Source organism: Pleurodeles waltl, chromosome 2_2, assembly GCF_031143425.1.
Source record: "Pleurodeles waltl isolate 20211129_DDA chromosome 2_2, aPleWal1.hap1.20221129, whole genome shotgun sequence".
In the NCBI taxonomy this organism is placed as follows: domain Eukaryota; kingdom Metazoa; phylum Chordata; class Amphibia; order Caudata; family Salamandridae; genus Pleurodeles; species Pleurodeles waltl.
In genome coordinates, this window is record NC_090439.1 from 1,103,624,201 (window position 1) to 1,103,903,456 (window position 279,256).

At 44.6% G+C, this 279,256-nt stretch overlaps 1 protein-coding gene across 3 annotated transcripts; it reads left to right on the top strand.

Annotated features, from left to right (window-relative positions):
• Positions 1-51,520: 51,520 nt before the first annotated feature.
• Positions 51,521-241,260, top strand: NAPRT (nicotinate phosphoribosyltransferase). 3 transcript variants are annotated; one of them, XM_069220889.1, is made up of 13 exons: positions 51,521-51,770; positions 113,175-113,302; positions 116,070-116,152; positions 139,449-139,579; positions 153,784-153,899; positions 161,327-161,523; positions 173,657-173,797; positions 177,115-177,199; positions 181,381-181,461; positions 190,953-191,055; positions 217,365-217,522; positions 224,831-224,938; positions 239,866-241,260. In XM_069220889.1, the coding sequence occupies exons 1-13, from the start codon at positions 51,557-51,559 to the stop codon at positions 239,929-239,931; spliced, it is 1,611 nt and encodes a 536-aa protein (XP_069076990.1). In that variant the 5' UTR covers positions 51,521-51,556; the 3' UTR covers positions 239,932-241,260. The 3 variants fall into 3 exon arrangements, with proteins under 3 accessions (XP_069076990.1, XP_069076991.1, XP_069076992.1); XM_069220890.1 differs by lacking the exon at positions 181,381-181,461; XM_069220891.1 differs by lacking the exons at positions 116,070-116,152; positions 139,449-139,579 and having other exon boundaries at positions 113,175-113,306.
• The last annotated feature ends 37,996 nt before the right edge of the window (positions 241,261-279,256 follow it).

Consider the following 279,256-nt stretch of genomic DNA (forward strand, 5'->3'; position numbering starts at 1 on the left):
AGGCACCGAGAAGAACGCTTGTGACAAATCGATAACTGAGAACCATTCGGCATCGCAAGGGACCTGGAACATTATCACAGCTGGATTCGGTACTACTGGGCAGCATTTGACTATGATGTCATTTATTTTTCTCAAGTCCTGCACAAGTCGGACCTTTCCACTCAGCTTTATTAGTCCCATTATTGGTGAATTACATGGACTGCTTAACACTTCTTTCAGTACCCCCTGTTTTACAAATTCGTCGATAAGTTGAGCAACTTTCATGAGGGTGTCTTGTGGCATGTGGTATTGTAGGGTCTGGGGAAAGATTGCATTGGGCTTTACAGTCACCTTCACTGGTTCCATTCCTTTCATCAATCCCACCTCTTTCCCTGTCATATCCCACACTTCCTTTCCGACTGTTTCCCGTAATTCAGCTGGAATATCTTCTTCAGTTATCATCGGGAAAAGACAAATCAGAGGATACTCTTCATCTACAGTTTCCATCTCATCCCCCTCTACACTGTCCTTTTCTTCCCCATCACTGCTCGTCTGTATTGTTATTCCTTCGTTCGAACACATTATCGAACAACCCAATTTGCACAATAGGTCTCTCCCTAACAGTGCTATCGGGCTTCAGTCACATACCACAAACTGATGTACCCCTTGATAGTTACCGATGCTGACTGGTACCGGATCTGTAATTGGGTTTGTCAGGTGCCTGTTTGCTACTCCCACCACTTGAACTGTCCTCCCTGAGAGTGGCAAATTTGGTACTTCACTGCTCTTAACAGTTGAACGTGTGGCTCCCGTGTCAACCAAGAATGAGACACGATGACCCATTACTCTTCCCTCTACGTACGGACCCTTTTGATCAACTTCCAAGGATGCTGCAAGCACACAATCTCCTTCTTCTTCTGAGCTTTCACTCTCCCATACATTGTTTATTCCACTCTCACTGTGTAATGGGAACTGTTGTACGGTGCCATTTGTACTCATTACCTGACCCGAGACCTGTGGAGGAACCATCACTTGCTGCTGACTCATTGATGCCAAGGGTATTTGCATTTGCTGATTAGGTACCATAGGTAACTGCTGTTGCATTGGCTGCATTTGCGTCATCTGCATACGGGGCATCTGCATCTGCTGCGGCTGCATAGGTTGTAATCCCTGCAACTGATTTACAGTCTGAAAATTTGGGTTTGGACCTCTCACTTTCGGTCCCCTCATTGTCTGAAATGCATTGACATCATTGTTTTGCTGACCAACACCTACACCTGCACCTGCACCTTCCTGCACCACCATCGGGCACTCGCGTTTCCAATGACCTACGATTCCGCACACGTGACACGGCATCACCTTCTTCATTGCCTGCACACCGGTCACAACAGTGTTCAAATCCGGACCATTATTCACAAAACCTCCTCTGCCTCTGCCTCTGGCCTGTGGCTGAAACGCCATGTTTCCCTGCAACTGCGGCTGCTGTTGCGGTACCTGCTGTTGGAACCCTTGCATCCCTTGCAAACCCTGCAAACCTGTCTGAGCTGCCTTAAGCTGCATCATCATCACCTTCTCTTTCAACCTTTTCTGTTTCACTTCAATCTCGTCGCTACAGTATTTCGCATAATTCAACACCTCGTCAATCGGTTTCGACTGCCAGCAAATCAGATGTGACTTTATCATCTGACTTATCTCTGGTCTCAGCTCTTCCACAAATCTGAAGACAAAATGGAGCATGTCCTTCGCCTCTATTGTTTCCGTCCCACTGTAGTTCTTAAACGCCTTCAACAACCTCTCATAGTAACTATGAATCGATTCTTTAGTCTCTTGGGCAGTTCGATCAATCTTCTGCCAATCCACATTTTTCGCGGGTACCTTAGTCTTCAAATGCTCAATCACCTTATAGTACAAGCTCATCACCATAGGTGATGGTGCACCCGTCTCCCTGTCTCTCTCTGGTTCACTTGTCGGCCAACCTACCGCTCTTTTGCAATCCTCCCACAAGTCTGCTGGAACCACAATCTCAAAGAGAGTGTTCAGGTCTTCCCAGAGACATTTTGCAAGCTTCACAAACCTGTCAGTCTGCTGATACCATTCAATCGGCTTCTCTCTCAGTTTGGGAAAATCGTCTGTAAAAGACTGAATGTCACTTCTGTGCCATGGTACATGTACTAATTTTCCCCCTGCTGTCTCCCTCATTGGTAACATTGTTACTGTCTCGCTGCTTTGTGGTCTTTTCTCATTATGCTCTGTAGCACTGTCCCTCCTCTTTTCCTTCCTCTTTACCCACCTGCTTTCCCACTTGTCTAGACACCTCCACACTTGGGCACTCTGTAGCAGTTCTCTAAGATGTGTCTTCATGCCTGCTGACCTCATGTGTTCAAAATCTGCGGTCCCAAAATCCAACCTGTAGCTTCTGCTCAAGTGTTTCATCTTGCCTATGTCAACCCCGTTTCTGTCAGCTGCCTCCTGCAAGCTCTTCCTTCGTAATCCTTGGACATAGATACCTCAGCTCTTCTTCCGTGTAGGACTCTAACATATTCACACCCATAGTCCCTTCCACCAATTCTTGTGCTTCCATGTTCAACCTGACCCTATTCATATAGTCTTCACCCTTCCCACTGGCTGAACTTTGTGTAGAATTCAGACTGTTGAACCACTGTGTCAGCTGTTGCGCATTCAACCCCATCAGTGTAGCGTTCACATCGACTGCCATTGATGGTTGCGGCAACTTTTCAGTGTTCGATGACAGAGGTATTATCAGTGGGGGACTCGACCTCACCAGTGTTGACTGAGCACATATGGGACTAAACTCCATCAAGGACCCAGATCCATTTGGCTGAGCCGCTATCGGAGTTATCCCTGGAGTGTTTTCTATGCACCTTCTTTCTGTCCCATTCTGCAGCATTGGTCCCTGACTGCTCATACCTAAGTTAGGCTGACTATACAAAGGTACCGGTGGACCTACAGTAATGGGTAGTGATATCGCATCTGGGTTTTGTCCATTTCCCATGTTCTGGGGCATATTCATTCCCACACCATGGGTCATCATTGCCGGCATGCCCATCTGACTCCCCGTCATCTGAGCATGTGCTGTTCCCCCCTGCATCTGCTGTTGGGGCATCAAAAACTGGGTTGATTCGGCTTGTGACCATGTCTGGTTGTGACCATTCTGTACTCCCCTTACGGTTGGATCTATAATCATTCCTGCACTGTTATCACTGCTGTAGTACCCTGGCATCTGCGGCTGATAATTTTCTGCTGGTTTCAACACGGGCACATCTGGATATATTCTCCTAACCTGCGGTATCTGCGGGGTGAACAATAAACTCGGGTCCTTAGATCCCGATGACGCTCCTGAACTCTGAGTTTCACTGTTCTGTACCGACGCCGGAGGGGCAGAACTGGTACTTGGACCTTGTCCATTCTCCGCATAAGGTGGTGGACGGTCGTTCAGCAATTGCATTATTAACTCCTCATCCTCTAACTCCTCTTCTCTTCTCAACTTTTCCTCGTCCTCTCTATCCTTGGAACACTTTCTGTCTGTCTTACAGGTAGCTTTCTTACCTGTCTCCTCTTCTTCCTTAGTAATTGCTGGAAACAATTTTATTCCCTGCAGTACATCTGACCTCCACACCTTCTGTGCATTATCCCATCTAGCATCCGCTAGTGTCTTTTCTACCTTTCTCATCCTGGTCTCAAACTTCTTCTGCTGTTGCTGTCTGGCCATTAGTTCCCAAATTGCTAGAGCCTCAAACTGTGCTGGCCTTGGAGGCACCTTCATGTCGTACATCGTGAATCTCAAATTCTCTAGGATCTTTATATTGAATGTCCCATATATCGGGAACGCTACGCTCCCATGTTTCTCTGTCAACTTGTGCCATTGCTTTAGCCAAAGGCACGGAGCTACCCCCTTCTCTTCCATTACAATGTAAGCTGGTGTGCCTTCGGGCGGCGTCTCCTCTCCTACGCTCGCTTTAATGTAAGACTCCCCCTTCATCGCGCTCCTGAATGCTTTAAAGAATTTCATTTTCTCGTCTTTTATTTCACAAAGTTTGTAATCAATAGGTGACTTTAATTCCCGGAATACTCTTCACCTGCCTTTCCCCTTCCAATCGAGTCCCACGGACTGCGTCCAATCCGTGCGCGACCCTTCTCACCAACCAACCTATCCCAGCGCGGCTCCTAGTGACGTCACACTCACACACACTGCGGCTGACAAAGCCTCGCGGCTAGTCTTCCTTCACTCACCTCCTCTCGTAACAACTTCTTGCATGTATCGCGAGCTACCAAAAAATAAAACAGATCTGTCGGTTTACTACAGGAAGGGTAACACAATCGCTTCAGGACCTTAGGGACCTTTCACTAGCCTCGGCCGCTATTCCGTCTTTCTCGGTCCCCACGTTCGCAAGCAAATCTGACCCGCAGACCTACTCTCAACTTGTCAATGATCTGTTCTAGTGCACTTAGAATCTTGTCAAAGCCCGAAGTCGAAGTTTCTTTCACTCCCTAACATACGTACCGACTTGTTGACCACGCCCGATCAACCTACTAAACCGCCCAGACCACAACATGGATCAACATACTCCGGAGTCTCTTGACCTCGCAGGGCCCGTCTCAACAACAACAACCACGTGGACCTTTTTATGCACAAAGCGCCACACGCACATGAAGTTCGACGACTTCCCTACTCTCACACTCGGAGTCGCACCTCCGCTATTTCTATGAAGTTCGACGACTTCACTACTTCTACACTCGGAGTCGCACCTCCGCTATCCTCTAAAAAGAAAAATCCTCGCAACCTTTTCACACACCCTGCGGCAATAAGCTGTGCAAGCGCAAAACCCTAACTTCACTCATACCATCACTAGTACCGCCAACGCTGATTCCACACCTCCGTTCCCTCCATTCGCAAGCTCCGAGATCCCGGGAAAGTCGCGGTGGACCTAGCCCATCATCATTCTGTCAATCTGTTTTACCCAAGAAAAATCTAACTCAACTTGTCAAATGGGGTCTCAAAATGCGTAACCGTTAATTCAACACCATGTACTTTAAGAGTACAAGGTCCCAAAAGACGAAACCGTCCTCTGCTACCATCTACTGATAGAGCGGTCCGTAGTAATAAATTTACCTGTGTTCGGACGCTCTTTAGGCCGATGAATCTTTTGACTAAGTGGGAACTCTTTGTACTCTTAATCGATCAATTTCATCAAAATCAATAATCAATAACGAACATAAGCAATACCTTGATCAACATAACACTTAACAATTAGTCCAGAATACATCTCGGCGACCCTGACCTTTCAGCCAGGAATAACCACACCAGTTTATTCAAAGTTAGTGAATTTTATTTCCCTATATTAACAAAGCTAGCACAATATAAATGTGTCTCAACACCAAATGATAAACATATATGAACATTAATAGCTGTCCATAACGGCGGAACAAGTGCAATCTATGTAGCATCTGAATCACAAGGCATTCGATAATAGCAATGCAAATCACTAAAACTATAATCTGTAATGAACTAATTGCATACATTTAGTCAGCATAACAAGATCTCAAATTGCATCGTGCGACATATGGAATCCTCATCTAACCTCAAATTAGCATCGGCATGTGGGACTTCATGCAAAAACAATTTAGCAACATTAATTTAGAAAACTCCTAACTAGGGCTCTTATCAAAATCAGCAGTTGGTTACCTAAAAGAAACACAATGCAATTTTACAATTTCCTTTCATATTTACCAATTACGATCAGCAATCAAGGAAGTCTTCGTCTCACAGGTACCGTTCTTCGGTCAGCATGGGTACCGTTTCGATCAGCATAGGACGGGGCAAAGGGGCAGGGGTGGACGGGGCAATTGCCTCACGGCGGCAAGGTAAAACTACTACTTCATGCAAAGGGATCAAAGTTAAAGTCTCTAGGGCAAGAATCATTAAAGTCTCTTTCAAAATGGCGTCGCAGCAAAGTGGGCCATAATAGCTGCAATGTCCGAATGTTCGTAATCGCGGGCAAATGGCTACCTTCTTCTCGTGCACCTGATTTTTATAGACAACAGTTCAAATCCAGTAGGGTCTCCATTGGAGGGTTCATAGGTTAGCTTCAAATTGTCCATTCAAAAACGACAGTTCTCAAGCTTTTACTTAAGCATACATTATCCTTGGAGATGGGTACGCAAATTGCAACATAGTATACCAATTAGCTTACTTTCAGAGCTTCCATTGTCCGCACCTGCAAATCGACCTTGGAGTAAAGAGAAAATATGCCAGGCTGGCACGAAACCTTAAGATAAGCATGTGAACGGTTTCTGTGGAAAAGTACAGCTTCAAGCAAAAATACACGTTTAATAGCACAGTGGAAAAATACGAGCATCTAAACCGTGAGACCGGGCGACTAGGCCAAAGCCTCCGCTAAAGTCATGCTAAGCTAAAACATTTCAAACAAGCAAATCATAGCACACGTTTATGATTATGTCGGATTAGTGCAATTCTAGTACACCACGTTATATAAAGCACGCGTATAAATGTTGGCAAACTACTCTGAGGGCACATTTTGTCCCCGTACAATCTTTATTAGTTCGGTTAAAGTCACACATGATTATTGCAGCACTACGTTTAAGCGTTAATAAATGTAAAACCTTCATTTTCTGCTTCATCAGCCCCAAGCACAGGCCATGGCAGTGACTTGAAGATCACACCTAGATGTCAACTTCACTGATATGTGCTTATCCAAAGTGTTCAAAAGACCCCCAGCCCTACTCTTCGTGATTCCCTTGTCAGCCCATCTCCATCCTGAGACGTGTACTGGTCCCTTTGACCAGTGACATCTGTCAGAATCAAACACCCTCTATCGAACTGATTTGAACAGCCTGAGTCTTCCTTCCTACAGTGTGTGCTGTAACCAGCTCTCAGGAAAGCAGCATTCCACAAATCTATTTCGGGGCTCCTTCATCTCGACATGCTCCTACTGCAGATCCTGGGTCTCCTAAAAGGAAACTCAGAGACTGCAATCTACTATGCCCTTCACAAGCACACATACATCCCTGCATGTACGAACAATATGCATGCAAGTTCACATGTATGGCACCCCTTCACAGGCACATATACATCCAATGGGCTCCCACAGACCCGCTCTGTCTTCCGTGTATTGTACTACTTACAGGCACACATGCATCCCAGTGTGCACATGTCTACTCTCACATTGAGTGGCACTACATTAAACCCAAATGCAGGACAAGGTGAGCAAAGCACACAGCATCAGAATGTTACACCAGTTATACTCTACTGCCACAGGTACAAAGGCCTGGTCACTACACTGAGTGAGCTGCCACCACCACACTTGTGCTAACTTAGTCAAACTTAATTCCATTTCAGCTTAATGAACTCAGAAAGGACTTTGACCAAACTGCTGTATATAAAACTGATAGAGTACAAAACATTGTAATGCTCTCTGCAAGTTGTGGAATTACCTTTGCTCATGTGGAATCACCTTTGCTGTAGTATTTGTATAGTTGCCAGAAACGTACACGAACAGTTGAAATAGCTCCAAAGTTACGATTTATTTCCAATGAGGGAGAAGCTCCAGTCACAGCTTCCAACAGGCTCTCCCCCTGCAACTGTCCTATCACAGGTTCTACATTCAAGAGATAACAGGTAATAGATAATAGGTAACATTCAATATGGAACTTAACGCTATATCGGTCCTAATATTGAAAGAAAAGAGAGTGAGGATATTCTTTGACTCAGAAAGAGTGAAGGGAAGGACCAGTGGTTACATCACTAGGACTAAATCTCAATGTTTGGGGCTAAAGGAGAAAAAGAGTAAAAAAGAGAATAAGCCCACAGAGGAACGGGAGAGACAAGACAATGCTTCGAGGTATAACAAAGATTCCCAGGAGTGTAGACCACCACAAGTGAGGATAGACAAGCTAGAGCAAGTCCATAAATACATTTAAATGTGATACAAAGAAAGTGACAGCAGCAATGGAAGCCACTGAAGAGTTAGAGATAGAAGTGATATGAGCAGCAAGAGGCCATTGTTGAGTCTGTCTGCACCAGAATGGGTCTGAGCTCCCAGGGCTGCCTCTGAAACCCAGAGAGGACCTGGTTCAGGGGAAGACTGAAAAGTCTTGCACAGCTCAGCACGATGCCTTGAGCCACCTAGTATCAGGTCCCTCTCGATGCTCTGCACACTTTGAACATGAGCTGTGCAGAGGTGCCTGTGAGAGACCAATGTCTGTGTACAAGGTGCTGGAGAGGGAGGGGCTGCAGCACTGAAGGTGTCCTGCTAATAAAGGCAGCTGTACAAACATGTTGTACATTGCAAGATCCTTAATATGAAGGAATCTGAACACCTAAAGTGAATGATATTTGAAACAAGTCTGGAACCAATCCCAAACACTTTAATGTTCTGCAGCCTATTTAACAGTAGCTCAGTCAAGTCAGTCTCACCCTAGACCAAACGAACCAGCATATATACCTGTCATCACACACTTTGAAGTCATTATTCTTCAGATCCCACCCACGGCATCCATGTTTTGAGAGGCACCACATTGTGATGCTACGAGAAGCTTGCTTGTGTCATAATCTTATCACATGTGTTATGACATTAGAACATATTTGTAATAGTAAAATATAGCATAGGCCAGTGGTTTTTAACCTTTCAACTTCTGTGAACCCCCATTTAATTATTACTGGAACCTGGGGACCCCTCACTATGTAATTAGTTGAGCTCTGCTTAAGCAATTTCAATACTTTGAACCTCAAAACATTACATAAACAAATACTGAAACAAGCATTCATCAAACAAATACACAAATGATGAAAAAAATATTTTTTTTCACACACAAATGTAAATAATCTAAGTTTGAATGGGAAGGTTGGAGGGTGTCTAAATTCAGTTGATGGCATTTGCACTGTTTCCATGAATCAGTCTCAAAATGCTCATTTAATTTTTACATTCCAATTTCAACTTCTTTCATTTACAGATTGTTTTAAGTTTTGCTATTGTACATTTTGCTTTTCTACCTATATGCACTTTATTAATCTGTTAATATTATTTAATTTTCGAAGCAGTCGTGGGCCTTCTAAGTGGTCTTCGTGGACCCCCGGGGACCCAGGTATACAGGTTAAGAACAAATGGCATAGGCATTTACAGGGAGATTGTCTAGATTTGCAACTGCTAACCGACTATATACCCTTTTCCTCAGAATGTGATTCTGCCTGTATGGGTGAGAAAGCACAAAGCAGAACAACATTTTGAAAGTAAGGGGGAATGTGAGAGAGAGTGAGAGAGAGAGAAAATACCAAAACGCTGCAGTGTTCTTGGGCACCACTCTCAGCTTTGAAGTCTCATACGACAGCATGGATATGCACACTTGTTCCCCAATAGATAAATAATTCATGGCTTTGGGATACAACCACTGTGAACCTAAGCCATGCTGGAAGGAAGACAATAAATCAGCGATAAAACAGGAAGCCTTGGGACCTTCTGGAAAGTGAGGACAGGAAAAATGACACAGAAATATGACAAAGCCAAAATGAGGTGCAGAAATGCAAAGTCAAAAAATGCAGTGGTCACAGAACTGGACAACCCACAGAGGTAAAAAGAAAGCAGTGGTGAAGGACGTGGAAAGGTGATCGAAATAAACAGCAAGCAAAACACCAATGCAAGACTGCAAGTTGCCAAGGAGCTAACATTCACGATTTAATTGTTTAAATATTATCACTGCTTATCGTGAGCTGGAAGTCCCACCCTTGACCTTAGTTGGCTTGCAAGTCACGCAGCACCAGCCTGCAGAAGGCCGGTCCCCCATAAAAGGAAAGCACAGCTCAATCTGCACCCTCAAAATTTGCTCCTGAAACATAGTGGGATGGGAACAACTTCACCTGCAAGATGATGCACTATCTCATTTAACACATTTTGTCTCCAGGAGACATGGCAAATAAAAGGACCTGGACTACTAGGATACAACACAATGGATGCTCCTGCAGTGAGATCATCTCAAAAGGGGCAGCTGTCAGGGGGTCTTGTGGTTTTAGTGAGGAAAAGCATAAGCGTCAAAATTTAAAATCTGAATACTGGCCACATATGGCTTTAGGGAATCATAAGGCCAGCGGGCAGAAACAGCGTATCCACCCGCTGGCTCAGCGGGAAAATACCCACAACAATGAATCTGGCATGTAATTGGCCCCTGCTGGTTTCTGACAGAAATTGTGCTTTCCCAGCCTTACAAAAATAATGATAGCAATTTAGAACATCAGATATAGAGGTCTACCAAGAGGTAATTGTTTTGTTTTTTCCCTTTTTCTTAGCATTAGGGCACTTACTCCAGTCAGTCTTCAGTTGGTGTGAATCTGTGGCAGAGAGACATTTTCTACTTATAATTTGCAATTAAAATCAAAGCACATTTCTAGTATTATAGATGGGAAACTGTGAATGATGGGGGTGCTATTCACCAAGGGGTTCGGAGAGACACCAAATAAACAAGAGTGAAGATCGAGTTGTCTATGATATCACTCAGAAACTGAGGTGCAAAACATCTTTCACTCACTTTTACACGTTTAATTTTATGTTATACATGGTCCACCCAAATCATCTTCCCATGCATCCAGTTGTAACACAGCGGCAGAGAGGTAATGGGGGAGCCATACAGAGCATGGCCTCTCCTGCCCTCCTGAATGTTAACCCTGAACTCCTGCCACCAACACGACAACGTTCTGTGCCCTCTGACCTCCTCCCCTCCCAAAGCGGTGCTGCCTCTCAGAGCTGTGACATAGCAGCGAGGGACTCTTTATGACGTGGCATCATTGGGAAGCAAACCTCTGTGACTGCATCACAGCATCGACTACCCAGACTTAGGGTCTGATTTACATGTTGGCAGATGGAATACTCCGTCACAAATGTGGCTGATGTCCCGTCCCCTGTATTACGATCTCCATGGGATAACATGGTATCATAATACGGCGCCCTCTTTCTGCACCTGTGTTACTCCCGTATTACATAAGGGGCAGGTGTCTGCACCGCCTTTCTGCACCTGTGTTACTCCCGTATTACATAAGGGTCCAGTGTCTCTACTGTAGTGCCTATTGCATGAGTGCAATATAAAGGGGACATTCCCCTGTTCGCATGTAAGGATGGTTCCAGGCAAATAAGGGGCGCCATCACATACGCTATTAGAAAGTTTACTTCTTATTAATAGTTACATAGATATTAAAATGGTCAACTATAACACGGTTGCCGTGTGCCTGGGACGAGACCAGCTCGTCCTGCACCGGCCCCACGGGGGAAGCGCTAGCACTCCCCTTGTGGGCCCCCACCCACACCCCTCCGTCAGGGATGAAAGGGGTATCGCTTCCCCTTTCACGCCCGACCCCTCCCCACCCCCGTGACGTCTGATGACGTCAGCGCGCAAATCGCATGCTGACCTCCTCAGTGGTCACCTCGGATCGCGCTGGAAGCTCCCGGAAGAGAAATGCTTTTTGCATTTCTCTTCCGACCAGGAGGTGGGGCGGGAGAGACAAGAAAGGATGCGATCGGGCAGCAGAAATGCCCACTAGACACCAGGGATTTTTTTTTCAATTTCAGTAAGGGGAGCGGCCTCTTGGGGAAGGTTGTTTATTTTTATTTTTTTATGTTTGGTGAGCGACCCCTTAGGCAAGGGTCGCTCCCGGGAGGCCAAATTCTTATTAGGCCATTTCTGCCCCTCCTGGGGAGGCAGAAACCACTAGACACCAGGGATTATTTATTTTATTCATACTCGCGCATAAGGGGAGCGGCCCCTTGGGCAAGGGCCGCTCCCGGGCAGGGCAAATAATCTTTAGGCCATTTCTGCCCCCCTGGGGGCAGAAAACCCCTAGACACCAGGGATCATATTTGTTTTGTTTATTTTTATTTTTTTATGTGTGGGGAGTGACCCCTTAGGCAAGGGTCGCTCCCGGGAGGCCAAATTATTTTTAGCCCATTTCTGCCCCCCATCTCCCCCACAAGACACCAGGGAAGTTTTTTTTTTTTTTATACTAAGGCATAAGGGGAGCGGCCCCTTTGGCAAGTGCCACTCCCCAGGGGGGGTAAAATATTTTTAGGGCTTTTCTGCCCTCCCTGGAGGCAGATCGGCCTAATATAATTAGGCGGATCTGCCCCCGGGGGGCAGAAACCTCTAGACACCAGGGATATATATATTTTTTTATTTACTTTATGTTTTTATGTATGGGGAGCGACCACTTAGACAAGGGTCGCTCCCCTGGGGGGCAAACTGTATTTAGGCCATTTCTGCCCCCCTTGGGGGCAGATCGGCCTCTTTTTGTTAGGCCAATCTGCCACCAATGGGGGCAGAAACCTCTAGACAACATGGATTGGTGTGTGTATGTGTTTGTTTTGTTTGGGGGGGCAGCCCCTAGGGCAAGGGTCGCTCCCCATGGGGGCACATTACTGTTGGCCATAACTGCCCCTCTTGGGGGCAGATTGGCCTATTTTTGGAAGGCCCATCTGCCCCTAAGGAGGGCAGAAAGGCCACCAGAAACCAGGGAAGATTTATTTTTCAAATTAAGAGGTTGCGGGTATGGCCATACCCCCACCCCAAATAAATGGGGCCAAAGTTGTTCTGCCCACCAGTGTGCAGATTGGGCAATTACCCCCGATCCACACCCCGGGGGGACAGAAAGTCTGCTAGATGCCAGGGAATAAAAAAAATAAAAGAAAATAGTGGGGTGGTGGCTACCAACCAGTATGGGCCTGGTTATGCCCCCACCTGAACTGAAGGGGCTAACAGTCTTTCAGCTCTCCCCCGCACACTAAAACATCTTATCCCATGGCAAGCAAGAGGACATTTGATTATTTTTGGTTTTTGTTTTACATTTGGGCCATGTGCTTAGTAACTCTCAAAATCGTCCCACTTGGAATGGTGAGGGCTGCACTTTTTTTTACTTTGGGACGTTGCCATGTAGAAAAATCCACAAGACCTAGACACATCTGATAATTAAACATCTGGTTGATTCCAGGGTGGTGTGCTTCACATGCACCCCGCACCATTTCCTTACCCACAATGCCCTGCAAACCTCCAACTTTGCTGTAGAGCACACATTTTCCCCACATTTTTGTGATGGAACCTTACGGAATCTGCAGGAATCCACAAAATTCCTACCACCCAGCATTGTCTCATCTATACCGATAAAAATTCTGCTGCACTTGTCAGCCTAAAAATTTTTTTTTTCAAACTGCTCTTTTGGAGCCACTTTGGTTCCCCCTCAATTTCGACATGTTTTTGGCTCTTCCCTGACACAAACGCTTGGCCCACCTACACAAGTGAGGTATCATTTTTACCGGGAGACTGAGGGGATCGTTGTGTGGTAGGAAATTTGTCCCTGTGTGGTGATCCCACACAGAAATGTGGGAAAAATGTGATTTTGTAGCTAAATTTGAGGTTTGCTGAGGATTCTGGGTAAGAAAACATTGGGGGATCTACGCAAGTCACACCTCCCTGGACTCCCTCGGGTGTCTAGTTTTCAGAAATGTCTGGGTTTGGTAGGTTTCCCTAGATGGCTGCTGAGCCGGGGACAAAAAACGCAGTTGCTCCCGTGCAAAAACAGGTTGTTTTGTATTTGATAATTTTGATATGTCCAGATAGTGTTTTGGGGCATTTCCTGTTGTGAGCACAAGGCCTACCCACACAAGTGAGGTACCATTTTTATTGGGAGACTTGGGGGAACGCTGGCTGGAAGGAAATTTGTGGCTCCTCTCAGATTCCAGAACTTTCTATCACGGAAATGTGAGGAAAAAGTGTTTTTTTAGCCAAATTTTGAGGTTTGCAAAGCATTCTGGGTAACAGAACCTGGTGAGAGCCCCACAAATCACCCCATCTTGGATTCCCCTGGGTGTCTAGTTTTAAAACATGCATAGGTTTGGTAGGTTTCCCTAGGTGCCGGCTGAGCTACAGGCCAAAATCCACAGGTAGGCACTTTACAAAAAACACCTCTGTTTTCTTCGGGAAAATGTGATGTGTTTTGGGGCATTTCCTATCGCGGGCACTAGGCCTACCCACACAAGTGAGGTATAATTTTTATAGGGAGACTTGGGGGAACGCTGAGTGGATGGAAATTTGTTGTTCCTCTTAGATTCCAGAACTTTCTGTCACCGAAATGTGAGGAAAAAGTGTTTTTTAGCCACATTTTGAGGTTTCAAAGGATTCTGAGTAACAGGACCTGGTGAGAGCCCCACAAGTCACCCCATCTTGGATTCCCCTAGGTGTCTAGTTTTAAAACATGCATAGGTTTGGTAGGTTTCCCCAGGTGCCGGCTGAGCTAGAGGCCAAAATCCACAGGTAGGCACTTTGCAAAAAACACCTCTGTTTTCTTTGGGAAAATGTGATGTGTCCACGTTGCGTTTTGGGGCATTTCCTATCGCGGGCACTAGGCCTACCCACACAAGTGAGGTATCATTTTTATCGGGATACTTGGGGAACGCTGGGTGGAAGGACATTTGTGGCTCCTCTCAGATTCCAGAACTTTCTATCACAGAAATGTGAGGAAAAGGTGTTTTTTTAGCCACATTTTGAGGTTTGCAAAGGATTCTGGGTAACAGAACCCGGTGAGAGCCCCACAAGTCACCCCATCTTGGATTCCCCTAGGTGTCTAGTTTTCAAAAATGCATAGGTTTGGTAGGTTTCCTTAGGTGCCGGCTGAGCTAGAGGCCAAAATCCACAGGTAGGCACTTTACAAAAAACACCTCTGTTTTCTTTGGGAAAATGTGATGTGTCCACGTTGCGTTTTGGGGCATTTCCTACTGCGGGCAATAGGCCTACCCACACAAGTGAGGTATCATTGTTATCGGGATACTTGGGGGAACGCTGGGTGGAAGGACATTTGTGGCTCCTCTCAGATTCCAGAACTTTCTATCACAGAAATGTGAGGAAAATGTGTTTTTTTAGCCACATTTTGAGGTTTGCAAAGGATTCTGGGTAACAGAACCCGGTGAGAGCCCCACAAGTCACCCCATCTTGGATTCCCTTAGGTGTCTAGTTTTCAAAAATGCATAGGTTTGGTAGGTTTCCTTAGGTGCCGGCTGAACTAGAGGCCAAAATCCACAGGTAGGCACTTTGCAAAAAACACCTCTGTTTTCTTTGGGAAAAAGTGATGTGTCCACGTTGGCATTTTGGGGCTTTTCCTGTTGCAGGCGCTAGGCCTACCCACACAAGTGAGGTACCATTTTTATCGGGAGACTTGGGGGAACATAGAATAGCAAAACAAGTGTTATTGCCTGTAGGAAAGTACCATCTTGCCTGGCATGTTACCCCCATTTTTCACTGTATATATGTTGTTTTAGTTATATGTGTCACTGGGACCCTGCTAGTCAGGGCCCCAGTGCTCATAAGTGTGCCTGAATGTGTTACCTGTGTTATGACTAACTGTCTCACTGAGGCTCTGCTAATCAGAACCTCAGTGGTTATGCTCTCTCATTTCTTTCAAATTGTCACTAACAGGCTAGTGACCAATTTTACCAATTTACATTGGCTTACTGGAACACCCTTATAATTCCCTAGTATATGGTACTGAGGTACCCAGGGTATTGGGGTTCCAGGAGATCCCTATGGGCTGCAGCATTTATTTTGCCACCCATAGGGAGCTCTGACAATTCTTACACAGGCCTGCCACTGCAGCCTGAGTGAAATAACGTCCACGTTATTTCACAGCCATTTTACACTGCACTTAAGTAACTTATAAGTCACCTATATGTCTAACCTTTACCTGGTAAAGGCTGGGTGCTAAGTTACTTAGTGTGTGGGCACCCTGGCACTAGCCAAGGTGCCCCCACATTATTCAGGGCCAATTCCCCGGACTTTGTGAGTGCGGGGACACCATTACACGCGTGCACTACATATAGGTCACTACCTATATGTAGCTTCACAATGGTAACTCCGAATATGGCCATGTAATATGTCTATGATCATGGAATTTCCCCCTCTATACCATCCTGGCATAGTTGTCACAATCCCATGATCCCAGTGGTCTGCAGCACAGACCCTGGTACTGCCAAACTGCCTTTCCCGGGGTTTCACTGCAGCTGCTGCTGCTGCCAACCCCTCAGACAGGCATCTGCCCTCCTGGGGTCCAGCCAGGCCTGGCCCAGGATGGCAGAACAAAGGACTTCCTCTGAGAGAGGGTGTTACACCCTCTCCCTTTGGAAAATGGTGTGAAGGCAGGGGAGGAGTAGCCTCCCCCAGCCTCTGGAAATGCTTTCATGGGCACACATGGTGCCCATTTCTGCATAAGCCAGTCAACACCGGTTCATGGACCCCTTAGCCCTGCTCTGGCGCGAAACTGGACAAAGGAAAGGGGAGTGACCACTCCCCTGACCTGTACCTCCCCTGGGAGGTGCCCAGAGCTCCTCCAGTGTGCTCCAGACCTCTGCCATCTTGGAAACAGAGGTGCTGCTGGCACACTGGACTGCTCTGAGTGGCCAGTGCCATCAGGTGACGTCAGAGACTCCTGCTGATAGGCTCCTTCAGGTGTTGCTAGCCTATCCTCTCTCCTAGGTAGCCAAACCCTCTTTTCTGGCTATTTAGGGTCTCTGTCTCTTGGGATTCCTTAGATAACGAATGCAAGAGCTCATCCGAGTTCCTCTGCATCTCTCTCTTCACCTTCTGCCAAGGAATCGACTGCTGACTGCGCTGGAAGCCTGCAAAACTACAACATAGTAGCAAAGACGACTACTGCAACTCTGTAACGCTGATCATGCCGCCTTCTCTACTCTTTTCCTGGTGGTGCATGCTGTGGGGGTAGTCTGCCTCCTCTCTGCACTAGAAGCTCCGAAGAAATCTCCCGTGGGTCGACGGAATCGTCCCCCTGCAACCGCAGGCACCAAAGAACTGCATCACCGGTACCTTGGGTCTCCTCTCAGCACGACGAGCGAGGTCCCTTGAATCCAGCAACTCTGTCCAAGTGACTCCCACAGTCCAGTGACTCTTCAGTCCAAGTTTGGTGGAGGTAAGTCCTTGCCTCCCCACGCCAGACTGCATTGCTGGAAACCGCGACTTTTGCAGCTACTCCGGCCTCCGTGCACTTCCGGCGGAAATCCTTTGTGCACAGTCCAGCCTGGGTCCACGGCACTCTAACCTGCATTGCACGACCTCCTAAGTTGTTCTCCGGCGACGTGGGACTCCTTTGTGCGACTTCGGGTGAGCACCGTTTCATGCATCCTCGTAGTGCCTGTTTCTGGCACTTCTGCGGGTGCTGCCTGCTGCTGAGAGGGCTCTTTGTCTTGCTCGACGCCCCCTCTGTCCCCAGACGCAATTGGCGACATCCTGGTTCCTCCTGGGCCACAGCAGCATCCAAAAACACCAACCATACGATTTGCAGCTAGCAAGGCTTGTTGGCGGTCTTTCTTCAGGAAAACACTTCTGCACGACTCTCCACGGCGTGAGGGATCCGTCCTCCAAAGGGGAAGTCTCTAGCCTTTGTCGTTCTTGCAGAAACCTACGCTTCTACTGTCCAGTAGCAGCATCTTTGCACCCACAGCTGGCATTTCCTGGGCATCTGCCCATCTCCGACTTGCTTGTGACTTTTGGACTTGGTCCCCTTGTTCCACAGGTACCCTCGACTGGAAATCCATCGTTGTTGCATTGTTGGTTTGTGTCTTTCCTGCAGAATTCCCCTATCATGACTTCTATGTCCTTTGGGGAACTTTAGTGCACTTTGCACTCACTTTTCAGGGTCTTGGGGTGGGCTATTTTTCTAACCCTTACTATTTTCTAATAGTCCCAGCGACCCTCTACAAGGTCACATAGGTTTTGGGGTCCATTCGTGGTTCGCATTCCACTTTTGGAGTATATGGTTTGTGTTGCCCCTATCCCTATGTGTCTCCATTGCATCCTATTGTAACTATATATTGTTTGCACTGTTTTCTAATACTATTACTGCATATTTTGGTATTGTGTACATATATCTTGTGTATATTTGCTATCCTCATACTGAGGGTACTCACTGAGATACTTTTGGCATATTGTCATAAAAATAAAGTACCTTTATTTTTAGTATATCTGTGAATTGTGTTTTCTTATGATATTGTGCATATGACACTAAGTGGTACTGTAGGAGCTTCACTCGTCTCCTAGTTCAGCCTAAGCTGCTCTGCTAAGCTACCATTATCTATCAGCCTATGCTGCTAGACACCCTATACACTAATAAGGGATAACTGGGCCTGGTGCAAGGTGCAAGTACCCCTAGGTACTCACTACAAGCCAGTCCAGCCTCCTACATTGCCCCTTGTCTTTCTCTACATTTTGTCCTTCCAAATATAAGACAGTGTGTAAAAAATACGTCTATTTGAGAAATGCCCTGTAATTCACATGCTGGTATGGGCACCCCGGAATTCAGAGATGTGCAAATAACCACTGCTCCTCAATACCTTATCTTGTGCCCATTTTGGAAATACAAAGGTTTTCTTGATACCTATTTTTCACTCTTTATATTTCAGCAAATTAATTGCTGTATACCCGGTAAAGAATGAAGACCCACCGCAAGATGCAGCTCATTTATTGGCTCTGGGTGCCTAAGGTTCTTGATGAACCTACAAGCCCTATATATCCCCGCAACCAGAAGAGTCCAGCAGACATAACTGTATATTGCTTTAAAAAATCTGACATCGCAGGAAAAAGTTACAGAGTAAAACGTAGAGAAAAATGGCAGTTTTTCTCACCTCAATTTCAATATTTTTTTATTTCAGTTGTTATTTTCTGTAGGAAACCTTTGTAGGATCTACACAAATTACCCATTGCTGAATTCAAAAAAATGTTCTACTTTTCAGAAATGTTTAGGTTTCTGGGATCCAGAATTGGTTTCACACCCTTTTCTGTCACTGACTGGAAGGAGGCTGAAAGCACAAAAAATCATAAAAATGGGGTATGTTTCAGTAAAATTCCAAAATTGTGCTGAAAAACTGGGTTTTCTGATTCAAGTCTGCCTGTTCCTGAAAGCTGGGAAACTGGTGATTTTAGCACAGCAAACCCTTTGTTGATGCCATTTTTAGGGGAAAAACCACAAGCCTTCTTCTGCAGCCTTTTTCCCATTTTGTTTTTTTTAAAACAAAATGTTCACTGTATTTTGGCTAATTTATTGGTCTCCTTCAGGGGAACCCACAATGTCTGGGTACCTCTAGAATCCCTAGGATGTTGGAAAAAAAGGACGCAAATTTGGCGTGGGTAGCTTATGTGGACAAAAAGTTATGAGGGCCTAAGCGCACCCTGCCCCAAATAGCCCAAAAAAGTCCTGGCACCTGAGGGGGAAAAGGCCTGGCAGCGAAGGGGTTAAGAAGATGATCTCTCTGTTAGTAAACGTTTTATCTAGCATGATCCCACTTTGATTGTCAACTGATTTTTTCAAAAAGATTAATAAAACGGTCTCCATCTTTCTTTGGGATAATACAAAGACTAGACTCAGCCTTAAAAAATTAAGGACATCCATGTTGGCAGGGGGATGTAACTTTTCCAACTGGATTGCGTACCAAACAGCCTTCCTTGCGACTCGGGGAGCACGATGGTTCGTCTCTCATCAGTTAAAAAAAATATGGCTACCTGTGGTGTCTGCAATTTGTTCGTCCTTTTCACTAATAGACACTCTGACAATGTCACAACATAATTTCACACATTCACGGTGGATTTTGAAGGACACTATCCAGGTCTTACTCTCAAAAGACAGATTATTAGGCTCCAATGTCCGCTCTTCCTTCTTCACAGCCCTTTGGAACAATAAAAAGCTGCGATTCCCTAACTCTCTGGGCACTGGACCAACCTGGGCAAAGAAGGGCATATAAAGTATTGCCGACTTATGAGAGCACTCTGACCCACTTTTTTTTCGTCACCCTACAAAATAAACATGGCCTCCCAAACATACATTTTTACAACATTTTACAACTCAAGATCAAGATATCAAAATTGGGCATAATCCATCATTCGCTCCACATACAAAAACAATGCACTTTACTCGTTCACGCTCACACTGCTTCGAAGCTTTACAAAATAGTTACCTCTTTTAAATTACCCACCACCCTCCCTTGAAGGAGAAATGGGCTGCATACTTTTCTGCAAATGATCTTCCTCCTCCTAACGAGGACTCTTGGATTCAAATAGGCTCAAACCTTCTGAGGCATAAACTGATCCCATCTTTAACACAAACCAAATACTTTGCAGTACACCTCATATATTGGACTCCTACTAAACTGTTTCGCCTCAAATTAACGAATTCAGGGCCAGATGTAGCAAGGGTTTTGCGAGTCGCAAACGGCGAAAATCGCCGTTTGCGAGTCGCAAAAGCCTCTGTGCTATGTAGAAATGCATTTTGCGAGTCGGATCCGACTCGCAAAATGCATTTCCGACTCGCAAATAGGAAGGGGTGTTCCCTTCCTATTTGCGACTCGCAATGCTATGCATTTTCATTTGCGACCGCGATTGCGGTCGCAAATGAAAGCGCAGTTACCATCCATTTGAAGTGGATGGTAACCCAGGCGCAAACGGGAAGGGGTCCCCATGGGTACCCTTCCCCTTTGTGTCTGGAAAAAAAATAAAAATTCAGAGGAGGCAGTGGTCCAAGGGACCACTACCTGCCCTGAAAAATACCGAAACTAAAGGTTTTAAAGCAGGCCACCATCCCCGTGAGTGCCCTGACTCACTATGGGGTCGCAAATTGCGACCCACCTCATTAATATTAATGAGGTGGGTCTTTTTGACCCCATAGCGACTCGCAGAAGGTGTCAGAGACCTTTCTGCATTCCAAATTGCGAGTTGCAATTTACAAGTTGCTGGGACTCGCAAATGGCAACTCGCAATTTGGAGTTTTGCTACATCTGGCCCTCAGATTCGTGTTGGTCATGCAGGTCATCACCTAGCAATAAAGAACATATGTTCTTCTCGTGTCCCCATCTACAGTCTTAATGGAGGGATATCCTCTCCCAACCACAATTTTTTTTTACAGTAACTATCCCACTGACCTTTCCTCTGATCATTCTAGGATCTCATTATGCTAGCCCCTTGCTTGACTTTTCTGACTTAATTGGAAATCCACCAACCATGTAACACACCATACCTGGGGGGTTGGGTCACCCATATAAGAAGTACACATATAACCCAAGCTGCTACAAGGGGTACCCTCCCCCTCCCCAACGCATTTAGGATACACTTGACTGCTTCTGTTATGACTTCAGTAACTGATGGGAAATCCACTTTTTCCTCGATTGCCTGACTCACTTTGCCACCGGAACACCTCTACAATTAAGTTGCTTCTATAATGACACATGACTCATCTCCTCCTCTCCCTCCCTTTTCCCTCCTACCCCGTGGCATCTTAAACTTAAACTATTCTAGACGCCGACACTGCTTACTCTGGCCCCTTTAGTCTCTCTTACTCCATCTCTAAATTTGGTGTTATATTTATTAGAGTAACACATGCTGCCTTAATCTTTATCGATGTTGAACATAGCACTTTTCTATTCTTCGCAGCTCTATTAGTGCAGTAGTATCTTCTATAACTTGGCAGACATGAATCTGAATATGCTATATGTACCAGGAGTATACATTTGATGATATTTTCTTTGACTGTCTTAATACATCACGATACCCTCTTTCCCCCCATTCCTGTTGTCGGTCTCATACCCTTGTGTATTACCCCTGTAACACCAAAAATGTTCAATAAAAAAAGTACTGAACTAAAAAAAAACTGGCGATTTTATGTAAGGTTTTACTTAAAAATGATAACCAGGCTTTTTCAGAATCTTAAAACGTGGACAGATGGCTGATATTTTCCTTTGGGAACTCCGGGCCTGGCTCGGTGGTGTGATCAAGTGAGTGAGGGCGCTGCGTGTGACCCACTCGGCCCTGCGCCATGTTCTCCCTCGGCTGCTGAAGCCACGGCGGGAGCCAATCCCTGTACCCCACGGTTGCGTTTCATGAAGTTACATCACTTCCGCTACACCGGGTGGTTGCCATGGGTGATACTGTTGATCCCTGTTTTAGGCCTTGGGGCTCAAGGTTCAGTGGGAGCTCGCTTGCTGTGTACCCGTACAAGTCGGTGACACAACCATGCCGTAACCACACAATAATTTATTTTTATATAGCACTCTATACTACAATCATTTATTTTTCTATAGCTTCAATAATGTATTTTTATATAGAATTGTATACTGCGCTCCTGCCGTTTCGTCTGCGCGCTGTAAAGAACAGATGTTGCTGTAAGACACAATTTAGGGTACACAGTACTGACCTTAGCAGGATGGAATTCCAAGTCTGCTTTGGCGAGTTTCGAGCTCGTGACCTTCAGATGGCTGCGTTTTGTCAGTGGAGGACATTCAACTCGCTCAGCGATCCTAAGGACAGAGTGGTGTGAAGCGCTACATAACAAACACATTATAATTCGCAGAGGTTGCACATCAAAATAAAATTAGTAACTACTAAAAAATGTTCCTGAAAGTTTTCATTTGATTCTTAGTAGGCGTGGCAATGACTATTTGTTGCGACACGAACTCTGAGACCCTGACTTTAAATACAAGCTCGCCTACAAGAAATACCAGAGAAGAACAAAGTGTAACAAAGGTCAATGTAGGGCCATTACTCAGCCGGAAAAAAAACACTTTTTTGGCAGATGTACCCCTTCCATCACGTCCCACAGCTGATCTACATCTGCGAGAAGAGGCCAGGTTTAATTGCCTTGTCCCCGCCAGAAACGTTCCCCCTATTCTAGAGACATGGTACAATCTTCGGAATCTTCTGTCCTTTGAAATCTTGACCTCCCTCGCCTCTGCATCGTGACCTTTGCACTTCACTGGCTGTGTGTGAGCTGAAATTAGCGGCCATGTGGCCCAGGCGCCTGCTAAACCTGTCACCATACCTCGGGCACGCATAATGTATGCATGCACAGTGGGACCCCGGCTGTTAAATCAGCAAACTCAGTCATTCCTTCACTTTTAGGGTCGAGCGCACAAACGCCCTGTTGTTATCTCTCTTTGGGCTTTAACCACGCCCATATCACGCCTGTCACTTTTATTGATTCCTGGGCTGGTCTTTTAAAATCATCTTGATTTCATTTGTGAAAGGCATGCATACTGTTGGAAATGGCACTTTTTGCAGGGTTATCCCCAAACATTTTGCCTTCTTCCTATTTTTTTCAGGACTGTTTTTGCTGGTTTGTTGTCTCTGCACACTTTACCACTGCTAATCAGTGCTAAAGTACAAGTGCTCCCTAGTTAATTGTACTGTTGATTGGTTTATCCATGATTGGCATATTTGATTTACTGGTAAGTCCCTAGTAAAGTGCACTAGATGTGCCTAGGGCCTGTGAATCAAATGCTGCTAGTGTACTCATTTGCCCGGCTAACATGGGGGCTGCCTTTAAATTACTTTAAAGTGTAGATTTCCTTTGGGAGCAGATAGAAATCTGGAGTTTAGGGTCTCTGAACTCACAATCTAAAAATACATCTTTTAGTGAAGTTGGTTTTTAGATTGTTTGTTTGAAAATGCCACTTTTAGAAAATAGGCATTTCTTGCTTAATCCATTCTGTGACTGACTGTTTGTGGATTGCCCATCTGGGTCAGTTTGACAGTTGGGCTGTTCATACCTTGCCTCAAGACAGTGACACAAAGGGGGTTGGGGTGTAGCCTGTATATCCTGATGAGCCATCTGTGTTGGAAGGGGGGGAGGAGTTGTCACCTAGACCTGAAAGGACTGTGCCTGCCCTCACACAATGCAGTCTCCAACCCCCTGTGTGTGTCTGGGGACTGGCCTGGACAAGGAAGGATCTTGCAAACACTTGAGACTTTGCTTTGAAGTTTGCCAACTTCAAAGGCAGAAAGGGGTATAAGAAGAAGACCCAAAACCACAGACTTTTAGAATCTTTCTGGAATCAAGACGAACTTCTGCCAAGGAGAAGAGCTGAAGAGCTGGAGGAGGAGTACTGTCCCTTTGCTTTGCTGGACTGGCCTACAGTTGCTGCTTCTGCCTTAAAAGAGTGCAAAGGGTGAACTTTGCTGTGTGTCCTGCATGAGAAAGTTCTCCAAGGGCTTGGAGTAGAGCTTGCCTCCTGTTGGAAGTCTCAGGGACATCAAAGACTTCAGTTTCCTCGACCTGCAGCACTGGGAACTATGTGTTCTGTGCTGTACAAGAAGAAAAAACACCCCGACGCTGCCAACAAAGCTGCTGGCCTGCACCGTGACCTGCCGACGCCGCACGGAGTGGCATTGTCCCGCTTCGCACCGTAACCCCAGTCTCACCAATGCCTTCTTTGGATGACTTCACTGAGTCGCTGCTCACACTGCAACCTGTGGGCCCGCACTCCGGCATCGCCTGCTCACACCGCAGCCTGGGCCTCCCTGACAATGCCGCTCCTGCTGACACCGGCACCGCTGCCTGAACCATGGCCTGTGGACACCACTTGTGAGGAGCACGAAGCACCATCCCGCACTGCAGCCCCGGTCCACTGACACCAGCACAATCGACTCAAGTGTCGTCACCAGGCATCCCTGCCTGCACCGTGGCCTATGGACCCCGCTTGTGAGGGTCACAAAGCACCGTCCCATCCCACGCCGCTGGCTTGGGCCTACCAACGTCAGCACTTCCGCAACGACGACGCTGCTACCTGCACTTTGAGCTGTGGACACCCCACATTGCATTGCCCCGCTTCGGACTGCAGCCTGAGGCCATCAACGCTGGCGCACCTGACTTCATCAGCCCGGAGTTCGATCCGCAAGGCGTGTGACTTCAAGGGCCCAACGACTCCTGCACCGACTCTGGAACCGACACCGCAACGTCAGCGACGCCGCTCTCCGGAGCTCACAGCGAGGATCACGACGCCCTACAAATCCAAGGTACAGTTTGCGGGTCTTCCCGACACCGTAGCTGGCCCGTGACGCCGATGCCGGCCTGAACTGTTGGATTTGTTGCTCACGACGCTGTGATAGCCCCAGGTGGAGCTATTGACTTCAAGGAACTGTATTTTTGAGTAAATCTTGCAGAATTCATATTTTTATTCCTGTTTGTTGGATTTTTATAGTTTTTGGTCTTGTCTTAAATAGATAAATATTGGCTATTCTTCTAAAACTGGTGTGGTGTCTTTTTGTAGTGTTTTCACTGTGTTACTGCGTTTTATGTGCAAATGCTTTACACATTGCTTCGGAGATAAGCCTGACTGCTCGTGCCAACCTACCAAGGGGGTGAGCAGGGGTTATCTGAGTGGGTATCTCCCTTATCCTGACTAGACTGAGGGTCCCTACTTGGACAGGGTTCAAACCGACTGCCAACTAGAGACCCCATTTCTAACACATACGTCATGCCTTTTCCGGTGTTTAGCCCTCCTCGAGCGCACCAACTACTGAAAACATACTAGGTTCCATGTTTTCAGCCTGGTTTCTGCACTGCTATACTTTTTATTTTCCATGCAGCGCAATCGCGCTGGGTTTTACATAGCGCGATCGCGCTCATTTTATTTTTTTACATTTTAGCACGATCGCGCTGGGTTTTACACAGCGCGATCGCGCTCGTTTTTTTTCTTTCAATTTATGTGGCAAGAAAAGTCCAGTTAGGAGTTTACAAAGCTAATAGCTCTAACTCGAGCAAATGCAAGACCTGTTTTTTTACATTTAGTTTTATTGGTACTTTTATAGAAATGAATTTTAAACATGCTACAAAAGTTGTAGCATTTTAGATATAGGCAAAAAAGATTTTTTTTTTATTTGTGTTCAGCCCCATTTTTGACCATATAGGGGGTCATTCTGACCCCCGCGGGCGGCAGTCGCCGCCCGCGTGGTGGGAGCCGCCATATGGCCGCTCTGCGGTCGAAAGACCGCGGAGGCCATTCTGGCTTTCCCGCTGGGCTGGCGGGCGACCGCCAGAAGGCCGCCCGCCAGCCCAGCGGGAAACCCCTCCCCAAGAGGAAGCCGGCTCCGAATGGAGCCGGCGGAGTGGGTATGTGCGACGGGTGCAGTGGCACCCGTCGCGTATTTCAGTGTCTGCATAGCAGACACTGAAATACAAAGTGGGGCCCTCTTACGGGGGCCCCTGCAGTGCCCATGCCATTGGCATGGGCACTGCAGGGGCCCCCAGGGGCCCCGCAGCACCCCATACCGCCATCCTGTTCCTGGCAGGAGACCCGCCAAGAACAGGATGGCGGTATGGGGTGTCAGAATCCCCATGGCGGCGGAGCACGCTCCGCCGCCATGGAGGATGCACATGGGCAGCGGAAAACCGGCGGGAGACTGCCGGTTTTCCGCATCTGACCGCGGCCGAACCGCCGCGGTCAGAATGCCCTGCGGGGCACCGCCGGCCTGTCGGCGGTGCTCCCGCCGACCCTGGCCCCGGCGGTCTCTGACCGCCGGGGTCAGAATGACCCCCATAGTCTGTTGACATGCCATGTCCTATAGGACTGCGTGGCCTGGGCCATCACTGGTGTGTCTCCCTAAGGGGTGGAAGGAGCTGTTAGTGCTAGATCTGCTTCTCAGGGGGCAAGGGGGACTTTTCCAAATCTTATGTCTGTGTTTGACTCTCTTCCTTGCACTAAGAGAACCAGTGGCGTAGTCAGTGTGTCGTGGGCCCGTGTGTAAGGAAGGAAATGGGCCCCCTGTGAAATACAGCAATAATCGGGGTTCAGTGGGCCCATCAGGCCTCTGGGCCCCGGTGCCACTGCACCTACAGCATCAAAGGAATCTTCGGCCCTAAAGAGAATGACAAAGAGGTGGAAGAAAGATGGAGGATTGGGTGTGGGAGGTCAAGTCTGGGAGATAAAAGTTTGATGCTGATGGATACTTACTGTCTTCAGGACACAAAATCTTGGATCAAACTGCCTTGAATTTATCCATTTGGTCTGGGCTTTACCTTTCCAACGAGGCTATTCTAAATAGTTATTTGAGAAAATCAGTGGGATTAGCCATTGCCGGTGACCACCAACCCTGGAGAAACACATACTTGGGCTCATGACAAAGTAGTCACAGCAATCGTTTCCACTGCAGATTCACATCTGGGACATCATCTACATTGTGAGGCAATGTGAGTTAGGCTATCAGTCTTAGCTGAGGTTTGTTAGATTCATTCACTACACCCCATGTGCCAGACCAGCAGAAGCCCGGATGGGGAGAGAACCAAATGATACTTCCTATATTGGAGTGTGCATCCTTGCAACTCCAGCACCTGGAAGTCTGTGCGGCATCCAATGCCAATTATGTCAAATTTTAAAATATATAAATTTGAGTCTAGCTTCTCTCATGCTGAAGACATTTATACTAAATAAGGTACAGAGGTCGCCTCATTGCAATTGTGATATAGCACATGACCAAAAGGCTCATTTGCATTCTGCGGTAAGTGTAGAATGTAATTCAGCAATAATAGCCTTATAGACCCCGGACCACATGCTGTGTAGGAGCCCCAAGTTTGTGTATAATGTAATATTTGTGATTTTTTGGGCGATCGGGGAGAGGACCATGTCTTTGATTTTTAGGAGTATTGCTACGCTAGCTTCTAAGGTTGGTCAAAATCTATGTTTAATTGTGCAGCTGTTTTCAGTTGGACCATTGTTCTCATTCCAGTCTTTACTTGTGAGGTTGATCCCCCCCAGGACAAGAAATAAATCAGGAAGTTGGAGTAAATAGGCTGTAATCCTCTGGGTGCTATAGAGCCTCGTTTACCCATAATCTTTCCTGTTTTTTCCTGTCTTGTGACTGAGACAAGGAGTAGGACGTATGGGACCCATGCTAGTCTTGGGCCACCAGCAAGGTGTCCCTAATCCTTCCTGTGTTGGCTAGTAGAAGACCAGGGTAGCAATATGAGCATGCATCATGCTCCTCCAACGAGGGATAAGCAGAGATCACTGGAGAAGAACTTAGTCATTTGTACCTGGAAATGGGATTGTACAAGATGACTTCCGTGCAGCAATTCTAATATTGAATCAGGATTTATATTGCAGTCTGATTCAGGTTTTAGTTTACACCTCTGGGGGGGGGAACAGAATTAGCTGATCACGTACTTCATTATGGAGAGGAAAATTTTGTGTTCTTGTTTTTGTTTCCAGCATTTAAAAAGTGTACCGAAGAAGTACATTTGTGTTTGGCTGTTGGCACAAAGTAGAGCTGTCAATTACTTTGTAGAAATCACCTACTCGAAAATAGACAAACCACATCTGAACCTGGGCTGAGCCAGTTCCAGAGACACATGCACCTAGGTTGGCATTACCACAACATGTTCTAGGTGTAATTTCAAAGCAATGAAAAGACCCCCACTACAGTTATTGTACACTGTTCCATGTCTGATCTATCCAATTGAAGACATAGGACGACAGATTCCTGAATCTGTGATGGTGGATGAAATGGTGCATTGTCTGCTGGGAAGAACTTCAACAGCTGAGGAGAACATGTTTAAGAACTTCACAGATAAAAAGATTAACTCTGCTTTGAAGAAGGTATCTGCAGTAGTAGGAGATCAGGCACATCACTCCCCCTCAGCGCCTTGAGACCCTCACGAGTGAGTAGTGTGCTCTACAAATTCCTTGACTGATTGATTGATTGAACAAATGGATTCCCAAAATACCATTCAAAATCCACACACTATGAAGGTTAATCTCTTTGATACCAAAAGGGACATACATAGCGATTTCTAACCTAATGGATGCTTACGTTCATGTAAAAATTACTGTTCAAAATCAGAAATACCTGTGTTTTGGAACCATGGTCAGTTCCAGGTTCTGACATCTGGGAGCACGTCTGCCTTTAGAGTGTTCACAAAAATAATGTCCTGGCTTCATCAGCAGTGATGACCGATAAACCCATACCTAGATGATTTGAGTGCAGTTAGAAAAATCGGAAGAAAAAATATTGAGAAGTGTGGAATCCGTACAGGAATGTCTGACGCGACATGGTTTGAAATTATCCAACGTGTTATCTGTCACCATCACAAAGCAGTATCTTTATTGAAGCTGACTTCAGGACATGTGTGGGAATAGTGATCCTACCAAAGGAAAACACAGAAAGATTCAGTAAGACTCTGACATGTTGGTTGTGCCAAAATCATGCCACCGTGAGACTGTGGTTGAGAGCCCATGGGCATAAGGCCACTTGTGTTTTTCTAGTACTATGGGCCAGACTACATCTGTGGCCTCTGATGACCCATTAATGAAAGATATAGGAAACTAATGTCAGTGAATTACAAGAAGATGATTCCAATCATTCCCCAGTTCTAATTTTAGCTACAGTGGTGGTTGAGACCAGATTCACTGACCAAAGAATTTCCTCTCAATGAATATCGTCCGTATATTATATTATAGCAAAAATGCTATCAGACCATGTTGTCCAGGAAAAATGAACAATGAAGGTGAAAAAAAACATTTCAGATTGGAAAAAACTTACAATAATCTGGAGAGTGTTAAATCATTTTCAGGGAATTCTCAAACAACATCATATATATGGGAGGACGGACAATAAGTAGCAATGTCTTATGTGAGCAGACAAAGAGGTTCCAAAGCTGCTTTCCTGAATCTAATAGCAATGACAATGTGATTATTGGTGGAACAGTTCCTTCTTTAACTTTCAGCCAGTTACAACACATGGATAAACAATGCGCAAGCAGATAGTATAAGTCAGAAGTTTGTGGCTTCTCAAGATCCGTGGCTGTCTCCCGGAATCTTCTGAGAAATGTATTGAAGAGTCAGAAACCCTTGCATAGATTTGTTAGCATTCCAGGAAAACACACAGGTTCTAAAAGGCTGTGCGTGGGAATGGATGCCTATCTATTCATCGGCCTCCTCTATTTCAGTAAACTTTCCCTCCTTTTGCTTTAATTTCTTGTGTACTGCTAAAAATACCAAAGGAGGTAGCCATTATAAAAGCAATAGATTCACATTAGCCTCATAGGTCGTGGTTCTCATTGTGATTTAATTGCCTTATCTCCAGCTTGGAGAATTGCTCTACTGCTTTCTCTCTTCTAACACAAGGGTGTCTTCCTGTATAGCACTTTGTGCTATCAGTGTAGTGGATGAAATGGCTGGGTTATGCAACAGAAGTATCCTTGAGCACCTAGTACAAGTTAATTAGTAGTTTATATGTTCTTCTGTGTTTACAGCATATTCCAGACGCTGGAAGAGTATTGAAGTGTGGTGACATATAGAACAATCTCTGCTATGGAGTGTGATGTTTCTGCTGTTTTACATTTCTTGTATGATGGCTTTAAAAAAGGTTTGATGACTTTGAAAAAGGATTGACTGTGTATACCTTAAAAGTTCTGTGGACACAATCTATGAGTCATGGGGCGGTTTAGCAGATGAGGAACAACCCATCTTTAGATTACTTAAGAATTTTAAATAATCTAGGCTTGTGGTACGACCTGTACTTCCGCCTTGGGATTTACCATTGGTTTTGAAAACCCAGCAAGCATTTACTGTTGAGCAACATAAATCCATAGAACTGAAATTGTTGTGCAGGAAAATGTTCTTTTCAGAACTCATATCTGCAAGAAGAATCGGGGGACATGAACTAAATTTTTGAGAGTGTTAGAAGATGGTAATGTGTTAAAACCAGATCCATGTTTGTACCTAATATTCCTTCTATGGCTCACAGGGATCAGAAATAATCCTTACAACTTTCGTTCCATCTCTCTCTTCACAAGAGGAACATTTTCTGCAGTATCCGGATGTGCAAATTGCAGTATTTATCTAGAACATACAAGGCCTTTAAAAAAAAAAATCAGCTCACTTGTTGATTTATTTTAGTGGTACAGGACAAGGCAACAAAGATTATTTTAAACAGATGAATACGAGAAAACATGTAACCGTCATACGCTAGAGCTCCAATTTCCATACCAGACAAGATTGTTGGAAGATCAATAAGAAGCCAGGAGGTGTGGCTTCCTGGACTTCCGGAGATGAGGTTCAGGGTGCTACATTGACAGAGGTTTGCAGGGCAGCCATGTGGACTATTCCACACATTTATGTTGACCACTACAGAATCCAGGGAATATGATTTGATAGTGATCATTTTGGACACAGTGTCCCGAAATCAGTTATGTTTTAGATATATGATCATTTGATAAGTGTTTATTACTTTTCTGTTTCATTACTGAGATGGTCATTACGAACATGGCGGTGTGGCCCCATCCCAGTAAGCATGCAGCTGGTATCCAAGATACAACTGTATCCTAGATACCACATCTCCTCTCTTCAACAATAGAAGATTAATCACAACATATGAAGACATACAATAATGTTAAACATTATTTACATTCTCATGACCTTAGTACTTAAAGTAAACTTACAAATATCACTATTTATAAGTTTGTTACATAATCACCGAACTTACTGGGTAATATAACTGATCTGCCAATCCGAGTAGATTTGCAACCGCTATCACCTCTCGGAACATTAACTTCCGAACCGGCATCCTAAGCACCCACAACTACATGGCTACTATTGTTTATCACATCACCCCCCCTTGTAATTCGTAAATTGTTCATGTTGGAGGTACTTGATACTTCTTAACCTTCATCCCATATTCACTTGTGCGTTAGGACAAGGGTTGTCTTCTTCTTATCATGTTCCCAATTCAAACTTTTGTTGCATCTTGACATTCTGCTGAAATGCCATACGTTCTCATCACTCAACAACGCTGATCTCGCATATACTTCCTTTACTTGCAGTGGTTTAAAAAATGTACAGTCACGTTTTCTCACCTTACAACCTAGTTTCACTCTGACCCAATCACCTGGTTCTAAATGCACATCTTTCACACCATACTTTTTATCATAGTATTCCTTGAACATTGCTTGCATGTCCTGTAAATTCCTCCTTACTACTGAAGGAGACCATCTGCTACACAACTTCAAATTTATCCATGCCTTATTATCTTTTGTGAAGGTTCTCTTCCTCTCAGAATACGGAATGGACTATACCCAGTCACTGTGGGTGTTATTCTATAAGCCCATATGGGTTTAGCCAATTCCTTTCCCCAGTCCTTGCCTGCATTGACAGCAGCTTGCACACTTCCCATCATCACTCTAGTGAACCTCTCCACAACTCCATTCCCCGCTGGATGGTAGTTAGGTGTCCGCTTACCTTCAACCCCATTCCTAGCAAGAAAATCAAAACATTTCCTCACTACGAATTGTGGCTCATTATCACTTAAAATTGATTTACGTATACTTTCCCCAAAAATGAAATCAAGACATTCGCTTCAATGCGCTCAGAAATTTCAAATTCTGGCCATTTAGAGTAATTATCAATAACAACAAGCACATGTTTGGGCACACCCCATGAATTAAGAATGGGTCCTAATATGTCTACACTAAGGTCCTCCCTGGGATTATCCAGACATCTCCTATCTCCTAATGGGGGACAAAACATGGATTATGCTTTATCGGAATTTAAACAGATTCCACAATCTCTTGCAAACTTCTCTGCATCCTTGTCAATACCAGGCCACCAATATGATGAGTTCACTTTTTTTTTGTGTTTCACAATACATAAGTGTCCTTCATGACAGATATGCATAATTTTCTCTTTCAGCCCCTTGGGTGGTAATACTCTCTCACATCTAAGAATGTGACCCGTATCACTAAGAGACAATTCCTCTCTGATCTCCCAAAACTTCTTACATTCCTCTCATAATTTATTCTTCTCTGCCCATCCTTTAACAATATATGACCTGATGGCGACCAAATCCTCATCTTTCATGTAGCTGGTCACCCAATCTTCCTTTGAAATGGTTCCATCCCTTTCACTAACCATTGCCACACTATACTCATCCCAAGTGTTTTTAATTTGCTCATTTAATGGTAAAGGAGAGTGACTCAAATAATCCGCCACCTTGCTCCTATTTCCTGGTAAGTACTCTACATCATAAACAAAATCTAGTAACCTAAGTGTCATCCTAGATATGCGTGGCGTAGCTTTCACCATCCCACCTTAATTAGAGGCTTGTGATCTGTGTGCGTCACAAATCTGGTTCCCCACAAATATTGCCTGACGTCTTCTAGAGCCCACACTGCTGCCAGCATCTCTCTCAAATACTGAAAATTTCTCTTCTGTAGAAGATAAGGAGCTATAAGCATATGCAATAGTATGTTCCTTCCCATTTTCTGAAATTTGTGTTAAGACTGCCCCTAATCCTGTACCAGTAGCATTGGTGGTTACTATGCTATGTGCTCCCAATTTAAACCCCTGCAAATGATTTGCTGTACAGATGCCACTTTTGATATTCTCAAAATCTGTTTGCAGTTCAGCATCCCACTTGAACACCTGTTTGGCTTTCAACAGTTGCCTTAACCCGTGAGTTTGCATTGCAAAATTCTTTACAAACTTAAAATAAAATTCCGCTAGGCCAAGAAATGATCTAATGTCTTCCTTGGAAATTGGAGACGGAGAATTGATGGTGGCTTCTATTAGGTTCTTCTTAGGTGCTATACTGTCTTCTCCTACCTCATGTCCCAGGTAGGATACTGAGCTTAACGCAAATGGGTATTTGTCCATTTCTGCCGTAAGCCCTTTATCAGCCAATCTCTTTGGTACATTTTTCAACCTTAAATCATGCTCCATTTTGTCCTGACCCATCACCAAAAGGTCATCCTGAAAATATGTTACCTGCTTGACATTTTTGAATAACCTATGCATAAGTCTCTGGAAGACCGCAGCGGCCGATGCTAAGACAAATGGCATTCACACAAACCTGTAGTGCCCGAAGGGAGTGATGAATGACATCAAATCTCTACTAGAGGGATGTAACATAGTTTGGTGATACACTGAAGTTAGGTCGATGGTAGAGAACCATTTACAACCTTTAGCCTAAGACAGAAGTTCATTCATTTTAGGAAGAGGAAAACTATCCACCACAATGTTTCTATTCAAATATCTATGGTCAACACATAACCTTATATTTCCATTAGACTTGTAAACTACTACCACTGGGGCCAAACACTCTGCACTCTCTACTGGTTCAATTATGCCTTTGCTTTCCAAGGCATCCAGATGTTCCATGACACTGTCTCTGATACTTAATGGTATGTTCCTTGCCTTATGATTAATGGGCTTCGCACCTTGTTTAAGTACTATTTTATGACAAGATCCTTCCAACTTTCCCACTTTACCTGAAAACACAGAAGGAAAAAACTTCTTTAACTCTTCTTCCATAGTGATTTATGGTTCACCCAACATCATTACTGTTAGGATCAAGTGTAATTCCCAGATTACCTTGATCAACCCACCCTGATACTGAGGGACCTCTCTCAGTTACATATAACTTCCCTTGCCTCTCCCTGCCTTTGAACCCAATAGTGACTGTTCTGTATCCTACCATAGGGATTTCTCCACCAGGGAATGTAACAGGGTGCACATCTGTGGGTTTCAATTTTCCCCTTAATATTTTAGTGAATTTGTTTTTGCACACTGAACATTGAATAATAGTTTAGGGTGAGCCCAAATCTGCCACAATTTGTAGTTCAAACCCCTCAATGATCACATTACATACTAGTTTCTTCCTCTGTGTACAACCCACACCTAGTACTGCACCATAAATACTTAAGATACTATCATCGCTTTGTGATTCACACTCCTTCTCAAGTTCATCTTCATCCCACATTACACATTTGAAAGAAACCCCTTTACCTTTTTTCTTCCTACATACTTTAGCAAAGTGACCTATAATGCCACAGAAGGAACATTTAGTTCTGATGGCGGGACAATTTTCGTCTTTTGCTTTATGACCTTTGTTTCCACATCTGAAGCACACAGAGGGTTTGTCATCATATTCATGCCCCCCCCTCCATCCGGATTCTTTCCACCCTCCTTTCCATTTTTCCTATTACTCCTCTTGCTATTTGTTAATTTGCAAACCGATTCAATTTCACCTGCACCCTTAAGTGCTACTGTGGCACATCTTTTTGATAATTCCCCTTTCTTTACTATTGTGACTATTTCATTCATTGGTGCTTCTCCACATACCCAGAACTTCTCTTGAATACTACTTTTATTACAATGCATAACTATTTGATCTCAAATTAAATCATCATGTAGATTATCAAATGGGGAGGAGCCAAGATGGCGGCCGGGAGGGACGCTTGATTAAGCGCTCCTCTCGGGCTCGCCACGAAAAATAATTGCGGGGCGCTCCTGGGGCGCCGCTGCCATATCCCTGCGGCGGGATCCGCTTCTGTGGCCGCTCTCCGCCTACTGACGACTCCAGGTGCGATCGGGCGGCCGGGCTGAGGTGTTGTTGCGGTGCGGACCGGAGCTGAAAGCTGCGGCCGCCATCTTGTCGGCCGCGCCGGGCTGGTCGCGGCTCCGGATTCTGGAGGAGAGGTGGGTGCGCGGAGCCGGGAGCGACCCACCTCGCGAGGGCGTTAAGCCCATATTCTTCTCGGCTCCGCCCCGGGCGGCCCCCCCCCCCTCCTCGCCAGGATATCGGACATAGGGGCTCTCCCCCCCTTCCACCAGGCGAGGGGAGCTCCGAGGAACTGTGGCGTGCCGCGGCTGGGGGCGAGTGATGAGAGGCGCCTCCCCCCCCGTGGCAGGTCTTGTGGGAGTATTACAACTGGACTGGGGCAATTTGCTCCGTGAGTGGGTCGGGATCCGCGCCCTGGACCCCTCTGGATGCTCCACAGGGCTGTGAGTCCTGCCGGGCGGCTGTGAGCTCGGCCACAGCAGTTGTGCCCTCTCCAGGAGGCCGCTGGCGTTGTCTTCCCCTGAGGTGGGGTTTGCCTGATTGGAGGTACTGACGGTGAGACGGGTGCACGGCGAGGGAAACTGGGAGTCGTTGCCTTTGCCTTGCGCCGGCTACCCCCTGCCGCCCACAGGGGGGGATGAAGGTCGGGTGACGAATCCCCGTGTGGGCCACTGGGTGTGCCTCCTCTATCTCGTGCCTGTTTACGCGCTGCGCCCGCCCCGGGAGTCGACTTCGAGCCTGCAGCTGGATACCGAGACCACCACAGACGTGATCCGTGCAGGGTCAGTCAGGATCAAGCTGAGCCATATCCTTTGTTCAATGGTGCCGACCTACGCCGCAGGGTGGAACAGCGCTCAACGAACTGTGCGGGACCGCAACACACTAAGCTTTGGACTGCCACTCACCTACTTCACACCGAAGAGGGCCTAGAGACTGGAGCTGGATACCGACTGGGGGCTTGTGGCGCGCGTGTGGAACTAGCGACGGGAGGCACTGGATCGACCGAATAGGTTTTCGTTAAGAGGACCACCAGCAGGGCTGAAGCCCAAACACTGAAGTTTGCATTGGCGTTGCCCCGCGGGGAATCGTACGCCCTCCTCGCTTGCTGGGCCCAGATGACGCAGGTTAGCGCGTGATTTTTGGAGGAATCAGGCCGCAATAGATAAGTCAAAATGGCCGGTAGGCCCAAATCAGCTAAAAACCAGGACCGGAGCACGCAAGGCCTGGCGCCCGGAGATCAGCAGCATACGCCCTCTCTGCAGTCGCTGGAGTCCACGCTCATGTCCCATTCCTCACAATTCGAGAAAGTTCTGCAAGCAATCATGGACACTAAAACTTCACTGGAAACCAGGATAGACACGGTATCGCAAGATCTGAACATCCTCAGAGTAGACCATGGCAAACTATCTGATAAAATAAAGACAACGGAGGCGGCGCTAAGTGAACTGGCCCCCACGGTAGCGGATACTCAAAAGCAAATTCTCCGCCTAGACGCAGAAGTTAAGTCACTGTTGAGAAGAGCGGAGGAGGCGGAGGGCAGATCCCACCGCAACAACATACGGTTTCTCGGTTTTCCAGAAAAATCTCTGGATCAAAGCTCAGAGCTCCTGCTGGAACACTGGTTAATTAAAGAGGTCTTGAATGGAACTCCATCCAAATTCTTTTCAGTGGAAAGAGCATACAGAATCCCCGGACGCCCCCCGGCCCCGGGCCAACCTCCGAGGCCACTGATAGCTAGGTTCCTAAACTTCAGAGACCGGGATACTATACTTCAACAGTTCCGCAGCAAAGGTCCATACAGGTATGAGGATTCGACTGTTCATGCTTATCCAGACTTCACTCAGGAAGTGCAAAGGCAACGCAATTCCTTCACCCAGGTCAAACAACGCCTCCGGGAGTATGACATAAAATACGCATTAATGTTCCCCGCTAAACTTTGTGTAATAACAGATGATCGCACCCATGTGTTCACCTCTCCGGAAGATGCCTGGACGTGGATGCATGCCAAAGGCTTCGCCCAACCACGCGAGGCATCTGGTGCTGACGAGAACTGGTCAACGACGAAACCCAGGAAGCGATCTAAGAGGCACGCCAGGGGTCAACCCACGGAGGAACAGGCTGCAGAGGAGAGAGCCAGGGCCCTAAAAGAAACTCCCCTACTAACTCAAAACTCCTTTGGGGCGCTAAGGTCCCATCCAGCGGATGAAATAGGGGATCGCGGCACCTGAACTTCTGTATCCTTATGCGTTTGCTCCTGGAGATAACTCCTTTATTCATATTGTGCGCGGCTGGTGGCGCGGAGCGGAGGGGGGATGGGTGGAGGGCCGTGCCCTGGGAGCGCCCCAAGCTAATTGCGGACCGTGTCTGCAGAAGGATGCGAGCCCCTAAAATGAGCCGCATCTGGATAGTATTATTGCTCCCCCGCAGTTATCCATACGGATACGCCTTAGCCTGCACCCACCATGGGTGTGTAGCCTGTTTCAAGTTCATAGTTGGGGTTGGGATCCAGTTGGGGAGGGAAAGAGGGTAATTATTAGTGCGTGCACTACCGGTCTGCTCACAACTCTGGACAAATGCCCAGCGGTGTGGGGCCCGTCCGCGGGGGCGGTGGGGACCCAATGGGGCTTCCCGGGTTCCGGGGAGCAAGACATACATTCACAACCAGAATATGGCCCAATCCATAACCCATAGCACATACAAATATGACATAATCACCTGGAACGTCAGGGGACTGGGGACACCGGCCAAGAGGGGCAGGGTGCACACACGACTCAAACGCCATGGTACACATATTGCAATCCTACAGGAGACTCACTTGCGGGACCCAGACCTGCAGGATCTACGTAGTAAGTGGGGAGGTCAGATAGTGGGCACATCCTACTCATCCTTCGCGAGGGGGGTACTCATATGGATAGCAGGAAGTGTCCCCTTCACTCAAACATCGCACAAGATAGACCACGAGGGCAGGTATGTGGTGGTGGAGGGTAAACTGGACGGCAAACAATTGTCAATTATAGGGGTATACGCTCCCAACAGCGCACTGCCTGAGTTCCTGAGTACACTCACTCCAGCGTTATTAACGAACCCCGAAGCACCCGCCATATGGGGAGGAGACTTTAATTGCACGCCAGATCCAGCATTAGACAGGTCAAACCCCCCCACACATTCAATAGTCAATAGACACCTTAGCCGCCCACTATCGACATGGGCTAGTAACATGAGCCTTTATGATATATGGCGCATGAAACACCCACAACACAGGGAGTATTCATTTTACTCAGCACCACATAAGGTACACACTAGGATAGATTTGATGTGGGGCACTCAGGAGATTTGCACAGGGATTAGCGGAACAGAATATCTAGCCAAGACACTATCAGATCACTCACCGCTTAATATAGCCTTGGACTGGGGCAGGAAGCGCCATGCTATTCCAACATGGAGGCTACAAGCGGAAGCATTATATGACCCTGCATTCACAGACTCACTGAGAACAGCGCTAAAACAGTACTGGGAACTAAACACCGGCACCACAAAATCAAGAGCAATGGAGTGGGACGCACACAAAGTAGTGATCCGTGGATATTGTATTTCCGCTACATGGGGGGTGAGGCGCACACTCCACGCAGAGGTTAGCAAGCTGGAGAAGAAATTAAGAGTACTAGAAAACGCGGTCGCTCGCAATGAAACGCCATATACGGCTCTGAAGGAAACGCGCGCGGAACATATAAAGGCTGATGCCACATTGCGTCTCCACGACTACAGACACCACGTGGCTAGGCTACAGTCGGAAGGCGACAGATCTGGTAGGCTGCTCGCGTGGCTGCTGCGGGAGGACCGGCGGTGCCCTCCAATAGGGGCAATAGGAACAGGCGCAGGCGTAATAGCTAACACGCAGGCCAATATAAATGAGGCGTTCAGGGAATATTACACACAATTATACACCAAAAGCACATCAAGCACCATCCAACAGCTTGTGTCCTTTCTAGCAGACTCCCCTCTGCCCCAATTAATGCACGTCGACAGAGAGACACTAGAAGCCCCCATCACATTAGGGGAACTCAATAAGGCCCTCGAACAACTACCTAGGAATAAAGCCCCAGGCACAGACGGCCTGCCATCAGAATACTACTCTACCTTTGCGACACACCTTAACACACATCTCCTAAAAACGTTCGAAGAAGCAGAGAACAACGGCATCCTGCCCCCCTCAATGAGAGAGGCAATGATAGTGGTCCTTCCAAAGCAGGGGCGTGACCCCACGGACGTCAGGTCTTACAGACCTCTCTCACTATTGAACCTAGACTGTAAGATACTTGGCAAAATCCTGGCTAATAGACTAGCGCCCTACATGCATATCCTGGTACATGATGACCAGAATGGTTTCATCCCGAAACGTAACACCTTCCTAAATATCCGGAGGCTGCTCAGTGTGATGGGAGATACCTCCCCGACCGCACTCGAGGAAGTGGTGATATCGCTTGACATAGAAAAAGCGTTTGATACATTAGAATGGGACTTCCTGTTTGCCACCATGCAGTTATTGGGTATTGGTCCGAAATTCATAAACTGGGTACGTATTCTGTACACTGCCCCACAGGCTAGGGTAAAGACGGGAGGAGTAATATCAGAAACCTTTCCGATTAGCAGGGGAACAAGACAGGGCTGCCCCCTCTCCCCCCTCCTGTTTGCTTTAGCGATGGAACCACTAGCTGTACGCGTCCGGGCCAAAAAAGAAGAATGGGGGGTGTCAAGGAACGGCATTCTCCACTCCATATCACTATACGCAGATGATGCCTTGATATACATACGCAGAGTGGAGGATTCGCTGGCCCCAGTGATGTCGCTACTTTCCGAGTTCGGAAGGGTATCTGGTCTAATAGTTAACTGGGGGAAATCCTGTATATTCCCACTAGCCAGCTGGCCCCCTGCGAGGCAGGAGAGCGCCCCATCAGGCCACTTAAAATGGTGCTTTGACACATTTAAATACCTAGGGATCAACGTCTATCACAAGGCGGAAGATCTAAGGGATGGAAATTTGGGGAAGGCGGTGTCTTCGGTTAAGAGCTCAATACGCTTCTGGAACAGATTACCACTCTCACCACTGGGTAAAGTAGCTATAGCAAACATGTTGATATTACCTAGACTGTTGTATTATTTTGCGGCCCTGCCAATCAATATCCCCAAAAGCTTTTTTGTCGGCTTGAACTCCATCTTGTTGCAGTTGGTGTGGGGTGAGGGCAGAAGGCGGGTTGCACTTACCACGCTGCACTATCCGGTAGCAATGGGTGGACTGGGCGCCCCAAATTTTGAGCTCTATTCTGCGGCCGCACAGCTGCAGTGGATCTTAAATTGGCTCCATAGACCCAGCTCGGCAGAAACCATATGGCTGCAATCCCAACTCCAGGGCTCTCCCGTACTAGTGTGGCTGCTGGACAAGCAGTCTAAAAGCACATGCACAAATCCATTGATGATAGTGGCACACACATATTGGAGGAAGTATATCCAAAAGGGAACTAAAAAACTACCCTACTCACCACTCCTCCCACTGGATCGGCTCCCCGGGTGGGTGGAAGCTGGCTCATATTCATCTACCACTTGGTCAGACGCGGGTATAAGCACAGTAGGAGACTGTTTCGAGGAAGGGAAATTAATGACTTTCGAAGCTATACAGGCCCTCACAGACATCAATCCGGGGCAATTCCTGGCATACCACGCGATATGCCATGCAATCAGGAAAACGTGGGCATCTGGCGACGCAGAGCCTGACATCTCAGTCACCCTGCGCCACATGCTGAACTGGGATCCCCAAGGAAAAGCAGTCTCAAACCTTTATAAACTTTTGAACAGACCCCCGGAAGTTAACCTGCAGAAAGCTAAGGAGAGGTGGAATACCGTATTGCCCACTCCAATATCAGAGACAGAATGGTCAAGAGCTCTGTTCCATACACGCGAGGTCTCAAGAAACCCCAGATTCAGGTACACATTTTTGAAAAATCAATAAAAAATATATTTAAAAAAAATAAAAATAAAAAAATAAATGTATATTATCAAATTTACATGTGAGTGCAATTTTTGTCAATTCAGCCACATAATCCTCTATAGATTCCATCTTATATTGTTTCCGTTGGAAAAAAATTTAATCTATCTATAGCTGTGCAAACTGTGGGCCTATAATAAGCATCTAAGTCTTCAATTGCTTCTTTAAATTCATCAGTTTCACCCTTTGGTCGTTTTCTTCTCTATAAATTGTAAACTCTTTGACCTTCTGGGCCTAGGTTATGCAGTAATATTCTTTTCTTCCTTTTTGCTGAAAATTCTTCTTCATTTTTCTCTTCAATTGCCAAGATGTAATTAAGGAAGTAGTCCTTCCAATCTGACCACTTCATCATAGGTTCTCCAGCCCTTGGAAGAAACGGTACCAGAGGTGTCAACCCACTGTTCGGCTTGGCCATTTTGAGATGCAAATATCCTCTTCAATTACAGCAAATACTGAGTTGTGCAATGCTATAATTAACAAGATGTATAAGTAGTTCTAATGTGAAAATATATTTCTAGTTGTAGAGAACAGACTGGTAATAATTTGCCTTAATAAGTTAAAAATGTTTGCATATTTATGAAGATGAGTACTTCAAGCAGTGCACGCATCACTTATGCCCATTACAGACATACAAAATGTAAAGTACAGTATCACCTAGGTGGAAGTCACCGAAACACTTACTTTCATTTTAATTGTCTTGTAATGTCCGTGAGTTTCTTGGAATCCCCACCATGTCTGCCCATCACGGACACGCATTAAAATAGTGCAATCACTGATGAGCCTCGTAGGATGTCAGCAATGTATGTGGATCACAGACGCACAGTGCTCGACACACCAAAAAATGGCGGCATGTTGATGCGTATGTCCAGGTTACGCTGCAATGGCATGTACGTAGATGTCAGGTGATAGAGCACGGATGTGCAGTGCGCGTTAACTCTGCAAACAAGGGTGTCCTCCTGAGCTCGTGCTCCCAGTCTTGTGCGTGATGACTCTGCGCTCGAGGGTATCCTCGCGCTCACCGCCTCAGAAAATCCACCTTGCTCCTGGCTCAGTCGTCCGCACCACTCCACCGAAGCGCGGCAATGCCTCTGAACCACACCAACTCACACAGAAGATTTGCCAGAGAAACCCAAAGGTATTTAGTATTCTTCAAAGTTACTTGTGTGTTACAGTAAATCAGCGCCCCTTATTCCCGTAAATCAACACTCAGATTCTCCTTTTCCTCCAAGCGCAGAAAGGTTCAGCAAATTCGTCGCCAAATTGCAGAAATGTATTCTGACACAGGATCCGTCAGTTAAAGGTTTATTTGGGGTACAGGAATGTTCATCTGCAGCTCACTGAGATATCGCAAACTGCCATCTCCCCACCATTCTCGAATCCACATCCCTGTGAGCGTGCAGCTGGTATCCATGATACAACTGTATCCTAGATACCACATTGCCTGCAACCAATTTTACTTTGCTACTGTCCTGCAGCCAACCTTTATTAGAAAGCGCACAAACAACATCAGCATTTAACATCAGTGCCACTTATTGCTTTGGTAGATATGGATGAATGATCTATGCTAAGAGTAGGATTTCTGCAGGCAAGGAGTCGTTCTTGCACCTTTTTACTAAAACAGTTGAAGACAAACTGGTCTCTTAAATATGTATCCAAATTTTCCCCAAATACACACTTAGAAGCCAGTATACACAGATTCGATATATACTCTTCAAAGGTCTCATCTACAAATTGTTTCCTTTTAAAAAAAAACTATGTTGTTCAATCATTATGTTGAGTTGCTCACAAACTCTTTTCTCCTGCCTCTGTGCATACATCCCAAGGTTAATCTTGGCTAGGAGGCTGTTCACTCCTCGGTAAATTATCAAAGATTTCTTGCCCAGCGTCTCCAAGCAACTCAAATAGTAGCACTTATTTTCTTTCATTAGAGTAGTTTTTACCATCTGTAGCCACAAGAAAAATTTCAAAGGCCCTAAACCATTGAGACCATTTAATTAAAGGCTTCCTAGGATTTTGCAGAAATGGGTTAATCTGTACTGGCTGTAGCAGATTAGCTATTTCAAAATGTATACAGTTTTTATTTAAAAAAAATTACAAGAAAACAACCAAAGGACAGAATGACATAGAAGAACTCAAAATATATAGTTTGAATCAATAAAATTGCTCACTTGCTTAAATGTGTCTTTCGGAGGCTTAAATATATGTAATCCGTCTTCTCAAAACAGAGAATGTAGATTTTCCTAGTAATTTATGACGGAAAGTCTTAATTTTATTAAAGACACGGAGGCGAATATTATGCATTCTTTTTTTACTTTATTTTATACAGCAGCAGTCTAGAACTACAGCTCCCAGGAGGACTAGCAACAGGCTAGCCAATGGGAGTTAAAAAGAGTCAAACGTAGGACCAATAAGGGGACACCAAGAACCATAGAGTCTACCCTTGACTGCAAGCAGCCCTCTTTTCTTGAGCAAGCAGATTAAACAGAGTCATAAAACTAAGGGTAAATAAGTCCTAAAATTGCCAAGGCGAGAGATACAGAGAAGAAGCCCTGAACACGGGCAACCAGCCAAGAAAATGATGGAGTAAGATGGGGGTCCTGAAGATCCCGGATAGATGACTCCTGAAGTCCTGTTCTGACAAGAGAAGAATTGGAGTAACTGGAATTATCCCGATGACGGAGGTAATGCAGGAGTCGCTGGGAGGGATAGAAAAATACATGTTAGTAGAAAACAGCGGTGGGATAATATTCGCCTCCGTGTCTTTACTAAAATTAACACTTTCCGTCATAAATTACTAGGAAAATCTACATTTTATGTCAAGACCGAAGGCTCTATTATGCAAGTTTAAAGCATGTCAATAACCAAAGAAGTTGCAGTTCTAACAGGTTTACAGTAAAGAGTCCTAAAAACAGAATCGTTAGACCAGTTGGCCGACCTGAGAATGTCCTCCAAACTGGAACCCAGTGAGAAAGCCTTAGTTGCCATGGCTCCCCTAGCAGAATGGGCCCCGAAAATGGAAACATCAATACCCGCTAGGGACATAACCCATTTAACCCAATGGGCCAAGGTGGCTGAAGAAACTGGTTTGTGGGGCTTACGAAAGGAGATTAACAGTTGATTGGACGAGGACATTCTCAAGTTAAAGGTCCTTTTTTCATACTCCTTTAAACAAAGACCCACACAGAGTTTTGGTTTGTCAGGGAAAAAGGGATAGAAAACAGAATAAAGATTGGTTTTGGTACGCTTGGAAATATGAAATAGAACACCTGTAGGCATGAACTGACGGGAAGACACGTCTAGAGACTTAACATCGGAAACTCAGTTTATGGAAATCAAGCACAACAACATTGTGAGTTTGGCAGAAAGCATTTTCAGAGAAAGGACTGAATTGTCCGACCAATTAAGGAACAAATTCAACACTAGAGAAACATCCCAAATAGGGGAATACTTGGAGGACGGAGGTTTGGACAATTTGACTCCCTTTAAGAGTCGACAGATTAAAGGATGTTCCCCAATTGGTCTACCGTCGAAATAACAGTGGTGCATAGAAATGGCAGATCTATAGAGGTTTATGGTTCGATAAGACTTACCTGCACTAGCCTAATAATTAGATTTAGATCCGCTGAAAAGAGATTGGCACATTTTCCCACACACCAGCCTGACCAAAGAGCCCATGCTGATCTGTAGGCTCGCCTTGTGCCAGGAGCCCAGGCATTGCAAATGAGTTCCGAAGCCTCTGCCGAAATAGGGAAGACATGTTGGGGCAACCGGAGATCTTCCAAGCTGAAAGGGTTAATGAATCACTGAGGATTAGATTGTGGGGAGATCCAAATGGGTCTAGGAGGAGAGAGGGGAACACTGGAAGGAGAATGGGAAAGTCCATAGTTAGTTCGAGGAGGGGAGGAAACCAGACCTGAGATTGCCAGAAGGGGACTACAAGGACCAGAAATGCCTTTTGACGTCTGACCTGGGCGAGCATCCTGTTGATTAAGATGAAAGGACGAAAGGCGTAATTGAGCGATTGAGACCAATCTTGGAGGAAAGCGTCCGTAGTGATGGCCAGAGGATCGGGGCGCCAGCTGAAGAACAGTGGAAGTTGCAAATTGAGCTGTGACGCAAAGAGATCGATGTGAAAGGGGGCCCATTTTTCCATGAGCAGTTGGAAAACTGATGGATGCAGCTTCCAATCGCTTGTATCCTTGAGATGATGGGAGTACCAATCTGCTGTGGAATTCAAAGCGCCTGAGAGGTATTCGGCCAGAAGGGAGAATTTGTTGGACAGACAAAATTCCCAAAGGCTCTTGGCTAGAAGATCAAGGGGTCTGGATCTGGTGCCCCCAAGATAGTTGATGTACCATACTGCGGATATGTTGTCCATGCGGAGAAGGATGGAGCACCGGGCCCTGTTTTTTGTAAAACTTTTGATCGCAAAGGAGCCTGCAAGAAGCTCTAAACAGTTTATATGCAATTTTGACTCCTCTATGGACCATATACCGCCAGTCGAGATCGAACCATAGCGGGCGCCCCAGCCCGTGAGACTTGCATCTGATTCTAATACAAGATCGGGCACAGAGGGGAAGATGGATCTGCTGTTCCAGGCGTCTAAATGGGATATCCACCACTGAATTTCCATCCGAGATTCATCGTCTAGCGACACGAGGTCGGAAAAGGCCAAACCTCTGCGAAGATGAGGAATTTTCAGTCGTTGTAGAGCGCGGTAATGGAGAGGGCCTGGTAAAATGGCCTGAATTGAAGAGGAGAGAAGATCTACGACCCTTGCTAGGGACCTGAGAGAGATTTGGTTTCTTTGAAGCGTGAGAGAAAGTTCTCTTCTGATTGTGGAGACCTTGGCAGGAGGAAGGAGAAGAGTGGCCGAAACCGAGTCTATTTGGAACCCAAGCAATTCTATTTGTTGGGAAGGTACGACCATAGATTTTTCTTGGTTTATAAGGAAACCTAGGTCGGTGAAGACAGAAATCGTTGTTTGGAGGGGAGACAGAAGGGTAGACGCATTCTGATGCATAATAAGAATGTCGTCGAGATAAATTATAAGTCTGATACCTAGGGACCTGAGATACGCTACAATGGGTTTCAACAGTTTCGTGAAACACCAGGGTGCCGAAGAAAGGCCAAAAGGAAGGGAGGAAAACTGATAAGTTTTTGACCTCCATTGGAACTGCAAGAATTTCCTGTGAGCAGGATGGATAGGGATGGTGAGGTAAGCGTCCTGGAGATCTAATCTGACCAGCCAGTCGTATTGAAGAAGAATATCCCTGAGATGGAGAATAGTTTCCATCTTGAAGTGCCGGTACACCACATATTGATTGAAAGATTTGAGATTGATTACCGGTCTGAGTTTTTTGTTCTTCTTGTGAACGAGAAAAAGGGAACTGATGAAACCGGAGGAATCGGGAAGGCAAGGTTGGATTTCTGAAGAAATGAGAGAGGACATTGCAAGAGAAAATCTTGGAGGAGGGGGAAGATGGGACTGAAAAGGAGGGGAGAAGAGCTTGATGTAATAACCTTGCACTGTTCTTAGAACCCACAGGTCTGATGAAATTGACCTCCATTTTGGAAGGAAATAACATAACAGGAAGGCCAGAAATTAGGCTTACCTTGTGAATTGGCTGATATGACGTAACGTGGTCCCCGGTTACGGAAGCCTCTTGATGGTTGCGGATAAAACTGCGGCTTAAGCTCCTGTGCGTAGGAATTGTAGGAGCCTCTTGTGCCCTGGTTTCAGTATGCACGGCCGGTAAAGCGGCTCCTGCCTCTACCGGCCCGTGCAAAAATATGCTGATTAAAAACCTTTTTTAGGGATTGTTGGGCCTTATCTAATGATGAAAAGGTGGATACATAGCGGCTGAGGTCTTTGATAAAAGTGTCGCCAAATAGCTTGCCATCTGCCTGGATGCCGGGATCCATAGTGGCCAGATTAGCCAGTTTAGGATCCATTTTCAACAGAAGACCCTTTTGCCTCTCGTGGATAATTGCTGAATTGGCGTTACCTAATAGGCAGAAAGCTCTTTGAGTCCACAGTGAGAGATCCAACAGATCAATTGGAGCATCCTCCAGTCTAGCTGCTTCCGCTAAATCAAAAATACGAGCCAAGGGCCCCACCACATCCAGAAGTTTGTCCTGGCAAGTCGTCCAGGCTTTATCGACCCCCTTGCGTGGGTCCTTGCCAAATTTTGTAAAAAAGGTAATGAGGGACTGATCGATAGTAGGAGTGGCGGTTATGTTGGATTCCAAGGAGGGCCTAGGGCATTCTGATTTCAATTTTGCCCGTGTCTGTTTATCCAGAGGGAGACGCAGCTGGGATGAAATGTAATCTCCTACGTGGTCAGAAGGAAGCCACTCGGTAGAGTTAGGATGTTGTATCAGAGCGGGGTCAAACATAGGAACGCCCTCTGAATCAACTATGTTGGGCAAAGAATCACTCAGAGAGAGTTTAGGGCGTTTAGCGGGATGCGAGGATGGAGCAAAGATGTCATCAGGATTGTCAGATTGAGACAAATCATCCATATCCTCATCATCGGTGTCCAAAACTTTTTAAACAATAATCTTTTTGGGCGCATCAATATGTTTTGATTTAAATTTGCGTTTTAACTGAGAAGAAGAAAACTTCTTTGTAATGTTCCCCTCCTTCACAGGAGGCCTGGGAGGAATCAAGTCCTCAGTCTGTTGTGAGGCAACCTCACTGTCCAATTGAGCGCCTTTAGCAGATTTGACCAAAGCCTGCTTACGTTTTCTGCCTTCCCCCGCAGAATGGGCCAGAGAATTGGACACCATGGACTTTACTGTGTTTTCAATGTTTTTAGACATTTTCTCCATGGATGCCTGTAAGGCATGTTTCACTGAGGATTGGATGAATATATTTAAATCCTGTTTGAAAACTTCCTCATCCTCGTTGATATCCGGCATGACTGGTGAATTATCAGAATCCATTGAAAAAATAAGCAACTATTAAAGTCAATAAGTGTGTAACAGAAAACTAAAAAACTGCTGAGAAAAAAGGTGTAAACTAGTAAGAAAATCCTGGAGTGGAAAGGGTTAATCAAGAAACACAGTCTCTCTGGGGAAGAAACCCTCCCCGAGGGCGGAGCAGAAACAGGAAGAGGAATTGTAATAAGACGCGCCCTCAACTTTGTGCTCGGACCATAGTGAAAGCTACGCGGTAGACCGAGCAGCTGAGAGGAGCCGGCAATAAGGAATCGTCGCCTGCAGAGAAGAACGGACCTCCCGCGAAGACAGATGCGCTAATAAAGGGCTGCGCGCTGACAGGAAAGAACGTGGAGGGAGACGGATTCAAAACGCGCGGTGGTTACAGGAGGTGAAGCGCACGCGAGGCGACCTGAATGGGAAGGGGGCGTGGGGGGTTTTAAGAAAAACACAGATGTGGCGAAAACAGAACAGTATTAATTCACCACATTAAAACAATAATGGTTAAAAAACACCAAAGCAATGTACGAATAATCATTAACACACTAGAGGAGAGACCATGAAAGAGTACTTACCTTGACTGCGAGCAGCAAGAAAAGAGGGCTGCTTGCAGCCAAGGGTAGACTCTATGGTTTGTGGTGTCCCCTTATTGGTCCTACGTTTGACTCTTTTTAACTCCCATTGGCTAGCCTGTTGCTAGTCCTCCTGGGAGCTGCAGTTCTTGACTGCTGCTGTATAAAATAAAATAAGAAAAGAATGCATAATAGAGCCTCCGGTCTTGACATAAAATTGAGAATTGAGCCAATTGAGTCTGAGGTACACAGCACCACCTAATGATTAGTGGGCATATAGAAACACATTTACGCATTTAGCACGCCCGATAATGCATTGCGATGTACATGAGGCAGCATACCAATGCATCCCAGAATTCCTGGTGTGTACAGCATGAAGTGTCTGGAACGCTGTGAGCAGGATGGCTGCCGTAGATACTGTTCCACATCTGCTGTTGACACACATGCACAAAAGAAAAGCCTTGCGGGGAGAAAGAGCCGTTAGATAACAGCAGCTGGTAAGTGCAAGTTTTTAATCTGTTTGCCAGTTAGGAAGACAGTGTTTATAAAATAAGCTCTAATCTTACCTAAACAGTTTATAAAGTTGAAACTTGTCACAAGACTGTGATAAAATGCTGAAATTCATAAGAGATTCTCCTGTTGCATGCATAATAAGTTGAAGAGTTTGGCGGGCAATATTTTAAAAGCAGTTTTCGATGGTCGACAATTTGTGACGGTTCCTATGAGAAGAAAAAGCAACATGCTCAACCAAAATAAATAAAAAATAATAAACCCCAATACAACACCCATGTAGCTCATCAATTTATGGAACTCATCACCACTAAAAGTAGGACCTTTGTCAGTCTTCAGTGTAGCCAGAATGCCACATGGAGTGAAGAGTTCAAAGTGACATTTCTTGTGGCATCACTAGATGCAGTGCAATAACCCTCGCCAACGAACAGAATGAGTTTAAAATGGTACTTTGTCCCGATATCAAGTTGAACAAATTAGAATTCTTACTTTGTTTCCATATCAAAACACTTGTTACCTCTGCCCAAAAGTAATTATTCGCAACTCGTAATTATAGTGCTACAATTAATAGGTCATAATGTGCAGCACTTCCAGCACAGTTAGTCTGCACGTATTTGAAAGTTACTCACTTTACACGCACAGCCAGAATCCAAGATGGCTGCCATGCAAGTTACTTTGTATGACGTCTATAGTCACATACAGTTGGAATGCAGAACACTGTGTGCTCCAATACACACAGCTGCATAGTGGCATAATGGTCTGTAACATCAAAATGTGTTCCACTCACCATGGTAATACGTTTCAGTGTTGATGACGTATACTGTAATGGCCACCAACATCAATCAGACACTGAAATGAGTACTTCCCTCACTAGACATCATACCAGAAAGTTTTCCTTCCTGCTCCAGCCATATTCTTGAATTGTGTTTCACCTAGATAGTCAGTCAACCTACTATACTTATAGATCCATCCAGGGTTCATCTTGTCACCATTATCATGTCAAAGTAGGTAAGCTCTCATGAGTATTCTGAGTAAAACAGAAATGTTTATTCCTCACCCCTGCATACGTCTTGCTCATCTTGCAGCCAGATGCTACTGACTATGATGATACTAGGTCAGCCTTTAGATTCTAAGTCAGCATTGTGACCTCACGAGTGATGTACATAACATTCTTACCTTCAACACTACAGTGGCTATATGGCCCCATTTGTTTAAAATGCATGGCAGGCAGTGCTGTAATCCTGCATCTCCTTACAAATATCTTGTTGTGTACACCATTGCATTAATTTATTGTAGCTGCCTGATAAGTTATTTTTATCTTGCCATCAAACAAGTGGCTGGTCAACATCAACGTACTACACTCCATGTTGAATGAGGAAGCGGTAGGCCCAAATCCAGTCACTTATTTGATGGCAAGATAGAAAGAATGACATATCAGGCAGCTTCCATAATGTAACACGCATATAAACCATGACAGCCACTTGTTCGCTTGTAATTGTAGTTATATAACTCTTACTGCCACTGATGAGGCGTTAAAGCAGTTTGCAGCAAGTAGCACACTACTCAGCAATCCAAGATGAGAGGTCAATAGTTAGTATATTAATTATTGTTTTCCTTTTCTTTGTGCATTAGTTATGTTAGGTTTGTGCTCTTAATTGCTTGTGTGTTTAGTAGAGTTTAGAGTAGGGATAGATTGATGGGAATGGATTTGAAAGGGAGGGATTGAGACAAAAGTTGAAAGGAAGATTTTGTTTTCTTCTTTTGTATAAAAAACTGAAATTAATTTATACATACACATATGTACATGGCAAGGTTGTATTGGCTGGAGAAAACCCCCTAAATATATACCCACATGTGCACAGAAGCAGTAATACATACTTAGTCTAATGTGCACATTTATCGTGGTGCAGTATGCAAATTCTTCGGGACATTTCTCAAAGTTTTAGTACCAGACATAAACTCTTCTTGTCATCTTTTTAGTCCTCGTTAACCTAAGCGCACGGGTCACTCTTGATTTCGTGGGAAAAGAAAACACTGGGAAACCACAACTCCTGGAAATCTTTGCGAAAAAGCCCTGACTCAGACAAGTTGATGCTCCTGGACAAATACACGCCTTTCCAACTGACAGGAGCTCATCTGCATAGAAATACTATCCTAGGTTATTGGGCGTGTTTACGTCCCCTCAGCCGCCACCTTGACGTCAGGCATAAAATTCAAAGCGAACCCTCACTAAAGTCTCGTGAGCGAAAGATCGATTACCTGACCTTAACATGTCCGCCAACGTGGGGGCCACGCCCCTGCGCATGGCGGGATGCGCAGTGGTCGCATCTCCTTCGGGTACAGTGCAAGGATGGCGCTGGGCTGCGGTGACATCTCTCTGGCGCTGCTCACTGACCTTTACCAGTTCACCATGGCTTACGGGTACTGGCGGAGCGGCCGACACCGCGAAATTGCCGAGTTCGAGCTCTTCTTCCGCGACCCACCGTTCGAGGGTGGCTTCAGCCTGTACTGCGGGTTGCAGGAGGTGCTGCTTTATTTGCGGGACTTTCGGCTGAGCGACGAGGGTAAGGGCAGTTTGTATTATCCCTGCGAGGCTGCAGCCGTAGCGGAGACTATGCCCAGAGCTCTCGCGTTTGCAGCCTTCACTTGCGAGTACCTTATCAGGTACAGGATCGTTGCATTCTGGGATTTGTAGTTTTGCTCATTCCATTATTAAGAACGGCCTACACGCTCTAGGATGTGAAGAAAAGCACGCATTAGCAAAGCCAGTAGGGCTGGCTTTATTTTACTGAAGATAATGTTAATTGATGGCTAAGATTGCCTCTGTATTTGTGTGGTATTGTATTGTTGGGTTGGTTAGTAAGTGAATGTTGATGAATAGGTGGGCAAATGTAAGGTATAATGTTTAAAACAGGTGGGCGAATGAGAAATCTAATAGGTATAAGTAGGCAGGGTGTGAAGGTGAGTGGATGGCTTAAGAAAACTGTGTTGTGCTTGGACTTGTTAGGGCTGAATATCTATCTATCTCTGTATCTATCTATCCATCTCCGGGTTATTTCAAAGTTTAGGCGGAGAGCAGCTCCTTTATATGGGGCACCACGCCATACCAGCAACACTCTCAAGCTGTTCACTAGATGAAGGAACCGCTCTCTGTCTAAACTTGGGAACTGCCTAGAGTTCATGCTTCCTTCAGCACTCTAATTCTTTAAGACATGGGTACCCACAAACATTTTCCCAGGGGCAAAACAAGTATGGTGTGTGGTGTGGCCAAGGGTTGCATTGATGCCAGCAGGGAGGGAGTTGGGCTGTGGGGGAGTAAGGTGAGTGAGATGTGAAGTTACAGCCATTTTTATGGTTTCTTTCTATACTGACCTCTAGACGATTCCTTACTCTCTAGAAGAGTCATAGATTTGACAGTACTGTCAATAATGCTGTTTCTGAATCGGTATTCCTCTACCACACCTTGGCATAAACTTTCTCTGCTTGCTATCCTTTGGGAGATTCAGGTGTAAAAAAATAAAGTGACTTGATTTTTGAATTGGAATGAAATGAATCGCAACAATGTGAAACCAGAAAACCTGGGATCAATTCATGCTTACCCACTTGACCAAATTGTGTGATCCTGGGCAATTGCTTTATTTCACTTTGCCTTCTCTTTTTTTTTTTAATCACATATAGGAGCACCTTAAAATACATTATTTCAGGATGTGCGCTCTAAAAAAACTTCTTTCTGAAAGTTAGTGCTCTTAATCCGGGGCTAAATTATGAAGTAAAGCAGTTCCTGGATGATGAGATGGCAGAGCCACATGGATGATCTAAGGAGTCCAGTGAAGACTCATTTTGGAGATAACAGCATAAATCCAATGACACAAAAAAGATGTGTAGGAAGCTGGGTCCCTGCACTAAAAAAAAGCACATTGTGCTAAGAGTCCAGTGGATTCCCAATTGGTTTGCAGAGGCAAACATAGATAGGACTAATGCTCTATTTTGTGGTAGTGTGGGCGAGCAGTTAGGCTTATCAGAGGGTAGTGCTAAACATTTGTTGTACCCACAGAGGTAATAAATGAGACACACACTCAGACTAAATCGGAGACCAATTTAGGAAAATACTTTTGTTTATGTATACTTTTAACCCAAGAACTATGTTGCAAAGTTAGTAAATTTTCAAGCATAAATATATATATATTTTTTTTTTTACTTTTAATTTAAAAAATCGACACAATGCAATTTCAGAGTTCTTCAATGTTAACCTTTGGAGGAAAACATTGTTCAGCAAACACACGATTGACAAAGTCATTGTCAATATAAGTCATATAAGGCCAATCTCAGAGAGTTAAGGTAGGTACTGGGTGCTGATCAGAGCCACTCCAGCAGATCGTTCCGAGCAGCACTGGGGCGGCCAGATGCAGGGGTGCAGCAAGGCATCAGGTGCCCCATGGTTTTAAATGGGAATTGGTCTTTGTTAGACCTGACAGCTTTTTGGTGTCCCCCACTGTCTTTTTGCCTTCTGACCTCCTGTTTTTATGGTAGACTGGACTCTATCTTTGCTGGTTTATTGTCTCTGGGCACTTTAGCACTGCCAATCAGTGCTAAAGTGCAAGTGCTCCATATATAATTTGTACTGTTGATTGGTTTATTCATGATTGGCACATTGGATTTACGGGTAAGTCCCTAGTAAAGTGCACTAGAGGTGCCTAGGGCCTGTAAATCAAACACTACTAGTGGGCCTGCAGCACTGATTGTGCCACCCACGTAAGTAGCCCTGTAAACATGTCTCATACCTCCCACTGCAGTGTCTGTGTGTGCAGTCTTGCACTATCAATTCAACATGGCAAGTGTACCCACTTGCCAGGCCCAAACCTTCCCTTTTACTACATGTAAGGCACCCTTAAGGTAGCCCCTAGGTAGCCCCAAGGGCAGGGTGCAGTGTTTCTTAAAGGTGGGACATGTACTGATGTGATTTACATATTTTAATAATGAAATATTGCCAAATTCGGTTTTCACTGTTGCAAGGCATAGCTCTCTTATAGGTTAACATGGGGGCTGCCTTTAATTATCCTTAAAGTGCAGTTTCCCTTTGAGAGCAGAAAGAAATGTGGAGTTGTGAGTCTCTGAACTCACAATTTAAAAGTACATCTTTTAGTGAAGTTGATTTTTAGATTGTTAGTTTGAAAATGCCACTTTTAGAAAGTGGGCATTTTGTTGCTTAAACCATTCTGTGACTCTGCCTGTTTGTGGATTCTCTGCCTGTGTCAGTTTGACATTTGGACTCTTTGCACCTCTCCTCTAGACTGTGACACAAAAGGAGCGAGGGTGTAGCCTGCATATCCTGATGCTCCACCTGAGCTAGAGTGGAGGGAGGAGTGGTCACTTACACCTGAAAGGACTGTTTCTCCCCCCCCCCCCCCTCCCATATACAGTCTCCAACCCCCCTGGTGTGTGTCTGGGGCCTGGCCTGGGCACAGCAGGATCTTGTCAACAACAGAGACTTTCCTTTGAAGTAGGCCTACTTTAAAGGCAGAAAGGGGTATAAGTAGTGGACCAAACCCCCCAGACTTTTAGAATATTTCTGGATCAAGATGAACCTCTGCCAAGGAGAAGAGCTCATGAGCTGGAGGAGGAGTACTGTCCCTTTGATGTGTGTGCTCTGCTGAGTTGGCCTGCAGTTGCTGCTTCTGCCTTCAAAGATAGCAAAGGGTGAACTTTGCTGTGTATCCTGCTTGAGATAGTTCTCCAAGGGCTTGGAGTAGATTTTGTCTCCTATTGGAAGTCTCAGTGACACCAAAGGCTTCAGTTTTATCTGCCTACAGCACTGGGAAGTGTGTGTTTTTGTGCTGTTCAAGAAGAAAAACCACAGTGACGCTGCCACCAACGCCGCTGACCTGCACCATGACCTGCCGACGCTGCACTGCCCCGCTTCACACCCCAACCCTTGTCTCACAGACGCTGCCATCTGACGCTGCCACCGACGCCGTTGCTTGCACTGTGTCCCGTAGCACAACGTCGACTTGGGCCTACCGATGACAGCGCTTCAGCAATGACGCCGCCGCTGCTGCCTGCACCGTTGCCTGGTGACTTCGCACTGCCCCACTACACATCGCAGCCCTGGTCTCACCGATGACGCTGGACGCTGTCACCGAGCCGCTGCCTGGACTGTGACCTGTGGGCACTGCATGTCACATCGTCCCACTTCGCACTGCAGCCCGACGTCATCCACGCCAGTGCTCCTGACTTCATCAGCCCGGAGTTCGATCCGCAACGCATATGACTTCGACGGCCTGAGGACCCCTGCACCGAAATCCAGAACCAACGCCAGCGACGCCGCTCTCCGGATGTCATTGCGAGGATGATGACGCCCGGCATTTCCAATGTACAGTTTACGTGTCTTCCCGACACCGTAGCTGGCCCGCAGTGCCGCAGCTGGCCCGCACTGTTGGTTTGGTTGATCACAACGCAGTGATATAGCCCCAGGTGGCGCTATTGACTTCAAGGAACTGTATTGTTTGAGTAATTCTTGCAGAATTCACATTTTTATTACTGTATGTTGAATTTTTATCGTATTTGGTCTTGTTTCGTATAGATAAATATTGGCTGTTTGTCTAAAACCTGTGTGGTGTCCTTTTGTAGTGTTTTCACTTGTTACCATGTGTTATGTGCAAATGTTTTACACATTGCTTCTGAGAGAAGCCTGACTACTCGTGCCAAGCTACCAAGGGGGTGAGCAGGGGTTATCTGAGCGGTTATCTCCCTTATCCTGACTAGAGTGAGGGTCCCTACTTAGACAGGGTGCAAACTGACTTCCAACTAGAGACCCCATTTCTAACAGTCCTCATGAAGACAGACTGCAGACTCTGGCTAGGAAGCCAGTCTGGGACAAAAAAATAGGTTGTAGATTTGGGGTGTTCGTGGACGTTGGTGCACCTGTGGTCCTTTTCTCCAGGGCCTGAGTGCGATGAATGCAGAGGTGTCCTTAGGCGTTGGGCTTCTCTGTCTGGGAGCACCTGCGATCAGGGGGTCCTGGATGTGGATACTGCAGAGTCCAGCAGGGATGAAACCAGGTTGGACTCTGCATCAGTGCCTGCAGTGGCAGTCGGTCATGTGCTTGGTGAGGGGGTCCCTTAGGGTGCCACAATTCGTGCTACAGCCATAGGGACACTCCTGAGTACCCCCGGCCCTGGGTACTAGGGGTACCATTAACTAGGTACTTACAGTGGGTCCTAAAGCTTTTGCCAGTTGGGGAGAAACGACTGTGCGGTTTTGGGGGAAAGACATCTGGCAATGGGATAGCAGGAACCAAGTGCACTTTCAGTCGAACTTAAACCAGAAACCAGGCAAAGAGTGTGGGGGAGGGGTGACCATGTCAAAAGAGGCTCTTTCCTACATGATGGGTGCAGGAAAATAAAACACTTTTATGTCTGAGGGGGGCAAGTGATGTGCATTAAACTAATGACATGGTGAAAGGAGATGCAAGCTCCTGCGTACACCTTCTTTCTTTGGTTTTATCAGTCTAACTTCCAATAAAAGAAATCGGTGCAGTGAACTTAAAGTATTGTGGCACAGGTTATCCTGGGGGAAGCGTATTTAAGAAAGGGCACCGGAAGTCTACTCGACTTTTGAAATATCTGTAAAGTCGGCAAACATTTTAGGCAGTTTTTCCACCCTTCATAAGTAAATTCTTCACAAAATTGTTTGACTAAAGCAGTGCTTTGTGGGTGTTGTGCACTGTGACACTCTCTAGAAGGCTACTGCTTGATAATACCAGCAGCAGGCCTTGGCCTTTCAGCGGACGGGGTATACACATTTTCTTAAAGTAGTCAAGTTTAGGGTCATCCGCAGTTATTTTCCTTGATCGCCCTGTCTGAGGCCCAGACGCACGTGTAAGCAGTCAGCGGCAAAGCCAGAATGTTCCCCCAAAATGGTAGGAGGGGAGGAGGCTGGGTCTAGTGCACACACAAACTATTGTGCGCTCTGGCAGAAACGTAACTCGAAATTCTCGCAGCAAAGAGCCACGATGTAACACGGTATTTTATGATTGCTGTTGGGGATTGTAGGATGGAAGCATCACGTTTGGGCGCGGATGCAGTTCTCTTTAATAGAGAGGGGGCGGGGCAGGGGACCTGCTCGAGGACCAGTCTTAACGTGAAGAACGCGCGCTTTTTCTGCAATAAGGAAACACTACGGAGCTAGTTACTACTGCCTGTTGAATGCGTTCACTGTTCTCGGGTATCGCCACTACAAGGGGTGGGACGTTTATTGCTCCTGGTATTCACCACCTGCGTCAAAGATCACGACCTTTGTTATATTTTGGCAGGTCAAACCTGTTTAACAATGTGAAATGGCTCTGTATTTACTGGGAGCAGTGCTTTAAATGGAAATATAAAACTGCATGTACATGTTTACTCCTGAGAGGGGCCGGTACTCTCCCATTCAATGTATTGCAGCAATTCTGAGAAGTGCGCGTACTCTTCCTTTCAAATGAAATAGATGCAGGTACTCCGTACCGAAGAGTACTGTCCACTTAACGCACTGAGGAGGAGGAGGTGTAGATTTTGATGCCGTAAGAGTAAACTCGAAACATTATTCCCCCAAAAGTCACAGTATAATATCACATCCGATACATTCCAAATACCTTGGTGTCCAGTTGTAACAGATGTGATACTTAACATGCTACTACTCGAGGTCGGGCCTTGTGACTCGTCTTTGCCTCTCCTCTGTGCCTATTCTCAGAACTTCTGCATCTTTCGCGTTATTATGCAGCCATTATGGAATGTGTGCTCTTTTCTCGCCTTCTAAAGCAGCTTTCCCCTATAGACACTCCTGTTTGTCCCCTGGCAGGTCACTCACGTTGACTTGCCTGGGAGGCAGTGTTGTTGTTGTTGATGAGGTTGTCAGCTGGCTGATAATGAAGATTACCAGGCATTATCCCTGTGTCCGTATCCTAGTCATTACCGTTGAGGAACACGAGGGCTGTGCTGGCTGATAATAAATGCCATAAAAAGTGTTACCACTAAACGCAGAACAACCTTTTTAATAGTGTGAAAAAGCAGGAACCAAGAAAAGGTAACAAACTTTAGTCCGTTTCCAGACATGAGAGACTTCAGAACATTTTGTCCAAAATTATCATCAACTAAACCCAAACTCTGAATTCTGTGATGATTCAGAAACGTGCGAGGAGCAGCCCAGGTGCCGGCTGTGCAAATCTCTGTTAAAGATAGACCGTTCAGTACAGCCTGGCAAGCAGCAGCAGGTCTTTCTGTGATCTTACCTGGCAAGCAGGAGCAATTGTGTCCTGATCCATCTACTCTGATTCTGAGAGCTGCTACCCTGACTAGAACTCTCAAATGTAACAAACAAATGGTCTGACTTTCTACAATAACTCGTAGGTTCTAAGTCTAACATTGTAGCTCTTCAGACTTCTAAAACATTTAACAATGCCTGATCCTTGGAGGAAGGATTGGATAAACAAGCATTAGTAAAAGTAATAGGCCTCGCCAACGCTAAAGATATTAGTTATGTCATTGTTTTGTTTAGTCATGCTGTACGGTAAAGAACTGCTGTGCACCATAGTGCTTTTTATCTTTATTTTCAGCCATGCTGCACAGCAGACACTCAGCTGCACAACATGGTTAAAACACATTGACTCATCCAATAGCTCTTGCATAAGCAAGAGCTATTGGCTTTGCCAATGCTTGTTAAGAACGGTCTTGAGCATTCTGATTCCTCGCATATTTAATACCAGCTCACTGAGCAACTCTGTGTCCTGATGCCCTGCCTACGTTGTAGGAAGCTGACTCTGTATATACTACACCAAAGTAATGTATAGTGTGCACAGAGTCCAGTGAATTCCCAGAGGCTTTACAGAGGCTAAAGTAGATAATACTAGTGCTCTCTTCTGTGGTAGTGTGGTTGAGCAGTGAGGCTTATCAGAGGGTAGTGCTAAGCATTTTTTGTACACACATTTTCAAGAACTGAGGCACACAGTCAGTGACTAACTCCAGGCCAATGTTTTATGTATCAAAAATATACTTTGTTACTTTATGTCTAGAACTAAAAGAATCTTTGTTGCAGTTAAGTACAGTTTCAAGTATCAAAAGCACCTTGTTTAGAATTCACAGGTAAAACAGTTTACAGGTAAGTAATACTTTTCACTTTCAAAAGTGGACAAGGTGCAATTTCTCATAGAAAGCAATGCTTCTATTGGAGGAAAAATAACAACACAATTTGAGGGTAAGTACTCCACTTACAATCCCAGTCTTTGTGGGTTAGGGTGTCCACAGGGCAAAGTTTAGGAAGACACCAAGGGTGCACCACCAGCAACACGGGGCCGGCTGGGTGCAGAGGTCATATTTGGTGTCGGGCACCCACTGGAATCCCATTGAGACAGGGGGCACTTAGAAGAAAACAGCTTGCAGGTAAGTACCCATGACTTCAGGGCACAGACCTGGGGGTATAGATCAGCACCAAACAAACGCCCTCAGCGGCACAGGGGCGGCCAGGTGCAGGGTGCAAACACAGCATCAGGAGGCCAATGCTTTTTAATGAGGGAACCCTGGGGGGTTCACAAAGATGCTGAAGGCGTGGTCCAGGGAGTCGACTGAAGAAAATCAACTGCTGGACAGGTAAGTAGAAAGCCCACTGGATGTTGTTGGACCGTTGGTTGGGTTCCCTAACGCCAGGGGGCTGCAGGTGCAGGGTTACCTTTAGGTATCGGGGAAATCTTTAATGGATTCGGTTGCGGTCAGGGGGTCCTCTGGATTTAGGCTGCAGGCATCGTGTTGATCAGGAGCGGTCAAACCAACTTGGACCGGAGGTTGTAAACACCTAGGCACCTTATCTGGGCTGGTGGGCCACCTGGACACGGGTTGTGGGCAGGACTTGTGGATCCGGGCGGTTCTGGAGTCCTTCTTGGAGGTTTCTTTGTGGACAGGGCCACTGTCCTTGGGAGATCTTGTTCCTTGGGTAGACAGGCCGTCCTCTGGAGGTTTGTAGAGGTTGCTGTTCCTGCAGGTCAAGTCGTCTTGTGGCAGGAGTCCTGACGCTGCAGACAGGCCAAGTAATTTGTCGTCTGTAGTCTTCTCTGCAGGTGCAGCTTTTCAGGTCACCAGAAGTCTGAAGAGCAAGGTTCAGGGGTGCCCCTAAATACTAGAATAAGAGGTGTTACAGGGGTCAGATGGCAGTAGTCAATGGCTACTCTCCCTGAGTTAGGCTACACACTACCTGTGCCCTCTCCCTTTGGGAAGTGGGGCACATCCCTAACCCTATTAACTATTCTCTGTAGGAGGCTGGACTGGCTTGTAGTGAGTACCAAGGGGTACTTACACCTTGCACCAGGCCCAGTTATCCCTTATTAGTGTATAGGGTGTCTAGCAGCTTAGGCTGATAGATAATGGTAGCTTAGCAGAGCAGCTTAGGCTGAACTAGGAGACGTGTGAAGCTACTACAGTACCACTTAGTGTCATATGCACAATATCATAAGAAAACACAATACACAGTTATACTAAAAATAAAGGTACTTTATTTTTATGACAATATGCCAAAGTATCTTAGAGTGTACCCTCAGTGAGAGGATAGGAAATATACACAAGATATATATACACAATAGCAAAAATATGCAGTATAGTCTTAGAAAACAGTGCAAACAATGTATAGTTACAATAGGATGCAATGGGGAAACGTAGGGATAGGGGCAACACAAACCATATACTCCAAAAGTGGAATGCGAACCACGAATGGACCCCAAACCTATGTGACCTTGTAGAGGGTCGCTGGGACTATTAGAAAATAGTGAGAGTTAGAACAATAACCCTCCCCAAGACCCTGAAAAGTGAGTGCAGAGTGCACTAAAGTTCCCCTAAGGACAAAATAGTCGTGTTAGAGGAATAATGCAGGAAAGACACAAACCAGCAATGCAACAACTGTGGATTTCCAATCTAGGGTACCTGTGGAACAAGGGGACCAAGTCCAAAAGTCACAAGCAAGTCGGAGATGGGCAGATGCCCAGGAAATGCCAGCTGCGGGTGCAAAGAAGCTTCGACTGGACAGAAGAAGCTGAGGTTTCTGCAGGAACGAAAAGGGCTAGAGACTTCCCCTTTGGTGGACGGATCCCTCTCGCCGTGGAGAGTCGTGCAGAAGTGTTTTCCCGCCGAAAGAACGCCAACAAGCCTTGCTAGCTGCAAATCATGCGTTTGGCGTTTTTGGACGCTGCTGGGGCCCAGGAGGGACCAGGAGGTCGCAAATTGGACCTGAAGAGAGAGGGGACGTCGAGCAAGACAAAGAGCCCTCACTGAAGCAGGTAGCACCCGGAGAAGTGCCAGAAACAGGCACTACGAGGATGCGTGAAACGGTGCTCGCCGAAGTTGCACAAAGGAGTCCCACGTCGCCGGAGACCAACTTAGAAAGTCGTGCAATGCAGGTTAGAGTGCCGTGGACCCAGGCTTGGCTGTGCACAAAGGATTTCCGCCGGAAGTGCACAGGGGCCGGAGTAGCTGCAAAGTCGCGGTTCCCAGCAATGCAGCCCAGCGAGGTGAGGCAAGGACTTACCTCCACCAAACTTGGGCCGAAGAGTCACTGGACTGTGGGGGTCACTTGGACAGAGTCGCTGGATTCGAGGGACCTCGCTCGTCGTGCTGAGAGGAGACCCAAGGGACCGGTAATGCAGCTTTTTGGTGCCTGCGGTTGCAGGGGGAAGATTCCGTCGACCCACGGGAGATTTCTTCGGAGCTTCTTGTGCAGAGAGGAGGCAGGCTACCCCCACAGCATGCACAAGCAGGAAAACAGTCGAGAAGGCGGCAGGATCAGCGTTACAGAGTTGCAGTAGTCGTCTTTGCTACTATGTTGCAGGTTTGCAGGCTTCCAGCGCGCTCAGCGGTCGTTTCCTTATCAGAAGGTGAAGAGAGAGATGCAGAGGAACTCGGCTGAGCTCATGCATTCGTTATCTGAAGTTTCCCCAGAGACAGAGACCCTAAATAGCCAGAAAAGAGGGTTTGGCTACCTAGGAGAGAGGATAGGCTACTAACCCCTGAAGGAGCCTATCAGCAGGAGTCTCTGACGTCACCTGGTGGCACTGGCCACTCAGAGCAGTCCAGTGTGCCAGCAGCACCTCTGTTTCCAAGATGGCAGAGGTCTGGAGCACACTGGAGGAGCTCTGGACACCTCCCAGGGGAGGTGCAGGTCAGGGGAGTGGTCACTCCCCTTTCCTTTGTCCAGTTTCGCGCCAGAGCAGGGGCTAAGGGGTCCCTGAACCGGTGTAGACTGGCTTATGCAGAATTGGGCACCTCTGTGCCCAACAAAGCATTTCCAGAGGCTGGGGGAGGCTACTCCTCCCCTGCCTTCACACCATTTTCCAAAGGGAGAGGGTGTCACACCCTCTCTCAGAGGAAGTTCTTTGTTCTGCCATCCTGGGCCAGGCCTGGCTGGACCCCAGGAGGGCAGCTGCCTGTCTGAGGGGTTGGCAGCAGCAGCAGCTGCAGTGAAACCTCAGGAAGGGCAGTTTGGCAGTACCAGGGTCTGTGCTACAGACCACTGGGATCATGGGATTGTGCCAACTATGCCAGGATGGCATAGAGGGGGCAATTCCATGATCATAGACATGTTACATGGCCATATTCGGAGTTACCATTGTGAAGCTACATATAGGTAGTGACCTATATGTAGTGCACGCGTGTAATGGTGTCCCCGCACTCACAAAGTTCAGGGAATTGGCTCTGAACAATGTGGGGGCACCTTGGCTAGTGCCAGGGTGCCCTCACACTAAGTAACTTTGCACCCAACCTTTACCAGGTAAAGGTTAGACATATAGGTGACTTATAAGTTACTTAAGTGCAGTGTAAAATGGCTGTGAAATAACGTGGACGTTATTTCACTCAGGCTGCAGTGGCAGGCCTGTGTAAGAATTGTCAGAGCTCCCTATGGGTGGCAAAAGAAATGCTGCAGCCCATAGGGATCTCCTGGAACCCCAATACCCTGGGTACCTTAGTACCATATACTAGGGAATTATAAGGGTGTTCCAGTAAGCCAATGTGAATTGGTAAAATTGGTCACTAGCCTGTTAGTGACAATTTAAAAGTAATGAGAGAGCATAACCACTGAGGTTCTGGTTAGCAGAGCCTCAGTGAGACAGTTAGGCACCACACAGGGAACACATACATGCACACCTATGAGCACTGGGGCCCTGTGTGACAGGGTCCCAGTGACACATACATATAGGCCACAACCTTATGAGCACTGGGGTCCTGACTAGCAGGGTCCCAGTGACACATAACAAACATACTGAAAACATAGTGTTTTTCACTATGAGCACTGGGGCCCAGCCATCAGGATCCCAGTGAGACAGTGAAAACAGTGACAAACATCCTGACATACACTCACAAACAGGCCAAAAGTGGGGGTAACAAGGCTAGAAAGAGGCTACTTTCTCACATTCTCCTCCTAAACAAAATGGAGGATTCTGCAAAGATGGGGTTACCTCAGCCCTGGGCGCCCTAGGGGTGGTCCTAGGTGTGGTGGTCACTCCTCCTTGTGTTAACTCATTTTCCCGCCGGACTTGCCTCCAAAAGTGGGGCTTGGTGTGGGGTGGCGGTCATCTCCACTAGCTGGAGTGCCCTGGGGCAGTGTAACAAGAGGCAGTAGCCTTTGAGGCTGACCACCAAGTGTTGCAGTTCCTGCAGGGGGGAGGTGGGTCAGAAACTTGTCTGTTACTGGCAGTCCGGTTAGCCTTACACTAGAGGCTTGGGTGAAATACAGGGGGCATCTCTAAGATACCCTTTGTGTGCATTTTTCAATAAATACAACACTGGCATCAGTGTGGGTTTATTGTGCTGAGACGTTTGATACCAAACTTCACAGTTCTCAGTGAAGCCACCATGGAGCTGTGGAGTTCATAATGACAAACTTCCAGACCATGTACTCAATATGGCCACACTGCACTTAAAATTTCTAAGAATGGACTTGGACACTGTAAGGGCATATTGCTCATGCAGCTATGCCCACACCCGTGGTATATTGCACCCTGCCTAAGGGCTGTCAAGGCCTGCTAAAGGGGTGACTTACCTATACTACAGGTATGCAGCCATTGTGGGCATGGCACCCAGAGAGAGAGATGCCATGTCAACTTTACCTTTTTCTCTCACCAGCACACACAATCTGCAACATCAGTGTGCATGTGCTTGGTGAGGGGTCCCTTAGGGTAGCATAATACATTGTGCAGCCCTTAGAGACCCTTCCTGGCCACAGGGCCCTTGGTACTTTTTACAAGGGACTTAGCTGTGTTCCAGGGGTATGCCAGTTGTGGAAGCAATGTTACAGTTTAGGGAAAGAACATAGATGCTGTGGCCTGGTTAAACTAATATGTTGGAAGTTGTTTGAAGGGTGATTTAAATGTACCTTGATTCCCTGTAGAATGAGAGTGAGATTGTCTGTAAGAGAAGGCATCTTTTTTGTTTAAATATTCTGTGAAGTCTTTCTTCAAGTTCTGAACCTGAGACTGCGATTGTAAGTTCTGAAGCTTTTCTTAGCAGAATCAGTATGACAAGTGTAAGAAACTGGCTTGTTGGATGACTGGGGTGTGGGCCCTGATCATGCAGCAACCACAGTCCTCGTCAGGGCGAGACACAAGCCAAACCTAAATTAACCTGTACTCAACCCTTTGGTAGACTGGCACAGAGAATCGGGCTTAAATTAGAGGCAATGTGTAAAGTATTTGTGCAATTCTTCAAACAGTAATAAAGTGAAAACACCACATAAAAATGATCCCACACTAGGTTAGGAAAATAGTCATTTTTTAATAAATAAAATGAGGCCAAAACAAGAAAAGTCCAATTAAAAAAAAAAAAAAAAAAACTGGAGATATGCACATTTAAAAGATTTCAGTAAAAAATAGCGCCAGAAGCCCAAAGCGCCAACTGTCAATAGCTGGTCATGCTGGACTGGGACAGTCACAAGTTCAGACTGAACGTGATGGAGCGCTGGCCGGCTACAGCGATCCAGTTAGGCTCGTTGAACAAAGTACCTTAAATCCTGGTTTACTGAGTCTATGTGGAAGAAGCGTCACATAGCTGAAGTGATGCCTTGGTTCCGAGATGCGGCGAGGCTGCGATGGAAGATTCTGCATCACCCTCGATTATCCTGTTGACGAGAGCTTGTGATGTGAGCTCTGGCGTCGAAGATGCGTCACATAGCCGAAGTGATGTATCATTCCGAGATATGCCAAGGCTGCAATGCTAGTTTCTGCAATGTCGACGAGGACCCCATTGACGAGGGCTTGCTAATCAAAGTCCGGCATCGAGGATGCGTTTGCCAATTGAGGCGATGCGTCAGTGCAAAGGAGCCGAAATGTTGCAATGTGGAGTCCCTCACTGAGGCTGCCTGTGCCAAGGATGTGTCACACAGTTGCAATTCTGATGAGGTGTTGGGCTGCGATAGGGGTCTTTGCGACAGGGAAGACCAGCACAGCGATGATGGTGTGTTGCTTCTGCTCAGGGCTATGTCACGCAGCAGAGATGATGTGAGTTCTGCTGGCTCCACAGAGGCTGGCAGAACAACTTAGGCACAGTTCCAAGACTGTGGTGGCGCCACTTGATAGGGTAGACTCCTGGATGGGAGAGTCCAGGTGCTGGGGTAGAGGTTGTTGGAGCCATCGGTCCCTGAGGCTGAAGTCAGAAGGCCAGCCAACTAACCCTTGGAGTCACTCTGGGGTTCTGGGTTCAACAGATGGCAGCAGTCCTTCAGAACAGCAGTACAGCACAGTAGCAGTCCTTCCAGTAGCACAACAGTCCTTCTTCTTGGCAGAGTATCCATAGGTCCAGAAGTGTACTGAAGAGTTGATCCAAAAGTCTAATATTTATACCCAATTCTGCCTTTGAGGTGAGAGAAGCTTCTAGAGGCATACCTTTGAAATGTGCAAGTGCCCTGCCTTTCTTGTCCTTGCTCCTGACTAACTGGGTATACCCCATACATCCCTTTGTGTGGAGGCAGCACACAGCCTATTCAAGTATAAGTGGGGCCATGCTCAGCTCCTGTCTTCCATCCTGCAAGTGATGGCCCATTCAGGCACACCAAAGCAATCTCTTGTGTGTGGCTGTCTAGGCTGAATACACAAAGCCCAACTGTTAACTACACCCAGCCATGTGACCCAGAGACAGTCTGCAGACACCAAATGGCTAAGCCATGAAAAAGCCAACTTTGTAAAAGTGGCATTTTTAAAATTGTAATTTAAAATCAGACTTCACCATAAGTCAGAATTTGTTATTACAATTTCAAAGACACCAAACATGAATGAGTTAACTGTTCCAATTTGGAAGTTGCAACTTATGAAATGTAATATGTTATCCTATGGGAGAGGTAGGCATTGCATTAGTGAAAAGCAAATGTATGAGTTTTTCACATCAAGGACATGTAAAGCTTAAAAGTACATGTCCTACCTTTAAAAAACATTGCACCATGCCCTCTGGGCTGTTCAGGGCCTACCCTGAGGGACATGGATGGATACATACAGACACAAAAAGGTTTATTTTCCCAGGTGGAAATGACAGTTCAAAACTGCACACATAGACTGCAGTGGCATGCCTGAGACATGTTTAAAGTGCCACATAAGTGTTTGGTACAATCAGTGTTGCAGGCCCACTAGTAGCATTTCATTTACAGGCCCCTGGGCACTTCACTAGAGACTTACAAGTAAATTAAATTTGTCAGTTGAATGTAAGCCAGTTCTACCATGCTTTAAGGAGAGAGCACAAGCACGTTAGCGCTGGGAAAGTGCATAGAGTCCTGAAGTCAGCAAAAATGAAGTCAGCAAACAGGAGGGTTGAAGGCAAAAACTTAAGGGGAAAACCGAGCTAAGGATGCCAGGTCTAACACCAAGCTCTAAGAAACATGTTCCTTTTGACTGCAACAGTTGTGCCTTCTGACAACGCAAATTCTACTTGCTTCTTAAGATTCTCCAACAAAGAAGTACACTCATTGCCATCTTCAGTGGATTTAAAGAGTTCTGTAGAACCATCAGATTACAGCTTGTATAGGATCCTTATACAGCAGGTCTGCGAGCCACATTGACTTCTATGTATGCCTTTTTAAAAGCAGAATCAGTTCTTCTGTCCATTGTGTCCTTTAACATATATTCTACTCAGAACTAGACGTTCTGCCAACCGGGGTTATCACTTGTGAATCAGCTGGAACTGATAGAATGTTCAAATCAGTTTCCTCTAATGGATAAAGTTTTGACAAAAAACTGGAGACCACAATCTTGTTTGGATCTTTCCATTTTTGAAGAGCCACATCAAGGAAAAGGAAGACCAGAATCATGAGTTCTCATTAACTACCATAGAATAGACTTTGAAGAAGAATATGAACTTTCTTCAGAAGAAAACCCCATATTAGTGTGAAGTCTTGCAAGATGATTGTTCAAAATCTCCTTATCAATGTATTTGCCTTTATGTTCCACTGGAGGAACAAACTCCTCTTCAGATCAATCCTACAACTCCACTTCATCTCTGTTAATGTCCTTCAACTTCGTGCCACCCAAGGTTCCCCACAGCATCTGTGCCTGACCTTGTCCTCAAAAGTCTTATCATGATGTCCAGGATCTTTTACTGGGAGGAGTGGGAGATCTAGATTGATATTTAGAGCAATTCATATCAGAAACTTCAGCATTCTTAACTTTCCTAACGTGCTTGTCCATAATCATGAAGAAAAATGCAGCTACCTGTCTCAGCTTGCTCTATTAAATAAGCAGAGGAGCTCAGCGAACCAGGAACTAAAACACAACGCATGCATAGAAGAATAGACACATTTATGTAGTGCATGCGTTTATATTTACAGAGATTATGATTCCCTCCCAATGCGTCTGCTAAACACACTGACAAACTAAATGAGTGAAACCTGTTCAAAAGAGTGTAGCCTCAGAATTTGCCACATTCCTCTACAGATGAAAGGGTAAGTGACACGATGCCTCACTTACCGCAAATGATTTGACATAGTGCAGCACTTTTTAAAATAGTATTACATCACTATTTTGTCATTTTTTTACACTTAGTAATCCTGTCTGGGAAGATATTTCACCTCATTAGTACCAGTTTAACAACCAAATACAGAAATAAGCAACTGAAAGATGACTTGTTCACTTTTGCAAAGGGCCTTCCACTGTGCGCAAACCCACATCGACACATTCTTAGTAGCTTTTGATACATTTTAGCTAGAAAAAATTGTTTGTTAAAATCTGCATATTATGCAGCAGATGATGGATTATGTATCCAATACCGCAAATCTATCTAACAAGCTTAGTTCCTGCATTGGGAGCGCAGTGGTGCCCTTTCTTATAGTTTTGCCCCTACTGGTGTGCCTTACGTATAGGGTGGACAGTGTATGGCCAGGGGTTGACTCTGCACCTCCAGGATTCCACACAGTGCTGCAGTCGCCATTTCACCTCTTCAACCTGCTCTGTATCTGACCTGGTGAAAAATGATTCACTGCCCATGACGGCAGAGAGGCTGCCTAGTGCCTCACTAATTTTGTAGGAAAAGAGGTGTGTGCACTGAGAGCAGGATATATCTAATTTATCCTGGTTCAGGTAAAAAATATATTAACGGATAAATTCCCTCCAAATAGGAAACCACCCTCATCAGCCTAAACCTAAACAGTGATAAACGCCTGCAGAACCATAAATTAAAGTGCCATTCAAAGAAAGGAAATTGAGAGAGAATTAGTAATTTAAACTTCTTTCCAAAGAAGCAACACAATGTATACGAGGTAGCAGCAAGAAAGACTGGTCTAAGATTAGTCTGCTTGAGTTTAGTTTATTAGGGATGTCACTAAATATTGTTTCTTATTCCTTTTTGTTTCTTCCAATTTTGTGTGCTTGGCATAAAGGGGGTTTGTATAGGAGCCGGTTTGGGTCTGAACGTAGTATATTACACACTGTAGAGAATCTGGGAATATTAAAATCATATTTGATCTGTAAGCAGTGTTTAATTTTTCACTGATTGGTGAGATGGCAGTCTCATAAGATTCTTGGCCAATATGTACTATCACATTTACCCACTGAATCAGTAAACCCCTTTGGTGCAGCAGCCCCCTTTTCCAAGAAGTCACTATTGATAGCAGGTCACCTTCCTAATACCCAAGTCTTGAAACATTCATTTCCAAGTGTAGTGAGGGTATCTGTGAAGAGGGTACTGCTTTCACCATGCACATGGTATAGTGGTGAAAATGCGACACAAGGCTTTCCAGACAGCAACAAAATGCATAGCTGCACTTGCACCATTGTTATGTGTGGTACCGTCAGCTAATCCCGGTGTTTTACCCAACAGCCCTTTACTGCTGAGGTTTATGAGCCCATAGATGCAATGTTACTCGCACAAATTCAAGTCTTAGTGTGCAATATGTCTGTAAAAAGAGCAGGACTGATTTAACATTTGCCATGGAGACACTCGGCAGCAATGAAAATCCACACAACGGTAGCACTACTTTAATGTAGAATGCAGGAAAGCAGTGGCAAGGATGCTTGAAGCACCAAGGTTCAGTTTCCTTAGAATGCAGGGCTGCAAATTAATCCGGTGTATATCAAATTTTTAATAGTTTCAAACGGTATTATGCTGTTAGCATGGTTGACCCACCCACTACAATGTCATAGTATTCAGTAATGAGTGGGTGAAAGACCCCCCAGTGTGTCCAGGAATTTGCTTATTGAAATATCTAAATATAACACCCTTATTTTTTAAATCCATTTATAGCCCTCTAAAACAGTCAGAGGTCCTGACAGAGTGAGGATGAGAGGGAATGAAAAGTTAGAAACTGTAATGAGATGTGAGTGAGAGTGCAACACACTGACTTTCTGTGCTTAAAACAATCTAAAGTAAGTTATTTGGATACACTGCCAATGGGAAGACCGTACATGCCCTTGCACTATCTTTTCTTTATATTAAATATGTGATTTATAACAATCACTGCAAAAGAACAGTTTTTGTTTTGATTGGGGGTTAGGCAGTTGAAAAAACACTGATTTTAAAAGGTTTGGAAAACACCCTTAAAATCCGCAAAAAATAAATACAGAACAGTCTAGATATACCCAACATCAATACCAATCGATACATAAGGTGGTAGCTTATTAGGTTAAAACTCTGCCTGTGGGACCGCCTCTGGATCTATCCTCAGGCTTTCATCTTTCGAAGACAAATAAAAGTAATGTCATTCTGTTGGATAATTAAAACCTATTATTCAAGTGCCCAAAGGCAAATAATAAGCTGGTGTGCATTGTGTAAGCAGGCGTCAGCTCATTCAGTCTTATTTGTTCATGTTTTCTTGCAGTTAGTCTTATGTGAATGACTGGTACCAGAAAGTACGCATTGTGAAATTTGCATTTTTTTTTTTTTTTTTTTTTTTAACTACTTGAAATATTCACTCAATTTCAATAATAACTTTATTTCGGCTATACGCCATAAAAGTATGCGATAGAACACTATATCATAATTATACAGTGGATCAATTGTAAAATAAGATAAACGAGAGGCACTACATTATGCATTAAGAAAACCCTGAATAAATTATAAAATCACATACTTATTAAAACAGCTCGGGCAAAACATTGATCTTAAAATTACAGAATATTAAATATTGAGATATAAAATATAATGGGCGGTTAATCCTAACTCCAATCGATTATCAACTACTACATTAAATAGTTCAAGCCTAAAATCTAATTGTTAAAATTATAGAGTTATAACAATTCTCTAGTTCTTATAGCCCATGCACTTTGCAGGTAATATTCACTCAATTATGCTTTCTAATATTATTTTCTTGTATCTCTATTACCTAAATTCCCTTTATTGGCTTGACAAAAGCCACACAATGATAAATCATTAAAGTCAACAGCAGTATTAAAACATGCATACTATATGATGACAGACCATACCATGACAGGTCACACCATACTATACAATGACTGGCCTTGCCAGACCATACCATATCATACTATATAGTGGGAGTCTACACCATCATATTATACAATGAAAGGTCATAGCATACTATACTATACCATACTATACTATGCCTTACTATACTATGCCTTACTATAAGAGACCATAGCATACATATTATACAACATACTATACCATACAATGATTGGCTATACAATAGTATACTAATACTATGACTAGCAGTACCTTAACATACATGGCTAAAAACACTAACAAAACCATTCAATGATGCGTAAATGGGACCTGTTGGTTTTGACAATGCTTGTTTGTAACCTGAAACGCTGCTTTGTGTTTTCTCTCCAGCTATGATGGTAGACTCAGCACTGGCCTTCATTTTGAAAGCCGGGTGTCTTGTCTTGTAGCCCCAGCGCACAATCTGGTACTCAGAGGCCCAGTACACTGGGTCTGAGCTGAGGAAATACTTCTGCTAACGGTAACAAGTATTGGCTAAGCCAGCAGGTCTCTCCTATGAGAGCTTTTGGCTTTGTCAATGTATTTTAGCCATGTTGTGCAGCAGCACAGCTGATCTGTAGCATGGCTAAAAGTTTTTTTTTTTTTTTTTTTTTTTTAAATATGGTGGGAGGGGGTAGATTGGTAAGGGTCACACATCCTAGGGAGGGTTTGGGGTTGGGGCAAGCAACAATTGCTGGAAAGGGAGGAGGCAAATTAATGAAATGTGGGAGGGGTGGGAAGGACATGAGCAAGCATCACTAAGGCATGTGGGAGGGATGGAGTAAGCAACAATAGAATGCGGGAGGGGTGGGAGGCATGGGGCAGGTGCAAGCAACAACACTGGATGGAGGAGAGACAGCGTGCAAACACATGCACTCTTATGGAGTGCTGTAAATAAAAAATAAAAGTATCTCCAAAAGCGCATGAGCAACGGAAGGACGCTGAAAGGGAGCAGTGCTTGGTTCATGGGCAAGGGAAGTGACAAACAAAAAGGAAGTAAATCTGGATGATAATGAAGTCAACCAGTGGTAAGTAGTGGGTGGGCTTTAAGCCCCCTTTAAGTTAACATAATGTCTTGCAAGCCACAGAGCATGAGCTGTCTCAGGAGAGACCTAAAAAGTAGACCCTGTCCAATTAAAGCTGAGGGGAGTGATAAGGGGCTCGGCTGCTATGTCTTAAGACCTCTCTTTTGATGAGGACACTGTACATGCTAAATAGGACTTGTATCCTGTTCATCAGTCTGTACTGGTTTCATTCTTGAAATGAATCTACAACAAAGCATTACTATTTTTATATGAAACTAGAAACAGAATATACATTCTTGCAGCGTTGCAGATGGAGTGAAAAACCTAGGTTAAAAATGTACAGCGCTGCTTCCTTACTTGACTAGATGTGTGACCCTATGCAATCCCTTTTACCTTACCATGCACCATTTTCAATCTCTTTGTGTGAATGTTGAATTATTTTGGAAATTGTGGCAATCATGCCAGTGTAGGCCAAAGCTTTAACCACTCTTTTTCCATCAGTCCAGTGGCTTCCGGAGTGCCACCTATGTGATCCCTTCAACAAAGTCTCTTCTTATGATGTCCCTTCCTGTGAAGTCATAGTACGCCAGAGGGCACACCTTACGGCTCAGCAAGCTAACCACTACACGGCCTGCCCCTGCCCGACTGGGGAATTTGGCATCTCTCGTTTTACCAGATTAACTGGAAACAAACCAGTTGTGCCAGCCTGCTGCTTTTATACTCTTTTAGACCCAGTGGCTATACGCATGGCAGATGCATGCTGTTCAGACATCAGTAACCCAATAAATGCTCCAAAATCTCAATGAAAAGTATATGTCCACAATCTCCTAGAAATAAAACTTTGTAAATTATGACTCCAATCCCAGGGCCACAAATGGTTAATAATTTAATTTTTTACAGTTTAAAATATTTATTTAAAGAAATGGCAGTATAAGCTATTTTATTTTATTTTTTTAATTTATTTTATTTTTATTTTTTATCAAATAGCAGAAAATTACTTTCATGTCCCCAAATGACTAAAATACATTTAAAGACTGCCTATTTCTTCCTGGTTGATTTGTAGGTATTTTTGTACCCCTATAGGTATTTAAACAGAGCCAGTCGGCCAGTAATGTAGAATCTTGGCACCTTGAGCTGTCCAAAGCGGGAAATGCCACGTAGCTGACTGAGTACATTTCAAGAAGGTCTGGGACTGCTCAATTTCTGGGATATTCAAGAGCCAAAAACGCATGTTGAATTACAGTAGACCACTTCAGGAGGCTTCATTGAGTTCCACGAGACCTGTGCAACGTCCCAGAAAAAGGTTGCCAGGCATCTTATAGAAAGCACAAACTTCTTTGTTTTTATTGCATGCTCATGTTTAATAGATGGCAAGGAAAGGACTTTTTTTTTCATTATAAAGCATTGTTGTAAGCAAGAGGACGGGCATACAGCTCTGAGATCCATCAATTAGGAGATGTACAGGTTCTCGGAGAGGACGGAGGGGGCGATAAGTTATTTTTATGTCTCACCTTCATGAGCATGCTAGGCTCTTGTGTACTGTAATGGATGTGAGACCTGCCCATTGCTTATCATTCATTTGCAGTAATGTCACTCTTCTTTGCTGCCTTCTAATTGGGAGGTATTTGCCATGGGTCACCTCCTTTTTTTTAGGTGTGGTGCATGGACGAAGATGATGTTTAATTAGTGATCCTCCACTGGCCATCTGCAGCTTGCGCTGTAATTCAGGTCCAATTTTTTTTTTTTTTTTTTTTTTTTTTTTAAAGCTATGATGTGGTCAGCGCTGCACCCACCCCATCTGGTTTCTTGCACATCTGGTCTCTTTTCCCACCCCACCTGCGCCATCTGTTCCCCCCACCACCTACTCAATCCAGTTTCTCTCCCCCAGAACCTGCTACATTTGGTCTCTCCCTTCACCTGCTCCATCTGGTCTCTCCCTTCACCTGCTCATCTGGTTTCTCCCCCCCACCATCCGGTTTCTACCCTATGCCCAACCCCCCATCTGGATTCTCTTCACCCGCCCCATTCTATTCCTTTCCCACCCGCCCCATTCTCTTCCTTTCCCACGTCCCATCCTCTTTCTTCGCCACCCTCCCGCTCCAACCTGTTTCTCCTATTGCCATTCCTTGTTGGTTCATTAACTCAACAGAGATTGTGAAACTAGCTGCTGATCTCTAGATTATTTTGTTTTCCTCCTCAAAGAAAAACAAGCTTGCGAGAGTCTGGTGGGAAAACAGCAAGGGAACCTGTCCCTATTTTTGCACATACCACGCTTTAACAAACAAGCATTGGCAAAGCCAGTAGCTCTCCCCTACGAGAGCTGGTTGTTTTTGTAAATGTTTTTGGACATGCTGTGCAGCAGGGCTAAATTGGGGAATAAAGAGCTTTAACACGGCCAGGTCTGGACAAAAAAAATTACAAAAATTATAGATCTCCCATGTGCAATACATATTAACTTTGCCAGTGCTTTTTTTCCTGGGTGTTGAATCTAAAGAACTGAAACCAAAACCTTCCCAAAGCAGTCTGAAGCAAGCTAGACCGGCAAAATATAAAAAAAGAAATAGCTGCTCAATAAAAACAAGAATTCTGAGCAAGCCTACCAATGGTAATTAAGAGCACAGAGAATAATGAGCAAGCTTACTAATGTTAACTAATGGGTGGGCTCTAAGTCCCCTTATTAGATTTATTTTATTTTTTAAGAAGAATAGACCTGCAGGAAACAGCACATGCAGTGTCTCAGACGAGACCTAAAAATCACGACTGCCTTTAGACCTTTATAAAATAAACTTGGAAAGTGTGTGGATGTTGATAAAAGGGTTGATCACTTCCAAAGGACAAATGGGGAAATAACTGTCTACGGCCTACAAGGAAAGAGTCATGAGTTTTCACCCCACAATCCCGTAGATCTTTACTAACTTGTCTCTTATTGCTGGTCACCTCTTAGTGTTTCTTGTATGTGTCTCTGTATTGTGCGTGCTTGAGATTTTTCTCTGTGATGCCTGCGTTTGTGGCACATACGTGGCCCTGTATTTGCAGGGGTGTGGAATTTAATAAAATATCTGCTTGTCCGTGGGACAGGTTGCTTCCTAAATCTACTCCTCCTGTAAAAAAAAAAAATATATATATATACTAGTCCCTTTTGGTACCATGTAATGTGGCGATAAATCGTGGCAACAGTCTCATTATTTACTAGCTCTGATAATAGCCTCTCTGGGCTAATACTATAGTAGGGCTTGAGTACTAGCAATTTCCTTATTTTGCCACCTTTATGAAGAGCTACATACTTGGGCTGGAGGAAGCAGTAAGCAATAGTTCCAGGGTTGGAATGCCTTTGAGGTTGTGTATACCTGCTAACTTGCATGATTTGAGGATTTTCACCAGCTCTTCTCCAATCTTTTCCCATACTGAGAAAGGTTTACTTCTGACGAGGGCAGAAGTGGAAGTACATGCAGGATTGGGGGGAAAAAAGTGGTTGATGGGAAAGTTAACTTGTAAACGCTCAATAGATTTTCACACAAGCAAATCTACACATTCATATTTGCTTGTGCTAAAATACAATTTACAGATATTTCCTAGGAGTACGATTTCCTGGTCTACTTCTGAAAATGTTTGTGAATTCATGAAAGCCATAATTCTGCACTAACGCAAATACAAGTACCAGGGATGTATTTGTGCAATTTTCTTTAAGAATTGGGCCCCTAATTAGGTCTGGCATTAACCAAGGCCTTCTGTTTTTAAAGAAAATCTATTTCTCTCTTAATCCAATTATCCGCTGGTTTTACTGTGAGTGATAGCCTTCTGCTCTTCCACAATGAGCATACTGGCACAAAAAATAGTTTTAGTCCGTGCCAGGAACTAATATGGCAATATGTGCTTTTTGAGACCAAATTTTTGTTTTGGCTTTTGCCGATGTTTGTTACAGTGGTGAGGGCCTGGCAACTCCCACAGTAATAAAGTTTTACAAAAGCCAAAACAAGACATGCATTGACAACACCAAGAGAATGACCACCAGTGTCGGATTGGTTGGATTTACTAATGTTTGTTTCTTTTGATATTTCCCATAATCTTGTTGAAACTGGTTACAATGATTTTCTATTATGAATATTTTTCAGAACTACTAGCATGCATCAATACATTTTTTTTAAACAATGCTGTAAAAAAAAAAGTACCTAAAATTTCACAGTAATTTAGCAAACCGTTTTTTTTCCTGCTTGAAATTATTTCTGAACATCTTATTTTGAAAGGAAAGAATCATCAATCTTGCTTAAAAGCTTCTGCAAACATTTGCATCTAATCAAGGAGCATTCTGTTAGCATTATACATAGCCTTCTATTGTTAAACCTTTCAAATGTGTATGCACACATTATTTTTTACTGGTACCATGGTCAGTAGTGCAGTGTGAGCTTACATTTATTTAGGGCGCTCATCCAAATAATAAAGGGTTTGCATTAATGAACCATAAATATGCGTTCGAACAGCATGAACATATTGACACAAGTTTTAGCTCAACTGCAGAGAGTTCCTTTCCTTATAAACTGGCAGCCAAAGGGTTTGTCCTGCAGGACCTGGCTTGGCAGTTCGGTCTGGACTGTTCCCATGAGGAACAGGGTCAAGACTGATTTGCATATGGCTGGGTCCAAACTGGGGTGGCATGGTGAGCAAAAGAACGATGGATAAAACCCAGATCTATGACTGGGGGTGAGTGTTTGACAATGTTCAGCATTCCGTCCATCACTTGTTGTTTTTGCTTTGTCACCCTAAGTGGGAAGGGTATGCCCAGACGTGGGTCCCGTGCTTCCCATGCCACTGGATTCAAGCTAGCCTGGCTGATGAGGGGTGAAACCCCGAAACCAGTCCCAGGATGCTTGTTTCCGGTCCAGTGAGGACCTGGCTTGGCAGTTCGGTCTGGACTGTTCCCATGAGGAACAGGGTCAAGACTGATTTGCATATGGCTGGGTCCAAACTGGGGTGGCATGGTGAGCAAAAGAAGATGGATAAAACCCAGATCTATGACTGGGGGTGAGTGTTTGACAATGTTCAGCATTCCGTCCATCACTTGTTGTTTTTGCTTTGTCACCCTAAGTGGGAAGGGTATGCCCAGACGTGGGTCCCGTGCTTCCCATGCCACTGGATTCAAGCTAGCCTGGCTGATGAGGGGTAAAACCCCGAAACCAGTCCCAGGATGGGTCCAGTGAGGACCTGGCTTGGCAGTTCGGTCTGGACTGTTCCCATGAGGAACAGGGTCAAGACTGATTTGCATATGGCTGGGTCCAAACTGGGGTGGCATGGTGAGCAAAAGAACGATGGATAAAACCCAGATCTATGACTGGGGGTGAGTGTTTGACAATGTTCAGCATTCCGTCCATCACTTGTTGTTTTTGCCCTGCAGGGGAACTGGCCTACTTGTCCCATGGACAAGATAAACATGAAAACCTGTTTCCCTGGACTCCAAACTACAAGCCCGGAGCTTCTGGCTGTAGGAATTCCACATCCCTGATTTGTGTGTTTTGCATTTTATCTTTGCTTCAGCGAAAGCTATTTTGTCTGGGAATAGCCCTATCCACAACCTCAAATGGATGCCAAAGGGAATAATAAGCTTAAGAATTTGGACAGAGAGGAAACTTAATAAAACTTTGAGTGGGATAAAGTAATGACTGTAGCACAGTGATTCAGCAAAAAGTAGTGTAATGCAATGATTTGCATAGTACACAGTGTGGCCCAGTTGTCCCTATATACCTAGAACTGTCACCTGGTAGACATTTGACAGGTCAGTAACATCTGAGAAAGTCAATATCATTTCTCTTTCATAAGTAAACACTCAAAACAAACGTGAAGAAAATCTTCAAAATAATTTTATAGCTTGTCAGAATCTTAATATGTGATTATTAAAGCAAACAAATTAAGACTGTCAAAAAACCTGATGATGCGGTGCAAATAATGAAGGGCAATGCAAAATGGCCACTGAGAGCTAACTGTAGGTCCCAACAGACTGCAGGACCGCTGCAGTAATCCCAGCACCACCAGGGTTGATGCAACATGGACCTGCCCCAGCCACAGTAGGGCTACCAGAAATGTTGCAGTCACACCTCGTCCAAATAAGTCTGCATATAAAAAATGTAAAAAGATGAAAAAATGTGACCGGAAGCATGACAGCTTTGTTTTTGTGCCCCAAAGCCTTATATCCTTGAGACATACTTGTTGCCTAAGGAATATGTCACCAGCATGTCCACGAGAATACAAGTGGATCCAGGTGACGTGGCACCCAACATATGAGATCTCCTATGGTTACCCTCAATGAAGTATTTACGAATCTGCCATTGGACGCATCCTGACATAAGACTTGTCATTTTGAAAGAGAAAATCTCGTATTTTCTACATCTTTGAACATATATACAGGGAGTGCAGAATTATTAGGCAAGTTGTATTTTTGAGGATTAATTTTATTATTGAACAACAACCATGTTCTCAATGAACCCAAAAAACTCATTAATATCAAAGCTGAATATTTTTGGAAGTAGTTTTTAGTTTGTTTTTAGTTTTAGCTATGTTAGGGGGATATCTGTGTGTGCAGGTGACTATTACTGTGCATAATTATTAGGCAACTTAACAAAAAAAATATATACCCATTTCAATGATTTATTATTACCAGTGAAACCAATATAACATCTCAACATTCACAAATATACATTTCTGACATTCAAAAACAAAACAAAAACAAATCAGTGACCAATATAGCCACCTTTCTTTGCAAGGACACTCAAAAGCCTGCCATCCATGGATTCTGTCAGTGTTTTGATCTGTTCACCATCAACATTGCGTGCAGCAGCAACCACAGCCTCCCAGACACTGTTCAGAGAGGTGTACTGTTTTCCCTCCTTGTAAATCTCACATTTGATGATGGACCACAGGTTCTCAATGGGGTTCAGATCAGGTGAACAAGGAGGCCATGTCATTAGATTTCCTTCTTTTATACCCTTTCTTGCCAGCCACGCTGTGGAGTACTTGGACGCGTGTGATGGAGCATTGTCCTGCATGAAAACCATGTTTTTCTTGAAGGATGCAGACTTCTTCCTGTACCACTGCTTGAAGAAGGTGTCTTCCAGGAACTGGCAGTAGGACTGGGAGTTGAGCTTGACTCCATCCTCAACCCGAAAAGGCCCCACAAGCTCATCTTTGATGATACCAGCCCAAACCAGTACTCCACCTCCACCTTGCTGGCGTCTGAGTCGGACTGGAGCTCTCTGCCCTTTACCAATCCAGCCACGGGCCCATCCATCTGGCCCATCAAGACTCACTCTCATTTCATCAGTCCATAAAACCTTAGAAAATCAGTCTTGAGATATTTCTTGGCCCAGTCTTGACGTTTCAGCTTGTGTGTCTTGTTCAGTGGTGGTCGTCTTTCAGCCTTTCTTACCTTGGCCATGTCTCTGAGTATTGCACACCTTGTGCTTTTGGGCACTCCAGTGATGTTGCAGCTCTGAAATATGGCCAAACTGGTGGCAAGTGGCATCGTGGCAGCTGCACGCTTGACTTTTCTCAGTTCATGGGCAGTTAGTTTGCGCCTTGGTTTTTCCTCACGCTTCTTGCGACCCTGTTGACTATTTTGAATGAAACGCTTGATTGTTCGATGATCACGCTTCAGAAGCTTTGCAATTTTAAGAGTGCTGCATCCCTCTGCAAGATATCTCACTATTTTTGACTTTTCTGAGCCTGTCAAGTCCTTCTTTTGACCCATTTTGCCAAAGGAAAGGAAGTTGCCTAATAGTTCTGCACACCTGATATAGGGTGTTGATGTCATTAGACCACACCCCTTCTCATCACAGAGATGCACATCACCTAATATGCTTAATTGGTAGTAGGCTTTCGAGCCTATACAGCTTGGAGTAAGACAACATGCATAAAGAGAATGATGTGGTCAAAATACTCATTTGCCTAATAATTCTGCACTCCCTGTAGTAACTCCTGGCCTTTTCAGAATCTCCATGTTAGCAAATATGGAATGTGTGGAATTTTTGTTTGAGATTAGATTCAAACTAATAATGTCAATGTGATATTGCGGTTAATGTGACCTCATGGTACATACGATCATAGAAGTTTGAGTGTCTAGGAGATTCTTTTCGGTCAATATAAACTAATGACTTTTTTTTTATTTTTATTTTTTATATAGCCCAGATTTAAAAATAAATCCCATCTCGTGAATTTCAAAATGTTGACAGTAAGGAGTACATGAAGTAATTGACAGGGTTGCACAATTTGAAGAAGTAAAGATTGAATTGAAGGTCTGCGGATTCTAAAGCTTGTGAAATGCTGCCATCAAACTGCAGCTCTCAAGTCCAATCAAGTACACCTCCTGAAAAATAATAGAAGCATTACAGTTAACCCAGGACATTTACCATTCAGTGTACCAGTTGTGGACCTTTTGGGAATTTCATAGAATTATAAATTGAGATGTTTAATATTCCCATTTTCATTTCTAAACAGTCAACTCTGATATTCAAATAGTATAATCATTTTCTAGTACTTTTTTATTTTTAAGTTTGAATTGGTTAAAAATAAACCAGTTGATCATAAATGCATGAGTACAAAACATAATATATAAAATAGCACATTTGAAAACAAACTCAATCACCATCTTACCAATTTGGCTAATTACATTTTAAGAATGATAAAAGTTGGGTTTTCTTTAACTTTGAATAATTCTAAACTCCCATAATAATTTCCATGCATTATGTGCCATCTATGGTTTCGATTAAAGATGGACTTATAATTTCTCTTTCAAATTTAGACATGTTATGTAGATTTGTAGAGCGTATTAATCACCCAAAAGTATCCAGGCACTTGGGCAATGTGTGTGGTCCCAAGGTGTTTATATGAAGATCCGAGTCTTCAGATTCTTGCTGAACTCAAGAAATGAGGGGAAGGCTCTGATGTGTCGAGGACGGTTATTACATGTCTGGGATGCGATGCAGGAGCATGAGCAACCTCCAGTTTTGTTTTTGCAGATGTGGGGGATGTGTGCAAGTGAGGGAGGGCATAGGTGTTTGGTGGGTTGATTAAAGTGTATGCGGCTGTTCAGGTATTCTGGGCCTGTGTTGTATAAGGCTTTGTATGTATGTGTAAGATGTGGAATTGGCTGCACTTGTGAATGGGGACCCAGTGAAGCTTCCTGATGTGTGGGGTGGGGGGGGTGGTCAAGTAGGAGTTTTGTGGCAGCATTCTAGATGGTCGAGAGTCTGTCTAGGAGTTGTTTGGAGATTCCGACGTAGAGAGTGTTGCCGTAGTTCAGCCTGCTAGTGCTGAGTGTTTGCGTCATGATCCATCTGGTGTTCTGAGGGAACCATTTGCAGATCCTTCACAGCATGTGTAGAATGTGGAAGCAGGTGGTGCACACTGCTTTGGCTTGAGCTGTTATGTTGATCCGGTCATTATGATAATCCGTAGATTTTTTCATAGTCTGTGGGTGTTTGCCATACCTCCGACTGCCACCAGGTGGAATCCCGTGCCGCGGTCCTGTTGCTGCATTTCAGTACTTTCGTCTTGTTACAGTTGAGCTTCAGGCAGCTGGTTCACATCCAGTCTGCTGCAGTGGCCATGCAGTTGGTGAAGTTGGTTCTGGTGGTGTTTGTCTTGTCCGCCAAGGAGAGGATGAGTTGGGTGTCATCAGCATAAGAGATGACAGTGATGTCTTGTGATCGGATGATGTTGGCGAGAGGTGTCATGTATATGTTGAAAAGAGTGAGGCTAAAGATCAATCCCTGTAGGGCATCGCATATCAATTTCTTGGTCTCTGCGGTGAAGGGTGGCAGCTGGACCCTTTGGGTTCTTACCGTGAAGAAGGAACAGATCCATTTGAGAGCGGATCCTTGTATGCCTTTCTCGTGGAGTCTCCTAATGAGGGTGCGGTGGGAGACCGTGTCGAAAGGCCACGGAGAGGTCAAGCAGGATAAGGGCTGATATTTCTCCTTGGTCCAGGATGTTTTAAATGTCTGTGGCCTTAATGAGTGCCATTTTCGGTGCAGTAGTTCTGTCTGAATCCTGATTGTGTGTTGTCTAGAAGATGGTGAAGTCGAGATAGGTGGTGAGTTTCTTGATAATGGCCTTCTCAATCACTTTGGTTGAATAGGGGAGCAGGAAGATGGGTCAGAGCTCAGTTTATTTGGGTCAGTTGTGGGCTTCTTGAGGAGGAAGTTGATTTCTGCAAGTTTACATTCATCCGAAAAGGTGGCGGATGTGATGGAGGTGTTGATGAAGTGGGTCGGGGGTGCTAATTGGTGATGTTCCCAGATTGCAGCAGTGGTGGGAACATGGGTCGTTGGGACCCCTGAATGGATGGTTTGTATGATTGCTGCTGCGTCGTTTCTGATGAGGGTTGTCCATTTGGTCAGGTGGCAGTCTTGTGAGTACAAACGTAATGTGGCATATGTCCTAGAAGGAGCCTACATAAGTGAAGATTAGATGGGGAAATTCCACTGTAGCTTTAACACAAGATTACTTGGCCTGTCTAAAATATGCAATACTTTTCCCAAACAGATCAATAAAGAATGCTTTTCTTAGGCTGAGCAGGGGTTAATTAAGATGTCCACTTTTGAGGCGAATGAAGGAAAATGTACTGTTTTCTAAACAACTAATTTGGGTAGACTTACCTTGTGAGTCTTTGGTCTGTTTTTTTAAATATAGACGTCATATGCTATGTCTTTAAAAAAAAAAAAAAAATATATATATATATATAACTGCTTAACACTCACCTGAGCTATGGAACTTGTTTGTGAGATGAAGCTTAGAGGTAGTTTATACTCCTGGAAGTTTTATTGGTACAGTGAATGGCTGTTTGGAGAGGGGGGGGGGGTTAGTGGGGCACCCCAAAACAATAACCCCTCCCACCATTCAGTCTCTTTTTTTTTTTAAGCTCTCTTATGGCTGGAACCTTTGTTTTACAGCTGGGAGTAGTTTGTGTTCTGAGAAGCTTAGTATTGCAGTAAGCCTGCTAGCCCTGAAAATATGAAATGCACTATGCCCTCTAGGGGCGAAATACATGCTTGCACTGAATTACTTTCTGCCATTCTGTTTTCATGTGGTTATTCTTTCTTGGGGCTAACTATATGGTTACATGACCATGTTTCTTACAAATGATATTTTTATTGTGTTGTTCTCTAGCGGCTGTTCTGAGCATTACAATCAACATACTACAATATTAACTGTGTGTGGTCATCCGATAATGTTTTGCAGGGCATTATTGCTCATATCTCAGCCTGTGGTGGTCCTAGAACAATGGGGCCACATTCAAATTGTTCACCACAACCTGCTCTTACTGCCTTGACCATCTCTAGGTCCCCTCACTACATTATTGGGGACCCCACAATAATAACTCCGCCCACCATTCAGGTTCTTTTTAACCCCTGTCATGGCTGGAACTTTTGTTTTACAGCTGAGAGAAGTTTGTGTTTTATGGGTCCTGTTTGTAATATTTTTTTCAGTAGGCCAGCCCTGAAAATGTGTAATGCACCCTGCCCTCTAGGGGCTAACTATATGGTTACACTGCATTCATTTTGGTCATTTTCTTTTCATGTGGTTATTGTCATGTAACCATATAGTTAGCCCCTAGAGGACGTTTCTTACAAATGCTATTTTCATTGTGTTGCCTTCTAGGGGCTGTTTTGAGCATTACAGTCTAATGCCAACAGTGTATTTCTGATAAAGGTGTTTATTGGGTTTATATGATAATTGAATCTCTCCTTATTGCAATTATGACTATGATTCAGGCCAGCTTAACATCGTTATTGCACTATGCCTGTTTGAACACTCTTGAGATATTTGGGTGAACTTTCTAGTTTATTTCTCTCATTACTCCTCTGTGACTGCCTTGTGTCTTTTTTTGGGAATTGTGTTAGCCAGCCAGTAACTCTGATGGTGGGGTGATGAAAGTGATATTCTATTGGAATTAGCATGGCAGATTTAAATTAGGATGCTAAATGGCAACATTTACATTTCTGGCTGCAGATAGAGGAAGAAGGTAAATGGAAGTGCTTTAGTTATATGCAGGCCCCCTGGAATTATGTGGCAGGAAAAGACCAAATTATGAGTCTTGGTCGATCATGGAACAGTTTTGCATATTCAGCCCCACCCTATGAGAAGCCAAGATTAAGCAGGTGTAAGACCTGCATGACAAATAGCAACAGACTCCATTCTCATCCTGGTTTCTTATAATGCAGTCAGGAGGTTCCGCAGCAGGGGAGTGACAGTTTCATAAAGTCTGTCATCCGAGTGGTGAGGGGCCCTGTAGAAGCTGTCAGGTGATGTATGCCAACCAGTTAGAAGGAATAGTAGTCGTGTGGTGTTGCTGCAGAGGGGCGGGGGTTTGCAATGGGTTACATTATGTTGCGAATACGTGACATACTGCACGGGCTTTTGTGGTAATATTCTGGCTGTCACTGTGAGTAGAATATTCTTGGCCCAAACTTTACTTTAATGGGCATTCTTGGTGATACTCCACCCATCCCAGTCATACCTTATCTATTGAAAAGCAAATGAAAAAATGCAAAGCCAATATCTACCAGTGCAAAATTCCACCTGTCTACTCGTTATCCTACAGATAAGTAATTAATTCTGAACAGTAAAAATACTTTTATTTTCGATAAGAACTCTATCATATAAGGTAGTTAATGTTTAGCCCCTTTTTAGAATGCTGTAGGTCCGTGTGATATTAAGACAGACTAGTTAGATATTCAAGATCGATTATCCTGCCTCTTAAGCCAGAGGACTGCTTTATTCAAGACTTGATGTAAGTTTGGTACCTTTCACAGAGATGCACGAGGCAAAATGCATACTGAGCAGAGGACTGGCAATCTCCTAGAAGAATTTTAAAATCTTCTGGTATACAATTGATAAAGTTCCTAACATAGACATTATTTAAACCGTATTGGCTTATCATGAGGGATTGGGTGGCCTCCATATTGGTCAACGTATGTTCACATTTAAGTAGAATTGACTGGACCAGAACTGGACAAATTCAAATTGTTTTCCAAGTCAATCCTTCACGAAGTTCTAAATCATATTTTTATTTAGATTAGCAGTTCATGACTCCATAAGACATTAAAGGAAATAGCTTAGACCTATGTAGCATTTTCGGTGTTATTACAGGGGGCTGACACGTATATCTATTGAGTCAAGATGTGCCTTTGCAAACCATTTGAACCCTGTGTGTGACATTACTATAGTTTTGTTTCCAGTGCAAAACAATATCTGTCTGTATCTCTTTATCCATCTATCCCTTTCACACTTCATTCCTCTAAATACCACCCGAACCCTGTCCGTGACCTCAGTATCTACATTCGGTTAAACATTCACTCAGAGCGGACCTTGCTCAAGTTCAGGAAAAGACTGAAAACTTGGTTATTTTCCATATCGTCTACAATGCAGCCTGCAGATAGTTTAATTTGTCTTTGATTTGGCTGTAAGTTAGATTTAGTAGCAAGTCTTAGGTTTTGTCTCGCCCAAGGAGTGCCTGGGGCACCAGTGGAAGCTGTCCTTTATTTATAAACCTAATAATGCACTTTTGTTTCCTGTGCAGTACCCCATTTACATATATCCCAAGCTACATGTAGCAGATCACCACTTCCAGTCATGTCCAAGGCAGCTTCAACACACCTTTGGCTCTTAAGTCCTCCAAACACCATCTACTTGTATTGAGCGGAAATATCTGTCTGTTCTAGAGTTAAGTAATGCAGACTACTCTGCTACCCTCTTTGGGTGTTGGAAAACAGCAGAAAATGATCTGGACTCACATTGCAGCAGCACGGGTGCCTTTTGTCCCAGGAGTTTGGTAATTATTGTAATGAAGACACATATAATTCATGAGATAAACGTTGAAAAGCAGTCCGGCAGGCCCTAACCAGTCAGATTTAGAAGTAGCATTTCTTCTCACACCCTCTAAATGGGTCATTTGACCATAGTTAGGTTATTATAATCTTTTCAGTGTTCATAGGAGGCAACACCAAGCATCCTAGAGGCACTTTTTGTGCCTTGGAAACAAAAACTAGAGCTTTCTCCCTTTTATTAACTTTACCACTTTAGAAAATGCTGTCCCAATTGGCAATAAGAAGCTCGTTTGTTTTATAAGTACATTTGATTGAATTTTGAATATTGAATACGAGTATCATCCAAATCAACATACACAGCACGACAAGTGACCCAGGAACATGACGGTACATAAAGTGATAATTGCGCACCATAAGTTCATTTTTATAAAATAATTTTTCAATGTCATATTCTCTCTTTTACCACAAGTGGTAGTCTGACTATGGGTAGGTTCTTTGGTATTTAAAAGTTAATCTAAAAGCCATTCCAAGAGCAGATGGCAATTTTTCCACACTCAGTGAGCGTCTATTTCTGGGTCTGTTATTTTAACCAGTAAATGTGAGCGGTCTGAGGATTCATTAATGCGTGAGGCCTTCTCCAGGTCTAATTTTCAACTCTCCTTCAAGAACGTCATTTTATTTCAGCATCCGGGGTTAATCCGAGCTGTGGTGTCTGACGCATGTTCTGCGTCCTGGGAAGCTGAAGTGCTGCCCATACTAAGGACCTGAATACGAACTTGGCGGAGGAGATTATTCCGTCCCAAACATGACAGATATCCCGTCCACCGTATTACAAGTTCCATTATAGTCTATTTAACTTGTAAAAAGGCGGGCGGGCGGGCGGGCTATCCATCACGTTTGGGTCGGAGTAATCCCCTCCGTCAAGGTCGTAATCAGGCCCTAAGTCTGTTTGTCTGGATAGGCCTAAAGCGCTGCCGTCCAGCGTTGCGCTGCCTCCAGTACTTCCCACGATGGTCCCAGTGTCGAGGGGAAAGGTCGCATCACGAGCACGTGTCAGCAGAAGACTTCCGAGTTTTTACTTGTGCCCAAAGTGTTCACCGAAGCACTGGAATGGAAACGTTGACGGGCACATAAAAAATAAACAGAGTTTGGCACACTTCTCAGTCAGTTGCAGTTTATGATCCCATTGTACTCAGTGGGATCTCCTCTTAACTTGCCAGTCTAAGGTTTTTGTCACAGTATTTCTTTATTAATTACAGTATGCATGCCTGTGACATCACACTGGAGCACAACTTCCAAAGGCGAGGGTAATGTATCATACTGGAGATTCACAGCTTATACAAAAGATATAAACAACATATCCGCAGATGACAACACGGATAGGCAACAGAGTGCGTAGAGTACACATCTCACCGTAGTGGTTAGGACTGATATAGCGGTGAACTCAAGGAGCATCTTGTAGCCCACTCTGGCAACAACACCACGTCTATAAATGTAGTGCGGTTGTGGGCGCCGCCAGCTCACCCACTTGTCACCACAGTATCGGGCACAACTCAAGGTGGTCTTTCATCATTCCTCATTTCTATCTCCCTCAGATACACACCCCAATTTAAAGGTTGTGGGGACCTTGCAATAACAAGGCCATTTTTGGGTTGAACATAGCGGCGCCCAAGTGCTCCTTTTCCGACGACTCAGTATGTATCTGGGCTTTTAACCACCTCCACCGCACACCCATCACTATCACTCGTTCCTGGGCTTGCCTTTCAAAAATTCTTTCTTTTCGTTAACTGCTTTATGTTTGTCTCTCCTAGGGGCGATTTTGTTACCGCCTTGGACCTCCCTCCTGTTACATGGATAATTGCACTTTTGTTAATAACTTTGACTGGGAGCAAACTTCTTTTTAGGGTTCAGCGCTCAAGCAGTCCGTCGCTGTTGTAATCTCTCTTTGGGCTTTTAACCACACCCATGTCACGCCTGTCAATTTTATTGGTTTGTGGGCTTGCCTTTTAAAATCCGCATCATTTCATTAGTGAAAGGCCTGCATACGTCATGCCTTTTCCGGTGTTTAGCCCTCCTCCAGCGCATCAGCCAACTACTGAAAACATACAGGGCTCCATGTTTTCAGCATGGTTTCCAGACTACTTTATCTTTTTGTTTTCCACACAGCACGAATGCGCTGGGTTTTTGCATAGCACGATGGCGCTCAGTTTTTGGTTTTCAGTTTCAGCGCGATTGCGCTGTTTTTTACATAGCGCAATCGCACTAATTTTTTTTCTTTCAATTTGTGTGGCAAGAAAAGTCTGGTTAGCAGTTTACAATGCTAATACCTCTAACTCCAGCAAATGCGAGACCTGTTGTATTGCAAATGCTAGTTCCATTTGTCTCTCTCTCTCTGCGCTCACGGTGGCGCTTTGGATCTGCTCGCTTATGTCTGCTGTTTTATTTTCAGTTTGTGTGGCAAGAAAAGTCCAGTTAGGAATTTACAATGTTAATAGCTCTAATGCGAGACCCATTCCATTGCAAATGCTTGTTAAATAATGCGCCTATCTCAGCATACACCCCCTTCTTAAGGTCTCAAACCCAAAGCCCACAACTGTGGCCCCAAGGACTTCCAGGCCATGGCAATGCACTGTTTGATGAATATCAAGGCGAGATCTGTACATCTATTCATGTTTTTGTGTTTGTTGTTAACCCCAGCAAACGATGTGTAGCTTCTTTAGGTATGTGTCTGCCCACTATGTCTGATATACTTCGGCCTAACAATCCCTAATAGTCGGGCATAGCCCCATCATATAGTAAAAATATGCGTCGCCATGGTGCATTTAGCACAGGTATGACAGACACCAGGGAACAGGCAGCCTACCAGCTTGGGAGTCATGTAGGTATGGTGCAGGTCGTTAAATTGCACATTTTAGTAATTACAGATATACTCTTAGATGCTAAATGGGCACAGTGTTTATTTTCTTTTGTTAGTTCTTCTCCAACATCAAGCTCCCACTTTTCCCTCAATGTGGGGAGCCACAGCCCCCTGTTGCAGTGCGCTATAAAGGCATGTCACTGCCCTTCTGGCCTACCGGTAAATAAGAAGGACCTGCAGCAAAAGGGATGCCTCCGGTGCATCATGACTTCTATTCCAATTGAGGCAAAACTTGACAAGTCAATGCAGAGTATAGGAGAACATATCAGGGAGCACCCCATTGGCTTCCATGAAATCTTCAAGCACCCTATAAACAAATAAGTCCCTGGGCATATAATTTGGAGATTGCTGTTCTGCACCTTCCAGTTTGCCAACTTAACATGATCAAATGAGATTGGAGCTCCCTGAAAACCCCCCTGCTGAGTACTACTTGGATCACTGAGAAGAAATTGAGCAATCAGGAGATTAACATCTTCGTAATTGTGATTTGTCCTATGGGTGATATTGGAAGCCCGCACCAAAAGGGAGGTCGATGGTCTCTTGGCGGTCAATGCACGCTCCAAATTACTTTCTACTAGATTACCCTGAGCATGATATATACAAACACCCAAATGTTTAATAGTATTTAATTGCTAAAGGAGGAGGAATAATAGGTAGTGTCACATGTCTTTCTTTGGATAACTGTGTTAAAAGGAACAGGCAAGATTTAGCCCAGTTGACCTTCAGGACAGACACTCTGCCAAACTCATCTAATAGGGCAATCAAATGACGTATATTGCCTCTGCCCTTGCTGAGATAAATTTAGTTATTGTCCGCATATAGGGACAATGTGCCACCTTCTATCAATCTGTACTTCCCAGTCTGGGCCCCTGGCACATAATGCGCATTCCAATGGCTCCATAGCGAGCACAATAATAATAGGGGATGAAGAACATCCCTGCTGTATTTTATATTCTATCTGTATGGTACCCAATCCTGCTTTATCTTTTTATGTTGCAGCCTACTAGACAGCTGAGCTGTCTGGTTTGCTAAGCACATCTTGGGGACTTTCAGAAAGTTGAACTAGAAGTGCATTCTGCTAGTTGATTACCATTGGGTTTGTGGTTTATAACTCACACTTTCTGGCTTTCTATTTGCTGGCTTTATTTGCTTTAGGCTCTCCAGGTTCAGCTCGTCCCTCCCGTTGCCTAAACCGTGTTTTCTGTATACTTCCACAATATCACTTTCTGTTAACAAGCTTTTGAAATCTTCTTAACTCGTCATATTTGCTGTGCATTCAAGGTCAAATGTCAGGCACCTGGTTTAAAGTGTGCTTGTTTACTTTTCTTTCTCTGACTTCAAACTGAGAGGATTTATGTGACAATCTTGCTGGATACTGTGGATGGGAAAGATTTTTTTCCTAGCACACAGCAACATTTCAATGAACTGTATAAGTATAAATCAGAATTATAAAGGCACACATGAAGCACATTTTATTGTTATTTCTGAAGTGTGTTGGAAACAAGTACTTTCATATGATCAAAACGAGACATTGAACTAGGTGATGCAGTACAGAATAATAAGAGTATTCCCTCGTCTGTGGGTACATGAGCCAACATATTTTGGAGACTTGAGTGTGAGGTGCCCACTGTGCAAATGTATTTGTAGGAAGTTGCACCACAGAGAGGAACCCTGTGCAACCCTTATCAAGGTGCTTCTAGAATATCTCGAGTAGGTAGCCCCCATCAATGTGCCCCTCCACCTCTTCCAGAGTTTCACTAGTTCTGCCAACGTGAGATGTGTCTCCTGAAAGCATGCAAAGTGTACATGAGGATGTGTTGGGTAAAGGTGAACCCTATACCACCTAGCGTAACTGGCCATGGCCCTCACATTGGATGTTACATTAGTGTGTGCCGTAGTGAGCATGGTCACCCATTGTAGTGTGGTCAGTTTTACGTATATTTTGCGCATTAGCTTCAGGCCTTAGGCCTCTGTGCACTTTGCCCTAAATGCTTTCTATTAGGCTTCGTACTGTTATTTTACAGAATAGCCAGTTCTACGGTGTTGTTTTTTATTCATATCACACTGTTTTGCCTACTTCAGCACTGGAGTTCTTCATAACATATTCACTCTGTGCTTTAGTCAAGGATACAGTCTGCTACATTGCCGATAGACGTGGTAGGAGTCTAGACTTGCCATTCCTGCGTAGGAACATTTTGTGATCACGATGACATGTTAGTTATAAAATCACTTCCTTGTCCCAATACATGCGAGAGGGAGATTCCGACCAGGGAACCACAACTAGACGCTGACTGCCTCGTTGCAGATGCTGAACCAGATCACAGGCCTTTGCTCAGGTATGAGTGTGTCCGTCTCCCTAGTGATACAGAAAGGCAAGCTGAAAGCTTAACATGCTGTGCTCTAAATAGAACAAGCAGAGGGAGAGTAGAAACGGTTAGGAATTATGATAGCTTTATTTCTATGTTTTACTCTCCTGGTTACTATATCAATCCTACTATGTTGTATTGTTCTGGTTATTGCGGCTCATGCCTTAATATCTAAAATACAGTCGTTTTATTAAAACATTATATAAAACTTATACTGTCTTTGTCATTTGTATATGAGACCATATTGTGAATGAGAGAGTTGGTTTGGATCTGAGTGACCACGACTTCCCTGAGAAGTTCCAAAGATGTCATGCGCTCGGCTGCCCAATCATTTCTTCCCCGTGGGAGAAATGAGGCACTGCTAGTTAGCCGGAGCAACAACCGGGTTTAGGGTGACAGAGTTCCTTACACGTGGGTCAGACTCAGTCCCCCACACCGTGAACGATCCTGCTGCCTTGAAATCCAGTAGTCTCATTTAGGATAATGAGAGCCCACGCGACACCATGACAAGTATAGTAAGACTTTGCCCCCAAATACTACGGCTCTTCAAGAGCACTCCATTCTACATTCCCACCCTGAGACCATTGAAAGTAGTTCTCAGTAGTTGCACAGAAAATAAAGTCAAGTAACCAACACATAAACAACCCAGGTCAATGTGCCAGTTAACGCTCGGTCAACTGCAATTGGATTGCACAGCTTGTGCCTCCATTCCAGGGGCATGAGATTGGCGCATGCATAGTAACAGTTCACTAGTTAAACAATATGTCACTCAAATCGTCCTTCGCCCTGTGGCAAGCCACTCTTCCAACCTACTGTGAACAGTGACTACAGGTATTTATTGTGATTAAAGATCTTGTAAACAAAGAGGTACTGTGCAGTATGTCTTCCCCACAAAGGAAGAGAAAGAGGAAATAACATCATCAACGTGAGAGAGAACACAGCAGGCGTTGTTGGCGGCTCAGGGCCACCACAGAGAATCACGCTGGCCACTTCAAGTTCAGTGTTGTCAAGACTTACTACAGTAGTCCCTCCAATACAGATACAGAGCCCGGTGAATTGGGGGCCAAACTGATGCACTGCTTCACCTCTACCACCAGTTGTGCCATTTCCATGGCTGTCTGTTCCTTGGATGGCCCATTCCTCAACCTTCTCTTTGATCGTCTTCTGTTATGGGCTGTAGACTAGATGTCATTATTGCCTCTGTGGTCTACTTATGTTGTATTGCCTCTACTCTCCAGTCCAGTCGTACCTTGGAGACACAAAAAGCATGGTTTTATCATTGGGCATAACCTTGAGCTTGGCAGGGAACATTAGTGAACAATGCATAGCCAGCTGTCTAAGGTACTTTTTGATCTCGTAAAAAGACTTCCATAATCCAGAAAATATTGACCTTATTGTTCTCCATTAACCAAGGGCCTTTTGCCTGCGTCACATGGAAGATATGGTCTCTGCTGTGACAATTGAATGGTCATGCTACAATAGATGGGGTTGGTCCGGAGTCGGAGGAGTTTGGGGGGGGGATTAGGAAAGGTAGTCCCTGGTGGAGGCTGCCTATTCAGGACTTTGTGAGCATGTTCCAGGAAAAACAAAAGTTAATAGTCTGCTTCCCAACACTGTATGGGCCATCAAGCCTTCCAGGAAAGGTGCCATACCCAGGCCCTCTGTGCTTTCTGGTTGACACATAATCCTAATGTTGTTGTGATGTGAATGTCTCTCTGCATAATCAGCCTTCAGCATCAGGGTAAGAACCTCATCCTGGAGTATCCTAATTTGTGAATGTGCTTCCTTGTTGGACGGACATAGGGCCGCACAGGTTAGATTCATTTTCAACTACTGTTTCCTACAGCTGTTTGTGCTTTATGCGCAGGAGACACGTGTCCATAGTTAAGTAAACTAGTTTGGATTTCAGTGAGGACTTAGCATAGCCTTAAAGATCTCATCAAATTTCCCAGAGTGTTCCATATGCCTCTTCTCAACAGCAGTGGTGGAGAGATGTGATGCCTCACCAGTCTACAGACCATCCAGAACACCACTGCAAAACTCGTACTCAACCGCCCACGCCGTACCCACGTCACACCACATATAATGAAGCTTCTCTGGCTCGCCATTCACAAGCGCAACCTATTCAAACTTATCTTGCACACATACAAAGCCCTACACAGCACATGTTCTAGAATACCTGAATAGCTGTGTGTGCTTTGACCATCCCACCAAACACCTATGATCTGCCTTACTTGCACACATTCCCTGCATCTGCAAAAGAAAAACTGGAGGTCACTTCTTTTATATCGCATGGAACAATGGAGCAAACTTCCTCAACACATCAGAGCCTCCTCCTCACTTCTCGAGTTCCCAAGTATAGTCCTGGCTCTTCGTTTAAGCACCTTGGGAACCACACAGCTACACACCTGCCCAAAAGTCTGGATACCCTCTTGGGTGATTAGCGCGCAATACAACTCAATATAACATAACCAGCCATGGCCCGGTTCCCCTGCCTCTCCCATCTCTGGTACTGCCTTGATACCCTTCAGCTTCACCATGACTCTTGTCTGAGTAATCTGGCACCCGAAAGCCAGTCACATCCAATGGGGTGGGTGGGTGGGCAGGTAATCTCCTCACAAAGTATGCGGACTCTTCAGTTCTACGGTTTGGATGGGTGATAGCTCGGCTACTTTCCACCCTGGACAGCAACCATCCGCACAGAAGAGTATTCCAACAGATGGGTGTACCCCTGGGGAAGCCCCAGTACAGCATCTAGAAGCTGACAGCACGTATTGCAGAGGGGATGGGGCAATACCCCAGTCTCTGCGCAGGCCCGGAGGGGAGCCCCCACAATAAGCAGAGGGATCCGGCCAGGTTGTCCTATGCCACCCAGTAGATCAACAGTATTCAAGAGGGAAGGTGGTGTCCACGGGCCCTGGTTAAGGGCCACACACTCGGGTAGGACCCTCCCACAAGTATCTGTCAGGATCATCCGCGCAGTCCTGCATGCAGCTTCTGTGTTGCTATACACTGCACACCGACCCAAGGAGGAATAAGGCTGGATGCCCCAGTGTACACACAGCAGAAGCCCCTGCAACTTCATGCTGCGGTCTCAGAGAAGACGGGAGGCTGCAACTCTGCTGCAGGTGAGAACAGGATTTCGTAGCATACCACACATTTGCAGGCTCCAGTGGAGCAACAGGCAGCCCTATGGCAGCGTTGATTCTGGATCACAGACACTGTTGCCTCAAAAGGTGGGGTAAGAATCTAAGAAAGGGAGTAGCCAGAAAATGTAAATCCCCCCCCCCTCCCCATTTTGAAGCAAAGCAGTGGTAGCACCATTCAAATGAGCTTGACCCTCCCTAAAAGAGCTTCCTTGTCTCTTTTATGCAGATATATGTCCCGTCATCCCTTCACTCTTTTAACCACCCACTGATATCAGCTATTTCACCTTTTTGTTATGATATCCATTCCTTCTTACATCCATCACTCAATTGCTTACTATTTCATCAGCCGGGGCCATTCCATCCAACCATCTGTTCACACATCCATCCGCTGTGTATGGATCTATCCAAACATCCTTCCACACTTCCGTCTTTTCATTTAGTCATCCATCAGTAAATCCATGTAACCATTGGTTGAACCTTTCGCCCATCACCTATTTACACTCTCACCTGCATGTTTACTCTGCATCATTCCTCCATCCAGCCACCTATCCATTCTTTCACATTCCATCCATCAGTTCACCCTTCCTTTTTATCACAATTCCTACCTTAATCCCTAATTCTTCCTTGCTTCTTTGATTTTCCTAGCTACCCCTTTCCATTTTCGCTTCCTCTTACTCTCTCATTTTATCATCTGTATCTCTTCTCCTTGTATTAAATATATCTTTAGCCCCCCCTTCACTGTAGCTGGTATTGCCTCAAAGTGTTAATTATGAGTTTTTGTCTGCACTTTAGCAAACCGAGAAGGCCCATGAAGGCCCCCACTGTAGCTTGTAAAGCTGGGGGTTCACAACGCACCTGAATCTCATTGTAAGGCCCTAAAGGTCGACAGAGCTACAGGTAAAATTTATTGTGGGAAAGTTGTAGTTTTGCTCAGTTCTTCAATGAATGTTTTTATCAACTCTCTGTACTTTTTTGTTTTATACCTCCGCTCCAGGCCTCCCTGCTTACGATCATAGTTCTTGCTCTATTCCCCTGGATAATATTTATTTAGGTATTTGTAGAGATAGGCTAATGCACATAAAGGACGTCCTTGCAGTGAGGAGAGATGAGCAAAGGCAGACTGTGGGACAGAGGAGCAGAAAGAGAAATGATGCTTCTTGGCATGAACAGGTTTTGATGTCTTTCCTGGAGTTGTGCCAGTGGGCTGTGAGCGAATGTACAAAGGCAGAGCTTTCCAACTCTTTGGTCCCAGGCATGAGAAGTGGCAACGGCTTATGTTAAGTGTACTTAATGCGACGTACCACTGATAGATGGAGGTCTGGAGAACACAAAGTGGTCAACAAAACAGTAGTATGCGCCTTAAAATCTAAGAAGGGACAGAATTCTGCAGAGCTCGAGGAGTGCGGGTAGATACTTGATAAGAATGAATTGACTGGCAAGGAGCCAGTGCAGATCTTTAAGGCGACCTGAGATATGTGCTTGTGTGGTCGGTTAAGAGCTAGGTGCCGCCAAATCATGAACCACCTGAAGCTTATGAAAAGCTTATGAAGAAGTTAGTCTGGAATGCTTACATAAAACTTTACAGTAATCCAGATGTGATGTGATCATGCTATGGATAATGTTTTTTTTTTTTTCTGGCCTGAGATGGAAACCATGCAAACCATTTATGAAGTATTTTCAAACTGCGAAAGCAAGCGGCAGCTCCTTTGGTCACTTGGGGAAGTCATTGCTATATTATGGTCAAAGGTTATTCCAATATTCTTTACTAAGATAGCTGGAGGAGGAGTCCACAGGGCCAGACCAGGGAAAATTTACCAAACCTGATTACCTCCGTCTTGTCTCTGCTCAGTCTAAGGCAGTTAAGACGTGTCCAAGAGACAAACGCCAACATGCAAGCCTAGAGCTTTTCCTGGGTCTGATAGAAGTTAGAAAGGGAGGCAATAATTTGAGTATCATCTACATAGGAATGGATCTCAAATTGTTTTAACTAGATGGGCTAAAGGAGTAACATACAAATGTAAATATCATAAGACTGAGAGTGGAACAGGACTGAGAGTGGGGGTCCTTTAGGACCACACAGGTGAAAATGGAAGTGGGGAAGAGATACTGTTTGAGTTTGAGAGGAGAGCAATGAAGAGAACCATCTCAGAGCATTAAGGCAAATGCCAGATTGGTGAAGAATTTCTAGAAGAAATGGTTAAGAGGTCAATTAGGAACAGAACGGCAGATCTGCTCTGATCCAGGATGGTGCAGCTACCCTGACACACAGGAGCATGGATCCTGTGCTATTTGTAACTTGGAAACCAGATTGGGAAGACTCTAGGAGTTGGTTTAATTCAAGATAGTTGGTGAGTTGCCTATTTACAAATTTATCTGTAAGTTTAGTAGGCAGTTGTAACAGAGGTGTGGTTCTGTAAAGCACTGCATAAGTGTCGGGGGTCACCATTACTCTTCTTCAGTAGAGGATCCATAGATGCATGTTCCAGGAACAGAAGCAGACTCTAAACATAAATTGACAAGATGAATGAGAAATGAGCCAGTAAATGAGCTGGACAAGGATCATCCTGGTTATCCCATTCTGATGGTGGGCAGGGCTTTGAGGGTGTCTTCCGTAGTGACAGAAGTGATGATGTTCAGAGTATTCGTTTTCTACTTATTTTTTTATTTTTATTTTTTAAACCAGTGTTTCCCTTGCTATTAATATTTACCTAAGGTCAGGGCCACTGGAATTATGCTGCAGCAGAGGACCAAAATTATGGGGGAGAGTTGACTAAGTTATGCAGCAAGAAAAGGCAAATTATATAGCAGCAGATTTTGTGACAGTATTAATTCATTATTTTGTAATTTTCACAAATGTTTTAGCAAAGGTTTTGCCTCATCAGAACCACGTTAAAACTCACATAGAGCAATAAGCTACTGAAAGGTGACCAATCAACCTTCAGGAATGGCCTTCCAATCTGCAGCCACATAAATTGTGGAATTTTATTTGACTTCCCATCCGTTTTGAGCTAAAAACTATTTTTTGATCTTAAAGTCTGCAAATTATGCCTCAGGTATTGGATTATGTGTTAAGTGCGCCAAATGCATATTAATGCATTAAAAAAACCCGCAGCACCACATACTACCGTTGGCCATAATTAAAGGCTGATTGCAGAACTTGCCAACCAAACAGAAGATGATACCGCTACAGTTGGACAATTAATGCAGCGCATACAAGAGGTGTGGAGACATGGACGGCTTTTCACTTGGGAACAGTTGATTATTATTTTCAAAGAGCACAAGAGAAGCCAATAAATTCTGAACATAATTATTCCAAAGAGATGAATGTAAATAGCCTTTCATCCTGAAGAATCACATGTTGAGAGGAGATCTGTCTTGAAGGGCTGTAATGTTCAGCTTTTCTCCACTCTTTGGACTTCAGCATTGTTTATTTGTATTCAGAACAGATATTGTATGTTGGTTCTTCTTTTCAAAGTGTCTGTGTGTGTGTACCCTGTCTATGGGTTCTGTTTCTCTCTTCATATTTCTCAATACTTGGCACGCTGGTGTTCTTTCCTTCTCTTATCTAGCCTAACTTTGTTTTTGAGGTTGGCGGTATGCCAGGCCTTTTGATTGTACTAAAATTACATGTATGATATATTTACTTAAAGTGGCTTTTAGAAAGCCCTCTTCATTAGTTTGTACTTTTTAAACATTGTATATATTTATCAAATGATACATCCAATCATTCTGTCCTCGTCATTCACAGTCCTCTTCCGTCTACTACTGCCTACAGCACGGGGAGGTGGGTCTGCCTACCTCAGCCATTGGCTAATTTCACTATGAATGACCGCATTCTGTCCTTTCACAAGGGGCGCACCCAAAGTAGTTCCTACTCTTCAGTGACAGGGACTATTGTGGCAATGAGTGCTTTTTGGGACCAAAAATATTTATGCCTTTGGCTAGTGCTTTTTTTATTATTTGTTCATTAACAAGGGCCTGGCAGCTTTTTCCATCAATCATTTTGCAAAGGCCACAACAATACAAAACAGGCTTTGACAAAGCCAAAAGGCTGGCAGCCAACACTGGTCCTTTTATCGTTCCAAATGCTTGTTTTGTGTATATGTTCTCAAGTGGTCCATTTATTTACGTGGCTCGCATTTGATTTCCTGTAGCCTTTCTACTTTAGCTGCTGACTGACAGCTTTGTTAACTTGGTTTATTCTGTATCCTGCTGCTTTATTTTATCGTAGTGTTTATTGCAGCAATGGCATGATACCTTTTGGTTAATTCAGCACACTTCTAAATCCAAGGCGCAATGGAGCAAAGAAGGGGGTAAATGGAGTTAAAAAGGGAGATGTTGGAAAGAAGTAGGGGGACTGCATAATAGTGAGTTGACATGGAGAGTAGCTGTAATATTTGTATTATGAAGTCCTTCATTTTTCTTATTTTGTTCGTCATGTGAAAGATATTGAACTATGTCAATGGGAGTCCTTATTCAACCCCCTCCTCAGCCCACAAACTCTTAACACTTGCGATCTGATGGCTACCCCATGTTCTGTTCACAGGAGCCATGAGTTTGGGGAATAGGTGGGGGCTGCCTCTGCTGCCCTAGGGCAAAGTGGAGGGGGTGAGCCTTAAGGGTATACTGATATCACAGGATGGGAGGACTTGAGATGGCAGATGGTTGCTCCATCCTGGTCTTTTGAAAGGCTGTTGGGATGCTATGTTGAAAGGATTACTGGTGGTTTGAAACTCTCTAGGCCTTAAGTAAGACTGTGAGGGGGGTTGAAGTGGGTGAGGATGGGGTGCAGGAGACATTGGCATAATCCAACCCAATCCTTGACAAAGCGTTCTTTGTATGTAAGGAACTCGGGACCAGAGACCAGGTGGAGACTGCAATGGACAAAATCCCTGCGCCTTGAATAACTGGGTGAGCTGTGGGGAGATTATTCGGGATGAGGCCACCATACCCTCCTCCAATGACTTTACAGGGTCAGGAGGATGATTTCTGTTATTAAATCACGTTTATTAGGAATCTTAAACAATGCCTAAGATCATACAGGTCTGGCATTAAAGTATTCCGTCATAGAAAAATTAAGTATCTCAATTACAGAACCCCATCTGTATCCCGGCACCTGCCCATTGGCCCAAAAAAACAACAACAACAACAAAAAAGGCTAAACTGGTGAAGTGTAAGTGAGGGAACAAAGACTACAATAGGCATTATAATTCTGTGCTTTTTGGTGACCCATAGTCCACAACAGTTCCCCCTATTAAAAAATCGAGCCAGGGTAGTAGTCAGTCATCAGCTTGCAACCACATGGCAGTCAAGAAGTCCACTCGTCTCCCAATCAGTGCTGCAAAACAGCCACACCATTTCAGTGAAGGCACACATCAGCTGAGGCTTTAGGACTACATGGGTCTTCTTACATTCCATGTTGTGTTTAGCCAGAAGCTAGAGCTCATTCTCTTGATGTTGTGGGCTGCCTGGGTCAGCCAACGCAATACCCATATTTGCTGTTCCTGCTATGGCTGCATAGGGTAATCTTATAGGTTTATGGCCCTTAACTGTTGTGAAATTATCAAGCCCAGCACCTGTGTTTCCATGGAACAAATTTGGATGCACAAGAGTCTTGTCAATTTATGGCCCAGCACCTATTTCTGCAGGGAACAGACTAGCCATCTATTCAAATCCTTTGCTGTTGGAATTCCCTTGATCTTGAGTCTCACATCCCAGCCTCTTTGTACAACATGTGTCCTATCACTACACCAAAACTACCTGGCACTGCACCATGTCTCCTGCTATGCCTTATTCATCCTGTCACTATAGAACTTCTGCTGTTTATGGGAGTACCTGCAGAGGTGAGGAAACTCTGGGGTCCAGAGAAGCCGAAGTCGTGGATCATATCAAAGGCATATTTAGAATCACTGTGACATTTATCTCTTTAGGTAGGATAATACAAGCGTGACTGATGAAAATTAGTCCAGCAACTTAAGAGGAATGTGCTTGAATTAAATGCAGCTGTGCACTATTTCATGTTGTATATCCCGCTGCTAGTTTTCCTTAATTGTTCTTTAAGTAAGATTCATAACACTCAATAGTACATGTAAGCAGGGGAGCATCAAGGAGGTCAGTGCAAGATTTGTTAAGGCGGGCAGTAGTGACAATACAGTTGTGGGGCTCAAAGTCATTAGAAGTGTAGAACAATGAGCCATGTTCCAATTTCTGTCTATTTTTCAAAAATATATACAGTAGCTTTCCTTGTTCATCCATAGAATTATCACTTGTTTTCACCACCAACTGAAAGCAGGTAGAAACCATAGAAAATAAGGCAAATGGTGAGCTCCCGACATGCTCTGTGTCTAGTTTGGGTCCAGTGCTGAGGGCAGGATGATAGACCGGTGTGCAGAGCGAAGCAGAGCGGAGAGCCGAGGCACCAGGAGGAGTGATCGAAACAAGGAGGCAGAGGCAACAGCGACCCGACTTGAGCGTCGGAGCCCTGGAGTCCTGGCTCAGAGCAGCTTGGTGGCACGGTGAACAAGGAGCGGCTTTGGAGCTCTGTGGGAAGCCGAAGCCGAGTGGAAAGCAGAACAACTTGCACACAATCTTGCTGCTGTAGCAGTAGCAGCAGCACTGACGTCAATACGGGACAGGCACTCAAGTCTTCAGGAGGCACCACATTGAACTTACCTTCTTGTCGGAGTGGCCTCTTTCCTTCTGGCAGCGTGTAAGCCTAAACAGCATGGAGGCAGTATAGCAGCATAGCGGCAGCAAGCAGGTAATGGGCAGCGGGTGCACCAAAGGGCTGGAGGGCAAAGAAGGAAACAACGATTGCTACACTACAGTATATGTGGATAAAAGAAGGTTTAAAATATATAAATAGAAAAGCAAAAAGCAAATACTTAAAAAGACATTCATTCGTATGATTCAAAGAATTTGGTTCTACGTTTTATAGCAGGGGCCTCTTGCCTGTTTTGATAATTACCAGGGTAAAATCGATACAGTACTGAACTACATTGGAAATGGAGAACCCTCAGGCATAGTTGAATCACCTCCTACTTTTAAAGGATTAAGAGAAGAAAGCAAGTATCAAGCAGGGACAAGTCCACACCAGCATTTTTTTGTAATCCTTGTCGAGGACAATGACAAGAGAATATTAAGGGTGAAAACATCATAAGGCAATTCTGTATTATTGTGCTTGCAGATGACATTCGAGCTTGTGACCTCCCCTGCTTCTTAACGTACTGCACTATTGCCTCCTTCTAGGGGTCAAGGAATATATAAGGGTCATATAAGACATGGGGCAACTCTGGTCATGCCTTAGGCAGTTTCTGAGGCGGAGCGGGAACTCAGGGTAGCAGCGGAAGCGATCCGTGTAGCACAGATGCGGCCTGTTGCATCTTGGCTTCCCTTCGGCTCCGCCCTCTATTGTGTTTATTGGAAAGTTTGAAATGCATTACTGTCTGTGCTTCTTCCAAGACCCTTGCAGTGGGTAGATCTTTGAGAATAAGCAAAACTAAAGGCTTTACCTCACTATTTGCAGGGAAACAAAAAATGGGATCAAAGAAAGATCATGCTGACGGTGTGGAAGGTCTCCAGGATGGGCCAAACCTCGCTACGACATCTATGATACACCTGCTACCTTCTCCGGCAAATCTTCGTACTAGCCATCAAGAAGCAGGAATGACCGGATCGTGATCAAGTCCGGGCTCGCTATCACCATCATTGATGCCTACTATGAACCTAATGGGAGAGGGGTTTTCTTGCCTCCGTCAGTAACGGGACGAGACCCACCTCAGTAAATATAGATACTGCTTCACCCCCTGCTCCTTCGTGCTTGGAGGCCTAGTCTGTGGGAAACATTCATCCCTTATTCTCAAGGCTTAATAGTAAAGGGGCCGAGAGAGAGAGAAGAGCCCCCACCTGATCGAGAATGCATTAGATGATCAGCCTTTTAATTGTTTGGAGGCTCCAACAGCCTTGGCCATTCCAGGCTTCATCGATCCTTTTCCTCTGGCATCATATCCGCTGGTCATTAGGGATTTGGGGGATGACAACCCCGCTCTGCTTCCAAGTCTCCTACATCAACCAACATGAACTACTCTGTCTAATTCCTCGGTTGACACCATGTTGAACCTTATTTTAAGGGAATTACGCGACCTAAGACTAGCTCATGAACAGGCTCATAAAAAAAACTAATGATCAACTAGTCCAACTCAATTCTAACATATCGCATTTGACGTAATGGATCTCTCAAGTGGAGCAGAGAGTCTCAGATCTTGAAGGTACTCACCATAGATCCACAACCATAGTGAGACAGTCTCAGGCTGAACTCGAGGCGCTGCAGTGTAAATTGGATGATACTGAAAATAGGTCTAGACGTTCTAATCTGAGATTTGTCAGAATTCCAGCAGAGATAGAAACCGCATCCTCAATCACAAAAGTTATAACAGATTTGATTCACAACCATATTCTTCTTGACAAGACTTTTGCTTACTCAGATCTGACCATCAGGCGGTTCCATGGAGTTCCAGCAGCACGGCCTCAGAACTCCAAATATCCATGTACTATCCTGCTCAATTTTGGTGATTACAGGATAAAGGAACAGATCTTATCTCAAGCCATTCTATTGAAAATGTTTACAGTAGAAAGTGATTTCTCTTTTCGGGTCTTTTCTGATATGTCCATAACTGCAGCACGTCGATGTGGTGAATTTGTTAGCTTGATTGATGACTTCAAAAGACTGGGGGCCCCTGCTGGCACAGTGCAACTGGCAAAATTAAAGGTTTTTCATAAGGGTAAGGCCCATGTTTTTCAAAGCGTTCAACAAGCAAAAGACTTCCTTTCCGCTCTCAAGGAGTAATTTATGTGTTAGCCGTATGTTAGATGCTCGTCACGATTGTCATGAGCAGGAAGGAGAAGAAAAAGAAATAAAAAATAAGATGTTATTTTCTCGCACCTTCTGATGATATATGATGATATATGTACTATTCTATAAATGTTCTCCCTTTTTTTCTCATCATAAACTGGTCCTCACTAGCCATTTTTCCCAGACACAGAGTTAATGGGTGCCATACCAATGCACTCTCATTTGGGGGTTCGGGGCTTCGCTGTTGGGAGGGGTTGGGGTCACTGGGAGGATGAGGCCATGACGGGTAGGCCTAGTATTTATGGGTGGGGGTGGGAGCACTGGCTGATGTGGTTTTTTGCACAGGGGGAGAGGGGAAGAGCAGATTTCAAATTGCTAATCTATGGTATACTATGATGCTGCTGAGAAACAATGGAGAACATTTTGCATTGGTCGGCTTTATATTGTCAGGAATAAGCTGCAAGGGCAGGTTTAACGCCAACAGGCTCTCAGAAAAATCTTATCAATTATCAATAGTCAAATTGCATTCATTCAGCTATTTTTTTTTAAAAAGTGTCATGTAACGCGAACAGTTTGAATAATACACAAGTTTAGAGCAATAATTCATTGGTTAAGATCTTTCCAAACCCAGGTGATCCTTTTCCAGGAAACCCATCTCAAACAGGCAAACTGTCCTAAAATTCTTAACTTAATTTCTCATTCCCCTTTACCTTTGCCAGCGCAGCTGTCCGTCGGGTGGCAATCCTGTTCACTCAGGAATTCCAAGGGGAAATTCTTAAAGTACATCATGATCCCCAAGCAAGATGGATAGTAGTCAGTATCAAGGAGGGTTAGCAGTTAACCCATATTACATGTTTTTATGGCCCCATTGAGGATGAAATTACTTCTTTGCAAAGCCTCTACGACCTTCTGAGCACTTTCTCTGGCCATTTAATAATTGGAGGCAATTTTAATATAATCTAAGACATGACTTCATACCTCTTGCAAAAATTATATACAAAACAAACCGCAATCCTATTGCTTTCTGCTAAAATGTATCTGTGATTTGGCTTTACAAGACCCCTGGCGGCTGGCTCATCCACAAGACCAAACTTATACCTGTTTTTCTAATAGGTTTAATTCAGCATCAACAACTGATTTCTTTTTAGTATCCTATTCCTGGTAAAGAACCAGCTGAGACATCATTTCCAACCTTTTTCGGATCATTCTGTTCCATCCATTCAATTATCTTTCCCTGATCAGCATCAGGAAAGACCCAGGTGGTCCTTAGACAAATCATTATTAACGAATCAAGATTGGATCTCTGTTCTTAAAATTTCAGTTGCTGATTTATTTATTTATTTATTTATTTATTATTTTTTTTTCTTATTTTTTTTTCTAACAACTAGAAATGAAGCAACCGCTTCTATCTTCTCAGTCTGGGAGTCATTTAAGGCGCATATAAGAGGAGGAACAAGTGAGTAAGCTCCAGCAAGAACTTAATCATGCTACATACCAACATCAGGTAGCAAGCGATCGCAAGTTGCGGATTCGTCTTCAAGAGGCCAAAAACCAATTGAAATATTTTTTCTTAGAACAAGAAATCGTTAATCACAATACATGCTTCCAACAGCATTACGAAGAGAGTGAGCATGTAGGTAAATTTAAAGCGCATTATATTAAACGCCAGAATGTTCCCCTGATCAAATCTATTTTTGATGAGTTCCTAGGATGTAAGGTCGATCAGGCCAAAGAGATAGGATGGGTCTTTTTAGCGCACTATACAAAACTTTACACCCCCAGCACAGCCATATGCAATGAGGTCATCAACGCATAGCTTGATGCAGTCTCTCTACCGGGCTTAAACCAAGAGCTGCAGTTTGCGTTATTACAGCCAGTTACCAAGTTGGGGGTAGCCATTCGGAAATGCCCAAATAATAAAGCTTCAGGGGAAGATGACCTTCCAGCAGAATTATATAAAATTCTGGCACCCCAGATAACAGCGATCCTAGCTGCACTTTTTAATGCAATACTTGATGGAGAAATAGTACCAAGCTCATTTACTCAGGCAGTAATAGTCAGTTTTCTTTTTTTTTAAAAGATAAGCCTAGTGAAAAAACAAATTCTTATCGTCCTATTAGTCTTCTTAATAGTGACTATAAAATACTTAAGAAAATCTGGGCAGCCTGTATAATGCCTTTAGCTCATGGTTTAATACACCACAATCAGTGGATTTCTCTCAGAAAGATTTATCTCCACCAATACATATTTCCTGCTCCAAGCTGTTGATTATTATTCTGCGAATAACATCAAAGCAGCCATAATCATGCTTAATGCAGAAAAAGCCTTCGATCAAGTACAATGGGAACTTCTGTTCGCAATTCTCCGAAGATTCAAATTTCCCCACAAGCTAGTCCGATTTCTTTCGAACCTGTATCAAAGGGCGGAGGCCAAGATCTCAATTAATTCAGGAATGGTCGGTAAGGTCTCGATACATTGTGGGACTCGTCCGGGATGCCCTTTGTCCCTGGTCCTTTTCGCTCTTTTTATTGAACCTTTAGCTTCTGCGCTTAGGCAGGATATTTCAATAAAAGCTCCGCTGTCTGGTGTCCCCAAATGAAAACTTTTTGCAGACGATGTAATTTTGTATCTTGCGGCCGAATCACAGAATATCAAAAAGGCCTTTAGCAAAATTCAAGCTTTTTCCAATTTGGGAGGCTATCGGATTAACAAATCAAAATCTGAGGCATTTGTTTTTAATGCCCAAGATATCGTCTTGCCAGTTGAGATGCAAGTTAATTATCGGACTCCCCATCCTATTAGATATCTTGGCATATATGTTTCTTCAAATATAAAGGATCTCTGTTCAATGAATTATCTCTCCACTCTTAGGAAAGTGAAGGCTCTTATGCTCAAATGGCAGAACACACCTTTAATGATTATAGGTCGCATTGCCTTAATAAAAATGATGATATTGCCCTTTTTTTCTTTTTTTTTATATTTTCTAATGTCCTAATCAATTTTAAGGATCTTAATGTAATGCTGCATGAATTTATTTGTCCAAATAGAAAACCTCGTACCAAGCTCGAGACAGTTCAGCAGACTTCAGAAGACGGCTGTCTAGCCTTATCCCATTTTAAAAAACATTACGAAGCAACATACATAGACTGGATTGTAAGAGCTGCCGCTGTATCCCATGTTGATTCAAACTTCTATTTAAAACAGATGCTTCTTGAATATAATATCACATTTTCTCATTTTCTCAAAATGCCATGGTTGTGAAAGCATACTATATATATACGATCCCAAATTTCCTCTGGTCTAGAGGTGCAGAACTTAAGCAAAATTATCATTTTACTCGTTATCATTCAACTATCTCCCTAAGAGAAGCCACTGCATTCGGGATACCTCTAGCCACAAAAGCTCTAAATGACTGGGAAAATCTGGGACTAGGAAAATTGCATGACTTTTTAAGAGGGGATAGTGTTATATCATGGACATAACTTCAAATTACGAATTCAGATAATCCAGCACCTATAAGTTTTTCCTATTTTCAGATAGCCCATTTCATCCAATCTATGGGTTCCGCAGACCCGTATTCAGCCGAATCATTACCATTTAAAATCACACAAGCTATGTGGGCTCAGAAACAGACAGGGATCGGTACCTGTTATAGTATTCTTCTTGAAGAATTGTCAGCTATAGTTCTCCTTACTGCGCTAAATCAGATAGCAGCTGCTACAACCGGTGCTATTGATCTCCTGACATGGAAGCATCACAACCTTTCTTCGTTCAAAGTTTAAGAGGAGCACATTTTAAAAGAATGGTATTCTTTACAAAGTGGTTGCTCTAGTATACTCCCGCGAAACTGAATAAGATGGTGTCGCGTGTGCTCTCATTATCCTAAATGAGACTACTGGATTTCTAGGCAGCAGGATCGATAACGGTGTGGGGGACTGAGTCTGACCCACGTGTAAAGAACTCTGTCACCCTAAATCCGTTTTTGCTCCGGCTAACTAGCAGTGCCTCATTTCTCCCAAAGGGAAGAGATGATTGGGCAGCCGAGCGCATTACATCTTTGGAACTTCTCAGGGAAGTCGTGGTCACTCAGATCCAAACCAACTCTCTCTTTTACAGTATGATCTTATATACAAATGACAAAGACAGTATAGGTTTTACATAATGTTTTAATAAAACAACTGTATTTTAGATAATAAGGCGTGAGCCGCAATCACCAGAACCATACAACACAGTAGGATTGAAATAGTCACCAGGAGAGTAAAACATAAGAACAAAGCTATCATTGCGTCTGTTAGTTTCTACTCTCCCTCTGCTTGATCTATTTTGAGCACAGCATGTTAAGCCTCTAACTTGCCTTTCTGAATCACTGGGGAGACATCAGCCCTCATACCTGAGCAAAGACCTGTGATCTTGGTTCAGCATCTGCAATGAGGCAGTCAGCGTCTAGTTGTGGTTCCCTGGTCGGAATCTCCCTCTTGCGTGTATTGGGACAAGGAAGTGTTTTTATAACTAACATGTCAGCGTGATCACAAAATGTCCCTACGCAGAAATCCGAAAGACTAAACTCCTTCCACGTCTATCGGCAATGTACCAGACTGTATCCTTGACTGAAGCACAGAGTGAGCAAGAATGTGTTATGGAGAACTCCAGTGCTAAAGTAGGCTAAACAGTGTGATATGAAATATAAAACAAGACCGTAGAACTGGCTATTTGAAAAATAACAGTACGAAGCCGAATAAAAAGCATTTAGAGCAAAGTGCACGGAGGCTCTAAGCTGCGAGCAAAGGAATAAAATACATCCAGGGCAAAATGCACAAAGGCCTAAAGCCTGAAGCTAATGCGCAAAGGATACGTAAAACTGACCACACTACAATGGCTTCATCAATATCAAGCAATTGTTTTCGATGTTATTGCGTAGTAGGGGATTGGCTTCATGTCTGTTTTATTTGCCCGGCCATCACTAAGTTTTGGAGCCAAGTTTTCCATTTGATTAGCAGAAAGCTCTGGGTATCATTAACCCCTGATCCAATGGGAGCACTTTTTGGTATAGCTAATCATCCTAGGCTGTCTAAGTACTCTAAGCAATACTTTTTTATTGCAACATTAATAGCGAGATATTTTATTTTACAATGGAAGACCCCCTAATCTCCTGTGTATGATCTTTGGGGGAAAAAAATGAAAACAGTCCATTCAAGAGAGCCTTTGTATGCACTGTTAATCAGGGCCACTCAGAAGCATCATTCCGTATGGGACAAGGCTGCTCCATCCTAAAAACTTGATTAAAAGATTGGAACCAACCTGAAGGGCATGAATCATCGTGGCTCCCCAAATTTAGTTTATTAATATTAAGTAAAGAGGTGTAAAAGGCAATGTACTTTTTTTTTTGTATTGTGATCTGCATGAACAATGTGTAATCATGGTTTGATTACTATTTTTGATGTCTCATCATCGATTATGGTCATAAAATCTTGAAGAAAAAGAAGAAAAAAAAGAAAAATGGACTACTACTTTGCAGCAAACATTACAAACCTTGGCAAAGCGATTAGGTCTTGTCTATGCAAGAGCTATTAGATTTGTCAGTGTCTTTTAGCAATGTTGTGCAACTGTGCAGCAAGGCTGAAAGTAAAAACAAAACAAAAAAATACCATGATGTATCTAGCATTGACTGTCGGTGTTTTTTTTTCCCCCTTCCGCCATGCTGCACAGCAGCTGCTGCCCTACCACACGGCTAAAACACATTAACAAAGCCAATAGCTTGCACCTATACAAGAGCTATGATTGTTTTAAATATGGAATCCCTGCAGTCTTTTGAGTAAAACGCAAATCACGCCTGACACTCCACACAAATGAAGACATAGAGAGCAGGTAGAGACCCGCATCAGACCCCTATGCCCAGTGCCTATTGGTATAACACCACAGGCCCTCCTAGTCTTCAGCTTTATCTTTGCTTTCACTTTGTTTAGTGCACCAAATAGAACCCTCTTCAAGTTGCTAGCTGAGCTCTGTGCCAAGATTTTTAGGAATACGATTAATTTGTTAAGGTGAAATAAATTCCATTAAAAAATTAAGGTGACCTGTATATGGCATTTGCTGTCATCACTCACTGGTGCAAATCAGTGAACAGATGCTGTAATTACCAAATTCACAGACCTAGAGTGGCGAAAATACTTACACTGCCTGCCATACTCAAAGCTGTGATACAGCAACAGATGCATTCACCCACTGAGAAAACAGAAAAATATGTGTCTTATCAGATCAGTCAGGCTTTGCTCTGTGTACTCAGTTAAGTGTCAGAAGGGAAATAAAAAAAGCATATGACAAATCTCTGCTGCCAGCAGTTATTTATTGCCCATAATTAAACACAATGCTCTGTATAAACACACATTGCTAAGTGGAGGCTGGAGAAGGTAAGCTCTGAAGCCCTTAGCCACACTCCAGCCACAAAGCAGGCGAAGTCAAGCCATGGCCACCAGGCACTGCCTTCATACATTTTTATCAGTTACTGAGGTTGAGCAGAGTAGCCATTACTTAATATCCTGGTGCATAACAGAATTAGTGAAAAGAACACTTACAAAATGTTTAGTATGCATATGCCTCTGGAATGGCTGAAATAGAACATATTGTGGAACATGAGACGTCTGTGATAGGCAAGAGTACGCTGCAGTGTCAGCTTTACGATATATATTGAAGTTGAGGCAGTGCCTTTAATAAACCAGCACCAGTGCAGGAGGGGGGAAGTGGTGGTACAATAGGAGTGAACGGATAATTATAATAAAAAAAAGACAAGGAGCTTGTAAAAACACGAGCACTTGTGTGGAGTGCTCAAACACAGACAAAAAAGTAGCTCTTAAAACGGGAGCAGTTGATGGATACAAGTACTTGGTCCATGCTCTGGTGGTGCTAAACACAAGAGTAATGACGCGTCCATGGGATGGACAAATGGTGACAAAGGATATGAGAGTGACAAATGAGCAAGCAAATGGTAAACCTTAGGATGAGCAGAAGCCCACAGATTGAACACAACATGTCTCTAAGAGACCATGCATGCGCTGTCTAGCCGAGACCTAAAAATGCAAAACCTTTTGTTGATGCCATTTTAAGGAAACAAGCCTACATTTTCTAGCACAAAATTTAAAAAAAACTGAAATGTTGCTACATTTTGACTGTTTTGTTAGTTACCTCTCAGGAATTCGGCAAAGTATGGGTACATTTTAGAATCCCTAACTGGAGGGAAAAAGAATCCAAATATCTCTTGTGGAAAACTGTTATGAAAGCTTAGGCATCTAGTGCATGAGGGTGGGATAGTCAACTGTGACAATAGCACCTGAGAGATCCAGCAGTATCGGGAGGCATGGATCATGTCTACGATGTGTAAGGTAGTGGTCTCCATGCTGCAGCGTGATCTGAAGCCAGACTGATAATCTTCCAGGACAAGATTCAGATTGATATGATCTTGGAATTGAACATAGACTGCTTTTTCAGTGATCTTGCGGGTGAGTGATATGTGAACGATGGGCCTGTAGTTTGCAACATCTAGTGTAGGTTTCTTTAGTAGTGGGAGGATCTGACCTCCCTTGAGCTTCTGAAAAGTTGTCTTGAGGCATTGACATTGACAGTGCTGACTAGTGGCGGGTGTGTCTCCCCGGAGAGAGCTTTGATGAAGGAGAAGGGCAAAACATAATTTTCATAGGAAGTGGCTTTAAATGAACGGAGTATGACGGCAAGATCTCTGAGAGATGGGGCTTTGAAGGCTGACCCGGTGTAGGGTTCTTCAGGAAGGTATGGGTGCAAGAGCAGAAGCAGGCTACATGTTATCAATTTGCTGACAGTTCTGTATTTTTTCACTGAAGAAGAGGTTGATGACATTGCTCTTCACTGCGGAGTAAGGAATTGCTGCTTCTAGCATGGTGTTAATGCAGCGCTTCATTGCCTTGAAAAGCGTTCTGCTTCTGTTGGTGGCTTCTTTCATCATGTTGCATCCTAATTTGAAACAGAAAATGTTCTTCATACTGGTATTTTCTGTAGGAATGCTTCCCTTGATTAGGAGGGATTTGCTAATGTGGTAAAGTATTGTGCTGGCTTGTCCATATTGGTGTCTTTTGATGCTGTGTATGACTCTGTTCTCTAGTGACACAGTACAGTGTGGAGTAGAATCAGACATTCCCTGCTAACTACTTGGACATCATATTTCACTCTAACAAGGACTCACCTTGGACATGTTAGAGATTCACAATGAAGGTCGTGTTTATGTTTTAACTACTATATTGTCAGGACTATGTCATTTAGGCCTGTGTCTCAACTGTTGGTGTCTTTCAGGGTAGCTTCTGCAGTCCAACGGATGGCCAAGGCGATCATAGCCAGATATCTAGTGTACCTCATCTATTTCTCTTTACCTTCTGGTAAGAGAAACTGTCCACTAGCGGAGAGGGAGGACCGCCACAGCCACTTTCGTAACTTGTGCGGTGATGTTGTTTAGTAAGTTGCTACGGGGAAAATCTCACAGGTCATGCGAGCATTACTTTTTGGATACTGACGAAAAGACTGGTGCTACTGTGAGATCAGGAGTGTTGAAAAACTTATTTTAGTGCTTTCACTGTTTGTGGCACTCTCCTGTTATTTAACTCTGAGTGGTCCTCCTGCATTGGCATGTTTCGTGGATGTGTGCGTTACTCCTGCATTCCTGAGAGTTGTTTTATTTGTTTTGTTTTAAGTTTTGTATGGTAAAATTACATTTGAGACTGCTTGTTTACATTGCATTACTTTTTTATGGGTTCAAATCTGGAAAAAAAGGGTTCATAACAGGAAAATATTGACATAAGTTAGATCAACTGATAGTTGAAATGAATCTTTCAGAAGCCCTCCATTTTGTAATTTTTTTTTTTGTCTTTGACCAGCTACACTACAGCATTTCTCTGTCTTTCAGCTAGGTTCACGCTACTGAACTGCCACATACATGTCTCACTCCTCATGGAAAACACTTGAAGGACCACGTTTGGAAGGATAAAGTCCAAGACTGTTGTCTTACATCATATACTCGCATAAAGGGATCTCACTCAGTCTGCCTCTACTGGTACATATAGATAGGGAATTGGTGACATCAGAAAGACAATCTCAGGTCTTCACTTAATTCTTACCATAGGGTTTCGCTGGATACTCATTTCTTTGTACTTGTGACTTCCCTAAAATGGAGCTCACTTTGGTTGATGAGAAAGTGAAGGGCTTTCTCATGGAGGGACCATGCAGGGCCAGTGGGCTTAGAGCAAGGGGTGACCCATCCATTCTTTCCCTCTTGAAATATTTGATTGGAGTAGGCCTTGAAGACCCTTACACCAGGATCCTGTCTCCACTAGCTGCTGGTCAGACCGCCATAACAAGTATTGTATTCTGATGGGCCGTTCCATTTTTAATGACATTGACATCAACGATACCATCCTGGCACAACCACGTCTAAAATGTTCAAATATAAACAAAAACAGGCACATTTGTGACCACGATAATGACTCTTTCATAACTGCAAAGGTTATGCCTTACACCCTGCAACTTGCACTTGTGGCATTATTCGTGTGAGGTCCCGTAGTAGGGAATATGGAGTACATTCAGATTTTCATGATTCTTGATGAGTTCCTAGGTACCTGCTATAAAAGGTGATTCCACTACCATTCCTTCTGTCAGTGTAATAGGTGTGATAGTTGTGGCTTCCAGGGTTCTTCAGGGCTCTCACTCTTGTGATTTACAATTTGTTGTTGGTTTCCACTGTTGTAAGGGAGACATTTGATTTCTGTAATTGTATTGCTCTTGCACGTGTCCGGTTGATCATTGAGGGATGTGGCTCCCTCTGTTTGAATGTATCATACTAACTTATGTATGTGTTTTTTGTGTATGTGGCACTTCCGGCTGAGTCCTCTGTTGCTTTTTTTTTTTTCTTTAAGAAATTGCATACTTGGAGTCTGCCCTCCCAAGCACTGTGGACAAAGCCTTCTACAGGTACCTGAAGACCGTGGATGCCTCTGAAGTGACTGTGAAGTCCATCGCGGAGGGGTCTGTCGTATTTGCGAGAGTAGGTATGTTTTATAAATCAAAAATGAGTACCGCGTATTTGTGAAAATCAAAAAGCCCCTATCTGAGAGCTTGTGCCTCTGTTCGTTCAAGTGCTATGCCTCAAACAACACATTTCCTCCATAGTGGATCCTTTTTTGTAATGCAAGAAACATTACTTTTTCAGATGCTTGTCTCTACCATGTGCAATTTGCTGGGGAGTGCTTTGATTCTAGTGGTAACAAATTTGTTCAAACAGCTGAATATCAGTGGCTGCAGTGAGAAGTCTGAAATTTACCAGTAGAATATGTTTATAAAAAAAATCTTTGGGGGGAGAGGACCTCTTTAAATGTGATATATGCCAGATGAGGCAGAATTTCGGTAAAAGGTAAAATAAGTAAATATTTTACTGAAAGTTCTCTAGGGCGGGGGATGTTACTCTGCATGAGATGACCTTTACTTAGGAAATAGACAGAAGAGGTGAATGTGGATTTCTCGTGTTGTATGTATGAAATGTTCATAAGGGCAAGTATGATCTAGAGCATGGATACTCCAAGTACGGCCCGCGGGCCTCATGCAGCCCCTCTGACCTTTACATGCGGCCCCTCGGGCAACTTGAGCACTGGGCAGCTGTTTGCTCAACTCCACACTAATAATAAAAATATTAAATAGACACACAATCATCTGTTTCAAACTTATTTGGTGTTAAAGAAAAGAAGTAACTAGGGACTCCTGCACTTAACTTTAAAAACGCCTTCATTTTTAAAGACATCTTGCAGCACAAGTGTAAAACCAAGAAAGTCTCTTCAAGATTAAAAAAGTGTATTTAGTTAACATTCAGAACATTTTTGCCTTAGTACAATTTATTTTATCAGTGCATTGAGATGTATTCATTTAAAAGTGATAGTTTTCATACATAAATTTGGAAACATAAATTCTTTCCTCTACCCTGAGACATCATCAATAGTAAATTAAAGAGGCAAGCCACTTGGTATGTGCACTTTATGGGTGGCCTGGGTTCCTATCACACATTAACAACATTATAGTTTAATAAATCAAACATAGAAGCAGGTTCTGTGCAGCGCACACCATGAATCATGTATTTCGAGGTCATCTTAAATGTGATAATGTAGAAAAAGGAGGGAAAGTGAGACTAAACAATTGCCTAGGATCACACAATTTGGAAAAGTGGGTAAGCTGCGATTAATTCCAGGTTTTCTGGTTTCCCATTGTTTTTTTCAGCCACTAGATGTATATAATTTGCTTCTCTTTCACCTATCTTGCCACCAATCCCTCCAGTTACCCCACCCGACCGCCACTGCCCTGACATCAATGCGGCCCCCAGGCACGTCACAGACCAAACTTTTTGGCCCCTGGGAAAATGTTTGCGAGTACCCATGATCTAGAGGCATGATGTAAAGGGCCACATTGGGTGCAGGCTTGCTTACCTGGTAGCATGCTGAGCTTCCATTGTTGGTGGAGTAAAATTGACCAGAACTCTCTCCTGCCTTAGGGTAGGCATGATCCAAGCCTGCAGCTAGTTACTCAAGGCTCAATCAATTTTTCGTATTGAATGTACTTTTATTTTGGTGCAGAGTAACATCAGACAGTACAAGAGGCAAATATTGTTAAGTATTAAAATTGGCCACAAGTGTACGTGACTTAAGGGACAAAGCTTGTTTGTGACAAAGATGGCATTAATATAGTTGGTTTAATTCTTTGCTGGTAGTTGTGGAGTGACCATAGCTGCAACTGGGCTGTGTGGACGTGAGCATTTTTGGGATGAGGACCAGGTGGGCTTTACAGCATCCTGCAAGTCGAGGGAGGGAATTGGAGTTGCTTTTGAAGGATTTCAAGTTGCATTCTTGGATATGAGAACGGTGACATGAAAGTAGCAAGGCAAATTATCTGCATCATAAGGCTGATGTAGAGACATTTATTCTCTGCAAGTTGGTGAAAGGCTCATGGTCTGGGTGGGGCTGTTGGTACTGTAGCAGGAGCCTTTTGATGCTAGACGGTGGACCAATAGGTGAAGCCCAGGGTTGAGGGTAATGAAGTGATCTATATCAGTGGTTGCCAAACTGTGGTCTGGGGACCCCTGGGGGTCCGCAAAGCCTTCTCAGGGGGTCCGTGACTGCATAGAAAATTAAATAATATTAACAGATTAGGTGCCCAGATTTCAGTAATGACTTAGTGGGGGGTCCCCAGATTCCCATAATGATCCAGTGGGGGTCCCTGGGTCCAGTAATGATAAAATGGGGGTCAACAGAAGTCAAAAGGTTGGGAACCACTGATCTGTATTATACATAATATCTTGAGTAACTCTACGACAAGGCGTCAACAGGGTTTGCAGATAATTCTCAGGTTGTTGTAAGAAAAGGTTGCTGTACAGGCACACAAGTTTGATAGCAGCATTTTGATGTCGGTATAGACTCCAAGGGGCGAAGCATGCTATTAGTGCAGTGTTGTGTGAGAAAATCTAACAATTCAGTCCTTGTGTTTCTAGTCATAGTTGCAAAATTTAATCTACTTTTCTCCTCTGTTACAAACTGTTGCATCTGAAGATGATCTCAAGCTAATGTTTTATAGAATCTTTGTACTTATTCAATTTGTCAAATTATTGAAAATAGCTTTATATTGCATAAATGCTCACATACTATCCACGCTCCTTGCCTATTACTTTATTTTAGAATTAAGATGCACAGCTGGAGAGTTCAGTGTTTTGCTTTTTATGTAACGGCTGTATATTTTATAGGATCTTAACTTCACAGTGTAAGCATCTTTTTCAGGAGCCGTTAATGCAAGTGCGGGGACCTCTGCTGGTGGTGCAGCTGCTGGAGACTACTCTGCTGTGTCTGGTGAACTTTGCCAGGTGAGCACCAAGAATAGCTCACATAGTGGACCACTTGGGCAAACCATGTCCTAAGTGTGCACTCTCCTTAGCCGTCGGGGCCTAGGGTATATGAGACTAGAGCAGTGTTAGCAAATCTTAATCGGCAGAGGAAGTGAAGCTGACAAACAAATAGAAATGGTAGACACAAAATCATAAATTACATTTATAGAGCCCTGTGGCACTTGCAAGGAGTGTCTGTGTACAGGAACCTAAAGGATATGTGGAATCGTATATTGAAAGAGAATGGGCAGATTTGGTTAAGATGTTAAGATACCAAAGAGGAGTGTCCCCCCCCCCCCCATGAATTCTGCATGTATTTGTAATTTAGTGTTTTATATTTTTTTCTTTTGGTCCCCCTTGCTAATATTTCACAACAGCAGTTTGTAGTGTAACTCTTTATTGGTATTTTAAACACATACTCCCACCCTATGCCCAGTGGGGGTATGATGAGGAAAGGTGAAAGAGGAACGAAACTGGTAAATAGCAAAGTAACCTGCTTAAAACAACACGTAACCTCCTCCCCCACCCCCCACTTCTCCTCCCACCCCCCCCCCCCCACTTCTCCTCCCACCCCCCCCCCCCTCCCCGAGTATCTCACATTGTTGCTGTAATATATGGCCAGTATTAGCTTTAGCGTGCTCCAGCCCCTGTACTTTGACTATTCTAGGTGCACTGTACTCGTACTGACGGCCAAGCGTAGCTTCTTTGGTATTTTTTTTGGAGATCGCCTGTGTGTGAGCCTGAATGCCCTTAAATATCTGGGGCATGCGTAATCAAGGGCTCCAGAGATTTGTTCCAGGCCCTCAGATCCCATAGTTTGCACAAGCAGGCTCCATACTCCGAGATCACATCAGACCCCCGCAGGCACTTGTGACCTGATGACAGTGTATAAAGCCAGTTTTCCCTACAGAGTGCAAAGCGGAGTGGTGACGGGGAGGAAACCCTGCCTCGTGCCCCTGCACACATCTCCCACGTCATGCCGTACACTTTCATCTTGCCTTAGAAGTGTGACCGACTTCCTAGAACTCATGATTTGAACTTTGGCCCCAGCTTTCCAAGGATTCTCTTCAGGAAGCGCCATTTTACATGATCGAACGCTTTCTGAGCGCCAATCAGTAACTGTAGAGCTATTTTCCTGGTAAGCGTCCTGAGTCGAGTATATGAAGGATTTATTTAGTTGTATTGTTGAACCCTCTCTCTGGGCAGGGCCTCTTAACCCCTGCACGAATGGATTAAATTGTTGTGCCAGAATGCCAGTGAAACATTTCCCGTTGATCTTTAAGAGGGATATGGGTCTGTATGAAGTGCAAACGAAGGGGTCGTTTACAGCTTTAGGGATAACTGCCTCTTTCCTTGTGTCTGTAAGGGTGCCTGATATTTGCAAAAGGGTTGTAGAGGCGTGTTAGTACCAGGGCTGGTAAAGGATGCTGGTGTTCAGCTGTCTGTGCCAGGTCCCTTACTAACTTGTAGTTTACAAATTCCTGAGATCACTACTTCTAGTGAGATATTGGTTTCTAATGAGTCTGCATAATGTTGAGACTGCACCATCTCTGGAATGTATTCCACTGTGTAGAGGTCCTCATAAGTGCCTCTAGGTCCGGGCAATAAATTTGCTTGTTCTTAATGCCTCATCTCTTGGGTTGGCAACTTCTGTAACTCTATGCTTGTGGTTTTTCCACTTAATCTGCAAGCAAGTTACCTGCCTTGTTTCCCCACTTATAGAAATGCTGACATGTACAAAGAAGAATGTGTTCTACTTTATCTGTGTCTAGTGCTTTGACTTGCTGCCAGATCTCACGTGCCCCTGTTCTTTTGGGGTTGACTTTCAAGTCCCTTACCATTCCTTAAATTGCTACTCTCTCAGTTAAGCTTTAAAATGTGTGTCACGTACATAGTCTACAGGTACTGGAAGGATTCCTTTTGTGTTTAAACTTGTCAGGGGGATGCATCCCTGCACGATCGTCGGTACTGGGAGGAGAATATTGATCAGGCCCTCACAGACACGTAGTGGTCTTTCTACTGCAGGCAACTGGAATTCCTCTCTCCCAACTACAGATTTCATCTCATTCACTTTAAATTCCTACACCGCATTTACTATACCCCTCTCCAGCTTTTAAAAATGGGCCTGGTTCCCGATCCCCGCTGTTGGCGTTGTAACTCATCCCCAGCTTCCTCTATTCACCTTGCCTGGCTCTTCCCAAGAGTGGCTTCTTTTTGGACAGAAGTCTTCCTAACCATCCACATCATAACTTGCTATCCTCCCTCCTTTACCCCTTTGGTGGGCCTCCAGAGTTATGTCAAGGATGTGCCTGACACACATCGACACCGTACCGCCATGCTCCTCCTTCTGGCTGAGCGCAGAGTGCCTATACGCTGGGGAAGGAAACCTGCCCCATCAACTAAAACATGTTTATGTGACGTGACATGCTGCCAGGAACAACTGACGTCTCATCGCTCTCGCCCTAATGACATCTGGGGTTCCTTTGTTAACCTTTCTTCGCGACAGAAATTCCGACTCCTCGGGGGGCTGCGGTGCAGTGCACCCCGGCCCAGAGTGAGGAAACCCCTCGCTCCCCAATATCCTCGCCGTCCAGCGACTTAAGTTCCGCTTATGATTGACCACCCTAGAATGCGCCATTACGATCACTCGGCTACCCATACAATTACTTTACTGGTGGGTTCTGGCTAAAGTTTCACCCCATTTTCAGTATCACACAATATTTGATGGTCTTCTGGTTATAGAACTCTTCCACGATGCTTGGATTACTCAGGATGGTCTACAGAAATTACTAGCAACTGTGTTCAAATCGTGTTGTCTGGTTATTGTTGCACTGTTGTGTTACAAGTGCCAATAAAGAAAATAGAAAAAAACTTGTCTGGAGGATCCTGCCTCCTCCCTGACCCAAAGATGCTGACGTGGCCTGACCCTGCCTGCCTCACATGTTGTTTACCATCTCCCCCCAGCATACCATAGATTGTAGCCACCTTTAGTCTACTAAGTATAGCGTACCTAAGGAAGGTCTCAGTCCACTCCAGTTAAAGCACTCATTCTGTAGCTACAGTTTAATCTTCCTATTGTTGCTGTTAATTACAGCTCTCTTTTTATGGAGGATTTCTTCTGAGGAGGGTCTGGGTATCTTGGACCATAACTCTTGCTTTTGGCTTATGGGTTCTCTTTCATCTCAAGTGGGTGTGGGTGATTTGTTGCTCACTGGAGAATCAGCTATGCCAAGAATAGGATGTGACATAGGCACAGTACACACAGTGTTTAAAAGAAAAGTCTAGACAGATCTGTTGGCCCAACCTACATTTTATTATTTTCCTATCAGATAATTGGTTGCAAGTCTCAAAAGCTGTTACTCTTAAAGCACAGTGGTGGATAGGTTTTGGTACAGATAAAACCTCATTCCCTACAAGGCGATGGTGCCAATGGTGTGTGCCACTGCCATATTGTCCTTCTTTTTTTTTTTTTTTAAAAGCACAATTTTATTAATTTTGTCAATTAAAAAAATAACAGGTACAACTTAACGGCGACCTTAAAATCGGAGAAATCCCCTTTTACAAAATTGTGTATCATTATTGTAAATTTCTGGTCTATCAGGGTAGTAATGCCATGCCACTGGAAAGGTAAACCTACAAAATTATAGAAAGTAAACGCATGGAATACTACTGTATCTGATTGTCTCTCTGTCTTCTCGCTATTCTTGCCGCATATGGTGTCAGGCCTCCTGTCCTAACATTTTCAGTCATATTCCTGAAACTCCCGCCATGAACACCCTCTCAACCTGTACAGCTTTTCTTTTGCTTGCATGCACCAGTCCTGATTCCTGGCCTATTGCGATGGGTATCTCAGCAGTTCCCCATAGTCGAACCACATCCCTCTTGGCCACAGTGAGAAGATTAGAAGGGTAAATCGTGGTATTGTACGATTTCAATTCCCCCTCCCTCCAACTCCCCAGGCACACCACGATTGGTCAATTCACAGTCTGGGCAAAAGACATTATTTAGCTTTTGCTTTACCCTTTAATAGAACCGTTGCAAGTTTGGGCATTCCCACAGTGAATGTAGTACGGTGCCTTGTTGATTACATCCTCTAAGAATTCTGTCTAATGCAAATTCTTCCATCTCACAGACGTGTGCAGGTGTAATAGGCTCAGTACAGTATTTTGAGTGGAATAAATTGAAAACCTGATCTCACTGCCGCCTCCCTTGGATATTCACTGGCCTCCTCCCAGTTTGAGTCCTGTAGGAGTCCCAAGTCCTGCTCTCATTTGGATTTTAGTCTGTCTGTTGACGGCTGGTAGTTATTAATTCATATTGTTGCCCCAGTTCAGCAAATGGTATCATTTTGTGGGTTTCCCTAGACTTACCTGACTTTAGAAAAACCATTGCATCTGTGAAAACACTTGAGCCTCGTCAGATCGCTCAAAATATCTGAGTCTCAAAGCGGTTTCTGTTGAGTAAGTTTGTCCTCCAAGCCTCAATGACTGTTGCGGTCGGGGCGTGGACAACTCGTACACTTCCCGGTCGGACAGCTTTTGCCTGTCCTTTGTCTGCCAGCAGGTACAGCTCCGCCTGCTTCACAAACTCCCACTCGTTCACCACCAATAACTGCATTGTCCAATAGTACAATGTGAAGACTGGCAGGGCCATCCTGCTGTCGTAAGGACCCCTCATAGGGATAGACAGTGCAATCTGTGAGGGTCTAATATCCCATTGTAACAATCTTGTTACGGCATTAACTTATCTAAAAAAGCTGTCTGAAATTGCAAATGATGTGTTATGCAACATGTATTAAAATAGCTCGGGCAACATAATCATTTTGTATAATACGGCCCTACTCATCCACATTGGGAGCCTCTGCCAGCAGGCCACATCGGCCTTGTGTTCCCTAAGGAGCCCTAGATATTTGAATCTTTCATGGGTTCATTGCAATAGGAAGGGTCAGTCCCCGGGGACGTTCCAGTCAGATAAAGGATACAGTCACCCTATGCCAGTTGATATTTACACCTAAATATTTTGCGAAGATCTGCAATGTTCCTAATGCCCCAGATATGGAGTGCAGGGGATCTGCTTAATACAGATGGATATCATCTGCATATAGGGAGATAACATCCTCCCAGTCTGGATCCCATCAAATATCTCTTATGACCATGTCTGTTCTCATCCTTCCATGAGGGGCTCCAATGTGGGTGCAAAGAGCATGGTGGACAGCGGGCATTCCGGTCATGGCCCCGTGCACAGCCTAAATTCTCAGGACACCGGAAATTTACCCACACTCTAGCCAGTGTTTTAATGTAGAGCACGTGAATCTTTCCTCTAAATTCAGGGCCAAAGCTAATTTTCCGTAAGACCGCCATGAGGTAGGGCCACTCAAGCGAATTGAATGCCTTCTTGGCATTTAGCGATACTAGAACTGTAGGTTCTTGCATCAGCCCCTCCTCTGCAGCACCCTATATACAGGTCATAGTTTATACCACTTAGACATGGGTGGGAAGAATCCCAACTGGTCTTCAGCCACCAGTTTTTTAATGACCTGGAGTAACCAATTAGTTAGTACCTTTGTTAGTGTTTTGGCCTCAATGTTGAATAAGGAAACCGGTCTGTTTGAGGGGCAGTCATCTGCCATTTCCCCCATTTTATGTATGAGGACATTGATGGCTGTCCTAATATCTCGTGGTAGAAATCTCTCCTTCCAGGCGTCCATAAACAGTTGCATAAGAGTTTTACTAAGTTTCCCCTCAACTCAAGCATTTGAAAACTTCAGAGAGAAATCTGTTGGACCCTGGTGCCCTCCCTACTTTCAATTGTCTTATGGCCTCTTCCACTTGTCTGACCTCTAACTTTTGCTCCAACTCATTGCTATTCTCCAACATCAGCCCGGTGTTGGGTATATCACCTACAAACTCCTGACTGTCCACCCTCTCGCTTCCCCATCCTAGGTTGGTAGAATTGCTCTAGATGTGTCGCAAAGGCCTGTGTGATATCAGATGCCTACTCCGTCATCTCCCCAGTAGAGTTTCTAACCCTTCGAACCCATCTTTGTCCTTCCTATGTGTGGGTCAGCCAGGCCAATAGCCTCCTGGCTTTATTCCCTACTTTGTACAGCCCAGTGAAGCCTCCTTGCTTCATCTTGTAGTATCTCTTAATATCGTTCTCTAACTCTCGATATCTGGTAAGCCAGCTGTGCATCTGGATTGTCTACGTACTCCCCTCTCATTGACACAGGCAAATATCCAGCTTCCTATCTGTTTCTATCCTTTCCTGCTGTTTTCGCGGTATTCTAGAAATTAATTGGTCCTGCAGGACTGCTTTATACATTTCCCTGATAGTTATACCCGATGATACTGGCCCTACATTTTCAGTCAGAAAAGTCAATTACCTCTCACAGGTACATCTTAGTGTCTCAGTCTCTGATGTCCCAGGGGTCCATCCTCCAGTCCTTTTTGCAAAGTAGTCTCAGTGCCAAATCTCATACACAACGGGGAGTAATCTGACATTCCCCTCTGTAGAAAATGTGTATCTAAGTAACAGCTCCCTTGTGTGATAGGAACCAGGAAGTAATTGAGTCTTGCCATTGCCTTGCATATTGTTTGACACAAAGGAATACTGTTTAGCTGTGGGGTATTTGTCTCTCCACAAATCCCTTAATTCTATGGTTGCCACAAAATCCTTCAATCTACTGTCGTTCTACTGTGGTGCTTGGATGTTATGACCCTATCTAGTTCGGGCCTCATAGTCAAGTTTAGGTCACCACAGATTGCCAGCTGCCTCTCCGGAGCCTGCATAATCCATATCCAGGGTATGTTCTGCAGCCTCCATCCTCTCAGACGTCTATTGAAAGTCAGGCATTGAGGGCTACAGTCTTTATTTTCTGCTACAGGGCAGCTCTTGAATCTCGCCTGTTTGCATTATTTTTTTTATCAGGGATGAGTCTTGGCCCTCAACTTCTCAATGTGCAAGACCTGCCCAATCGCCCTGCTGTTTATTACAAAATGCTTCAGCAGTGCAAGTGGGTGCGCCTTTATAGAAGTATGCAGAATGCTGTCTTACTTGGGCACCTAGGTCACTTAGTTCCTGCATGTGTTGCCTTACATGTAAACTAAGTAGTATAGACAACACAGATGGATCCTCCAGGCACTTCCATCTCGGGCAGGCAAGCCTACCTCTGTTGGTGGCTTACAGTGGTCTGCATTGAGTTCTAGCAGGCGATGTTCTCAGGGGCACTATTGAGTTGTGTTGCATCTCCTCCACACCGGCCGAACAGGTTGCTGCCTCCGGTGGTCTGTTGGTGAGCGCGACTGAGCCGCGGCGGCTTTAATGTGCTGGTGTTGCAGTAGCAGCACATAAATGAGATACATACACATTAGCTAGCTGCGTGATCTTCTAACTGGCCTCACCTGTTTTTCATGGGCGCTTTATTCAACTTCTGACATGTACGTCAGATTGCACAGCTGTTACGCCCATGGGGATTACTCCCGTTTCCCCCTCCCTCGGGCATCCCACTTGGTGTTGTCATGGGTGACATAACACTACATTCCTCCTTTTCCATGGAGATGAGAAAACAGGTAATTTGTCAGAACATTTCAGCAAAGTCAAACCAAGAGCCGGACTTAAATTAGAGTCTTCATTATTACTCACTGAACTGCAGCTGGGGTTGGTATGGACTCAGTCAACCTGAAAGTTGGTATATCACTGGGTTAGTGCTGCGTTGGGCCTTAGGTGATATTGCCCTCGACCGCTCCTGGAAGAGAACTCAGGAGTGGTTCTCCCAGTAACAGACAGACAAGATGCAGCTTTGCTCAATTCACTGGTCGAGGCACCCCCGAGGGCTGGTGACGCCTCCGGAGTTTTGGTCACTTTCATCTTCGCTGTCAGTTCTGCCGTCCGCTGATGGGAGGGGAGGGGTCTCTTGAATTGGTATATGTTCCTGGTGACGCTTTCTGTCCCTCTTTGGGCATTCACCATTGTGCCTTTGATTTCGGTGACAGTCCATGGAGTGATCTCAAATGGTGGGCAGAACTTGTCACTGGGGTGTCGATCTCTCACTAGAACCTTATCTTCTACTTTGAGAGTACTTGCTTTGGCTCGCCGTCTTCATTAGGCATAGTTGTCATTGTGGGCTCTTCTGGAGTCGGAGCGGTTTGGTGGATGTGGTTGGTCAACCCATACTGGATGATGGGGGATTGTCAGTCAATGTCCTTCCAAAGCACAGTTTGCTCGGGGCAATGCCTGTTGTGGAGTGGAGCATGAGTATGAATTCTCGCAGGAAACTGTATAAGCTTTAATCAGTGTTATTGTTCTCTGTCCCTGCAATTCGGATTACCTTTGTCAAGGTCATCATCAGGTGCTCTACATCCCCGATGGACAGGGGCCATCGTGCCTGATGCAATGCTGTTTGGTGTTCCTGAAGTGCAGATACTCTGCCGATTTGTGGCTGCTAAATGGAGGTGCCGTTGTCAGTACGAATTTCTGCAAACAGACTATGGGTGGCCATTAGCTTTTCGACTTTCGGGATGACCTCCGACACTGAGGTATTTGAGAACATTTCAACCTCAGGGTATCGGGAGAAGTTGTCTACAACCACTGGCATGTGAGAGCCATTGGGAAGGCTACCAAAGTCTGCACTGACCCATTGCCACGGAGCAATGGGCCTTCTTCGGTGATGACTGGTGCTGGAAGATCAGGCTGACTGGTGGCTTGGCATGCTGGGTAATTCTGTATGACTTCTTCAACCTTCCGGTCTACATGCCTGAACACTGGAAATAACTGTCTCTGACGATGCACCTATTCTCCTCCACCTAAACACAATTATAAATCCTGAGGAACATATACAAGGTGCACTAAGCAGGGCTGTCCACTCACACCCTCTATTTAACGCTTACCTTTTAGCCATTAGTTAATGCCATTAGGAACCATGCTGAGATGCTGGGGGCCATAATTTGTAAAGACAAGTTTAAGATTACCATGTTGGCAGATATTATGGTGACGATCCAAAACCCAGTACAATCAATAGGCCGAGGGTTGGACGGTTTGGCTAATTTTAAACAAATAAGGGGTTTCAAATCACGAGAGTCCAAACGCACCCTGGATATAAAGTTTGAGTCTAAGTATTACAATCCATATAGTAAGGATGCATACAAGACAGATGAAGTCCGAATCTTTTATTGGTATATAGCGAAATCAGTTCTTCCAGGTATACAGATTCTATCCGCAGCAGCTGACATAGGTTTCGTCACATCTGTGACTTTTTCAAGGCTATAGACATGTAAGACAACCGGTCCAGCCCGAGTCATAGATTGGTCCTAGGAATAATTCATGTGAACCGAGGGACCCTTGGCTAATGCCAGAAGCTGAATAAATAAGAGGTTCCTTCAATGACGCTGTCGTTGTCTGTGTCCAGTAGTCTCTGTATGAGGTCTGAATAAGGGCCCAATCTGCCGGCCGTAACACTTGTGAGTTAATCGAAGTAAATTGTACAAATTGCATCTGGACCATGATAAGCCCCTATAATGCTTCAGCGCTCGAACTCCACATTGCGTCCCTAAGTTTGCATGAATTATTCCTAGGACCAATCCGCGACTCGGACTGGATCGGTAGTCTTACGTTTATAGCCTTGAAAAAGTCACTAGTCTGGTTTCTAGACATCCTTACTATTTGAAATGTAATACTTAGATTCGGACTTTCTATCCAGAGTGCATTTGGTCTCTTTTGTGACTTTACAGGTTCAGTGGATCCAATTGGCGCCACTGATTATTATGTCTTTGGTAGTAGGGCAATAATACCAATATGCACCTTACTGACCGATTGTCTTCAGTTGTGTTTTACGTTACCCACTACTGTTTTTGTCTACAGAACAGGAGGTGCGATCTTTACACCACTACCACCATCCTATATTTATTATTAAGGGGTTTAAATGGTGATAGAGGAATCATGGGTGCTTTTACGTCACCCTCCATGGATCCATCTGCAAGAACTCCTGTGTATGTTGCCTGTCAAACTGAGTACGATTGCTCGACTTGGAGCTAACTTGTGCCACTCCATCGCCCAGGTGATAACTCTTAACTACTCGGCTCTCCTAAAATACATTAGAACAGACTCCTCGAAGATGTGTTAAGGAGGAGTAACCTTTATTAAATTAAACATTCTGCCAAAGGTTTTGTACCTATTTCCAATGCTTCCCATAACAGTACTGAGAGACCAGCAACCAACTACACTCTCTAATAAATAGTTACATATAGTTACGTAGAAAACCAAGAAGTGAAGCAAAACATACATCTAGATCTACAGAACAGGGAGACCTGGCGGTACCACATATACAAACATACCACCAAGCTGTTTCATAAGATATTTAGTAGAATGGGGTGGTACTCAAACTGTTGTGTGGCGCAGAACATCTAATAGCAACGACGCCAATGTGCAAATTCCATCAACGCCCAAAGGCTTAGTAGTTGGGGAGTATATTCTTTCCATGTTACGTGTGCCATGTTGGGGATGTGGGATAGGGCGGCAACCCAACTGGGCTTTGCATTGTTTCCCTAGTTCCTTTAGACCCACTTGTTTTAACCCAGAATACCAAGCAGCTGTTGATAGTCAGTGTGTGATGGTGGGTTCCTTTTTTGAAAATGGGCAAATCTTAAATTACAGTGAATTCAGATGTCAATATTAGCTGCCCAAAAATGAACGGTTTCCATACCTGAAGGTCCGGCGTTTGGTTCTTCAACCTGGAATGAAAAAAGGGCATCTGGTCAACCACTTCTCTTTGAGAAGTGGCTTAAAAGCACACATCATAAAAACACACAACCTCAGTTATATGCAAACAGCTAATGTATAGTCAGATTGCACCTAAGATGCCAACACAAAAAAGGTGGGAAAGGTTTATTGGACAAAGAATGGGGCAAAGTCTATGCTAAAGCACCAGTATTGGCTAAGAGCAGCCAGATGAGCTAGTTCTTGCTGCAGGACTGTCTCAACCTGGAGATATATTGAAAAACAATATTGAAGGACATGGGAGGGGCCCTTAAACTGATTATGGAAAGAGACCCAGGAGTTATTTTGTTAACGTCTTAACTGCCAGTGGGGAGGTCATCCTAAATTCTACCTCTACTTTAATCCCTTTCCTCTATTTTTCCCCTTTTTTGGTCCTTTCTTACTTTTTTCTTTCTCCTCCTCATTCTATTAATTTTTGCTTGTTTTTTCTCAGCTTCTTTCTTTTTTCCCTCTCAATTTCTTTCTTTGTCATTCTTTCCATCTGTGATTTTCTTTTGTTCCTTCAGCCTTACATTTTGACTTAACGTTTTCCTTTCTCTGTTTCTCTTCCTCCTGTTTTGTGATTTCTCTTCTTCATTCCCTCCTTTCTAGCAGTCTTATCATCTTTCTGTCTTCATCTTTCTTCCTGTTATTCTTTGGGTTTTTTTCTTTCTTGTTGTATTTAGTTATTGTACTTTTTCTTTTTCCGCTTTCCTCCTCCACTGTTGTCCTTTTCTCCATGACTCTCCTTTTCTTTTGCCTTCTACTCTTTCCCATCCGTTCTTTCTTGTTTTCCTTTCCTTATTTTGCATCCTTTTCTCATTGCCGTTTTCTGTCTCCTCCCTTCTTTCCTGGTTTTCCTTTTTTTACATCTTCCTTTGTCATTCTTTCTTTCTCTCTTTTCATTCCTTATATTATTTGGTAGGTCCCCATGGTTCACAGTGATTAGGAGTAGCCCTCATTATAGGAGAGGTTGGACACCCCTGGGATAAAATGTCTCCCCTAACAGGAGGGGACTAGATTACTATGACGTAGGACATCTTAGTAGTGGAGAAAATATCACAAAACGCAGAGCAATGACACTAGGTCAGTGCCATGGATTTGGCCACTATATATAACTGTTCTCTCCAGAGATTACTGTGAACTGTGCCAACCCCAATATCCGAGTACTTCACATTATACCAGATCATCATTCTATGATTCTTCTGAGAGGATTGGAAAGGGGTGATGGAAATTAGTGAGACCCACACGGTCTACCGCTCACCAACTACCAAATAGAAAGCACATAAAATAAAATAAAAAAAACATATGCAACATTGTAGTGAAATGGGTTCTGCCCATTAATCAACGCACTAATTCACTTTTGGATCACTTGGGTGAGCCTCATAGCTGGTGTCTCCCCCACGATAACGCATCCAGGGTAAAGGTTACACGTGTGCACACATGTGAGCTCTGTGTTTGGAAGACTACCATTGTGTGCAGCCCGGTGACCGCTCACAGATAGCCTTAGTCAGAGGGGGACACTGCAGGGTTAGATATTGACATGGGGTATACCTAATAGTCAGTATGATTTGTTTGTCTGCAGTGACACTTTAATATATACATAGGGGGAGTGCTGCCTTAAAGTGCAACTTCACTTCTCCTTGGCCTATAAAGTCCAGTAAGATATCAAACCAGGATGAAAAGTGGCTAGTTCATATATACAAGTCCTGAGCAGATATAAGTATGGGTGATCCAGAATGTTCATACTTCTCTGGTTCCACGCAGGATCAGAGCCCAGACTTTTTGTCACTCTGCTAAGCCAAATTAATTACATTGCTCCCCAGCTGAAGGAACAAAGGCCTCCCCATACAAAGGGAGCAAGTAACAGTGAGTGCTTCGCTCAGGTCCTGAGGAGGAGGAAGGGGTATGGAAGAAAATCTGCATCCGTTAATTAGCTGTTGCGCTCTAACAGAGGAGATGTGACCAGTGAACTTTAGATAGTGCCATCTTGAATTGTTCCAGCATGCTGTGCAGGAGGTTTGGGATAAGGGTGGAGGGGTGGTGTGGACAGGGGTGCCTGGCTTCTAGAAATTTCCACCCCATTTAAAAACTCTTGCACAAAGGCGAGAGAGTGCTTTTTGATAGTTGGGCACTGGAACTAGTTGGCGGCAGCAATATTTTATTTAAATGTGTTATTGCTGACAATAGTTTTTCATGAAAGGTTGCAATACTTTAATAATCTAATAATTGCAAATGCCTGCAATGCTTCATTAATTGACTGCAGTTGGATTATGGTTACTGAAGTCTGTGATGAAAAGAGGCATTATAACATCTGATCCTGGTCTTTAAGTGTGATAACACTGATAAAACTGTTAGGCCTGTTTGATTTAAAGTGACCCCTCACCCCCACACATGATTATATGCTATATTGTATGGGAGGGGGAAATACTGTGATTTTATTTGTTTGGGGGGGATCATGACCCTTCCGGGGTCAAATGTAATTTCATCCAGGGAATTTTCACCAGTGCAATATGTATTTGTAAATTACTGCATAGTATTAAGTAGAGAATGCACAGACTGCACAATCATTTCTTGAGTGTTATTGTGTGCTAGTGAATGGTGATGACTAGCCCCCACACTGCCTTTCTTGGTAGGCCTTGGACTGCTCAACTTTGCTAGCCTGAGAGAGTCAAGCACTACAATGGGGTATTTGGTTTATTAATGACAGGTAATTGTGGAGCTGTTGCTTGCCCAGGCCTCGCATCCTGCACAACTACTATCCCAGTTTCCTTACAAACATGTTCACCTATGTGAGATGTTTTATCAAGGAATGATTAGAAGGTGCTGAGGTTAGAGGGCACAGTGGGGGGTGGGGGGGTGGCATTTTCATTTGTCTTCAGCAGTCATGGCATCTCACCCGCCAAAGTTGAAGGCGAAGGTATGTGTTGCAAATTAGCCACAAACATATTTGACAGTAAGGTTGGATCTCCTTGATCTGTGTTTGGGGTAAGCTGGTGGTTTGCTCTCTCGATTCTACCACTTCTTGTCTCAAAGTGTCTAGTTCCTCCTCTTTGCCATTTTTTAAAGTGTATAAAAGTCTTTCATGATTTCCTTGTGTAAAACTACAGAAAAGTGCCCCTAATTTTGCTAAACAGATCTATGAAGGAGCAGGTGAGTGATGCCTCAGTAGCTCCATGTAGTGCTCTCCATAGGAAAAGACTGCGGCTCTTGTCTGTGTTCAGCTCTAGTCCCCTAAGGGGAATCCCGCCTCATGGATTTGGAGAGCATGCCTTTTAAGGCTGTCTCTCTTTTGTGTGGCTCTGCTTGCTGCAGGCTTTTGCAGGACTGCACCTGTGATAACTGTATGCCAACAAGAGATGTATTCTCTTCTTTTCACAAGTACAGACCACCCTGCCAGTATTGGGGCAATAACTAGTAGGGCCATGTTTGTGATCTATCCCACAAGGATTTTGTGGCTGGAGTATCAACGTTTGAGTTAATTGAGGCCTCCATGGATCAGAGTTGTGGTCACACCGTTCCTGCAGCTCAGTCCGTCTCACTGGTGGAATCTTATGTGGGAGATCTGCCTAGCCATCTACTGGTGGATAACCTCTTCCCTTCTCAACAGAAGGTTTGTCTTTTCTCACAGATTTTTTCAACAGGCTTTGGCTTTAAGCCTCATCAGATGTGCTCAGACTTTCCATTGTTCAACATGTAGCAATGCTTGCACCCCAAAATGTACTGGTTTGTAAATGGTGCTCGATATAACTTTCAACATGTACAACCACAGTTGCCTCCAGTGCTTACGCTGTTACTGTTCTGTGCACCCACAAGTGTACATAGAGTAACTCTATACTGTATATGATTACAGTTCCTTTGCTAACTATTTTTTTTATAAAATGATGTTAGGGTGTATAGAGTAATGTGAATAGCAGTACTATGGATGATGTCATCAGAGATGTCACCAGGCATGGTAGTTAACATATCATGAGTGATGTATTATATGAGGTTGTAAGAAGTGCATGATGAGAGACAAGATATAGTTACTTCACTTTAACTGTTGAAGTTCAGTGATTTTTCAGTTTTTAAGCGTTAATTCTTATCTCATTTCAACACCTAACTAATACATCACTTTAACCCTTGGTGGTTTTTCAGTGAATTTGTTATTTTAATATATGCTAAGATCGTATAATCGTAGTTAAGTATAATGTCACCTTTGCCTTTCTGTTTTTTCTGTGAATTTGATTATATTTAGAGTGGAGCATGTGTGCAGTGGGTAGTTGGCAACAGGCTCTGGCCTCTGGCAAGGCTTATTTCACAACCCTCTGCTGGTACCCAACTTCCGGCGAGCCCCTGCATCTAAGCCCCCCGCTTGCAGGCATCCAGGCCCTTGCTGGTTCCCAAACCCCAGCTAATCCCCGTGCCCATTTCTCGGCAGTGCCTAACCCCCATTAATGTAAGAAAGTGAGTTATTAGTTGGTAACCAAGTACGCCATTATAGCACTCTGTTCTGTCAGGGTAGCAAGGCTGAGCGGTCCAAGGCCTACTCAGGGGAGGTGGTGTGAACTATTACCCAGTCTACAGGTATGCAATGAACAATACCAAATAAAGCATTGCTAAGCCAGTACCTTTACTTAACAAAGAGATACAGTATTTTGCTATGCACACCCTACTTAATACTGCACATTCATTTACAAATATTTCCAAGTCAGGTTGAAATCCTATGCTAACACTCTCCTAATGGTCCATACCCTTTGGGAGCCCTGAAATTTAAGACAATAATACCACTCACCCTCCACAAATACTAGACATTATAAAGTGGGTGTAGATATTTAAAGACAGGCATACTGGCTTAGTCATGGTGTGCCACATTCATAAATGCAGGAATAATAAGATAGCAGACCAATACATTACCATTAAAACTCTTATAGAAGGTACCACCTTACAATCACATTGATTAGAACTCTGTGTTAACCTGGTAATAATGACTAAACTATTCCCATGCTCTTCATTAAGACGTATCAAGCATAACAATTTCAATAAAATATGAGCATGGGTCTTTTTTTTCCAGGAGGCTGCAAGCACAGCTAAAGGACCTGTCAGCAGAGGGTTCCACACTATAAATCCTCTGAATGAAGCTAGGTGTTCTTGAAATTGTGTGAAAACTCTCTTGGGGTCACTAATTGATCCCCCCCAGGAGAATTAGGGTGAATTAAAAAAAACTTTGGTGGGTGTTTCTGTGGGGACTGGCATACTCCTAGCAGACCCCACAAACATTAAGGGACATGGTTGTGGTGCCCCTTCCTTCTCCTAGGCACCACAAGTGGAATCTGCAGATTTTAAAACACCCTCCCAAAAGCTTATGGGAAATACTACTTAATGATATGTATTAGTTTACATATATGTCCAAGTAGGCAGTTGAAAATACGTGTGATGACACCATCCTAACAGTCCTCACCTCTAGCACACCGTGAATCCTAAGACCCACTACATATGCTAGACACAATATAAGGGGATGTAGTTATCAAAAGGCAAGCCTACTGGCTTTGTAAGGATGGCACCATATTCATAAAAGTGAACACGTACCATACTAGACTAATGTAACACCATCCAAAGTGCTAGGGGATGATACTATCTTATGTTGGCTGTGTCTTAACCTGATGCCATTTGATTAACATTCCTGTGGCCTTTTATTAAGGCATTCAAGGCATGATTATCTATTGTTATCATAGTCAGAAAAGCATTAAAATTTCAATAAAATATGAACATAAATCTTTCTTTACTTTAAACAGGCTCTAAGAGCAGCCTTAGGACCCACCAACAGGGAATGTGCTTGTGCCCTCTCTGGGGCACCACAAGAGGCATATGTTAATTAGAAATCACCCTTGCTAGGCCTTATGTGGTGCTCCAGGTCCCGGCTGAGCCGCGCCCCGCAGCAACCCTTTGATGAGGTGGCCACCACTTTTTATTTGTAATGAGTGACCTGTTTCCACCTGGATCACCCACAGCATTTAAGTCTTTTTAGTTGGGGGACCTGGTGGCACCCCAAAGCTCCTACAGCCCCTGCCAGCTCTCTGTATGCTGCACAGGAACTGGCACCCTTCTTGCTCCTGTCTGTGCTGACTGTGAGTTGGAGCAGCAGCAAACTAGTCTTCCTGCCCACAAGCAGGAGGCTAGACGCCTGATGCTCTGGTCCCCGACAAAGGCACGGGGACAAGAGGAGTGCCAGGGTGATGTCGTCTTTGGTTCTCAAGGAGATGCAGGTCCTCTGGGGGACAAAAATTGAAAGAGCATGGCAACATTATTTTTGTTCATGTTGGCTTCTAGGTAGAATAGGAGCACCAGGGAGCAAAGTTCACATTGTAAAGAGGTCCATGCACGCGCCTGCCACCATCTATATTTTTTTCAACTTCCTCGTGCCAACTCCTGAGGGCTTTGCCCTCCCTGGGAGATCAAGAAGCTTCAGGAGCATAGTGCGACTTGTTCCATTCCTGGACGGGTCTCCCCATGGACCGCTTTGGGCAGTTTTGGTGTCTTTTGCTTCTGGTGGCCTGCTCAAGCGACCAGTGGTCTCTTCGGGCTCCTTGGCCCCTCCACCACATGGATTTTTGGGGTCAAGGTGTGCCCCCTGGCCCCCTTATGTGGCCTTTAATTTTTTTCCAATGAGTCCTGTAATGGCTGCCACAACATAGTCTCCATGTTGTTGTCAGATAATCTGAATCTGCCCATCCACTTTGAAAGGGCCAATCAGAGCATACCTCGACACTAGTGACACAAATATACCTAACGTTTTCTGAGGGTTGACTTCTTCATGTACAACCTGAGCTAATTTCTCAAAAATATCTGAACAAACATATACACCCCATCACAAAAAGCATGTTAATTGTCTAACTATTTTTGCCAAATTTGGTGTAGTTCCGTTCAACCAGGAAATTGCACTTTTGAGACACCCACCTAGGTCTTGCTTGACAGATCAACACAACTTTTCATGAAGTAGCCGAGGTGGAAGATTTTTTTTTTTTGGGGGTGAAAAGTTTCATGCACATTAATCAAACAGAGTCAAAGTGGTTAGCGAAACAAAAATTGCTCTTCCCATGGAACCTGAAAGCTAGCTCTCGGTCCAGAAAGTATGCTTTTTGTGATTTGGTGTAAATCCATTCAGTAGTATTTGAGTAATTAAAGGAAAACCAAATTTGTAAATCTAGGGACTCGAGGCTCCGCGGATCCCAGAGATCTCATGCTGAAATCTGATTGGCTCCCAACACTTTAACCAGGAAGTGTTGGCAGCCATTTTGGAACTCTGACTTAACTGAGTCCCAAAAAAAAATCTTTAAAAAAAAGAGAAAGGGGGCTGGGTCGGAATGCCTTGACCCCTAGCTCAGGTGATAAGCTAAAAAGCATTTTTTTTTTTTTAAACATTTTTGCCGAAATGCGTAGAGGATCCCTGAATCTGTCGGAAACTTAAAAAAAAAAAAAAAAAATGTGGTCTTCCGCACTTGTTCACTCTTTAGCCCCAGGTGGTCCAGGTACTGGGGGCATGCGGCATTAAAAAAAGAAAAGGATGGGGTGCATGGGAACCTCCTATTAAGGCTTTTTAGAGCCCAGGTGGCACCACCTCCCAGGGGATTTTTTCACATATTGGAAGGGGGGGGGTCGTACAGACTTCTCCATGGTCTCTTTTGACCCTCAGGGACCACCACCTTCCCGGGGCTACATCGCTAATATGGAGGTGGGCCACACAAACCCCCCTCCTGTGGCTATTAGGATCCCTGGGACCAACACCTCCCCAGGGCTTTATTGAATAATGTGCAGTAGGGCTGCGCAGACCTCCCCAGGTCCCACAACATCCTTGGAACCTGTTACAAAATTATAAGTGGGAGGGCGGCATGGCCTCCTACCTGGGCACCACCTCCCCAGGGCTGGCCCGGTGCATACAAAAGGAGGTGGGGCCCCCTCCTGGAGTCACTAATGTCCCTGGGAACTGCCACACCCCAAGCAAGAGCAAACTGTAAGTGCTGCTTGCTGGGAGCGGACCTTTCAGCTGTTAGGCTGGCAGTAAAACAGATTAAAGGATTGCTCCTGCACACAGGGAGTTGCATTTTTTTTTTTTTTTACAGCTCCTTGCGTGCAGGAGCAGTGTCGGCTCCCGCGGGAAGCTGGCAGGGACTGTGGGGTTATTTAGGCTCCACTTGTGGTCCCAGAAGCAGAGAAATATAAGCCCATCTGCACCAAACTAAGAAGCACTATATATATATATATATATATATATATGTGCATGTATGTATAGAATTAAGAGGAATTGCCCTCGGTTGGTGAAGATTAAACTCTTTGTAGTCTTGTCGTCTTCTCCACACCAGGATTCTTGTTATCTCTGCATTCTATAGATAGACGTTCAAGGAACTATCACATTGCCAAAATTATCGATACACAAGATCACTGGAGACATTACCTTGTGGTCCAAAACGCAGCTGTAGTGTATGAGAAGCACTATACATTTTCCCAGTGAATTACCACTTACTAATAAGGCGGTAGAAAGTACTTCAGTTGCGTAGAGATTTTGCGCAAAACTCTGGACTAAATAAGCAGCTCAGGGTGCATTCTGGCACCAATGCTCATGTCACAGAAAATAAATCACAGCGGTAAGCAATTATAAAAATAAAGCAGGTGCCTCAGTTGAAGCTCTGCTTCCAAAAAGTACAAATTATCCTAAGTTCTTGCGCTTGGCAAAGGGCAACCCCTCCACTGAATGCATGCCACCCTGTGCTGCCCCAACATATACTGGTATGTACTGTATGAAGCAGCATCTAAGTTAGCTGTGTCTCTTTGTGTGCTTGTCCGAATTAGAGTACCAGGAGGTGGGCGAAGTAAAGGCTATGATAGGCCTGTGATACCTGCACCGCCGCAGGATCCGTGTATGTGTGTCAAAGTATTCTTTGTAGCTGTATTATAGTTAACACACTTTACTGTCAAAGAATCCAAAGCAATGCCTCTGCGAGACGGGTAAGCGGTCTTCTGGTGCCATGACACGCCACAGACGTTTCTTCTCTTGCAACATGCTCTTTAATTACACACTGCATAAGACAGGCTAATTAAAGAAAAACAACAAAGGAGAACCACAGGAGCCATCGTATTCAGCAAGAAACAAGAAGGCTGGCCATAACACGAAGGCGGGTTGCGGAAATTGGTTTATTTATTCAGCCATCACAGAAAGCTGCTTTTCCTGGATAAAAGCAGAACATGTCTGGGGAACTCTGGCACCACAAACAAGGTAGGTTGGGGTGGAGTAGGGGTGCTCCTTCCTTGTAAGGGAACAATTTCCCAGTAGAAAGGACATCTGTCATGTTGTGTGGTTTTGTGCACCACTGTGATGGAAATTCCAAGAATCTACATGGCTCATATTTCTAGTTAGGCAGTTTACTCATTTCACCTTTAGTTGTAATTGGCTGTAAAACTATCCATCTAGGTAGACAACCTTACATTTTGTGTTCATGTATTCAGTCAGATAGGGACCAATTCACAAAAGCAGTTATGAGAACGGAGGTAGTACTGCAGGAGTACTCTTATAAACACGCTTATATATTTTTGTGAATCGGCCTGAAATGTCCAAATCCTGATTAGTAAAAGTGCACCATCCTTTCTATCTGTATCAGTTGGGCAAGAGTTTTTCCTATGTATTCCCATTTTATTCTCATTTTAGGTGCTTTGGGCCCAATTCAGAAACTGATCTGAGTATGTAGAAACCAAAAGTATAACAGGAGCACTGCTTTACTTACTTCAAAACACCTTTATGAAATGGCTCCAAAATATGTGGAGTGAGGTTTCTTCACACTCCGTGCTCCTCATTTCAGAAGACCTCAGGTTGGAGAGACGGGCCTACGTCCGCGAGAGTTAAGACCCACCTCTTGCGTTCAGACCTCACTATGGAATGGCTACTCCATGTTGTGGCTCTTCCGTCCGGCAGCCGGCCAACCTTATGTTCTCTAATGAATGCCCATGCGCCTCCACGCACACGCGGTGGATGTCAGTTGGCGGTGGTGGAACTTGGCTGTTGGATTTACTGGTCTGCACCATTTTTAAACTTTTACAGTTTTTGACCCTCACCAGTACCCTGAGGCCTTTTGTTAGTGATGCCTAACAATTGCAAAACCTTTGATAAATAAAAGGATGAGTCCTTCTTAAGTGATGCCCAGTGGGTTATGAATCATAGCAAGCACACCAAAAATCTAAACTTGAGCATAAACGTAATCACTTGGCTGTGTGCGCTGCCTTGGAAATGCATTACTGTTCACCTTTGGCAAACGGAAACCATGCTTTACACAGAACACAACTGCTGTGGCCAAGCTGAAAAGCAAAAGCAAAATGTAGAGAACGACTAGGGCGAATGTGCGCAGATATGATTTAAGGGGATCTTGCTTGAGATGGGGGCTGTGTCCAGGGTTCAGTCAGAACTTTGGTATTAGGAATGGATTCTACTAACACTCACAACTCGTATCAAATTTAAGCTCTTATGAAGCCTCTTAAAATACATGACAAGAAATTAAGGACCTGGAGAAACACGGACTCACTATACGGTACTCAATTATGTATCAGGAAATAAACAAAAAAATGTAATGGTTGCTGGATGTAAGGAGGGAGGGAGGGGACAGTTGGGGAGTATTTAATAATATGCAAATAGGGAATGTTAACCCATATTTGGACAATTAATATAAGATATTGTAAAAAAAAAAAAAAAAAAAAAGGAATGGATTCTACTAGTCTCCTCATCTCACAATGCTCAAAGAAAGCAGCCTCTTCTGTCGAGTGTGTGGTAAGCTTTGGATTTTGCATTAAATCCCAGCCATTGCGGTTAATCATTATCTTCTGGAAAAGGAAACTAATCCAGAGGTCAGCTGGACTTACGCCATATGGACGATGGCCAAGCTGCTATACAAGTAAGAGTTAGAGTAGTCCAATTTGACTAAATATTTAGTTGATTCTCAGATATCAAGCAGTTGAATAAACTTTCGGGCGCAGTAGAACTTTGTTCCAAAACAACTCTATGCATTTTGTGTTAACAAATAAACAAACGCCAGATTTTACAGTTAATCATCAGTTGTGCGCTTAACCCGTACGTCGACTGCCAGTTCTGAATAAACTGTTTGATTCCTCTTTCTGTTGTAGCTATGAGTCTGATTTAGAGTTTGGTGGATGGGATATTCTACCAGAAATGTGACGGGTATCCTGTCTGCCGTATTACAAGTGCATTTTATTCAGTGGCACCGGTAATAAGGCGGACAGGATATCCGTCATGTTTGATACGGAGTATCCCCAACAGTCAAACTCTAAATTAGGCCCTATGTATGTTGTGGAAAATGTTGAAATCTGCTACTTATTTTGTCCCTGTGGCTGTTTTGGGTGACAATGCCATGCTTTTAGTAACCTCTGAGAAAGAAGTGACTTAATTTACAAGCCTTAATCCGTCAACCCTTGTTCCAGGACCACAGGTGTGTTTGTGGTGGCTGTGATACTAACAGACTGCAAACATGGCAGAGAGGGATTGTGGGGCAGGTTGTAGGGTGAAGATAATGCCTTGTGTTGAACTGGGAAAAATCAGATGGTCCACAAGGCAACATTCAGATCATGATCTCACCTAAAAGACGGTTTTGCCATTTGCATTAGTGTGTTGTGTTAGTTGTTTGTTTCGTGCTTTGCTATCCCTTGCTTGGCCGAAAGCACTTTCTAGGGTATCGAGTAAGTAGCCACTCTGCGTATCATTTACAGATGGCTTCATATCCTTTTGTACTAATGCATTCCTTTTGCACCTTTACATAGTTTCAGGTTTGTAAGGCAACTTGGTTATTGAATTAGTTTGTTTTCCATGTATTTTCATGGAGTTTTAGTTAGAACACAACAGAATAGTAAATCGGAGAAAAGAGGGAACAAATGAAAAGGCCATTGCACAATAAAAACACTTATCATCAAATTAGTCCAAAAATATACTGGTTTTGAAATATAAATTGCGTTCCTACCCCTTTAAAGAGAAATCATTTTATTATGACTTAGATTTGGTGCAATCATTTCACAAAGAGTAGAATTACAAAATTGTTTGCAGCTTAGGCAAATGGAGTATAGATAATGAACTATGTAGGAACTGCTGCAGATAGAAGATTTTAACCTACTTGTTTCATTTTCTGTTGCCCCACTGTAGGTAGTTTCCGTCGGGTGTAAAATATTCTTCCTGTCTTGGGTACATTGTATAACTTGCAGGTCTGCATTTCTGATGGTAACACTAGCCATATGATTCTCCACTCTGTTAGCTCAAAATATAAATCAAAATATATCCTATCTGGGTATTTTCCATAAAAGTAGTAATCCGGGTTTGTTCGTGCATATACGTTAACATCTGAAATAAAACCTAGCACTACCAGATTAGTGGAACTGCTCCCAGGCATGCAGTAAATGTGATATTGTTATAAGTATGCACATGTTATTGATTCATTCTTTCGTCCAGGTAAGGCTGACTCTGCAATTTAGGGACACTATTTTCTGCTTTTTCTCTGTCCAGTCTTGTTGCTACGAATGCTGCTAGGATGCGCTCCGCGGCTGGCCCTGATAAAATGCTACTGGAAATGGGGCTCAGACGTGCACAAGGGCCCAACGGTGGCATCTCTGCATCAAAATATTCCTACATTGGAGGTAAGTCTTCACTCTTCTGCTTCACCCTGTTCCAATCCGTATCCTACTGCTTCCACAACTCCAGACAGGAGCATCATAAGATTGGTCATTAGAGAACCCCAGTGGACTTGGAAACTTAGCGCAGGGTGATTGTAGGTGAAAGAGGGTTGGATGCTGTGTTACTGAATCTCACACAGAGTCCAGCATCCAGCAGGCCTGTGCATTCACACACATGTAAATTCAGTGAAAATCATTCACGAAGTGCTTCTAGGAGATTGCATTAAATAGTAAGAGCCAGGGCATTACTTTTCACAACCAGCAGGCACTCCTTCATGGGGTTTTCTACGATAGCGCTCTTTTGTTGTGGTGGTAATCTCATCTGATGTTAAGTTGCGGTTACCATTCCTGGGTAATTGACCTGTGAGAACTTCACATTTGTCTTTTTTCCTCAGTAGCTGTCATAAACGTTTGCCCTTTGTCTAAACGGGGTTGAAATATGCAGTTCATCGATTGCAACATCCCATACTGTATTTTTCTAAATGTTCATATCTTTTTCCAACTCCATAAATATGCCTTAAGTAGGACAATATGTTGTCAAATCTATTGTGATTACTTTCAGGTACCACAGACATGGTCCAGGCTATATTTGAATATATAGACTTGATCAAGTACTGTCTATCACACGCAAAGTTCTTCTGGGTAAACTAAGGTTCTTCAATCATTTTTCAAGCTATTTCCCATCAGTCAAGGCCAGATAACTGAAAGATCACAGAAAAACGAAGTCCAAGATAACTTCTTACATGTGGTAAACAGTTGCCAATTGGCCAGTTCTACTGGGTATTCCCATCATCGGGCTACTTGTAGTCCGTCAGGAGATTCCGGGACCTAAAGCGATACAGAGCTAAGTTTGATTTTTTTTCATAAAGTTATTCAACTCAGAGATGACTTGCGCTGTCTTATGTGTAGTGGTCAGTGTTCGTTAGTCTGTATATGATAATAGTCTTACCCCCTCCCCGCAGCCCCCAAGTGTAAAATTTAATGTCACAGATCCTGAATATTGACATTAAAAAAAAAAAAAATCCATGCCTCCAAAACGGAGGCTAGTGTAAAATAGTTATAAATAAAAAAATGATCAGGTCATATAGACCCCTCCTCTGACACGTGCAATAAGAATAACTCCCTTATCTCCCTTCAACCCCCACTCTTCCTAGGAGAAGTGTGTTCTCTCGGCTGTATCAAATTTCACATTTCAGTTCCACCCTTCTGCTTTGTGGCAAATGGATTGTTCAGGAGCGGTCCATGCCTCGCCCCCCCCCCCCCCCCCCCCCCTTTCTGCCTGATCAAGTTGTGCTGGGACAATTCTCAGCACTCTAAAGTATCCAGGGCAGGGTAACTTCCTTACCTAGCTGTCCCAAAAGGGGTTCTCAGCACGTCAGACCTCTGAGCGTCCTACAACATTAGCGTCTGCCTTTCCATTGCAGCATGTCCCATAACCTGTGCATTCCTTCAATAATAGTGGCTTGCTCTTGCCATAGAGCTTAAGACAGAATATTAAACAATTCAGTGGTTGCTAGGGTTGAGTTCATTTCTAGGCACTTTTGATTTGTGCCTGAAGTTCTTGTCTTTTCTTTTTTCTGAATTTTAAATGAGTCTATTAACATTGCTTACAATGCAGCCAAATTCATTCCAAGGTTGAAAATAAATCTTAATAAGAAAATTGAACAAACCAGTATGCGACCTCCAGCTGAGGTAGATAGGCGTGAAACGTTCTGCTTCCCAGGGCTACAAAAGTGCAACATCTATTTATTTAAAACAGAAACATGGAGCATAACAAAAGGGAGTGGCTATAAAAGAAAGGAAGAAATTGGAGACTGAAATGAATTGGGAGAACTCTGCCTCGCGTGGACTGAGGCCTTTATGGCATTGGTGGGAAAGGAAAAAGGGTGACTTAATGTTAATGGAAATAGGGAGAGAGGGCCTGGGAGTCATTCTAGATGGGGGAACCCTCTGATACTCAACAAGACTAACCTGGACTCAAGGGGGGGGGTGACGGCCAGTGGTTTTGCTATGTTGAGTTTGTTTTTGATCACTTTGTGATGCACTAGTTCACAGGCTCTTTGTGAGAGTAGCCATTAATGTGACGGTATCCTTTCCTTTCTGAAATAATGTTGCAGGATACGGAAAATTGAAGGGCTGTATAAAAAGAGCAGGGGGGTGGGAGTCACTCAGTTTCGGTTCATATATAAATATACAAAGTAAATAACATGCTGTTCAACCTTAAGCTGTGAGACCATTGTATTCCAGTCATACTCTCTATCAATGTCATCTATGCCACCAGGACTGTTTGGCTGTCTCTCTAAAATATCCTTTTCATTCCAAATAAGTTGCATATGGAGAGATTGAAGAGGTTGATATGTGATACATACTTGGGACACCAAGGTAAATGGTTATTGCTTTTAAATTATTTTCAGGGCTTGATGAAACTTTTAATAAAAAATATTATTAAATCTAGTTTTTTTGTGAAGTTTGAGTATACTGATTTTTTTTTTCTACTTTGGTTTTAAATTCAGAATAAAATGCCTCGGTTTTAAAAGTGGAGAAAGCATATTGAGCCTGATCGCCATTTCAGTGGACGGGCTACTTCGTCACAAATGCGGGGATATCCCGCCTGCCTTTTTGCAAGTGCATTATAGCCTCTGGAACTCGTAGTAAGGCAGACGGGATATCCATCAGGTTTGTGAAGGAGTGAGACTCTGCCAAGCTCTAAATCGGGCCCAATGTCCCCATTTCTTGTTACATAAAACTGCAAATATTTGTTGATCTGAGTTTTGTCTGTGTTGTCTGTAATGCAAAGGCAATTTACACTCCCCCTGTTTCAAAAGCAGCAACAAAGATTCAGATGGATTTGATCTAGGATTTTATTTTTTTTATTTTTTGTTTTTTTGTTTTTTGCTGTAATATTAAGTTTTTGGTGCTCGGACCATTTGCCAATACATTGTGGTTGGAGTAAGGAACCACTATCAGAGTTGTGTTGAAAATGTGTTAAACAAACCAGTGTCAAGGGTTATTTTATGATGCTGCATCGGATTGATGTAGCGTTGAAATTCCATGGAAAAAGCTGAGTGGTCTCCTTTCTACTGAAAATAATGAAGTGCTTAAGATTATAAAACATTGTAGCATAATGTTTTGTGTGGTGGCATGACTGCTTTTTAAGTATTTTTTTCCATGTAAGAGTAATTTGAAAGATGCAACAGCTTGGGAATATCTTGAATTGTTGTTCGATTCTAATCAAACTATCTGGTGTTGAACATGGATTGCAAACTAAGGGGGTTATTCTAACTTTGGAGGAGGTGTTAATCCGTCCCAAAAGTGACGGAAAAGTGACGGATTTACCACCAGCCGTATTACGAGTCCATTATATCCTATGGAACTCGTAATACGGCTGGTGGTATATCCGTCACTTTACCGTCACTTTTGGGACGGATTATCACTCCTCCAAAGTTAGAATAACCCCCTAAGTGTCCAATATGTGCTGACCTCTTTCCTTTGCCAGTAATGCATTTGATAATAGAGTGCCCCTCATTTAATTCAGGTTTCAGTTTCCTCGAACTGGAAGTGGATCAGGATGGAAAGCATCCTCAACTGTGTATGCATTCTGTGGACACTCTCCTTACAGTAGCAGCTTCACTCCTCAAATGTACTATTGCAAATGGAAAATATAGCTGGTTTTAGCTTCACTTATCTCTGCAGTTAGTCTTCCTTTGGTACACAACCAAATGAGCCTAGGACTGCCTCCATACCACTTAAAATCTAGTGTTCTGTTGTTTGGACTATTGTGGTGCATAGTTCACCAGCCCCCGAGCCTACCACAATCTCCAGTTATCAGTGTAATCGTCAACCCTAAGCGTGTCAGTTTCCTAGTGCTGCAACCTGTACTGCTAAGTGCTTAGCAAGTGGCTATGAAATAATGACCATTCACAAAATAAAGACCTGGGTCTTCAAGCGAGTCGGAAACAAATAGGAACACTAACTTAGCTAACGGGGTAGAACCCTTATTAAGGACACATTCCCTCACCCACCAGAGGCGGCATGCTTCATCATAGGGAATCGCCTCGCGCCATCACAGCTGATCATTGTGCGGGCTACAACTCCCTCTTGCGGATGTTGAGAGAGAGATATGGTATGTCCCTATGGTGAGCTAGAGGAGGTGAGGTGAAAGTGAAGGTGATTAAAACTGGCTACAGTGTGAGCAAATAGCTTTATTGGTGTCACCCTGGGTCAGAGTTAAAAACAATTGGACACTGCCAGAGACAGTCCTGCTTCAGTGTGTCCCTTCAAAAGGGCAACATGTTTCTGCCTATTTACCCTCAACAAAGGTGTTTTGGAATTCTTCAGGACCTATGCAAAAAGGAAATCTACTGCTCTAAAGAAAGTGTCCTTATAAAGCAATACAAAAGCCAAACAGTGGTCTGCTGTTGCATCCAAAGTGGATCCACTGCCAACCAACCTGTTGGGAAATCCAAAAATAGCTAGGTTATAGTTCAGAAGGGTGTGGTATTCAATATATTGTGCCACCAAACACCCAAAAGAATGTGACGAGACAAGATAGTACTTGCACTCATACACAGTCCACACAAAATCAGGTGTATTACAGACACCCTGATGTAATGCATGTCCAATGATAAGTCGCCACCAGGCGTTCATGTATAGACATCAATGAGATTGGGTTTAGCCGCAAGCGTCGGGCGAGGTACGTCAACTCGGGGACCCTGGTGTGGAGCTAAGGGTTCACCCTTTCCTATGATAGTGATATAGGAAAGGGTAGGAAGTAAATCTCTTCATATTCTGGCACATTGAGATGCTATCAAGTACAGAGCAGCAAAATGTCCTGTTTGGTTGTGAAAAGCATGGGATAACCGTAACACAATGTGGAGACCACCCTAGAATAATGGTGGTGAAAACAGGGATAGTAATCGGAGGGGTGGGGGAGAAAGGTAGAACCCAATGAAGTAATGACAAAGGACATGATCTCTGAGTTCAGCCAGTGTGGACCCCCCCCCCCACAGGACATATTAGGTGAGTGCAAAGTCAGTAAACAAAATCAAGCAATGCAACAGCCCCTCTCGTGGGCGGACCATAAAGTCTGCTACAATCAGACTGAGTTTCAAGTACTCCTGATGTGGAGTGCCAATGGCCATAATGTGATACAGAATAAGGGGCAGTGACCCGATGTGTTGGGTATTCAGGACGCTTTTGGTGTTTCAAAAACAAAGGAGTAGGAAGAGGACTATCCACCAATATTGGGGTCAATGGAGCTTGGAAATACGCGGAAGCTCTTCTGTGCTGGATGACTTTGGACTGTAATTATGTGAGTATGGATGACCTGCTTATCAGAAATGTACATAGATGTACAAAGTTGTGTGAGGATGTAGGGGGTCGGTAGATGATATATACATATATCTATATACAGAGATAGATAGACAGAGATAGATAGACAGAGATAGATAGACAGAGATAGATAGACAGAGAGAGATAGACAGAGAGAGATAGACAGAGAGAGATAGACAGAGAGAGATAGACAGAGAGATAGACAGAGAGATAGACAGAGAGATAGACAGAGAGATAGACAGAGAGAGAGACAGAGATAGACAGAGAGAGAGACAGAGAGAGAGACAGAGAGAGAGACAGAGAGAGAGACAGAGAGAGAGACAGAGAGAGAGACAGAGAGAGAGACAGAGAGAGAGACAGAGAGAGAGAGAGAGAGAAAGAGAGAGAGAGAGAAAGAGAGAGAGAGAGAGAAAGAGAGAGAGAGAGAGAAAGAGAGAGAGAGAGAGAAAGAGAGAGAGAGAGAGAAAGAGAGAGAGAGAAAGAGAGAGAGAGAAAGAGATAGATAGAAAGAGATAGATAGAAAGAGATAGATAGAAAGAGATAGATAGATAGAAAGAGATAGAAAGAGATAGAGATAGATAGAAAGAGATAGAGATAGATAGAAAGAGATAGAAAGAGATAGATAGAAAGAGATAGATAGAAAGAGATAGAAAGAGATAGAAAGAGATAGAAAGAGATAGAAAGAGATAGAAAGAGATAGATAGAAAGAGATAGAAAGAGATAGAAAGAGATAGATAGAGATAGATAGAAAGAGATAGATAGAAAGAGATAGATAGAAAGAGATAGAGATAGATAGAAAGAAAGAGATAGAAAGAGATAGAGATAGATAGAAAGAGATAGAAAGAGATAGATAGAAAGAGATAGATAGAAAGAGATAGATAGAAAGAGATAGAAAGAGATAGATAGAAAGAGATAGATAGAAAGAGATAGATAGAAAGAGATAGAAAGAGATAGATAGAAAGAGATAGAAAGAAAGAGATAGATAGAGATAGATAGAGATAGATAGAGATAGATAGAGATAGATAGAGATAGATAGAGATAGAAAGAGATAGATAGAAAGAGATAGAAAGAGATAGATAGAAAGAGATAGAAAGAGATAGATAGAAAGAGATAGAAAGAGATAGATAGAAAGAGATAGAAAGAGATAGATAGAAAGAGATAGATAGAAAGAGATAGATAGAAAGAGATAGATAGAAAGAGATAGATAGAAAGAGATAGATAGAAAGAGATAGATAGAAAGAGATAGAGATAGATAGAGATAGATAGAAAGAGATAGAAAGAAAGAGATAGAAAGAGATAGAAAGAGATAGAGATAGATAGAGATAGATAGAGATAGATAGAGAGAGATAGAGAGAGATAGAGAGAGATAGAAAGAGATAGAAAGAGATAGAGATAGATAGAGATAGAAAGAGATAGAGATAGATAGAGATAGATAGAAAGAGATAGAAAGAAAGAGATAGAAAGAGATAGATAGAAAGAGATAGAGATAGATAGAGATAGATAGAAAGAGATAGAAAGAAAGAGATAGAAAGAGATAGAAAGAGATAGAGATAGATAGAGATAGATAGAGATAGATAGAGAGAGATAGAGAGAGATAGAGAGAGATAGAGAGAGATAGAAAGAGATAGAAAGAGATAGAGATAGATAGAGATAGAAAGAGATAGAGATAGATATACACATACAGAGAGAGAGAGAGAATAAGTACATTTTTTATGTTTGAATAATTTAAATCTTACATAACAACACATATATTATGGCCACACAATTTCATTTTGATTAAAACAATAATAGAATTAAAATCTCATAGGTTCATTAAAAAATGTAATTGAAAATCTCAAACGGTCTTTAAAGTGACATTCAATACCAAGTTCATGATTACTCAGCAGCAGCCACTCCCAAGTTGAAAGTAACTGTTCCTCAAACCATCTCAGGTCATAAGCACAGAGGTGTCAAAAAATGGCCTCGAACACGGTCATGGACACAACGACTTATATTTCCTGGCAACTTTAATTTAAAAAAATTGGCAGCTCAGCATTATTTGGAAATGTTCTGGGAGTTAAGGCCGTGCATCAGTGCACCCTTGCAGGGCATGATGTTCATTACAAAGATCTGCTTAAGAAAGACCCGCCGCTCCCTGCGCGGGCCACAACAAGTAATATGTGCAAGTGATTCTTTCTCACGGTCACATAGCCTGCACCTGTAATTCAGGAATTGTTGGTTGTAACAAGATATCCTTAGCTCTTTCATTTGGAATAATAAGACCCGCATGTGAATAATGGATTGTTCAGGTGATTTGCGCAACAGCTCTAATGCATACCGCTGAGCAGACTTGGTTACGAGTTCATGGTATAATGTGAGAACCTATTGTTGGCCAGCTCTGAAATGTCAACGGACCTGCTGAGCAAGAACACTTGTGTTTTTAAAGTCTACTGTAGAGCAACATATGTGAAATGATTTTCCCACATTGACTGAATCTCTGTCAAGGACCTGGAGACAAAGTATGAGGCCCATGAATCTGGGGCACCTGGATAAAACACCATGACTTGGAAATGGCGCTGGGCATAGAAGGATCCTCTGTCACCCAGACTCAAAGCCCCCTCGCCCCCTCTCCCCGAACTCACAAACGTTTGCTGGGAGTACAGTTTCCAGGCTTTTGTAAAAACTCTTGTAAAACCTCATAGTTGTAGATATACACCGTTGCAATGGTTTACAATTGTGTGTGCACTTTTTTTACTTCTTTAAGAATTGGGCACCTAATTCATTTTCATGTTGCCCCTAACGTTCTCCATAATGGTTTTACACAGATTCTCCATTACTAATCTTTTGTTTTAAGTATTGGCATTTATCAAAAGCAGTCATTTTAGTAAATGACGCATCCCAACAATGGTATTTATAGTTGCACAACACATTAGGAAAATTTTATTTTTCAAGTTGCATTTTTTGAGTACATTTTATTTTGAAAGTAAATAACCAGCAATATTTCTTTCAGACTTGTGGCTTGTATATGCATATAATCAGAGAGCTTTCTTGGAGAATAATATCCTCATACTATTCATTTTTGTAAAAGTTTAATGTTTTTACACTGGTGCTACTGTCAGTAATACAATCTGAGCTCACAGCTCACTGCATTTCCTTAGAGTTCTCATCCTAATAGTGAAAGCTTTTCATTTATGTATCATATAATCAAGTTTGAACAACCTAAATGATTTTGTGTCTTGCCGACTGTTTCTTCCTGCCTTGCCACTCCTGTCCGTCCTCCTCCTACCTGCTGGCCCCTTCCACCTCCCAGGACTATTTTATGTAGGCCGTTGCGTGGCCTCTATGAGCAGGCCTTGACCTTGTTGTCTAGGTCACTGATGTCCTGCCGCATCACTCTCCCACTTGCCTTCACTCTGCCTATATACAGGGAACCTCAGCGCTTTAGTACTTGATTGCCTTAGCAACCTCTTGCTTCCCCTTGTTCACGCTTCTGTTTGCTTTTGGTTGCCATAACAACCACTCGCTTCCCTGATTTTGCATCTCACTGACACGTTTCCTCCAGCCTTGCTACTCCTGCCCCACCATTCCTCCTCACTTCCTCCTCCCTGCCGGCCCCTCACACCTCCCAAGGCTATTTTATGGAGGCCGCGGCACCAAAAGCAAGCCTGTCTGTACCTGGACCGCGCCAGGACTCCTAGTCCTCCCACCATCTGATGCTACACCTCTGAGGAGCTCATGCCTGGACCCAGGACACTGCAACAACAGCTGCTTCCCGTCCTCTCTGTGATCAACTAAAGGACCCTTCACATGCCACCACTGCCACATCTCCTGCTACACAGGACCACCAGCCCACAATGGACTCCATGCCGCTTCCGTCCAGAAGACCATGAACAACCTGAAACTGCTCCTGTGCATCCTGCTTAACTCCTACTCCAAACATGCCACAGAAATCAGGGACACCATCTCCACCTTCACCTGACGTGGCCTTCATCACCAAAACATGGCTCAACCGCTCCTCGAACCCCCGACATCGCTACTGCCACTCCTGACAGTTACAAGATGATACACTGATACTGCACCAACAAACATGGGGGAGGGGGAGCATCACCGTCATCGTCAAAGAAACCATCAATGCACCATCACCAAGATGACCCACGCCCCACATGGAACACCTCAACTTCCAACTTCAGGCTGACTCCAATACCACAATGAGAGGTACCCTCGCCTACAGACCTCTGACAACCCTTCTGTGATGCAATCTATAACCACATCGCCCCCTAGCCATCGGCTCCCACCACTGTGTCCTACTCTGCTATCTCAATTTCCACGTTGATGATCCCAGCGAACTGGTCACTGAACGCACGCAAAAAGCCAAAGACCTGCAGTGACGGAAACAAATTCTCCCATGTCACAGAACTCACCTGGACCGACCACACCATTGTTCACTTTTACCATCTCCAACATCCAGCATACCATCACCAAGCATCTCAGAGCGACCCACCACAGCTGGGGCAAGGTAACCGAAACACAATGGACACAGACCTTCAGCACCACATAACCCGACAATTGAGCAGACCCTGACCAGACTGCCCAGAACTTCTCTGCCAGGATCACCAATTGCACCAACATAGTGGCCCTGCTGAAACCAACAAAAGCCAACTGAACTTCCAAACAAGCCAGCTGGTACACCCCAGAACTCAAAACCATCAAGTGCAACGGCTATTGACTCAAGAAGCGATTATGCGTTACCATAGACTCCTCTGACTCCGCCGCTCACAAAGCAGCCCTCAGCAACTACCACCTCCTTATCAAGGAAGCCAAGAGATCAGCCATCACAGCCTGCATTGATATAGCGGCCAACCACATGAAAGAACCCTTCTAGATAGTCAAGAAAGCCTCCATCCCGATAGCCACAGAGAACACCATCCACTCCTCCCAAGAACCCTGCAACACCCTCTCGGACTACTTCCACAGCAAGATCGACACCATCTCTAACAACTTTGACCCCCCCAATCCAAGACTCCCAACCTCAACCCACCTGCAAACACTAACCGGACGTTCACCACCTGGTCTCCGCTCACCACTCAGACCACCACAGCCATCCACCCCGGGGCACCCACCGACCTCTGCCCCACCATCTCTTCAACCTCGGAACCAACCCAATCAGCACAGAACTCACCGGCATCCTCAACACCTCCATCACCACAGCAACCTTCCCGGTCAGTTAGAAATATGCAGATGTCAGACCCTTACTAAAGAAGCCCCCTACCGACCCCAGCGACCTCAAAGACTGCTGCCTGATCTCCATGCTCCTCTGCCCAGCCAAAGTTTTCGAGAAAGTCATCAACCAACAGCTCGCCGAATGCCGGGGACAGAACCACCTATTCGACATCTCACAATCAGGGTTTTGAGCCAACCACAGCACGAAGACTGCACAGATTGCTGCTACAGACGACATCAGAACTCTCCTTGACCAGGGAGACACTGTGGCTCAGATCTTCCTCGACCTCTCTGCATCATTCAAAACTGTCTCTGAGCCATCACCTCATCGACAGACTCCACAACATCAGCATACAGCAAAAAAAACTCAAATGGATTGCCTCTTTCCTGACAGGATGCACTCAAAGCATCCGACTGCCGCCCTTCACCTCCTCACCCAAGGAAATCATCTGCTGCGTACCCCTAGGATCATCCTTCAGCCCCACCCTATTCAACATCTACATGACTCCCCTCGCAGACATCTTCAGATCACACAGACTCAACATAATCTCCTAAGCAGACGACATGCAACTAATCCTTTCGCTTACTGAAGACCCTGCCAAAGCCATCTTCTGCAATGCCATGACTAACGTAGCCGAATGGATGAGAGATAATTGCCTTAAAGTCAACTCTGACAAAACATGAGTTCTGATCTTTGAGAAGAATGCCTCCATACGGGACGACAGCTGGTAGCCAGGAGAACTCAGACCAACACCAAACCAGCAGACCGTGCATGCAACCTAGGCATCATCCTCGCAGCCAGCTGACCATGAAATAACAAGTCCATGCAGAAACCACCTTCTGCTTCCACACTCTTCACGTGCTCTGCAGAATCCTTAGATGAATCCAGATCATCTCCAGGAAGACCCTCACCCACACCCTTTTCACTGCCGCCTCGACTACGGCAGCGCCCTCTTTGCCGGAATCTCCACCCAGTTCCTCAGAAGACTGCAGACCATACAGAACACTGCAGCCAGACTCATCCTGGACCTCCCCAAACTGACCCACGTCATCCCCGTCCCAGAAACCTCCACTGGCTCCCCATCCAGAAGAGATGCCAGTTCAAGATCCTTAGGCATGCATACAAAGCCCTACACAACCAAGGACTGCCCTACATCAACCATCGTCTGAACTTACTCCTACCCTCAAGACGCCTAACTCACATCGCCGCCAAGCCCTGGCACAACCTGCCTCTCCACCTCCGAACAGCACCCTCCCTGACACACTTCCGAAAGAAACTCAAGGCCTGGCTTTTCGATGGAGACCTAGCACCCTCAGTGCCCAGATACCCTTAAGGTGACAGTGCTGCGCTATACAGATGCTGATTGGCTGAAATGTGTGGCTACAAATATTGTCTTTGTAGCACAGTCTTCTTTCACACATCTCTACAGTGATACCGTAAATGAGAGAAAAAGGTTTGACTGCAACACCAAGGATGTCTTTTAACCCAGATGCAGATTTTCATTTGGTGCATCACGAGGTCTGCGCTGGTGGATGGGCCCCTCCAACCTTCTAAGAGTTTTCTCAGTCATTCTCCAGCTGGCTTATAGCTACCTTAGTCATGGGTGCCTCCTTTCTGTGTGAGTGCTCACCGAGGAAACATGACAGTTTGAGGTTTTTGGTCCGCATCTGCCCAGTGCCTACATTTAGATATGCCAAGCTATGGTTGGTCCATCTTGCTCTTAAAGCCTTTCTTCCTTTCATTGGGGGGGGGTGTGGGGGGGAGGGAGTGGCGGAAGTGGCGGAGGGAGTGGGGGGGGGCGGAGGGGGCGGAGGGAGTGGGGGGGGCGGAGGGGGTGGGTGGAGGGGGCGGAGGCGGCAAAGTCCAAATCCCACTGCCCATTATATCACAAGAAAGGTTGGTTTCAGATTGTGAAACCGATGTTTGGGGAGCATTTCGCCTGTGGGAATGAGTGCAGTGATGGGGACTCTTCCCATTAGCGGCTTACCTGAATGACTCCCTCAAAAGTGAGGGCGGATGCTCTCAGCACCTCTTATTACAGGACCCACAAGTGACACGTTTCAAGAAAAGTTTGCTTTATTCCCTCCTGCTCCATTTATTATTTCTCAGTGGGATTTGAGCCTTTTTTTGACTTTCTTGGCGATTTGTCCATTCCAACAGATGCACAGTTGCCCAGTGTGTTTATTACACAATTACTTCAGCTTGCAGGCTCGGCGAAATTCAGACCTCTTCCTTTCATCTGTCTTTCACAGGTTCTACCATGTATAAGTTAGTTCTTTGCACATGCCCATCATTTTTTTTTTTAACCCAAGGTAATATCTGTATTCCATATGGCCCAGACTATCAAACCTCCATCTTTCTTGACAAGCACTACCGCCTCACGCCTCAGGCATGCGGTGACTGGTACTTGCCTGCCCCATCTTTGTTACACGGTTTATTAGGTTAACCAGCCCAATCAGTTCCTCCTCCTAGATGCGTATTCATTTGGGGCCCATTCATAAGGTGAGGAGTCTGTGGGAAGATGCATCAATCTGAAAAGGATTACTTAGCTTCATTATCTATATTTTTGGAGGATACATTATCTTCCTGCAGAGCCTTAACTTCCCTTTCTCCTTCCCAGGAAGATAGTGCCATGGTTACAAACTTTCCAAGGTGTCAAAACATTCTAGGATCAGGACATTTGGCGCCCTGAACTTTTTTTTATTTACCGAGACTGATTAATGCTGTGTGATCTGGAATTGGGATCCTGTGTTGGAGTGGAGGGGTTCATCGTCTGCTGATGATCTGTGGATAAATCTAATGGTCTCCTTAATGTGCTCTATTCTTATATGTGCCGTTGACGCTTTCCTTTTCTTGGTTGTTCGTCTCTGATTTTGCATTTTCAATAAAGTCGGAAAAAAAGTGATGTTATAGTTAGGTTTTGGAATTAGACACAAGCTAATTAAAAACAAAAACTCCAAAACCACTGATATACTGCAGTTACTTATCCGGTGCTGCGAGTCCTGCAGGAGACCTGCAGGTGCAGTGTTTTCAACTGTGGTTTATTGACCGAAACATATCACCTATTTGAAGCTGCATCTGCTTTTGATGTGAAATGAACCATAAGCTCTACAAATAAAGGTGTCTAAACATATGTGGTGTATTTATCGCTAGCTTGGTTCCTCTCCAAGTGCCTCAGCCGGGCGCAGATTGAATATCAGGGACTGATGCCAGTTGGTACCTAATATACTCTAGTGACGTCAGAGCTGGAGACTGGGTCTCGGCTCAAGTTGCATGCTCACACCTGGTGATGTTAGAGCGTGATTGCTGGGATAAACATTGTTCTGGCCTGCCTGAAGCCTGAAAGCAGTACTCCTGAAGTGAAGAATCTCCAGCAGGCTTATGCGCCCACCAGAAATAGTTACTGAAGGGAAGTAACTGTTCTTTAGACCTACTCTTGTTCTGCACTTGCACGTTCCAATCTGAGAAGCATATTGCTGAATATGCTGCTATATTTATATTTTGCTGATTATTCGAACAGTCAGAACTCCAGTTTTACTTTGAAAAGGTATAACAAATAAGAAAAGCATGACTAAGAATGAGGGAATTTTGTGGCAATCAGTTTTGTCCTTCTGATTCTTGCTCCACTTTCTTTTAGGTTTTGATTGCACAAGCAATGTCCTTGCTGGAAAGCTTTATGACATTCCAGTGGCTGGGACCGTGGGCCATTCTTACGTCACTTCCTTTTCCTCCCTAGAAGAGGTGCATCCAAAGGTGAGTTTATTTCTCTGTTTCTAGTGACGTGGTAGCAATGGTAGATATTACATTGTATGATGCATAGAATGGAGAGTATGAACTACATTGTACTTTATGAACCATATTTCCTCATACACTCGCATGTGGTCAAATGGCAGAACTACTGCTTTCTAATAATGGCATCCACCAGTGTAGAGCTCTCCCCCACCGCTGAGATACCCTTACTGTGCTGTAACTTGCCTGCATTGCTTTAGTGCCACCTTGTATTAATCTCTGGTATCCAGCCATTTCCAGTGGATCTCTAGGCATCTTGCTAAGTGGCTGCTAAGTAGAAACGTCGAACCATCTGTGCCCTCCTCACAAACACAAAGAATCTCTTGGGTTAAGTAGCAGAGGTGCATCCCACAGGCTTGTCAGTCCAATAGCTCCAGTAGCAGCCAAACAATAAAGGGGTGGGGGGCACACTGCTTGGCATAACAGCACCCCGGATGCATTATAGTAGATCCAGGTCACATAATTGGGATGACATGCCTATGGGATGCACTTCTGCATTGGACTGAGACTTGCTTCAGAAACATTGAGCAGCATTTCAAGGACCCTTAAGCTGACTGGTTTCTCTGACAGACAAGAATCCTGAACACGTCCAGAGGTACAATGTCATGACTGGGTCAACACATGGCGAACACTCTACTACTTGTTTTTTCAAATATATCGTTATTTAGTAGTATTATTTTTTTACAACCCATGTATTGGAAAACTACTTACCTCTCCGCTATTCTCGCAAACTTTAAATAGGTAAGGAGAAAACAAAACATGGGTTAATATCATAAGTGGCTAGAGCAGCTTTAAAGTATTGATGTGCGTTCAAGGCAACAGCCAGAGTAGCAGAAAAACACTTCTGGATTTACCAGCTGAAACTCTTTAATCAATGATCAGTATGGCAGATAACCTCCACACTGTCTCTTGTATTCTACATGCTGCACGTATGCTGGTTAGCAGGCAGGTACAGACTAGGTGTCATTTGTTTCTGGTTTAGTGTGATGTAGCTGTGGTTTGTTAATTACGTTGGCTGTATAGAAGCAGTTGATGCTTCCCTTCATTCTCCCATCAACATAGCCCAGAAAGGGTGGATGTATAGTCTTGAACTTTGCCATGCAGTATAGCTGTACATTTTCCACAGTGTGGATGGTCCATAATTTAGACCTCCAAAGGCTTTTAGGAGGTAAGTCCTGGAATTCCCAAAATGGTGATATTGATCATTTGATTGCTAGGAATGTATGTCAATAATTTCTGGGGCTGTTGTAGGATAGTGTCGTTGATCTCTTCTGCCCCACAACATTGCCATCAGATCTAATTCTAGGTGTTTCTCTGTAGCCAACATTTGTCCAAAATTCCTGAGTCTTAGGACCTGATCACCACATGAACATTGTACCCTTCTCCCCACATCTCTTACAACATCTGTCAGAGAAAACAAGCATAGCCATTAACCTCACGGGAGTCCAATACTATTTAATGACCACTTTATATGCGTTGTCTTTGAAAGACATCACATAGAAGATTTGGAAGCTGTTTCTCATTTAATGTCCCATTCCTCCAAGGAGATTTCCATGCCTATCTCTCCCCCCTTTTGCCATGTACCCTTCCCTGGACAGTGATGAGGAGTTACTTAATTTAGGATGGAGGTTGGTGCTAAATGTATGTACTCACTTTTGATCTCTCTGGGTATTAACTCTACTCCTCCATCTCTCTGCGATTTTCAGACTGGGCCCATTTCAGCAGCTATATCAATCTAAAATTGTTCAACGGAGCCAAGTTGAATGCCTGAACACAAGCCTCATCCTCGGGATTATGCCATTATCAAAGAGAGCTGTCAGTCTAGGCGGCAAATCTCCATTTTGTGACCTGAATAAAGGATCTGTCGGGCCGGGAGAAAAATCTCGGTTGAAAACCATAGTTGCAAAGAGGAAGGGAACGAGGTAGTCGAACCCTTGCTTGACATTTTTTTCCAGTGACCTAGCAGGATGGAGATGTGGTAAAGGGTTCTGTCATTTAGTGGACGGTGGTGTGGTACTAACCCTAAGAGATAGTGCAGTAGCGTGGGTATATTTTCTTGTTCAATTAGGATCCATGGTTTCATGTAGGGAGCTTTTGTCTATTCTAAAGCTGGTTTTATTTGTGTCTCTCTTCAATATTGTTTGATGTTTGGGACCCCCAAAAGCCCTTTTGATCTTGGCTTCATTAATGTTGAAATGGCTGTTCCAGGGGATTTGTATGCCCATAAAAACAGCAGTTACTTTGGATAATGCTTATGACTGTCGTTGGAGTTGTTAGGGGGAGGGCCTCATCCAGGACTTTTCATAATGCCCCCTTCTGTAAAGATCCTTGAGCAATGCAACGAGGACTTGAGGGATTATGCATTGAGAGTTGTTTCACAGATGCTGTAAGAAAATCCCAAGTTATTTTATTGGTTTCTTAGAATATTTGAAACCTGTCTCTACAAGAGTTTAATCATCCTGTCTGGGCAAGTCTGCCACAACTATCCCTATGGATTTATTATAGTTAATCTTCAAACCGGAAATGGATGATAACAGTTCAATTTGTTAATCAAGGGAATTGTTGCAAATGAGTTATGAAGCAGAGCACTTCACCTGCAAAAAGGGATGTTTTGTGATTGTCAGGTGAGGCTTGTCTGCCAAACACAAAATTATTATTCTTGATTTTTTTTTGGGGGGGGGGGTATTAGTGGGTCTAATGGCAATGCAAATATGAATGGGGGCAATGTGCAACCCTTCTTAGTAACCCCTGACAGTATTATAACAGTGGAGAACCTGCCTTTGATTTTGAGTTTTGCCTTGGGATACCAGCAAGAGGCCAAGATCCATTCTCTAATGTTGTGCCCTCATCCTATCATTTTTGGCATCAAGAGTGAATAGAGTGGTTTTCGTGTGTGATTGTTCTGCTAAGTGTTTTACATTTACTGTCCATTTTATATTGTCCCAAGTGTGCCTGTGTTTCACAAAGCCAGTTGATAGCAGGAGATTAATTATTGTGATATGGTATTTAGCCTTGCAACCAAGATAATCCCTGCCCCCTGATATACCTCTGGAAAAAAAAATGTTGTCCAGAGATTTTCATTTTTGGTTTGTGTTTTTGGATCATTAGGGAAGCAATTTAGCTTGGGTAGACATTGCTGATCCGGGCCAAATTTTTCTGGACTACATTTAAAAAAATGGCGGATGTGTTGCAGTGATGATGTAACCATGGGAACTATATAATTCATTTTGGTGTCAAAACATAGGTTTTGAATGTCAAGTAGTCTTATAGAGACAGAAAATAACTCCTCAGAGCACCCCTTCTGCCATTTCCCAAAATGACAACTATAATAGAGGAAGAAGAGACATATATAGAAATGAAACAAATAATAATGGTTTTTAATCCTTTTATGTATACACCAAACAATGTTTATGATCTGAATATGAAAAAAAAAAAAAGTTTATTACTCCTGTTTTAAACACATTTTCATAGTTCACTTTGTTTCAGCACTCACTTGTGGTACATTTGCGGAATGTTGAACATTTGAGAAGAGCATATCGATAGGGACATCTTTTTGTAGGACAGGTTTTGCAAGTACATCTACGGGTAAGTTCTGTGGGTAGCGGCTTTAGAAATTTCATAGGTTTTAGCACCCCATCAGTATCTTCACCTCCAAATTCACATAGATCTTTCTTTACGTATGCAGGATCCAAAACATTTACACATCTTCTCATCAAGTAGAACACTCTTTCCTTTTCCACGCACAGAATGACTTAGATGGAAGATGACTTTGCGGGTTTGATCTCTTGAACTCACTGTACCGAAGATCGTCAAATGTGTGACAGAACTCGTTTTCCACACAAGTGCATGGTATTTTTCTACATCGTTAAAGTCACATTCTTCTTCTGTCTCAGCAAATCCTTTTAGAAACTTCATACGTTGAGCAGTTAAAGCTCCAAGCTTTGTTCCAGTTTTGCTCATAGTGCCATCACCTTTAAGAATATGGGCCTTGATAAGAACACTGGGCATCTCTGGGTCAGGTTTCTTGTACCGAATATGAAGCAGGATTAAGTATCTTTTCTTGCCTGTTCCACTACGTATCCATAACTCTGACAGTCCTTGACTTATGAACATTGCAACAAATCTAAGTAGCACAATAATATGTGCCATTTGACAGTACAATGACTCGATTGGAACCATTTCGAACAGCCTACTCAACATATGGCACAACACGAAGATCAGCTTCCTCCAATTTGATAAGTTCTTGAACAATATGGCCCGTACCTTTTGAATATATTTCTGCAGGCACCAACTCCTCATTCACAATCATTCCACTTGCAGTAATTGGAAATTCAGTGTTCACTGAAGCATCAGCAAGGTTTTGGCGAGTTAACATCTCCAAATTCATCTTGTTTGATGTTGATGACCAGAATTTATCAAGTTGCACAGGTATAGGTGTCTAATTTTTGATGCCGGCAAAGTCAATTGTTCCACATGCAGACATTTGTTTGATTCTATCACATTCTTTGACAGATAGTTCAAGATAACTGTCAAAGACTTTATGCAGTTCTTGGAAGGTGCACAGTGACTTGGAGATCTGTAGAACAGTCTCAATGACTGCTCTGAAGTTTTGCATGAATGAAATGTTGACCATTCGGAATTGTGATTTATAGTCCACAGCAATTTTCATAGAGGACTCATTTTTTTATGTTAATTGTTTAGGTGAAAGGTTTTTCTAAAGCTTTTTTATAAGTTTTGGCTTCACTGGTTTGGTTGCAGCATCTCCATCAAATAATGCGTTTGTTGGAAAAAGATTGTGCGACAGAATGTCCTAGATAAATTCCCCCTTTTCTTTTACTTTATCCATTCCTCCATCTTTTAGCAAAAGGTCTATTTTTGTAACCTGTTTTGTAGTGGCTGGTTGGATGAAACTCTTACTATGGCAATTATAGCATGGAAGTTTAGCTTTAGTTATGTCAAACCGCTTTTTCTCTTTCAGTATGTTTCAGGACATCTAATAAATGTCTTTATATAGTTATCCACATATTGTTTGGTCACAAAGTTGTGCAGTTGCTTAGGCTCAGTAGTTTCAAAGGGGTTCCCTTGCCGCTACATGAAATGAAGAAGGCTGTCAACATATTTATTAAAAAGTTCCCCTCTGTTTCCCACAAGTTTGTGGTGAGGAACAGTTTCACACTGGTCCATTAATTTTGAATTTGTCATCTTTCTGAAAACATTGCAAGTAGAAAGGAATTCATGGCAAAGTAGCTGCCATTAAGCAACATATTCACTTTCACGTGTCTGATCTACAATTCCCTTGGAGCTTTTCTGTGACAGTTTCATATCAGGAGCCACAGCGTTGAACCTTCTCTCTGTCTTTCACCAGAAAATGTCTTCAGATGAATTTTCTGTAGAGATGTTTTTTCAACCTCTAGCTTCTTCACTCTTTCCAAATACCAGGACCCATATCTCAGCTAGTTTATGCAATTAAATTCACGAAATGCAGTAATCGGTGTCTCCACAGTCTTCACGTGTAGCTACCAATCACTTTCCCTATCAGCATGTAACAAGTTTTTCACTAGAGCTATCATGTGTAAAACATTTCCTCAGTACTTGCAAACTTTCTGATTTTTCGTCATATTCTTTGACAAACTCTACAAACTTGATTTTCAGGTTTTCTCATTTTGAACTGAGTGTATTGAACATTGCCTGGCTTTGCATTATGTCTTTTGAATGAAGTGCTCCCTGTGTCTTGTTCACTTCTGAAATAAGATATGGAAAATCTATTTTATCATTCTTGTTCCAGAAAGCATCCCAACGCAATGTTTCTATAGCCTTAGAAATGATGAGCATACCTTGCAATGAACAAACATAATGAGTGCCACTCAATACTGACTGGTCAGTTTTGCTGCCAAAGATTTCACCCTCAATAAGTGTATGGTCTATGCCACATCCAATGAGAACTTCCTGAACAACAGCAGTGCAACTTTTGTCATGTGGAAAATGCCCATCATTGGATAAAAATCATCAAATTCTATTGGATTGCTCATAAAATTGTTAGCTAGAATACGGAGAACACCTTCATCGTAATACCCATCCCCTACCTTCGATCCTCAGGATCCAGGTTCCAACGGGATCAGGCGAGCTAACTTTTGCTGAGCTTTTTTTTTTTTTTTCTTTCATATTGTCTATGTTTGCGTTTGTGGAAAACGCTCTGACAGTGACATGGTACGAGGTGTGCACCATATCTCACGCCAGCTACATTAATATACGATTGGTAAATGGAGTGGGCTTAGTGACTTCCGATTCAAATATTCATCTTGTAACAGGCTGTTAATTTTAACATCAAATGAATCAAATGGGCTTGCTTTTTGTTGTCAGAATGTGAAATGCTTCCTCAAGAGTTTGCTGACTATGGCACTGAGTAGATTCATTTCTTCTATGTGCGTTGTCCACTTTCTCTGATTGTTGACTTCTTGTATGTGCATCGGGACACATGTGGGCTGTTTATTTATTGCTTAGGGGAAGAGTTTTAAATCAACTATGGCCCCTTCAAAGAAAAAAGAAAAATAACCAAATTACAGCTTCCTTGCCTGTGTTTAAGGAACTGGGAAAGAAGTAACAAGATTTAGTAGGTGTACGTGCCTGGGAAAACAATGCATTATTGTCTACTTTCAATTGGGTGTGATGTTTCATTAACCCACAGTACTGTGGCATCCGTGAATAATGTAAAGACGGGATCTCTGCTCCTTTTCAGAACCTAACAGGGGTTCACCAAGAGGTCATCATGGGACTGCGCCTTGTCCGTATATATTTACCACACAGTGATAATTGTTATGTCTGTGCTTTTTTTGTGCTAATTGCATATTGAACGTCAAACACGATAAGTACACAACTCCTCGTTCTGTGTGTGTGTGTGTGTATATATATATGTGTGTGTGTGTGTGTACATGTATATATGTATGTGAATATTTCTGTTTTCAAGACTAATTACCTGGGTTTATTTTCCTATTTTAGTGGGGACCGAAGGTTATCTTGTTCTCTTCATTCTAAGGCCCTTGTGAGGACACAGTCCATATGGAGCTTACACTGGAAAATGTGCTGCATGGCTTCACACTTACGGAGCCAAGAACTAGACCTATTAGCTATGCCAATGCTTGTTTTTGTTTGAAATGACTGACTCATATTCCTACTTGCACTTGGTTTCCAAGTCCTTGATTTTGAGGTTATTATAAAATTAATTATGAGAATACATTTAAGTTGTGATTTCGCCGGGTATTGATATTAATTGGCTTTTTGTCTGGGTGTCCGAATTACAGGTATTTATCTCATACTTGCAGAAGCACACACAGAGCAAGGGAAGAGATTGCATCTGGAATTCATAGGCACCTTCCCCGCTTTCTGTCTTCTAGGTGCTGGAGCCTGCCGGTGGTAAGGATCCTGCCGTGGACTTCCTGGTCCTGGTTGAGGCCTGGTTGCAACAAGTCTGCCAGCTGCTGGGAGTGTCCCCGGAGCACGTGAACCGCGGGGAGCTGGCTGCCTTCGTGTCCTACGGGATCGCGTTCCCCCTCAACTTCCTGGTGCTGGTGGACACCTACTGCGTGAAGAGGTGAGGCGGGACCGCGACCGCGCCTACTTGTGTGGGATTGGCAAGGGATTGGCAAGTGACTGGCTGCAAGGTTGAGGTTTCTTTTAGTTTTCGATGGCGCAGACTGGATTTGTAACACTAACCAAAATTAAGATTTCAAAATGGTCACTTAAAATCTCATTCGTCGGATTTAAGTATCTTTTTAACAGGTGATTGGGGGCTGCCTCAGTAACTCGCCTTGTTCCTCGTTGTGTGGTTGTGCATTCTTGGAAATGCAGTTTAACATTGTAAGACTGAGCTCCAAACTTCCAGTTTGCAAAGCTTTGTCGCTGAAAGAGCAGGACTGTCTGAAGGAGTCCTACCTGAACTGGGACTTCTCGGCAGCCAGGAGTTGCCGATACCGACTTTCGCAAGGCCAGTAGCCACTTTTACCAGTTTCCATTACCTTCAATACCAGGGCTTGTTGGTTTCCACTTTCCTAGCCAGACTTATTGCTCGCTTCCTCGACTCTGAGACAGTGATTGTTTTTGAGTTTTGAAAATAGCTAAACCCTTACGACAACACAGGATAGCCTCCGAGAGCCAAGCTGCGTCCAGGATGGAGTCTCCTAGGCTGTTTGTGTATTTATAAGTAATTTTCAATCACAAGAACATTTTCCATAAGGTCCTGTCTCTTTTTATTGAATACTTAGCATTAATACCCATGTACTTGAAATCCTCCAATTTTTATTCTACACTCTCTCCACTTTGACTTCAGTATCTATGTAGATCCCCCTTATTTCAACAGAAACTCTCGTCTAATCACCCCTTGAGGATGGACCCGAGTCAGGTCCGAAATACATAGGAAATAAGGCTTAATTCTTTTTAAGATATGTTAATTTTCTGCTAGACAAGCTGAAATTATTATCACGTTTTTTTCTATTTGTTGATAAGAGGCAAGTAAAGTTCATATTTTATCGGGTGTCTTAGACGGTCTGAAAGACTTTAAACTTTTTACTCACTGTAGACATTTGTAGTTCATTTCATGTTACATTTCGTACCTTTTTCAACTCCTCTTCATGTAGATTTCAGGATCGGAGCAGGTTGCCATCTTCTGTAGGATACAACTTTTCATTTGCGAGGCTTAATTTTCTGTTTGTTCTTAATGTTGGTTTTACTGTTAGTGAATGGACATTCCTTCACAGTACGCTCTATGTGCTCATGGAAAACATACTAATAGTTGAGTGTATGTCACTTCTTCCCCGAATCTCATAATGGAATTAATGATCATGTTTATGACTGATAATAGCATTAACAATATGATAGGCGCTACACTTCCTTGTTTTCCATCACAGTAAGTATGGAGGCATTTCATCCTCCAACGTGGCTACTTCGTATTGACATGCATGCCTTTTCTTTGAGTGCCTGCACATACTAAACAAACCACCATAGTCCGTCATCAGTTTCACCTTCTGTTCAACGCGTCCTTACTCCAGCATGCGCAACATTGTGCCTAAGGGATGGCCTATTCATAAGAGGATGAAAAAATACATATCGCCCGAAAGGTGTTTTTATCGCATGCATTTTCCTTAGAAACTGTTGTAAAGAAATCATTTGAAAAATCCACTGCTTCAAGATCTGCAGCAGAGCTGGTAAGCCATATTTCTCTGCAGCTGCAAACTCGCATGTGCCCGTCATACCATGGTGCATGAGAAATTATACTCAAGGGCTAAAATATGTCATCTTAAATACTGATCCAGGAGAAGTTAGTCCAACTTTAAATAATCTAATCTGTGCAGCAGATTAACAAAAAGCCATCTGAATTCCACTCCTTGAGATTCTGATATAATTGTTGCCAGAAGAGGCAGTACCATCAGAACTGCATCCATCGCCCCTCGGGGTGTTGTGTGTTTGTCTTACAGGGTGATGCTCACTTATGCGAATAGGCTGCTTTTGTATTCTCGTCTTTCTTCTAGGGTTTCCTGCTGGTGCTACTGTATAACCTTGGCATTGCTGCTTAGCAGCGCCCCATGGTGGTGCTGGTGTGGAATTGCATCCCAGGATGGTGTTCATGGTATTTATACTGCTGTGGTGTGTTTAAGTCTTTTTTTTGTTTCACAATTCTTTATTGGAAGATTAAAAAAAAAAAATGTATAGGGGAATGAGGGACGGGGAACATAATTACCATGTGTGAAACAGTAAATCTGTACATAAAAAAACACAATGCAAGATGAAACATAGCGCTAGGTGTATAGCTTGTGGTGTTCCCACTAGGCAAGGGTCCTTGAAGGACAGGAAAGGGCAGTATCGAGGAGGGCACGTGGGTCACATCTAGACACCTAATAGACAGCAGGATAAGGGGGACCAGAAAAAATGTAATATGACAAAACAAAAAGAAACTAATAGAGGAAAAACAAACAGGTAAACCATACTCACATCCACATATCTGGGGTGGTGGGAGGCGGAGAGAAGGGGAAAGTGAGGAAAAAGACTGGGGTGAGAGAGGATAGTGGGGGGAGTGGGCACACACCCTCAAGGATCATGATCAAATGGGATCTCAAGGGCAGTGTCGTCATCTGGTCACCCTTTTAGTAACAGGCATTCTCAATTAGGGTTAGTGCGCATCATCCCGGAGGAAACGCGCCCAGGTGAGGAGGAAGGGCTCTATTGTATCCTGTAGGTTATATATGGCCTGCTCATAGGAGGCTGTCTGGTACATCATCAACAGACATGTTGGGGGAGGGGGGCAACCAATGGCAGAAAACGCAAATCTTAGCTGTGGCGAGAGCCTATGCAGTAGACGGCCTTGAAGGCGGGAAAGGTCTGGGGAGGTAACTTAGAAGGATCCGGGGATGAGGCAGGGGTGGTATGATTGGTAGGGTCTCGCTCAGCATAGTACCGACTGCCTCCCAAAAAGTTTGTCCCGAAGGGCAATCTCAGAGGACGTTGATCAGAACGCATTGGTCGTGGTACTATCACCAGCAATTTGCTGAGATAACGGGCCTGCTGCCCGTAGTCTTATGGCAGTCCAGTCGTGCAATGACACTGACAGAACTTCAGATGTGTCTCCCAAGCCCCATGATCCAATGCCTCCAGAAGGTCTGCCCCTTCCTCTGGTTCATATTCTGTTTGAAGTCTGGTTTACCATGTGTTCTGGAGGCTACGTAGAAGGGGCAGGGAGAAAAGATGATGGCTCAAGATGCTATAGAAGCCAGACATCACCCCACGGAAGCGACCCACGTTCTAAGGTAGGAGAGGGCTGGAGGTTGCGCACCCAGATGACTATTGAGGCAGTGTTGGAACTGCATGTATCACCAGGACAGATGGGAGGCCGAATTCTTTGGTGAGCAGTGCGAAGGATTTACGGACACCTTGCTCGAGCACTTGATGAAGGCTGTAGATGCCGCAGAACGCCATGCCTCCCAGTTTAACATCTCGCCACTTATACGGATGCCAGAGTTGCCCCATAGCGATGCATGGCCATGAAGAAGTGGATGTTTGAAGTGTGTTTCGGGCTTACCAGATGTGGTTCCCAGAACACAAACCAATAGTACAGATACGTCCATCATAACCAGAGACCATAATGAGGGTCAAGACTTGAAGCATTACAAGCGTAGCCTTAGATGAGGCCTCCACATCTGGGCACAGTACTGAAGGTGTGATCTCTAGAACTGGCCTGGGACTTCAGAGGAGGCCGTCAGTACCGGACACGATACTCTAGATGGAATTTTTAGAACAGGACTCGGTGCTAAAGATTGGGCCTCTAAATCTGCCCTATACCTGCCCTCTAGATCTCGGCGCAGTACTTAAGGAGATGCTGATCAGTAATCCCTCCTTTCTCCTTACCTGTCCCGAAGGGGCAGGAATCGTCCTAGATCAGAGACTGAGAGGTGAAGCTTGTGCCATCCCCACCCCTCCTTCCACACCACAGAGTGCGCTCTGGCGCGCATGCGCGTGCGAGCGATGCCCTTCGTTCTGGTGAGAATGCGTTTGTCTCTCCTTCGTCCAAGGTTATATTTTCTAAAGTGCCTACATACTACAAGCCCTAATTCTTCATTAAGGCGTCTCATTGGGATTGTACTGCTCCAATATTTTCGGAGAACCGCACACATTTACTCCCATGCAGCCGCTCTAACCCGCAGTGGTTTCATTTTATGTTTTTATTATAATTTGATGTGTGCTTCTGAACAGCACCATCGATGTATTGCGCTTCATGTTACATTGCATTCAACGTATCTGCGCGTTTAAAAAAATCGAGCAAGAAATGTCGAACCAGACCGGATTCTCAGGTTTTAACTAGTACTTTTGTTTCCTTGTATCCCTTCCGTATCTTAAAATTAATAATAACACCATTGGATCCGCCTCCTCAGTGTGGTCATATAGCCAGGCGGGATTAAGCTCATTATTCGGCAGAATGATGCGCATTTGCATTGCCCTCGTCCGGGCCTTTTATTCTAGGCTTTATTCCATTATATAGAACTGGGCCCGGGTAAGCGCGCGACTTCGTGCCCGTGACTGTCCCGAGGTGCAGTGGCACCGGGACCCAGGCCTTAGGGGCCCACTCAGCCTGAATTCTGGTAGTATTTCATCACCCCGAGAGGTGCGCGGGTTCACATCCTCGCTAGGCCTCTGAAGTAGACGGGGGGCGCTGGGAGCCCGCGAGGCCCCACAGGGAGACCCGTGAACCCCGATGGTACATGGACGCTAGGGAGTACAGAAACCGGCCGTCCGGAGGCTCGTCAGAATGCACGTTTTACACTGCCATAATAACTCCGAGACGCTGCCTCTGTCTACACACCTCCCAGCATTCATTCATTTATCCATCCAGCCATCGGCGCCTCGCACACATTGCTTACTGCCCACTCATCTGCTCTCACAAGTGCCTGTTCAGGCTTAAAAGTCCCTCGCAGTCGCTCAGCATGCGAGGGTTGGCTGCAGGGGCGCCCCGAACCCCCGCGTTAGCAGCTGCAGCGTGGGTGGGGTTCCCGAAGGGCCTCTTCTGCCTGCAGCTGGAGTACAGCGCCAATAGGAGAGCAGCAGGAGCGGGGAAAGACTACTCTGGGTGAACAGAACAGCGAAAGAGGGAACACTGGAAGGATGAGTGAAGGGAAGGGAGTGTGGATGAATGAGAAGGTGGAGGGATAAGTGGTCACGAATGAGTTGGTGAAAGGATGAGTAAATGGTAGGTGGATGCACTGGTGAGAAAATGGTAAAGGGATGATGGGTGAGTGAATGGATAGGTGGACAGATAGCTGAAAGGATGGCAGAGCAAAGTGATGGATGGATGGATGAGTGAATGGCTAGCTGGATTGAAAAGCAAAAGGATGGCAAAGTAAAGGGATAGATGGATAGGTGGATGGAGAGGTGATAAGATGGCAGAGTAAAGTGAAGTGTGGATGGATGGATGAATGAGTGAAATGATGGGTGGATTGTGGGATGGATGGCAGGGGATGAATGGATAGTTGGATAGCAGAATTGATTGATGGATGAACGCCAGAGTGCCTAGATGGATGGATCGCTGAGAGGATGGATGGCCAATTGGATGGACGGATAGATGGGGAAAAGATTGAGTAATGGGTGAAAGAATGGATGGGAGAACTTAAAGGTGAAATGGTGCATATCAGTAGGTGAATGGAAGGGTGAAAGAATGAATAGATGGATAGATACATAAATGGAAGAGACAATGAAGCTGCTGTAGGGGGGGTCCGGCACACTTGCATGGTGGCAACAGCGCGTTAGTTCAAAGTGGGGGCTATTTTAATTTTAATGGCTACCCCCTTGTTTGATTGCACACAGTACAAACACAAGTGACGAAAGTAATTTGTCCCGCCGCTACTGCTCTACAAGGAGTTTCTCTTAAGATAACTAAATGCAGAGACGCTGGTCTAGGGTGCACAAGTCCGACGTCACTGTTCTCGCCTTCCTCTGCCTGTTCTTGAGGTGACAGACAGTTCCCCAGCTGGCCACAAGAGGGCAGTGCTCTGCACTCAAAATGCGAATTGTTGGAAAGTTCCTGGATTAGAAATGTGCAGCAGAATCCTGAATGCCCCTGTGAGAGTTTGTATCCTGCACTAGCTGACAGAAGGAATCGTTATTTTCCTAGTGTTTGAGTTGCATTTCAGTAGGTAAGGATTGGTATGATCCAGATGAAAGCCGTCCCCCGGTTAATCAGGGGAAGACATGAATACAGTCTGGGCAATAGTCTCGCCACATTAGTTACACTTTCAGATTTGAGTAAAGAAACCATCAAGTGAAAGGTGACCAGTAAACGTTGCCAAGCGCCGGACGCATCGTTGATCCGCAGGTATTCCCTTTGGGTAACGTTTTGATCCGTTTGAGCTGCATCTTTTTTTGTTCAAATCTGCAAACCATGCAGGAGGGTAGAAGTTAGAAGCTTATGTTTTTTCCCACTCTCTGATTATCCTAATTTTGCTAAAAAGTGTTTGTTTGGGTAGAAATATATTATGAGTAAAGATACACCTAACCACTGTATTACTTTCTGAACCCTGAGTTTATGCTTCCCCAGACCAAGCACTCTTAAAAACATGCGTACCAATATGGATGACATGTGAATCCTACACCTTAACATTTTATATATTCTGACTTACACACGTATGATTCATTGGCTCTGTATGTGTGAGATGTAAAGTGCTCCGACACCCTAGGCGGGTAAGAGAGGCACTATAAAACAAATGAAATACATGTGAGAGGGACTATGGAGAGATGAGAGGCACGGTTAGCGCTTGATGGTGAGGGAAAAATTGAAGAGCCCCAATAAAGATTGCAGTATCCTGGTGGTCTGTAAGGTCATCATTTACTATGTTTTAAAAACAAATGCAAGTAACTATTTAATAATGAAAAATGTGTTGTTGAATATACAGTTTTCCCCTAGATTTTCTTGAAGGGGCAGAACCACCCCGAGCTCCATTGTAGTGGTCATGCTCACTCGCTATGTACCCTATTGGGGCTGGTCTGACAAAATTTGCCAGGGTGGCTTTGGGTTCCCAGTTCGGCCCTGCCATGATCCCCACACTCTGGTCACTGCCTGAAATTTTTATTCCTGCTTCTTCTGCCATGTGTCATTTTTTGGGGCTAAAAACAAGTTAATTTTACTTATACTTTTAACATGGTTTTTTCTTTCCTGTTCTTTTTATTTGCAACTGTTCATTCAGTATTCACTCCATACCAGTGTGATTCTTGTTGGTCTGTCCAATTGAAGCCTGTTTGCTGTTAGACATCCAATTACACAAAATAGGGAGCTAGGGGATATTCTCACCCCCCTAAGTTACACACTCAACTTAATCCACCTAAGGAGGGGCAGGTATTGTGATTCACACTTACAAGGTCTGGTCTACCATTAACCCCCTAGCTACCTACATGCACTCTTTCTGTGGCCGGATAGGCCTCACCCAGATAGTTGTGTCATGCTTCTTCATCGGCCTCTTGGTCCTGCCGGGCTGAGATAGTACTAAACCGACGGCCTTGACCTTAGCGCAGGAAAAGAGCACCTTTTCCTGGGGAAGGGAGTTCATAATAAATTGTCTCCTGGTAGTGTAGGGATCCAGTCTCAATTAAAACTGCTTCTGTGCATATCCAGGATGTCTCCTTTAGTATATATTACACAGGTGAGTGTTAAAACCTAGCTGCCTCCAAAGAATGGAGCAACGTCTGGTGGGTGTTGTGGGTCTCACAGCTCACTGTGCAATTGAAACTCAAACTGTAAACTATTAATCAAATGTGAACTCAGCCAGAATCATTAATTCTAACTCGACTAATGTTGAACAATCAGTTGTGAGTGAATATCTAGAGGTAAAATTACACCCAGATTTAGATAAAATTTCCATCAGCTTGGAGCCTCTACTTGACAAAGTTACCAGTTACTTATAAAATGGAAGAGTCTCCATCACTCGCTTCTCGATCAGCTTAATCTTGTCAAAATATATATTTTGGCCACTTTTCTTTTACCTCTACTTTATTCCAAACTTTTTCTTTACAAGGCTTCAAGCAATCCTCGCATGTTTCCTCTGAAAATCAAAGCAGCTCTGGCAAGTGTATCTGCTACTTAGCTTGAAAACGGAGGCTTTGCTACAATATTTCTTGACAAGGACAACTGCATGGGTTGCATTTGACCTGTCGACTGACTGTCAAACCGCTGGTCATTTTAAGGCATTTGTGTTTTAGTTGTATGGCGTTTTAGTTGTATGGCGTTTGTTTTGGTTGTGTGGCGTGTGTGTTTTGGTTGTGTGGCGTTTGTGTTTTAGTTGTGTGGCGTTTGGCTGTCTTCTACTTGTCCAGTGTTGGCCTTATAAACCCATATCATCAAGCGGGGGGGTTTTAACCCCTTCGCTGCCAGGCCTTTTCCCCCTCCTGTGCCAGGCCTTTTTTTGCCTATTTGGAATAGTTCTCGCTTAGGCCCTCATAACTTTTTGTCCACATAAGCTAACCAAGCCAAATTTGCGTCCTTTTTTTCCAACATCCTAGGGATTCTAGAGGTACCCAGACTTTGTGGGTTCCCCTGAAGGAGGCCAAGAAATTGGCCAAAATACAGGGAAAATTTCATTTTTTTTAAAAAAAATTGGAAAAAGTGGCTGCAGAAGAAGGCTTGTGGTTTTCCCCCTGAAAATGGCATCAACAAAGGGTTTGCGGTGCTAAACTCAGCAGCTTCCCAGCTTTCAGGAACAGGCAGACTTGAATCAGAAAACCCAATTTTTCAACACAATTTTGGCATTTTACTGGGACATACCCCATTTTTGCAATTTTTTGTGCTTTCAGCCTCCTTCCAGTCAGTGACAGAAATGGGCATGAAACCAATGCTGGATCCCAGAAACCTAAACATTTCTGAAAAGTAGACAAAATTCTGAATTCAGCAAGGGGTCATTTGTGTAGATCCTACAAGGGTTTCCTACAGAAAATAACAAGTGAAAAAGAATAATATTGAAATTGAGGTGAAAAAACATAAATGTTTCTCTACGTTTTACTCTGTAACTTTTCCCTGCAATGTCAGATTATCGAAAGCAATATACCGTTACGTCTGCTGGACTCCTCTGGTTGCGGGGCTATATAGGGCTTGTAGGTTCATCAAGAACCCAAGGAACCCAGAGCCAATAAATGAGCTGCACCCTGCAGTGCGTTTTCATTCTATTCCGGGTATACAGCAATTCATTTGCTGAAATATAAAGAGTAAAAAATTGCTATCAAGAAAACCTTTGTATTTCCAAAAAGGGCACAAGATAAGGTGTTGAGGAGCAGTGGTTATTTGCACATCTCTGAATTCCGGGGTGACCATACTAGCATGTGAATTACAGGGCATTTCTCAAATAGATGTCTTTTTTACACACTCTCCTATATTTGGAAGGAAAAAATGTAGAGAAAGACAAGGGGCAATAACACTTGTTTTGCTAATCTATGTTCCCCCCAAGTCTCCCGATAAAAATGATACCTCACTTGTGTGGGTAGGCCTAGCACCCGCGACAGGAAACGCCCCAAAGCGCAACGTGGACACATCCAAATTTTTGGAAGAAAACAGAGGTGTTTTTTGCGAAGTGCCTACCTGTAGATTTTGGCCTCTAGCTCAGCCGGCACCTAGGGAAACCTACCAAACCTGTGCATTTCTGAAAACTAGAGACCTAGGGGAATCCAAGGCGGGGTGACTTGCGGGGCTCGGACCAGGTTCTGTTACCCAGAATCCTTTGCAAACCTCAAAATTTGGCTAAAAAAACACGTGTTCCTCACATTTCTGTGGCAGAAAGTTCTGGAATCTGAGAGGAGCCACAAATTTCCTTCCACCCAGCGTTCCCCCAAGTGTCCCGATAAAAATGATACCTCACTTGTGTGGGTAGGCCTAGCGCCCGCGACAGGAAACGCCCCAAAGCGCAACGTGGACACATCCAAATTTTGGGAAGAAAACAGGTGTTTTTTGCGACGTGCCTACCTGTAGATTTTGGCCGCTAGCTCAGCCGGCACCCAGGGAAACCTACCAAACCTGTGCATTTCTGAAAACTAGAGACCTAGGGGAATCCAAGGAGGGGTGACTTGCGGGGCTCGGACCAGGTTCTGTTACCCAGAATCCTTATCAAACCTCAAAATTTGGCTAAAAAAACACATGTTCCTCACATTTCTGTGGCAGAAAGTTCTGGAATCTGAGAGGAGCCACAAATTTCCTTCCATCCAGCGTTCCCCCAAGTCTCCCGATAAAAAGGATACCTCACTTGTGTGGGTAGGCCTAGCGCCCGCGACAGGAAACGCCCCAAAGCGCAACGTGGACACATACAAATTTTTGGAAGAAAACCGAGGTCTTTTTTGCGAAGTGCCTACCTGTAGATTTTGGCCTCTAGCTCAGCCGGCACCTAGGGAAACCTACCAACCCTGTGCATTTTTGAAAACTAGAGACCTAGGGGAATCCAAGATGGGGTGACTTGTTGGGCTCAGACCAGGTTCTGTTACCCAGAATCCTTTGCAAACCTCAAAATTTGGCTAAAAAAACACATGTTCCTCACATTTCTGTGGCAGAAAGTTCTGGAATCTGAGAGGAGCCACAAATTTCCTTCCACCCAGCGTTCCCCTAAGTCTCTCGATAAAAATGGTACCTCACTTCTTTGGGTAGGCCTAGCGCCCACGAAAGGAAATGGCCCAAAACACAACGTGGACACAACATATTTTTTCACAGAAAGTGCCTACCGGGGGGGTGGGGGGGCAGAAATGCCCTAAAATTAATTTGACCCCCCCCTAACGCCCTCCCCAACCCCCCCCTGCCCGGGAACGACCCTTGCCTACGGGGTCGCTCCCCCTGCGTGACATTGGCGCCAAAAAACAAATCCCCGGTGCCTAGTGGTTTCTGCCCCCTTGGGGGCAGATTGGCCTAAAATCAGCCAATCTGCCCCCAGGGGGGCATAAATAGCCTAAATACAATTTGCCCCCCAGGGGAGCGACCCTTGCCTGATGGGTCGCTCCCCATCTCTAAAAAAAAACAAACAAACAAACAAAAACAAAAAAAAATTCCCCTGGCGCCTAGAGGTTTCTGCCCCCCCCCCCCCCCCGGGGAGCGACCCTTGCCTAAGGGGTTGCTCCCCACCTAAAAAAAAAAAAATACATTATCCCTGGTGCCTAGAGGTTTCTGCATCCCCTGGGGGCAGATCAGCCTAATAATAGGCCGATCTGCCCCCAGGGGGGGCAGAAAAGGCCTTTCCGAAAACATGCCCCCCCTGGGAGTGACCCTTGCCCAAGGGGTCGCTCCCTTTTGTCAGTATCAGTAAACAAAAAAAAATCCCTGGTGTCTAGTGGGGTTTCAAAGGCCGGATTGCAAGCAAGATGATCTCGTCCAAGGCACAGGGGAACTGTAGCCTTGGACGAGATCATCTCGTCCAAGGCACAGAACAGGTTAAGGAGGTTATTACCTATTGTTCGTTTGAGAAAGCCATTAACCCAACCAAGAAAAAAAAAGTATTGCAGCTGCAATGATGTTCTGACTGTTTTTTCGCTGGTAGAGATGAGCTCAAATACGTGACTGGCTTATTTTGTTTTATATTTACGACTAATTTATTACTAAAATGTTATTTTTTTCATGATTACCTTTATCCAGTTTTTTACTTTGTTTTGCTGGCTATTGCTCAAGTATGATTTGCATTAATTGTGGTAACATATTTGATTTTCTTGTCATTTACTCACCTGTGCCAAATCCTAATTAAAAAAGGATACAAATTGCTCTTCACTAATTTAGTCTCTTAAGGCCGAAACATGTCTGGAGATGCATCTAATCCAGCCCACAGGGCCTAGTAGTTCTTCTTTGACTCTCCCTATTGGGGCTGGCTGAGGCTGTTTTATTTGTGGTCCTTGCCTGTAGTGATAGACTGAGCAACAAAAACAACAGCATGGAATGCAGTCCAGAGTAAGTGCTAATGTTTGAGATTAATTCATCCATTAATTAATTCCAGCTGTCACTTTCAGGTTTTCTTTGTTTTTTAGCATTAGTTACTCATACCAAGTAAACTACTATTCTCCTTGTCCTAATACTTGCGGTATAACTCCCCGCCTGCATCTCACATGCCAGCAAACTGTAGTGTTTTGTGGAAACGTGTGTACACATGCGTGTCTAGACACACTGGGCCAAGCGGACTCAGAGTCCTCGGATGAGCTCATTCTGGATACAGTTTTCTCACAGCCTCTTCTTTGCTTTGCAGAAGTGGAGTCCCAAACTTCTGTGCAGTGGCCCTGGCTCTGCACCAGCTTGGATACCGGGCAGTGGGGGTGCGCTTGGACAGTGGAAACCTTGCCAGACAGTCTGTGGAGATCCGCAGCACCTTCCGCGCGTGTGCCAAACAGTAAGTTATCCTGGAACTTGGGATGCCGTTATAAGATTATCTAACTTTATAAGATATAGACTGAAATAACAATATAAGCAAGCACTGGCAAAGCCAGTAGTATTTCAATTTGTTCGGAGGATTGTTTGTTCAGGCAACACCAACACACGCAGAAAAATTGCAATGTGTGTAACAGTTGAGAAAGATTCCCTCACACCCAGAGTAGGTAACACTCATGCTGCAGTTTGCCACCAGGTGTAGAAATGGTGTATATAGAAGCAACAGTGTAGATTTTCCCCATACACAGAAGAGACATTTGGAGTGTGGACCTCCATAATCCACGTACGACATGTACGTGGACCTCCCTAACCCACGTACGACATGTACGTGGACCTCCCTAACCCACGTACGACATGTACGTGGACCTCCCTAACCCACGTACGACCTGTACATGGACCTCCCTAACCCATGTACGACATGTACGTGGACCTCCCTAACCCACGTACGACATGTACGTGGTCCTCCCTAACCCACGTACGACAGGTACGTGGACCTCCCTAACCCACATGAGACAGGTACGTGGACCTCCCTGACCCACATAAGATAGGTACATGGACCTCCCTAGCCCACATAAGATAGGTACATGGACCTCCCTAGCCCACATAAGGCGGGTACGTGGACCTCCCTAGCCCACATAAGGCGGGTACGTGGACCTCCCTAGCCCACATAAGGCGGGTACGTGGACCTCCCTAGCCCACATAAGGCGGGTACGTGGACCTCCCTAGCCCACATAAGGCGGGTACGTGGACCTCCCTAGCCCACATAAGGCAGGTACGTGGACCTCCCTAGCCCACATAAGGCAGGTACGTGGACCTCCCTAGCCCACATAAGGCAGGTACGTGGACCTCCCTAGCCCACATAAGGCAGGTACGTGGACCTCCCTAGCCCACATAAGACAGGTACGTGGACCTCCCTAGCCCACATAAGACAGGTACTTGGACCTCCCTAGCCCACATAAGACAGGTACGTGGACCTCCCTGACCCACATAAGCCAGGTACGTGGACCTCCCTGACCCACATAAGCCAGGTACACACAACGGGCGCAATCTTTGTTCGCACAGTCACATGGCTAAGCAGTTCCTGTGTCAGCAGAGAAGTGTGGACCAAGTCCCTGATGTGCGGAGTCACGGGAGAGACTTGCAGGTCTTGGCAGGTGGCTGCTGACTGCTGTGTGTGTTCTGCTGTTCATCGTCTGCAGAGTTCACCAACTATGATCAGCTCCTCTGGGTACTGTCACACGCATGGAATCTAGGGTGTAGACTGAACCCGATTCAGAAGATGACATCCTACTGTGTTGCAATTTGCACAGTATTCCACTGTCTTTTAATTAGTTTTATGCTAGCGAAAAGGCATGATATACATACATATCAGGCTAGGTGATGCCATTGTGAGCATTATCAAAACAAGCAGTGCGAAAGATAATATATCTCATGTTGCCCAATGTATCTCAAGTTGCCAGTGTTTTTTGTCAGTGCTGTTCCTCATCAGCAAAGTGTGTTTGATTCAGAAAAGCATCAGCAAAAAAACAAAGCACAATGATAAATATGCATGATCACGCAACCACATGTCTGCCAGAATATTACAGAAGCTCCAGCTCATTATCGTTTACATAGTCACCTCCATCATGGCGTTGTGGTTCTTTTGTTTTTAGTTCACCATTCCAAGATGGCAGACGCTCCCCCTTAAATTCGTTAACTGAAAATATACACACACATTTAAAAAAACAAAAAACACCGAAGCGGCCCAGCAGCAAATTACAGCTGCTGGGCCCCCATAACTTATCATTTTTTTTTAGGTCAAGCATTAGTGTTCGGCCTACTGTATACTTTTAGGTATACTATAGAGTGAGTTCCAGCTTTTTGATTTGTTAGTTGCAGTGTCCTTCAAAAATCCTTGCTTGCTAGTAGTCAGTTCTGCCTCTTTGTCCTGCCTTTTTTCACTTTGGGAGCATCACAAAGTACTGTGTAATTACGCTACGTCCTGTTTATCTCTTCTGCAAGGGACTTTTTTTTTGGGCATTTCCCTGTTTCACCTTAACAGTGTGGGTGCTTGTTCAGTTACTCCTCCCCACCTGCTCCCTCTGTAAACATAAACCAACAGCAGAGGGGGGCTTTTCCAGGGCCAGCTCACCCTCGCTCTCTTCCTTTTGTTATTTTCAGTCCGTGTGGCAATAAAAGTCCAGTCAGTAATTTACAACGCTCTGAGCTCTAACTCGAGCAAACACGAGACTATTGCATTCCAAATGCTTATTTTCTTTAGCAGTTGTCTGATTGGAGATAAATGTGCAGTCTAACTTGAAGTTTGCAGACAATTTTTGTTTAATATATGGAGGAGGCATTCACCTTGGTAATGTTCTTTGTAAGAAACATCGAATCTTGCTTTGTTTTTTTGTGTATATTTTGTGACATGCTAATTTCAATAAAAGCATGCTTTAACCAATAAAGTCAAAGCACAGCAGAGTGTCTCTCTTTTCGAGCATGCATCTAGAGCATCCATCCAGCATTTACTCAACATTATTTTGAATGGCAATGTCCAATCCGATTAAGCAGATTTTAGAATCTGTTAGCTTAAGGATCAATACAAGTTAAAACTGCCACCACAAACGCATTCTCCTCTGTGTAATTTGTTCCAAATAATTGTGAATGTGTACTCACTAGAGGCAGTTCATCCAGTACTTGGAACTTTCTTTGAGTCTGTCCCTGGTGCAGCTCTTCCTCATGGGACCCACACGAACTGTTGGGCATTGAGGATGAGGTGCGCGGGGAGCTCATGGAGGTAGAACAGTCCCTTTGTGGTCTGGTTCTTATACCTCATTCTAGGTTCAAGCATGTAGCCCGGCTGAAGGATTGTCAGTAATCGTGCTTGGAGCATCTCATAAGTACCACTTCTCATCTGTTACACTGAAGCCTTGTTACAACTTTGCCTCTTTGTAAAACCTGTGCAGTCTTCTTCAGCGAGTGGTGAAGGTGCCCCCAGCATTACCGTTCCACGTAAAGTATGCACCGTCCACCAGGTCGTGCAAGATGTACACATTGCTTCCTAGCTGAGCCATGTGTGGTAAAGAGCATTGTGTGTTCGTACCTCTGCCTATTCATTCTGGTGCATTAGGTGAGGGTTCTTGGAGGCCTCAAAATGTGTTTGTCACACTTGAGTCAGCTAACACAGTTTTAATATTCTGTGCTCTGTTCATGACACGTGTTTCACTTGAAGGTGTCTTGGAGCTAGACTGTCCCATATCCACGTTCAGCTTGTGTAACCCCAGGTGTATTTTCTTTCAGCTTTAATGTTCCTGCTTTTGAAAAACTGTCTATCGCCATCAGCAACAATGTCAGTGAGAGGAGCCTGTTGCAGCTGAATCAAGAGGTAAGCAGTGCAGACCTTTGGTAGTGATGACACATTAAACATCACCTGCCACCTGAGCCCCTCTGCTTGGGGTCCCAGAGTCGCCTCTGCTTTAGTGATGAGATTTAGAGCTGCGCACAGGCTCTCTCGTGCATGTAAATGCACATGCAACTTTAATTCCTTCTGCGTTTTAAGAAGCCTCTGTGAAAAGCATTTGGTTTCAGTATTCCCTAAGCATCCATTCATTCTAAGTTACTGTAAATTAATGAGCAGTAAAATCACCTGGGAAAATTCCTCTTACCTCACCTTGTGTTTCCTCGCCCAGGTGGCTTTACCTCCTGATTCTTTGTTGTGGTGACTGGAATGAAGGATAAAATTAGAACTTTAATTTTACATTATGGTAAAGTCACATTCCCTTGTTTCGGCCTGTGTCCCCTGCGTAAATTACTCCCGGTAATACATGGAGAAATTTTAAAGGGGAAACAAATATGGCATGTAAGGGTGAATATACTGTCCCACTGAATCCAGACTGGCACAGTCGAACCGCAGAAGATTGCGGGAAGGAAGTGTACATTTGCAGGTTCCATCTCTTTTTTTCTTCTTTTCCCACACAAAATACTTTTACATGTAGAGAAAACTGTTCTCCTAGACTGGCTGAAAATACAGGTGCAGTAAAAGGAACGTTTCTACACCATTTACACACTTGTTCCAACATTTGATTTTTCAGAAATAAATATTCTTGTGCAATTATGAGGAAACAAAACTGGGAATAGTTTTGCATACCCACAGTGTTAACATTTTGCTGCTCTCCTTCTTCTGGCTGCTTGAATTCCTTTACAGGGAGGACCTAACCTGACAGTTCAGGCTGGACTGCTCCCATGAGGAGAAGGGTCAAGACTGATAGGCATGTGGCTGGGTCCAGACAGAGGGGGCCATGGTGGGCAAAAAAACAATGGACTGGGATGTGACCCAAGCTATTGCCAGTGGCTGAGATGAATTCAAGCATTGCATCCATCACCTTGTTCTTTTTGGACATTCTAAGTGTAGCTTCCCTGGATATACCATGTGTGTTTATTCTGAGTCAACACATAAAGGATATTTCTTGTGCTTCATAAATTACCCTAAGGTCTGTGTTGGAAAGGACCTCTTTTTGTGTGATCACAACACCAAGATTTTACTGATTCTGATAGTGTTTCGAGTATTGTAGTGCACTGGGCCCTGCTGTGCATCTGGTTTGACTCCCAAAGTATTTGTACAGTTGGCTAATGCCAGATTGACTAATTTAACTAACTCATTAATTCCTAGTATATGGTTTAAGAGGTTCCCAAGGCTAGTAAGGTAATTTGTCTCTAGTGGACTGTAGCATTTAATTGTTCCACCACTGTAGTTTCAAGGTGAAACGTGGCTCTAGGCCTGCCACGGCTGCCTAGTCGGGCAGCTTTAAACCTGCCAAACTCAACATGGCAAAATAAGCCCTTTTGCCAGGTCCAATCCTTCCTTTTTAATATAAATAGGCCTCCCCTAGGGAAGGCCTTGGCAGCCCACCAGTCAGGATGCTTAATGTTAAAAAGAATAGCATGTTCCTTATGTGCTTAACATGTCCTGACAGTGAAAACACGAAACTGCAGTGTCCACTTTGCAAGGCGGGTGATGCAATTGGCTACTATTGGGTTTCACTAACCACCACACTAAGTACCAACTTCCATTTGGGACCACCGAAAATATTACTCCAGGTATCAAATGAATCATTACTTGAGAGCAAACTCTTAGCTGAAATTGAATTTAAGATAAACTTTAATAGAAATGTGACTTTAAATAGTCACTATTCTTTTGCCCAAACCTTTGGTGGCCTTTCCTGTCTAGCTATAGTAGTTGTCACCCCAGACAACATGCTGCTTTCCTGCTAGGAAGTGTGAAGCGCTCCCAGAACCAGGGAGCAGAGAGAATTGCAGAAAGGACAGGGTGTGATGTCCTCCAGCAGGACTACTACCTGGCAGTGGCCAAAGATGGCCCCAGCTTCAAACAGGCTAGCACCTCAGTGAAGCAAATGGTGATCACACCTTTGCCTACCTGCTTCTTTGTGTAGGTATGCAGGTTGGCATCTCCTCCAGAGGGGGAAAACCAGTTGCAAAACCGGTTTCTCTGGAAGAGTAGCTCATTAGACTGGGTACACCCCAGAGGTGTGCCTAGAACTCCTCACGGGGAAGAAGGCTTGCATCTTCTTGGATTAGAGTAGAGAGCGGTATCCTCGGATTGTCTGGTGACCAAATCCCCAGGAAGTCATGTAAAGTGGGAGGGGGTAGCCTCTTGGGAACTATTGCCCAATTGGCTAGTTAGTCCTGCCTTCCCATGAGCGAGAAGATGACATAAAACTTTCTGACGTTCTGGTCTAGGTTGTTGGAGGACTTTAGGTGGGTGGTGACTTCCGCCACTAATCTGTCACAGCTGAAGCAAAATCTCAGAGGACACATGGGTCAACGTCATCCTAACCATCCACCTCATGTCCTCGAACAAACTAGACCAGAACAGTAAACTTCAACAATTGGATCACCAACTGATCCAATAGCGTCACTCCTTCCGGCGACAACACCCACAGAAGGTCCACCAAGCAGGCTAGCTGATAGACTGAAGATGTCAGAACTGCTAAACAGCACTATACACAACTGGAAAGGAGATGGTGCACCACCAAGTACACAACCAACAAGCCCACCTTCAAGACAGCCCTCAACTTCTACCACAGACAGTTGAGAGAATCGAAGAAAAATGCCTTAGCCTTACACAAGCTCCAATAACAGCAAAGAACTCTTCAACATTGTCAGTTCCCCAACCCCTCAGCTGCAACAAACATTAACCCTTCACAGGAGCTCTGCGAAAACCTTGCAAACTTCTGCCACAACAAGATCACCAGTGCATCTACAGAAGCTTCAAAGCCCAGCCCAAGGCCACCGACTTCTTCATGAAACACAACAACTCCGCTACCACCACAGACATCCGACTAACCAAATGGAGCCAACTCGCCCCACAGGACACTGCCTCCATCATGAACCCGGGTTCACTCACGGGCCCATCTGACCCATGCACTCATCACATCTTCAACCTGGGCCAGAATTAGCCACATACTCACCATCTTGTTGAACACCTCAATTTTCCACGGCTGCCTTCCCTGGTGCCTGGATACATGCAGAAGTCAACGCCCTTCTAAAGAAACCATCAGGAGAGCCCAGCAAACGCAACAATTACTGACCAATCTTACTGCTCCCATTCCCTGTTAAAGTATTAGAAAAAGCCATCAACCAACAACTCTCCTCACATCTGGAATGGAACCTCCTACTCGATTCCTCCCAATCCAGGTTCTGCAGCAACAACAGCACCAAGACAGCTGTCCTTGCAGCTAGTGACGTCATTCAAGCCCTACTGGACCGAGGAGAGACTTCAGCTCTGATTCTCCTAGACCTCTCGGCAGCCTTTGATACTGTCTCCCATCACATATTTATCACAAAGACTGCACAACATAGGCATCCAAGGAGCCGCCCTCAAATGGATTGCTTCTTTCCTCACTGGAAGTATGCAAGATGACTGTTATATATTTTTGGCGTTTTGGTGTCTAATTTAAGGCAAAAATACATTCTGTTTTTATATTGTGGTTTTGGATTTTTATTGTCGTGTTTGTTACCTGTTTTATTGGTACTTCTAAATGCTTTACACTTTTCCCTCTGATGAAGCCTGACTGCTCCGTGCCACAGCTACCCGGGACTCAGCTAAGGATTTTCTCAAAGAAACCGAACAGGACCTGATAAAGATTATGTCAATATTACATGGTGAAGTCTTGCAACCACACCACACCTAATAATAATCCACTTAGCTACAGTCTGTATAGTCTACAATTTTGCTCTGATTTGCTGATCTAGCCCCTGCAGCATCTTTACCTGAGGGGGAGTGGACAGGCGGCCCTGTTGTAACTGTGCGTCCCCGTAACGTGTTTGATGTGACACTCATGTGACATCATTATCATATCCATCTTTCCTTGTTGTTATCTGTCTCTGTACTCATTTAGAGGGATTAATGATAATATTTTTAATTCAGTTACCCCAATAATCCTGTGTTGAAGGGGAGGTTTGACTTTCCGCATATTGGTAGTTTTTTTTTTGTTGCTCAGAATTAGAAGTACTGTTTCCAAACATTTTTCTTTCCTTTTTTGGCAGGATAATGAAATTGACGTGATTGGTGTGGGAACCAACTTGGTTACGTGTCCCCTCCAGCCTTCACTGGGATGTGTGTACAAGGTAATCTTCTGTTAAACAGCTGGTTACTGAGAAACTGCACATGGCACAAGGGTACTCTCCTATCCTCCATGTTCACACCCATGTCTACTCACTCAGATATGCAGGAATGCACATACAGCAGTCTTGAAAATGCACACTACACCATTATCGTGAGACTTGTAAAAGTGGCAATCCAGAAAGTTGTTAGCTGTTTACTCTCCCCAGTTTGTGTTCAGCCCGCTCCACCCAGCATGCAAAACTATTGCCGCCTTTTTTGTACAGAGTATGCTCGTTTTATTGATTACATTTCTGGAGAATATTTGTATAAAACCAGCCCGGTGGGCAGGGGAGTATTTTACTCGGATCCTGGCAGCGATGTATGGATACACACAGTACATAGGATTTTTTTGCATTTCAACAGAGCCAAATTAGGGCTGTACAAAGTTTTTATTACACAGGCAAATCTTGCGTATGCCTCTTGCCTGCCAGTAATTTGTAGTCTCAATCTTTTTCAAGTTTGCTTCTACGTGTAGTTTTTTCAGCACAAACCGGTTTTTTTTTTAAATCCACAAGTCCTAGTTGGCACTGAAAAAAGATATGCCATTATCTTGTTTAACTTCAAAATTATTTCCCTTACGACTTTGAAACTGAATGGATGTTGACAATCTTTTTGTTTCTTTGTTCAATATCAACATGAAAGTGCTGCAACAGGCAAGATTTTTTTAAAACTTTATTTTCATTTTATTCAACTCTTGGTACGTTCTAAACATTGCACCATTAACACGTATGCACATAGATAGGCCAGTCCCCCCATACTCCTTCATGACAATCCATCTCAGAAGCTGTCCCCACACCAGATTCATGAGTTAAAGTGAGTTTGCATCGTACAGTCATTGCGTTCCCCGCGGTGGTGTCAGTACTGTTCCTAATAACATCGCTCGCATAACCTCTATTCCTGAGTACCCATACATACATCATGCCCGGGTTCTTCAACCACATCAATTCGTGTATGTATCTCCTGCCATGTTTGTATATTTTCCTCAAGGTGTTCGTCCCTTCTAACCTGTCTTAACCGTATTTCTTCTGCCCCTGCCCATTCCCTGACATCTTTAAGCCATCCCTGTACACTCGGTCCCCGCGTATTCATCCAGGCAAATACCACCCTACGTCTGGCCAACACCAGGGCCAGCTGTATAAATTTCCTTTCCATTTTTTTTACCTGTCTTTTTATTTACATCCCCCAGAAGGCATTGAACGGGGGTCCGTTTGAGTTTCATCCCCCTACCCCCACTCCTCTTACAGTTCGGACCACAACATCCCAAAAAATTTGTACTGTGGGACAGTTGCATGCCAAGTGTATAAAAGTTGCGGGCCGCGCACTACATCTTTGGCAACCATCATTCCTGCTATGATGAATTCTATGGAGGAAGGCTGGGGTGACATATGTGCAATGTATGTAATTAAAATGTATTAGTTTGAATCTAGCATTGCAAGTCCCCTGTCCGAGCAAAGCGCATATTGCCTTCCACTGTGCCTCCTCCAGTAGGGTGTTCAGTTCGGGGTGTCCCAAGCCTCTCGAGCCTGCGTGGTAGGCCTAGGCGTATCTGCTACCATGGCCTTATAAATGTGGGATATAAGATGTTTGCCCACCCATATTCCAGGAGTACCCTAAACAATATTGATGAGGCTGGGCCTCTGGGTAAGTGGCCCATATCTCTCGGGCTATATTAAGTATACTGGCATAAGTTAAGAACTGTCCCTGATTCAACCCGAATGTTTCCCATGCATCCTCGAATGTTACAAAGGTCTCACTGGGGTAGAGGTCCGCAAGTGTTAGGCACTCATATTTTTGCCAAGGTCGAACGTCTGCTGTAGAGGTCAAGTGTTGAAACGCTGGAAGATCCCAAAAATCAAAGTCCAGAGCAAATGGTGCTCGGTGTAAAACCACTTTCACCGCCTGCACCCATAATGTAGTTGTATGTTTTATTATGTTTGGGAGTGATTGTTCCCCTCTACCCCCAGAATGTAGCAGCTGAGATACGGTTTTGTGCCGGGCGTCATCTCGAAGAAGGGTTTTCTCCCAATTGTCCCCCTCCGCTAGCCAGAGCGCCGCATGTTGTAACTCGGTAGCTAAGTAGTAATATTCTAAATTGGGTAATGCCAATCCCTCCTCAGTCAGTGGGAGTTGAAGAGTTTCCCATTTCACTCTGCTGCGGCCCCCTGCCCATACCAGGGACACCAGCCGGGAGTTCAGACGCTTAAAGACCAAGCGAGGAAGTGTGTCAAGCGAATTCTGTAACGTGTACAAGCATCTAGGCAAAAACTCAATTTTTGCAACTGCTACTTGCCCCATTATTGATCATAGAAGGGTGTTCCAAAAAGCGCACCCAACCCTCCAAACCTGAGAGAACCCTCTCAATGTTAAGTTGATTACAGCGCTTGACTGTGTGGGCTACCATGATTCCGAGATATCGGAAATGGTCAGTCTCCCAGGGCAGGGGGATGGCCGGCAGAGCCCCCGGTGGGAGCTGCGCCAAGCCCCCCAGGGGGAATATCCAAGATTTATTCACATTAATGCGTAGGCCAGACAATTGCCCAAAGGTCTCCAGCTCTTTCATCTATATAGGGAGTGAAAATCTTGGGTCAGCCAGGTAAAAGAGCGTATGATCTGCATACAGTGACAGTAGGTGACGTGTCCCACCGAGCAGAATGCTCCACCCCTCCATTTCGTGCCTAAGTCTACGCGCCAATGGTTCCAGGGCCATTGCAAAAAACAAGGGCGATAAAGGACACTGGAGCAATGTCCCTCCATTCTGACCCTCGCTGAAGGTTCAGTTTAGAGAATTTTGATCCACCTCTGAAATTGTGGCCCAAACCCGAACGTTTTAGCTATATTCTCTGTCGCCCTCCTTCGTGTGGACACCCAATTATGTTACATGTACTCTGCCAGTGATTGTGCAATTGTGTCTTTGCCCACCGGATCCTGATGAATCTCTTATGTGAATCTCCTTCTATGCAGGGTTCAGGAGGCACAGCCCCATCAGAACACACACGTCACCGGGGCGTGGTCTGACAAGTATCTTGTAAGGTGGGATACGCTCTGTACCCTGGGGGTGGTATGTTGGGTGAGCAATTTACGATCAAACCTACTAAATGTTCTATGGGTATTTGAGTAACACGTATATTCCCTGAGATCCGGGTGTGTGCCCCTCCAGATGTCCTTGAACCCAAGGTGTGACGTTGTTTTTAAACTTGTAGTTATCTGTGGCTTGGTGCCCTGTTTGGGGGGATGTCCGTCTATGTCCCCGTCCATAATACAGTTAAAGTCCTCCACCCAAAAAGTATCAGACCCCATGTGCATGGACAGTTCACTAGCTAAGGCAGGGTAGAATGTGTGGGGTCTTCTGTGTTTGGGGCATGTGACTCAAGTATCTCCAATTGCTGACCATCCAAGGCCCCCCTCAGCAGGATGTATCTGCCTCCATAGATTGCAAGACAAAAGGGACCCCGGGGCTATCCAGATGTGCACCCCCCATTGTCTTCCCCTGTCTGCCGCGTGAGCCGCTGCGTTGGCTGTCGTGGGGTAGTATATTGTGTTATCGAGTGTGAGCCAGCTGACCTGTCTTTCCTCGTCAGTCCGCTCTGTCCGTACCCCAGTCGTCTTGGTGTGTCCCCGCCAACAGGCAGGGGGATGTCATCCACGAGCATGCAAGCCCTCCACTCAACAGGATATGCCTTCCGTTGGAACCCAGCGGCCACCAAAAAGTCCAGATTTTAAGGTTAAAAACCCACAACAGTAAAATTCACGAGATAGATCTTCTGGCTGTAGTATTCACAAGAATCATCAGAAACTTTGCACACCCCTGGGGCGTATTTTGAGAATTCAGTGCACTAGTCGGGTTGAGGCTTTCTAGAGGTGAGGAATAGACGAGCGAAGTGTGAAGTTGGACTTGACATGCTGGCCTGTACTCATTTTAATGACTGGGTTGTGGTTTTAACAATATTTTAATAATAGGCAAGACTGAGAAGTTAATGAGACTTTGATAAAGACCAAGAATGCTGGCTGTACCGCATAGTTTTATGAATCTTTAAGTTTTTCAGCGCAGTGTGTTGTGAAAAGATCACCACAAACCTGCTTAGTGAGTGATCAGTTTTGTTATGCCATTCATAGCTTCATAAATCACAAAGTAGGATCTGACTTTTGTCTCCGAGTTATGGCGTCCGTACAGTAGGAGCCATTTCACGCAGGCGAGTTCCTATTGCAGCAGAAGGCTGCTGGCATGTAGAAGAGTCACCGGGGACACAGAGGGCTATTCTGAAACAGAAGATGGCAGATGTCTGAATGAAGCGATACCGGAAGCTGTAGCCCGGAAGTGTAGCATGTTGCCTATATCTGCATCGCGTCACCTGAGAAGAAGCCTGGAATGCATTGGAAAAAGAAGGCGAGGAGAGGGAGAAATCCCAAAGAGCCTTACAAGGCTATTGTTTTGGGTAAGGCTCGGGGTGGGGGCTCTCATTTATATACAAGATATACAACATGATGGATAGGAAACTCACTGGCACTGTTGATTTCTTATGGTATTAGCCTTTTATATGAGGATTGGATATATTAGCTTCCACATGAAACCGTCTATGAAGGACATTTGGTGCCTTGCAAGGTTGCTCGAGTTCATCCTGCGGTTCTACGATCCACTGCTGCTTACTATGTACCTGTCTGTACCTTGGAAATGCCAATAAAGAGATTTAAAAAAAAAAATAGGGAATTCGCTGGCTGGGTTTTTTTCCACAGTGAATTATCCATAGTAAATTAATCTATAACTGATGCGAGCCTAAAGAGTCCTAAGAAGGGAGTGATAATCTTATATTTCTCTAGAATGGTGATGAGTTAAAGCTAGAATTGTACCTGGAAGACGCATCAACGATGCTGAAGTGAACACTCTTGGAAGGCAGTACTCACTTGCTCGGCTGCCCTATTGTCTATTAGACTATCTGCATTCCTTTTCCACATTGTCTAAACTACGAAATTGGCTACTTAATAAATAGAACTGATAAAACACATCTAAAGGGAATCATTGCTTTTTAGTAGAAACTGGATTGTCTCCCTTTTACTGTTTTCACACCCTCTGGAGCCTAGCAGTATATGAGCAGCACATAGCATTGAGTATTTTTCTATGATGAATGTTCATGCTAATACCCCCTCGGACTATGGTAAGCCACCTAATATGCCATTGTGATCATCCACAAAGTCTCAAGACCACCAAAGACATATTTTCACTGCTATTTGGGAGCATGCCTCACCTGATAAGGATTCGGTACACTGTTCACTGCATGTTACTGTGTAATGGGCAGCAGGTTTGCAGCTGATCTCTGGGCAGTGTCTCACTTCAGGGCAAGCGACACCTGCTTCATGTCGTCCAGTTTTATTGACAGAGAGGGCTTTGCTTTCTGAAAGCTCAGGTATCAGGATTGTGGCAACAAGGTTCACTGTGCATATAGATGCCGCCAGAATATATGTCCTCTTGTGGGAGCCACATTTCCCCCTAAACAAAAGAATTGGGGGCCATATCATGAACACCTTCAGTGCCCTTGCGCAGGCCCAGAAGAGGCCCTTCTTTGGTTTTAGTGAAACTGTCTTATTTTTAAAACATACATTAACTCAGAAAATCTGTATGTTAGTGTATGGGCTGTGTACAGTGAAGCCCAGAAGCATGACTAAGCAAACACTGCTCTGTTTCTTACGATATTCAGCAAAAACAGGTTCTTGGATCCATTCTGAGCATGCACACCGACATAGGGTCTGTCAATGATAGAGCCCCAGGAACACCTAGTTCAGCCTTCACTCCACTGTCTTCATGGCAAAATAACATGTGGAACTTATGATGCCGAAACAAGGCTTGACACATTGTCAACATCACCACTACAAACCACTGGTGCAACATTTAATAGAAACTGATTAAAATGTTGTCCTTTTTTAACCCAAAGATGGAACATTCACTAAAACAATGCACAGAGATAATGGAGGTCATTCCGACCCTGGCGGCGCGGAAGCACCGCCAACAGGCTGGCGGTGCTACCAGGGCCATTCTGACCGCGGCGGTAAAGCCGGTTTACCCCTGGCCCAAGGAATCCGCCATGGCCGCGCTGCTTGCAGCACCGCCATGGGGATTCCGACCCCCTTCCCGCCATCCTGGTCCTGGCGGTAAATACTGCCAGGAACAGGATGGCGGGAACGGGTGTCGTGGGGCCCCTGCACTGCCCATGCCACTGGCATGGGCAGTGCAGGGGGCCCCTCACAGGGCCCCATAATGATTTTCAGTGTCTGCAAAGCAGACACTGAAAATCTAGACGGGTGCCACTGCACCCGTCGCACACCAGCAACTCCGCCAGCTCCATTCGGAGCCGGCTTCATCGTTGCTGGGGCTTTCCCACTGGGCCGGCGGGCGGCCTTTTGGCGGTCGCCCGCCGGCCCAGCGGGAAAGCCAGAATGGCCGCCGCGGTCTTTTGACCGCGGTGCGGTCATTCGGCGGTAACCGCATGGCGGGCGGCGGTTGGAATGACCGCCAAAGTGTCTTCTGAAATGTCACACCTTTCCCACAGTCCACACATGCTAGGTAAAATTTGATGCCTAGAGGTCCTTGTGCTGGCATTCAAATAAACGCAAAATCTAATGGTCATTGCCCAACAATGTAAAAGAAACTTTATTCACAGTGTGAACTGCACAGGCAAATCACTTAAGGCATCCTGCAGGTCATTACGGTTCGTTACTATCTGAGCTGCCCCTTCATGCAGCAGCACAATTTGCTATCACCAGAGACCCTGTATTTAACACTATGCATATTAGTTCCTTAGCAGACTTCTCCCCAGTGACTGTGTAGAACGGGGATAGGCACACCACAGTATATATAATGTCCTAATTATACAAGCTTCATTCAGCAGTTAGCCTGAAGAACAGAGAAGCAAGAAGATGTGTTAACTGCTCACCATTAACACTTTATCTACTACAATCAAATCTCAATGAGTTGCAAACATGTCTCCACCCATGCGCATGCTTATCATGAGATGTGTGACTGAACTGCTGCACAGGGAGATTTGAATGCTGGGAAATTAGACGGGCAAAGAGAAGAGAGAAATAATGAATAGTACTTGAAAGAGCAATCTCCAGGAATGGGGGCAAAGAATGGAGTCAGCAGATGGAAAAATGGAGAAATATTTGCTAAATGGAATGGATGAAGGAAGGAAATGAGAGCAACTTTCTCAATAAGCACTGGAAAAACACTATCCTTCCATTTTGTAGGAACAGAAAATATTAAGAACTGATAATCACTCATTAGGTTGAGCATGCTAAACTGTGCATGTGCTCTTTGTTGCAAGGATTTTGGAGCCCACCCATTGCTTACCATTGGTTGGGTTTTCATGTCACTCTAATTTGCCTGCTTCTTATTTGTATCCCAGCTTGTCAATTATGTATTTGTCGCTCTCATGGAGCCTTGCTCTTTTACAGTCTCTTTGATTGACTGGCATCGCTGCTTCCAGTGCTTGCTTTGCATGCACTACTTTTTTCTTTTGTGTGACGCACTCCATTAGAGTGTTTTGTGTTTTCGGGCCATCTGCCTCTTCTAAGTCTCTTCCCCTGCACTCTGTTTTCTGTGTTGCTTTCTGTTGCCCGACTGCTTCTCCGCACCCCTCCCTCTTGCGCCCACCCATGTTCTTCTCCCTATTGCTTCCCCCAAACCACGTCCTCTGTGTTGCTTTCCCCCAACCCCTGTGTTCTTTTGCTCCTGCCCATTCTCATTTCTTTCACGTCCCTTCCAACCTTCCCTGTGCCTTTTGCGTTGCTGTAAACTTCCCTTCATGACTCCACCTGTGTTGCATAGGTGCCCTCCCATGTTTCCCTGCGTTGCTTTGCCATTTGTCCCACCCTCTCTCCAGCCCCCCCCACACACTTTAAAAAGAACCCTTGAGTTTATTTTCTTATTAGTGACCTATTCAGCGCAGATAAGTTAAAAAAAAAAAAACACCTTCGTTCTTTTGTCTTCCAAATAATGCAGGCAGCAGCCTCAGAGGTTTTTGGGGTGTTTTTTTTTTTTTTTTTTTTTTTTTTTTTTTTTTACTTTTAGCGTGCTGCACCACATCGTGAATGCCGTGCAGCGTGGTCAAAAACCATATGCAAAACCAACAGGTCACAAAGGTGAGACCTAATGAGTTTGCCAGTGCTTGTTTTTACAGTTTTTGATAACTTTGGAAAAAAACCCTACCAGCATTTAGAACAAACAGAAACTGAAATAAGGAAAGCCTAATTATATTTGTTTAATAATACCCAATGCAGCATCATCTGTACATAGACTGACTCATCCGGTCATTCTCTGTGAACTTTACTGGACCACAACATTCATATTAAACCAGACCTATTTTGATTCCATTTTTCCTAACCTCTCAGATCCCCTCAGTTCGACTTCAAGGGTTTCTAGAGTAAAGCTAAGGGCCTGATTTAGACTTTGGTGGAAGGGTACCCCATCACAAATTGATGGCCATCCTGTCCATCTTATTACCAGTGCCTTGTTATATAATGCACTTAAAAAGGTGGGCAGGAAATGGGTCATGTTTGTGATGGAGTAACCCATGCAATCTGTACATAAAGGCCGAAGTTATGATCTAATGGTTTGCATGCAGAGGGTTCCATTAAAGTCCCAGCATCCTTCATGGTGTCTGATTGTCTGTCATTTGCTTTATGTCCATGTAACCAAGCTGTTCAGCCGTGCTATTGGTGGAGTCAATGGGAGGCATCAGCCGTTGCGCGAAATGCTAATGTGCTTATTCTAAACAGGGTTCAGCAGTCGCCAAAGCAAGGAGGCATTGTTAAGGATGTCTTATAGGCTTCCTTTCAAGCAGTCTTTGAAGCAAGAGTCTGCAAAGCCATACACCAAACTGTTGCTTGTACTTTGCATGTCAGCAGGGACGTTGTAGCCCCTTCAAACATGGGGCTGCGTACCAACAGGTTATCCTGCTGTGGTGCTAAAAATGTTACTAATATGTCACCTATGTAAAAATGTTCTTGGAGGGTGGGGAGTGAGAGGAGAGTGGTAGTTTTAGCAACACCAGACAGTATGTTCAATTGAGTATTGCAGTGGTTAGTATTCATGAATTTTAGGATAAGAGTTAGGGCTGGACATAACTTGCAGAATTTGCTTTAGCGTAATTAAGGAAAAATTAAATGAGGAGCGTAACAGCATTTTGCGCTACGTAAATAGCGTTTAATTAAACTGAACACGAACTGCAGCAGCCATTTACGCTCGCTACCTTTGTTGTTTCTGTGGTGCTGCAGTAGGATTTCTCTGACAAATTATTCAGTTACGTGAACAGACGCAATTGACATTTTCGATAATTTCATGTCATAAATATAACCCGAAACTATTCAGATTACTCTGGTGTAATTATAATTCCGTTCCGGCTTAATAAAGGGTTTGCCTGTGGGATATCTCGTTGAAGATTTATTTTGTTTTTCATTTCTGCAGCTTGTGCAGGTGAACGGATGCCCTAGGATGAAACTGAGTGAAGATCAAGACAAAATGACAATCCCCGGAAGTAAGACTGTCTACAGATTGTATGACTGTCATGGTGAGTTTATAGGGGCACTGAGCCACCACCTTTTCTGGCTAGATGATGTCTCGCCGCGCGCCTCTTCATGCAGTATGTAGCTCCTGCAAATGTGCATTCTCTCGCAAGTTAACTTAGTTCCACTGAAAACTGCTTATAACGTCTGGATTTACAAGAAGCATTTAGTCTGGGCATGCATATCTATTGCAGACACATACACAAATGTAGGCTTTGTACTTCCCCTGCTTTGTTCTCCTGTTTTGTTTCCCAGGAGGAACCTGTGGTATAGTTTTAACCGTGGCAGAATTTAAGGCAAATTATTTGGAGTATCTCGCCCCCAGCGACCCTGCGACGCCACCAAGACAGCGTAGGGGGCTCATAAGCCTTCCATTGGGTCGCTATCTCTCACTTGGCCACCTTGGTGGCTGTGCCCAGCAGTGGTCGGTTTGCCCTTGTGCCTCCCACGCTCTCAAAAACTTCCAGTAGCAACATGAGTGGGGAGAGTTCAACTTCCCATCCCATTGCCGCAGAGAGTTTCGTAACCACAGCATTCCAGTATCATGTTATGACAGGCCTGTAATGATCCCAACCAGCTCTGGTGACTCAGTGTGTTGAGGGTGTTAATGATCAGTGTGCGGTGTATCTGTGAGACACCACCTTTCCCCAGCGCACCCATTAAGCGTTTAGCCTCCACAGGGTTCCATTCTGGGAGTGACTTGCCTTGCGAGATGTGTGCACGCAGTACATGTTGCAGTTGCAAATATTTATGACATTGTGTTGTGAAAAATGTGAATACAGCTTGTAGCTCCTGAAAGGAGTGCATTTGTGTACCGGACCAAACGTCCCCCAGTTGTGTGATGCTAATGGAGTCCCATCGATTGAATCCTTCAGAGCAGCCACTTTCCTTAGCCATGTGCCTTGCCACAAGGGAGTCTGGTGCATGAGTTTAGAGTGCCATCCAGTATGAGAAAGTGCAGCCCACCAGCCAAGAAAGATCATCCGAGTCACCTCCAGTAGATCAGCAGGGATGGTGGTACCATAAAGCATCACCATGATTCATTGGAACTCCAATGAGGTGAGTTCCACCCTATACGCTGGGTCAGACCATCCCCCATTGAACCAGTCATTTATTAACAGGGGCTGCGATGCCAGGTAGTACAGGTATAGATTGGCCATACCAGGCCTCCATCGTATGGAGCGCCTTGACAGTTATCATAGGCCAAGTGTGGTCTAGAGTTGTGCCATAGAAAGGAGATCGGCATCAAGTCCATCTCACGAAACCAGTGACGGGACAGCAGTTCCTCCCTGGACCAGAAACAAGCTTCCTGGGACCTGGCTTGGCAGTGTGGCTGGACCATGGGGAGCAGGGTCAAGACTGATTTGCATATGGCTGGGTCCAAACTGGGGTAACGTGGCGAGCAAAAAAAAAAAAAAAAGATGGATTAAACCTAGATCTATGACTGGGGTGAGTGTTTGAAAAGTTTCAACACTGTCCGTCATTTTATTTTGTGATGTTACCACAGGAGTGCACCCATGGGTGCTCTAACTACAATGGGGTCCCTAAACCTACATGCCCTACCATAGACTAGGGACATGTAAGGTTGTGGTAGCCAATTATAATGATGCCTATTTTGCATATACCATTTTAAACAGAGTACTGGCCCTGGGACTCGTTAGCAGTGCCCAGGGCACAATTAGAGTCAGAAAACACCAGTATCAGTTAAAAATGGGGACAAAAAGTGAGGGGGCTGCTGCAATCAGCCCAGTTTTCTCACAAGTACAACAAAGTTCTTGTGACCCGTGTCCCACTCCCAGCCTCATACCTGTGCATCACATTGAATCAGGTGAGCAAGGGGCTCGATCACTAGCGCAATAAGAAGGGGGGAGGGGGCAAGGGACATTCTTGCCGAGTCCCCTGACATATGGGGAATTCTTCTGAGACCACCCTGTTACTCTGCACGGGTGTAAGGAGGTGGCGACAAGCAAGGGCCACGTAAAGGGCCTAAAATGAAATATTGTGCTCCTGGCTGGCAAAAATCCGCAATTGTCTGGAAGTATAAAAGTCTGGAGGACTTGTTTAAGGTGTGAGGCCAGTATGGTTGGAAAGATTTTGAATTCTCCATTGATGAGGGAGATCGGGCGATAATCTGCACAGGCGGTGGGTCGGGGGGGGGGTTTTGCTTTTGGAATGACCACAATGGTAGCCTGGTCATTATCTCATTATCTCAGGGGAAGGAACCTTGACGTAGAACTCTGTGGGATAGCCATCGGGGCCCAGCATCTTTCCGGATGTCCAGCTGAAATAGCGGTTCCGATCTCTTCACTCCTTAAGGCTTAGTCTAGGTCTTGTATCTCAGCGAGAGAAAGTTGGGGAAGAGGTACCTCATTTAGGAGGAGGGAGACTGTTTTGACTGAAGGCCGTGGAACTGCAGCGTATAGCTGGTTGCAGTATGCGACAAATGTCTGGGCAATGGCATGAGAAGTACGTTGGAGGCAACCCTTCTGATCCATTACTTCCACTATGACTCTGCCGATCAAGGGGTGGGATGCCAGCCAATATAGCAATTTGCCATTTTGTCCTCCCATCCATACACCCGTGCAGTAGACACACGCCACCTCTGCCTTGCCGCCTTGAGAGATAGAAGGCAAATCTCCTCACTGATCGATGTCAGCTGTCGAAATATGTCTCCCTCGGGATCCGTAGGGAGTTGTTTCCAGGCGGAGGGTGCAAGCCTACATTTGGCTCAGTTATGCGGAGTTTACACAAATTCCCTTGTAAGGAGTGTCTGTGTCGTCATGGCCTGATTTTAGGACAGTTCTAACCCATCCGTGGATAAAGAAAGGGGGGTGGGGAGTCTCTTGCTGTCTGTCCCCTTCTGGGATTGATGTGCCAGTAGTTACTCTGTTGTTCAGCTGCAGATCAGAGCCCTGGGCTGGTGGCACTGATGTGCCAGAGTTCAGAGAGGGTGAGCCCGCTTGTGTATTGCATCACTCAACTGGAGTGAGCATGGGCCCCTTCTCCGCTGCCAGACCGCTTCCGAGTAGGCCTCTGCAGATTACAAAGCCGAGGGGGAAGGCGAGCGTCCTGGCCTGTGGAGTTGTTTTCCTTCAGTGAGCTAGTCACAGGCTCACTCTGGTTTCTCAAAGAAATGCATTTTGTTGGTGTGGATCACTTTGAGCCGGGCTGGGAACAGAATCATTTAAGAGACATTAAGGGCCCAGGGCTTTTGTTTAACCTCCTCATAGGACCTCTGCTTCACCTACACTTCCTTGGTATAATCCGGGAAGATGAGGATTTTGGATTCCTGATATCACAGTTTGGGAGGGACCTAGCCTCTCTCAGGATACAGTCTCTGTCTTTGAAATCGAGGATTCAGGCAGTCATGGGCCGATGTAGCACCCCAGGGGAGGTTTAGGTGTAAGTGCCCTATGGCCAAGCAAACCAGGGGATAGAGTATCTGCAGGCATCCAGGATTTGATCCACTGCTCCAGGAATTCGGCAGGCTGTGTGGATTCCACACTGTCCGGAAATCCCACAAATCTGAGGATCTTATACGTGGAGCTATTTTCTGCATCCTCTGAGCGGTGATGGAGTTTAGCCATCCGAGAGAGGATGGGAGCAACTTTCACCTTTAGATCTGGCAGCTCATCTTCAACTGTAGATAGGTGCCCTTCCACCTTCGTAATTCTACTAGTGGTATTTCGTAGATCCTGACGAAGGAGCACCACATCAACATGGACTTCACTGATTTTAGATTTTACATCAGTCTTGGATGTGTTTATGGCCTTCAAAATTATGGCCAGGTCTTTTTCAGTGGGAACCACTTTATCTGTTGTACCTCCTCCAGCTACTCCAGGGCATGTGGTATACTGGGCTGGGAAGAGTGAGACTTTGATATTTTGTCTGACCTCATGATTGCAATAGGAGTAACACGAGTGGCTCTCACCAGTGCCCGGCCCTCTTGCCGTGAACGCACAGCAGAACCAGCAGACAGGCGGTTGGAGAGGGTGCCCAAGTCACCAAGAAGCATCAGGCCGTAGGAGGATGAGGCCCAACAGGCTGGAGGTAGAAAGATCCCCCAAGCCTTCAATGTGCATTTATCAGGATGTCAACTGGGTCCCCTCCCCCTACGCTGTGCGGATCAGTCCTGCAGGTCTTGCATCAGGGGGGAGCCCCAACACCAGTTTGTTGCTCCCACTTCTCAGTCACAGACAACACCTGCCTACCAAGCAGTGTGGGCCTGTTTTTATCCAATTCAATGGGCTAAAGGATCTGGATCTTCAGCGGCAGTCAGGAAGGAGTATCGGTTATTGGGGCGTTGTTGATTGTGGCTATGTTGGGCCCTCCGTGGGGGTGGTCAGCGACCCTCCTCCCCCTGCCATATTGCAATCTGCAGGCAACAGTCGTGGGGGGAGCGCCTCGTCCCTGTTCTACCAGTTGTGGGTAGTTTTAGGGACGCTTTGTGAGGCGGGGGCCCTTTTGAATCACTAAACTGCTGCCCCTCAAAGAGAGAGGCCTATGGGCCAAATCCGAGCAGGGGTGGCAGAGAAGAGGACTAAGCCTATCAGCACGCTTGAGTGGTCAAACTCACATCTGGTGCCAACCCCGAATGTCTTCAGGGAGCCGCCCGGCTCCTCACAGGTCTCCGCGCCGGGCACGAACACTCCACCCACCCCCCTCACCCCAACAAAACACACCTCTTCCTGCCCAGGTCCTTATGGTGCAACATGCACTGCCCCAAACCAGCCTGCTTGCTGGGCCAGGATGCAGGGTCGGGTCTCACACGGATTATTGCCACATAGTTGCTCCGTCCAGACAGCTTGTCGGCAGCCACTGTGTGGCCACCATCTTACTTTAGGACCTGGTGCCTGTGGCTGCTCCTCACTCATGGGCCGATTTCAATGTTTTCGGCAGGGCAGCAACAGTGTTACAGCAAGCCAGCATTTCAGGAACTGTGGATGGCAGCAGATAATGAAAGGGGTTCAGAGCACTGAGTGCCACCGCCATCTTGACATCCCAAGCCACCCTCCTCCATCCTTCCTAAATTTATAGAGGCTAGTGAGTTGAAGCTCTTCCTTTCCAGAGTTTCTCTTGCTATGTATGTGTGGTTTTTATTCAGCAACTCCGCGACAGTGTGAAGATGATTGACATCCTGTGAATAATTCTACCACCTAGTGGCTGGGTCTGGAAGTGTTAGGATACAAAACATTTCCCTACTTTGGTAAGTGTTAATGTAAGGGGTGCACTGATTGCAAGCCCACAATGCCCCATTACATCACCACCATTTTAGATTTTTTTTTCTTTCAGTCATTAGTTCCAGAGGTGCCCTGAGAGAGCTAATGAGGAAATTACTGAAGGTTCATCCAGAGGAGTTAAAGGAGCACCAAAAATGTTCATGGAACATTGATTTTGACGGTGGATCAAGGTTTCGTGTTTTTGCGGAGGGAATTTCGAGGCGGTTAGAGAGTGACTATTGCTATAGGTGAGGTGTGAACGCTCTCTCCAAATTCTGCATAACTATTCTAGCAAGTTCCGGTATGTATGTCCTGTCTGCCGAGGGGCCATTAGTCCTGCTCTCTTTTCAAACCCAAGACTATAATAAACAGAGACATGGTTTTACTTGCTCACTTGGGTGGTGAGTGGGGAAATATGTGTCGATCTAAATGGGTTTCTCCGAAGATGGCAACATTGAGGCAGAGAAGGTTCAGGGATAGCACCAGGAGGACATCTAAGGAGGATTTCTTCAAGAAATTCTTTCAGAAGTTGGAGAGTTTTGTATAAAAATAGACAATACATGTGCAGGGCTCCTATGGAAAAAAATATCAGGAGCCACCTACAACGTTGCCCCTGAAAATGCGAAACCAAAGTCTTCAAGCAACAAAATAGAACAGCATAAAATGAAGCCCTTGACACCAAAGAAGTTGAAGAATTTTCAGATTCCCACTCCAAAGAAAGAGTCACCAGCAAGGCTCTGCCACTTTGCTTCAGAGGACAATCAAGCTTGAAAGGAGCCAAGACATTATGGCACCCTGAAAGAAAAGAGGGCACTAGAGGCAGAAATTGAATTACTAATCAGAAAGAAAAGGGTCTTTAAGTAATCTAACAATACTCAAGTGTCCAAAACCACTGGGTATTGAAGAACCCTTAGACCCACAGACATCACAGCATGTTGAGGCAGATCTTGATTTGGATTAAAGGACTTATACGCACCAGAACAGAAGAGAAGTGTGATATAAGACGCATAAAGATAACACCTAGAAATAGACTCGTTCGGTGGCATGTGTTGCTGCAGATACACATGCTGTGCATAGTCCGCCGTCTGGTGTTGGGTCGGAGTGTTACAAGTTGTTTTTCTTCGAAGAAGTCTTTTCGAGTCACGAGACCGAGGGACTCCTCCCACTTTGGTTCCATTGCGCATGGGCGTCGACTCCATCTTAGATTGTTTTTTTTCTGCCATCGGGTTCGGACGTGTTCCTTTTCGCTCCGTGTTTCGGGTCGGAAAGTTAGTCAGAATCAACGGAAAATTCGTCCTTATTGTTTCGTTCGGTATCGGGATAGTTAGGGCAAATCGACACCGAGCCTTAAAGAGCTCCGGTAACCCTTCGGGGTATTTTCGATCCCCCGTCGGGGCCTGGTCGGCCCGACCGCATGCAACATCGAGACTGATGGAACGGACCCCGTTCCGATTCTGTCCTAAATGCCACAGTAAATATCCTTATACAGACCAACATTTGGTCTGTAACTTGTGCCTGTCCCCCGAGCACAAGGAAGAGTCGTGTGAGGCCTGTCGCGCGTTTCGGTCGAGAAAAACGCTCAGGGACCGAAGAGACAGGAGGTTGCAGATGGCTTCCACGCCGACAGGACAACAAGGGTTCGAGGAGGAGGAAGAAGAAGAAACTTTCTCCATCCGCGATTCGGATTCCGAAGAATTCGACGTCGACGAGCAACCAACCGTGAGTAAGACGTCGAAAGAAAGATCACACGAGAAAACAGACAAAGCCCAGGGGATGCCACTGCCAACAGGCCATGGCATAACCCATAAAGTAGGTGACCGTCCATCGGCACCGAAAAAGGGCGAGCCGGTGCCGAAGTCGTCCGACTCAGGTCGAGACACAGGCACACAACACTCTCGGGAGCGAGAGAGTGGTGCAGAAAAGGCTCGACACCGAGATAGCGGCACCGAAGCTACTCGACACAGAGACAGCGGCACCGAAGCTGCTCGGCACAGAGATAGCGGCACCGAAGATGGTCGGCACCGAGAGGCCAAGACACCGAAAAAGAGAAAGATCTCGTCGGAGCCGAAAAAAACTAAAGACACGGTTTCGGTGCCAAAACACCCGGCAACCGAACCAAAAACCAGTTCCTACTCAGAGGAACAATCACTTTCCTCCCAACTAAAAAGACACAGATTTGAGGAGGAATTACAAACTACAGAGGTAGATCACACGCAACAGCGGATCTTTATCCAAAGGGGTACAGGGAAAATCAGCACTCTTCCCCCAATCAGAAGGAAAAGGAAGCTTGACTTCCAGCAACAAGACAAGCCACCACAAGCAAAGGTGGTAAAGAGGGCAACTCCACCACCCTCTCCACCCCAGTCAACTCATGTATCACCGGCACAGACTCCACCACCATCACCAGCTCATACCACCATGAGCCAGGATGATCAGGCAGCATGGGACCTCTATGATGCTCCAGTATCGGACAATAGCCCAGAGTCGTACCCAACTAAACCCTCACCACCTGAGGACAGTACAGCATATGCACAGGTGGTAGCTAGGGCAGCCGAATTTCATAATGTATCTCTACATTCGGAGCCTATTGAGGATGACTTCCTCTTTAACACCCTGTCCTACACCCACAGCCATTATCAAAGCCTTCCCATGCTCCCGGGAATGCTAAGGCACGCTAAGCAGATTTTCAAGGAGCCTGTTAAAAGCAGAGCAATAACTCCAAGGGTGGAGAAAAAATACAAGGCACCGCCCACAGACCCTGCTTTTATTACATCACAACTGACACCAGATTCAGTAGTCGTAGGAGCAGCTCGTAAAAGAGCCAACTCGCAGACATCAGGCGACGCACCACCTCCGGACAAGGAGAGCCGCAAGTTTGATGCAGCTGGGAAAAGGGTTGCGGCACAAGCTGCAAATCAGTGGCGCATCGCCAACTCGCAAGCACTCCTAGCGCGATACGACAGGGCCCATTGGGACGAGATGCAACATCTCATCGAGCACCTCCCCAAAGAATTCCAGAAACGAGCGAAACAAGTGGTTGAAGAGGGGCAAAATATCTCCAACAACCAAATACGTTCTTCTATGGATGCAGCAGATACAGCTGCAAGAACAATAAATACTGCTATGACAATTAGGAGGCACGCATGGCTGCGCACATCTGGTTTCAAACCTGAGATACAACAGGCAGTGCTCAATATGCCGTTCAATGAACAGTAATAGTTTGGCCCAGAAGTGGACACTGCAATTGAAAAGTTGAAGAAGAACACTGACACAGCCAAAGCCATGGGCGCACTCTATTCCCCGCAGGGCAGAGGCACATTTGGCACTTTTCGCAAAACAACTTTCAGAGGAGGGTTTCGAGGTCAAGCCACAGAAGCCAGCACCTCACAAACAAGACCACCTACCTACCAGGGACAATATCAAAGGGGTGGCTTTCGAGGCCAATACAGAGGGGGCCAATTCCCAAGAAACCGGGGAAAGTTTCAGGGTCCCAAAACCCCTCAAAATAAACAGTGACTCACAAGTCACACAACCCCTTCACACAACACCAGTGGGGGGGAGACTAAGCCAGTTCCACAAATCATGGGAGGAAATAACAACAGACACTTGGGTCTTAGCAATTATCCAACATGGTTATTGCATAGAATTTCTCCAACTCCCTCCAAACGTCCCACCGAAAACACACAATATGTCAAAACAGCATATAGACCTTCTAGGACTAGAAGTTCAAGCATTACTGCAAAAAGACGCAATAGAATTAGTACCAAAAACACAAAAGAACACAGGAGTTTACTCACTGTACTTTCTAATACCGAAAAAGGACAAAAGTCTGAGACCAATATTGGATCTCAGAATACTAAACACCTACATCAAATCAGACCACTTTCACATGGTCACGTTACAAGACGTAATACCACTACTGAAATAGCAAGACTACATGACAACGTTAGATCTAAAAGACGCGTATTTCCATATACTGATACATCCCTCGCACAGGAAATACCTAAGGTTCGTATTCAAAGGAATACATTACCAATTCAAAGTGTTGCCATTCGGAATAACAACAGCGCCAAGAGTCTTTACAAAATGTCTAGCAGTAGTAGCTGCACATATCAGGAGGCAGCAAATACACGTGTTCCCGTACCTAGACGATTGGTTAATCAAAACCAACTCGCTAACAAAGTGTTTACACCACACAGATTATGTTATACAAACCCTTTACAAACTGGGTTTCTCCATCAACTATGCAAAGTCACACCTTCTGCCGTGTCAAACACAGCAATACTTAGGAGCGACAGTCAACACAACAAAAGGGATAGCCACTCCAAGCCCACAAAGGGTTCAAAATTTTCACAAGGTGATACAAGCTATGTATCCAACACAAAAGATACACGCAAAGATGGTATTAAAACTCCTAGGCATGATGTCCTCATGCATAGCCATTGTCCCAAACGCAAGTTTGCACATGCGGCCCTTACAACAGTGCCTAGCATCACAATGGTCACATGCACAGGGTCATCTTCTAGATCTGGTGTTGATAGACCGCCAAACATACATCTCGCTTCTATGGTGGAACAGTACAAATTTAAACAAAGGGCGGCCTTTCCAAGACCCAGTGCCACAATACGGGATAACAACAGATGCTTCCATGACAGGGTGGGGAGCACACCTCAATCAACACAGCATCCAAGGACAATGGGAAGTACATCAAAGAAAGTTTCATATAAATCACCTAGAATTGTTAGCAGTATTTCTAGCGTTGAAAGCATTCCAACCAATGATAACCCACAAATACATTCTTGTCAAAACAGACAACATGACCACAATGTATTATTTGAACAAACAGGGGGGAACACATTCGACACAGTTGTGTCTCCTAACACAAAAAATATGGCATTGGGCAATTCACAACCACATTCGCCTAATAGCACAGTTTATTCCAGGGATCCAGAACCAGCTAGCAGACAATCTCTCTCGGGATCACCAACAGGTCCACGAATGGGAAATTCACCCCCAAATCCTGAACACTTACTTCCAAATTTGGGGAACACCTCAAATAGATCTATTTGCAACAAAAGAAAACGCAAAATGCCAAAACTTCGCACCCAGGTACCCACACCGGCTATCTCAAGGCAATGCTCTATGGATGAATTGGTCAGGGATATTTGCGTACGCTTTTCCCCCTCTCCCTCTCCTTCCATATCTAGTAAACAGATTGAGTCAAAACAAACTCAAACTCATACTAATAGCACCAACATGGGCAAGACAACCTTGGTATACCACACTACTAGACCTGTCAGTAGTACCTCATATCAAACTACCCAACAGGCCAGATCTGTTAACACAACACAAACAACAGATCAGGCATCCAAACCCAGCATCGCTGAATCTAGCAATTTGGCTCCTGAAATCCTAGAATTTGGACACTTGAACCTCACACAAGAGTGTATGGAGGTCATAAAACAAGCTAGAAGGCCATCCACTAGACACTGCTATGCAAGTAAATGGAAAAGATTTGTTTGTTACTGCCATAATAATCAAGTCCAACCATTGCATGCATCTCCAAAAGATGTAGTAGGATATTTACTACATCTACAAAAATCGAATCTAGCTTTCTCTTCCATAAAAATACATCTTGCAGCAATATCTGCTTACCTGCAGATTACTCATTCAACTTCCCTATTTAGAATACCTGCATTAAAGTGTTTATGGAGGGCCTAAAGAGAATTATACCACCAAGGACACCACCTGTTCCTTCATGGAACCTCAACATTGTCTTGACAAGGCTCATGGGTCCACCTTTCGAACCCATGCATTCTTGTGAAATGCAATTCTTAACGTGGAAAGTTGCATTTCTCATTGCCATCACATCTCTAAGAAGAGTAAGTGAAATACAGGCGTTTACCATACAAGAACCATTTATTCAAATACACAAAAATAAGGTCGTTCTAAGAAGAAATCCAAAATTCTTACCAAAGGTTATCTCACCTTTCCACTTAAACCAAACAGTGGAATTACCAGTGTTCTTCCCACTGCCAGATTCAATACCTGAAAGAGCACTACATACATTAGACATCAAGAGAGCGCTAATGTACTACATTGACAGGACAAAAGAAATTAGGAAAACAAAACAACTATTTATTGCCTTCCAAAAACCTCATACAGGAAATCCAATTTCAAAACAAAGTATCGCCAGATGGATAGTAAAGTGCATCCAAACCTGCTATCTTAAAGCAAAGAGAGAACTGCCTATTACACCAAAGGCACACTCAACCAGAAAGAAAGGTGCTACTATGGCCTTTCTAGGAAATATTCCAATGACCGAAATATGTAAGGCAGCAACATGGTCTACGCCTCATACATTTACCAAGCACTACTGTGTAGATGTGTTATCTGCACAACAGGCCACAGTAGGTCAAGCCGTACTAAGAACTTTATTTCAAACTACTTCAACTCCTACAGGCTGAACCACCGCTTTTGGGGAGATAACTGCTTACTAGTCTATGCACAGCATGTGTATCTGCAGCTACACATGCCACCGAACTGAAAATGTCACTTACCCAGTGTACATCTGTTCGTGGCATTAGTCGCTGCAGATTCACATGCGCCCACCCTCCTCCCCGGGAGCCTGTAGCCGTTTAGAAGTAGATCTTGAACATTTGTACATTTGTAAATATATTACATTAAACCTTAATTTTGTACATACGTATTTATTCCATTGCATGGGCACTATTATTAGCATACACAACTCCTACCTCACCCTCTGCGGGGAAAACAATCTAAGATGGAGTCGACGCCCATGCGCAATGGAACCAAAGTGGGAGGAGTCCCTCGGTCTCGTGACTCTAAAAGGCTTCTTCGAAGAAAAACAACTTGTAACACTCCGACCCAACACCAGACGGCGGACTATGCACAGCATGTGAATCTGCAGCGACTAATGCCACGAACAGATGTACACTGGTTAAGTGACATTTTCAATCTGAATAAAAGATTGACACAGATCCCTCCAAGCTTTCACGTTCAGATGACCTCTCTATGTAGTGCAGGGTAGTAATAGGAGCAGCAGAGACTTTTGTGGTTCGACTCGAAGTGGAAAAGAAAGAGGCCTACTTCCTCTTACGCGACTGAACTTTGGATATACGGAAAACCTATACTTACCTATGCTTCCCTGTGCTCTACAACAAGGAAGGCATGCTTTGATCCTCCACAGCAGCTGCTCTCTCAGTTGAGCAGAAATATAAGGCCTCACAAGATCCTAAATTCATACAGTCTCATGTGGAGCCTGACTCACTCATAGTAGACTCAGCTAGCAAAAGAGACATGTTACCCGCTTCTATGGGACCCACTCCAGACAAGAACTGTAAGAAACTGGAGGCAGAGTGGAGGAAGATGAAAATGGCAGAAGCTTCTCAATGGCATATCTCCAGCTGGCGTCCCTAAATAGATTTGCCCATCAGCACTGGTAGGATATGGAAGACCTTATGTCCCAACCCCCGGAAGAATATCAGATTTTGCTGATGCAGCAAGCAGGCAGCAACAGGTACTGTGCTAAGGAGATATGCAGGGCTACGTACCTCCATATTTAAGCTAGAGGGGCAGGTAAATATTGTGGCTGTGGCCTTTTTAGCCCACAGATAGACCAGTAGCTGGAGCCAGTGAAAAAGGCCAATAAACAGCAAAGTCTATGGGAGCCCTGTCGATCTTCAGAACTCCCACTAATGCAAGTGGAAGCTAGAGATTCAGCCTCCCAGGCATCAAAATGACTCGCTAAGAGTTCCCTAACAACACACAACACCTGTAAATGGGGAGATAAAGGAAGTCCTAAGCACCTGGGATCCTGTTACATCAGACAAGTGGGTACTGAACATTATAAGACACGTGGGACACATGTATTGTGAGGATGCTTTGAAAACATCACCTATAATATGACCAGATTAATAAATAAAATCAGAAATGATCATGAATAAATACTTTTGCTGGGCGTACTTGAACTTCTACAAAATGAGAGAATCCCTTAGAGGAGATGGGCACTGTGATCTACACAGTTTAATTTCTGGTCCCAAAGCAAGACCTGACTCTGTGGCCAAGTTTGCCAAAGCCCAGTAGTTACAGATGACAGCACTACGGTAGATTATACCCTTGTTGGAAGAGAAAGATTACCTGGCGACCATAGAGTTTAAGGCTGCCTACCTCCACATCCTGATACACCCATCAGACAGAAGATGCCTCAGGTATGTGACGAGGGGGCTAGGTTATCAGTTTAAGGTGTTGCCTTTTGGCATAAAGTCAGTGCCCAGAGTGTTCTCCAAAAATCTTGGTGGTGGTAGCAGCCTACCTCGGAAGACAGTCTGTTCTTGTGTACCCTTATTTAGACGATTGGCTAATAAAGCAAAGCAGGTCCAGTCATTGCGAATAAGACTTGCAGAAGGTAGTGAGTTAACTTCACCAGCACTGAATTGGAAAAAAATGTACCTGACTCCAGGGATGAGAAAGACTTTCCTGGGTGCAGGTTGAATACCCTAAAAGCAAGGATGTAGTCGTCCCAAAAGAGGGTACAGGCATTGGAGGAACGAGCTTGTCTTTACCAGAAGTCTCAATAGCTTGTATTTAGTTATTTCCAGACACAAGATTTCTGCACCGGAATAATTAAACAGCCACTGGTCACAAACTTTAGGAAAATGGATGGGTCTAGTTGGTGTTACAAAGTACAGACAATACAATTCCAGTGTTATATCTCCACAATTAGGGGAGAATGGTGCAAATGAGCAAATGCAAGAAACGTACAGATGGTGTCAAATCATGCCCCAGCCTAGCTGAGCAGACAGACTACCACTTCCCATTAATGAGAGCTGAAACAAAATAATTTGGACAAAATATTTTTACTGTGTGGGACCCCTGATGTAGTCCACAACCATCAGCAGTTGTTAATATAGGTCTACATTTGGAGACAAATGCAAGGTTGGGGAGCTCGTTGAGTAGGTCCGGGAACTGGTGGATGTTGGTTGCTGAAGAATAGGAATTTGCATGTAAATAGTTTGAAGCTGATAGGTGGACTTTGCGCTTTGAGGAGTTTCAGAAGTGTTTTGCAAGGAGGAGCAGTTTTGCACATGGACAATGTTTCTGCTTTTACGTGCATGAATTGTTTACAGGGACGAGATCAAAGGATTTGATGAAGGAGTTGTGGTATTTTTGTTAAGAGCAAATGATATCTTAGTGAGCAGAGTATTTGCCTGGGAAGGATAATTTTATAGCGGATTAGAATTCGAGGGTCTTTTTTTTTAAATTTCATTTTATCACAAGGATCAGGATATACAGGCCAGCAAACATATATGACAAAGAATATCTCAAACAGACGCATACATTAACCACAGATATGTACAGACACATTTTCCCACTCTACCCCACCCTGACAGCCAATTAAGTTGCTCATATTAAATAACATTATGTAGTGACGTTTCAAATCTCCCATCCAAGCGGTCACACAGTGGAATCTTTTAGTCTATTGAAGGGTTGCCACGGGGCCTGGTTGCAAAATAATCACTTTATAGTCTGCCTATCTCTGCCAAATATTTTTATGTTTCTCAGGGCATCCCCTAGCCAGATATACCGTGATCTCCTGACACATGCAGTGATCCAATCTGTTCTTCCACACTGGAGGGGAACGAGGAGAATTGGGGGGTGGCTGTGCCTTCCATACTCTGGCGATGTCTCTTGTAAGTCAAAGTTCTTAAGGGATTACAGCGATTGGAAGTTGAAGCCCAAGTATTTTAGGAAAATGGGCAGGTTATCGGGTCCATTAAAGTTGGATGTGTTTGCGAGCAGGTTAACAGCCCAATTGGAAGAATATTGCCGCTGGCTGCCAGATCCTAGAGCAGTGGCCGTAGTTGCTTTCCAGCAGAAGTGATTGAAGAAAGGGGCTTATGCTTTCCCTCCATTTGCAGTGCTGCAGAGGGTTCTGTTGAAAGTCAGGCGCGAGAGATGTTGGTTGGTTCTAGTGACTCCTTTTTGGACTTACTCGGGCATGGTTTCTGGGAATGTTGGAGCTGGCTTGCGAGATGATAAAGACACAGAATGGTCTTCTAATGGGAGAAGATGGTCAAAAGTTTCCTTGGGTGATGAGCACGGTGTTGAACGTTCTTGTTTGGAAGGTATCTGGAGATTACAAAGGCCTTTCAAGAGAAGCTTCGGAGCTTCTCGAGGAGTCCTACATGCCAGGAGCAAGACATAGATATAAAGGAATATGGAGTGTGTGGGTTGGTTGGTGCATGGAACGGAGTTTGAATCCCATGTAGACGAATGTAGCAGAAGTGGTGAATTTTTTGGCAAAGCAAATTGAGAAGGGTTTGAATTAGAGGACAATAAATTGTTATAGAATTGCTGTGTCGGCTGGCCATGCGTGAATGAATAGGAGGTCAAGAGATATTTTGGTTTGTAGTGTAATGAAGAGTATGAGGTTAAGGAGACCTCCAGGTTCTAGGTATAAAGTGTTACGGGATGTTAATTTGGTGTTGAGTTGGTTTGAGTCATGCCCTGTTAATCCGTTATTAGATGTCAGAAGATTACTATGAAGTTGTCTACTGTTTTATGTTTGACTTCGAGTAGAAGGGTTTTAGATGTTAAAGCATTGAAGTTTGTAGTATGGTTTATACTCCTCATGGGATGTTTTGACATTAGGAGAACTAAGACTATGATAGATTCGTTTTTTTTTTTTTTTTAACCCGAAGTTTGAGGTCAATGAAAAATTGTGTGGAGATTGCATGCAAGGTTTTGAGCATAATGTTTTGGAATTCCGGCATGAGCTAGATAACTAGTTTTTGATTTCTTATGTGAAGATATTTAGAGCAGTGACTTCTGAGACAGTAGCAAGATGGTGGAAGCTTGTAGTGAGAGAGGCATGTGTAGATGTGGTAAAATTTGAGGCCAATTCCATGAAGGGTGCTAAGGCTAGTAAGGAGATATGGTGAGGAGGAGAGTAGGAGGATGTCTTAAGAGGAGCAGATTGGTCGGGAGCTGGTGTGTTTGTGAGACATTATTTCAGATCTGTGCAGCATGTTTCAAGGGCAGTTTTGGAAAGCTTTAAACATACCTAATGCTAACCTCTGATTTTGTAATGAAATGGCGATTCTCCAAACAGTATGCAGAGAGAATCTAGATTTCATTAGACACAGAGGCTAGCCTTATCCCTCCCACCTCACCCTTAAGAGGTATGTGTATAGGGGTGGGGGGGGGAGGTCATATAGTGTTTTATAGAAAGTGTGTTAAATTTGCAATTGCTTGTTTTATATTAGCAGAAGGACAGTAATGATGTAGCGTTCGTGGAGGCACGCAGAAGGAGATGATTTGGGAGTGCAAGAAGTTTGGATGGGGAAGAAGCTAATTTAAAAGAGGAAAAGAGTTTTAATTCTGGAATGGTTGTTATGGTAATATTTATTCTTTAAAGGAGGTGCTGTGGCATTAAACGATTTGATGCATCTTTCATGAAATCTAGATTCTCTCTGCACACTCTTTGAAGAATCGCCATTTGTCTTCCCTTCAGTCAGTACTGAAGTATTTCAGTTCTCGAGTCGGACTGCTGAACCGCTTGTGTACTGGGTTCCAGTGGATTTCACTTCCAATTGAAAACTTGATTATGATTGCCCAATTTCCAAATATGGGCTTTTAAATTTCTGGTAGAGCAGAGATAAATTTCTTGTGATCACTACATTTGTGCGCCTGTAGTCCCTCTGCATTTAGTAGGAACTCTGGGTATTTCAACCACAGCTAGACCCTTGTCCCTCTACAAACTGTGTTCCTCTCTGGGACATAAATTACCATATTTCCAGTTGCTCTTTACCACCCTAACACATCACATTCTTTTCTAGTTGAGCTCTCAGCCATCTGGTTCACATTCACTGAGCTATACTTCTAGCATCAAGTACTGCTGAGAACATAGAGCAGTGGGCAGATGTACTGTATCATCAAGTCTGATGGATTGCAGCATCCTGTCTCGCGTGCTGCCCCTTTGACTGACCAGTAAACATAACGCTCTATAAATACAATTGTTCATGAAAACTATTAAGAACACCTGAATCCTTCTCCATATGATCATATTAGCTCCATGTTATTTGTTTTTGGCACTTTGTCACATAAGGCTATTATTGTTTCTTATTGCATCTCATCCTCAGAAGATACTTGCGCCTTCTGTCCTTTGTGAAGATTTCTCAGTTAAATTTCCTACTCGTAGGGAAAATAATTTTAGTAGGACAAATCTTTGTGTAGTTGCTCATGCCATAGAGGATACACTGCTAACACGCTGTCAGTTCCTATAGGACACTTTCACTTTTCATCCTCACCACCTTCGTTAAACAGTTTGAGTGCCCTGTGAATTGAAGCTCTGGGGCACTGTTGGTAAACAACAGTACTCAGAACAGACATTGCCCAGTTTGTACTGCTTCTCCCCTGGAGAGAAGGCCTCACAGCCTCTGCCTGTACATTGGGAGACATCTTGCTCCATACAAGCTTGAAGCCATCATCTTAGACTGCACAATGCCTTAAAAGTTGCACATGTCCAAAGTGTCTGACCCTCAACGCATGGCCTGTCCTCTTTAGGAGGCATAAACAAGTTATTTTGTTTTCTCAAGGGCGTCTGACATTTTTCCGGTACCACTGCACCTGTGTTGGTGCTTGTTCAGTAGTCTCTGAATTAATTCACAACTTCACGTTCCCTCATGCCTCAGTTTTTCCCTTTCAAGTCTTCTCATGCCTAAACTTTGCCCTCTTCTTATAAAAGATTAAATACTCAAAGGCCTGCTTATTTTTGCGCTAGAATCTGTTGGATACAAAGTACACAGCTTCTTCTCACGGATGTTCTTTGAAGCACTGACTAAACTTTTACAACCTAACCAAGAATTTTGTAGTTTTTTTTTAATTTATATATAATTTTAGTTGATGTTCTTAAATATAAAACAGGGGCACAAACTGGTGCCCAACATAAAGAACACAAAGCGGAAGTCCGCCATTGCACCAAATAATTTACCATCCGTTAATACAGTGACTAGAGGAGACTGTAAAAACAGTGCAGTAAATCGACCTGCAAAATGAGTTAGACAGTTTGAATTGGTGATCCTGAGACAAAGGCATATTATCATTATATTGCATATCCAGACCATAGCTATCTCCTTCTTTGCAGAACTTATGTGGACAGCCCCTATGTAACTCTTTCCGCAGCCATGTATAAGTCCATGCCGTTTTTCTTTTCGGACATTGTAGGTGTGTTGGGCTCCCGAAGGTTTCGCCAGATTTCGCTTTGCAATCAGTAGTCCAAGGTTACAAACATTAGTTTAATCTGCTGGAGATCTATGTCATTGGGTACGCCTGGTATGAATTTTGTAGTCTTAAGCCAGTGAGGGAACTATGCTTGAGAAGACTTTATTTTAACACATTGAGTGTCCCATATACTTTGAACCATTCTAATTGAATTGTTAACCCTTGTCCAACACTTAAGATTAAAGACCATCGAATAAGGCAGATAGAGGTCAGAGACGATTTGACCTAACTGTTTACCAATGATTCATAGTAGATTATCATCTGAGGTCCTCCTGTCTGTCCCAACAACTCCAAATGCTTCCAGTCTTCAGATTTGATGCCAGGTGAACTAAACAAAGGTTTTGAAAGGGAGGTCTTTGTTTCCTGAAATCAGGTTAAACATGTGGCTTGCCTTCCCCTTTAGTTTGTTTTCAGAATGATTTATCAGTTAAATTACATCAAACAGTGGTCCCCAACTTAATTTTAAAACCATGTTTTGGAAAACTATTTAGTGACTCTGTAAAATCCTTTTACATTTTCCCAAAGTGATAGTAAACTGTTACTGATTGCCATATGCCCTCTCTAGGAAGAGTTTTTCAATATTCCACATGTCATGTGTCTCCTGTATTTGGCTGATGACCGAGTTCCTTGCCTTCTCGTTAGTCCTGGTTCTGTTCAAACAATTAAAGGGACAACTTTCCGTTCTCGCTTCAATTGCTGTTTGCAGGGCTTATGGCTCCTGGCGGACCACCCTTCTGTCATTTAAATCTGTCATCCATGAACGTCAAGTTACACATGATGGCCAGCAAGGTTTGAAGAATTCTGACCTGGTTAGGATTTGGTTACTGCTCTTGCAGTACAAACATTGCCTTGCTGAGTATATTTTGTGCTCATTGGTGTAAAATTAGCATACACGTTGTACCTTACCAAGCGCAGCTCTTTGTAGTTACTAGTGGACTCGAACACAGGCACTTTCCTTTTAAGGGACTCATTCCTCAGTGGGACTTCATATGTCTGACTTTCACTGATTTGACATTCATGAAATGAAAGATAGTTTGAAAATATAATGTTCGATGGCATCTGTCGCTGTAGATACGCATGTTCTGCAATAGCTCGCCATCTGGTGTTGGGCCGGAGTGTTACAAGTTGTTTTTCTTCGAAGAAGTCTTTCGAGTCACGGGACCGAGTGACTCCTCCTTTTGTCTCCATTGCGCATGGGCGTCGACTCCATCTTCGATTGTTTTTTTTCCGCCATCGGGTTCGGACGTGTTCCTGTCGCTCCGAGTTTCAGAACGGAAAATTAGCTAATTTCGGAAGATTTTCGTCGGTATTGTTGCGTTCGGGATCGGCGTACTTAGATTCCACACCACATCGAAGATCGAAGAGCTCCGGTGCCCTTCAGGGTAGTTTTTCGATCCCCCGTCGGGGCCTGGTCGGCCCGACCGCGTGCTGAAGAACGCCGATGGAACGGACCCCGTTCCGTTTCTGCCCCAAATGCCACAATAAATACCCCTACACAGACCAACACTTGGTCTGCAACCTGTGCCTGTCACCTGAGCACAGCGAAGACACCTGCGAGGCCTGTCGTGCGTTCCGGTCCCGAAAAACACTCCGAGACCGTCGAGCCAGAAGACTTCAGATGGCGTCCGCACCGACAGCCCAACAGGAGTTCGAGGAACAGGAAGAGGAAGGTACCTTCTCGATCCAAGACTCAGACTCCGCAGGATTCGACGATACACAAACCGTGAGTAAGACGTCGCAAACCACACAGAGAAACATTTACAAGGCCCAGGGGACGCCACTGCCATCCGGCCATGGCTCCACCCATAAATTCGGTGACCGACCGTCGGCACCGAAAAAGGCCCAAACAGTGCCGAGGTCGTCCGACTCCGGTCGAGACACCGGCACGCAGCCTTCTCGGGACCGAGAAAGTGCTGGAGACAAGCCTCGACACCGAGATGCCGGTGTGGACACGGCTCGACGCCGAGACAGCGGCACCGAAGCAGATCGACGCCGAGAGGTTTCGGCCCCGAAAAAGAAAAAAGTCACCTCGGAGCCGAAAAAACACGCAGACAGGGTTTCGATGACGAAACAAACTGCAAGCGACCCAGCTTCAAGCTCTTATACAGAAGAGCACTCGCTAACCTCCCAAATGCAAAAGCATAGGTTTGAGGAAGAGCTACAAGCAACTGATGTGGACCATACGCAAAAGCGTATCTTCATACAGCAGGGGACAGGAAAAATAAGCACCCTTCCCCCTATTAGGAGAAAGAGAAGGTTGGAGTTCCAGACTGAACAGACACCACAACCAAAAGTGGTGAAAAGAGTTACCCCACCACCCTCTCCTCCGCCCGTGATTAACGTCTCACCAGCACAAACTCCATCACTCTCCCCAGCTCACACCACCATGAGCCAGGGTGACCAAGATCAGGACGCATGGGACCTATACGACGCCCCAGTGTCAGATAATAGTCCGGAGGCATACCCTACGAAGCCATCTCCACCAGAAGACAGCACCGCGTATTCTCAAGTGGTGGCTAGAGCAGCACAATTTCACAACGTAAGCCTCCACTCAGAACAGGTCGAGGATGATTTTTTATTCAACACACTCTCCTCCACCCACAGCTCATACCAAAGCCTGCCTATGCTCCCTGGTATGCTCCGGCACGCAAAAGACATCTTTAAGGAGCCGGTCAAAAGTAGGGCAATCACACCAAGGGTGGAAAAAAAGTATAAGGCGCCTCCTACAGACCCGGTTTTCATCACTACACAGCTGCCACCAGACTCTGTCGTTGTAGGAGCAGCTAGGAAAAGGGCCAACTCTCACACATCTGGAGATGCACCACCCCCAGATAAAGAAAGCCGCAAGTTCGATGCAGCTGGTAAAAGAGTCGCAGCACAAGCTGCAAACCAGTGGCGCATCGCAAACTCCCAGGCACTACTTGCGCGCTATGACAGAGCCCACTGGGACGAGATGCAACATCTCATTGAACATCTGCCCAAGGACTTACAAAATAGGGAAAAACAAGTGGTTGAGGAGGGACAGACCATTTCCAACAACCAGATCCGCTCCTCCATGGACGCTGCAGATACAGCTGCACGGACAATTAATACATCTGTAACTATCAGAAGGTATGCATGGCTCCGAACGTCTGGATTTAAACCAGAGATTCAACAAGCAGTTCTCAATATGCCTTTTAATGAAAAAGAACTGTTCGGTCCAGAAGTGGACACAGCGATTGAGAAACTCAAAAAAGATACGGACACTGCCAAAGCCATGGGCGCACTCTACTCCCCGCAGAGCAGAGGGAATTACAGCACATTCCGTAAAACGCCCTTTCGAGGGGGGTTTCGGGGTCAGAGCACACAAGCCAGCACCTCACAAGCAACACCGTCCAGTTACCAGGGACAGAATAGAGGAGGTTTTCGGGGACAATATAGAGGAGGGCAATTCCCTAGAAATAGAGGAAGATTTCAGAGCCCCAAAACCCCTACTACTAAACAGTGACTCACATGTCACTCACCCCCTCCACACAACACCAGTGGGGGGAAGAATAGGTCATTATTACAAAGCATGGGAGGAAATCACTACAGACACTTGGGTTCTAGCAATTATCCAACATGGTTATTGCATAGAATTTCTACAATTCCCTCCAAACATACCACCAAAAGCACAAAATTTAACAACACACCATTCCAATCTCCTGGAGATAGAAGTGCAGGCACTATTGCAAAAGAATGCAATCGAATTAGTGCCAAACACACAAATAAACACAGGAGTTTACTCACTGTACTTTCTGATACCAAAGAAGGACAAAACGCTGAGACCAATCCTAGACCTCAGAGTAGTGAACACTTTCATCAAATCAGACCACTTCCACATGGTCACACTACAAGAAGTATTGCCATTGCTAAAACTACACGACTACATGGCAACTTTAGACCTCAAGGACGCTTATTTCCATATACCAATACACCCATCGCACAGGAAATACCTAAGGTTTGTATTCAAAGGAATACATTACCAATTCAAGGTACTGCCTTTCGGATTAACAACCGCACCAAGAGTCTTTACCAAATGTCTAGCGGTAGTCGCTGCACACATAAGAAGGCAGCAAATACATGTGTTCCCATATTTGGACGACTGGCTAATCAAGGCCCATTCGTTCATAGAGTGCTCAAATCACACAAATCAGATCATACAAACCCTCTTCAAACTCGGGTTCACCGTCAACTTTACAAAATCCAACATTCTGCCACGCAAGGTACAACAATACCTAGGAGCCATAATAGACACATCAAAGGGAGTAGCCACTCCAAGTCCACAAAGAATTCTAAATTTCAACACCATCATACAACGCATGTATCCAACACAAAAGATACAAGCAAAGATGGTATTACAACTCCTAGGCATGATGTCTTCATGCATAGCCATTGTCCCAAACGCAAGACTGCACATGAGGCCCTTACAACAATGCCTAGCATCACAGTGGTCTCAAGCACAGGGTCACCTTCTAGATCTGGTGTTAATAGACCGCCAAACTTACCTCTCGCTTCTGTGGTGGAACAACATAAATTTAAACAAGGGGCGGCCTTTCCAAGACCCAGTGCCACAATACGTAATAACAACAGATGCTTCCATGACAGGGTGGGGAGCACACCTCGATCAACACAGCATACAAGGACAATGGAACGTACATCAAACAAAACTGCATATCAATCACCTAGAACTTCTAGCAGTTTTTCAAGCACTAAAAGCTTTCCAACCAATAATAGTTCACAAATACATTCTCGTCAAAACAGACAACATGACAACAATGTATTATCTAAACAAGCAGGGGGGGACGCACTCCACGCAGTTAAGCCTGCTAGCACAAAAGATTTGGCGTTGGGCAATTCACAACCAAATTCGCCTAATAGCACAATTTATACCAGGGATCCAAAATCAACTCGCAGACAATCTCTCTCGAGATCACCAACAGGTCCACGAATGGGAGATTCACCCCCAAATTCTGAACACTTATTTCAAACTCTGGGGAACACCTCAGATAGACTTGTTTGCGACAAGGGAGAACGCAAAATGCCAAAACTTCGCATCCAGATACCCACACGAACAATCCCAAGGCAATGCCCTATGGATGAACTGGTCAGGGATATTTGCTTACGCTTTTCCTCCTCTCCCTCTCCTTCCTTACCTGGTAAACAAACTCAGTCAAAGCAAACTCAAACTCATATTGATAGCACCAACTTGGGCAAGGCAACCCTGGTACACAACGCTGCTAGACCTATCAGTGGTACCCTGCATCAAATTGCCCAACAGGCCAGATCTGTTGACACAGCACAACCAAAAGATCAGACACCCAGATCCAGCATCGCTGAATCTAGCAATCTGGCTCCTGAAATCCTAGAATTCGGGCACTTACAACTTACCCAAGAATGTATGGAAGTCATAAAACAAGCCAGAAGGCCATCCACCAGGCACTGCTATGCAAGTAAATGGAAGAGGTTTGTTTGCTACTGCCATATTAATCAAATACAACCATTACACACAACTCCAAAACATGTAGTGGGTTACTTGCTTCACTTACAAAAATCTAACCTGGCTTTCTCTTCCATTAAAATACACCTTGCAGCAATATCTGCATACCTGCAGACTACCTATTCAACTTCCCTATATAAGATACCAGTCATTAAAGCATTCATGGAGGGCCTTAGGAGAATTATACCACCAAGAACACCACCTGTTCCTTCATGGAACCTAAATGTTGTCCTAACTAGACTTATGGGTCCACCTTTTGAACCCATGCACTCCTGCGACATACAGTTCCTAACCTGGAAGGTGGCATTTCTCATCGCCATTACTTCCCTAAGAAGAGTAAGCGAGATTCAGGCGTTTACAATACAGGAACCTTTTATACAACTACACAAAAATAAAGTCGTCCTAAGGACCAATCCTAAATTTTTGCCAAAGGTTATTTCACCGTTCCATCTAAATCAAACAGTGGAACTTCCAGTGTTTTTTCCACAGCCAGATACCGTAGCTGAAAGGGCACTACATACATTAGATGTCAAAAGAGCATTGATGTATTACATTGACAGAACAAAAAACATCAGAAAGACTAAACAACTATTTATTGCATTTCAAAAACCTCATGCAGGAAACCCAATATCAAAACAAGGTATAGCCAGATGGATAGTTAAATGCATCCAAATCTGCTACCTTAAAGCTAAACGACAGCTGCCCATTACACCAAGGGCACACTCAACCAGAAAGAAAGGTGCTACCATGGCCTTTCTAGGAAACATCCCAATGCAAGAAATATGTAAGGCAGCCACATGGTCTACGCCTCACACATTCACCAAGCACTACTGTGTAGACGTGTTATCCGCACAACAAGCCACAGTAGGTCAAGCCGTACTAAGAACATTATTTCACACTACTTCCACTCCTACAGGCTGATCCACCGCTTTTGGGGAAATAACTGCTTACTAGTCTATGCAGAACATGCGTATCTACAGCGACAGATGCCATCGAACTGAAAATGTCACTTACCCAGTGTACATCTGTTCGTGGCATCAGTCGCAGTAGATTTGCATGTGCCCACCCGCCTCCCCGGGAGCCTGTAGCAGTTTGGAAGTTACCTTCAATTATTTATATATGTATCATCTCAACCTTAAATAGGTGCATACTTAGTCACTCCATTGCATGGGCACTATTACTACAATTCAACTCCTACCTCACCCTCTGCGGGGAAAAACAATCGAAGATGGAGTCGACGCCCATGCGCAATGGAGACAAAAGGAGGAGTCACTCGGTCCCGTGACTCGAAAGACTTCTTCGAAGAAAAACAACTTGTAACACTCCGGCCCAACACCAGATGGCGAGCTATTGCAGAACATGCGAATCTACTGCGACTGATGCCACGAACAGATGTACACTGGGTAAGTGACATTTTCATTGCTAGGCAACTGAATAAAAGGCACTGTCTTTGAAATCTTGTGTATTGATTTTTAGGCCATGTTGAAAATAAGAAAGCTCCCCCTCTGTTATTTTATATATTCAACATAGATTAGAATCTAAGAGTAAAGCTTTATTCGCCTGCAAATGTAAATACAATATTGTGTAAGGTGATAGGTAGATTATAGAATGAAAATGCGTAGTAGAATTATTATATTTGAATTGTTATGCATATATTAATAAGATACTTATAGATGTGGATCCCTGTTACTTGGCATTTCTCTTCCACCTGTATCCCTTGTTTATCTCTCGGACGATTTATTTGTTAAAAGATTGTGTTTTGTATATAATGGTGATTGAAACCCATTTCATAAAGAAGACACTTATTTTGCAAAAGGTAAACTGTGTATATCTATTAAGAACCAAAAAAGGGAATAAAAAATGGTTGACCATAGCCATTGTGCTTTGCTTTTACACAGAACTGAACCCCATAGCTAACAAAAAAAGAAATGTGGCAAAAAGAGGATGTTGAGAATTGGTGTTCGAAGACTGAGAGGAACCAATACTGTTCACACCTGCTGCCAACATTCACTGACACCCATATTACTCAATGGAAACTTTAAAAAAACTATGTTTCAAATGTCAACACATATTAGTCAGTTCAATGCACAACATGTGACTCTGTGACAGATATGGAACTGAAAATGTATTGTTAGAAGTAACTTTTTTTTCTCACATCATCCCCTTTGACTGCTGACAGTGAGGACTAATATAAAATGCAGATGATGGGTTTACTCTGTACCCCTCTCCTATGTATATTGTCCACCTCATTTGTTTCAAATTTTATTCGCAGGACATCCGTTCCTGGATCTTATGGCTTTGGAAGATGAGCCTCCCCCGAGTGTAGGCCGGGAAATGGAATTGCATGTTCTGGGACGGTGGGAGGAGACCAGGAAAGTCACGCCAGGAGCTACTGAGGTGCTACATCGTGTGTACTTCAAAGATGGACAGGTCAGCTAACCACTTGTTTTGCTTTCCTATTTGGGAGCAAATAACAAAATGATTGCCACAAGGCACAATGACTGCAGTAGTTGGCCTCTTTGTATATGTAGAAATGCAGAGGTAAACAGTAGTATTCAGTAAATGAAAGGCTGGTGTCTTTGGAGAGTACAAATGTCATTTGCTTTTTTGTGCTCAATTAGCACTTCCTGTTCCACATTTTTCTCCAATGATTTCATTTTAAATGTGTTAATGGAGTAAATAGAGTGCACAAGGGAAGGCAGTGAATAAGGTACAACAAAAGGATATGCGTGCCTTGCTATTTGCTAGGAATCCCTAGTTACATTTGTTTTTTTAATATTGGTCTTTCTCGTGCTTTCTTTCCATGTTCCCTCAATGCTAATGCCAGACTCACAGGAGCCCAATGTAATGCTTTTCGATAAATAAAATGCCAACCAGCTCGACCTATGCCCAGTGGGAATGGGTATAGCTAGATAGAAAAGCACCAGAACACAACTGTTCTCATTGTAAGAGTGGTAACAACGGGTAAGAGGGATCTAGAGGACCTTGGAGTGACAAATGAATAATTATATTCGCCTATGGGGCTCATTGGGCCCCCCAGGAATAGATACAGCTGCATACTACTAAAACAGCAGGGACCCAGTTTTTCAGTTTCCTCCAGCTGCGCCACACCGTGGGAACTCACTTGCCACCGACCCAGTCTCTCCCTGACCACAGCCCTCTTGAGACGAATATCCTATTGTGACGTTTGGGAAGGGTGCCATCACTCAGACCTATCACTCATTGCTGACCAATGCGCCGGATGGGTTTGCCAAGTTACAGGACAGGTGGCCAGCTAGGGTGGGAGATTTGGATGAGGATGATTGAAGGGAGGCCTACCTAGCACCTCGAGAACTAGCGATATCGGCAAGATTGAAGATGGTGCAGATAAATTATTTTCACATGACATACCTCTCCCTGCTGCGCTTGTGGCACATGCGCTCAGCGACCTCTTTGGGCTGCGTGAGATGTGGTCATCTAGGGGCACATCTCCTGCATGTCGCCTGGACTGTCCGAGGGTGTGCCCCTTCTGGGTGGGGCGGAAGGTCTCTGCAGCCTTGGGGCGCTTGATTGATTTAACTGCGAGGGTGGCGATGCTGGGCCTTTTCGAGGAGTTGGGAGGGGCACAAATAGAGAAGAGTATTCATTGGGCTAGCATTCCTAGTGGCAAAAAGAGACATTGCGCAACAATGGAAAAATCCGGAGACGCTGTCACTTTCGAAATGGCGTGACAGGATAAACTGGTGCTGTCAAGTAGAAAAGCCAATTTATGAGGCATGTGGCTGTCCTCAGAAGCACGAGGCGATCTAGGGGAAATGGAGGGCACACCGTGGACTGAACTTCTAAACCGTATAATTGCTCCGGGGCTGGGACAAGGAGATTGGTTACCAATTACAAGTCATGTACAAATCTGTCTCATATTTGTGCTTACTAGTACTCACTGTCAGGTTGCTGTTCTCTTGCTCTCTATTCCAAAATGAAATAAACTTGGTTATGAAAACAGAAGGGACCCTGTTAGCCACTTTAACAGCCCCTGCACAATGTCTTCACTTTGCCACTCAGGACCTGCAGAGGCATAAGTGGTGCTTATGTTGGGCAGTATCTTATCATGGGCATTTCTAATCAAGAAATGAGGACAAGATATCCTGCACGGTTTAGCAGGCTTCCTTGATTTCCGTAAAAGCATTATTTATGCCTCACTGGTTCTGGAAGTCATCTCTTTGCAAGTTCCTCCTTATACATATAACTAGGTTAGTAGGTTCTTGAAATGCCTGTAAAATGAATAAGTCAAGCCAGCTGAACCCAGGGTCCTGCCTCTCATACTGTCTGGGATGACCCCACCTTTTTCAGCCAGTTCACAGCAGACCTTTTAGGCGGTATCTCTAGTCTCCATTTATTCAAGACAGAGCAGTTTTGATCTCAGTATTGTCTTGGAAGGTTAAAGGATTGTTTGCATTGACCAGTGTAAAGTCTGTCATAATTGACTGAGACTGAATTGATAACAGCTTCCCTTGTCAGTGCCTCTTCACTGAATCCTCAAAAAGCAAGGATTACTCCAGAGCAGTGTTCATTCTGCGCTAGACATGCAGGGGTCTGCCCCAGTGTTATTTCTGCCACATAGTCGAGGGGCACAGCGAAGATTCATAAACACAGAGTTCTTTTTAAACTCCTCCAGCTCCTGTCTGAATGGTCTGAGCACTAGCTTGTTGCTCATGATTTTGGATTGGGCTTTGATTCTTCCTCTTTCATTGACTTAATATGCCACTTTGTTTGGCAAAACAAATTCCCCTTGAACCTTCCAAACCCTTGGCTTAGTTAAGGGCAATCATAAACTTTAAAATCTAGATCTACAATTGTATAAGAAGCATTCCACCAGCGAGAGGACCTAGGAAGTGCTCCAACAGTGTTTTGGGACTACGTCCTTATGTTTTACCACAAACATCACTAATATGCATTCAGCTCATGGGGAGGAAGCATGTGCCATAAAATAAAAGTAAACTGTCTTGACTCCTGGTGCTGTTGCCGCCAAGCACCTGTAATATTAAGTAGGCCTTGAAACCAAAATAATGTCCTGGTCAACTGCATGAAGCATCCCTAGCTCTGCTGGTCACAGAATCTCTAGTAAGATCAGTTATATTATTGAAATTTCCCAGACACATAGGGCATCACCAAACTTTCCTATGAGCTTTTCAAAGCAAACCGGACCCTCTGTGTTTGCGCCATAGATATTGCCAGCATCTCACTGTGACGCATGACAGACCCATGCACAATACAAATCTACCGTTGTTGTCACATATGGATCTTTAAACTAACCTATGACTCTTTGATCCAGAACTAGAGCGCTCCCCATGTCCCACTGTGGGAGTACCATAACACAACCACAGGTGGAGAATGCCTCTCTTCTCTCCCATGTTTCAGTGTCTCAAATTCAATATTTCGGGAGGCTGGAGGGCCTCTTAATTTCTCTGGCTTAGATGCTTTGCATAGACTGGAGCACGTTAGACATAAGGAAGATGACAACTTGCCCCCCTCTCATTTAACAGATTCTGTATTAAACCTTTACCTTCTTAATACCAATGGGTTAAGCACCTCATGAGAACATTGAATGCAGTGTGCGTTCTGGGTTGCTACAGCCATGTAAGATGTGGCGAGTGAGATGCCTTAGCTTGCCAAAGGATTTCTGGAATGCCTTCGTCCAAACTGAACAGGACCACAAGGATGCGTCAAGGCTGCTTTAAGGTCGGGCCTTGACACTACGAACTGTTTTGTCCCCGTTATGGGCACTGGGGCTGTAATCCGACACCACCCTTGGATTTGTGCCACCTGGTTATCCAGGGACATAAGCTTCTCTAGTGGACATGCCGTTCGATAAGACGAGGCGGTTGGTTTGGCTTTTTCACCACTGCGGTGCTTAGAAGATTTCAGAGCCATAGCTCGTTCTCTGTGGCTACTTTCCAACTTTGGCTGGTTCCACCAGCAATATTGAAAGTTTTGTGGATACTTGAGGGACCCCTAGAGGCAACTTTTTCAGCTTGTCCTCCAGCCAGCCCATCTGATGCTGGTAGTGGGGCAGGATTCAATAATGTCTGCCCAGTGAGTCCTTGAGATTATTCAGTTTGATTACATACTCCAATTCTTGACTACTCCTCCTCACATTTTTCCAGTTTCTGCCTCAACATCAGCAAAGTACAGAGGTGGCTGGGTAACATATGGTGCACACAACCTAGCACCAATAGGTTATTCATTATTGGTATTCAAACAGGTGGGTGCGTAAAAGTGGAGGGGATGCCCCACAGTACTCCTCAAATGGTACCGATTCCAAACATGACATGCTTCCCCCGAGCACTCCAGGCAATTAAAAAAGTTCTTTGTTTACTTTATTCACAATAGTCTCAATATTTTATACTCATTTCACAACTTCTTCACACTTCTAGCCACTAACATGTGTTTCGTCAATGGATCAATTTCCCATCCACTTCCTCAGCGCTATTCCTGTTGCTAGGGATTCAAGTATCAAATCTTAAAAGTAATAAGGAAAACCATTAAAACTTACTATCTAAAGGAAATGCAACGTCCTCTGGTGGTGTTCAATGTAAATGTTGATGACCGATATGTAGATGATCGGAATATGCAGTGGGGTAGTGCTCCGCGTATGTGGTCACTTGCACGCATCCGTGTACAGCATTCACGGGCATATATATGGAGCACTCTTGTTGCATCTTCCTATCCAAATATTTGTCCCGTACATTACATTTACAAAAGATAATGAGTTTATTGGTGATCCTTATTATTTTGCTCAACATCAGTGGGTATATTCTCTGTAGTGAGATTCAGACATTGCTTGTCAAGGTTGCAATCGAGGTGGTGTCCGAGGTGGGAGAAAGGTATAGGGTGTTGTTCCTTATGCTTCCTGGTGACCAGGAAAGATTGGATCTGAAGCCAGTTTTTAACCTCAGGCTCTTGAATGGTTTCTCAGGTAAGAGATATTTAAAATGATTATATTGGCCCTTTCCCTATTGACATTGGACCCGAAAAGCAGGATGTTGTCCTTGGACTTGAAAGTCACGTACTTTCATATTAGGATCTCCATGATTGTCAGTCACCTTGACGTGACAGTGAATGTATGCAGTAGGCATCATATTGCCAGTCACCACTGGCATCAGTATCTGGCAGTGCCACAAAGCATTTTGCCTCAGTGAGGCGCGCCCATAGTAAATCTTTTGCTGCCTGTACCCTGAAGTTCTTTTTCTAGGATTGCTAGGGTATGTCTTCCCTTTAGAGGCCTAGACTTCACGTTTCTTCCTCTGTTGCTGATCCCAGGGGCCCTGAAGATGGTCAAGGGGGATCTGACTAAGCTCATTACGATATTACCAGGCTGGGCTCGGAGGGTCTGGTATACAAAGCTCATGAACTTCAGCATAGGTCCTCAGTTTCGGCTGCCTCTTCTGAATAATCTGCTGCCCCAGCAACAGATCAGAGTCCTGCATCCAGACCTCCACAACGTAGAGTTCTACGTATGGAGGTTGACCCATTGCCAATTGAGTTTTTGATCTTCTTTTTGAAGCTAGTGGATGTCATTTTGGCTGTTCTCCACCTCCGAGAGCCACTTCCTTGAGGTGGCATTTTCTTCATATTGATTTATAAGGTGAGAACTCAGATTAGACATGCCAGTCCGAATAGCAAGCAACTTAAATTCTGCAATCTAGAATCCTCACCTCCCTCCCACCATTCTGTGCAGTGAACCTTTGCAAGTCTTAGGGTTCCAAGTAATGTCATACATACTGTTGATATCCCCAATTTGTCAGTCACGCTTTGTGTCTGAGGACTTGGAAAATGTTGTTGACTAAACTGACGTTGGCGCACAGACAATGGCGCCTATATGTAGCTCTGTCGTCAAGTCCAAGCTGAGGGTGATGTCACCATCTGCTTGCACGCAGGAGCTGTTGCTGAACATTTTGCAGATCCAGTCTAGTGTCTGGGTAGGTACCTGCGGTAGAAACACCAGAAAGTGCATTACCAAAAGTAAGTAACTTGTTCTTCCTGCAGCATAGTTATAGTCAGTTTGTGCCTATCAAGGTGTGCTATGGCCTTCTTCATCGTGGCAAAACTATTCAGCCCTTTGACATTTCAGGTGAACAAGTGGAGATGCTGAGTTAAAGCAGCACAACTCAGGCAGTATTGGGATTACATTCAGATGGCCCTTTAAGCCTCATGCTTGTAGGTTTACGTACAACCCTCATTCCAACCCTGTGCCTCCTAGCAAACCTACACAAATTTGTGTGTGTGTGTGTGTGTGCGTGCAAACTAGTACAAAGTCACCCTTTACAAGAGGGATGTGTTCACTAAACAGCAGGGTACAGGAGAACACAGCACCTCCTTGGTCCCTCCCACTGTCTGCAGCACCTCAGTTCACTGAGCTCTCATTGAGAGATGAGGAGAACAGCTACCTTGCATTTAGGGAGGACTGATCCGTCAACGGGCAACTGGTGACTAGGGTCCCACGGCTTAGGTGCCTATCTTCCAGGCTTACACTACTCAACCACTGAGGACCATGCTACAGAGGGAAGGGCACAACTGCAGCCGCACCCCTGGTTTACAGGCTTCAGAGCTCGCAGACAGCAGGTACACCATGCTGAATGGCAGCCAGAGGCATTCTCAAACGGGGGCTGAGTCCATGCCACAGAATGGGTGGTCAATATCAAGGCTGTCTATAGCATAGTACTCTCCCCCTCATGTGTGATGCTATTGACTCTAGTTTAATCTATTAACCTGATGAAAATACTGCAAAGCTCCTTGAAGAACAACCATATCAGCTTGTGATGTCTTTTTTAGGCTTCCCAAAAAAACTTAAAGGGTTTTTTGCATTGCATGAGCCAGTATTGAGATGGCAGTTTTTGGTCAAAGGTAATTTGTCCACGAAAAGTCCAATTCTTTTTCAATCAGCACTGTCTTGTCAGTGGAGATCAAGTGTATAGTAACTGCACAATATCCTTTTGGATGTCTGTGAACAGAATAAAATGGTCGCCTAATGCCCCACCTTTTCACATTCTTGAAAGGGAAACAAAGTAGTTGCGTTGTTGCTTGATCTTTTTCATTGGCCACTACTTTATAATGAGTATGTGGGATTACGGGAAGATTTCAGCTCTGTTGCCAAGGCAAAACTAAGTACCATTGCTGTGTTTTGTGTGTGTGTGTGCATTTCGGTGTGTTCTGTACAATTGAAAAATGCAAGGAAAGCATTGTTCTGAAAGCAACTTCCTCTCAACTCCTGTCATTACTCTCCTCTGTCCACAGCAAGCACCACCATAAAACTCAATCTCCTGCAGAACCACATGTCCACAAAGCTACACATGCAAAACTGCCACTAAAACTGCAGCAAAACCACTGAAACACGACAGCATGCACTTCCTGATCCCCACATTGAGTAGGGCAAAGGTGTCTAGTGGTAATTCCTTGGCTAGACACAGCCTCACCACACAAACACTTAACACACCGACAGTGCTAAACCTATTACACTTGTTAATGCTTGTTAAATGCATGAGAAATCTGAATCTTCTGGGCCACAAACCATTCGACATACAGTGCAGAAGCAGGGTGATGGTGTTCAAATTCAGATACATGGTGAACTGAACTCAATGAATATTGTGTTAAACAAGCTTAAATGTATACAAAATGGAATTATACAAACTAGTATTTGCCTCTTTAATGCAATGCTCCCATTCTATACCTACCCAGTTATCCTTTTATTCTTTCTTGCAGATATGTCAACATCTTCCAACTATCTCTGATGTAAAAGCTCATGCCCAACATTCTCTAAACATGCTTCCCTCTGAACACAGGAAGCTGCACAACCCCAAGCCATTTAAGGTATGTGTCAACTTTGGCTTTGTTGGTTAGTTATTACCAGAGTCTTCACCCTGCATATCCTTGAAGCCATCCTCGGTTGGTCCACTGATAGTCTTCTCATACTGCATGCCATGATCCCTAAATACTTCCTCAAGAAAAAAACAAAAACAAAGCTTGCTCATCCCAGAATATATGAACACAGCTTTACGTACTTTGAAATAATCTATTGTTTAATGGCATGTGTGGCTGTAGATACACATGCCTTGCATACTTCTGCCATCTAGTGTTAGATCCGGAAGTTTGTAATTTGTTTTTCTTCAAAAAGTCTTTAAAGTCACGAGGTGTAGTGACTCCTCCTCTTGCTGGCAATGTGCATGGGCATCAACTTCATTGTTAGATTGTTTTCTTCCGACGTCGGGTCCCGTCGTGTTTTCGCCAAGCTCGGGTTCAAGACCGTTTTTCAGTATCTTCAGTTCGGGACACCTTCCTTACCGTGGGTATTGTATTTTCAAATGCTTATATCCTATCTTTTGCATTCCTGGACCAGAAGAAACTACCCGTCGGATTGACGCGTTCCAATAGAGGCCCTTTGGTCTGCCATTTTTTCAGTTCTATCTCAAGGAGAATGAACTTCTAATGGAACAGACTCCCTTCTGTTTCTGCCCTAAGTGCCAGGCGAAGTTCCCGCGGACCAACCAGCACCAGGTCTGCAACCTCTGTTTGTCCCCGAACCATAAAGAGGAGGACTGCAAGGCTTGTGAATCTTTTCAATCTAAAAAGGCCCTGAGGAATCGAAAGGCCAATCACCATGAAATGCAGCGAGTGGAGATCAAAGAGATCCCAGATATCTTTGGGCTACAAGATATCATGTCCGAGCCAGAGCAGGAGCTACAAGGGGCATCGGCAACCAAGGAGGAGGCCTTTTTGGTCAATGATTTGGAGGTGGACGTGGGCACACTTCTCGAAATGCAAGACCTTCCTCCAGCTCAAAGAACCGTGAGTTACCCTGGCTCCCCTGTTCAGCCCAAAATGACAAGTGCCGTCGGGCCATGTCCAGCAGCAAAAGACTAGTTTGGAAGTCCCACCACCGAGCTCGGCTCCAAAAAGTAAGCCTAAACGCACTATTTCAGTGCCGAGCCATACACCTACAGTCTCAACACTGAAAGCTTCAGGCTCCCACTCGGCACCGCCCACCATGGTGCTGAAAAGACTGATACCTGCCTCGGCGACAGTTCCGCGATTGAAACAGAAGAGTGCTTCGAAACCAAAAACATTGAAAGGGAACCTCGCCTTAGGATCCGATTACTTAAAAAGAGTACAAAATGAAGCAGCAAGCAGACGCAGCTTCATATCCAGCCACAGACTGGACATGATCTGGTTAAAGCTGTTGTTTCAATGCCTCCTAAGAGACCGCTTATCTGTGAAGAAGCTATTGATATTCCTACGCCTCCTGCCAAACACAAGAGGATAGATAGAGACTCTGGTGACATACACCTTTCTTTGCCTTCATCTCCACCACCACCCTCCCCCTCACCACCTCATTCTCAGGGTGTCCCCCTTGACATTACACCACAGGTTTCCCCCCTCTTCATGTTGCTCATGGAGTGGGGGACAATACTGTGACTTTCCCAGAAGACACAGATCCTTGGTCACAACATGATGTTTACCCTTACACTGACACATGTCTATCCGGCCAGACCCTCCCTGCCAGATGACACTACCTCCGATCAGGATCTCATTGGATGGACGGCTACTTATCATCAGATGCCCCTAGACAAAGAGCCCTTTGAGGATGATTTCCTCTTTGAAATCCTCACTACATCCCACAGGGCCACTCAGTACCTTCCCATGCTTAAGGGAATGGTGAGCCACGTGGAGGACATTTTTAAGGATTCTGCCAGGGCACCTTTCATCACACCGCCATTGGAGAAAAAATACAGATACTCTCTCTGAGATCCCATCCTTATTGGAGGTCAGATTCCTGCAGATTCCTTGGCGGTGTCTAATGCAAGGAAAATAGTTAATTCGCAAGCAGCCAGTGATGCTGTGCCTCGGATAGAGAGCAAGTTTATTGACACTTCTGGAAAGCCGGTTGCTACCCAAGCCGCCAACCTTTAGCATATCGCTAACACTCAAGACCTGCTTGCTAGGCATGACCATGCCCATTGGGACATAATAGAGGAGCTCCTCCAAGATCTCCCAGAAGAGAACAGAAAGAGGGGCCAAGAAATTGTCAGTGAAGGCCAGCTTATTTCGAACCGTTCTATTTGCTGCGCCTTGGACTCTGCTTACGCGGTCGCAAGGCTCCCATTCCTTGGATATGGCGTATGTACACATTCAACACAGAGCAGTTGGAATTTGGTTCCAATGCGTCTCCTTCTATTTCCGACACTAGACAAAGTCATAGTGTAAAGATAATCGGTCGGCCTTACATGGTTTGATTACATGCAATAGAGGACTCAACCACAATTTTGTTTACTGTAGAGACGATCCTTCTCAAAGTGGGTCAGGTAATCAGTTTGCCCTGCCTTCAAACTCTCATTTCTTCCAATCTGTCCTGAAGAGGCCTGAAACCTAAGAGGCCTAAACACACTGACACTTTTCTTGGAGGAGCCACCCAGTTCTCAATATGGAGTGAAAGTGTTGTTAAGGGACGTATACCTGTTTTTAGATACAGGAGGATAGGTTGTGTCCTAAGTGATATTGTCCCTTCGGTCTTCCTCACATAAGGACTGCATTATTAAAATAAAGACGCAACCACATATAAATAAATGGAAGACTTCAACAAAGTTTCATTTATTTATTTCATGTTTTGCTTTGTAAGATTTTTGATTGTGATGTATAATTTAAGTATGTTATGTTTGTAATGTGTAAATTATTACACATACTACCTATGTTTTGTTATTGCAAAATATAAACACCTTTGAAAAATGAGAAACCAAGAATGTGGATTATTCCTGAAATGAGCTTAGTTAAAGCATTTTATTGAAATAATTTTGACGCTGTTGCCAGTGAGCAATTTATATACTCACCAGTACAGCTTAGTATTAGACTAATTGGTCCCCACCATTCCTTCTTTTATATATTCATATGACAGCCGCTAGAGGCATCAACACCAGCACCCTGTTGCGCTGGCATGCTTGGCTGTGCATTTCCAGCTTTAAACCAGAGGTACAGCAAACCATACTGAATGTACCAAGGATCACCTCTTCGGTCCACAGATCGATCAGGCGTTGGAAAAGATGAAGAAAACAATCGGGTAGCTAGGTCCATGGTCGCCCTGCAAACCCCTGGTTCTCATGGCGCTTTTCATAGGCCATAATATAAATTAGCCTCTAAAATAACAGCCACAGACTCAGTCCTCTTACCAAAAGGGCCAACCTCCTTCATCCTCTCATAGAGGATTTTTCAAAGGTCTCTACAGGGTGTGTAAGGAAATGCCTCCTTGGCATGGTTACCCCCTGACGTTTTGCCTTTGCTGATGCCAAGTTATGATTTGAAAGTGTGCTGAGGCCTGCTAACCAGGCTCCAGCACCAATGTTCTTTCCCTAACCTGTACCTTTGTTTCCACAATTGGCACACCCTGGTATCCAGGTAAGTCCCTTGTAACTGGTAGCCCTGGTACCAAGGGCCCTGATGCCAGGGAAGGTCTCTAAGGGCTGCAGCATGTCTTATGCCACCCTGGGGACCCCTCACTCAGCACAGACACACTGCTTGCCAGCTTGTGTGTGCTGGTGGGGAGAAAACGACTAAGTCGATATGGCACTCCCCTCATGGTGCCATGCCAACCTCACACTGCCTATGGCATAGATAAGTCACCCCTCTAGCAGGCCTTACAGCCCTAAGGCAGGGTGCACCATACCATAGGTGAGGGCATAAGTGCATGAGCACTATGCCCCTACAGTGTCTAAGCAAAACCTTAGACATTGTAAGTGCAGGGCAGGCAAAAGAGTATATGGTCTGGGAGTCTGTCAAACACCAACTCCACATCACCATAATGGCTACACTGAAAACTGGGAAGTTTGGTATCAAACGTCTCAGCACAATAAATGCACACTGATGCCAGTGTACATTTTATTGTGAAACACACACCAGAGGGCATCTTAGAGATGCCCCCTGAAACCATATCCGACTACCAGTGTGGGCTGACTAGTTTTAGCAGCCTGCCACACACCAGACATGTTGCTGGCCACATGGGGAGAGTGCCTTTGTCACTCTGTGGCTAGTAACAAACCCTGTACTGGGTGGAGGTGCCTCTCACCTCCCCCTGCAGGAACTGTAACACCTGGTGGTGAGCCTCAAAGGCTCACCCCCTTTGTTACAGCACCCCAGGGCACTCCAGCTAGTGGAGTTGCTCGCCCCCTCCGGCCACGGCACCACTTTTGGCGGCAAGGCCGGAGGAGATAATGAGAAAAACAAGGAGTCGTCACTGGCCAGTCAGGACAGCCCCTAAGGTGTCCTGAGCTGAGGTGACTGACTTTTAGAAATCCTCCATCTTGCAGATGGAGGATTCCCCCAATAGGATTAGGGATGTGTCCCCCTCCCCTCAGGGAAGAGGCACAAAGAGGGTGTAGCCACCCTCAGGGCTAGTAGCCATTGGCTACTAACCCCCCAGACATAAACACACCCCTAAATCGAGTATTTAGGGGCTCCCAGAACCTAGGTAACTAGATTCCTGCAACCTAAGACGAAGAAGGACTGCTGACCTGAAAGCCCTGCAGAGAAGACGGAGACACCAACTGCTTTGGCCCCAGCTCTACCGGCCTGTCTCTCCACTTCAAGAAAAACTGCAACAGCGACGCGTTCCACAGGGTCCAGCGACCTCTGAAGCCTCAGAGGACTACCCTGCATCTAAAAGGACCAAGAACTCCCGAGGACAGCGGCTCTGCTCCAAAGAAGAAACATCTTTGCACCAAAGAAGCAACTTTTAAAGAACACACGTTTCCCGCCGGAAGCGTGAGACTTTGCACTCTGCACCCGACGCCCCCGGCTCGACTTGTGGAGAACCAACACTACAGGGAGGACTTCCCAGCGACTGCGAGCCCGTGAGTAGCCAGAGTTGACCCCCCCGAGTCCCCATAGCGACACCTGCAGAGGGAATCCAGAGGCTCCCCCTGACCGAGATTGCCTACTTCAAAGAACCCAACGCCTGGTAAAGACACTGCACCCGCAGCCCCCAGGACCTGAAGGATCCGACCTCCAGTGCAGAAGTGACCCCAGATGGCCCTCTCCCTTGCCCAGGTGGTGGCTGCCCCGAGGAGCCCCCCCCCCCGCTTGCCTGCCTGCTTCGCTGAAGAGACCCCTGGGTCTCCCATTGAACTCTATTGTAAACCTGACGCGTGTTTGCACTCTGCATCCGGCCGCCCCCGTGCCGCTGAGGGTGTACTTTTTGTGCTGACTTGTGTCTCCCCGGTGCCCTACAAAACCCCCCTGGTCTGCCCTCCGAAGACGCAGGTACTTACCTGCTGGCAGACTGGAACCGGGGCACCCCCTTCTCCATTGAATCCTATGCGTTTTGGCACCACTTTGACCTCTGCACCTGACCGGCCCTGAGCTGCTGGTGTGGTAACTTTGGGGTTGCTCTGAACCCCCAACGGTGGGCTACCTTGGACCCAACTTTGAACCCTGTAGGTGGTTTACTTCCCTGCAAAACTAACAAACACTTACCTCCCCCAGGAACTGTTGAAAATTGCACTTTAGTTTTAAAATAGCTTATTGCCATTTGTGTGAAAACTGTGTATGCTATTTTGCTAATTCAAAGTTCCTAAGTGAAATACCTTTTATTTAAAGTATTGTTTGTTAATCTTGAACCTGTGGTTCTTAAACTAAGAGAATATATTTTTCTATATAAATACCTATTGGCCTGGAATTGTCCTTGAGTGTGTGTTCCCCATTTATTGCCTGTGTGTGTACAACAAATGCTTAACACTACCCTCTGATAAGCCTACTGCTCGACCACTCTACCACAAAATAGAGCATTAGAATGATCTCTTTTTGCCACTATCTTACCTCTAAGGGGAACCCTTGGACTCTGTGCATGCTATTTCTTACTTTGAAATAGTGCATACAGGGCCAACTTCCTGCAGTGAACAATAACAAAGGGCAAGGTAAGACACCCTGCTGTAGAGGGTCTACTCTGTCCAGAAAGAGGGGGACACACACTCTACAGCTCTCTTGCCTATCGCAGACGATCTGGCATTGGGCCATTCGTTACAACGTTCACCTGCTAGTGGAATATCTCCCAGGGACATACAACAACTTTCCAGACTTCCTCAGCAGGATGAGACAGCAAGCCCATGAGTGGGAACTCCACCCACAAGTCCTGCTTCTCTCCTTTCAAAAGTGGGGTACCGAGACATAGACCTATATGCAACAAAAGAAAACGCGACATGCCCACACTTCACCTCCAGGTTCTCACATCCTCATTCCAAGGGCAATGCTCTGTGGATGAATTGGTCAGGGATATTTGCATAGCCTTTTTCGCCTCTCCCTCTCCTTCCGTTTCTGGTTCTGAAGCTCAGGCAAACATCCCTCATGTTGATACAGGTGGCTCCCACATGGGCCTGACAAAAGTGTTTCAGCACTGTTCCAGAAATGTCAGTTGTTCCTCACAGGATGCTTCCACTCAACCCAGACCTTCTCTCTCAGAACCATGGTCAAATGGCCCAAGGAATTAAACCTTGCGATATGGCTCCTGCAGTCAGAATCTGGATACCTAAAACTACCTCAAGAATGTATGAATATTATTAAAGAGGCGTGTAAACCCACTACTAGAGCATGGTATGCATGGTATGCAGCAAAATGGAAATCTTGTCTGCTACTGTCTAGCCAAACAATAGCCCCCCTTCAAAGTATCAGTGTAGGGTATTCTTTTGTACCTTGTTCATTTGCAGAAAGCAAACTTAGCATACACTTTCACAAGTTTACATCAAGCAGCTACAGCTGCTTACTTTCAGAATAGGCAGCATTCTTCTCTTTTCAAGATTCCTACCATTAAAGCTTTTATGGAAGGACTTGAGAGTGATTCCGGCAAAGGGCATCTCCAGTGCCTTCTTGGCATCTTAAGATTGTACTCACTAGACTCATGAGTCAACCATTTGAACCTCTACATTAATGTCTGTTGCAATTTCTGCTGTTGAATGTGGCATTCTTAGTTGCTGTCACTTCACTTAGGCATGTGGATGGGCTCCAGGCTTTCACCCTGCAAGAATCCTTTTTCCAAATACACAAGGATAAAGTGGTTATCAGCACAAATCCAAACTTTTTACCAAAAGTGGTACCTCAATTTCATCTAAATCAAACCACTGAATTGCCAGTCTTTTCGGTGCCCAGATTCTGTTGCCGAAAGAGCCCTCCATACATTTGATGTAAAGATAGTGCTTATGTTCTACACTGATAGACCTAAAACATTTAGAAAAACTGAACAGCTTTTTGTTGAATTATGGGATGCTTCCAATGTCATATTGCCAGATTTTGTGGTTGAGACACTCTCCAAGACCGAGCCCTCAATGCAATACCTACCTATGATAGGGTCCATGGTTAAGGTCTCTATACAGATCTTTAAAAAACCATTCAAGACTAAAGTCCTTACGCCACGCATTGAGAGGAAGTACAAACCTCCTCCACTTTACATCAAGCGACACCCAACAGCTGACTCCCTAGTGGTGACAACGGCAAGGAAAAGGACAGCTTCCCAAAGTACTGGACCGTGCTTCCTGCAGATAAAGAAAGTAGCCGCATAGATGCAAGAGGGGAAAGAGTGGCAGTGGGGCATACCAGTCATTGGCGCATAGCTAACTCAGTAGCTTTACTGTCTTGATATAACAGGGCCACCTGTGACTATATAGAAGAGCTAATACATCATCTCCCAGGACAATACAGGAAAAGGGGGAAAGACCGAGAGGGTAGACTGATCTCCAGTGCAACCATATGTTGTGCCTTAGCGCTGGCACGGCTGCGAGAGAAATAAATTCCTCCATTCTTCTGGCTACACATCTCTGGGTTCAAGCCTGAGGTGCAGCAACACCTCCTTAATGTCCCATTTGACGAGGTAGCCAGCTGGAAAAAAATAAAAAGGACACAGACTGTAAAATCCATGGGAGCTCTGCAGACCACTAGACCATATCAACAGTCTTTTCAGAGGTATTAGGTGAGTGGGGCTTCCAAACCCACCACCTCTGACACAAAAGAAACAGAGGCAGTATCACCAGCATGCATGCAAAAGCTACTGCAAAGGAGATTTCAAACAGAGGGGTAGAGGAACCCCCCTCAAGGGATCCTCCATCTCCAAGCAATGACTCCACACATTCTGCACTCCCCCCACCCCAGACACGACACCTGTTGGGTGAAGGCTAAAGCAATTTCACCTCTTGTGGCCAAAGATAGCATCAGACCAGTGGGTACTATAGTTTGTGAAGGATACACGTCTAGAACTCACCTACCCACCAAACGTTCCTCCTCATAAACAAACCCTCAGCATCTTCACCTTCTCAAAGAAGAAGCAAAAGCTCTGTTAGAGGATGCCATAGAGCTATTCCACAAATACATCAAGGCAAGGGGGTGTACTCCTGATACTTTTTGATACCAAAGAAAAATGGGACAGTGAGGCCAATACTGGATCTACGACCACTCAGTCTTTGCATTGTCAGACCACTTTCATATGATGACACTACAGGATGTAATATCACTGCTACGTGAAGGCGACTTCATGACGGCGCTTGATCTGAACGACACATTTTCATATACCGATTCCACTAGCACATCGGTACCTCAGGTGTGTGGTAAGTGGTCATCATTACCAGTTCAAAGTTCTGCCTTTTGGGAAGACAAAAGCACCGAGAATGTTTACCAAATTTCTAACAGTAGTGGCAGCCCATTTAAGAAGACACAGCATTCAAGTTTTCCCATGCCCTGACGATTTGCTGAACTAGAGCTCAACAGGTGCCTGCAAGATACACAGGCCACCATCAACCTGTTAAACAAACTGGGGGTCACAGTAATTGTCACCAAATCCAATTTACAACCTCTTCAAATGCGGCCCTGTCTGGTAGCAATCCTCCATTTGATCTCAGACACGGCATACCCCAATCCAGAAGGTTCTCAATCTCCAGAACCAACTGGCTCTTTTTCAGCCACATCCTTGCCTGCTAGTCAGGATGGGCATGAAGGCCTCTTGTATAGCAATAGTTCCTCATGCCAGGCTACACATATGTCCCATTACAAGAGAGCGTCTAGCATCTCAGTGGTCACAAGCAGGTAGCGATTTGGAGCATCTAGTGTTGGTTTCACCCAGAGTCCATCAATCTTTGCACTGGTGGACAGAACATCCTCAAAGGCAGACCTTTTTAGGAGCCAGTACCACAAGTGACTATCACCACGGATGCATCACTCATAGGGTGGGGCGCACATATGGAGGACATCATAGTCCAGGGCACTTGGACTGCTCTTCAGAAAAAACTCCACATCGACATACTAGAGCTTATAGCAATTCAGATGGCTCTGAAAGCCATCCTCCCCAACATACCTGGAAAGATCCTTCCTCTCCATTTCAGACAACGTGACAGCAATGCTCTACATCCATAAACAAGGAGGGACGCACTCAAGACAACTGTCTCAGCTAGTACAGACCATTTGGCACTGGGCTGTTCGCCATCACATCCACCTCCTCGCGGAACATGTTCTGGGAGTGGAAAATTCATTGGCGGACCTGGTAAGCAGGGCGTAGCAACAAGTCTGAGTGGGAACTCCGCCCCCAGGTTCTTTGCTGCTACTTCCAGCGTTGGGGTACACCAGACATAGTTCTATCCCTCACCATAGAAAATGCAAAAAAAAAGAAAAACTTTGCCCCCAGGTACCAATATCCATAGTCCATAGACAATGCACTTTGGATGAACTGGTCAGAAATATTTGCATACGCTTTTCCGCCTCTCCCACTCATTACATATCTGATCAGTAAACTCAGACAAACATCTCTCAAGATGATCCTCATAGTTCTCACTGGGTGCCTCAGTCTTGATTCACGACGCTATTAGAGTTGTCCCTATTACCTCATGAGAATCTCCCCGAGATATCAGATCTTCTCACTCACAGCAAGGGGAGGGTCAGGCATCCTAACCCCAAACAACTCAATCTAGCTCCTGAAATCGTAGAGTCTGGATATTTGCAATTGCCTCCTTAATGTAAGGACATTGTATAGGAGGCGAGGCACCCAATCACAAGAGCTTGTTATGCAGCCAAGTGGGAGCGTTCTGTACACTATTGACCAGTCCAGCATATAGGCCCTTACGCGCCTATGGTACAACAGATAGTATGCTACCTGCTACACCTACAGAAGTCACAATTAGCTTTACTGCCATACGACTGCACCTTGTAGCAGTTGCCGCTTACCTGCAAAGCCACAAGCATCAGTCACTTTTCCATATACCAGTTGTAAAAGCTTTTATGAAAGGGTTGAGAAGAATAATTCCACCTCGTACAACACCGGTACCTTCGTGGAACTTAAATGTCATTCTTACAAGGATAATGTGCACATCTTTTGAACCACTGCATTCTCGTCCTCTGAAGTTCCTCACTTGGAAGGTAGCTTTTCTTTGTGGATATACCTTCTCTGAGAAGAGTTAGTAAAATTCATGCTCTGACCATAGAAGAGCCTGACTTTCAGGTTTTCCAGGATAAGGTACGTCTTCATATTAATCCTACATTTCTCCCAAATGTCATCTATCCCTTCTACTTGAACCAGACACTTGACTTACCGATTTTCTTACCTAAGCCTGACACCATTCCAGAAAGGGCTCTTCAAACATTTCATATTAAAAGAGCAATAATGTATTGCATTGAGAGAACTAAACCTTTTAGGAAAACACACAGATTGTTGTGGCTTTCTCAAATCCAAGAAAGGGTAAAGCCAATTCTAAAGCAGGAATTGCTAAATGGATTGTAAAATGGATCCAGATTGGTTATCTAAAGGCCAAAAAAAACTTTACAAACCATTCCACAAACACATGCGTCCCCTTAACTCACATTTGTAAGGCAGCTATTTGGTAAAATCCACACATGTGCACAAAACACTATTGTGTAGATGTTCAGGCAGCAATCCCTTGTAGGACAAACAGTCCTATGGACACTATTTCAGATATCTCCACCATCTAATGCCCAGAGCCAGCGCAAGAGGATTACTGCTTTATAGACTATTTATAGCATGTGTAGCTGTAGCCAGCACATACTACGAATGGAGTATGTTACTTACCCTGTAAACAGCCATCCGTAGTGTGTAGTGCTGCAGATTCACATGCACCCTAGCACCTCCCTGAAGGTATACAATGGTGTCAGATTTACACATATTGAACACTATATATGTTTTTTTAAATGTTCATATTTCATCATGTTACAAACATGTTCAGCAGCAATTACTGTCTTCACTAGCTCCATCCTCGCTTGCCAACATGGCGGGGGGAAAAATTGACAATCTAACAATGGAGCCGTTGAACATGCGCATTCTCTCGAAGAGGAGGAGACTCTACGTCATGTCAGCAATAACAGAGACTTCTTTGAGAAAAACAAGTTGTAAAGTCTGAGCCCAGCACTAGATGGCAGGGGTAGGTGTAGCATGGGACTCTGCAGCACTACTCGCCATGAATAGATGCATACAGGGCAAGTAATATACTCCTTCTGGTGTATACTTCGCCTATCTGCAGATTCCTCACCTATCGCGCCCTCCTCTCCTTTCTGAAGGATTATCAAAGGTCACTAGGATATAATTAGTTCCAAACTAAAGAAAAACAGACACAGGGTGGCACTGTAATGCTCTACTGATTTCTCAAGCAACACCCCATCTGGTGCCAAGATAGAGCCAGTGCCCCCTACCAGCGTGAGAGAGCGATTGCAAGTTTTGCAGATCCAGTCTGATGCCTTGGAATATTCAAGAGGTGAGGAATCTGCGGGTAGATAAAGTATCCACCAGCATGATTGTTACTAAGGGTAACTAACTAGTTCTTCAGGTTGCTTTGTGCACAGATCAAACATAAGTCACGAAACCAGCACTTGTGATGTGAATCGGTTTGTGATTGGAGTTTATACCACGGATCCAATCACCAGTCATTCTTCATCTCCCATGCAGCAGTTAGTTGGGTGTTAAAAACACACGTCCACATGTGTTCTCAGGTTCTGCAGGAGGGTGCTCTTTGTCTGTCCTCCCCTGCCTTGGTGTCTTTCCTCCACAAAGAAGACACACAGACCCCTGTGGGCCCATTAGGTAGTGTCCAACTGCCCATGGCTAGAAATAACAAAGGAGAAGTCATTAAGAGGTAATGAGGGGAATAGGATATCCATAAGGTGCCCCGTCCTAGGCATTAGTAATTTATCATCCAAAAACCTTATCACACCAAAGAAATTAAGTATTTCAGTATTTTAAAATACTGAGCGGCCTGTGACTCGGGGTCACCTATAAAAGGACGCGAGCCCTCACTGGCCAACCTTGGTGGCATGCTTCATCATCAGGCAAGATCCTCATTGAACCCCTAAGAATGATTGTTTGAATGAGCGTCTGTTCCTTTCAGAAGCACGTTAGAGATTTATGTAGGGGTTCATTAGGAATGAGACTAAGATGGCCTCAAGTTGCTCTATTTACTTGAATTCCGGGGTTACTGTGCAAAGACTAAACACTGGTAAGGTGGGTGTAGGACTTGTCATGGTTCTGCATTATTTTGGTCTAAATGTTTCTAACAGTCTCAGCTCTGCACAGGGTCGCCAGGTTTTGTCAGGACGCATCTCTAGCCCCTTGTCTTAAGTAGTCAGTTCCTGACTTACACACATTATCAGGGGCGTTGTGGACCCCACCTTGGCAGCTACAGGGGTGGCGGGGCTCCTTATGGGCCTCTTCTGTTTGCAGCTCGCCAGACAATCTCATAATAAACACTGAAGGAATACAGAAGAGCAAGGAAGAACTAAGGATGGGTGAATTGAAGAGGAGTAAGGAAGGAATACTGAACGGAAGGAAGGAGGGAGGGGTTGATGAATGAGTGGGTGAATGACTTTTCGGGGCGATGGATACATTGGTGAAAATATGAATAATTGGATATGTGGCTAAACAGGTGAAAGAATGGCAGAGTAAATGGATGGATGGATGAACGAATGAGTGAATGGATAGTGGGATAGACAGGTGAAAGAATGGAAGAATAAAGGCATAGCTGAAAGGGTGAGTGTATAGATAGGTGGATAGACAAAAGGATGGCAAAGCGGATAGATTGGTGAAAGAATGAGTGAATAGATGGTTGAAAGAATGAGTGAATGTATAAGTAGATGAAAAAATGAGCAGCTGGATGGGGTGGGTGAAAGGATGAGTGAATAAGGGAGCGGATGGAGAGGGGTGGCTAGGTGAAAGGATGGCAGAGGAATGGAATGGATGGATGGGGGAGTGGATGGATATGTGGCTAAACAGAGTGAATGGGTGGCAGAGTAATGGGATAAGTGATTGGATATGTGGATAAACAGGTGAAAGGATGGCATAGTAAAGGGATGGATGAAGGAATGAGTGAATAGATAGGTGGATAGACAGCTGAAAGAATGGAAGAGTAAAGGCATAGCAGGTGGATAAATGGGTGAAAGGATGAGTGTATACATAGGTTGTTTGACAAAAGTATAGCAGAGTGGATGGATTGGTGAAAGAATGAGTGAATGGATAGGTAGACAGATGAAAGAATGAGCAGCTGTAAGGAGGGGTGAAAGGATGAGTGGATGGATGGATGAATAAGGGCGTGGATGACTAGGGGTGGACAGGTGAGAGGATAGCAGAGTAATTGGATGGATGGATGAATGAATGAGTGATTGCATATGTGGATAAACAGGTGAAAGGGTGGCAAAGTAATGGATGGATGAAGGAATGAGTGAATAGACAGGTGAAAGGATAGAGTAAATGGATGTAAGGATGCATGGGTGGAAGGAGTGGATGGATAAGTGGATAGACGGGTGAAATAATGGAAGAGTAAAGGGATAGAAAAATGAATGGGTGAAGGGATGAGTGAGTGGATAGACAGATGAACGAATGAGCGGCTGGGTGGATGGGTGAAAGGATGTGAATGGACGGATGAGTAAAGGAGTGGATGCATAGGTGTGTGGACAGGTGAAAGGATTGCAGAGTAATGGGATGGATGAATGATTGGATAGGTGGGTGAAGAGGTGAAAAGATGGCAGAGTAGATGGATGAGTGAATGGATCAGTGGATGGGCAGATGAAAGGATGGCAGAGTCAAGGGACAGATGGATGAACAGGTGAAAGGATGGTAGAGTAAATGGATGGCTGAATAGGTAGATGGATAGGTGAAAGATTGGCAGAGGAAAGAGATGGATAAGTGGATGGACAGGTGAAAGAATGGAAAGTAAAGGAATGGATGGATGAAGGCTGGATGGATTGATTGGTGGATGACAGTGGATGGATTGTTGTAAAGAGGAACGATTGAATTATGGATGGAAAAATAAGTGCATGTAAGAGTGTAAAGTTGAACTAGTGGATCAGCAGGCGAATGGAAGGATGCAGGGATGAATAGATAGATGCTTGGATGAAAGTGACAAGGGGAGCTTCCTAGGGAGAGGTCGGCTCACTTGTTTCGGGTCGTTAGAAATACTTGCAGTTACTGTGATGAGCCCTGGTGTGGTCCCTAGAATATAATTAAAAGACCTAAACAGGACATAAACAACAACACAAGACGCATGTACATTCAAATTGTGCTTGTTACGGTGCACTGCGTGAAGCCCCGCCGCAAACTCATGTTCTGCAAAAGTGGGCAGTCTCCTCTCACCCCACTAGTGACCTTGGTGGCATTTTGAGAAAGCCCTCTAAGCGATAGACTTAAACCTCCATGTCCTAAACATGCCATGCACTTTAAACACGTGTATTTAAGATGGGACCATCTTGTTTGACATCTTTTTATATGACTTCTATTTTTTTGCATTCAGGTTGCTCTCAGTGAGAAGTTGTATCACCTTCTTAATAACCTCCGAAGGACAAGCCACCTCCAGTGATTCCGGGGTGACTTCGCATCCGTGGCATCTACACTGGCCTCCCCGTATGTCGACGAGTGGTTCTCAGGCTTTGTAGCTGGCCTGGTTCTCTTCACCAGAAGAGCCCTTCAGACGTCTCATTTCAGAATGACCGTAGCACCAGTGTTCAAAGCTAAGATGATCAGATAAACGTGTGGCCTTTTAAAGACTTTTACTTATTTTCTAAAAATAATACTGTTTTATGCACTGCCCATAAATATAAAATCCATCAAACATTTCTGCCTCACTCCCCTGGGCTTGTTACCGGGTGAAAAGGATAAAGACTGCCTGATTAAAATATGCCTGATGTACGTTTGAAGTCTGACAAAGTTCATCTTTACCCAAGTAATTTGAGTTAGAATTATATAGTTCAACAAATCCTATTTTTCACCTTAGAACGCCAATGCGTATTCCAGTCACTTTCTCAACTGAGCTATTAGTAAATGAATGGAGCCAAAACATATAGACTATATGGATGGAGCACATCCTATATAGATGTAGGATTTGTTCAACTGTATACTTCTAACTCCTGGGTAAAGATGACATTTTTCTCAGACTTCAGATGTAAATCAGGCATATTTTTAAAAGATTGTTTTATTGTCTAGGTGAGCTAGCAATCATGAAAATTAACTGGACTATTTGATGGGTGACTTTCCTTTTGTCTAGTGCAGGTCTTTGGCTCAACTGATGAGACACTGTGAGAGGAGAGTCGCTATAATTTGCAATAATGTCATTTATGACCGGGATTATGAAGTTTAGTTTGTTCACATGTGACCACATCAAAAAAGGCTCACTTTGGAGTAATTTATTAGTATGGCTTTTACTAGTTGGGTGGAGGATCCTTCTTTATTGTTCATTTTTGTCTTCCACAATCTGATATGAAGGTCATTTAGATCTGCCTTGTTATAGAGGTAACTTTCAGATAACATTTCACACAAATGTCAGCAGACACTTGTGAGCTCACCCCTTTCTACCTCATGTTCTCTCGATTCTCCCACGTCTTTTCATCCTTGCGTTGCTGACCTCTGTAGTATGGAGAGTAAATTAGAGTAGAGAAGGCTCGAGGTTCTGTGAGATAAGAGCCTTGGGGATTACTGTTTACCTTGGGTTGTGTACCATGTAGAACAGTGGTTCTTAACTTGTGTCCTATGAGCGCTGGGGGTCCGCGAGGCCTACTTAGGGAGTCAGAATCTGTCTTACAAAATTAAATATTACTTAAAAATAAAATCAATAAAGTATGTACAAATAAAGCAGAACAATTTGAAAGCCCTTTCTATATTTGGTTGTGAATTAAACTAAATATTTCAATAATTTAGCACTTGTATTGTGTTATTTTGTATTTGTGTGATGTGTTTTGAGGTTCAAATTATAGAAATTGCTTTGGGCGGGAGTCCCTGGCTTCGAAGAATGACTCAGTGGGGTCCCCGGATTCCAGAAATGTTTCAGTGGGATCCACAGATTTCAAAAGGTTAAGAACCGCTGATGTAGAGGGCCTGTAGGTCGTGGGTCGGTACTGTTGCTTACAAGTGAAGTTATGTTGGAAGTGTGGTGTGTCTGTTTATGTATTTGAGTACACAGAGCTGCGCATACATATACGTGAGCCTTCTGAAGTGCTGATGCTCTATATCTGATAGAGACATCTAGTCGCAAATTCCTTACCTTTCAATTAACCCAGGTGTCAGAGTGGATCCGAAATATTTTCTGTGATCAGTATCCCTGTGTGCAGGTAGGTGGCGTCATTCGGTTCTGAGCGTCGTACTTGCCGGAAGTGACGTTGCATTCACCTATATAGGCGCCACCTTAGCACGCAGACGTCACTTTTTTTTCCGCGCCAGTTATCACTGATTTGGGAAGAGCTAGCCCTCTGTCGGTTTCTGACATTTTTTTTTTGACGTTTTGTCTAATTCTTTTTGCGGTCTGTCGATGATGTCCTTGAGGAAGACAGGATTTAAGCCGTGTGGTGCCTGTCACCATGCAGTGTCGGTTATAGACCCCCATTTGGTCTGTTCAGGGTGTCTCAAGTGCGACCACAACTCCATGCTCGGGTTGCCTGGCCATGGCACCGAAGGCTTTGAGGGAGCGGGCCCTGAAGGTGCTAGTGTTCCGACAGGCCTCACTTCGGAGGTCATTGTCGTGATCGAGGAGAAGGTCGCGGGACTGCTCCAGGAGCCCAGAGTCCTCTTTGTCCCATTTTAAGTCCTCTGGACACTCTGGGAAGAGGCACAAGAAACATAAGAAGTGGAAGTGTGCTTTGACTTCTCCTTTTCCATCGGCGAACGCAGCGAGTAAGGAACAGCTGCGTTCCCGCCACAGTTTCTGCAGAGCCTTCGTCTGTGTCCTTGCATTTACGGGAGCCAGAGCAACCCCCTCTCAAGCAAAGGAGTTTTACAGGGCCATGGGCTGCATATTTGAGCGGGCTGACCCATCTGGAGTGCCTTCAGGCTCCCCTGGGTTGGAGGGGCCCCATTGGGTTCCGCGCCGTCTGCCTCGGCTCCAATGGGGTCCCCGTGGATCCAATCTCTGATCCGGACTGGCATTGTTCGTGCCACTGCAATCTTCCCTAATGCTGATGCTCCTGGCACCGCCAGTGCCCACTGGTGGCGCCAACCCCATTCTGACTCCAGATGACTCAGAAAGACGCTGATTCTGATGCCAACAGAACTCATGGGCTCTAGCTTGTCACCTGAGCCCTATTCGGAAGGGCTAGACCTGGGAGAAGAATGGGATGGGTCACTGGACCCTTCAGATACCAGAAGGATCAGTGGACTGGTGTGAGGAACTGGGAGAATCCAGTGGACTGGTTACTTCTTTAGATGCTTTCTACCCCCTACCGTGGCTACGGAGGAGGGAGCATGTTATGCAATGGTGGTGAATAGGGCAGCGGAGTTACTCAACCTCGAACTACCCTTGATGGCAGTCAAGAATTACATCTTGATGGAAGTGCTTCAGCCCGACGCTTCCTCTTCTGAACCCCTGCTCCTGTTTAAGGAAGCACTGACAGACGTCCTGCTGGGAACCTGGTCCAAGTCCAGCACAGGGGCTCCTGTGAACTGGGTGATTGGCCGCTACCATCGCCCCGCCCCAGGGAACCCATCTTTCCTCACCAAACACCCTACCCCGGAAAGCTTGGTGGTCCAGTCTTCCATGGCATGTTCCCTGTCGGTCTCCCTGACAGGGAATCCAAGAGGATGGATGCCTTTGGCAAGAAAATGTTTTCTTCTACCAGTTTGGCATTGCAGTCGGTGACCACCACATGCCTTTTGGGCCGCTACTCCCACACACTGTGGGACACTGTTGCACGAGTGATGCCACAGGTCCCAGAGGAGGCCCGGGCCATTCCCTTCTAAGCGGTCCAGGGCGGGAGAGATGTAGCCTTTTTCACCATCGGTTGTGGTTTGGATACAACCGTCTCGCTGTGCGGAGCATTTTGGTTGACGGTGCTTCGACGTCATGTCTGGTTGAGGATGTAGGAAAGTGCCCCTTTTGGCATGGTTAATACCCCCTCCCCCCAACACATCTCTCACACACATATTTTGCCTGGTACCACGCCTCAGCACCAGTGTTCTTTACCAAAACTGTACCATTGCTTCCACATTTGGTACACCCCTGGCACACAGCTAAGTCTCTTTTAAAAGATACCAGTGGTATCAAGGGCTGTGACCAGGGAGGGTCCTTTAGGGCTGCAGCATGTATTGTGCCACCCTAAGGGGCCCCTCAACTAACACATGCACACTGCCATTGCAGCTTGTGTGTGCTGGTGCGGAGAAAAGGTAAAGTCAACATGGAATCCCTCTTGGGGTGCCATGCCCACCGATCACTGCCTGTGGCATAGGTAAGTCACCCCTCTAGGAACCCTTACAGCCCTAAGGCAGGGTGCACTATACCACAGGTGAGGGCATAGCTGCATGAGCGATATGCCCCTACAGTGTCGAAGCCCATTCTTAGACATTGTAAGTGCAGTGTGGCCATATTCAGTACATGGGCTGGGAGTTTGTCCATGATGGCTCCACTAAAGACTGGGAAGTTTGGTATCAAACTGCTCAGCACAATAAACCCACACTGATACCAGTGTTGGATTTATTGTAAATGCACACGGAGGGCATCTTAGAGATGCCTCCCTGTATTTTACCCAACCCTTTAGTGCAGGACTGACCAGTCTGTGCAAGCCTGCCTCTAACAGACAAGTTTCTGACCCCATGGGGTGAGAGCCTTTGTGGTCTCTGGGGTCAGAAACAGTGTGCTCTGGGTGGAGGTGCTTCACACCTCCCCCTGCAGGAACTGTAACACTTGGTGGTGAGCCTCAAAGCCTCAGACCTCCTGTTACAGTGCCCCAAGGCATTCCAGCTAGTGGAGATGCCCGCCCCCCGGACCAAGCCCCATTTTTGGCAGCAGGTCCGGCGGGAAAATCAGGTAAAACAAGGAGGAGTGACCACTTAAGCTGGGACCACCCCTAAGGTATCGAGAGCTGAAGTGACCCCCTCCTTGCTGAATCCTCCATCTTGGTTTGGAGGAGAGGGACCAATAGGGATAGGAATGTGCCTCCCTCCCCAAAGTGAGTGGGGACAGTAAGGGTGTAGCCACCCTCAGGGACAGTAGCCATTAGCTACCTCCCCCTGACCCCTGTAATGCACCTAACTCTAGTTATTTAGGGGCTCCCCTGAACCTTACTCACCAGATTCCTGGCAACCTCAAGAAGAAAGGACTGCCAAGCCGACCCCAGCAGTGAATACTCCAGGGACAACTGACTTGGTCCCAGCCCTACCGGCCTGTCTATAGCTTCAAAGACCCCTGGTCCAAGAAGGCGATGCATCCTGCAGGATCAGCGATCTCTACAACCCCCCAGAGGACTGCCTGCCCAACAGAGGACTAAGAATTCCAGAGGACAATGGCCCTGTCTAGAAGAAACCCTCCAACAGGACTCCAGAACCACCCCGGATCCACAAGCCCTGGCCACTCTGCACCCGACACCCACAGCCTGAGTCCAGGTGCCCAAAGGTCCAGAGAAGGCCCACAGGCGATCCTGACCTCGAGTACACCCTGGGTTGACCCCTCCCAGCCAACACAACAATGCCTGCAGCCAGAGGACCCCCCTGACTGCGACCGGATCCAACGAAGATACCTGACGCCCTAGAGGACCCCTGCAGCTGCAGCCCTCTGGCCTTGGGGAATCTGACCGATGGTCCAGCGGGTGCCTCCCCTACCTGTCCAGCCTTTGGTTTCCCGGAACTGACTCACTGGACCCAGCTTGCAGCATCTTTTGTGACCCCTTGGGTCCCCCTATTGAAAAGCATAGGGCACCCAGCTCTGTGTTTGCACCCTGCACCTGGCCACCCCTGTGCCACTGAGGGTGTGTTTGGTGTGATCCTGTGCCCCTCCCCCAGTGGCTGACCTAAACCCCCCAGGCCTGCGTCCTGGAACGATGGGTACTTACCTGCAATCTGCCTCCTACTGAGCACTCTACAGTCCTCATAGGACTCCATTGTAAACCCAACGCCAACTTTGACCTCTGCACTCAGCCGGCCCTGTGTTGCTGGTGGTGCACTTTTGCGGTCAGCCTAAACTTTGACCTGTGGACATCCTAATCCCCGAAGACTGGAACTGTAAGTCTTGTACTTACCTGTTAACTGTGCTAATATGTCATCACCCTGGATCCTATTGACTCCTATGAAAAATTGCACTGTCAACTTTTGAAATGGAAAAGTGTTACTTACTTGTAAACTGCTTTATCTACAAAAACCAAACAAAGTACAATTGATAGACATGCTTGATGCCTATTGACAACTGTACTTACCTGCAACAAAGTTCGTATGGTTCTAGTAATAAAGTAACCTGATATATTTTTGCTATATAAAAACTATTAGCCTGTAGTTAGTAATTGAGTGTGTGTCTCATTTATTGACTGTGTGTGACAAGCAAATGCTTTGCACTACCCTCTGATAAGCCTAACTGCTCCACCACACTACCACAAAAGAGAGCATTAGTATTTTCTACTTAAGCCTCTGTTAAGCCTCTGGAGATCCACTGGACTCTGTGCATTTTTTATATAGTATATACAGAGCCAGCATCCTACAGAGCACATCTAGCTTTTCGAGGGGATGTCCTGGCAAACCTCATGGACATGCCATTTGATGGTAGCTGTCTCCTCAGAAAAGGCAGATTTGCCGCTGGCGTGCTCTAATGACTTGCAGGTTACAGCCAAGTCCTTGGGTCTTTCAGTGGCCCCACGTACTCAGTCTGCCTTTTGCCCCTTTAGTGGATATGAAAGGGGCATGCCACTGCACCAGCCCTATGCCAACCACCGTCCTTCGCAAGCTCCCCCAGCTTTACGCAGGTGCGGTGCATACTGACCCCGCAGGTAAGGTAGCTAGAGGTCAGCCACAACCACCAAACCTCTGGCAGCTTCAGCCTCTAAGCGCTCTTAATCTGACCCTAAAAGATCATGAGTGTCCAGTTGGTGAGAGAATCAGTCATCATCTCCACCACTGGCAGTCCATATATCGGACAGGTGGATCTTACAGATCATTTAGAGTGGCTACTCCCCTTCGAACCCTCTCCTCACCCTATACCTCCAACACGATTAGATGACTGGGGATCCTTTGATCTTGTTCCACGAAGAACTCTTAGCTCTCTTAGCCACTGGATCCATAGACAGGGTTCCGATATCCGAAGTAGGCAGTGGTTGTTATTCCTGCTACTTTCTGATGCAAAAAAAAGAACAAGGGTCTTATCCTAGACCTCTGAACCCTCAATCTGTTCCTAAAACAGGAGAAATTCAAGATGTTTACTTTGGCTCAGGTCTCATATGTCCTAGACCAATGAGACTGGATGGTGATGTTAGAATTGCAGGACGCATATTTCCATATTCCCATCCTGCCTGCCCACAGACGTTCTCTGTGGTTTACGATAAGACCACAAGCACTTTCAATTTAGTGTGCTTCCCTTTGGCCTTACCAGCACCCCTCAGGTATTCACCAAGGTGATGGTGTTGGTTGAAGCTCATCTGCAGAGATCAGGGGGTGCAAGTCCTCCCCCCTGTCTTGATGACTGGCTGTTCAAGGCGGGCTCACTCTAGACTGTCGTCTCCCACCTCCAGACTATGGCGGACCTCCTGCATTCGCTGGGGTTCACTATAAATGTGCCTAAGTCATACCTGACCCCCTCTCAGATGCTCCATTCCATCTGGGCTGTTCCGGACACAGTCCCATTTCGGGCTTATCCTCCCGAGCAGTGAGTCTAGGGTATTAAGGCTATGATACTGCTGTTTCAGCATCTATTTTTGATTTCGGGAGAATGACTGAAGCTGCTGGGCCTCAAGGCTTCCTGCATCCTGCTACTGACTCATACCAGATGGCATATGCAGGCTCAGCAGTGCGACCTGAATTCCAGTGGGCACAGCATCAGGGTAATCTGTCTGACATGGCTAGATCTCGAAAGGAAGTGCAATAGGTCTGCAGTGGTGGCTGACGAACCTCGATTGGCTCAGAGGCCTTTCCCTTCCCCAAACAGGTATCATAGTAATGACAGATGTGTCACTCCTGGGGTGGTTTGACCATCTGGGAGAGGTGGAGGATGAAAGGACGCTGGTCTCTGACAGAATCAGAACTCCATGTCAGTTTCCTGGGGCTCCAAGCGTTCCGACTGCCATTGAAAGCCTTCCTACTCTCCATCAAAGAAAGGCTACTGCATGTGTCGACGGACAACACTACCATGTGGTGCTGTAACAAACAGGGTGGAGTTAGGTTATGGGCCCTTTGTCAAGAGGCTCTTTGTCTCTGGACATGGCTGGAACAGCAGGGCATATCCCTGGTGTTCAACATCTGGCAGGTTCTCTGAACACCAGAGCCGACAAACATAGCCGCTGGTGCCTTGCAGATCACAAGTGGCATCTCCATCTGGAGGTGGCGCAGGGCCTCTTTCAGCAGTGGGGAGAGCCTTGGTTAGATCTGTTTGCCTCTGAAGAGAATGTGCAATGTCAGCAGTTTTGCACGTTGGAGTTTCCAAGGCAGCTCTTGCTTGGAAACGCTTTTCACCTCGAGTGGAGCTCAGGCCTCCTGTACACCTTTCTGCCCATACCACCCAAGTCATCCTTGTGGCTTTGTAGTGGGCACAGAGAGTCTGGTATCCCAAGTGAGCTCATCAGTCCTCCGATTAGGATGCCCCTTCAGGAAGATTTTCTGTTGCAGCAGCAGGGACGGGTCCTCCACCCAAGCCTGTCAACTCTCTGCTTTCTTGTGTGGAGATTGAGCGGCGACAGCTGACAGCCTTCAACCTTCCTCCCAAAGTATGTAATGTTATTTTGGCAGCCGGTCGTCCCGCCACCAAGAAGGTGTATGCCTGCCGTTGGAAAGAATTTGTAAATGAGTTGTGCAGAAAAGTCTATCAACCCTGTCTGTGATATTCTTTTTTTTCCTTCTTACCCTTGCCCAGAAGGGCTGTCCTCTGGGTACTCTTAAGGGCTATCTTTCCGCCTGCCTGCCTACTTGTGGCTGCCTGACCAACCCTCTCTCATAAATCCCCTATTGTAAACAGTTTCTTTAAGGGATTGTGCATATGCTTACCCCTTCACAATTCATTATACCTCAGTGGGACCTCAGTTTGGTTCTCACCTACCTAATGTGTGCTCCTTTTGAGCCTCTGCATAATTGTCCGTTCCGGCTGCTTACCATCAAGACAGCCTTTCTAGTGGCAATAACATCAGACCAGAGGGTGAATGAGATGCAGGATTCGTCGTCCAAGCCTCCATTCCTTTCTTTTCCCAGACAAACTGGTGCTTCGCACTAGAGCCTCTTTTCTCCCAAAAGTGGTGACTCCGTTCCATGTGGAGCAGTCGGTCACCTTGCCCACCTTTTCGCTCCTCCACATTCATCTAAAGAGGAGTGACTCCACCGTCAGGACCCAAAAAGAGCGTTGTCATTCTACCTTGACCGCACAATAGAGTTCAGAGTGGAAGACAAACTCTTTGTGGGTTATGTTGGAGCAAACAGGTTGGGCAGTACAGAAGCAAACCATTTTGCGCTGGGTCATTCTCTGTATATAAAGATCTGCTATATTTTGGCTCAAAAGCAGCCTGCTGAGGGCTTGGGGGGCCCCTTTCACCAGAGAAACAGCTGTGACCAATGTATTAGCACATGGAGTCTCAGTCCTGGACATCTGCCAGGTGAGTCTTACAGACCAGGTGGAAACGTGAGCACCCCTGCAAATGTTTACCAAACTCTACTGCCTGGACAGTCGGATCTGCCAGGATGGGCATCCTGCTGAATTTACTTGTTTATTTGCCACAACCCACTGCTGGAGATGGTACTGCTTGGGTATGTATTCAAAGGTAAGGAATATGCGGCTAGAAATCTCTAACAGATAAACAAGTTACTTACCTTCAGTAACACATTATCTGATAGAGACAATATTTAGCTGCAGATTCCCAACCCACCCACCCATTCCTCACAGCTCTTCGGACATATTTCTAGGGTTAGGGATTATCCCTTTCAGGACCCTAGTTTGAACACATCAATGTCAGTGCGCTTTATGGCTCTGCGCTCCTGGCGTGGAAAGTCACGAAAAGTAACTGACGTCCGCACGCTGAGGTGGTGCCTATGTAGGTGACCCAAATATCACTTCTGGAGTGTGATGACACGTGGAACCAAACTACGCCACCTACTAGAGTACAGGGGAACTGCTCACGAAAAAATTTCTGGATGCAGTCTGATCCCCAGGGAAATTCAAAAGTAAGGAATCTGCAGCTAGATATTGTCTCTACCAGATAATGCGTTACCGAAGTAACTTGTTCATTGGGCCAATAAGTGCATGGTACGGGTGAGTATTGTCTTTATTAAAAGGTTTCCATATCCCTTGAGAGGCGTAAAACACTTTGCGGATGGGCACTTAAGTATCTACTCCACTTTTGTTATGCATGGTTGGTAGAACCTTGTTTGTATAGTAGCCTTTGTGGGAATGGGTTTAAGTGTAGTGGGTAAGACTGAGGAGTGTTCCCAAGTTACTCCAGCTAATTTGTAGCTGTTCTGAAGCATGGTGTTAGAAATAGGGTCTCTAGTTGGAAGAGGTATACCCCCTTGTCCAAATAGGGACCTCAGGCATAGTCCGGGTAAGTCACACACACAATCTAACTTATCCTGTGCCCACCCTCTAGTAGCTTGGCACTGAGCAGTCAGGCTTAACTTAGAAGGCAATGTGTAAAGTATTTTTGCAATAGATCATACAGTAACAGAGTGAAAACACCAAAAAATACAACACACAGCTTTAGAAAAATATAGGATATTTATCTGGTTAAATTAAGGTCAAAACGGCAAAGATTCAATAAGCACAATTTGAAATATCACTTTTGCAAGATTGAAAAGTCTTAAATCTTAGAAATTGACAGTTGTCTCTTGTTTGCACAAAGTACCTGGTTTGCATCAAAAATAACATGCATGGAAACCATAGAGGAGGAGATGCGTGGAAAATTAGGGTGTGCATTGGTTTTTCCGGTGCTGCATAGATGATGCGTTGTTTCTTTCCACGCTGCAAGCGGCTTGCGTCGATTTCCACCTATCTGTCATCCCCCTCACTGAAGTCAGGTACCAAATCTACAGGTGTTTTGGCATTTCCCTCAGCACTGGACATAGTAGTTTTGCTGCCACCACTGGACTCTACTTGCTGTGCTTTTAAGTCCGGTTCCTTCAGACTCAGTTCATGAGCCAATAAGATTTTTCTTTCTGCCAAGGCTCTTTCAGCCCCAGCTCTTCTCTCCTCCACCAGGGCTTTGTCAGCCTCAGCTCTTCTCTCCTCTGCAGCCAGTTGAGCTAGCCACAGCCTCGGGTCCCTCTCAGCCTGTCTGTCCCTCAGTTCCTCAGGGGACAGGGTGTGGGAGGAGACACTGCTTCCCGCACATGATCCAGTAGGGGACCCCCCTCTCTGTGGGCTCCCCTCTCTCCTCTAGAGCCACTGCTAAGTCATTTTCCTCCTCCTCCTTATTATCCTTCTCAGGACCATCACCCTTTTGATCCTCTACGGCTTCCCTTAGCCAGCGTGCTTCCTCATAAGCATTTAGGGCACCCTACAGGTCCTGCTTGATGGAACTCTTTGTCACAGACAGCCCTCTATCTTTGCAGAACTGCCTCAGCCTAGCCTTGCTGAAGGCTTCAGTAGAGACAATGTCCATCTCATTGTAGTCTGCTGGGAAGTTGGAATCCCAAGTTGGAATCCCTTTACAATCAGTTAAGGTATCACAGGCGCAACACAAAGTCCCAAGTTTATGAAGGAGAGGTAGGATTCAAATTTGGAAAAATGACCAATGGAGAGAAAAAAGGAGAAACAGCTCGTAATAACCTTTAACTGTGGGTAGGTAGCTATTGTATGTCAATGCACAAACATAAGTCCTAGCCTCACTGCTGATCACCAATGTTAGAAATGGGGTCTTTAGTTGGCAGAGGTATACACCCTTGTCCAAATAGGGACCACAATCCTAGTCAGGGTAAGTCGCACACAATCCAAATGATCCTGTGCCCACCCGCCGGTTGCTTGGCACTGAGCAGTCAGGCTTAACTTAGAAGGCAGTGTGTAAAGTATTTGTGCAATAAATAGTACAGCAACGCAGTGAAAACACCACAAAAATACACCACACAGGTTTAGAACAATAAAGGATATTTATCTGGTTAAATTAAGGTCAAAACGATAAAGATTCAATAAGCACAATTTGAAATATCACTTTTGCAAGATTAAAAAGAGTCTTAAATCTTAGAAATCTACAAGTGTCTCTTGTTTCCACAAAGTACCTGGTTTGTGTCAAAAATAATACGCAGGGAGACCGCAGAGGAGGAGATGCAGGGTGTGCGTCAGATTATCCGGCAAGGCACAGACTAGACATTGTTTCTTTCCACAGTGCAAGGGACTTGCATTGATTTCCGGTGCAAAGGCTTGGTTCTTCAGTGAGATGTGGGGATCTTTTTGACGCCCAGGGACAATGCGTGAAAATCCGGGCCGTGCGGGATGAAGTCACAGGCGTTGCGTCGATCCGGTAGGCGATGCGTGGCATTTTCTGTCGCACGGCAGTCGCTGCGTCTGTTCTTCACTCAAACGCAGGCTCAGTCGTTCCGGTTCGGCTGTGCGTCGATCGGGTAGGGCTATGCGTCGATTTTCCAGCCACAAGGCAGGTGCTGCAGCGAGTCTTCACTAGGAAGTCGGGCTGCATCGTTCCAGGTCAGCTGTGCAACGATTTTCTCGTTGCAAGGCTGGCTGTGTGTCGTGTCCGGCAAGCTGAGCAGCGATTTGCGGTGCACAACGAGTTCCTTGAAGAGATTAAGTCTTTTTGGCCATGACACTTCAGAAAACAGGAGGCAAGCTCAATCCAAGCCCTTGGAGAGCACTTCTCAGCAAAGTCAGAGGGCAGCAGGGCAACAGCAGCCCTTCTCAGCAAAGCAGTCCAGATGAGTCGTTTGGGCAGCCAGGCAGTTCCTCTTGACAGGTTGCAGGTTCAGGTCTAGAAGTGTCTGAGTTGGTAGGGTCAGAGACACATAGACCCAAAGATGCCTTTGAAGTGGGGGAGACTTCAAAGAGTGGTTTTGAAGTACACAAGTTCCCCTTTCAGTACAATCCTGTCTGCCAGGGTCCCAGTAGGGGCTTTGGCAGTCCATTGTGTGAGGGCAGGCCACTAGACTTTGAAATGAAAGTGTCAGGCCCCTCTACCCTTCCAGCCCAGGAAGACCCATTCAGTATGCAGATGAGTGCAGGTGTGACTGAGTATCCTGTGTTTGTGGTGGCCTGGGTGAAAAGCAGTCAGCCAGCCCAGATGTGGATTGGAGATAGGCTGTAAGGCACAGATGGATTTTAAGTGTAGAGAAATGCTCACTTTCTAAAAGTGGCATTTCTAGAAGAGTAATATTAAATCCGACCTCACCAATAGGCCGGGTTTTCTGTTACCATTCCCGCCATATTAAATATGACCTGGTTACCCTTTTCAGATCAGAATCTACCACTCAAACAGTATGTGAGGGCAGACCTAATGCTAGCCTATGAAAGGAGCAGGCCTCACAGTAGTGGAAAATGAATGTAGAATTTTTCCACAACCAGGACATGTAAAACACGTGTACATGCCCTGCCTTTTACCTACATAGCACCCTGCCCCCAGGCATTACTTAGGGCCTACTTTAGGGGTGACTTATATGTAGAAAAAGGGGTGTTTAAGGCATGGCAAGTACTTTTAAATACCAAGTTGAAGTGGCAGTGAAAATGCATACACAGGCCTTGCAATGGCAGGCCTGAGACATGGTTAAGGGGCTACTTAATGTGTGTGGCACAATCAGTGCTGCAGGCCCACTAGTAGCATTTAATTTACAGTCCCTGGACACATGTAGTGCACTTTACTAGGGCTTTACAAGTAAATTAAACATGCTAATTAGATATGAGCCAATGTTACCATGTTTTTAGGGAGAGAGCACATGCACTTTAGTGGTAAATTGTCCAGAGTCCTAAAGCCAGCAAAAACGAGGTCAGAAAAAGAGGAGGAAGGAAAAATGTTTGGGGTGACCCTGCAGAGAGGCCATTTCCAAAACATGGCTTGTAGCAGAAGGATGTGTGAGGGATATTCACATCTATACATATCTTCTATAATTATCTTACCAATATTACAATTTCTGGCACCTGGATCAGTGAGGTTCAGGACTGGGTTCATCCAGAACCGCCACCAGTACACCTTTGGTTGTGCGTCTACCCAGACATAGACAAGGCTAAACACAAGAAAAATCAAGTACCACACAGTCGCAGGTAGAAATCTACCAGAATATCATAGTCCGAATATGATTGGACATCAATATTGTGCCCTTGATATCTTTACAAAAATTAATGTACACCCAAGATGTTTATGTAAACTACATTCAGTACACAATATGTTATCGTGGATGACATTTCACTCTAGGCTATCATGAAGTACAACCAGGGGTTGCGGGGTGGGGGGGGGGGGGGAGTGAGTTGGGGGGAGTGAGAGGGGAGTGAGTCGGGGGGGAGCGAGTCAGGGGGGGAGCTAGTCAGGGGGGGGGGGGGGGGGGAAGCAGGCAGGCATGCGGTTGGGGGATCTAGCGGCTGCAGACTACTGGCTTTATCCTGCAAAAAGAAGAGCAGCCTGAGGGTCACCATTGCTAAAGAGGTTAGCGGACTGGATAGGCCTCGGGACAAGCTGCCAGTAGGCAGCCTCCCTTCAGCGATGCAGGCATAAAAGTCTGTTCCACTAGAGCTAGTCTCGCGCCCGCCATCGGACTTGAGATAAATCACACAGGAGGTTAGAAATCGTGCCTTGGCAGTTTTCCAAGTCATGCACAGGACTGGGGTCCCAACATTTCCATTCCTGATGAGGGCCTCCTCGTAAGTAGGCTGAAGCATTGATCATAGGCCATATCCTCGGAATACATTACATTGACTGTGTACCATGCACATTTATCATGTGAATAAGTGACCTATGCAACCGTTCTGTTACTTTATTACTGCGCTACCACTTCCTTCGTTATATACACTTCAAGCTGCACCAGCAATGCGACCACAACTCAGCCTCGCCATCTTACACGTGCCACCCATTCACCGCACCGTGCACGTGAAATAAAAGTACTTGTAAGTAGATCACATACTGAAGGCTTCTCAAGCCATTGCTCCGTGCATTTTGGGTTGCAGAGCAGTTATAAAATGGTTGTGACAAGTATTATCATTGTCCTTGGAAACATGGGAAGCAGGTGTGACTGCAGAACAGCCGCACTGCTAAGTACCGCCACCTCGGGCTTTCGCTTTCAGGGACAGTGAGGTGGGGCAGGCAGAGCTTACCCTAGGAGGGTGGTGTGGAGAAGAGGGCCTAGGTCAGCTTGCAGATGTAACACACTAAATGCTCAAGCTGAAAGAAGAAGGAAGGCTTTATTTCAGGGACATTCTTTCTTACTTGTTTTAAGGCATAATCATCAACCAGTCAGTGGTGGACCTTGAAACTCAACTTGGAGCCTGATTGGGTCTGAGATCTAGTCTCGCACTTTCATTTCACTCGTCAGGTGGTTGCTCTTCAGTGTTTGAGGGAAGGTTGACAGTGTGAGGCTTTATCAGCGGTGCGGTCACCAGCCTTTGCACAATAAGATCATGAAGCCATTCCTGATGCTCACCTCTACAGATGCCGTCTTCAAATGCCACCTCTGGCAGGGGGAGCCGAAAGAGTCATCACTGGATCCAGATAGCACGAACAAGCGACATCAGGGGTAGATGGAGGTAATGCAGTAAAAACAATCCAATAAGTGATAGATCCTCTCTGCCCTGGGAAAGCTGCCAACATGTTTTGGGACCTCTGCTACTGCCCTGTACACTAAAACAACATACGTGTAGAATATGCTGGTTAGTTTGTTTGAGTTGGATTCTCCAGATACTTAAAAATGTGAGCAAATTGAAGAACATTTTGCATTAGCAGTTTATAGGGGACAGATATGTCGGCCCCAAAGTCCAGGAGCTACTACAGGAAATTGACAGTGGTTGGAGATATGAGTTTGGCCAGGATGCTGCCATGGACGCCACTATCTTCAACAGAATGGAGTGTCTGGGAGGTTAACTTCAAATATTCACTAAATGGTTGATGAGATGGAGCAACACATTGGAGGATGCTCCAGACACCTGTAAAGTAAAGGTGAACAAGGTACAGAAGGAATTGAAGAAAAAGAAGCTCGAAACCTGCTTCAGAAGGGAAAATCTACATAATCATTTGGGTAATTTTTTTGAAAATTAAACTATCCCATTTTCTCCCGATCAGAGGTCTGATTGTTTTGAAATATTTTTTTTTTTAAAATGTAATAGCACTGGCTGGAATTGTCTTTTTGGGGAACATGTTTATTTTTATTTTTAAGTTTAAATAATGTTATGTGGTGCAACCATGCACCTTTAACAGTAAAACTCCAGAGCGCGGTAAGCACATCATCCTCGCACTTAATATACAGAGTGCAAGGCTTCTGGCAGTACACCAAACACAGATAGAAAAGTATAGAAAATACAATGGTGCCATGGCAATGTGCATCTGGTTGCAGTTGAGGTCCAATCTCTTCATCTGAAAGACCCAGATCGTAATATGTTAACCAGTTTCCCCAAACCTTGTAAAATTTGCGGGAGCATCCCGTGCTCTTGTAGTTGACTTTCTCTTTGGCCATTTACATGTCCAACCCCTTCTTCCATTCCTGTAGAGGAGGAACTTGTGCCCCCCCCCCCACTGTTTATCAACATCTATCTTTGCCACTACTAAACTAAGGTTGCTGAAAAGGAGTTTGGCCCGTGGGGCATCTACATCATTCAGAATGGTGAGGAGGGTGTATTTTGGCTGTGGGTGCAATTGTAAACTTCATCGTAAAGCATCTACATCTGGTCTTATCTGTGCCTAATACCAGTAGTGGGTTCTATGCTGCTCCTTACTTTATAAATATGTTTCACTGTGGCATCTTAGCATGCTCAGTGGCCACAGAATCTGGTAGTTTTTGTAGGTATGGAATGATGAGGATGCCATGTTTTGGTTCCCTGCGTGCAGCATGGGGTGGGATCCATGTGAGGATTCTTTGGTCAACAGTTCCTGCCAGGACGTTGGGCTGACTGGAAAAAAACTTACCTGCTCGGTTCATCGCCTGTCGAGCTTCTTTTCAGTGTTGAATTGCTGCAGATAAACAACAACATAGCCCTTGAAATAAACCTGAGACCAATGGCGGAAAAAAGCAATCTGAGGTGGAGTCTGTCATAATATATTTTTAGTTACACCAGACAACACAGTAACTTCAAAACCAAAACTAGATAGCAGTAGTGTATAGAGCATGTGAATCTACAGAATTACACGCTGTAAATAACTGTTACATGTAAGTAATGCTTCCCTTACCTTGGGGGATGCAAGCTGTTTATGTGGTGATGTTGCAGGCTCTCCATTGTGTGTACCAATATTTTAGCTTGGACAGAGGTGAATAGAGAAGAGAACTCTTCAGGAATTTATCTACCACACTGGGTTCTCTATTTCTTTTTCTGGGGGGGGGGGGTGGTCATGGCAGGTTGTGCAATAGGAACTGTTACCCAATGTCGTGTAATTTACACTTCTGATGAACTTTAGACCGCTCCGGTTTTGGAACAATTATTTAGGATTAGTGTGCACATTCTATTTGTAGCAGTGGTATTTCCTCCCTTAGGGTGGAGGACTGTCACCCCCTCCCCGCTGACAGTTATTGATCATGGTCAATTCATCAGGACCAGACTTCCTGATCTACACGGTGATTGGGAAGGTGTTGGGGATAGTGGTGATCAGTAAGCAGCCACTTCCAACAGTTAAGAAATGTATTAACTAATACCTTCATGCAGTGGTATTGAGACTGACCACAATAGGGCCGGTGTCTTGGCCCCCTTGGGTTTAACCAGACACCACTCCAAATTTAGCTGGCTCGAGCCACAAAGTTTTGTGGTGCTTAGTATGTTCAGTAACCTACCCCGTCTCTGACACCATGGAGGTTGCCCATGATTGACAGTTACCACTAGCGGCAAGAAACATGTTGACCCACCTACGTACAACCTCTTAAGCTGATACAGATCATTATCTCTGTCTTCTGCCTCCACTATTAGTTTTTAATATAGACAAGAGGACCCACATATTAAAATTGTTAGGATACCTTTTAGCCTATTTTAATCCCTTTTTTACTCACACCAGTCTACACTTAAGAGCCCATACACCTATACTCTACATTTGGCATAGAACAAAAGATCTCCGGCAAAGAGCCCCCTTGGGCACTGCAGCGCCGGCCCAATGAGGCGCACGCCCTATGATGAAGCATGACACCCATACGGGACTGTGAGGGCTCTTGCTCCCGAGCAATCAGATACTTTGTATTTGGTAGCGCAGTTTCCTCACTGACCCGTAGTCTGCCTTTCTCTTACTACTTTTTCTACTAAGGAACTGCATACTCCCTTGCGTTGCTTCTCTCATGCTGCCTGGCATTATCAGCAGCATGAGAGAAGCGTCAGGATTGGTTAGGGGGAGCGGCTCCGAGATTCCTTGGAGCCTCGGACTACAGCAGGGCCGAACATGAGGACGAGGTAGAGGGTAAGTTGGCTATTTTCTGTTTTTTAATAAAATGGCTTTCATACCCACGTGCAATTGCAGGCAGTGTGAGAACTCGTACTGCCCTGGTTATGCCTCCGCTCCAGAGCTCTCAGTCGTGGCCCATTATAAACGCTTGTAATAAAGGATCACAACTGAGAGCTGTGCTGCTTCTCACAGTGCCTGGAAGTGGGTCAAACATTTCGCCCCGCCATTTTTTTTAAAGTAAGGGGCTGCTACTGCTTCTAGGATTTGACACGTAGTGTACTGCACACTGAGTTTCTGGTATTACCCTTTAACTTTGTTGACTGCGGTTGACCTTTTATGAAATGAGTAATTTAAACCGCATATTCATTAAAAAAAAATCTTTTGTTTCCTAAATCAGTTCTTCAAAGTTATCTTAAGAATGGTGCAAGGCCCCAGTACATCTCAGGAACACCCTTCATCAGAGGCTACATTTTAATCAACATGTAACATAGCCTGTAACAGAGATGTAATGCTTGTGGTACCTCCATCCTAATATTTGAGCCAACCTTCTCTTTACATCAGAATGAATACGAATAAATATCTTACATTTAAAGTTCTTATGAGGTCAGTCTTCATTCTGAAAAACAATGAAACCTGAAAATGTACATAAAAAATACTAGATACTAAAATTAAGCCAGTTGAAAACCATTCAGACCAATAAACAATGATTACCAAAGAAAAGTTTTGTGTACACAATCACACACATCCAAGCTGGTGTTAGGAATACGGCTGCCTCTGCGGACATACAGGCACGGGTGAAATTCAGGGGGTGATTCCGAGTCTGGCATTCTTGAGACCGCCAGACTCGGGGTGGCCATCGGACGCTGCGGTAGTGGCGGTCCGGTCTGCCACATTCTGACTGCAGCCGATATGCTGCGGTAATACCACCAGGCTGGAGTCCGCCTCCAGCCTGACGGTCCCAGTGGTTGTAATCCACCAAGGCAGCACTACAAGCTGCACTGCCTGCCGGATTATGAGTTCCATTCTGCCAGCCTTTCCATGGCGGTTCACACCGCCTTGGAAAAAGCTGGTGGAATGGGGCTGCTGGGGGCCCATGCACTGGGCATGGGCAGGGCAGGGCAGGGGCCCCCATGCACAGCCCCGTTGCGTGAAATGCGCGACGGGTGCTGCTGCACCGCCACATTGGCGCCAGCTCGATTCCGAGCCGGCGACAATGTTGAGGCCCTCTTCACCGCAGGGCTGCCATGGAGTCCACGAGGAATCTACTGACTCTATCTCCGGTATTAAGACTTGGTCTAGAAGAGACTGCAAAGTCTGGACAATTCACCTTCTCTCCATGGAAGAAGGAATCTTCCTTTTCCAGGATGTGTATGTGAAAAGTGAGATGAAGCCTAAAACTGCAAATTTCTAGCCTCAAACTACTAAACAATGCTAAACCTTCCTAAAATAAAGGTACTTCTGTTTATATCACTATGATCTCTATTCAGATTTCGTTAATGTCCCTAGACTTCAGTGGGGTTCGGCAGAGCAAGCTAGGTGAAAGTATTTTTGCAATATTGATAAATGACCTTCTTTTTCAAGTAGCTTTTCAGTATTGAATATTCAATTTTGTATCCTGGGTGGTTTTATTATGTGTCAGCAGATTTCAAGTATGGCCAATAAACTGCCTAAAACTATAGAGATGTGGGACCACTAGACCTCTGAATCAGGACGACAGGTGACAGGCAGGGAATATCTCTAAATGTCCACATTGATCGGCTTGCCTTTAGTTCTTGTAACTTTTACTGAGCTACCTCAAAACTGGTTCTGCTGATTTTGTAGTATGAAGATCTAGTATAATGTATCATAACAAAACTAAAGTGTTTTTTTTATTTGTTCTTCTGTAAAGTGCTCTGATCCCCATGGGTTCTGGTCCATGCTATCTAAACTCCCAAAAATATTTTAAAAAGAAAGGCCTGCATTAGAGCTCTCATCATCTAACGTGGGATTTTGCATGTCAAAGGGATTGGGGGGTGGAATGCAAAATGAGGTTTTCCTGTGCTATTCCTGGCTTCAACCATGAAGGGACTCTCCTCCCCCCCCCCTTCATTAAGGGGAATGGCTTTGCCAATCCAGGCCACCAGCTGTTGACATTCAGTTTTTTTCTTCCTCAGTGTAGCAGTTTGCATCTAGATTAACTCTGAGGCATGGCCAAGGCGCAAGGCTGGATATTTGAAAAGACTTTCCAGTACCTTGTCACATGTTACATACAATACCAAAAGCACAATTTAGAAGTTCAAAAAGTAATGATTTGTCCTGCGTTTGTAAGAAATTACGTAAATCTTATAATAAAGCTAATAATAGCGGTCACCAAATAAAATAAAATCTAATAGAGACATTCTAGTTGCAGATTCCTTACCTTAGAATATACCCCAGTCTGACGCCTGGGGGAAATTCTAAGGTAAGGAATCTGCAACTAGAATGTCTCTACCGAATATTTTGTTAACAAGTATTTTTATCCCTTGGGTAATGGAACTGTAAACACACAATGTATCACAAATGCAAGCATAGAAACATGATACCTAGGGAGTGAGTCCTTTCTAGTGGATTGTCAAAGTGGCACCCTTGTGTAGAAGCAGCTTTTCACTTGAATGATACACACAAAGATTTGGAGTGCGAATGTTGCAGGGTAAAGGGGATCTTTGGTGCTCTTCTTTTCTAGGAAGTACCAGATGACTGGAACCAAGACATCATCATCAGGATTCCAAAGAAGGGAGCATCAACCAACTATAACAACAAGCATAGAATCACCTTTCTGTCAATCTTGAGTAAAATGCTAGGGAAACTCATTATACAGTGCATTTCTGATGCCATGGACAGGCAGCTAAGACAATAACTGGCTGGGTTCTGCAAAGGCAGAGAGTGTGTTGGTCAGATCCTTACACTACATAACATCATAGAGCAGTGCACTGAGTGGCAGGTACAACTATACATCAGCTTCATTGATTTTGAGAAAGCCTTTAACTATCCACCGTGGCAGCCTCTGGTGTACACTGAGAGCCGATGTCAAACTGCAGCAGCTCGTTCTTCCCACCAAGGGCTTCTATGATAATTTTACCTGTGAGGTGGGAGATAGTGAGTATAGTTTGGAAGTCAAGAATGGTGTGAGACAGGGACGTGTGATGTGAGCGTTGCTCTTCCATCTAGTCATCGACTGGGTGATGCAATGTACAACTAAAGACCAAGCCAGAGGCATCGGATGGGCCTTATTCACTACACTGGAGGACCTTGACTATGCAGATGTTCTAGCCTCGCTTGCCGATGCACCAGCATATGCAGGAAAAGATGTCTCACCTCAACATCTATGCAAAGCAAATGGGCCTGAAGATACACACAAAGAAATCAGAAGTTATGACACTCAATATCCCAAACCCTTCACCAATCAAGGTGGATGGAGAGGACCTAGCCATGACTGAAGAGTTCACCTACTTTATCATTACTGTCAGACATGATGGAAGGGGAAACAGTGACATCAAGAACAGGCTGAACAACCCCAGGAATGCCTTAAGGATGCTTAAAGGTATGTGGAGATCATCTCAGTACAGCACAAACACCAAGCTGAGGCTTTACCAAAGCTGTGTTCTGTCCACACTCTTGTCAGACTTCTACACCTGTAACTTGAGAAGAATATTGCACATTTTCTGGCCGCCAACTATCTCCAAACAGCACCTGCTCACCAGGTCCAAGCAAGAGAGCATGGACAGCATTATTATGAGAAAAATATGCCAATGGATATGACACACCATCAGAAGAGAACAAGACTTCAACCCATTAACAGATCTCCACCAGACCCCAAATGGCATAAGAGAAACTCTTTACTTCTTTTATAACTACTGTGGTAACTTACCGTGGTATGTGCTCCTATTTTTTCTGTGTTTCTGACTTTATTGGGTCCCCATCTACCTAACACCTTAGATAGCAAGGTGTTTTGGATTGTTATTATCACTATGTTTCTAATACATCCATTGCTTCTACATATTGCTGCATACTGTATGGGGGTGTGCACCTATCTATAGTCACTGCTACCACTGTCATCGCTAGAATGGGTGCAGTTGGGATTGTTAGTGGTGCTGGAGTAGATGAGGAGAACTGTGACTTGTTTCCCTCTACCCTGGATGCTCCCCTTGATGTCAATAAGAATAGTGCAATGTTAAAAAAAAAACTCTGAGGGTAAGTGTATTGTTCATTAAAAGATGCAGTCAAATGTGTTTCTATGTACTTTTGAAAGTACGGGTCCTTGGTCATTCCTTCGTGGCAAAAGCTTCCCAGCATGTAAAGGCAAGGAACGGATAAACTAATTACTCAATCAGTCAGCATCTGTATAGCACAACACTGTCCCCGCTAGGGGTATCTGGGCGCTGTGGGTGCAACGTCTCTGTCGAAGAGTTTCCCTGCAGTCCACTGGACAGTAGAAGTGTTGCAGGAGGAGCAGGCACGAGGACCTGCTCCGTGGGGGTTGTGCGGAGGCCTCCATTATGTAGGTCTTGGGTGGGATGGCGGGGCTCTGGGTGGCGGGAGGAGGGACATGGCTGGCAGAGGGAAACAGTGGGAAGAGGGAAAAAAAGAACAAAAAAAGGCAAAATGGAATACAGAAAAATGAGAAGAAAAGGCAAAAAAAAGTGCAGAACTAGCAGAAAAATTAGCAGAAACAGGCAAAATAAAACAAGCATAAAAGTCAGAAAAATGAGCTGGAAAAGGCAAACTAGAGTGCAGAAACAATGAACAGAAAGAAGAAAAATAGCATGCCGAAAAAAACAGAAAAACAAACAGAAAAACAAGAAAAGGAGCAGAAGAGGCAGAAGAAACTATCAGAAAAGGAGCAGAAGAGTGGCGGGAGAAGGAAATGGCTGGAAGAGGGAAACGGTGGGAACAGAGAAGAAAGCAGAAAAAGGCAAAATGGGGTGCAGAAAAACTAGAAGGAGCAGAAGAGCGATCAAAATAGGAGCACAAAAGAGAAAACAATTGCAGAAAAGGGCAAAATAAAGTGCAGAAAAATGAGCAGAAAACCAGCAGAAAGGCAAAATAGACTGCTCAAAAGGAGCAGAAAAGGTTGAAAAGGAGCGGAAGAGGCAAAAAACGAGCAGAAAGGGCAGAAATACAAGAAGAAAAGGAGCAGAAAAAACAAGCGGAAAAGGAGCAAAGAGACAGAAAAAATCAGCAGAAGAGGCAGAAAAAAACAAAAGGAGCGGAAGAGGCAGAAAGACGAGCAGAAAACAAGTAGAAAATGAGCAACAGAAGGTAGCGGTCTGGGGGCGAGTTGGACATGAGAACTGTCGCAGGGGGAGCTTCTCAATTGGGTTGTGTGGCGGCCTCCATCAAGTAGGTCCTGGGGGAGGGTGGGGTGCTGGGTGGTGGGAGGAAGGAAATGGCTGGTAGCGGGAAGAAAGAGCAGAAAAAGGCAAAATGCAGTGCAGAAAAACTAGAAGGAGCAGAAAAGCGATCAGAAGAGGAGCACAAAAGGCAGAAAAAAATAGAAGAAAAAGGCTAACTAGAGTGCAGAAACGGCAGAAAAATGAGGAGAAAACGAGCAAAAAGGCAAAATAGACTGCTGAAAAGAAGCACGAAACGGGCAGAAAAGGCAGGAAAACAAAAAAGGAGCAGAAAAGGCACAAACAGAAGGCAGCAGAGGGAGGCAGACTGCGGGCAAGCTGGACAGGAGAACTGTCGCTGGGGGAGCTGTCTGGAGGACCTGCTCAATGGGGTTGTGTTGCGGCCTCCATTAACTAGGTCCTGGGAGGAGGGAAATGACTGGAAGAGGGAAACAGCTGGAAGAGAGAAGAAAAGAGCAGAAAAAGGAAAAATGGAGTGAAGAAATGCAGACAACGAGCAGAAGATGAACAGAAAAGGCAGGAGAATGAGCAGAAAAATTAAAGTGCAGAAAAATGGGCAGGAAAACAAGAAGAAAATGAGCAGAAGAGGCAGAAACATGAGGAGAAAAGGAGCAGAACAGCCAGGAAAAACAAGCAGAACAGCCAGGAAAAACAAGCAGAAGAGGCAGAAAAAAAAGCAGAAAAGTGAAACGAGCAGAAGTGGCACAAACGGAAGGCAGCCGAGGGTAGCAGACCATGGGTGATCCGCACAGGAGAACTGTCGCAGGGGGGGCTAGCACCAGGACAAAGATCATACGGTTTGGTTTTTCCAGGCCTGTGCTAAACGCTGTGAACTAGCAGACTTGAAGAACACACAGGCAGTGAGGAAACACCATCTAAAATACTAGAGGTGCCTCGGGGGGGTAATGATGCACCACCTTTCAAAGGAACCCCATCCAGTCTAGTGAAAGATGCATTAGTTTATGTGAAACTGTGTGCTCAAAGATCATCCCAGGATTAAAATGAGTTATGTCAACACAGTTGTTGAAGTCTTCCATAGACAAGAACTGACCCTAACCAGGCACACATTTACATTGTTGGTTATTGGGTTCAGTCTTGTGCTGTCGAGGAGACCTTTCCATGTACTTGCTGAGGTTTCTTCGTGGTAGATTGAATTAATGGGGTTAGATGCTATCCTTGTTGGGGGCTGTGTGAAATCTTGCAAATGACTGCTCAGATTACCAGACCCGCCAGAGGAGACTAGCTATTGTTAGATTAAAGGGTGTGGTATCAGAGAAGAGGAGGGGATCTATTAAATGAGGTGTGGCGCTTTTCAGAAATACAATAACAGAGATTAAGGCAAACATGCATGTGACTTTGAGTAGGCAGTACCCCGAGAGAAGAGGTATGCAGAGGAACAGCAAGAAGTAAAAGGACATTCAAAAGAAAACGAGGAGAGGTACCAGTCCAGCTTTTTACTTCAGGGACAGTGTTTCACGCAGGGTTCAAGGAATCTGGAGGAGGCTTTTAGAGATAGCATGCAACATCAGGGCGCAAACCCGGAAAGGAATGGCAGTATTTGCAGGTGAGATGGGGCTATATCAGGTACTTTTGACAGTCACTAGCAACTGGTGAGTGTCTGTTTGCTGCTAGGCTACCTCTAAATGGTTGGCATTAAATAATTGAATAATGGTTTGGAGGGGGCAGTCTACCTGCTATGTGAAGTTCTGCTGTTGTGTGAAATGCAGAACCTAGCACTGCCATCCTATGTGCACGTTAGGTGTGTGTTTGTGTGCACCTGAGCATGTGGCGTGTGTGGTAGTAGGGCTCTGAGCACTGAAGCCAGAGGGATGGGTACGCTTGGTTTGCTATGGTACAACATGGAATGGAGGTCTATTGCATTCTCGTGGCTGGTGGGGGAAGGCCCAGAATTTTAAGTGATGAGGATTCAGAAAGGCTACCTTTAGCCTTTGTTTGCAAGGGCTGCTGGTTCGTTCTTCCTGTGCACTGCCATCGGGGTAAGGGCGAGTGATAGGATACCGTTTCTGTTCAAGATAATGAAGCTTTTAGGCAGGACTGCCATTTCTTCTGTCACTGACTGGTGCTTCAGGGAGTCTGATGACAGCCAGCGCTGAGCTCTCACGCTCCATTGTGCCTGTTTATTTATATCAAATAATCCGAGTGGGACCAGCCCCAGTGCAACTGCTGTGAGAAGCATCACTTTATACAAAGGGTGTGTCTGGAGAGCAGCCTGGAAAAAGACATTCGAAAGAGAAACCACTCAAAGGTAAGTAAAAAAGGATCTATGAGCTGAACTTTAACCAAATGTAATAGTGGAAGTATTGATCCACAAACCAGCTGCCTCTCCTATTGTTGATTGCCTGCTTGCATTTAACATTGTACAGCGCTACACTGCCTTTTTGGCTGTTTGCGACATAATAATACCACAAGATATATGCAGTTCCCAAGCCCTGAATAACACCTTACTGTTAGCAGTGCTGCAATAATGGTGCCAGGAAAATGTGCTCGACTGATGACAAGTGCTTAAAGACCAATCTTCATGTCTGATAACAGAGGCATTAAAGTGTTTAAGCATGCATACCCTGGGGTGAGGGTATGGTCCCTCTCTGCCCAGTGCCAGCGAGTCAAAGGCAGCTTGAACCCTAGTGAGGCTCGGACCGGTGTGTGGGGCAGTGTGGGTGGGAGCTATCCATCACCCCAGAAGGGGCCTGGCCACTGTCTCCTTCCTGACCAATGCATCCCATGGCCATGTCACAGGAGCAGGACAGCGAACCGCAGGATAGTCCCACACCGCTGCCCTCAGCTAGATACCACCCAAACAGTGGTGGGGTGCAAGCAGCACCCGAGGTACATGAACCCCACAAAACAAAATCAAAAGTGTGTCAGCCCATCTCACAAGACGCAGGACACTTCTGTGAAATGTATGCTGTTCACACTTGGAAACACCCGGCCCTGAGTCCGGAACGTTGCCTAGCAACACAGAAATGCAGCAGGCAGAGGCCAACCAGAGAATGGTTTGTGAATCGTGCAAAGTGCTGATGTCACAAGAGACTGGACGTGATTAGCTCCTCCCACTAGCGGCAGCTGATGACACCATAGCAACGAGTCCCTCTCTCTTTCATCCTTGTCAAAGAGCCGAAGGCTCCACCTAAACGTCCAGCGCCTTGAGGAGATGGCAGCGCTGGGAGTGAAAAGGGAATTTGTATTTAAAAATGTGCCAGCGCACGAATCAGTGTAGCGACACTACTACAAGGGAAAGGCAGACTGCATACAAGTTTATGTCTTATTCTTTTCTTTAGAGTGGGGGGTTGTGTATTCTGAGAGCGCCTTGAAGCAGGCCAGTGCTGGAAATCTCGATATAGAATGTACGTGATACAGTGTACGTGCAGTGCCACGAGGGGACTTAACGACACAGATGGAAGTATCACATCGAATAACAGATAATGGTCAGAGAAACTCAGGCTGTTTACCAAATGTAAGTGGCTTGGTGGGCGCCGCTAGGACAGTGCACACGGAGGCACTAAGGTGTGTGGGCAGTCGTCAGGAGAACTGACCTGACCCGGGACAGTAAGCGCCCTGCATGCACAGGCCACGGGGAGCCGTGCACACGAAAGTGTGAGCCACAAGGGGGCACCCATTTGCACACTGCGTTTACCTCAAGGGTCTGGTCCTTGGGATTTTGCGCAGCGCCTCTTTAAACTTGGGCTTCTGGGGTCCTACGTGAAGGGCCGGGCTGGCACAGCACAGAGCCCGGCGCCTGTTTCTAGGCGCCTGCAGTGTGTATTGTAAATTCACTTAACCCGATATTTGTTTCAGGTAGTGCTTTATTTTAGGCAGCACAGGTGACGGTCAGAGGGTGTGGGAGAACATGAAGGGGTCCAACTAAAAATTAATGCGAGGGCCTCCCCTAAATAGACCAGAAAAAAAATGCGACGATGGTAAAGCTGTTCTGCCTTAATTAATTTGTCACATATCGACTGCATTTAAGATAGTTTAGGACTTAAGAAAGCTCCTGCAGACACGTGAATCCAGCAAGTCCTATGGTATAGTACTGGTAAGGTAGCCCAGGTGTCACTGCACCTGCTGGAGAGAACAATGTGCAGTCTAGGGTAACTTCATCTTTCATAATCCTGAAGTGGTAAAAGGAGTTATTTTGGGTGATATTAACACCTATTATCGAGAGCCAAAAATCGCTTAAACTGCTACAGTGGCCTACTGGTGAAACATGACATAATCTGCAGGCTGGAGGAGCGGAGTACCCTTTATAGACATTAGTATTAGCCAATTTCACAGGGTTACTGTTGCCGCAATAAATGGGGTCATATTATAACTTGTTAAGTATGCTGCTTAGAAAAGGAAGACCTGTGAACGGAGTGATGTAAAAAAAAGAGTGATGTATAAAAAAATGTTATTTTGTAAGTTTGCGCCGATTTTGCGTCAAAAAAAGACGCAAATGCGCGCTAAAAAAGTATAAATATGGGCCTAACTATCATTTCTAGAACAATTATTGTCTTGTCAGAGCAATTGTAAAAAAGATATTGTGGCACGATGTGAACAATTACAGTACATGTATTCTATGCCACAGCAACATTAATCTATTATTTTGTGAATGCACTCTTGTACTGTAAAAGTACTGTCAAGGCCTGAGAACCCTCGAAGTTCCAGAGATAGTGCCCTCCTGAGGTGCTATGACACATGTCAAGTGACAGAGCCAGACAATAAATGCTTATAAAGATATTGTGTGGAGAGTTATTGTTACTTAACCTTCCCTTGCCACAGGATATTGTCTACCCTCTGTGTGATTTATTGTAACAAAGCAAGGGTGACTCCAGCTGTCTTATACTGCCTAGAACTCCCTGTGTCTTTTCCACTTCTTGCTCGTTCTCTAAATGCCCAGACACACCTGGGACTCCACGGAATGATGCACAGTGAGCATCTGCAATTGAGTGGGGCCTGCAAATGAGCTGGTGCACTCATGCCCTGTTGCAGGAATGGCAAATAATGCATGAATGCTCCATGTTGTACCTCGTTAGAACATGCATGTGGCACCTTTGTGCCTTTTGCGCCCTCCAGTTGTGCAAGGTTTCACAGATCACAAGTGCGCCACGCGCAATTTTCACACTCACATAATTAAATTTTGGGAGCAAATTGGAACGTGTGTTCAAAACAAGATTTCCCACCAGATTGTGATCAGAGATATGAGGGTGTCCAGGGTAAAGAAACTGCCTTTCCACAACATGGTACTAGAATCAGTGTGAGATACCAAGAAGACTGTGTGAAAGAAACAGAGTTAAAGAAAAAGAAAGGTTCAAGAAAAATGAACAGGTTGAGAGAAACCGTGCATAAACATTTGGGTCCTTGTTTAGAGATAAAAGTGACAGTAATGGTAACTTGACCATGCTGGTAATTGTGTTACTGCAATCAGTAATTGTGGTGTTACAGCAATGGGGGATAACAGGTGACAACACATGGCCTCTGCTGTTTTAATTTATCTGAAGCTGTTTGTAATGAGCAGTGCTTTCCTGTGTAGAGAAGAGGTATTACCGCAATCCTTGATCTGGTAATATCACAGCACTATCAGGTAGTGCCGTGTTATGTCTATTTAGTCATGAAAGTGTATAGTGTAACCAGGTTGCGGCCAGTCAATCATGGCCTTTGTATTGGTGCAGGTATTCGCGAATTCACTTTGATAATCGTTAATTCATCATGAAGGAACCACGGCCCTGGATATACAAATTTCCTTTCCCTTTAATATCTCGAAAACTACAGAACAAATTTACACCAAATAACAAAAAAGCACAATCTGCGGAACAAAATCTAACTTTCTGCCAAATTTGGTGTAATTCGGTCTGGCGGTTTGGACTGTAGTCGTGTTAAAAACTCCTATGGGAATTAAAAAGGAAACACATTTTTTTTTAATCCCCCTTTTTCTTGGCCCCCGCTTAACAGATCACCCCGAAACTTTCTATGTGAAACAAGAATCACCGGGACACTTTTTTTCGGGAAAATTTTGTGAAGATTCGTCGAACGACACCAAAGATATAGGGAAGTAAAAAAATAGGTTTCCTATGCAAACATGTTACTAACTATAACTACCTACTGGCGATCGCTATTAGGATATATATATGTGTGTGTGTATATATATATATATATATATATGTATATATATATATATATATACACACACACATTTCTCTAACGTCCTTTCATACAAGTGTTCAAAAATGCCTGAGTAAGATGAAGTACCACAGACGCATACAGTACAGCATATTTTTTAAGATAATCAAGGCTGTTAAGTTTTTTCCTAGATCTCCCTCTGCGGATCCCAAGGCCAGGGCACAGTGGGAGTCAGATCTAGGCGAGGCCCTACCGGATGACGTCCGGCGATCCTGCTGCACGCATATGCGCGATCTTTCCCCTAATTACAGATTGTGATTAATACATTTTAAGTTCTTAAACACCGCAGCGACTCTGGCGTATGGGTCTCAGAGCAGATGCCTCAGATGCCTGTCGCCGGATGCAGACTTTCTGCACTCAGCTTGGAGTTGCGGTGGATTACAGGGCTTCTGGCGGGAGGTGCTGGACGCAATTGATGAAATGACTGTTATGAAAGCTCTGCGCACCCCCATGTTCGCACTCTTAGGCTATGTAAGGGATATACAGCCTGCGTAAAGAAAGTTAGTTGGCTTGCTGCTGCATCTTTTCTTAAGTAGGATTAAGGCCCAATTGCAGTTGGCCATGTTAAAGTAGCATGTTTCTTAGTTAACGCCACAAAATAAGATTCTTGAGTAGAAGTGATGTACATTCTCCAAGATAGACAGGACATCAAAGAAGAGATATCACACATGAAGAAGTCAGTTTGTGCTACTACTGCAGATTGGATTCAGATGGTCCTGGATCTAAGTTTTCTAGGAGTAACACACCTGCCCACTGAGTGTAACAGGTATTTAGTAAATCATTTGCCCCAATTGTGTCCACAGGCCAGGATTTAGAGTCACCAGATCAGTCTTTGCCCACGATGACTGACATCCTTATATTTAATTTTCCTATAGGGTTATACCTTTATGAAAAGGTATTGATGTTTGGCCGGCCTGAGATGGCTGGCCAAACACACATGCCCACTTAGGTGCACTCTCTCCTCCTCCCTCTCCCACCTCCTGTGGCCAGGCCCCGCCCCTCTCTGTACTGCTGGCTGAGCCAGCAGATGAAAAATGATACAATAGATGAAAAATGAAACAATAGTGGAACTATTGTTTAATTTTTCATCTCCTGGCTCTTGATCAGGGGGCGATGCTTCTCCACCATTGCGGAGGAGCAGCCCCTGGGCCTACCTCCATTCATCCACTCACCCAGTGCGTCTCTGGGCCCACAACCAGTCCTGAAATAAGCACTGTAGGCCTACCTCCGTTCATACACTCACCCAGCCCATCTCTGTGCGCCCACACCCACTCCTGAAATAAGCACTGTAGGCCTACCTCCGTTTGTCCACTCACCCAGCCCATCTCTGTGGGCCTACTCCTGGAATACGTCCTATGGGCCTACCTCCGTTTGTCCACTCACACAGTCCATCTCTGTGGGCTCACACCCACTCCTGAAATAAGCACTGTAGGATTACCTCCATTCATCCATTCACCCAGTCGTTCTCTGTGGGCCCACACCAACTCCTGAAAAAAGCAGGCTTCAACCTCTACTGGACCCTGGCCGGGTCACCTAAGGGAAAAAAAAAGGTCAGTGATTTTTACAAATTGACATAATAACTCGCTCCTTTTGTTTTTTGCAGAGCAGCGCCAAAAACACAGCAGGCTACAGCCTACCGCAAGATGTTAGATCATAGTCCTCATAAGTGCTGTGGGGCCTGTGGAGGGGTGTGTGTTACACCCCTGCTTCTCTTCAACCTAATTCTATTGGTTTTGGCCCCATTGTTCCTTATCACATTAATGTAGCCATCATCCCTTCTGTTTTGAATGATTTAACAGGAATAACTGCACTACTATTAATGTAGTTACAGGTTCTTTTGTTTTTAGTGGGCAATCAGTTTTAATAAATAACTCTTATAAAATTAGAATAGCATTATTTTTATGGTAATGTCCCCTGCATGGTAAACAGGAGTGCACCCGGACCCTCAGTGCCTGACAGCATGTGATAATGGTATCCCGACTTCTTTTTTGGCTCTGATGTCATACTAATCTAGTGTGTGCTGAGAGGCTTAGGGCTGTCCCTGATATTGGGAGGTCTAGAACCTGTTTTGTGATTCCAAGGCGTGCTCACAACAGGCACGGGAATACTGTCCATGCCCTGTGTGTATCACATAAAGGGTGGTAGCAGTGTAGTACAGTTTTATTAATATGTAGTGTGATCAGACCTTTTTCTCTGTATCAGTGAGCATGTGGTCTACGAACCCCTATTGTGTAAAGTTCAAGTGTTATTTGGAATCCAGAACCTTGAGCTGAAACCCATTCTGCATTTCGAGTGTGTGTATGAGCAGAGGGTATGTAGCACATCTATGGCAATAGGACTTTATGTGGTAACAGCCTGTGTTACTGGGACCAGTAGGATCCATTTTGGATGGCCCCTGGTTTAGCACGGCACAAGCTGATGGATGAGAATAGCTTCTGTTAAGACAATTGAGGTGTGCTGCCTGCATTCCTATAGCTGGAATTGTGCACCCCTATTATTTTCTTTATGTATGCCTGATTTACCACTTCATTGGGGCCACTCTGATGGACTTGAGTGAAGTTAGGTGATGTCAGAGTCAGTCATGTAGCATACGCTGACAATGTGGACTTTGAAAGCAACTTAGTTGTTTGCAGGCATACAATAACATTAGCCTAAAAATCAATTTATTAAAAACTAAAGTCATGTTCTTCAGAAATTCCAAGCCGGCATATAACTGGTCAATAGATTCTTCCACAGTGAAAAAGATTACAAATTATCCTTATATGGCAAATAGTATAGACAATGTAATACACAAAAAAATTGATCTGAAATCTTTTTTCCCAGTTTATCTACTAGACGCAAGGCTATAGCTAATGTAATTAAGCATTTTTCCAACAGCTATGGAGGCGCACAATGGGTTTGACGATTAGTGCAATATGCAAATTTGTTCCAAAATTTCTATGTGCATCTACTGTTTTCCTATGAAAACATGAACAAATCTTGGCACTTTGTTCAGTCTATTCACTCATTATTTATCTTGAGATCTTCCGCTTTGTTGTATCCCTCTTGAATTGGGTTTCTTTTTACTGGTGTCTTTAGATAACATTTAACTTATTTAGTATCTCTGTTCTTATCTCCAAACTGACGCCGATTCATTGAAAGCTCCAATTTATAAAGATTCTTTTGCTGGAAACATCTCTAGATTATCTATCTCAAATCGTGTATATAACATCCTAAAGAGCTACTAGCAACCTAGCTTGGATTCTCTCATAAAAATGTCCATTGTTCAGCACTAAACAGCTGTTAGAATCAACTATGAAAAGAGCTTCAAAATGGCCTTCCTTCATATCTATCATTAAAAATTCTAATTAATTTAAGAGTACTTAATCATATAATAGACAGATTTACTTAGACTCTAGTACAATCACAAACAAAAAAGTGTCACTTAATATAAAGTCCATTTTACCAAATCAAAGGCTTGTTGATGAATTTTGAGGGAAAAAAACTGAATATGTTGAGTTGTTCTTGTTTATAGCAGATGAAACAATAGAACATATAATATGCTCATGCCCTCAATTGCTTGATTTTTGGAAGTCATATTTACGCCTATTTTTAGGAAGAACGGTTGTAGAAAAATCTATGAGGTTACTGTATTCTGTACTAAAGGTTACACTAATAAATCAATTGTTTGTACTATTCATTTTTTTAAGTTTACTTTTTTTGTATTAACAAAGCTACAAACTCCTTGAAACTTGGTTTTCAAATAGTTTTACTTTTAGATTCAATCATATGGGACTTTTAACAATTATGAAAAGGGCTGTGATTAACAATGTTTCTTATCTCCTGTGTGGGTCAGCGCATATGAATTCATTAATTGCTGTTATCCTTCACTTAGGTGTTTAGAGTAGCACATCCCTCTAAAATGTGAAGCTCCTTCAAGGCGACGCCCACACTATGTGCACCCCTCCACCCTCTTCTGCTCCTGGAGACATGCATATTAAGGATAGTCGGAGTTTTGCGACCGCTACAAGCGTCCGGTGCCGCATGTTGAAAAAAGTCTTCCCGAAAGCCAACTCCTGAAATTTGGGAGTATTTGGCAACCATGTAGGAGTAAGAATGACCACTCATTTGGGTCTTTATGAAAGTGGGGGCCTGTAGGAGGTTATAGAAGATCGAAGTAGTCTGGGAGGGCATAAGCAACAAAACGGTGCGGGATGACAGAGGGGTCAGATATGCAAAAAGCCCGATGACCAACGCAAATTGCCTTACATATGATGTTTCTGGCTTCCGGGAGCCAATAAGAGCTAAAGGTAGCTTATAATTAAATTAGCTGAAATTAAGGGAGGTTCAGGATAAAGCTACATGAATTTTAATGAGCTCCTGAACATGAGTGCTTCTTTTCCTGAAGTTCTGCTGCCCCTCCGCATTTTGTGCACCTCAAACCACCTGTGCTAGAAGGTATCTTTAACTGTGCTATCACCTCAGTTACATTTTCTCTAGGCTTTATGCTCCTTCAATGATGCAAGTCCCTTTAAAGTAGGAAAGTGTTCACTTTCTCTGGACCATCCTGATGGTTAACATGTCAAAGGCAGCTCTTTATTTGGGCTGTCTTGTCTGTCACTGTGGATTTCTTCCACTGTGCATCTCCCAGTTTTTTTTAATGGTTGCAGTATCTGTTTTCCTGAGGCTGCATGGCATTTAATCAACTCTCAATGCCTCTCGAATCCCCACCTAAAATTTGTGATTGTGGGCCTAGAGCTTAGGCAGTTTTTTAATCATATTTTCTCCAACAACCAGGTATTTTTCCCCTTACGTCCACAATGTAGCTCCCTCATAGTTGGTAGGTAACACTTAATTCGAGTTGCTACTAATGTACCCATTACTGTTCAGCTACCCTGAACCTTAATGTGTTTTTACAAAACTGCTGCCTTTGGCTCATCTTGGCTTCATATTTGTGGCAATAGAATTCTCATTATGTCCGTGCCACAATTATTCCAAACTTATCAAAGACAAAAATGTCTAGTTTTCCTCTGTTTGTGTATGAGTGTAAGATTTCCTTCCTTGTTTTAACAATGGCATACCTTTGTTTATTATTAGACTCTTCAAAATTTGTAGATTTTGGTGACGTTCAATGTCCTTGAAATTAGCATGGAAAGGTATGGAGTTACTTTCATTTTGTCACTTCCCTGTGCACCATAATCCATTTCTCTGAAGCTTCATCACTAATATAGGAATCATAACACACCCCTGTCTCCTTCAAATAACAGAGACAAATTCCATCCTGATCACTGTGACAATATTGTAGTAAAAAATACTGTTAACAAAAATATTGTGCCAAAAATATTGTTTACCACAATATCGTGCTCCTACACTTATATGGGTAAGTACCAAAATATCAGAAAAAAATATTGTTGACACTAATATTATCTAACAATATAGATTAAAGTAGTAAATGTTACATATTTTAATGTATACGTTAAATATAATGTAAATTAAATGAATTCCACTAATATTTAATACCATATATAAATATATAAACACACATGTTTGTGTTTATATATATATATATATATCTATAGTGTAACATAATTTATAAAAAGCTATTTATTTTAAATTATATGAATTGTTTTGATTTTTCAGATTTATCAGTATAAATATTTTTTATAGTGTTACATTTAAAATATAAAAAAAAAATACAATGCAAAATAAGCATTTTAATTGTTTCTCTCTCACACTTTCTCTCTATATACATACATATACATATAATACATACACAACAAAACCACAAAAATATAAACAATTCAATAAGAAAAAATATATTAATTAATGTAGACAATAAATACAATAATAACAAATTTTAAACCCCAAAACAACGCATTTATTAGAAAGACTAGAAACATTAAAATAAGGAAAAAAATAATAAAATAAAATAAAATATTAAATATATGCTATAAAATCTATTTTACCAATATTATGAAAACCATTGGACTTTACGAATATTAAATATACTATTCCCACTCTAGTTTATGCAACAGTAGTGGATGTGTTGGAATATGAAGGGCTTAGATTTACAATTCCTACTACAGTCAACGCAACAGTAGGGAAAGTGTTGACTTTGAGGGGTTAAATTTACTATTCATCAACACAATTATAGATGCCCAGGTAGAAATCATCATCATTTGGTAATTATGTGGAGAAACCAAAAAGATTTTATAGTAATTGCCTCACCCACAACTTATCGTGGCATGCTTCATCATTGGTGATTATCGTAAACGGAAGGTAAATACCACCATGGGGGACTCAACCATTTCTGGGAGTTCTTGGATAAATGACACCTGGATTATAGCAGGGATCCAGAACAAGGTAAATGTTACAGTATACTCAAGGTATTCATTACATTATTGAGTACCCTAGATATGGTTAAAAAAATATAACTGAGTATAAATAATAACTTGCCCATCCATTTAATTGTGGCAACATGTTTCAGCTGTCCTTAAAAGTGCATATGGTTCTTAGGCCTTCGTCAGGAATATTATAAACCCTGCCTTGCTACGCACTTATACCATGCAAAATGGAAATGAGGCCTAATGCTCTCGCCTATTTGTAGTCTCTTCTTAAAGAGGTAAACCTGTAGTGAAATTTACAAAAGAAAAAATATATACAGAAACCATGAGACTGTATAAATAGACATATATTGGTAACTCACCCAACATAGGTACATGCTGTTTAATCCACAAATGTTTGTAATGTTTGAGCAGAAGAAGAATATTCTTAGAGTCTGAAATCCACTATGTAAGACATCTGAGAAAAGTGCACAGCACTGCAAATCCACAGCAAACACACTTGAAACTTGGAGTTTCAGAAGTGTTTATTTGCCTCTGACGAGGGTAGCCACACATACCACTTACTCTAAGTTCAGGGTGGTTCGGGATGTTTTAGGTCAGATCAGGGAGACATTCCCCTGTAGACACACGCTTCGGGAATAGAAAATAAGAGAAAAAAAACTCTCATCTTTTTTTCAAAGTTATGTATGGCTGGGACAAATTGTGTGCTCTTGTTTTCTTGTAAAAAAAAATAGTTTTTGTATGAGAGTTGGGCAATCTATGAGATGTCATCGCATTCTTAAGTCAAATATGTTCTAATGCTTCGTTTGCTAGCATACAACACATAAATGAAATACAGACTTACCATTAATTTTGTAACATAGCACATATGTAATGTGCACATTTACCCCCGTTTATGGCTCTGCTGTAATGCTAAGGGTTGGCAAGTTCAATAAAAGTGCCTCCATTGGAAAGTACAATTGTAATGTGCATGCCTTTTATGTCTTCGTGGGCTACTCTGACGTAAGCCGTTCGCAAGTCATGGCAGCAAAGGCAACAATAAAGATCTCATGCCACGGTACGTGCACCCCTAAGTGAGATCCAGTCCGTCGGGCGGTGTTTTGAGCGTAGCAGTGCGCACTGATTCTGGGACGTGGGCGTCATGACGCACCCGGACGTGCTGACGTCAGACTCCCTTAGTAATCCATATGGGATGACGATGAAGGTCCCATGAGTTATTTTGCTCAAGATGGTTTGATTTAACAGGGTAAAGGTGATGAAGGCTAAATACTCTGGTGTTGAAGACGTTCATGTATGTCCTTCACCATTTCTAATTTGTTGGGGATGATGTGAGTTGAAGTCCCCTTAATGCGTTACTTCTAAAAAAGGATCTCTTTTTAAGGAATTATGATAAAAGCAGCGTGTCTAATTAGTATACTAGGTGTTCCTTTATAAAAAATACATTTATTTTCAATCCATGAGACACTTCAGCATTAGTGAGAGATTCATCGCAATGGTGCAAGCAAACTAAACTGCCCCAATTGCCAGGGTTCTAGTGGATGGGATACGTTTAGTTTGGAGAGGGGTACACGGCTGGGTTGCCCACTCTCCCTCTCCTGTTGGCACTTAGTATAGACCCGCTGGCTGCGAGGGCGCGGCAGGAGGGGCAGATTACGGGTATTCCCCTTGGCTCCACGAATCATGAGCTCTCTCTCTTCGTGGACAACATTTTACTATCCTTTACTATCCTCCCAACAACCTCACTCCTGGATCTACAACATGAACTCGCCAGATTCGAGAAAGTAGCTGGATATCGGGTTAATCTGTCCAAGTCACATATCCTCAATTTAACCCTCTCCTCTACCGAGCTGGAACAATTGGTACTTAGCACCCCATTTCAGTGGGAAAAGAAAGAATTTACCTACCTGGGCAATAAGATTAGTCCTCTAATCTCTGACCTCTATAGAGCTAACTACCGCCCATTTCTCTAACAATTTAGGATAGATGTAAAGAGATGGGCGCCACTCTATTTGACCTGGCTAAGGGGTATTCACGCTATCAAGATGACGGTTCTGCCTCGATTCTTATACCTTTTTCAAGGTCTCCCTATCTTGATAGAAGGAAGTTTCTTTTCCACACTGCAAACTCGCCTGATTAAATTCATCTGGCAAACCAGACGAGTCCAACTCCCATACAGGGTGCTCCGACTACCCAGATCAGCGAGTGGACTAGCCCTCCCAGGCTTTCCTCTATACTACGGGCAGCACAATTACGGGTGATCACGGAGTGATCCCTTTGTGAATCAGATAAACACTGGCTTCATATGGACCGCTCTGTTACGGGCCGCTATATCTGGGATCTGTTATGGAACCCCAAAACCGATAGACCTATTAATTAACAAAAACGACTCTTGACACCTGGGACTGTGTCAATAAATTAGGAGCCTGGGCCCAATTCCTGTCTTCATTTATACCTATACATTTCAACCCAGCCTTCCCTCCGGCATTTTCCCAGGGGCCGTTTGAGAGATGGGGCAATGCTCACCTTTGAGAATTGTCAAAGAGACTTTGAGTTGCCCCCATCGGAGAGATACCATTTTTAAAGAAATATATTTATTCAGTCTTTTCAACCAGCAATACAACAGCATCGCATAACTCAAAAAAACTATACCAACAGCATGGAAGGGTAGCAGTGCACTTCCATATAGCCACATTTTGTCCAGTGCGATATGCAGTGATCTTTTAATTTTACAATAATCTAGACACCATCAGCAAATGAGAGAAACACAGAAAAAGTAGGCGGAGGGGAGATACGGACAAGGAAGGGGGGAGAGAGAGCACCAGGGCATCCGTATATCAAGCTCCGACATCTCCCCCCAGCTGTCACCTCGTTGCTGCATAAGCAGGAGGGTGGTCGAACAGGTCCGTGCATACCAGCCCCATCCCATGCAATTCCCTATATATCACAGATCCGTGCCCCCCTCCCTGCCAGAGTCCCCGAGTAACCACCAAACTGAACTCTGATCGTCCATGATCGTCACCACTCATCCTTACTCCACTTGTCGCTCCCCTTCCGGCATCCTCCCAGAAAAGCACCTCTCACTCAGAACTTTGCGCTGCAACACCTGGTCACCATTCCCAGTCATCAGAACCACACGAGCTCCCGGTTGCTTGTCCGTCCATGTCTCCCACCTGAGGCTCACCTCCCAAATGCTCAATCATGTTGCTCCAAGCCTCCAGATCTCACTCGGCATGCTCATCCAGCCAGGCCCTTCGGAGTCTATGCTCCTCAGCTGCTGCCCATTCCACTAGATCAACCATTCATTTTTCACAGGTAGGAGGATTTGGGCTAGGCCAATGAATAGCAATGCACTTCGCTTGTATCAACCTTAACTGTGCAAACCAATA

What these genes read in the sequence shown, in the direction of transcription:
- NAPRT (XM_069220889.1), top strand. Translation starts at nt 51,557, where the DNA reads ATGGCGCTGGGCTGCGGTGACATCTCTCTGGCGCTGCTCACTGACCTT. An exon ending in CTTTCGGCTGAGCGACGAGG is followed by an intron (nt 51,771 to 113,174) that starts GTAAGGGCAGTT and finishes TTTTTCTTTAAG; the next exon opens with AAATTGCATACTTGGAGTCT. An exon ending in TTCCGCGCGTGTGCCAAACA is followed by an intron (nt 173,798 to 177,114) that starts GTAAGTTATCCT and finishes ATTTTCTTTCAG; the next exon opens with CTTTAATGTTCCTGCTTTTG.